General features: G+C 49.0%; 3 protein-coding genes, 1 long non-coding RNA gene and 1 pseudogene across 9 annotated transcripts; 3 read left to right on the forward strand and 2 right to left on the reverse strand.

The window, feature by feature from the left end:
• Positions 1–24,201: 24,201 nt before the first annotated feature.
• On the reverse strand, positions 24,202–77,432 carry EXOC3L2 (exocyst complex component 3 like 2). Its single transcript, XM_081921980.1, has 12 exons — positions 77,131–77,432; positions 64,303–65,000; positions 55,006–55,648; positions 51,102–51,216; positions 49,253–49,363; positions 46,688–46,788; positions 43,943–44,053; positions 41,858–41,993; positions 40,457–40,579; positions 36,798–36,953; positions 31,640–31,761; positions 24,202–25,523 (listed from the first exon to the last, which is right to left on the reverse strand). Exons 2-12 carry the CDS (start codon positions 64,976–64,978, stop codon positions 25,211–25,213), a joined length of 2,607 nt encoding a protein of 868 aa, XP_081778106.1. The 5' UTR covers positions 64,979–65,000; positions 77,131–77,432; the 3' UTR covers positions 24,202–25,210.
• LOC309376260 lies at positions 53,565–93,760 on the forward strand. The gene is made up of 3 exons (XR_014171128.1): positions 53,565–53,622; positions 91,212–92,093; positions 92,822–93,760. It is a non-coding gene; the product is annotated as an uncharacterized lncRNA (long non-coding RNA).
• A 1,146-nt stretch (positions 93,761–94,906) lies between these two features.
• Positions 94,907–173,598, forward strand: MARK4 (microtubule affinity regulating kinase 4). 5 transcript variants are annotated; one of them, XM_081922015.1, is made up of 18 exons: positions 94,910–95,737; positions 131,605–131,871; positions 134,680–134,733; positions 137,558–137,606; positions 137,786–137,851; positions 142,719–142,789; positions 145,146–145,202; positions 145,671–145,907; positions 149,067–149,186; positions 152,095–152,194; positions 154,560–154,669; positions 157,806–157,968; positions 160,234–160,451; positions 161,522–161,625; positions 164,531–164,800; positions 169,087–169,166; positions 170,390–170,434; positions 171,163–171,362. In XM_081922015.1, exons 1-18 carry the CDS (start codon positions 95,687–95,689, stop codon positions 171,225–171,227), a joined length of 2,127 nt encoding a protein of 708 aa, XP_081778141.1. In that variant the 5' UTR covers positions 94,910–95,686; the 3' UTR covers positions 171,228–171,362. The 5 variants fall into 5 exon arrangements, with proteins under 5 accessions (XP_081778139.1, XP_081778140.1, XP_081778138.1 ...); XM_081922016.1 differs by lacking the exon at positions 171,163–171,362 and adding an exon at positions 169,530–169,586 and having other exon boundaries at positions 170,390–170,430; XM_081922013.1 differs by lacking the exon at positions 169,087–169,166 and having other exon boundaries at positions 94,907–95,737; positions 157,809–157,968; positions 171,163–173,598.
• A 2,164-nt stretch (positions 173,599–175,762) lies between these two features.
• CKM (creatine kinase, M-type) lies at positions 175,763–189,940 on the reverse strand. Its single transcript, XM_081922269.1, has 8 exons — positions 189,788–189,940; positions 187,352–187,567; positions 184,926–185,080; positions 184,273–184,405; positions 181,642–181,813; positions 181,225–181,348; positions 179,163–179,352; positions 175,763–176,192 (listed from the first exon to the last, which is right to left on the reverse strand). Exons 2-8 carry the CDS (start codon positions 187,542–187,544, stop codon positions 176,014–176,016), a joined length of 1,146 nt encoding a protein of 381 aa, XP_081778395.1. The 5' UTR covers positions 187,545–187,567; positions 189,788–189,940; the 3' UTR covers positions 175,763–176,013.
• LOC309375824 (small nuclear ribonucleoprotein E pseudogene) lies at positions 182,714–183,282 on the forward strand (annotated as a pseudogene). Its single transcript has one exon. The product of its transcript is annotated as a small nuclear ribonucleoprotein E pseudogene (transcript).
• Positions 189,941–227,958: the final 38,018 nt, after the last annotated feature.

Genomic DNA, 227,958 nt, shown 5'->3' on the forward strand with positions numbered 1-227,958 from the left:
CTACAGTATCCCCCTGCTGGCCCAGGGTAAGAACTTCAGTACATAACAATTATCCTCCACCAGGGCCAGGGCCTTCTCAGTGATGGCTCCGACCTGGTGGAATGCTCTTTCCCAGGAGACCAGGGCCCTGCAGGATTTAACCTCCTTCTGTCGGGCCTGTAAGACAGAGCTATCCCGCCTGGCTTTCAATTTGAACTTAGCCTGATCTTTTATTCCCCTTCCTTCCCTCCCCCTCCCCTTTTTATGAAGATTACCCGCTCTGGGATCCCACAGCTAATTCTCCCCTGGTCTCTTTGCTGGCCCAAGTAGGACTAATTTAGCCAGCTAGCCCTGGTGATCACCTAATGTTTATTGGATGGATTTCCCCCCTAAATTGATTTTTGAATTCTGAATTTATTGTTATTCACGTTTTATACTGTTTTTTGTTGCATCAATTAAGTGTTTTCAATTTGTTGTTAGCCACCCTGAGCCCGGTTTTCTGAACCGGGAAGGGCGGGGTATAAATAAAAAATTATTATTATTATTATTATTATTATTATTATTATTATTATTATTATTAATCTGCCATTGGTTTGGGCCCCACATTGGGCAAAAAGATTCCTGCATCGCAGCGGTCTGGACTGGATGACCCTTGCGGTCCCTTTCCAACGCTACGATTCTGTGTTGCATGACGCAGAGCAACTTTGGCTAGGCCAGTCATGAGGCTTAACCAGTCAGCCAGAACCGTTCACCGAGACGAAGGAACTGGTTTGGCAAGCCCCCTCTCCTACGTTCCACCTCCACAGATTCAGGATTTGTGGAGAAGGGGGCTGCTGGCCAGAATAGCTCTTCTCTGACGCCACACGACTGGAGGTAGCACTGCCTCTGAAAGCCACTGACTGGAACCCGCAGGAGGCGAGAAGGTTCTTGCACTCTGCACTGGTTTCCCTTTAGGGCAGTGATGGCCAAACTTGGCCCTCCCCTTTTTCAATATGCAGTAACAGCGGCAAGAATACTAATGGCCCAAAAATGGAAACAAGAGGATCTACCGACACTTGAAGAGTGGAGAATGAAACTTATGGATTACGCAGAATTGGACAAAATGACTGGGAAAATTAGATATCAAAAAGACCACAAATTCATCGAGGACTGGGGAAAGTTTACGGATTATCTGGAAAACAGATGTGATGTACAGACAACGTTAGTCGGTTTTAAAGAGGCTTTGTGATTGTTAAAGATGTATTGTAAAAAAAAAACAAAAAAACAGAAGCGATAAGTTACTATTAACTGGCAATACAAGTCATGAAAAATGCGTAATGAATAGAAAATATGGATGATTGGTGGAGGAGCTGGTGGAAGTACAAAAAAACTGGAAATTTGAGAACATGATTGTGTTGATTAATTTGTAAAAGAAAATTTAATAAAAAATTATTAAAAAACAAACAAACTTGGCCCTCCCACTGTTTGGGGACTACAACTCCCATCATCCCTAGCTAACAGGACCAGGGGTCAGGGATGATGGGAACTGTAGTCCCAAAACATCTGGAGGGCCAACTTCGGCCATCACTGCTTTAGGGTATCACTGTGAGAACAGGATGCTGGAACTAGATGGGCCTAATCCAGCAGCTTCTTCTGATGTTCTTGTTATCTTACAATCCTGAGAATGGGAAGGGACTCAGGGCATCATCCAGACTGAGCCCTCCCACCAAACCCACAGCAATATGCAGACTTCAGTTCTGCAGTACAGTGGTACCTCGGGTTACATACACTTCAGGTTACAGACGCTTCAGGTTACAGACTCCGCTAACCCAGAAATAGTACCTCGGGTCAAGAACTTTGCTTCAGGATGAGAACAGAAATCGTGCTCTGGCGGTGCGGCAGCAGCAGGAGGCCCCATTAGCTAAAGTGGTGCTTCGGGTTAAGAACAGTTTCAGGTTAAGAACGGACCTCCGGAACGAATTAAGTACTTAACCCAAGGTACCACTGTAGTCATTAGTGTGCACAGTTAAAACTAGGGAGTTTGCTCTCAAGGGATGCGATGATGGCCGTGGTGTCAGGATCCAGCAAATCTGTGGAGGAGGCACAAAGTTAAACAGACAAGGCCCATCGCCCAGAGCTCTCATCCCTCTCAGTTTGGCTGGTTTCTCCCTGAAAAAAACCACCAGTATTTGTCCTGGCACTGCCAGCTGGCTTGTGAGATGGCAATTCTTCTTACCCTGCAAGTGAACCTTCTCCTCTCTGGGGCAGAGTCGCCATCACTGCATGTGGTTTGACACTGAGCCACGAGGAGGGAGGATCCTGCCCTGGCTTTCTGCTCTCTCCTCCTGGAATGCTGCCCTGACTCCACAGGAGGGGCTGGGGGGCTGAGTGTCTGCAGAGGGGGTGTCATCCGCCTAGATTTCTGCAGGGATGTCTGATCTGAGCGCCAGGAGCCTGCTGCCCTCCTGTACCCCATTCCCTCGCCTTTGCCCCCACGGTCTGCTTATTTGATTAAATCCACTTATTGCACCACCGAGATCTTTGTTCCTTTGCTTTCCCTTCTCGCCACGAAGAATCAGGCACTGCAGTTTAGGAAAGATGTTGATGATTACTGAAGGCCACATGTTGTTTGTTGTTGTTGTTTAGTTGTTTAGTCGTGTCCGCCTCTTCGTGACCCCCTGGACCAGAGCACGCCAGGCACTCCTGTCTTCCACTGCCTCCCGCAGTTTGGTCAGACTCATGTTTGTAGCTTCGAAGACACTATCCAACCATCTCGTCCTCTGTCGTCCCCTTCTCCTTGTGCCCCCCATCTTTCCCAACATCAGGGTCTTTTCCAGGGAGTCTTCTCTTCTCATGAGGTGGCCAAAGTATTGGGCCCTCAGCTTCACGATCTGTCCTTCCAGTGAGCATTCAGAGCTGATTTCCTTAAGAATGGATCGGTTTGTTCTTCTTGCAGTCCATGGGACTCTCAAGAGTCTCCTCCAGCACCATAATTCAAAAGCATCAATTCTTCGGCGATCTGCCTTCTTTATGGTCCAGCTCTCACTTCCATACATCACTACTGGGAAAACCATAGCTTTTACTATACGGACCTTTGTTGGCAAGGTGATGTCTCTACTTTTTAAGATGCTGTCTAGGTTTGTCATTGCTTTCCTCGAAGCAGGCGTCTCTTAATTTCGTGGCTGCTGTCACCATCTGCAGTGATCTGAAGGCTACATACAGCATACTATTAGAATGGGAGACGAAAGATGAAGAGGTAAAATCAGTTATGATTAAATGGGCACAAGATGTAGGTCACAACATTATGATGGAAGATTGGGAAAAATGATGGGAAACGGATTTAAAATTTACAGATTGTTCCCTATTGAAGGAGAATTACATGAAGATGATGTACAGATGGCACCAGTGCAGTTAGGGAAAATGTAAAAAACTAGTTCAAATATATGTTGGAGGTGTAAGGAAAAGGAGGGGACATTTTATCATATGTGGCGGGACTGTAATGTAATTTTAAAAAATTGGGAAATGATATACAATGAATTAAAGAAAATGTTCCATTTAACATTTGTTTAAAAACCTGAAGCATTTTTGTTAGGGATTGCAGGGAAAGATCTGCCAAAAAAGCTGAAAAACATCTTCATGTATGCGACAACAGCTGCAAGAGTTCTAATAGCACAAGGATGGAAGACTGAAGAAACCCCAACTAAAGAATCATGGCAAGAAAAATTGACAGACTATGCAGAACTGGCAAAACTGACATATAAGCTATGGGACAAGGATAACTGTGACTTTAAGGATGAATGGGAACCCTTTACAAAGTATTTGAAGACGCAACAAAGCGAACTGGACTCCTTGGCTGGTTTTGAATAAACATTCACAAACTTTTTATTGATAATAATCAGCTAAATAGTTTGAGGATCTATACAACTGTGTAACATGCAGAACAGCATTCTCAGAGAAACCAAAGACTGGAACTGAGGGAAGTCGGGGTGGGGGTGGGGGGGGAGGGAGGAATAAGAATGATATGTTTCTGGATAATATGTTTTGCTTTAATTTTGATTTTTTTTTAAAGGAAATATGTTGATGAACAGGACCAAAATGTTGATGGCATTTTACCATTCTACTGTGAAGAGTGTATTAACTTATGGTCTGTGTGTGGTTTGGGAGCTGCATGGTCAGGGGAAAAACAATGCTGTCCAGGGTTGTAAAGACTGCGGAGAGAATAATTGGGTGCACTCTTCCCACCTTGGATCAAATCTACGCTTCCAGGTGCCATAAGAAAGCTGCAGAGATAGCGCAGGATAGTGTGCACCCCGGAAATGATTTCTTTGAGCTTCTGGAAGAAGGTAAAAGGTAAAGGGACCCCTGATCATTAGGTCCAGTCGCGGATGACTTTGCAGTTGTGGTGCTCATCTTGCTTTACTGGCCGAGGGAGCTGGCATACAGCTTTCGGGTCATGTGGCCGGCATGACTAAGCCGCTTCTGGCGAACCAGAGCAGCACATGGAAACACCGTTTACCTTCCCGCTGGAGCGGTACTTATTTATCTACTTGCACTTTGATGTATTTTCAAACTTCTAGGTGGGCAGGAGCAGGGACTGAGCAACGGGAGCTCACCCCGTCGCGGGGATTCGAACCACCGACCTTCTGATCAGCAAGTCCTAGGTTCTATGGTTTAGCCCAAAGCGCCACCTGTGTCCCTTAACATGGGGATTAGCAGCTAATAAAAGTTTGGTTCTCTTTTGTTTGGGGCTTCCATCTTGTTCCACCTGGTGGCAGATGGAAGTCCTGTCGCGACAGTCTTCAATCAAGACCATGCCTACTGGCTGCTGTTTTGCTCTGGTATTCCTGGCTGGGGTCCTTGTTTTTTGTCCAAGGTAGCTCTCAGAGTTCTCTGTTAACATGCCCAAGCCACAAAGCACATTCAAAATGCCATGGTTCCCCTTCAGACAGTCTGCAATGTTTCTGAATGCCTATTGCCCCAAACCGCAGGAATGGGAGAGTGTCCTTTGTGCTCATGTCCTCCTTGTGGATTTCCCAATGTGGCAACTGGCTGGTCACTGTGACTGCAGGATGCTGGACTTGATGGGCCTTTGGCCTGATCCTGCAGCCTCTTCCTCTGTCCTCACCCCACCCCCTCCGAACTGCATTTAAGCCAAGCACCCAGGGGTGCCGCGCAGCAAGGCCACAAACGCGGCTGTCGTTGAACTCTTGTTTTGCTTTGGTTTTATATCCTTAAGCCTAGATTGCATTTTCTTTTCTTTTTGTTGGTGATATTGAATTTCTTGCCAAACTGTAGGATTATTGTTATTTCATAACTCAACAGCACACTCCCCATTTTGCATAGCCGTATTTTCAATGCTCTGCATTTCGGAAGTTTTTTTTTTAAAAAAATTTTATTAACAATTTTATTTTAATTACAATGCCAATAAACAAAACAATATCACATCTCTTAACTTAATTTTCTTAGCTTCTTTGGAATCCCTCACATCTCCCGCTCCTGCGTTCTTGTCTATAAAGTTTTGTCCAGCAAATTTATCCCCTTGTTTCTATTCTTATTGTCTAGTTTTCCAGTGTTATATCTCTAGTTTTAAATATCTTTTTGCTCAGATCTTAAAGCATTAAATATAACCTAGAACTTCCAAATATTAATCTTTTCTTAGATTTAGCTTATCTTCATAATTCACTTCCTCTAGCTTAATGGTGCCAAGTTGTTTATACTCTAGCATCCTTCTTAACATTCATACAGTTTACAATATTTTTGTAGATAAATCTTGAATTTCTTCCAATCTTCTTCTATCGTCTCTTCTCCCAGGTCTCGGATTCTGCCAGTCATCTCTGCCAGTTCCATGTAGTCTATCAGTTGCGTGCATTTCGGAAGTTTTTGAATATTCACCATAACTTTGGGCAACTGCTCAAAGGGAGCTGGGATGATTGATTTGTGGTTGTTCTTATTTTTACTATTCTTATTTTGTGGGGGTTTTTTGTATTGTAAATTTTTGGGTGGAGATCTGCCCAGGGATCAGCAGACGAAGGTGGCGCACAAATTTAATTAATTGATTCTAATAGCAGCTCATGGTGGGAAAGGGCCATATGACTCAATCGATCGGTTTTCAAGCCAACATCTTCACGTTCTCTGTGCCCATTCAGGAAATGACTTGAAGCTCTCAAAAGCCCAGGAAATGCCACCTCTTTCCTCATCCGGACATTACAGCCTTTGTTGTTGTTTTTTCAATGTAGTGACCGTGTGGCACATTTTTGCCAAGCCCCTCCCATTTTACGCACTCTGCCCCCCCTTCCCCTCCGCAACAGATACGGTCAGTACCCCCTAATAGCTTATTCCCCAGGCTTTCGTCCGTCTGGCCTAGAGGAAGCGGGTTTTCTTTTGTCGACTGGGATCCAGAACGGGGAGGGAAGGGAATTTGAAGAAAAAACAACCCCATGTCCTTGGCTCACCTCGCAGCCAAAGGGATGCTTGGGCTTCTTCCAGAGGACCAGACCTCTTATGCCGGGGATGTGTCTCAAAATAGTGCGGGGCTGTTCCTGCTTCCTTGATGCTCTTAAGCAAAGTTTGTGGCACCAGACAGAAAGGTTGTTGCTTTTTTATTCCCCTGGGGGGTGGGGGGTGGGAGGGAGATGACCGGTTGCTCTCAGGGGTGAAGGAAGGCCAGGAAATGCAACAGCTCTTTGGCCGCTGACAGAAATCACAGGACTGTAGCGTTGGAAGGGACCCCCAAGGGTCATCTAGTCCAACCCCCTTCATGGCCTAGGACCCTCGTACCTACGGGACCGCCTCTTCCGGTATGCCCTGCGGGGGACCTTAAGGTCCTTAAATAGCAACACCCTAGCGGGCCCTAAGGAAGTCAGGTTAGCCTCAACCAGAGGCAGGGCCTTTTCAACACTGGCCCCGGCCTGGAGGAATGCTGGAGTTTCTGGGTCAGCTTCAAGGGCAGCCCCGCATAGAGCGAGTTACAATAATCAAGCCTGGCTTGAGTACAATCAGGATTCGAACCCAAGAACAACTTCCCCCTCCTGTGTTTTCCAGCAACCAGCAATTCAGAATTGCTGCCTCCATCCTGGCTCATAGCCATCGATAGTCCTCTCCTCTTGCATGAATTTGCCCCATACTCTTTGAAAGCCATCCATGCTGGTGGCCCTCACTGCCTCCTGTGGCAGGGAGTTCCGAAGTTTAACTCTGCACTGGGTGAAGAAGAACCTCCTCTTATCCCGAATCTTCCAAGGCATTCATCTTCCTTGGTTCTCCAAGAGTTCTGGCGTTATGAAATTGGTTGTCTGAAGGAGTCCTAAGTCTTAGCTCTGGGCATCTGCCCAGTGGCATAGCGTGGGGGGTACAGGGGGGGCTGGCCGCACCGGGCGCAACATCTGGGGGTTAGGGAAATCCACGGGTTAGGGGGCGCAAATCCATGGGTTAGGGGGCGCAAATTACTTGCCTTGCCCCGGGTGCTGATAACCCACGCTACGCCACTGCATCTGCCCTCATCCTCAGCTTGCCCCATTTTGTTAATTTGTGTTTCATTTTTATTATGTATTTTGTGTTTCCATCTTGCTGTGAAGTTCCCTGAGATCTATGTGTGAGGAGTAAAAATGTTGCTTTTTCAAAAGGCCATAAGGTTGCAACGGCCAGGTAACCACAAACTTGCTTGATACTTATATCTGGAACCCCTTGTGATTAGAACACCCTATCAGGGCGGCATTGCAGCTGAAATATGGGTTAACTGTATGTTTTAGCAGATATAGAACTCATCCCCACCCTGCTAGTGGTCAGGTTGTGGTGTTATTGCTTGAGTCAGTGTGCAAAAACATAAAAACATGGGCAAAATAAGGAGGAAGAAGACCCCGAGGCAGAATATTTTTTTTTTTTTTATAAATATTTTATTAGGTTTTTAATAAACAAATTTCCACTTTCAAATACATACTTCCATGGATCCAATGGACTTCCCCCATCTCCCGAGCACTGCATTCCCTGTGTAACCAAAACCTCAGCAATTTGTTGACTTGTTTTATACATAACAATATATCTTCCATTTTATCGTGTTATCTGATGTAAACATTTCGATACAATTGCATTAATTTTTAATTTCCACACAATAAAAATATTTCGTTACCTCACTTCTGTCTTATAGTGTCTTATTTATCAATTCAGAAATTTGCCGATACTGAAGCTATACCTTCCTAGAAAGGAGCATTTTTTAACATTCATACAACTTATAATGCTTTTTCAAATAGTCCTTAAAATTTTTCCAAACTTCCTCCGTTTCTTCTTCTCCCGAGTCTCGAATTCTGCCAGTCATTTCAGCCAACTCCATATAGTCCATCAGCTGCGTCTGCCATTCTTCCAATGTGGGTAGATTTTGTGTCTTCCAGTGCTTTGCCAACAGAATCCTCGCTGCTGTAGTAGCGTACATAAAGAAAGTTCTATCTTTCTTGACCATCCTCTGGTCTACCATGCCCAGAAGGAAGGCCTCCGGTTTCTTAGGTAAGGTGAATCTCAGCACCTTTTTTAGTTCATTATGTATCATTTCCCAGAAGGCCTTCACTTTCGGGCAGGTCCACCAGAGGTGTAAAAATGTCCCTTCCTCTTCCTTACATTTCCAGCATTTATTATCAGACAGGTGATATATCTTTGCAAGCTTGACTGGGGTCATGTACCACCGGTATATCATTTTCATAATGTTTTCCTTCAAGGCAGTACATGCCGTGAATTTCATTCCGGTGCTCCATAACCTTTCCCAGTCTTCAAACATAATGTTATGCCCCAAGTCCTGTGCCCACTTTATCATAGAGGATTTGACAATCTCATCCTGTGTGTTCCATTTAAGCAGCAAGTTATACATTCTCGAAATTAGCTTGGATTTTGGCTCAAGCAACTCTGTTTCTAGTTTCGATTTTTCCTCCTGAAAACCCACTTTTTTGTCTGCTTTAAAAACTTCCTGGATTTGAGCATAATGCAACCAATCTCGCACCTTGTTTTTTAACTTTTCCATACTCTGTAACCTCCATTTATCTCCAATTTTTTCAATTATTTCCCAATATTTAGGCCAGTGGGCCTCCATATTGAGTCTTTTACGTGCTTTGGCCTCCATCGGTGAGAGCCACCTCGGAGTTTTACTCTCCAATAAGTCTTTATATTTTGACCAGACCATGAAAATTGCCCTTCTGACAATATGGTTTTTGAACAATTTATGAACTTTAACCTTGTCATACCACAAATATGCATGCCACCCAAAAGCATTATCAAATCCCTCCAGGTCAAGGACATCGGTGTTCTCCAATAGGATCCAATCCTTCAACCAGCAGAGGGCTGCAGCTTCATAATATAACCTCAAGTCCGGCAGGGCAAACCCCCCTCTTTCTTTCGCATCTGTTAGTATTTTAAACTTTATTCGGGGCTTTTTGCTCTGCCAGACAAATTTAGATAAATCCCTCTGCCATTTTCCAAAACATTCCACCTTATCCACGATCTGGAGGGACTGAAACAAAAATAGCATTTTCGGCAATACATTCATCTTTATAGCAGCTATTCTGCCCAACAAGGAAAGTTTTAATCTTGACCATGTTTCCAGATCTCTTTTTATCTCTGACCAACATTTCTCATAGTTGTCCTTAAATAAATTCAAATTTTTGGAGGTCAAGTGCACCCCTAGGTACTTTACTTTTTTAACCACATTTAGTTCTGTTTCTTTTCTGAACTCCTCTATTTCAGTAGTTGTCAAGTTTTTTGCTAAAACTTTAGTTTTTTGTTTATTCAGCTTGAATCCCGCCACCCGACCAAAATCAGAAATTAATTCTAACGCTCTTTTAGTACTAGAGGCTGGCTCCTGTAATGTTAATACCAAGTCGTCTGCGAAAGCTTTCAGTTTATATTGTTTCTCTCCGACCACAATTCCCTGTGTCAACCGGTCGTTTCTAATCATGTTCAGTAGCACCTCCAGGACTGAAATAAACAGCAGAGGAGATAGAGGGCACCCCTGTCGTGTCCCTTTTTCAATTTTAAACTCCTCTGTCACCACGTTGTTTACTATCAATTTGGCCTTTTGTTCTGAATAAATTGCTTCTATTCCATTTTCAAACCCCCGCCCTACTCCCATCCTTTCCAAATTTTTCTTCATAAACAGCCAAGAAATGTTGTCAAAGGCCTTCTCCGCATCAATAAAAATCAACACCGCTCTTGTGTTTGAATTAATCTGTAAAAACTCCAAAATGTCAATGATGTTTCTTGTGTTGTCAAATAAATGCCTACCAGGGAGAAAGCCTGCTTGGTCCTTATGAATAACTTCATTTAAGACTTTCTTAAACCTACTTGCCAAAATGTCTGCAAAAATTTTATAATCCACATTTAGGAGTGAGATAGGACGGTAGTTTTTAAGTTGAGTTTTTTCAGATTCTAGTTTTGGGATCAACGTGATGAAGGCTTCTTTCCACGTTTCCGGTGCCTTCCTCCCCTCCATAATCTGGTTGCACACTTCCAGCAATGGTTGTGTCAATGAGTCCTTCAGTACCTTATAATATTTGGAAGTAAGCCCATCAGGTCCCGGAGATTTGCCCAGTTGGAGGTTCTGAATGGCGCATTCAATTTCTTGGGTTGTAATATTACAGTTCAGGGTTGCTCTCATTTCCTGGGGTATTTTTTGTAATCCATTAGTTATAACAAATTGGTCCACCTCTGAGCTTTTTTGTGGCCTTTGAGAATAGAGTTCTTTAAAATATTTCTGGAAGGACCTTCTGATTTCATCGGGTTTCTGAACCATTCTCCCTTCAATCTCTAGATTTGTAACTGTGTTAAGTTTTTGTCTCTTTTTCAACTGCCAGGCTAACAATTTTCCACATTTGTTTGCAGATTCAAAGGATCTTTGTTTCATTTGTTTAATTTTCCATTCCACCTCTTGATTTATCAGTTTCGAATATTGTGCCTGGAAAAACTTCACTTCTCTCAATACTTCCTTCGATTTAGGCCTGGATCTCAGTTTTCTCTCTCCTTCTCTTATTTTCTCCAAGATCTTCTCCTTCTTTTCATTCCAGAGTCTTTTTTTAATCGTGTTCTGTTGTATTAGAAACCCTCTTATCACTGACCCCGAGGCAGAATAAACACACATTAAATTGCAGAATAAACATATCCTAGGTCTTTGCCCTTCTCTCTGTATCAGAAAACCAGCCCTGTGAAAAAGGGTCCCCTTCACTGAATCAATCCCAAAACTAATACCAGTGTACTGAAAGAAGCAAAGATCACCAGTGTCAAAGCAATGATTCTTCAACATCAACTTCGTTGGACTGGTCATGTTGTGCAGATGCCTGATGATCGTCTTCCAAGGCAACTACTCTATTCCGGACTTAAAAATGGGAAGCGTAATGCTGGTGGTCAACAAAAGAGGTTCAAAGACTCTCTCAAGGCAAATCTAAAAAAGTGTAGTATAAACACCAACAATTGGGAAACACTGGCCTGTGAGTGCTCCAGTTAGAGAACAGCCTTGACCAAAGGTGTCATGGGCTTTGGAGACACTCGAACTCAGGACGCGAGGGAGGAACGTGCTAAGTGGAAGGCACGCTTGGCAAATCCACACCGGGATCAACTCCTGCCCAGAAACCAATGTCCCCACTGTGGAAGGACGTGTGGAACCAGAATTGGCCTCCACAGTCACTTACAGACTCATTGTTAAAACCGTGTTTATTGAAGACGATCTTACTTGGCTACAAGTGATCGCCAAAGAAGAAGAAGAGTTGGAAGGGACTCCCAAGGGGTATCTAGTCCAACCCTCTGCAATGCAGGAATCGCAGCTCAAGAATCCCTAACTGAGGACTTCCTGATTCACAAATGACAGCACCTTGGAGGTCCCAAGTCGCAAGGTGGTTAGATTGGTCTTAACTAGGGCCAGGGCCTTTTCAGTACTGGCCCCGACTTGGTGGAACGCTCCGTCACAAGAGACTAGGGCCCTGCGGGACTTGACATCTTTCCGCAGGGCCTGCAAGACAGAGCTGTTCCACCTGGCCTTTGGTTTGGACTCAATCTGACCCTTATGTTTCCCTCCCCTTACGGTTTTGATCTATGGGCTACTATTAAAATGAGGCTGCATTTTAAATTATATTTTAACCTGTATTTCAAATTGGTTTTGTTTCTTTTAATTGTAATTTTACTGGTCAGGGAGGATCGGGAACAAATAAATTATTATTATTATCATCATCATCATCATCATCATCATTATTGCTGTTGGCGTGGGGAGACAGGGAATCCCCTAGACAAAGACCAGCCCTTGTTCACAGCTCATCTGGTTGCTATATCGGGGCACAAAGATTTGTAAACAAGAGAGAACGTTAAAGGTGTCTCTCTCACACCCATCCACACCCCTGGCGTGCGGGCCTGCAATTCTCCCTGCTCCAGCGCCTGCCCCACCCGGCTGCCCCATCGGCTCCTGACGTGGGTGATGCGTCCGTATGAAGTATTTCCTCCCGTCCGTCCGTCCGTCTGTCCATCCTTCCCTTTGCTGCCTTTCCAGGCCAAGAAGGTGTTATTTCTGTCCCGCAGGCCGTGCCCTCCTCCGGCTTGCTGACCGCCATGGCAATGTGTCATCCACACAACAGAAGGTCCCCCGAGACGGGCAGCTTAAAATAGCCTCCCTGCTGTTCGTTGAAAGAAAATCATAGGAAAATGATGTGTTGTTTAGTATTTTGACACCTAGTAAAATTGCCAAAATGTATAGAACCAGTTCAAACATGTACTGGAAATGTTAATGGGCTGGTTTTGTGGGGTGGTAAAAGCTTTCTGGGAAACGATATATAATGAGGTGGGGAAAATGTTTAAGTTAACTTTTGTTAAAAAAAACCAGAGGTTTTTTTTTTGTTAGGCATGGCCACTGGGCCCATCACCTCCTGGCAAATAGAAGGGGAAGAAATGGAGGCAGTGAGAGATTTTACTTTTTTGGGCTCCATGATCACTGCAGATGGTGACAGCAGCCACGAAATTAAAAGACGCCTGCTTCTTGGGAGAAAAGCGATGACAAACCCGGACAGCGTCTTAAAAAGCAGAGACATCACCTTGCCAACAAATGTCCATATAGTTAAAGCTATGGTTTTCCCAGTAGTGATGTATGGAAGTGAGAGCTGGACCATCAAGAAGGCTGATCGCCAAAGAATGGATGCTTTTGAATTCTGGTGTTGGAGGAGACTCTAGAGAGTCCCATGGACTGCAAGAAGATCAAACCTGTCCATTCTGAAGGAAATCAGCCCTGAGTGCTCACTGGAAGGACAGATCATGAAACTGAGGCTCCAAGACTTTGACCACCTCAGGAGAAGAGAAGACTCCCTGGAAAAGACCCTGATGTTGGGAAAGATGGAGGGTGCAAGGAGAAGGGGACGACAGAGGAGGAGATGGTGAGACAGTGTTCTTGAAGCTGCCAGCATGAGTTTGACCAATCTGCAGGAGGCAGTGGAAGACAGGAGTGCCTGGCGTGCTCTGGTCCAGGGGGTCACGAAGAGGCGGACACGACTAAACGACAACAACAAGGTTCTTAGGGATATTTGTCCATTGCCGCCTTTGGTCTGCTCCCGCAGGGCTCTCTATATGAAGGTCTACTGAAACAGCAGAACCTCCATGGCTGGGGCAGTCTACCTCTGGGAATAGCAGGAACTGCTCATGCACTCGAATCCTGCTTGTGGGTTTCCTAGGATGGGCATCTGGTTGGCCACTGTGATACTGGACCAGACGGGCCCCCTTTACCCTGATTCAGCAGGCTGTTGTGTTCTTGGAGAACCTCCAGGTCCAGAGGCAGTCTATCTAGATTTCTAGGTTCCTTTTGGCCACAGGATGCTATACTAGAGGGGCCCCTTGTCTGGTACAGAAGCCAGGCTCTCATGATATTCTCACGCGCACCCCCCCTTCTCTCTCCGGCCCTCGCTGGGCTGCTCCCTTCCCTGCACGAAAACGCATTTTATCCCTTTTTTGGAGAGAGGCAGGGCTGTTTTGAAGGAAATGCACTACTGAGCTGGAGCGTTTTCCTGTGTTTCCCAGATAATAAACATCCCTCTGACCCCCCTCACCCCCTCGCCTCTGGTGCTCCGTCCAGGGGGAATACGTGCAGGAGGGCAGTTGGAAAGGGGGGGGCAGCAGAAGGCGGGGTCCTTCCTTCCCCCAGGCCGCTACCCTGTGACCCACAGCGCCCTGACCCTTTGCGCCAAGCATCTCCCCACTGAGGAGGGCTGCCAGGCGCCCCCCCCCCAAGGCCTAACCGACCTCCAGGTCTGACGCTATCGCTAGATTTATTTCTTCCCTTGCCACCTCATTCTAGTCGGGGCGGTTTCTCTGGCAGCCTCCTGACCGGCGGTGGGGTGGGGTGGGGGAAGCTGGCCAGGCCATCTGTGGGGCAGCTAATAATAGAGGCCACTTTCTTCTTCACTGGGGCTGGACACTGTTTCAAAGCAGACCCCCCCCCCTTCCACAAGTTGGAAATGATTCGTTTGTGGGGCTGGTTCTCTTCCCCCCCATCCTGCCCTTCCTTTAGACCTGGTCATCTACTCAATAGCTAAGAGACAAGCAGCTCAGGACAGAAGTGCTCGTTCTATTCTAATGGGTACGGCCTGCGGAACTCCCTTCCACTGGATATTTGCTGTTCTCCGGGGGGATTATCGGGCCACGTAAAAATCCAGGTTGTTTTAATGGAAGTTGGCTGAGTACCCCCTTCCTTTGCATAAAAAGCTCCCCCACTTCTCAAAATAATCAGACTTTTTTGCAAATAAGAAAGAGACGAGGAGATGCTACAGGAAGGGTGGAGGAGATGCTACAGGAAGGGTGGAGGAGCATTTGCAGCACCACAAACCTGATTTTATCTTTCGAATGATTCAAAGGGTTGTTTTTACCATTGAGCTTATTGCTTTATCTTTTTTGTAAACGGCTTCGGGGTGGGTTGGTTTGACGAGCAAGTGCTGTATAGTTTTTCCGAAATAAAAACATAAGCAAACCTCAGCCTGCTCCCCCCGTTGTTTCTACAAGAATGCAATGAGAGCCCATCTCGTCCGGCGCCCTGTCCTCGCAGTGGCCAACCAGCTGTCCATCATGGGAAGCCCAGTAATACAACACGATGACCAAGTACAACAATCCGATGTCAATATACTCTATATAATCTATACAGAACATTGAACAATATGAAATATATGAAATATGCACTCTCTGCAAAACCAAATAAAGAGAAAGCTTCTAAATCTCTGAAAGTCACAAAATATGCACTCTTGATGGATTCTCTTGGAAACATAGAACCAAATAAATATAAGTCTTATAGGTCTCTGGAAGTCTTTGTGGGCTATGCAAATCTCTGAAAGAAGCAATGGGTCTTATCTGGTGAAAACAAGCTTTGTTTTATGACGTCCAATGCTGCCATGAAGAGTGATTCTGGATATACCCACTGTTTCGTGGAATTCTTCTTCAGCGCAGCAGAAGGGTACAGAAATGCTTCATAAACCCATCTATATGGTGAATGGGATTGTATAACAACAATTGCTATGGACTAGACAGCATCTTAAAAAGCAGAGACATCACCTTGCCAACAAAGGTCCGTATAGTTAAAGCTCTGGTTTTCCCAGTAGTGATGTATGGAAGTGAGAGCTGGCACTTCTGTCTTCCACTGCCTCCCAAAGTTTGGTCAAACTCATGCTGGTAGCTTCGAGAACACTGTCCCACCACCTCGTCCTCCGTCGTCCCCTTCTCCTTGTGCCCTCCATCTTTCCCAACATCAGGGTCTTTTCCAGGGAGTCTTCTCTTCTCATGAGGTGGCCAAAGCATTGGAGCCTCAGCTTCAGGATCTGTCCTTCCAGTGAGCACTCAGGGCTGATTTCCTTCAGAATGGAGAGGTCTGATCTTCTTGCAGTCCATGGGACTCTCTAGAGTCTCCTCCAGCACCAGAATTCAAAAGCATCCATCCAGCCTTCTTTATGGTCCAGCTCTCACTTCAATACATCACTACTGGGAAAACTATAGCTTTGACTATACGGACCTTTGTTGGCAAGGTGATGTTTCTGCTTTTTAAGATGCTGTCTAGGTTTATCATTGCTTTTCTCCCAAGAAGCAGGTGTCTTTTAATCTCGTGGCTGCTGTCACCATCTGCAGTGATTATGGATCACTGCCTTGCCGTTGCGAAGGGGCTTGAATAACTCAGAGAAGCTATGAACTATGCCGAGCAGGGCACCCAATATGGGCGGGGTCCAAATAATAAATTATTATTATTATTATTATTATTATTATGGGAAAGGGGAAGATTTTTTTTTACATCATCACAACCTCCTGTGGAAGGGAGTTCCATAGTTCAACCATGTGTTACATGAACGGCTTTCTTTTACAGTGGTACCTCGGGTTAAGTACTTAATTCGTTCTGGAGGTCCGTTCTTAACCTGAAACTGTTCTTAACCTGAAGCACCACATTAGCTAATGGGGCCTCCCACTGCTGCCGTGCCGCTGCTGCACGATTTCTGTTCTCATCCTGAAGCAAAGTTCTTAACCCAAGGTACTATTTATCCCGAGGTACCACTGTATTTGTCTGGCATTCAGCCCACGAATTCTAGTGTCACGGGAGAGGGAGGCAAGCTTTTTCTGGTCGCCCAGAATTGTGGGTTTGAGAGTGCAGAATATATCCCGGCACAGACATTTTTCTCAGGGTGTTTGTTTTGTTTTTGACGGAGGGGATGGCGGCCGGTGGGGGGAGAGGAGGAGGACTGTTCTAGGAAATGTCACCGAGGACAAGTGTTAACTTTCCTAACACAAGCAGACCGCCAAGTGGTCCCTGGAGGCGTCTGCGTTGGCAGGAGGGCCCTGGCCACGGCCGCAGCTATTCTTCATCCATCAAGAGAGTTTACATCTCGCAGGATAAATGGTCCGGCCTTTTCCCGCCTGTGTTTACTTCTGGACAGGTCAGGACACGAGAGGGATTGATAGGGGATGCTTTGCTGGCGGTGGAATATCGGACAGGAGGCTGGGGGGGTTGTCTTTCCGAGCTGGATCCGAAAAACGTCCCTGAGAAACTGAGACATAGGCAGTGCGCCGGGACAGGCCGTGCCGCCCCAGTGCGCTGCTTCCGCCAATGGATGTCGTGTCCGGACTGCTGCAGCCCTGTAGGAACAGAGGATGCTGATTTATACTGAGTCAGACCACTGGTCCATGCAGCTAAGTACCGTATTTTGCGCTCCATAAGATGCACCTAACCATAAGACGCACCTAGTTTTTAGAGGAGGAAAACAGGAAGAAAATATTCTGAATGAAACAGTGGATGTATGATTTTTGTGGTTCATACTGTGGCCACAGACATGTGATTTGACGGTGAGTTTGGGATAGCCCAGTGCAAAAATCCTGAGAATCCACGTGGATCCGTGCTTTGTAACCACGTTTTTGCGCCATTGTGGCCCCACGAAACAGTGGATGTGTGTGTGTTTTTGGTACAGGCTGTAGCCATGGACATGCTATGTGATCTGATGGTGAATTTGGGGTGATCCAATGCAAAAATCCTGAGGATCCATGGGCTTTTACCTCTCCCCCTCCCAGGCAGCCTCCTTTATCTCTAGAGTCCCTTATCTCCCTCCCCGATCGATTGGTGATTAGCGGCTTTGTTTCAACACCCACTTCCCTCTTTTTTTAAAAAAAGAGCATGATCTGCTTTTCGCCCCTGGGCAATTCGGCTCCAGGGACCACGCATTCACTCCATAAGACGCACAGACATTTCCCCTTACTTTTTAGGAAGGAAAAAGTGCATCTTATGGAGCAAAAAATACGGTAATTTCTGCACTGGCTGGCAGCAGTGACTTTCCACAGTTTCAGGCAGAGAGGTCTCTCCCCACCCTACCTAGAGATGTTGCTGGGGATTAATCTCTGGGACCTTTCTGGCGCTGAGCTACTGCCAGGGCACACAGAAACACAGGCCCAAGTCGGTTCAAAGCAGCCTGGCTCCAAGCCAGTTGTAGGCAACCTGCCAAGTGTTTAGTCGTGGAATCATTTATCAGCTACTTTAAAATGAGGTTGCATTTTAAATTGCATTTTAACCTGTATTTTAAATTGGGGTTTTTCTCCCCTTCTCTTTTCCCCCTATTATGTTTTTACTATGATTTTATTGGTGTTTGCTGCCCTGAGCCTGGCTCTGGCCGGGGAGGGTGGGGTATAAATAAAATTTCTTCTTCTTCTTCTTCTTCTTCTTCTTCTTCTTCTTCTTCTTCTTCTTCTTCTTCTTCTTCTTCTTCTTCTTCTTCTTCTTCTTCTTCTTCTTCTTCCGGCAAAGGCAGGTTCCAAGGTCTGGCACCAGTGTGGGACCACCGAGAAGCAAAAGCTGGCAGGAATATGCTTGGGGAAATGCAAAATTGTAACAGATTTAAAACAACCCCACCATCACCACCTATCCTCACCCCAAAAATCAGCCCACTGGCTCCCAGTATGTTTCCGAGCACAATTCAGTGTTAGTGTTGAACTTTAAAGCCCTCAACGGCCCAGTATACCTGAAGGAGCGTCTCCACCCCCATCGCTAAGGTCCAGCTCCAAGGGCCTTCTGGTGGTTCCCTCACTGCAAGAAGTGAGGTTACAGGGAACCAGGCAGAGGGCCTTCTCTGTGGTGGCTCCCGCCCTGTGTAACACCCTCCCATCAGATGTCAGGGGAGATAAAGAACTACACAACTTTTAGAAGACATCTGAAGGCAGCCCTGTATTGGGAGGTTTTTAGACTTGTAGAGGTGGAAGGGATCTAGGATCCAGACACAGCTGGCTGGCTGGCTGGCTGGTCGCAGTTCTGAGCAGGTGGGGCATTCCTCTCAGGAGGCGAAGGTGTCATGCTACAACATTTTGTTGCAGGCTCAGCTTTTGAATATGCGGGTGTTTGACAGTTCTCCTGTCTCCAGCGATTCCCCGGCAGGCAGTAAAAAACAGGAGGCTTGGTGTTAAATCCCTGGCCGGTTGGCTGCACTAAGTTTGAAGAGGACGCATGCCTGTCAGCTGAGATGTAAGGTGAGAGTCTCTGAGTGCATCTGGAAGTCACGTTCTGCTGCAGGCACTCAGAGTGGAGCACCTCTGAGCCTGCACAGAGTGTCCCCTCCTGGCGACCTTCCTGCCTTACCCTGCCCTCACAAATTGGCAGCTCAAAAGAGAAGGAATTAACTCCATTTGAGAAGGGAATCCATTACCGGGCTCATGCTTTATTCTTTATAGTACCTCAGACCATGTGCAGAGTGCACCCTGCAAGTAATCTTTTGGGGTTCATCGCTTTAAAGAAACAATGTGTGTGTGTTCGTATAAATATATTTTATATATCTATATATCTATATCTATATCTATATCTATATCTATATCTATATCTATATCTATATCTATATCTATATCTATATATATATATATATATATATAGACAGATAGATAGATAGATATAGTTTTTAAACAAACAATTCCTCTTTGACCGTCCCCTCCTGAATTTATTTGGTCCAAGCTCTGGCTAGGGGACGCGGGTGGCGCTGTGGGTTAAACCACAGAGCCTAGGATTTACCGATCAGAAGGTCGGCGGTTCGAATCCCCGTGACGGAGTGAGCTCCCGTTGCTCGGTCCCTGCTCCTGCCAACCTAGCAGTTCGAAAGCACGTCAAAATGCAAGTAGATAAATAGTTACCGCTCCGGCGGGAAGGTAAACGGTGTTTCTGTGCACTGCTCTGGTTTCGCCGGAAGCGGCTTAGTCATGCTGGCCACATGACCCGGAAGCTGTACGCCGGCTCCCTCGGCCAGTAAAGCGAGATGAGCGCCGCAACCCCAGAGTTGGCCACGACTGGACCTAACTGTCAGCGGTCCCTTTACCTTTACCTTTAGCTCTGGCTTGTTGTTGTTGCTGTTTAGTCGTTTAGTGGTGTCCGACTTTTCATCACCCCCTGGACCAGAGCACGCCAGGCACTCCTGTCTTCCACTGCCTCCCGCAGTTTGGTCAAACTCATGCTGGTAGCTTCCAGAACACTCTCCCACCATCTCGTCCTCTGTCGTCCCCTTCTCCTTGTGCCCTCCATCTTTCCCAGTTAGCTCTGGCTAGGGAAGGGGAAATCTCTCTCTTTCTAGTTCTCTCAGTTCCTCCTTTTTCCAATCAAAAGCTCAGTCCTCTACATTTGCACATCAGTTTGCAATGTGCTTTTTAGGCCCTTGTGAAAATTCGGCAGCCTTTTATCAGGGATTTGCTAACATTCTTGCAGAGCGATTTGTGCATTTTTGATAGGATGCATTCTTGCATGCCGTTTCCCTTACTGCGGGCATCTTATATTGCATACTTTACCTTTGTACGTGCCGCTCTGTGAGCACTATTTTAGTGGAGGTGTGTGTGATGGCCTTGGAGGGGGGGCTCAGACTCGGAACCAGAGGAGACTCAGTCTGCACCGGATCCTTTGCCTCAGGAATCATCTGAACCAAGTCTGGGACCTGATCTTGAAGAGTCCCAGTCTGCACAGGTTCCCCTGCAACAAGCACCAGTGAAATATACTCAGAGTCAAGAGTGGATTTCATGCTCTTTATTCAGCTCATAGTGGTGAGGAGGAATGAAAGTCCCCCCCAAAGTATCTGCTTTATATACATTATTTACACAATGGGCTGCACGTGATTGGCTAATTCTGGAATTCTCCTGTAGGCCAATCAGGTTGTGGATTCACTTCCATCTGGAGCTGGATTGGGTGGCTCCTGCAGACCAATCATACTGCTGCATTATTCTAGGACCAATCAGACTGCTGCATTGTTCTAGGACCAATCAGACTGCTGCATTCTGAATCCTATTGTTCTAGGACCAATCAGACTGCTGCATTTTGCATCCTATTGTTCTAGGACCAATCAGACTGCTGCATTTTGGATCCTATTCAACTCAGTACATAACAACCAGCTGGGCCAAATCAGGGGCCTGAGCCTGCCCTGGCTCCAGATGCAGGGATGACCTCGTTGCCTCCAGCTGGGCCATCACTTACAGCTGCTCCACTACCGGTTGGGTCAGGGGAGGCTGAGGCAGCCCCTGAGTCTAGTAACCCACAGACGTCTCCCGAGCTGCAGAGACTATGGTCTGAGAGAAGGAGAGACCCGAGTACTCACAGGAGGAGTGCTCGCCTCTGGGCAAAACAGGGAGGTGAGTTGCCAGAGGATCAGGACCGGCTGCTACCCCGACAAAGATAAAAGGCTGTCGGACCCCGCCCCAGGTTAACATTGCTGTATGCTAGATCCTGCCTGAGATCCTGTACCTGTCCTTGCCTGGTTTCCTGCCTTGGCCCTGTCGGACTGACTCCCAGCAGAACCTTCGGATTCTGGGCCAGTCCTGGACCCTGTTTCTCGGCTTACCCCTGGGGCCCAGCACAGTGTGCAGTGCAAAATTCAGAGCAATGCAAATTTCAGAGAACGGCTGTGATTCAGTTCTTCGTGAACCGGTTTCCGAAAGCGCAGGGGGAAAGGTCACCTTTAAATGTGACCTGAGCCAGATTCCTCTACTGCGTCCTTAGCCTCTGGCCATAGCAAACCCTGGCCCCTTGCACTCTTACTTCCTCCACCTTGGCCTTCACCTTTTGTACCAGTCCCCTCAGCGCTCTGCCAGCCAAGATCTTCCCTGCACCTCCATCCTTTGGCCGTTTCCAGGAACACACAAAGCCTACCTTTGACTCACTATGTCCCCTGACCCAGGGAGGGAGAACATTATGTCTGCAAACCACGTCTCCAAATTGATTACGATCTGGGCCTGACCTCGAACCTTCGTCACACAAAGCCCCACCAACGGCTCAGGTGGCAAGCTACCCCAGGCCCTGCTATCGGACAGGAGGCAGAAGTGGGGTGCTTCGGACAGCTTCTGGGGCACAGTTAAAACCTGCCATTCAGTTGTTAATGATTCACCACTGGAGGAGGAAGGAATAGGATGTTTTCTGCCTTAGGCACCAAAATGTCTGGGGGGGGGTGGGTTGACTCTGACTCCGTCTCGCTGCCCTGCCCCCTGCCCCAGCCCCCTCCATCACTGGGGGAAGCCGCTGGGATCCAGCAGATCCCAAAGGAAGGAGGCTGTGTGAGAGCAATTAAGCCGTGTGGCTGGGAAACTCATTAAGCCAGCCCTCAGGTTAGCTCCTGCCCTATTGCGTCTGGGAGGTGGGGGGGGCGGATGTGTTGGGAGGGGAGTCCCCGTCCTCAGCCGTTAAGGGGGGGGAGGCTGGGGTGGGCAAGGGTCTTCCTGGAAGCTTTTCTGAGTCTCACCGGAGAAGGACTAATGGCAGGCGGGGAGGAAAGGGGGGGCTTTCCCCCTCCTCTAAAAAGCAATCAAGACACATTAGGAAGAACATCATGCAATTGTTCTTTCAAGCCCTGAGCTATTAGCTCCTGAAGGCAGGCTTGGCCTAGTCACCTACGGCGAGCGGATCTTGCCAGCAGGCGACTAGGTAGATGTTGCAGGAATTTATGTCTAGGTTGGGGGGGTTTCCCCTCCAGCAGATATCATGGACATGCAGCCCACTACCAAAACCAGCACAATCGCTTTTGTGACTTTTGTGATTTGTCCCCACAAAACACATCATCACAGTTTATTCCTGCCTATTCAAAGGGCCTTTGCTGCACGATACCAAATGTAACAATTCACTGATAAATGTTCCTATGTACTGGCTCACTGGGAAAACTTCAGAAATTCATATAGACACCTGAGCTCAGCTCCTCAGCAGCCCCTCTGCCTGAGTGATAATCCCTGGCCTCCTGATACCTGAGTGCCAGACAGGTAGCCATTCCAGAAATAACAAACCCAGATGAAGACAAAAGGGTATGGTTAACTTGGCTGGGAAACAGGGAAATGTAAATATCTCTTTTGTTACACTTGATGGGTGTTTGGTGGAGGGCAAGGAGAACCATGGGGCAGGGTCCAGGATGCTCAGATTACTGCCACCAGACCTCCCCTTTCATGATGTAACCATGATGTAGTTTGGGGGGGTGTAACATGGGGATGAGAAGCTAATAAAAGTTTGGGTTCTCTCTTGTTCAGGGCTTCCATCTTGTTCCACCTGGTGGCAGGTGGGAGTCCTGTTGCGACAGTCTTCAATCAAGACCAAGCCTACTGGCTGCTGTTTTGCTCTGGTATTCCTGGCTGGTGTCCTTGTTTTTTTGCCCAAGGGAGCCCTCAGATTTCTCCGTTAACAGTTGAAAGACCTTTGAGACTTGGAAGGCGGTTTGTCTTTCCTTCTTTGGGCTTCTCCACCCTTCCTCTGGTCCTGGCGCTTTTCCCTGGGGGAAATCACTCTTTAGTGCTCAGTCGGAGCAAACAGCAATACAGGTCGTCCCCTCCATTTGTTCCGATCTGTCACTAAAGAATCATAGAATCATAGAGTTGGAAGAGACCACAAGGGCCATCGAGTCCAACCCCCTGCCAAGCAGGAAACACCATCAGAGCACTCCTGACATATGGTTGTCAAGCCTCCGCTTAAAGACCTCCAAAGAAGGAGACTCCACCACACTCCTTGGCAGCAAATTCCACTGTCGAACAGCTCTTACTGTCAAGAAGTTCTTCCTAATGTTTAGGTGGAATCTTCTTTCTTGTAGTTTGGATCCATTGCTCCATGTCCGCTTCTCTGGAGCAGCAGAAAACAATCTTTCTCCCTCCTCTATGTGACATCCTTTTATATATTTGAACATGGCTATCATATCACCCCTGAACCTCCTCTTCTCCAGGCTAAACATGCCCAGCTCCCTTAGCCGTTCCTCATAAGGCATCGTTTCCAAGCCTTTGACCATTTTGGTTGCCTTCCTCTGAACACGTGTGTTTGCCCTTGAAAAGGAAATTGCTTGGACCCATTACAAGTGGAAAACCTTTGGGAACGGTGCTTTCTTGCCACAGCGCAAGTGGAACCTTCCTTGTAGGTAAGCTTTTTTTCTGCTGCTCCAGAGGGCAGAACCTGAACCGTTGATTCAAATGAGGAAGGAGATTCCAACTAATTTTTTAAGAATAATTTTCTGAGGATAAGAGCTGCTTGCCAGTGGAACGGCTTCCCTCGGAAGGACGTTTTAAAGCAGAGATTGGATGGCCATCGGTCAGGGCTTCTTTAGCTGAGATTCCTGCATTGCAGGGGGTTGGACTAGATGACCTTTGGAGGTCCCTTCCAACTCCATAGCTACGACTGACACGGGCCAGGAATTCCTTGGTGTATCCCAAGATACACCAAGAATTCCCAAGAGCAGAGAAAGGCCTCATTTGAAGATGCTGGAGGCGGTTTAGAGCCATGCACCCATCCCAAAATATGCAAAAGGAAGGGTGGTATTAAATTAATATGCATTTATTTATTTATACATACATACATACATCCAGAGCAGGTATACTTACTCCCTTAAGGCCTCGCTTACTCCAATCCTCGCTTTGCCCTGTGAGAACCACCCGCCCCCTGGTCCAAGGGAGAAACTGAGTCACGGAAGTGGGGGGAGGGGAGGCGTGCCCCCTTACTTTGAGCGGAGGGTCGGGTAACCCCCATACATCTCTTGCCATATTAGGAACTGAATTATGCAGTAGAGCCTCAACGTATGAACAGTTCATGTTGTAGGTGTGTGTCAGGATCTGAATGTGGCCCCCTGAGTCCTCTCCACGTGGCCCCCGGAACATTTGCCAGGCCACACCCGTCCCTAGGCCTGCTGGAAAGTTTCCACCTGGCCTGGAACTCTGATGATGTTTCTTGTTTGCCTCTCGAGGGAGGGCAAGGATCATGCGCAGAAACAAGCCCACTATACATAGGTAAAAAATTACATCCATTGCCCCGCCCACTTTGACCTCTGGCACCGCCCACCTGTGGCCCTTGGGAGGTTAATTCAGAAGAAATGTGGCCCTCTGCCTGGAAAAGGTTCCCAACACAACTTAAATAAATGATTTTGCCCATCTCTCATGATACACCAGTGGCTCGATTTTCCCTGTTCCAGGCAGAACTGGATTCTTCTTTAACGGATGCATAAAATTCTCCCTCCCTGCATTTGCAACCTTAGTTTTTAAGTTTTGAGCCTGCAGCCCAGTTAATAGGAGAGGAGTCCTTTCCTTCAACCGCCCAGGTGCTTTGAAACACAGCCAGGATGCCTGCGGAATCTCGGCTGCGGAATAAAATGCAGGCAACAGATACAACTGGTTTTTGCAGGTAGCGGGTACTACAGCCCTTGTTTGGAGGGTGAGCCCTGCAACGGGCGGCTCTTGGGGGTGGAAAAGGCACCCCCCGTGGGAGGCTCCAGGCCCCCGCCCCGTAACCTGGCGGCTGAGAGAGGGAGTCCACCATTTGGCGGGGTGCCCGTCCTCACACCTGCGACTCAGCCCCACTCTCTTTGGACCGCCGCCTGTGCTGCCGTCGCCGCTGCTGCTGCTGCCGCCTCCAAGGCATCTGGCGGAGCCGGGAGATTCCGGTCACCCCCAGGACCGAGACGCAGCGCAGCTGGAGGCGGACGCAGAAGACCTTGCTGGTGGGGATCTCGTTGAAGAACGCCCGGTCCAGGCAGGGAACCTCCCCGTCCTCGGTCAGCTCCAGACTCTCTATGGCGGCCAGGATGTCCTGCCGGTGGGTCTGGTTCTGGAGACCGCGGATGTCCAGAATGGCAGACACGTGCTTCTTCCTGCAGAAAGAGGAAGATAAGTGGTTTTTTTTGAACTTGCATTTTATTTATTTGTTAACGTTCTTATATTACATTGGTAAACGTTGTCATATTACATTACAGGACTTAAAAGGTAAAGGTAAAGAGACCCCTGACCAGTCGTGGCCGACTCTAGGGTTGCGGCGCTCATCTCGCTCTATAGGCCAAGGGAGCCGGCGTACAGCTTCCGGGTCATGTGGCCAGCAGGACTAAGCCGCTTCTGGCGAACCAGAACAGCGCACGGAAACGCCGTTTACCTTCCCGCCGGAACACCCTTCCTGGTGTTTTTACATGAGTAGAATGTGTCCTTTTATTTAAAATGCATCTCTGAGTTCTATGTGGGGCCTGCCTGGTGTTTTTACATGACTAGAACGCGTCCTTTTATTTAAAATGCATCTCTGGGTCATTTGTGGGGCATAGCAATTCGTTCATTTATTTTTTCCCCCAAAATATAGTCTGGCCCCCCACATGGTCTGAAGGACAGTGGACCAACCCACAGCTGATAAAGGTTGCTGACCCCTGGTCCAGCCCTAGCCCAGACCCAAACAGCTCTGTCCTCCCCCTCTCGCCCCTTCTCCCGCCAAGCGAGGCAAGGGTCCGCAGGAGCTGCCCCCTGGCTCCACAAAAATGCGCCTTCGCGAGACGGTTTATTTAAAGCCCTGCTGCTGCTGTTGCTGCTTCGGATGTCTCGTTAACTTCAGGAAGCTGGCGCTGGGCCCGTGTAATCAGCCGAGCCCCGTTCTGCCGGCTGCCCAAAAGGCGGGGGCGAGAGGCCTGGCGCAAGGCTGGCCGCCGCATTAATGGGCCCTCTGAGGTCCTCTTTCCCAGCACCGGAGAACCCTGCGGTGTGGAGGGGAAGTCGCCCAGCTTCTTCAGAAAGGCCTCTGCTAATTAGGAATTCGCATCCGTCCCCTGCCGACCATCCCCACCGCTGCCACCCGGGCGCAACAGCCTGGCTGCCACCCCCCATCGTAGCAGGGTCTTCTCAGAGGAAGTCTCGCCTGGCAAAGCGCAGAGCTTCCTTCCTCCACGATTCTCTGGGAGCACCATCCGGGGAGGGTGGCGATTCTGGGTGACGGAGAGGGGCGGCTGTTCTTTCCTCCCTGACCTCCCTGCAAGCCCCGAGTGGGGTTGTCGTGTGTGACCTGCATACTCCTGCAGCAACAGGATCTGTTCCTTTCTCCCCTGCAAGCTGGGTTGAAGAGGTACAAGCTCAGAGGGAAGGATGAGTTTGGTTGCTCAGCAGGGCAACTTTGGGGGAATCTTTCAGGGTTCAAGGCTCCATCTGTGCAACAGTTTAATAGCCAGAAAGTTTAAACTGCAGAACGCTGATCCTTGGGCTCGGACTCGGAACCAGAGGAGACTCAGTCTGCACCGGATCCTCTGCCTCAGGCATCATCTGAACCAAGTCTGGGGCCTGATCCTGAAGAGTCCCAGTCTGCACAGGTTCCCCTGCAACGAACACCAGCCTGAGCCTGCCCTGGCTCCAGATGTGGGGATGACCTGTGGCCCCAGATCTCTGTGTATGTGTGTCTATAAATGAGATAGATGGGCTCTATGGACTCAGAGGCTGACAATTAATCTGGATCCATCCATTCGCATGCTGAGTGGCTGGGACAACCCAGTCAGATGGGCGCAACAAATTTCTTCTTATTATTATTACAAGGTTTGTGCTCTCCCTTCCTAAGGCCTGAACTTAGAGACATGGCGCTGGGAAGGACTTTTGCTGCAGTTCTCAACATTCTCGAAACCTTTTCTTCCTCCAGGCTGTCGGGACAACTAGCCTAGAAGGGTCGCAGAGACCTCCGGCTCCCAGCACCGCCAGTCCGATTCTTGCCCTGCCACCCTCTCCAGGAAGTTGCTACAGAGCCCACTTCCCGTCTGAAGGCCAGCCGCTTGTTTTTCTCCTGCTGAATCTCTCTCTCTCTCTCTCTCTCTCTCTCTCTCTCTCTCTCTCTCTCTCTCTTTCCTCTTCCAAGAAACTAGAAACCCGAAATGGTCCAGATAAAACAGGAAACGTCCGTCAGCCACACTTAGCGGGCAATCTGTCGCCTCCGAAACAATTCCTAAGGATGCAATAAGCAGGAAGATGGAAAGGGAAACAAACAGAGGAGGCACGATAAGGCAGCGCCTTCGCCCTCGCCGAGTGACGCAGCTGGCTGGTAGCTGGAGGGAGCTGCGCGGGCAGCGTGGAAGCAGGCGGCGGGTATTTATAGCTTGCCAGCCTCCCCTCCGTCCTGGGAAAACCGGGAGTGACTCCTCTGGCCAGCCTTGGAGGAAGGAGGAAGACACCCTCTGGCATCCCTAAGGGACCTGACCTACCTGCCTCAGACCCCGCTTCAGGGGTCAAGCAGGAGTTAGGAAGATATATTGGGAATGTGTGTTGTCAAAAGAGGGGTGGGGTGGGTGGGGTGGGGGCAAAGGCAAGGACATGAGAAGAGCCAGTTGGTCCAGCCAAAAGGGGCTCATCCAGCCCAGTTCTCAGTAAAGGTAAAGGGACCCCTGACCATTAGGTCCAGTCGTTGCCAACTCTGGGGTTGCGGCGCTCATCTTGCTTTACTGGCCGAGGGAGCCGGCATCCAGCTTGCGGGTCATGTGGCCAGCAGGACTAAGCCGCTTCTGACGAACCAGAGCAGCGCACGGAAACACCGTTTACCTTCCCGCCGGAGTGGTACCTATTGATCTACTTGCACTTTGATGTGCTTTCAAACTGCTAGGTTGGCAGGAGCAGGGACTGAGCAACGGGAGCTCACCCCGTCGCAGGGATTCGAACCACCGACCTTCTGATCGGCAAGTCCTGGGCTCTGTGGTTTGAACCACAGCGCCACCCACGTCCCTATCCTGTTCTCAGAGTAGTAGCCAAATACCCCAGCAATCTAGATAGAGTGCCTCTGGACCTGGAGGCTCCGTAAGAACAAAAGAGTCCAACATCCTGTTCTCAGGATGCAAATGTCAAGGGATCGAACGCACCTGCTTGCAAAGCACAGGCTCAACACAGAGGCCAAGCAGATGCCTCATTGGTAGACCAGCAAGCAGGATCTGACCACAAGAGCTCTCTCCCTTCCACAGCAACTGGTGTTCAGAAGCATTGCTCCCTCTGACCGTGGAGACAGATCATAGCAGCGATTGATAGTCCTCCATGAATTTGTCTAATCCCCTTTTAAAGCCCTCCAAGTCAGTGGATTATATGGAACTTGCCGAACTGACCGGGAGACTCCGAGACCAGAGAGAAAAGACGGTGGAAGAAGATTGGAAGAAGTTTAAAGAATACTTGAAAGAATATGTTAATATTTAAATCTTAGAATACCTCTGGAAGTGGATATAGGCTGTAGGGTTAGAAGTAGAAGATAGTGTATTTTAAAATAGTATTATTTGTAAGTGATAAAATGTGAAGATTTTTATGGTAAAAGTGAGTGTGATAAAAAATGGCTAGAAATTATGATATATGTAAACTGCTAAAGGTGAGGTAAAATGAAAATCAGATGTGGGGACTTGGGGAAGCTCACCTAGCAATGTTTAAAAAATATAAGGATAAGACAAGAATTTGTTTGTACTGTTTGTTTTTCTGTTTGTGTTGTTTAACTGTGCTATAAAATGAATAATTTTTTGGGGGGGGGGAATAAAAATAAAGCCCTCCAAGTCGGCGGCCACTGCTGCCAACTGTGGCAGGGAGTTCCACAGTTTAACTGCGTCAAGAAAGACTTTATCTGTCCTGAACCTCCCAACGTTCAGCCCCGTTCAGGAAAGAGGCAGAGGATGCCAGAGAGAGAGAGAGAGAGAGAGAGAGAGAGAGAGAGAGAGAGAGAGAGAGAGAGGGGACCTCTGTGGAGATTAGAGCCACACGGCCACAGGGTCAACCAACCACAGAGCCCAACCCTTTTCCGCAGTGCTGAGAAACTTTATCTAGCTCCCTCTCAGAACTGGCGCGAGGACAGGCATCCTCCCTGAGCAGCCAGTTCCCCCAGGGGAGCTGTTTTCCCTCCTCTTAGGAAGTCCCACCTAAGCACTCTTCCCTTCTCTCCTCTTCTTGCACCCTCAGAAGATGCGACCGGGCTGCCCGATCCACGCCAGAACCTCCAGCCACGGCACGGGAAAAGGCGCTGAGCGGCCGCTGACCCCGCTGTGGCCCTGAGCCGCTGGCTTTGCTTCTCCGCAGGGAAGAGGTCAAGGTCTGGAGCATCCTGATTCGGGCCTGAGAAGCTTCCTCGCTGGCCGGGAGCCACGGCCTCAGGTTGCGCACATCCCCACCTGATGGGCCTTTTCCTCTCCCGATGGGAGATCGCAACCTTGATGGATAACTGAGCTCTGAGCTCGTGCTTCTTTCGCACGGAGCGAGGCTGCCTGGTGCTGGCCAAAGGCCCATTCGCGTGGGATCAGGAGGTCAAGCAAGGACTTGGGTGAGGCCTGGGTGGCCCCTGCCGACAGAAGCTGCTGCCACTCAGAACGCAGGAAAGGAGCTGTTCTGAAGTAACATCACAAAGACAGAGGAATAAGCTGGAGGAGCGTCTCCACCCCCATCGTTCTGCCCGGACACTGAGGTCCAGCGCCGAGGGCCTTCTGGCGGTTCCCTCATTGCGAGAAGTGAGGTTACAGGGAACCAGACAGAGGGCCTTCTTGGTGGTGGCACCCGCCCTGTGGAACGCCCTCCCACCAGATGTCAAAGCAATAAACAACTACCTGACATTCAGAAGACATCTTAAGGCAGCCCTGTTCAGGGAAGTTTTTAATATTTAACGCTGTACTGTTTTTAACACGTGATTGGGAGCCGCCCAGAGTGGCTGTGGAAACTCAGCCAGATGGGCGGGGTATAAATAATAAAGTATTATTATTATTATTATTATTATTATTATTATTATTATTAGCAAAGGCCTCATGGCTAGTAGCCTTCGACAGCCCTCTCCTCCTCCACGAATTTGTCCATTCCTCTTTTCAAGCCATCCAAGTTGGTGGCCATCCCTGCCTCCTGTGGCAAGGAGTTCCGCAGTCTAACACTGCGCTGCACGGAGAAGGACTTTCTTTTACTGCCCTGATTCTTCCAGCGTCCAAGCTCCCTTGAATGTTCTACGAGTTCTAGAACTATGAGAGCAGGAGAAAAACTTTTCTCTCTTCTCTCTTTCTCATTTTTATAAGCTTCTTGCAACCACCGATAAAAACTTCGCCGCTGCTAATGTTCTAGTGTTTGTCCGGTCTTCCAATAGGAACCTGACATAGTGAGCCTCTGATTTTCCCAGGAAAGGTACCAGCAAGGATAATTTTATCAGTTCAGCCCTGGCTTGCTCGTATTTTGCACAGTGCAGCAAAATATGTTTTATGGAATCGATGTCTTGAGCACACGAGCAAAGTCTGCCCTGGTAGGGAACTCCTCTCAACCTGCCATCCAACACTGCAGAAGGAAAGACGTTTAGTCTGGCTTTGGTGAATAACCTTTGATAATTTGGTACTGGTTTTTAATGTAAGGTGTTAACTTAAAGACATGCCCATATTGTACTCCTACTGCCAACAGACTACAGATTGCATGTGATTGAGATCGCAAGTCACTGTGTGTATTATCCCATAATCTTTGCTTTAGCGTCTTTAGGGCGCCTTCATAATAAATATTGATTGATTGATTGATTATAAGCTTCTATCATGTCGCCTCTTCTCTAAATCCCAGAGGCTGCAACCTTTCTTCATCCCCTCGATCATTTTGGTGGCCCTTTGCTGAACCTTTTCCAGCTCTACAATATCCCTTTTGGGGGCGAGGCAACCAAAACTGCACACATTGCACCGTCAATTTGCATTAACGGCATTTATGATTTCTGGACTGATATTTTCAATTCATTTCCTAATGATTCCTAGCATACAATTTGCCATTTATTTTTTTTTGCAGCTGCCATGCCTTGGGTCAATGTCTGAAAACTCTGCAAACCCAGACAAGTTTTTGTTAAGTTCTGCTGTCCATGTTACATTCTCACAAGATGCTGCCTGTTTTTTTTTTTTTTTCTAGCCTTCAGATCTGGGAAATGTTCTGCTACCACTGTTTATGGGTACAACCCCCCCCTGCATTTAAAGAAGGTTTGGCCCCCCCACCCCCACAAAAAATGAGTGCGGGAACTCACTGTACATCGGGAAAATCTCTTGCGAGGAAGCCCACTTGCAGTTGGATGGCAGCAATATCTTCCAGCTCAATGATCTCTGCCAGGTGTGGAACAACCTTGTCCAGCCAGGATGAGGTGGATTCCTGCGCGGAAGAGGAGGGAGACAGGAGACGGTCAAGAGAGGGACAGCGGCAGCCTTAAAGTAGGGACGGGAGTTAATTATAGATAACCCCTTCCGACTCGAGGAGACAGGAGAGTTTATGAACTCCCTCTGCAAAACAAACACCAGGAAATGACTTTTTTGGGGAGAAAAACAAAATAAAATCAGAACTGACCTTTGGAACTCCCTGCTATGGGTCACACCCAGTCAGCCTCGTGCTCGAGTGGAGGATTTGAACCCAGGTCCTAACCACACCACCATCACTGGCTCTCAGCAGCTGGCAAACCACACCCAGCATCCCCTATCGTGTTTTATGCTTCTTTAATTTTGTTTCCATAAAGAAGGCTGATCGCCGAAGAACGGATGCTTTTGAATTCTAGTGCTGGAGGAGACTCTTGAGAGTCCCATGGACTGTAAGAAGATCCAACCTCTCCATTCTGAAGGAAATCAGCCCTGAGTGCTCACTGGAAGGACAGATCCTGAAGCTGAGGCTCCAAGACTTTGGCTACCTCCTGAGAAGAGAAGACTCCCTAGAAAAGACCCTGATGTTGGGAAAGATGGAGGGCACAAGGAGAAGGGGACGGCAGAGGACGAGATGGTGGGACAGTGTTCTCGAAGCTACCAGCATGAGTTTGACCAAACTGCGGGAGGCAGTGGAAGACAGGAGGGCCTGGCATGCTCTGGTCCAGGGGGTCACGAAGAGGCGGACACGACTAAACAACAACAACAAATTTTGTTTCGCTTTACATTGTGTTGTCACGGACCGCGATAATAAGATTTGATCTTATTTTGTTTGACCCAACATCCCCTTGTACACCTCCTCTGTACTGGCACCTACAATAGCACATCCTTCCTGACCTTTCCGGGGTATATTGGGTGGCGCCTGTAACTCAGCTTCAGGGGGAGAAGATGATAATCTTTGCACCCTCAGCCATCCAACTTTTTCATAGAATCATAGCTGGAAGGGACCCTGGGTTCATCTAGTCCAACCCAAGCTTGCTCCATGTGACAACCTTTCAGATATTTAAAGATGGCTGCCACATTGTGCTCTAAAGGGCAGGACTCGAACCCATGGCTTCCAGCTACAAGAAAGGAGATTCAAGCTAAACACCAGGAAGAACTTTCAGAGCTGTTTGTAGAGCACCACCGAAAACGTTCTTCTGACCGATGTCAATCATTCTACCATTTTAAAAGGGATTTCAGCAATTTGGCTGATTTCAAGTTGCCTTTGTGTCATGACTGGCTGGGTGCAGAGGAGTGGGGGGGGGGACACCCCAAGGGAAGAAAGCTCAGAGCCAGGGGTGGTGGGATGTGGTCAGAGAGAGAAGGAGGAGCAGACTGAGAGGAGGAGATGTTGGAAGCTGAAAGGATAGCAGGGTTTGGTGAGCAGGAAGAGGCTGTGGCAGAGAGCAGTCCAGACTCAGAGGCAGGAGAGGAGGCTGGAGAGGAGAGGGGTCAAGAGGCAGAGTGGAGGAGAAGCCAGGGAGTCTCCCCCTCCTGCTGCGACAGGCTCCCCTCCCCTCTGGTTTCCCAGGATCCAAAGAGGTATGAAGAGAGAGGGAAGATACAGGCATTTTGGCATAGTCTCAGATTGCTGGTGAAGGACTCGGTGGAGGAGGAGACTTGGAGACGTGGAAAGACGTGGATCTTTAGCCTCCACAACTGCCTCAAAGGGGGAAGACCTTCCGAGAAGAGTTGCTGTGTTCCTGAGCCGACCAGGATAAATAAAGAGTTGGTGATTTAATGCTGACCCGGTCCTGACAACCGCCGTGACACTTTGTGAATGTTGCTCTTGGGACTGCTGGTTTTAAGTTTCAGGAACAAAGGAATCTGCTGCCATGGAATTGTAGAATTGGAAGGGGCACCAAGAGTCATCTAGTCTAACCCCTTGCAATGCAGGAATCTCAGCTAAAGCATCCGTGACAGATGGCCATCCAACCTCTGCTTAATTCCTCTGCTTTATACTGAGTTAGACCACTGGGTCTATCTAACTCAGGCTGGTCTGGGCTGGCAGCCAGGGCTTCAGGCAGGATTCCTGGCAATGCTGTCGGGGATGGGATCCCTTGCCATGGGATCACATTCACCCGGTGCTATACCAGCTGCACTGGCTCCCAGTGGAGTACAGGATCAGGTTTAAGGTGCTGGTTTTAACCTTTAAAGCCCTATACGGCCTAGGACCCTCGTACCTACGGGATCGCCTCTCTCGGTATGTCCCACGGAGGACCTTACGGTCTTCAAATAAAAACATCTTGGAGATCCCAGGCCACAGGGAGGTTAGACTGGCCTCGACCAGAGCCAGGGCCTTTTCAGTACTGGCCCCGATCTGGTGGAACGCTCTGTCACAAGAGACTAGGGCCCTGCGGGACTTGACATCTTTCCTCAGGGCCTGCAAGACGGAGCTGTTCCACCAGGCCTTTGGCCAAGGCACAGTCTGACCCCCTCCTTCGGTAATCCTCATAGTACTCTATCCCAAAGGTTGCCATTAATTTGATTCTGAATTGATTTTATAATGTATTTTAATTAATTGACTGTGATTTTATATACACTGTGCTATTTTGACTTGTTGTTAGCCGCTCTGAGCCCGGCTTTGGCCGGGGAGGGAGAGATATAAATAAAATTATTATTATTATTATTATTATTATTATTATTATTATTATTATTATTAGGGACCTCCTGCATGCGGAATAGACTCTGCCAAATGAGCTACGGCCCTTTGAGGGTATGCTATTTTTACTGCTTTTGTTTTTGATTGCACCTTTTTAAAAACAAAACCCTGCTTCTATTTTTGCAGCAAGCTACCTTGAATGATTCTCAGAGAAGGGGATATAATTACTACCACGGCTCCTCCTCTTAGAGCAACAAGGAAAACAACTCTGGTAAACAATGCCTTGGCACTGGGGGTGACTGGAGGTAAAGGACACGGAAGAAAGCTCAGTTTTCGGCACCCCTGTGCGGGTGCCTGATGAAATCCGACTATTCAACAGGACTTTCGCTTTAGTAGAAGAATGCAAAGCGTTTTAGCAGTAGGTGAAAAAACAACTCGGAAATTAGGTGTTGCCAAAGGTTCAGAGAACGTTCCCCCCCCCCCCAATAATTCTGGCATTTTATCACACTGTTGTGAATTGTCGGTGATGGAGTATCAGTCTGCAGGATGCCCTGCTAATCTCTGGGGGTCCCGGACCAAGCAAGGGTTAAAATCTAATGGAGGATCCCACTGCTGAACTGGTCTGACAAGTGAGATAAGGCCCCGTCTGGCCCTGTGGGTTAAACCACAGAGCCTGGGGCTTGCCAATTAGGAGGTTGGCGGTTTGAATCCCCGCGACGGGGTGAGCTCCCGTTGCTCGGTCCCTGCTCCTGCCAACCTAGCAGCTCGAAAGCATGTCAAAGTGCAAGTAGATAAATAGGTACCGCTCCAGCGGGAAGGTAAACAGCATTTCCGTGCGCTGCTCTGGTTTGCCAGAAGCGGCTTAGTCATGCTGGCCACATGACCCGGAAGCTGTACGCCGGTTCCCTCGGCCAATAAAGCGAGATGAGCACCGCAACCCCAGAGTCGGTTACGACTGGACCTAATGGTCAGGGGTCCCTTTACCTTTTAATGGTCTCTACTGACTGGATTTAAGTATCTTGCAGACATACTTGTCCTATTTAGTGAATCTGTTCTCTTTATTGTATCAATCTGTTTGATCTAATTCTAAAAATAAAAAGCAATAAAGAAATGGCTAGAGCAGGTGTCAGCAAACTTTTTCAGCAGGGGACCGGTCCACTGTCCCTCAGACCTTGTGGGGGGCCGGACTATGTTTTGAAGGGGGGAAAATGAACTAATTCCTATGCCCCACAAATAACCCAGAGATGCATTTTAAATAAAAGCACACATTCTGCTCATGTAAAAACACGCTGATTTCCGGACCATCCACGGGCCGGATTGAGAATGCGATTGGGCTGGATCCGGCCCCCAGGCCTTAGGTTGCCTACCCCTGGGCTAGAAATTTCACAAAACAAATGACATAATGTGAAAATTCCTGAAACGAGAAGTAATTGACTAGAAATACTATCTTGTGGAAATAATACTAAAAATCAAAAAGCTTAAGGAAAAAATTAGAAAAACCTAAAATTTTGAATTTTTGAATTTCGGTCATTTTAATTTTATGATTTTCTATTTCCTTCTGGGGAAACCAAATAGTTCAGTGAAACAAGGTTTGTAGCCAGCATCCCGTTAAGGCTTTGTTCTATTTTTAGGTTTCTCTAATTTTTTCCTTAAGCTTTTTGATTTTTATTATTATTTCCACAAGATAATATTTCTAATCGATTACTTCTCATTTCAGGGATTTTCACGGTATTTCATTTGTTTTGTGCAATTCCTCAGTTCCATGACCATCTTTTTTCTATTGGTTTTTACCCCTGGGCTAGAGGCAGGTACAGGGGCCCCATTTTCCCGCTTTGGTGGCAAGGGGGCCCACACCACATCTCACCCCACGCCCCCAGTCCTCACCATAGCTGTCAATTTACAGATTTGAAAATAAGGGACCAGCAGCCTCGAAAATAAGGGATCAGCAGCCAAAATACGGAATTTTCAGAGCACAGGTATGTTCAGCTTCTGATCCCCTCCAAGCCAAAGGCAGAAAGCCCAGCCAGCAGCCAAACGAAGCCTCAAGCAGTGGTTCCCACAGCGCAGCAACCCGGCAAAGGGGATGCAGCAAGGAAAACCACCGTCCCCTCTCCGCTGGGAAGCGCTGAGCAAAGGCGAGTCCTCAGGCAAGGTGGCTGATTTGATTGGCACAAGGCATGCAAGCTCCACCCCCCAGTCGTTCTTAGACTCCTTATTGGGTGAGCAACGCAGCCAAGCAACCCAATTGGAGCCTCCCTCCTCCCTGGCCGGCAGGGAGGGAGGGAGAGGAGCTACTTCCTTTGAAACCCGGGAAATTTAAGGGACATCATCAATAAGGGACAGCAGTGGGACACGGCGCTGGGATAAGGGAGTTTCCCGCCTAATAAGGGACGGTTGACAGCTATGGTCCTCACCAGCTGGATGAAGAACTCCTCCAGCTGTTTGGCTTCACGTCGCAGCTTGTTTGCCATCTTGGTCCTCATCTTGGAGGTGGTGCAGACAAACCGCACTCGCATCAGGGGCCGGACGTACTCGATGAGCACCCGGCGGTGCACATCCTTCAGCAACATCTGGTGAGAGACAGGGAAACAGCTGCCTAAATTGCACAGAAACGTATTCACGTATGCAGCTACAGAGGCAAGAACAGTACTCGCCCAAAAGATGGACAGAAGAGGAAGTCCCAGCAAAGGAGGAAGAATGGATACAAAAACCTATGGAATACAGTGGTACCTCAGGTTACATACGCTTCAGGTTACAGACTCCGCTAACCCAGAAATAATACCTCGGGTTAAGAACTTTGCTTCAGAATGAGAACAGAAATTGTGCTCCGGCTGCGCAGTGGCAGCAGGAGGCCCCATTAGCTAAAGTGGTGCTTCAGGTTAAGAACAGTTTCAAGTTAAGAACGGACCTCCGGAACGAATTAAGTACGTAACCAGAGGTACCACTGTATGCAGAAATGGCGAAACGTACCGGAAGGATGAGAAATCAAGATAAGGCTGTGAAAAAACTCAACATGGACCCTAACTGGTTAAAATATTATGAAATTTTGGAACAGGAGGGGGAAAAGGTTAAACTTCGGAGTTATGAGAAGCTAAAGCATAAAGTTCGAGATTGGTTACATTATCACCAGATAAATGAGATGTTCAAGCAAGACAGGAAACTAGGATTTCATAAGGAGAGGTCAAAGTTAGAAACAGAATTGTTAGAGTCCAATACTAAGAATTTGTCTAGAATGTATAATTTGCTGCTGAAATGGAATACACAGGAAGAAACGGTTAAATCAGCTATGATAAAATGGGCACAGGATATTGGTCATGATATAATGTTTGCTGACTGGGAACAGTTATGGACCACTGGAATTAAGTTTACGGCATGTAGTGCCCTAAAAGAGAATATAATGAAAATGATCTATAGGTGGTACATGACCCCAGTCAAGCTGGCAAAGATCTATCACATGCCCAATAATAAATGTTGGAAATGTAATGAGTCTGAGGGAACCTTCTATCACCTGTGGTGGACCTGCCCTAAGGTTAAAGCCTACTGGGAAATGATCTATAATGAAATTAAGAAGATCCTTAAGTGGACATTTACAAAGAAACCGGAGGCTTTTCTCTTGGGCATGGTCGGCCAATTGGTATCAAAGAAGGATAGAACATTTTTTATGTATGCAACCACAGCAGCAAGGATTCTTCTGGCAAAGTATTGGAAGATGCAAGAACTACCTACTCTGGAAGAGTGGCAGACAAAGGTGATTGACTTTATGGGATTGGCAGAGATGACCGGCAGAATCCGTGACCAGAGGAAAGAGACGGTGGAAGAGGACTGGGAAAAATTTAAAGCATATCTTAAAAACTGTTGTAAAATTGTGGACAGCTAAGATGCCAAGGGGTATGAAACAGAGAATCACAGCTGTAAATGAGAACGTTAAGTAAACTCTAAGAGACTCTACAAGAATCTGACTGAAGGGTTGCTAAGGGAATATCTTTTTTTAAATAAGAATGCAGTGAAAGGGAGGTATGGGGAAGTCATGTTTTATTTGTATTTGTTCTTTTGTTTTTTCTTTTATGTGGTGTGTTTTGTCTTTTTTGTTGTTGTGGAAATTAATAAAAAATTATTTTAAAAAAAAAGAGAAATCAAGATAACAAACTTTTTATAAAAGAGTGGAAATGGTTTACGGAACATTTACAGATAAATTGTAAACAGATAAAAGCACTGGCAGGATAACTGTAATAACCTGCATAAGAGTATCTATTTAAAGAAGATAAATAAATCAGTAAGTTCATTTGAAGGACATGAGGAGAAGGTATTAAAAATAAATTTAAGGAACCGCAGAAAGAGGGGGAAGGAAGTCCAGTTTTGAAATGTCAAAATGATTGCGAAACCAGTGAAATGTGTATATCTGAAAAGTATAAATAATATACTGGTCTCGAAACAACAGCAAATACCAAGAGTAGAAGAATGGCGACAGAAGTTAATGGAATATGCAGAAATAGCCAAACATTTGGTCAGTTTGGGAGTCAAAATGCTTTCAGGTTGGTCTTCCTGTGCCGGTAAATGTACTAACATGCTTGGTTGGTACATTTATGAACATTTATTACCGTATTTTTCGCTCCATAGGGTGCACCGGACTATAGGGTGCGCCTAGTTTTTAGGGAGGGAAATAAAGGGGGGGGAATTATTTCTCCCCCCCCCAACCCCAAAGAGCAAAGAAGCCAAGACAGCGAGCAGGATCCATCCCACTGGCTGTCTTGGCTTCCTCTTTAGCCGCGCACAACCTCTCCAGCCGGGAGAGGCTGTGCGTGGCTTTGGCAGAAGCCAAGACAGCGAGCAGGATGGATCCCGCTCACTGTCTTGGCTTTGTTTTTAGCCGCGGGGCTGGGGCGGGGGTAGCCCGAGCTTCCCACAACCCCAGCCCCAGAACAGGCCCGGGAGCGGCAGCAAGGTTGCATGCAGCCTTTTTTTTATAATAATTTTTATTAAGGATTTTACATTACAAAAAAGAAAACAAAAAGAAAACAGAAAAAAAGAAAAAATATCAATCAAAAATTGTTAAAAACAATCCATCTTTCCATCTCCTTATTTTTCATTTACTTGTTTCTCGGACCTCCTCATACCACCCTTTTTTGTATTCCAAATCAAATTATTAATTCAACAATTTCTTTCCCTCTTTTTACTACCCAGATCTTATTCTTAAATTATTACAATCTTAGATTTTTACTTATATAAGCCCCTTTTTTCATATTCTTTTAACCCATCACAGCTAGAAACCACTTAGTTCCAATCCAACATTATTCTAAAATTCCTTAATTTTACAATATCTCTGTAAATAGTCTTTAAATTTCTTCCAATCTTCCTCCACTGACTCTTCTCCCTGGTCTCGAATCCTGCCGGTCATTTCTGCCAATTCCATATAGTCCATCACCTTCATCTGCCATTCTTCCAAAGTGGGTAGACCTTGTGTCTTCCAATATTTTGCGATAAGTATTCTTGCTGCTGTTGTGGCATACATAAAGAAAGTTCTATCCTTCTTTAACACCGATTGGTCAACTATGCCCAGGAGAACGGCCTCTGGTTTCTTCAAGAGGGTATATTTAAATACCTTTTTCATTTCATTGCCCGAGCTTCCCCCGACCCCAGCCCCCAGAACAGGTCCGGGAGCGGCAGCAAGGTTGCGCTCAGCCTTGCCACCGCTCCCGGAGCTTGCGGGGCTGGGGGCGCGCTCTGAAGGCTTGCGGATAGCTGCCTGAAGCCTGGTGAGCGAGAGGGGTTGGTGCACACCAACGCCTCTCGCTCTCCAGGCTTCAGCGAATGCAACGCGAAGCCTCCGGAGCGCGGAGGGAGCGCTCCCTCTGCGTTTCGGAGGCTTCCCGTTGCTATCGCTGAAGCCAAGGAGCCTGCATTCGCTCCATAGGACGCACACACATTTCCCCTTAATTTTTGGAGGGGAAAAAGGTGCGTCCTATAGAGCGAAAAATACGGTATATATCTAAGACCTTAAAATTCTTATCACAGCAGCAATGGCTGGGGTCCCCTGTGCAGCCAGGGCCATTTGCCGTCCTGGCAGGCCGCTCACCTGGTATGGCTCCATCTTCATCTTCCTCAGCTTCTGGGCGTGTTCTACCAGGGTGCCCATGATGGTGGAGAAGGCCTCTGAGTTGCTGAGCCACTTCCTTTTCATCAGTTTTTGGAAGTGGGGCTGTATGGGGCAGAGGAGGGAAGGAGGAGGAATGAGAAACGATTGGGAGAGGTTGTGGAAAGAAAGAATAAAATTTACAGGTTGTGATGCCTTGAAAGATAACATGATGATGATGACAATAATTTATTATTTATACCCCACCCATCTGGCTGGGTTTCCCCAGCCACTCTGGGCGGCTTCCAACAAAACACTAAAATACAATAACCTATTAAACATTAAAAGCTTCCCTAAACAGGGCTGCCTTCAGATGTGTTCTAAAAGTTTGGTAGTTATTTTTCTCTTTGACATCTGGTAGGAGGGTGTTCCACAGGGCTGGTGCCACCACCGAGAAGGCCCTCTGCCTGGTTCCCTGTAACTTGGCTTCTCGCAGCAAAAATTATGTATAGATGGTGTATTACACCCATGAAATTAGCTAGAATGCATAAGACAAATAATAAATGTTGGAAATGCAAAGAAAAAGAAGGAACGTTTTACCATATGTGGTGGGAATGTAAGAAAGTCAAAAACTTCTGGGAAATGATATATAATGAGATGAAAAAGATGTTGAAATATACATTTTTTAAAAAAAACCAGAAGCATTTTTACTTGGTTTTATAGGTCAGGACATTAATAGACAAGACGTTAAATTGTTTTTATATGCAACAACAGTGGCAAGAGTATTGTTAGCCCAGAAATGGACACAAGAAGAAATTCCGACGAAAGAAGAATGGTAGATAAAATTAATGGGCTACACAGAATTGGATAAAATGACAGGAAGGATTCGAAACCTGCGGGACCAAAGATTTACAGAAGATTGAAAGAAATATACAAACTATTTGAAGAGCAACTGTAATCAACAAATTACATTAGTAGGACTACGAGAAGCTGTGTAAGGAGAAATGTATGAAGCATTGCAAACTAGTGAAAGAATAGTGATATCAGTTATGAGCTAAATGTAATAGTGAAAGTAAGAAATGTAAATTAAGTGAATAGATTGGAAAATTTTCAGATGTTGGAATTCAAAAAAGAATTGTATAAGATATAAAAGTATGTTTAATTATTGTTGAAAATGATATGTTAAAAAACTAATAAAAATTTATAATAAATAAATAAAGCCGTCTTCGGTGGAGGAAATCGCTGCTTCCTGCAGCAGTGAGTTCCACAGTTTAACTATGCATTAGTTTCCCCCCGATATTCCTCACCCACCCCAAGATCATGTTGGATGAGGTCACTGATTTCTCCCTCCCGCAGTCTGCTCCCACTAACGTCCTCTGGGGAGGTTTTCTCCAAAATCAATACCTTGAGGTTTTGAAAGAGATGGTCAGCCAAGACCCTGTTGCACAGTCGAGTCACTCTGTCAAGGGAGGCGTTGGCCTGGCACCTCACTGCCTCGCTCTCGGGGTGGCCAAACCTCGCCAAGCGCTCCACGTAATCCCTGCGGGAAAGATTTTGGTCAGCAGGGTAGAACACAGGGCCTACCGTATTTTTCGCTCCATAAGACTCACCTGACCATAAGACACACCTAGTTTTAGAGGAGGAAAACAAGAAAAAAATATAGTCTGAATGAAACAGTGGATGTATGATTTTTGTGGCTCATGCTGTGGCCACAGACGTGTGATTTGACGGTGAGTTTGGGGTAGCCCAACGCAAAAATCCTGAGAATCTATGTGCTTTGTAACTATGTTTTCACACCATTGTGGCCCGAGGCAACAGTGGGTGCGTGATTTTTTTGGTGCAGGCTGTAGCCATGGACATGCTATGTGATCTGATGGTGAATTTGGGGTGACCCTTATCTCTCTTCCGATCCCACCTATCAGCTGCTTCCTTTCAACACTCCCTTCCCTCTTGTTTGCCCTAGTATCTTTTCCTTAGCTGGAACAGTTTTTTGCTCCTCCTTTTCTTCTAATTTCTCTCCTCATTGCTTTCGTCTTCCTGTTTCCCCCCCTTTGCAAGTTTGCTGTCTTTACCTCCCCCTCCCAGGCAGCCTCCTTTATCTCTAGCGTCCCTTATCTCTCTCCCTGATCGGCAAACGATCAGCAGCTTTATTTCAACACCCACTTCCCTCTTTCAAAAAAAAAAAAAAGCATAATCTGCTTTTCTCCCCTGGGCAATTCAGCTCCAGGGACCACGCATTCGCTCCATAAGACACACAGACATTTCCCCTTACTTTTTGGGAGTAAAAAAGTGTGTCTTATGAAGCGAAAAATACGGTACATTCTCGCCATGAGAAGGAGGCCCTGGTGGAGAAGCGTGTGGAAAATCCAGAGAGAGATTTTGCTTGGCCAAGCTTCAGCTCAGCGGGTAGGATTGGATTGCCGCAAAAGGAGCAAAGCTCTCAGATCCGAGAAAATTATAATAATAAATTTTTATTTATACCCCGCCTTTCCCAGAACAAAAATCGGGCTCGGGGCGGCTAACAACAAATTTAAAACACTTAATTGATGCAACAAAAAACAGCATAAAATACAGTATAAACCGTGAATAACAATAAATTCAGAATTCAAAAATCAATTAAGGGGGGAAATCCATCCAATAAATATTAGATGGTCACCAGGGCTAGCTGGCTAAATTAGTCCTATTTGGGCCAGCGAGGAGACCAGGGGAGAATTAGCTGTGGGATCCCAGAGCGGGTAATCTTCATAAAAAGGGGAGGGGGAGGGAAGGAAGGGGAATAAAAGATCAGGCTAAGTTCAAATTGAAAGCCAGGCGGAATAGCTCTGTCTTATAGGCCCTGCGGAAGGAGGTTAAATCCTGAAGGGCCCTAGTCTCCTGGGACAGAGCATTCCACCAGGTCGGAGCCAACACTGAGAAGGCCCTGGCTCCGGTGGAGGATAATCTAAGGACCCAGGACCTCTAAACTATGGTGATTCAAGGATCTTAAGGTCCTCTGCGGGGCAGACCAGGAGAGGCGGTCCCGTAAAAACGAACGAATACCCAATACAACCCAAATAGGGGAGAATTGAAAGTGGGGGTGAGCTTTTCAATGTCGTTGTGCAAGTGGAGAGGATACAAGTTCAGGCTGATAGACATTAGGTTGGGAATTTGGGGAGGGGGCACAGGAGAGTTTGCAACGATTGTGGGGGCCACAGGAGAAGGGGTTGAACTTTCAGCCTCTCTGGTTTTTCCCTGGCACTCAAGGCTTAAACGGGAAATAATAATAATAATAATAATAATAATAATAATAATAATAATAATAATATTTATTTATACCCCGCCCTCCCCAGCCAAGGCCTGGCTCAGGGCGGCTAACAAGCAATAATAAAAACAAGTTGAATGAATACAACTTAAAAACAAGATTAAAATACAATATTAAAATATTGAAATATTAAAATGCAGCTTCATCACAGGGGGAGAAAGGAAAAAGAATGAGAGTCCGTCTCTTACCTAAAAGGTGGGCAGTGGTTGATGAGCATGATGGTCCGGTCCATTAAGGCGTCGGCAGTGAGGGGGGTCTCTATTTGCCCCTCGTGGAACCTTTCCACCTTCCTCTGAAAACTGGGGGGGGGGGGCGCAAAGAGGGAGAGAAAAGGCAAAGGGAAATTCAGGTGCCGCAAAGAAGTCCTGCTCAAAGGCACCCGCCGTGCCTCATCTTCCCACAACCATCTGTCGTGGCCACAGTGGTCGGACCTGGGAGATCAGGGTTCAAATCCCGCCACAGCCAGGAAGCTCACTGGGCGCTGCTAAAACCAGTAGGTGGCTCTTCAAGCCCCCATCACCCCGGGGTAGCAGCCCCCCGGTGAACCTCTGGTCTTCCTTGGGTTTTGGCATCCCCAGAGGACACGGACATCCCATTCAGACAAACAAAAACACACACCCAGCTTTCTGAAACAGGCGCATCAGGAAGCAGACCTGCTAAGAATAGCTTTGACTTTCCATCCCTGGCTGACTCCACCGGGGGCGGGAGGGGGGGGGCTTTGTCCTCCGGCTCCATCTTGCTGGCATTTCCTTACGGAGCGGCTATTTATACCCCGGGATGACCCTGGTCCTCGGCGGCCAGTTTGAAATGGAAACGGCATGCCATTCTGCTGCCACCGTCCGGTGGGTGTTCCTAAACCCGCTACCCCACCCTATCTGCCTCCTGCGTGCCACCCACACGGAAAGCGGTTGTGGCAAGAGCAGTTCAGGGCAAGCTTTGGTTTCCTTGGGACGATTCCCCCCTCCCCAGGCCAGTGGGAAAACGGGTTGGGTTTTTTTTTCAACCCTCCCCTGTGCAGCTTATTCCTTGGCCCTGTGCAACAACATGCTTTGCTGCCGCCGCAGCCTTCTACATCATGCCTGCTGTCTTGCAAGTGGCGCAGACTGCAAGACTCAGGCTGGCCTACCTCGCAGGATTGTTGCAATGGAAAAAAGAGAGAGGGAAGGACCAGGTTATGTTGCCTTGTGCTGCAGGAATGTATGTCTAGGTTGGGGGGGGGGTTGCCCCTCTAGCAGATATCATGCCCGTGCAGCCCACTACCAAGATCAGCACAATCACTTTTGTGATTTGTCCCCACAAAACACCCCATCAGTTTATTTCTATCTATCTATTCAAAGGGCCTCTGCTGCACGATACCAAATGTAAGAATTCACTGATAAATGTATCTGTGTACTGGCTCACTGGGAAAACTTCAGAAATTCATCTAGACATGTGAGCTCAGCTGCTCAGCAGCCTCTCTGCCTGAGTGATAATCCCTGGCCTCCCGATACCTGAATGCCAGACAGATAGCCATTCCAGAAATAACAAACCCAGATGAAGACAAAAGGGTGTGGTTAACTTGGCTGGGAAACAGGAAAATGTAAAGAACTCTTTTGTTACACTTGATGGGTGTTTGGTGGAGGGCAAGGAGAACCATGGGGCAGGGTCCAGGATGCTCAGATTACTGCCACCAATCCACCCCTTTCATGATGTAACCATGATGTATTAGTGATGTAGTTTGGGGGGTTTGAGATGGGGATTAAAAAGGTAAAGGGACCCCTGACCGTTAGGTCCAGTCGCGGACAACTCTATGGTTGCGACGCTCATCCCGCTTTACTGGCCGAGGGAGCCGGCATACAGCCTCCGGGTCATGTGGACAGCATGACTAAGCTGCTTCTGGCAAACCAGAGCAGCGCATGGAAACGCCGTTTACCTTCCCGCCAGAGCAGTACCTATTTATCTACTTGCACTTTGACGTGTTTTCGAACTGCTAGGTTGGCAGGAGCAGGGACCGAGCAACAGGAGCTCACCCCATCACTGCCAGCATCAGATTCCTGTGAAAATCCCCTTTACCCACCCCAAAATGCTGTTTGCAGTAAACAAGGCTTGAATCGGCATGGAGGTAAGAGATCTGCTGCATTTCGAGCTGTCAAATTACCCAGGATCATTTTTGATTAGCTCGAAACTACCAGATTGGGTGGAATATCTTAAAATTCCACCAGGCCTTTGGCCAAGGCACAGTCTGACCCCCCCTCCTTTGGTAATCCTGACAGAACTCTAGCCCAATGGTTGCCATTAATTTAATTAGATTTTGAATTGATTTTAAAATGAATTGATTTTAGAATGCTGTGTTACTTTTATGGTTGTTAGCCGCTCTGAGCCCGGCTTTGGCTGGGGCGGGCGGGATATAAATACCGTATTTTTCACTCTATAAGGCACACTTTTCCCCTCCTAAAAAGTAAGGGGAAATATGTGTGTGTCTTATGGAGCGAATGCAGGCGAGAGGCTCTGCTCAGCGCTCCCTTTAAAGAGCCGCGTGGAGTGTGTGTGTGTGGCTCTTGAGGGCTTTTCCCCAAGGAGGGAGAAGGGATCTTTAAAGGGAGCGCGGCTCTTGGGGGAGCCATCATCCCGCTGCCCTGAAGAGGCTTAGCGCAGCTATCCCGGAAGCCAGAACAACAAGAGGCTATCCCAGAAGCTATTCTGGCTTCTGGTATTCAGAATTATTTTTTTCCTCATTTTCCTCCTCCAAAAACTAGCTCCGTCTTATGGTTTGGTGCATCTTATAGAGCAAAAAATACAGTGAATTTTTTTTTTAATTATTATTATTATTAAAAGCAAGGCTTCTATCAATGCTCTAGACCATGCACTCCTTCCCCACCGAACCCGCAGCGAAAAGAAGAGCTTGGTTCTCTTTTCCTGGGGTCCCCCTCGCCTGTCCTTCAGAAGGGAGCTACCTCTGCAGGAAGTCTGCCAAGCAGCTCAGGCAGCAATGTCCCATCCTCCTTCCAAAATCTTCTGTGATCTGGGGGGCTTTGTCTACGTGAGCCTTTAGCACCTGTAGAGAGGGAGAAAAGGCCTGTGATAAAATCAAGAGATGGGTGCCTTTGGAGAACCACCCTGCCATAGCTGTCAACCTTCCCTTTTTTTGAGGGGAAATTCCCTTATTCCAGCGCTATTTCCCGCTGCTATCCCGGATCGTTAGATATCCCGTATATATCGCAAAGGGTACCCGCCAGAACACCAGGTCCTAAGAACGCTCGATCTGAGGTTTTTTGGGGGGTTTGCGACGCTTCGCAGTCACCCCAAACTTCAAAGTGCTGGGGCTCTTTCATCTGAAAGAGCTCCCGTCCGCCATTAGTTGTGCAGCCAACCGGAAGTCTACCCCAGATTGTTAAGATATCCCGTAGACCAGTGTTTCCCAACCTTGTGCCTCCAGCTGTTTTTGAACTACAACTCCCATCATCCCTGACTAGCAAGACCAGTGGCAAGGGATGATGGGAATTGTAGTCCAAAAACAGCTGGAGGCACAAGGTTGGGAAACACTGCTGTAGACTCTCCCCAGGACAGGTGAGGCTGCTGATCCCTTATTTTCAAATCTGAAAGTTGACAGCTATGCACCCTGCCCAGTCCCAAAGGACTCCCAGCCAGCCACCCTTCAGTCCCAGGACATCTCAGGGAAAGATGAAGCAGGGAAGGAACAGGCAAGAGTAGAAAGGGACGAAGTCTTTCGTAAGAGGAAGTACTGGAGTCCCGTGCCCAGTTCCCGGTTTAAGAAGGGTACAAACAAGCTGGAAGGTGTGCAGAAGAGGGCAAGCAACATGATCAAAGGTCTGGAAGCTGAGCCATGGGAGCTGGGTATGTTCAGCATGGAGAAGAGTAGATGGACAGCTGTCTTCAAATATCTGAAGGGCTGTGCAAGCTCATATTCTGCTACTCCAGTGGGCAGGACCTGAACCAATGGATTCAAATGGAGGTGCCAACTAAATGTCATGAAGAACTTTCTGGTGGTAAAAGGCGTTTGACTGTGGATCGGATCACTTCGGAAGGTTTGGAGGGTTTTTAAGCAGCGGTTAGGCGGTCACCCGCCAGGGACACTTCAGCTGTGATTCCTGCATTGCAGCGGGTGTGGGAATCTTCAGGGATGCAGGAGAGGCTATATTGTTTGATTATATCCTTTCCAACTTGTGTTAACAAGTTCTACAATTTAGCAGAGTAACATCCCCCTTTTTTAAACTTTGCACAGCGGATGCGTTTGCTCAGGCTCGCTAAAGCCTCTAAATAAATTTTATAGGTAATTCCCCATTTAGAAGAGTTTGAATTTGATATCCCGCCTTTCACTCCCTTTTAAGGAGTCTCAAAGCGGCTAACATTCTCCTTTCCCTTCCTCCCCTCAACAAACACTCTGTGAGGTGAGTGGGGCTGAGAGACTTCAGAGAAGTGTGACTGGCCCAAGGTCACCCAGCAGCTGCATGTGGAGGAGCGGGGAAGCGAACCCGGTTCACCAGATTAAGAGTCCACTGCTCTTAACCACTACACCACGCTGGCTCCCTAGTCCCTCATAAAAAGATAAGACACAATACAGTCTTCTACAAAAGTATTAAAAGGGTTTACTCACTCACATTCTGTTCACAATTGGATCCCAGAAGGCAGACTTAGCTTAGAAAAGTAATGTACACCTGGAAACTATCCCATAAGGAGACAGTCCCTTTGTCCTCTTGAGGGCATCTTAGGCTAAGCAGATATTGCTTCTTCAATGAAAGTAGTCAGAGAGAGAGATGGCAGCCAGTCCTATGCTTTTGTTACCTGCACAGGTGAGGCCACGCCCACCTCTAGTCAAATGCAGAGGAAGTCTGTCCCAGACAGGAGAAACAGGAAGTTCCAACTGGCTGGTCCAGACATCCCCTTTTATGTCCACTCTAGGGATGTTGTACTTGACTGCTCTTGTGTTTCACATCCCACAGTGGGCTGCACTAAGTGATCCTTGAGGTCCCTTACAACTCTTCAATCCTATACCCAGGAACTCAGTATCACAAGGAAACAGGGCAGCTAGCGAGTGTTTGGGATGGGACACACACACACTCCAAGCACCGGACGGTTCATTGTTCCAGGAGGTGAGACCAAAAGAGCGAGGAATTGGCTAGCTGGCACCACACTTGGCAACACCAGCGAATCTCCGAGACGGGTTTGTTTGCCTCCGATTCTCCCATGTCAGAAGTCACAGGAATGAGTGAGAATCCAGTCTGGGTTTTTAAGGGAAATTCCATGGGAAGAGACATGGCTCAGGGGCAGAACACCTGGTCAACTCCTGACATTTCCGGGCAGGGCTGGGATAGATCGCGAATCCTGCCTATTGACTGTAATAAACAAATTGCAGCCTTGCCAAACTGTGACCAGTAAGTGTAAATGGCTGAAGCTCCATGCAGACGTGAAGGAAGAGCGAGAGGGAGAGTGAAGCATGCAGGCAGAAGTCCAACAGGCGAAGCCGCAGGCTCCTTTGGGTTGCCAAGCGTCCCACCTACCAGTATGACTTTGCCAGACAGGCCGAACTGGAAGCCGTCGCCTGTGTCTTCTTGCGCCCATCTCTCCTCCTCCTTCTGCAGCTCTTGGCTCATGTCCTCGGTGATCTTCGCCTACGAACAAGCAAGGAAAGGTGCATACCAGGGAAAGAACGAGCAGAATCGGTGGCTTGTCTACATGCCTGCCACCCTAAAAACGTAAGAACAACCTTGCAGGATGAGGCCTGTGGCCCTTCTGGTCCAGCAGCCTGTTCTCACGGTGGCCAACGATATGCCCATTATGGGAAATCTGCAAGAAAGGCCCCTCTCTCCTCCTCTGGCTCCCAGACCCTGACATTCAAAAGCATTGCTGTCTCCAACTAGCCCTCTCTGCCAGGAATTTGCCCATTTAGCTTGGTGGCTGTCTCTGACTCCTGCAGAAGGGACTTCTTATGTCCTCATTAGCTGCTGTGATGGCCTGGGACTCAGACTTGGAACCAGAAGAGGCTCAGTCTGCACTGGATCCTTTGCCTCAGGCATCATCTGAACCAAGTCTGGGGCCTGATCCTGAAGAGCCCCAGTCTGCACAGGTTCCCCTGCAACAAACACCAGATGGCCGAGTCAGGGGCCTGAGCCTGCCCTGGCTCCAGATGCAGGGATGACCTCGTTGCCTCCAGCTGGGCCATCACTTACAGCTGCTCCACTACCGGTTGGGTCAGGGGAGGCTGAGGCGGCCCCTAGGTCTAGTCACCCACCGAGGTCTCCCGAGCTGCAGAGACTGACGTCTGAGAGAAGGAGAGACCTGAGTACTCACAGGAGGAGTGCTCGCCTCCGGACGAAACAGGGAGGCGAGTTGCTGGGGGATCAGGACCGGCCGTTACCCCAACAGAGATAAAAGGCTGTCGGACCCTGCCCCAGGTTAGAATCATAGAATCATAGAGTTGGAAGAGACCACAAGGGCCATCGAGTCCAACCCCCTGCCAAGCAGGAAACACCATCAGAGCACTCCTGACATATGGTTGTCAAGCCTCTGCTTAAAGACCTCCAAAGAAGGAGACTCCACCACACTCCTTGGCAGCAAATTCCACTGTCGAACAGCTCTTCCTGTCAGGAAGTTCTTCCTAATGTTTAGGTGGAATCTTCTTTCTTGTAGTTTGGATCCATTGCTCCGTGTCCGCTTCTCTGGAGCAGCAGAAAACAACCTTTCTCCCTCCTCTATGTGACATCCTTTTATATATTTGAACATGGCTATCATATCACCCCTTAAGCTCCTCTTCTCCAGGCTAAACATGCCCAGCTCCCTTAGCCGTTCATTATAAGGCATCGTTTCCAGGCCTTTGACCATTTTGGTTGCCCTCCTCTGGACACGTTCCAGTTTGTCAGTGTCCTTCTTGAACGGTGGTGCCCAGAACTGGACACAGTACTCCAGGTGAGGTCTGACCAGAGCAGAATACAGTGGCACTATTACTTCCCTTGATCTAGATGCTATACTCCTATTGATGCAGCCCAGAATTGCATTGGCTTTTTTAGCTGCCGCTTCACACTGTTGGCTCATGTCAAGTTTGTGGTCAACCAAGACTCCTAGATCCTTTTCACATGTACTGCTCTCAAGCCAGGTGTCACCCATCTTGTATTTGTGCCTCTCATTTTTTTTGCCCAAGTGCAATACAAGGTTGCGCGAGCAACACTGCTGTATGCTAGATCCTGCACCTGTGCTTGCCTGGTTTCCTGCCTTGGCCCTGTGGACTGACTCCTAGCGGAACCTTCGGATTCTGGACCAGTCCTGGACAGCATTTCCCGGGTTGCCCCCAGGCACAGCACAGCCGCGGCGGAAAGCTGCTTCACCATCACCCTTTTGTGATTCACTGTTTACCTTCACAGCAGCGATGAGGTCCTCTTCCAGGCTCAGCTGGGTCTCGGGGGAGAGCAGCGGGCCCAGCTCCTGGGTCTTGACAAGGGAGGAGATTTCTGCTCGCCCGAGAACTTCTCTGTGCGGCGGAGAGAAAGCGAACAGGAGTGAGAAGCAGGATCTCCTCCAGAGGGATGCAAAGTACATCACACAGACTGACCAAAGAAATGCCCTCAAATGGACACTTGGTGGGGTAGCGGGAGAGGGCTTTGTCGGTGGTAGCTGCTGCCAGACAATTTTGGAACTCCCTTATTAGTGAAGCCAGTTTGAAGTCCCTATTGTAATTATTATTATTATTATTATTATTATTATTATTATTATTATTATTATTATTATTATTGTTATTATTAATATCCTGCCCATCTGGCTGGGCTTCCCCTGCCACTCTGGGCGGCTTCCAACAAAATATTAAAACACAGTAATGCATCAAACATTAAAAGCTTCCCTAAACAGGGCTGCCTTCAGATGTCTTCTAAAAGTCTGGTAGTTGTTCTTGTCTTTGACATCTGATGGGAGGGCGTTCTACAGGGCGGGTGCCACCACCGAGAAGGCCCTCTGCCTGGTTCCCTGTAACTTGGCTTCTCGTAGTGAGGGAACCGCCAGAAGGAGCTGGATCTCAATGTCCGGGCAGAATGATGGGGTGGAGACGCTCCTTCAGGTATACTGGGCCTTTGAATTTTGAATTGTGCTTGGAAACGTACTGGGCTGGAAAGGTTTAGGGCTGGAAAGGTCAGCACCAACATTTTGAATTGTGCTCGGAAACGTACTGGGAGCCAATGTAGGTCTTTCAAGACTGGTGTTATGTGGTCTCGGCAGCTGCTTCCAGTCACCAGTCTAGATGCCGCATTCTGATAACGGTTTCATAATTTTTGTTCCGGCGATATATTGCAAATCATGGTGTGTGTGTGTGTGTGTGCAACAATTGCAATGTGGGGAAAACCATGAAGCCAGCCAATGCCTCTACATAGCTTCATCCTTATTTCAGACTTCACAACATATCAGTATATCACAATGTTTAGCTGGTGATATATGATGATGCTGAAAACCAGATATCGCCCAGCCCTACTGAAGACCACTTTGTTCTGATAGGCCTTAGGGATCTGATTGCTTTTTAAGGAAAGAACGTTTACGTCGCGCTCTGCTGCTTTTACTATCTGTATTCAAATACATCTATTTTCAAATATTGTTTTAATTCTATTAGAGTTTAATGGCTCTTTAATTATGGTCTTTTATACAATTTTAGCTCCTTATATTTTATCTGAGCGGTTTAAATTTGTGTAAGCTGCCTTGATCCCCGATCTGGAGGGGAAAGTGGGATATTAAGAATAATTAATAAATTTCGCTCACAGCCTCCCTACCTTCTGTGCGCAAAGGCAAGACTCTGACAGCCTGGCAGCCAGGGCTGGCTGAAGTCAGACGCGTCTGGGGCAAAGCTTGTAGTGAGCTGGAGTCACTCTGGACATGCTCAGGGGTGTTCTGTTATGACTGGTCTGAACTAACCCATACATACCTGGTCTAAACTTTACCCTCCAAAATCAGCTGCGGGATTAACATTGGCTTTGGTGTTCAAAGCCCTTAATCAAGGGTGTTTCATCAAAGGGACAGGCTGTGTGTTAAGTATTAGTCACATATCTGAACTACCTTGTTTATTAAGAACAGAAGAGGAATAAAACCGGATCAGAACAAACGTCTGGCTTCCCCAAGCCTGGGTGGATGGGGTTGTTTTGGCTCTGTGAGGATCAGTGCTTATAAAAGGAAGGGGGCAAGGGAATAATAGAATCCTAGAGGTGCAGGGGACCCTAACGATCATCTAGTCCAGCCCCCTCAAGTGCAGGAACATGTACATTTCTGAGCACAATTCAAAGTGTTGGTGCTGACCTTTCAAGCCCTAAACGGCCTCAAAGGCCCAGTATACCTGAAGGAGCGTCTCCACCCCCATCGTTCAGCCCGGACACTGAGATCCAGCTCCGAGGGCCTTCTGGCGGTTCCCTCATTGCGGGAAGTCAGGTTACAGGGAACCAGGCACAGGGCCTTCTCAGTGGCGGCACCCACCCTGTGGAACGCCCTCCCATCAGATGTCAAGGAAATAATCAACTATCTGACTTTTAGAAGGCATCTAAAGGCAACCCTGTTTTTAACATTTGATGTTTACCGTGTTTTTAGTACAGTGGTACCTCGGGTTAAGAACTTAATTCGTTCTATAGGTCTGTTCTTAACCTGAAACTGTTCTTAACCTGAGGTACCACTTCAGCTAATGGGGCCTCCCACTGCTGCTGCCGCCGCGCCGCCGCCACGCGATTTCTGTTCCCATTCTGAAGCAAAGTTCTTAACCTGAGGTACTATTTCTATGTTAATGGAGTCTGTAACCTGAAGCGTCTGTAACCCGAGGTACCACTGTATTCTGTTGGGAGTCGCCCAGAGTGGCTGGGGAAACCCAGCCAGATAGGCAGGGTATAAATAAATTATTATTATTATTATTATTATTGTTGTTGTTAAGCTGCCCCATACGGGGATTGAACCTGCAACCTTGGCATTATCACACCATGCTCTAACCCACTGAGTTGTCCATTGTGAGCCCACACTGATGCCCCACAGACGCTGTTGGTCTCCCAGCTCCCTTGTCCCACGTCATCTCCTGGCCAGCCAATCGGCTGTCTCTGGGGGAGTGGCCTACCCTATTTAAACCAGGATGCGGCCAGGGATCTCCCTCTTTGCCTCCCGTCAACTGTTCCTGCTTTTCCCACCCTCCCACCCTAGAAGGTTTTCATCCCTTGACCTTGTTATGGACCTTGGTTGGTCGCCATTGAGAGGCCTGGTAGGAATTTTTCCACTTGGCAAATTGGCACCAGCCACTTGGTTTTCGCCAAGGTAAATGGACCCCTGACCATTAGGTCCATTCGTGACCGACTCTGGGGTTCGCTTCTGCCGAACCAGAGCAGCGCACGGAAACGCCGTTTACCTTCCCACCTATTTATCTACTTGCACTTTGATGTGCTTTTGAACTGCTAGGTTGGCAGGAGCAGGGACCGAGCAACGGGAGCTCACCCTGTTAGGAGATTTGAACTGCTGACCTTCTGATCGGCAAGTCCTAGGCTCTGTGGTTTAACCCACAGCCCCACCCGCGTCCCCTCTTTTCCCTAGGACGTCCCTATTTTCATCGAAGAAACGTTATGTGATCCCCGAGTCACAGAGATAAGTAACTATACAACCTTTAGAAGACATTTGAAGGCAGCCCTGTACAGTGGTACCTTGGGTTACAGATGCTTCAGGTTACATACGCTTCAGCTTACGCACTCCGCTAACTCAGAAATAGTACTTCAGGTTCAGAACTTTGCTTCAGGATGAGAACCGAAATCGTGGGGCGGCAGCAGGAGGCCCCATTAGCTAAAGTGGTGCTTCAGGTTAAGAACAGTCCTCCAGAACGAATTAAGTTCTTAACCTGAGGTACCACAGTATAGGGATGTCTTTTTTTTTTTAATTAAAAAGTTCAGTGTTTAATTATCTTTTTATATAAAGTGATACCTCGGGTTAAGTGCTTAATTCGTTCCAAAGGTCTGTTCTTAACCTGAAACCGTTCTTAACCTGAAGCACCACTTTAGCTAATGGGGCCTCCTGCTGCAGCTGCTGTGCCGCCGGAGCACGATTTCTGTTCTCATCCTGAAGCAAAGTTCTTAACCTGAGGTACTGTTTCTGGGTTAGCGGAGTCTGTAAGCTGAAGCGAGTGTAACCCGAGGTACCACTGTATGTTGGAAGCCACCCAGTCACTGGGGCAACCCAGTCAGATGGGCGGAGTATACATAATAAAATAATAATATCAGAAAAATGTTGGAGGGCGTGCAGACCGCCCAGATCCGTCCCTGCCTTTTACCTCTGGTAGATGTTGCTGCTCCAATCCAGGACGAAGTAGAGGTCGGAGATGCTCAGCTTCTTCTGGACTGCCTCCGCCAGACACCTGGCGAGTCCCTGGTGGAAGCTGCACAGGTAGACCCCGAAGGCCTCGTATTCCTTGGGGTAGGCATGCAAGAGGTGGAACTTGACGGTGCACAGGTCCTCCAGGGCGCATTTGGCCAGGCGGTCCATCTGCGTGGCCACGGGGAGGACCCTGCCCTCGGTGCACTGGCGCAGCCGCTGTCCGACCAGCTGGCGCACAGCCTCGGCCCACTGCTCCTTCATGGCCCGTGGCCGGGGTCCGCAGCCGCTTGCCCGGTCCCCTTGAGCCGCCAGCCACTTGCGGTCGGTGTCCTCCTCCTGCTCGATCACTCGCACCACGAGCTCCAGAGCCGGACAGGAGCTCTTGCCGGCCAGAGACTCAGCCAGGACGGCCCAGAGCTCCTTCTGCAAGGCCTCATACAGCAGCGCCACATCCTTGGCTTTCCGGCTCCCCGATTTCCGGACCTCGCTGCCCTCCGTGCTCTGCTGCCCATCCTGCTCACATTCGGCCTCCAGTTCGATGATGTGTTCGTCGGCCACCAGGAGATCCCTTTGGTGGATCAGGTTCAGGATTTCCAGAACTGGAGCACAAGGAGGAAAAAGAGATCCAAAGTGTGTCTAGGAGCCATTTCAGCATACAGCATAAAAAGGTAAAGGGACCCCTGACCTTTAGGTCCAGTCGTGGCCGACTCTGGGGTTGCAGCGCTCATCTTGCTTTATTGGCCGAGGGAGCTGACGTACAGCTTCCGGGTCATGTGGCCAGCAGGACTAAGCTGCTTCTGGCGAACCAGAGCAGTGCACAGAAACGCTGTTTATCTTCCTGCTGGAGTGGTACCTATTTATCTACTTGCACTTGACATGCTTTCAAACTGCTAAGTGGGCAGGAGCAGGGACCGAGCAATGGGAGCTCACCCCGTCGCAGGGATTCGAACCGCCAACCTTCTGATCGGCAAGTCCTAGGCTCTGTGGTTTAACCCACAGCGCCACCTGTGTACAGCATAGCTGTCAACTTTTCCCTTTTTTATAGGGAAATCCCCTTATTCCGAATAGGATTCTTCGCAAGAAAAGGGAGAAGTTGACAGCTATGGCGTACAGTCGTACCTTGGAAGCCAAACGCCTTGCAAGTTGAACGTTTTGGCTTCCGGACGCCGCAAACCCGGAAGTGAGTGTTCCGGTTTGTGAACGTCCTTTGGAAATATTAGCAGGATTTGAAACCCACTTCTACTGTAACAAGTACTATGGATAATACGGATTGATTTATAACATAGAATATGGAATATTATGCAGTTGTAAATGTTGACCCATGGAAGTCTCAAGATTCAGAGTAATCTCTATACCTCGGCACAAAGGGCTGCCAGCAATTTCAAAAGTGAAAATGGAAAAACACGCCGCGGAAGCTGTTCAACTTCCAAGGCATGTTCGAAAACGGAAGCAATTACTTCTGGGTTTTCGGCGTTCAGGTTCCGAAATGTTCGGCTTCTGAGACACTCGAAAACCGAGGTTCCACTGTATGTGGATATGCATTACAAATTTATATTTGTAAAATCAAATAAAAACGATTTCGAAAAACCCAAAACAAAGTGTGTCTAGGGGTGTATGTAACAGACTGGAGGTTTGTTTGTTTGTTGTATATTGCATTTATATCCCACCTTTTCCTGCAAGGTGACCTGCACATGGTTCTCCCCTTGCTCATATAGCTGCCACACCAACCCTGCAAGGTAGGGTAGGCTGAGAGGCAGAGGCTGGCTCCCAAGGTCCCAGGGCTGCGTGGAGATTTGAACCCTGGTCTCCCACGTCCTGGTCTGACACTAACCATTGTACCGCGCTGGCTCTCACCTCTCTGCCTGCCAAGGGTCACCAGGGCGATGAGCCTGGAGCCTCATAGTTGGCATGCTCAAGGCGTGCCCCTCTGGGATGCAAGGAAGAGGGCAAGAAAGGTGGCATTAACCTTCACCCTCTGCCCGCCCCCTGGTTCTCTGTGTCCTGCCCAAGCTACGGTTGGGATAGGTCAGTGGTTCTCAAAGCATGTGGTATTTCCCTCTTGGGGGGCAGCAGGATTACCTAGGCGGTGTGATAAGGGTCAAGAGGACATCAGGGGGGCACTGACAGGGTTAAATGACTATCAGACTTTGAAAAGCTGGTATCTCTGGATCAAGTTCATCAATTTGGGCAAATTAATTTAACTAGTTTTCCTTTGTCACTGCAGATGATGACAGCAGTCATGAAATTAAAAGACGCCTGCTTCTTGGGAGGAAAGCAATGACAAACCTAGACAGCATCTTAAAAAGCAGAGACATCACCTTGCTGACAAAGGTCCGTATAGTAAAAGCTATGGTTTTCCCAGTAGTGATGTATGGAAGTGAGAGCTGGACCATAAAGAAGGCTGATGGCGAAGAATGGATGCTTTTGAATTCTGGTGCTGGAGGAGACTCTTGAGAGTCCCATGGACTGCAAGAAGATCAAACCTCTCCAGCCTTAAGGAAATCAGCCCTGAGTGCTCACTGGAAGGACAGATCGTGAAACTGAGGCTCCAAGACTTTGGCCACGTCCTGAGAAGAGAAGACTCCCTGGAAAAGACCCTGATGCTGGGAAAGATGGAGGGCACAAGGAGAAGGGGGACGGCAGAGGATGAGATGGTGGGACAGTGTTCTCGAAGCTACCAGCATGAGTTTGACCAAAGTGCGGGAGGCAGTGGAAGACAGGAGTGCCTGGCGTGCTCTGGTCCAGGGGGTCACGAAGAGGCGGACACGACTAAACAACAACAACATGGGGGATTAGCAGCTAATAAAAGTTTGGGGGCTCTTTTGTTTGGGGCTTCCATCTTGTTCCACCTGGTGGCAGGTGGGAATCCTGTCGCGACAGTCTTCAATAAAGACCAAGCCTACTTCAACGAAGACCAAGCCTACTGGTTGCTGAGTGCCTGGCGTGCTCTGGTCCAGGGGGTCACGAAGAGTCGGACACGACTAAATGACTAAACAACAACAAGTTTACCTTTTATTTTGACTAGACATGCAATTCATTGTTGGCTGTTTTGCGTTTTATTATGTTATTACCTTCCTTAGCGGACCTTGCAAAGTGCTAGAATGCTTTTTATAGGGCCGAGTCAGGGGCACTGGGAACGACTTTATGGAACCAATGGAACGGTGGTCTAATGAAAACCTTTGGGGACCACTGCATTAGGTGAAGGGTTTGGTTTCAGACAGCTCCTCCCTGCACGATGCCTCCAATCTCAGACCAAAAAGGTCTTGGAGCAACCTGGGAAGTGATGACCTCTGACCCCAGAGGTCCTCGGTCTGGCTATGTGTCTGACGGCACTTCACGGCAACTCTTTGTGTGACCTTGCAAGGAGATAATGTCTGCCCACACACAGACTGAAACGATGGCTGGATTTTGGGGTTGCCGTCACTAATGCTATTATCTCTGGCGATCCCATGTTGACTCTGCACATAGACAATGCACCCTTGTTCCGTGTTCCAAGTCACAAGGTTTTCCATCATTTCCCAGCTCCTGTCCCCTTCCTAACCCACATTCCTGCATTAGCCAGGGGCTAATATTTACAAGGTGATCAGGCTTGCTTGGAATCCACGCTTCCTGGCTTGTAAACCCCGATGCCTTATGTCTTGTGTTTAATCTCTGGTGTGAGAAACAATGTCACAAGACGCATGGGGCACGACCTGAGACATCCTGCATCACGTTATACGTGGGGCCGCCTCTTAAGACCGTTTGGAAACTCCAGCTGGGGCAGAATTTGGCAGCTAGGTTGTTCACCGGGCAAGACGGTCTTGCACGGGCTACCAATTAGTTTCCAGGCCTAATTTAAAGTGCTGGTTTTGATCTATAAAGCCTTAAACGGCTCAGGACCGCAATACTTCAAGGACTGCCACTTTCTATATAAGCCTACCCTGAAATCATCTCCTGAGGCCCTTCTTTGTGTATCTTCTCCACGTGGGGTCCAGAGGGTCCTGCGCACGTCCATGGCACCAGGAATCGCAGCTGTGCATGTGCAGATACCAGAAATTGTGTCTGCGCATGTCCAGACGTCAAAAATTGCTTCTGCGCAGGTATGATTTTCGGCGTCTGGGCATGCACAGAAGCGATTTCCAACGCCATGGACATGCACAGACACAATTTCTGGCATCGCACTGCGCCAGTCCGGCCCACGGACAATCTCCATCAGATCACCATCAGATCACATAGCATGTCCATGGCTACAGCCTGCACCAAAAAAAATCACGCACCCACTGTTGCCTGGGGCTGCAATGGTGTAAAAACGTGGTCATAAAGCACGGATCCACATGAATCCTCAGGATTTTTGCATTGGGTCACCCCAAGTTCTCCATCTGATCACATGTCTGTGGCCACAGCATGAACCACAAAAATCATACATCCACTGTTTCATTCAAAATATTTTTTGTTTTGTTTTCCTCCTCTAAAAACTAGGTGCGTCTTATGGTCAGGTGCATCTTATGGAGCGAAAAATACGGCAATTGCCACTTGTTTTGAATCTGAGTGTGCTACAGTATACCTTAGCAGGCCATGCAAACTGCTCTTCCGAATAATGCTTTTTTATTTATCCTAAATGGCCTGGGCCTGCTTGACCGACCCCAATGGGAGCTGGGAGCCCCAAGGACATCTCACGGGTCACAGGTTGCTCCCCACCCGTAAGCTCACAGCTCCACAGGCCAAGGGGCGGGGAGAACGGGGGGCACCCCACCATCCTCGGCACTTTGGGTGCTGGCTCTGCTCGTTGCAGCGGTGCGTGCAGCCCCATGGCGGAGAGAGGGGCGACAGAACTGGCTCCCAGCCGCAGTCCTCACCTCTCCCAGCACCAGAAACATGTTGTTTAACTTATTGCTTCCGTTTGCTGCCTCCGCTGTGTATTTATATAGCAGCCTCCCACCGCCCTGGGCGGAACGGCTGCCAGGACTCCAGATCTTCCCCGCACGGGATGGCAGACGCACGGATACAGAAACACAAGTTTGACCCCTGCCGGCCAGGGTGGGATGGAAGCCCCCTGGCGCTGGACAACCTGGGCAAAATTGGGCCGCTTCCGTTCAGCCATAGAAACCCCTGTTTCGCAACAGCAGAGAGGGTTGCCAGGTCGTTTCAGGGTCCAATTGGAGGTGCTCGCGTTGGGGACCCAGGCTCTGAGGACCTGAAAACCAGCCTCCTTCCCTGCAGACACTCTCAGGCAGGGCCGACCCACCCATGAGGCAAGGTGAGGCGATGGCCTCAGGCGGCAGGATGTAGAGGGACGGTCGGGAATGCATTGCCTACTGCAGTCTGCCCCTAGGAGGCCAGTTTTGTTGCCTCTTTGGCAGCCCCCCATGTCACCTCTACAGCAGCCCCTTGGCGGAAGAGAGGGGCTGCAGCCATGGGCATAGCTGGGGGGGCAGCTGCCCCCCCAATCAAGTAAACAAAATTCCTTAACAATTTTTCGGAGCTAGCCGACCTAACCGGAAGAGTCCGCGACCAGAAGGAGGAGGAGTATCAGGAAGAGTGGAATAAATTTAATGATTATCTAGTTAATTTTGTTAAGTTAAATTAACTGAAAATAGCTTGTAGATACTTAATTGGCTTAAGATTTTATTTATGTTAAGTGTTATGTTTAATTCCATAAGGTGAAGATTTAAGGATGTTGATGTTTAAGTTAAATTTCATAAGAATTGGGATTTGGAAAACCGTTAAAAGGGCATGCAATGAAATTCAACCAAGGGGAAGCGAAGAAGTCACTTAACAAAGTTAATAACTGTAATTTTCAATAAAGCTATGATTTATGTATGTTTGTCTTGTGTGTTTGTTTGTTTGTAATATTGTGAAAATATCCGGGAATCAGCGTGTTTTTACATGAGTAGAATGTGTCCTTTTATTTAAAATGCATCTCTGGGTTATTTGTGGGGCATAGGAATTCGTTCATTTCCCTCCCCCCCCCAAAAAAATTGTCCACCCCCCCACAAGGTCTGAAGGACAGTGGACTGGCCACCTGCTGAAAATGTTTGCTGACCCCTGCCCAAGGTGTATGCTTTTACGAGCCTTTTGTGACTGTAAAGGTACCCCTAAAGACTCTGGGGTTGTGCCCTCATCTCGCTCTATAGGCCGAGGGAGCCCGCTTTTGTCCGCAGACAGCTTCCGGGTCATGTGGCCAGCATGACTTAGCTGCTTCTGGAGAAACCAGAGCAACGCACAGAAACTCCGTTTACCTTCCCGCCGGAAGGACTGAGCAACGGGAGCTCACCCCGTCGCCGGGATTTGAACCGCTGACCTTCTGATCGGCAAGCCCTAGGCTCTGTGGTTTAGACCACAGCACCACTTGTTTTAAAACGTTTTCAGTACTGTGGTTAAATTGCTGTAGCCCATCCTGGGACCTTAGTTGAAGAACTAACAAATAAATAATACAAATTGCCACGTCTGGTTGCATTCAAGAGTCAGTGTGGTGCAGCGATTCGTTATAATGTCAGGCTGGGACCCGGAAGACCTGGGTTCGAATTCCCCACTTCGCCATGAGGCTTGTGGGGCAGGCAGTCTAGCCTACCTCTCAGCCTAGCCTCCCTCACAAGGTTGTTGTGGGGATGGGATGAATAAGGAGAGACCCATGTCTGTCACCTTCAACTGCTTGGAGGATATAAATGCAAATTCATAACTGGTTTTATAGGTTGTTGTTTTTTAATTCAGAAGAATGCTTTGGAGGGGGTTTCTGAGCACCGCAGATCTTCAAAATGGGTGTTTTGCGGGTCACGTTGGGCAAACGATTTCTGCGTTGCAGCGGGTTGGACTAGATGACCCTTGTGGTCCCTTCCAACTCAACAATGCTATGATTCTGTGCTGGAACAGCGGAAGGCAGCCAGGCAGACAAGCAAGCAAACAGAGGCGTGAGACACAGTTTTATAGGGAGAGGGGGGTTTGTTTTCAGTCTTGCAATCTAGGCTAGGGTGATGGAGGCTATCTTTGGCAAGCGGGCTGAAATTTTGGGAGAGGAAGGAAGGCTCTCTCCAGGCTTGCGGAGCAAAGTTGAATTGGTTCTGCATATTCATTTCCCCCCTTTGCCCTGCTCTCTCCCAGAGCTCTTGGAGTCTTTTTCCTTCCCTCTGGGCACATTCCCCAGCAAGGTCAATGGGCTGCATTTCTTACCCCTGCAATCAGCAGGGTCAATTAGGCTGGAACAATGAGCCGGGGAGAACAAAAAGCAAAAAAGAAAGACCCCTTCATTAGCTTATCCCCAGCCATAACCTGAGTAAACAGGCTGGCCCTGGAGCGAAGAGGGAAAAAAATAAAACCATCAGGTCTTGTTTCCAGTCCCCTTGAGAAGGACTTTGCAGACAGCTCAAGATCAGCTGCCAAGGCACAACTTTCAACAGCTGAACATTAAAGACTTTTCGGTGAGAAACGGCCGGGTCGATTCTGTGAGGTTCTGGGCCAAGGCTGATCCCGTCAGAAGAGTCTTGGTTGACCACAAACTTGACATGAGCCAACAGTGTGACGCGGCAGCTAAAAAAGCCAATGCAATTCTGGGCTGTATCAATAGGAGTATAGCATCTAGATCAAGGGAAGTAATAGTGCCACTGTATTCTGCTCTGGTCAGACCTCACCTGGAGTACTGTGTCCAGTTCTGGGCACCACAGTTCAAGAAGGACACTGACAAACTGGAACGTGTCCAGAGGAGGGCAACCAAAATGGTCAAAGGCCTGGAAACGATGCCTTGTGAGGAACAGCTAAGGGAGCTGGGCATGTTTAGCCTGGAGAAGAGGAGGTTAAGGGGTGATATGATAGCCATGTTCAAATATATAAAAGGATGTCACATAGAGGAGGGAGAAAGGTTGTTTTCTGCTGCTCCAGAGAAGTGGACGCGGAGCAATGGATCCAAACTACAAGAAAGAAGATTCCACCTAAACATTAGGAAGAACTTCCTGACAGTAAGAGCTGTTCGACAGTGGAATTTGCTGCCAAGGAGTGTGGTGGAGTCTCCTTCTTTGGAGGTCTTTAAGCAGAGGCTTGACAACCATATGTCAGGAGTGCTCTGATGGTGTTTCCTGCTTGGCAGGGGTTGGACTCGATGGCCCTTGTGGTCTCTTCCAACTCTATGATTCTATGATTCTATGATAGGAAGCTGGCTTGCCCAGTGTCCTGCCTTTGCACAGTGTCCAGCACAGCACTGCACACACCAGCTCTCTCCAAAACAGTGTACATTGTGAAGGGGCTACGACAGCCGTTTTCAAATAGGCGAAAGGCTGTCACATAGAAGAAGGAGCAAGCTCCTTTTCCGCTGCTCCAGAGGGGATGACCCAACGAGAAAAGAGATTCCGACTAAACATTAGGAGGCTTCGAAAAATGCAGAAAAGCTAGGGGGTGAACCAATGGAGGAAAAAAGTGAATAAGCCAAGGCACGTTCGAAAACAGAAGTATTCTGGGTTGTCGGCGTTCGAAAGCCGAAAAGTTCGGCAACTAAAGTTCCACTGTGTATAGAAGCAAGAACAACACAACTAATCCAGAATGCGGCAGCTAGACTGGGGACTTTGGGTGCCTGCCGAGACCACATACCACCAGTCTTGAAAGGCCTACGTTGGCTCCCAGTATGTTTCCGAGCACAATTCAAAGTGTTGTTTAAAGCCCTAAACGGCCTCGGTCCAGTATACCTGAAGGAGCATCTCCACCCCCCATTGTTCAGCCCGGACGCTGAGGTCCAGCGCCAAGGGCCTTCTGGCAGTTCCCTCAGTGCGAGAAGCAAAGCTACAGGGAACCAGGCAGAGGGCCTTCTCAGTGGTGGCGCCCTCCCAGCAAATGTCAAAGAGATAAACAACCACAGTGGTACCTTGGGTTACATACGCTTCAGGTTACAGACTCCACTAACCCCGAAATATTGTTTCGGGTTAAGAACTTTGCAGCAGCAGGAGGCCCCATTAGCTAAAGTGGTGCTTCAGGTTAAGAACAGTTTTAGGTTAAGAACGGACCTCCGGAACGAATTAAGTACGTAACCAGAGGTACCACTGTACCTGACATTTAGAAGACATCTGAAGGCAGCCCTGTTCAGGGAAGTTTTTAATGTGTGACATGTATTTTTAAATTTTTGTTGGAACCTGCCCAGAGTGGCTGGGGAGACCCAGCCAGATGGGCGGGGTACAAATAAATTATTATTATTATTATTATTATTATTATTATTATTATTATTATTATTAACAACAGCTCCAACATGAAGTCTGGGGAACTCTCCTGCTGAAGAAGTCAAAAATGACAGACTCACCCGAGAGCGGCTCCTTGACCTTGACCTCGGCCTCCTCTGTGACGGGGGCCGGATCCGGCACCTCGGTCTGGTTGAGCTTCTCCACCAGCGAAGCCCTGCGCACCTTCCCTCCCAGCCCGATCTTGAGGAAGGACATGCGCTTGTCTCCCCCACCGCCGTTCTCCTTCTCCGACAGGCCGCAGTCGAGACCGTAGAGGCTCTCCTTGCGGCGGCCATTCAGGAGCTGGAGCAGGCTGAAGTCTTCGGAGCTGCGCCGGGTCTTCCTCTTCTCTGGGGTCCCCTGGTTGCCCTCCGTCAAAGGGATCATCATGCGGCCCAAAAAGGACCTCCTGTCTGACCCCTTCTCCCCGGGGGACTTCTTCTCCCCGCTCTTCTTCCCTTTGCCCATGCGGAAGGGGGACAGCCCCACCAGCTTCTCCAGCGTCGCCCGTCGCCTGTAGCGCCCCTCGGGGCTGCCGTTGAAAAGGCCCCGCTCGAAGGTGCCACCACCGCCGTCCGGGGAAGGGTTCCTGCTCTCAGGGGAGTCGCTGCCCAGGAAAGAGTCTCTCTCGTTCTCCTCAAGGTCTTCCTCAAAAGGGTTGGTTCCCCGGTGGCTTTCCTTCTCGAGGATCAGCGAGCCGCCGCTGGTGTCGCCGTTGGCCATTTTGAGCTTGCAGGGGTTCTTAAGGACCGGCATGGCAGCCAGCGCACTGCAGGACCTGGAAGGGAAGGTGGGGAAATGGTCAAGTGGTTGCAATGGGAGAGCCTGAGGAGGTTTCGGGGAGACATTCTGAACATTTCAATGAGATTTCACCCCTCCCATATCCAAGAATCTGCTGATGATCTCTGCTGATTCTCCAGAGAGGAGGAGCAGTGTTCTGCTCTCTACTTATTCTGCTCCAGCACCACATCAAAGAATCAGTCTAGTCAGTCAGTGTGTCAGAGAGAGAGAGACTGAGTGTTAGAGATCGTGTGTATAGATAAGGTTGCTGCTAAGAGCAGCTGCAGACACTCAGCGCAGTGCAGCATTCATTTATGCTTAGACCTCATTAAGCTCTGTATATAGTTGTGTATAATAGTTGTAGATAGAATAAAGAAGATATTCTACAGAGCTGCTCTCCGAGTCGTTTATACTCTGCTGTACTCTGCTGTGCGACGACTGTCTTCTTGTTGGAGTGAATCCGGTGCTCACAACTCTAAGCTGTGAGTCCACAGCACTTTGACCTGTTCCTGTCCAGAAGGTGGTCTCTGGAAGTGCTGCCCAGCTCACCTAGCCCAGTCAGGGCTGAAGTGGATGAGTCCAGTTAGTGGCACTGGCTCAAGGGCGATGCTGACATTTAATGTGTAATGTTTCCTTCTGTTTTTATATATGTTGGAAGCCGCCCAGGGGAGCTGAGGCAACCCATTCAGATGGGAGGGGTATAACAACAACAGCGACAACAACAACAATAACAAAGAAGATTGGAAGAAATTCAAAGACTATTTACAGAAATATTGCAAAATCAATGAATGTTAGAACGATGTCTGATAGAAATTAAGTGGTTTCCAACTGTAATGTTTAAGAGAATATGGAAAAAAGGTTTAGAAGTAGGTTAAAGCTGATTGATAAGGATTTGCTGAACTAGCAATTTGAATTGGAATACAAAAAAGGGAGGTATGAGGAGGTCTGGGAAATAAGTTAATGGAAAATAAGTCATGGAAACTTTGTGTGTTTTTAATTATTTTTATTTTTTGTATTTTTGTTATTTTTTTCTTTTTGAAAATTTTTTTTATTGTATTAATATTGAAAATTTTAATAAATATCTTTTAAAAAACCAAAACAACAACAATAACAACAATAATAATGCTTTGGGGTCTTTGCTTGTTTTTCACAGGTATCAATTTTATTTATACCCCGCCCTCCCCAGCCAAGACCGGGCTCAGGGCAGCTAACAGCAGATATGAAACCAATTGATTGAAATACAACTCAAAAAAACAACAAGATTAAAATGCAACATTAAAACATTAAAATGCAGCCTCATTTCAGTGGAAACTCAAACCAAAAACTCAGCTCAGTGGGGATTATCAGTCCATCAGCCCTACAACCTCTCCCTCCCTCTCCCCGATCGCTGAGACTGGCCACCCAACAACACACACCCCTCCGACATCCTTACCCCAAGACACATGCTGTATATGGAACACTCTGCAAAACAAAATCAATATACAATTTATCGTGCCACCAGGCCACACAGACGTCAATCCACAACAGCCAAGGCGTACAGATGCAGGTCACCACAAATGCATCAAACGTACAGATGAGAAAGCAGAACAGAACAGTATTGTGCTGGCATCCTGACCCATCTCTCATGTGAGCAATCACATCCCTACCCTGGCCTCAAACCCAGGGGGTTATGGTCTCTCTGGGGCACCTCGGTCTATCACAATGGACACCCCCGAGGAGCATGAGCCTATGTACTTGACCCATCCATGCGCTCTCTCACACGCCCTGGACACACGCTGCGAACGGTGAAGAATCCAATGTAATGCCCACAGGTGAGATCAGAAAAGGAAAAAGTACTTTATTTATGTATGCCACTACAGCAGCAAGAATGTTGACTGCACAAAATTGGAAAACTGGAGAAACACCAACTAAAGGAGAACGGCAAGAGAAGCTGATGAACTATGCAGAACTGGCAAAAATGACAGACTAAGAGAAAAAGACAACAGAGACTTTGAAAAAGAGTGGGAACCATTCATATTATATTTGCAGAAACAAAGTCAATACTTGAGGGCAGGATTTAAATAAACATTCCCATTATCAGCATCAGAAAATGTTTAGAAGATAGTGAAATATGATGGTGTATTTACTTTCATTTTTATGTTTTTAGGTTTGATGTTATGTTATAAATAACTTTTTCTGTTAAGGGGGTGAAAATAGAACCAAACCAGAAGCGGAAGTTGGGGGAAGCCCTGGAGGGGAGGGAGGGAGGGAGGAATAGTAAATGTTAAGAATCTGAGATGTATGTATGGAATGAAAAAGAAAAATGAATTAAAGAAATTATTTTAAAAAAGGAAAACAACTGAACAAACCCAAAACCACTCCTCTCACTCTGACCTCAAAGGATTACCCTGAAGGGATGAAGCCCCACCGAATGGTCACCTTCCGGGTGACACCTGACTCTGCTTTTATTCTGCACTGACTCATTTACTACCTGAAGCAAAACCACCTCCATCTTTGCTGTAGCTCAAGAAAGACCAACGTCATCTTGTGGCAGACAGACACCGTTTTTAATACAGTGGTACCTCGCAAGACGAATGCCTCGTAAGACGAAAAACTCGCAAGACGAAAGAGTTTTTCGTTTTTTGAGTTGCTTCGCAAGATGAATTTCCCTATGGGCTTGCTTCGCAAGACGAAAACGTCTTGCGAGTTTGTTTCCTTTTTCTTAAAACCGTTAATGCCCAGGGAATCCGTGCTTCGCAAGACGAAAAAACTTGCAGAATGAAAAAACTCGCAGAACAAATTACCGTATTTTTCGCTCTATAAGACGCACCAGACCACAAGACGCACCTAGTTTTTGGAGGAGGAAAACAAGAAAAAATATATTCTGAATCTCAGAAGCCAGAACAGCAAGAGGGATCGCTGCGCAGCGAAAGCAGCAATCCCTCTTGCTGTTCTGGCTTCTGGGATAGCTGCGCAGCCTGCATTCGCTCCATAAGACGCACACACATTTCCACTTACTTTTTAGGAGGGAACGAGTGAGTCCTATAGAGCAAAAAATACGGTAATTTCGTCTTGCGAGGTACCACTGTATAGCATAACCATGTGTGCTTATTGCAATTGTGCTGAAATGCGAGCTTAAGAGAGGAACAGGATGGGGGGGGCAAAGCATAGAGGGAGGTGTACATGAAAGTTTCAGAAGCTCGCTAGGCCCTGATATTTAAGAAAAGGTGAAAACAGAAACATGTCTTCAGCCCAGGTCTGCCTTTGCCGTTAAGCCAACAGTCAGCCCATAGCAACAAATGCCTTGCAGATCTAACCTAGGTCTGACTTATTGCACTGTTATGGATTTGGGGGTGCCCTGACTCCCCCGGGTTTCTGGGTGCCCTGACTCCCCCTAGATTCCTGGCTGTTGGGGTTTAATCAGTGTTTAGAGAAGGAAGGTGCGCTGACAGGGGTTGTCAAAGTACAGACTACACTGGCTTTCCTGTTCAGGAGATCAGTTGATAGAGGTGCCATTAAGAAACAAAGAGACCAGAGGACAGGACCATTAAGAGTGATTAACAAGGCAATTACTGTCCTTTATCCGCCCTGAGTAATGGGCAGAGATAAAAAAAAAGTTGGGAGAGAGAGGGCGCCAGGGTTATGGGGAGCCTGATGTCAGCACAGGAAAAAAAGTCTCCTTTTGCCGGAGGTTTTTGGAAACAGCAAAAGCATGTGGGGCAGTAGAACTCCATGGAGGCTAGCTGGGAGTGTCTGAAGGAGCGTCTCCACCCCCATCGTTCTTCCCGGACACTGAGGTCCAGCGCTGGGGGCCTTCTGGTGGTTCCCTCACTGCGAGAAGCCAAGTTACAGGGAACCAGGCAGAGGGCCTTCTCGGTGGTGGCACCCACCCTGTGGAACACCCTCCCACCAGATGTCAAAGAGAAAAATAACTACCAAACTTTTAGAAGACATCTGAAGGCAGCCCTGTTTAGGGAAGCTTTTAATGTTTAATAGGTAATTGTATTTTAGTGTTTTGTTGGAAGCTGCCGAGAGTGGCTGGGGAAACCCAGCCTATGGGCGGGGTATAAATAAATTATTATTATTATTATTATTATTATTATTATTATTATTATTATTGAGAGATTGTGGAGCATGGCTGCCTTCTGCTCTGGCCCCCCCAGCTTTGATGAAGCTCTAGGAGAAGCAACCAGAGGCACTCTTTGAGGTGCACTCCCTCCATCAAAACTCAGGTGCATATATGGGTAAATAAAACGTGGCGCTGTGGGTTAAACCACAGAGCCTAGGGCTTGCCAATCAGAAGGTTGGCGGTTCGAATCCCTGTGACGGGGTGAGCTCCCGTTGCTCGGTCCCTGCTCCTGCCAACCTAGCAGTTCAAAACACGTCAAAGTGCAGGTTGATGAATAGGTACCGCTTTGGCAGGAAGGTAAACGGCGTTTCCGTGCACTGCTCTGGTTCGCCAGAAGCGGCTTAGTCATGCTGGCCACATGACCCGGAAGCTGTACGCCGGCTCCCTCGGCCAATAAAGTGAGATGAGTGCCGCAACCCCAGAGTCGGCCATGACTGGACCTAATGGTCAGGGGTCCCTTAACCTTTATTGCATTTATACATACACAATCTTACTTGTATGCCACCTTTCCACTGTTCAAACCATGCTCTGGGCGGTTTACGACATGAAAAATCACATAACTACAACAGAAGTCGTCATAAACCACGTCAGAAAATAGACAAGCGAATGAAACCACTTACATCCCACCATTTTTCTCCAAGGAGCACAAGGTGGTCTGCATAGTTCTGTTAGCCCTCAAATGGAAAGTGAGTGAGGTCCCACATAGAGAGGATTGGCAACTTTAAGACGTTAGAATATGCAGAACCTGAAGGCTTAATACGCAGAATAAGAGAGCAAGAATAAGGTACAGTATATTTAAAGAAGAGTGGAGAATAATTATTGAATACATGGAAAATAATTGTACACCGCTCAAAACGCTGGCAGCATAAAGATAAACAGAGTAAACAATATTGGATGTAAAAGGGGGAAATTGATTTGAATGGTTATAGCAAAATGTGCAGGAATGTATGATATGTAATATGAACCATGGAAGGAGAAGAAGGGATGTCGTTATGTTAAAGTTTGTAAAACGTTTATTTTGAAATGGAAAAACCCCTGAAAACTCAATAAAAAGGTTTTTTTAAAAAATAAATAGAAACACATCTGGGGCACCAGGAAAGGCAGCCCCCAGAGAGCGCGCAAGGGGTCCAAGCCCGCTGCTCGACCCTTGCACCCCTCTGCAAAGACTTGGCCGGGACCAGGGACCCACAGTGTGGGAGCAGGAAGTTTATGAAGAAGGGATCTTCCACACTGGGAATCCCCAGAGCTGGGCTGACCCAAAGTCAGTGTACAGGAAGCCCTACCTGAGTTTCCATGCTCCTGTTGGCAGAAGGGGCTTTTTCGCTCCTGCTTTTTCACGCCAGCCAGCTGCCAGCTGAACCTCTCTCTGTGTGGAAGTGTCTCAAATGACCAGCTGACAGCAGATTTACCTGCCGGTCTATGGACCCTCCCCTTGCTGCCATGTGACCTGCCTTCTCTTAAAACTGCCCTCATTCTGGGAAGGCAGAGGGGAGGGACCCTGCAAGAGAGATCATTGAGATCTTTTTCTTTCCTTCCTTCTTTCTAAAATCCTCTTTCTGACTCTTGTTTGTCCACATCGCAGCTGCAACACATACAGAGGCGACAATCCAGTTTCAGAAATCTCTCTCCTCCCTTTTATCCCCATGTAAATGCTCCCGTTTGCGGACACCTGCTTTGGATGCAGAAGGTCCTGGGTTCAGGTGCTGACAGCATCTCTGGGTAGGGCTGGGAGTGCCCCCTGCCTGAAATCCTGGACAGCTGCTGCCAGTCAGTGCAGACATTACTGAACTAGGTGGGCCAGTTTCCTGAGGCTAAGGTAATTTATTGCGTCCATATAGTTAAAGCTATGGTTTTCCCAGTACAGTGGTACCTCTGGTTAAGTACTTAATTCGTTCCGGAGGTCCTTTATTAAGCTGAAACTGTTCTTAACCTGAAGCACCACTTTAGCTAATGGGGCCTCCCGTTGCTGCTGCTCCGCCGGAGCACGATTTCTGTTCTCATCCTGAAGCAAAGTTCTTAACCCGAGGTACTGTTTTTGGGTTAGCGGAGTCTGTAACCTGAAGCGTATGTAACCCGAGGTACCAATGCAGTGATACTGGAAGTGAGAGCTGGACCACAAAGAAGGCTGATCGCCGAGGAATGGGTGCTTCTGAATTCTGGTGCTGGAGGAGACTCATGAGAGTCCCATGGACTGCAAGAAGATCAAACCGATCCATTCTGAAGGAAATCAGCCCTGAGTGCTCACTGGAAGGACAGATCCTGAAGTTGAGGCTCCAAGACTTTGGCCACCTCATGAGAAGAGAAGACTCCTTGGAAAAGACCCTGATGTTGGGAAAGATGGAGGGCGCAAGGAGAAGGGGACGGCAGAGGACGAGATGGTGGGACAGTGTTCTCGAAGCTACCAGCATGAGTTTGACCAAACTGCAGGAGCCAGTGGAAGACAGGAGTGCCTGGCGTGCTCTGGTCCAGGGGGTCACGAAGAGGCGGACACCACTAAACGACTAAACAACAACAACATAGGCAGTTTCTTGCATTCCTACACAGTCAGTACTGTACGTGTTTCTGGCATTGCGGCCCGCTTGAATGCCAGGGGTCTTAATGAGAATCCCCGCTGTTTCTTCCCACTCAGGGTGTGCTCTGAGTGGTGGTACGGATCTGACCTTGGGGTGGGGGTGGGGGCTGGAAGTGGGGCCATTCTTCTAGAGCGGCCGGCCATTTGGGAGACCCTGAGTCATAATTTCGCAGAAGTTCTGGGAGACAAGGAAATTACACAGCAGGATGGAGAGGCAGGAAACCGGTTTTTTCTCAAGGAGGAGAGCCTGCGTGTATATATACTCACAGCAGAGAGTCGCGCTCCTTATAATGTATAAGCGGCTAAAGTCCAGCACCCCTGTTCTCACAGTGGCTGACCAGCTGCCTCTTGTGGGAAACCAGCAACCAGGATCCGGGCACAAGAGAAACACTATCTCCTAATGGGTTCCAGCAACTGGGATCCAGAAGCATTTATTGCCTCTGACCAAAGAGCAAAGTACGTTTCCGAGCACAATTCAAAGTGTTGGTGCTGACCTTGAAAGCCCTAAACAGCCTCTATCCTGTATACCTGAAGGAGCGTCTCCACCCCCATCGTTCAGCCCGGACACTGAGGTCCAGTGCCGAGTGTCTTCTGGCGGTTCCCTCATTGCGGGAAGTGAGGTTACAGGGAACCAGGCAGAGGGCCTTCTTGGTAGGGGCACCCACCTTGTGGAACGCCCTCCCTTCAGATGTGAAGGAAATAAGCAGCTATCCTATCTTTAAAAGACATCTGAGGGTAGCCCTGTTTAGGGAAGTTTTTACTGTATTGTTTTTAACACTCTATTGGGAGCTGCCCAGAGTGGCTGGGGAAACTCAGCCAGATGGGCGGGGTATAAATAAATTATTATTATTATTATTATTATTATTATTATTATTATTATTATTATTATTATTATCATCATCATCATCATCATGGCTAGTAGCCATTGAGAGCCCTCTCCTCCTCCATGAATTGGTCCAATCCTGTTTGAAAGCCACCCAAGAAATAGGAACAATAATACATATGTGGTGGAGGTGTGAGGAAATTAAGAAATTTTGGACTAAAAAGTCCCAAACTCTGCAAGCTTTCTTCGTAGGGGAGCAGCTGTAGCTTCTAAATAGCTACACAGGAGGCCTTGTTGTATTCTTAGAAGCCGGAGTTCCCCAACCCAGTGCCCTCCAGGCATCATGGATTACATTTCCTATCAGTCCCAACCAGCCCTGCCACACTGCCACCTGTCCCAGAATCATATGACTGGTTTCACTGGCGCTGAGTCACAGTCTTCACTATCAGCACCAGCCAGCAAAGCCACACGACCAGCGTCACGCGACTTGGGCTGGTGGAAGCTGTGGTGTGGCTGCCGTTTTTTTCTTTTTGCACTGCAGCAAAAAACAACCCCAAGAACACTGGGGCACCTTAATAGAGAGGTGCTTTAAATCTGCCACAGCAAAATTGTTGGTCCCTAAAAAGCCCAAAGCCTTTCTTGTTTTTTCTCTCAAGGCTGAGCTCTGGGGAGCCCCAGCATAAATTCAGCCCCATTGGCAACCTACCGTATTTTTCGCTCCATAAGACACACGTTTTTCCTCCTAAAAAGTAAGGGGAAATGTTTGTGCATCTTATGAAGCGAATAGCCGCTGATCGGGAGGGAGATAAGGGATTTTGAGATAAAGGAGGCTGCCTGGGAGTGGGGAGGTAAAGACAATGAACTTGCAAGGAGAGGAGACAGGAAGATTAAAGCAATGAGGAGAGAAATTAGAAGAAAAGGAGGAGCAAAAGACTGTTCCAGCTAAGGAAAAGACACTAAGGCAAACAAGAGGGAAGGGGGTGTTGAAAGGAAGCAGCTGATCAGCTGATCAGCAAGCGATTGGGAGGGAGATAAGGGACTCTAGAGATAAAGGAGGCTGCCTGGGTGGGGGGAGGTAAAAGCACATGAATCCTCAGGATTTTTGCATTGGGTCACCCCAAATTCACCATCAGATCACATAGCATGTCCATGGCTAGATTCTGCACCAAAAAAATCACACATCCACTGTTTCGTTCAGAATATTTTTCCCCTTGTTCTCCTCCTCTAAAAACTAGGTGCGTCTTATGGTCAGGTGTGTCTTATGGAGCGAAAAATACGGTATATGTGGGCATCAACCGTTCTGCTTCCTCCTCCTCCTTGAGAGGAGGCACATTCATTGCCAGGAGCTGTACCTAAGAGGCAGGCAGACTGCAGGCTTGCTGAATTTTACTAGGAACCCCCCCCCCCAAGATCAACCAACAAGAGCCCAGTAGCCATACAAGACATAACACTTAGAATTTAAGGGCAGAATGCCTCTGACCATTCACTCTGAGCCTGTTTCCATTCCAGAACCAGATATTCCCCGCAACTCCTGACTCCAGCTCAGGTGAGCATAGCAGTTTTGTTGCTGATGTTATGAAACAGTCGAGAGTCAGAAATCCTTCTCGACCTACAACAAACCATTCAGCGCAAATCACTCTGCACACCTGCAATTGGCGCAGAATTTCGGAATGGGCAATGCACCTTATATGGAGGGAAGTTTACCTGGGACATTAGGCCTGGCAAACAGATGTAAAGTTCTGCCAATGGGCTGCAGCCCTTCTCCCCACTTTAAGGTGAATATACCCCCCAACCCCCCCCCCACACTTGCGATCTGCAATAGATGGAGGGGCGAGGGAAGAGGTGCCTGCACACACCTGGACTACTCACCTGCCTGGGGCCTGAAAGAAGAAGAAGAAGAAGAAGAGGAAGAAGAAGAAGAAGAAGAAGAAGAAGAAGAAGAAGAAGAAGAAGAAGAAGAAGAAGAGGAGTTTGGATTTGATATCCCGCCTTTCACTCCCCTTCAGGAGTCTCAAAGCGGCTAACATGCTAACATTCTCCTTTCCCTTCCTCCCCCACAACAAAGTGAGTGGGGCTGAGAGACAAATCAAATCAAATCAAATATCTTTAATACGGTCAATGACCAGAAAGTAGGCTGAGAGACTTCAGAGAAGTGTGACTGGCCCAAGGTCACCCAGCAGCTGCATGTGGAGGAGCAGAGACGCGAACCCAGTTCCCCAGATTACGAGACTACCGCTCTTAACTACCCAGAGATTGTGGTGTTTTGTTGCCTGGCTGCATGGAGGCAAGCAGCAATTTGCAGGATATCCCCCCCATTTTATTGCAGTTATATCCCACCCTTTTGTTATCCAAGGAGCTGAAGGAGGCATGCATGTCTGCCCCCTTCCTCATTTAATACCCACAACAACCCTGTGAGGTAGGCTAGATTGAGAAGAAGACAGCCCTCCGATGTATAGAGGATATATTACACCGCTGAAATTAGCTAAACTGTATAAGACAAATAATAATTGTTGGAAATGTAAAGAAAATGAAGGAACATTTTATCATATGTGGTGGGAATGTAAAAAAGTAAAGAACTTCTGGGAAATGATATATAATGAGATGAAAGGGGTGTTGAAATATACATTTTTCAAAAAACCAGAAGCATTCTTACTTGGTATTATAGGTCAGGACATTAATAGTCAAGATGTTAAATTGTTTTTATATGCAACAACTGCGGCAAGAGAAACAGGCAAGTTAGCCCAGAAATGGAAACAAGAAGAAATTCTGACGAAAGAAGAATGGCAGATTAAATTAATGGACTATGCAGAATTGGACAAAATGACAGGAGGGATTCGAAACCTGCGGGACCAGAGATTTACAGAAGATTGGAAGAAGTGTATGAATTATTTGAAAAGCAACTGTAATCAACAAATTACGCTAGTAGGACTACAAGAAGTTTTTGTAAGGAGAAATATACAAAGTGTTACAATGTAGAAAAAGATAGAGATATTGGTTATGAGTTTGAAATGTAATAGGGAAGATAAGAAATGCATACTGAGAGATTAGATTGCAATATTTTCAGACAGGATTGGTGGAAGTCAAAAATTTGAATAAGATGTAAAAATATGTTTAATTACTGTTGAAAATGATATGTTAAAAAAAACTAATAAAAAATTATTTTAAAAAAGAGAGAGAGAGAGAAGACAGCCCTTGCTAGAATCAGATTTTGCCAGAGGTAGAAAGGAGGGATACTTTCAAGGAAAAGAAAGCATAACTTGCAACTCTGAGCAAATGGAAATAGGGGCATGCCTGTCATTCCAGAATAATTTTCATATGAGGGGTTACCGCCTGAGGGTCCCCACATTGGAGGCAGTGTGGTGTAATGGTTGGAGCATCAGGCTAGGAACTGGGAGACTGGAGTTCAAATCCCCCCACTCGGCCTCTTTCAGCCTAACCTACCTTGCCAACAAAGGTCCGTATAGTTAAAGCTATGGTTTTCCCAATAGTGAGAGCTGGACCATAAAGAAGGCTGATCGCTGAACAATTGATGTATTGAATTATGGTGCTGGGGGAGACTCTTGAGACCAGTGGCATAGCGTGGGGGGTGCAGGGGGGCCGTCCGCACTGGGCGCAACATCTGGGGGGGCGCGCTCCATGGGTTAGGGGGCACAAAATCCACGGGTTAGGGGGCGCAAATTACTTGCCTTGCCCCGGGTGCTGACAACCCACTCTACGCCACTGCTTGAGAGTCCCATGGACTGCAAGAAGATCAAACCTCTCCATTCTGAAGGAAACCAGCCCTGAGTGCTCACTGGAAGGACAGATCCTGAAGCTGAGGCTCCAAGACTTTGGCCACCTCATGAGAAGAGAAGACTCCCTGGAAAAGACCCTGATGTTGGGAAAGATTGAGGGCACAAGGAGAAGGGGACGACGGAGGACGAGATGGTTGGACAGTGTTCTTGAAGCTATAATCATGAGTTTGACCAAACTGCGGGAGACAGTGGAAAACAGGAGTGCTCTGGTCCAGGGGGTCACGAAGAGGCGGACATGACTAAACGACTAAACAACAACCTCACAGGGTTGTCGCGTGGATTAAATGAGGGGGAAGAATCACGCGTGGCACCTTGAGTCGCCGGGAGAAAAATGCGGGATATAAATGCAATCGGTCATTAGGACCGGGAGACTCTGTGCTACAGCCTCCCCCGAAACATAATTCATCACAAAACTTCGCAAAAATATACCTTGGCATTTTGCAGTGCGCGCGCGTAAAACTAAGACTCTGCGCGGCGCCTTAGCGTTCATGCGCGTGTGCATTTAGCCACATGCGCTCGGGGGAGACTTGATACACCCCCCCTTACCCAACCAGAGTGTATCCTGGGGGGGACGGACGACCCGATCCTGAAGAAGGGCGACTCTAGCAACCGATGCGCGCAGTATTTCCCACGAAGCATCCACAGCCGGCAAAAGCAGACGTGAAAAAGGACCGTGGGAAAATGTGGGGGGAACAGGGGGCTGCTGCGCCCTGGCTGGTGGGAACAGCTGGAGATCAAAAGAGCAAAGAATACCATTTAGCAGCAGTGAAACCTGCACCTCCAGGAAACTGCAGGGGGGCAGGGGACGGGGGCGCACGAGGAGGACCCTACCTGATTCGTGCGTCCTTCGGGGCAATCCCTGGAGCTCAGTCCATTCTCTGCGCGCTCGACTCCTCGTCTTCCAGCTCTGTGCGATTCCTCGGTTGCTCTGAAGGAGGAAAGCGGAGGTGGGGACCTCTGAGGCGAAGGAAGCTCGGGGCTCGATTCTTTGTCGTTGTTGTTTTTTGGAGAGGATGTCCCTCCCAGTAGCCTTGGTAGTTAAAACTGCTGCTTTATATAATCAGGGAAATCGACCCTTCTGGCGCACTTAGCGCTGCTTGGGTCAAGGAGCTGCGACCACAGTGCGGGACGTATTTTCCTTTTCCTTTCCTTTTTTTTGAGAGGGAGAGGAAAACCTTCGGATCAGGGCGAGGGTGAATGTCCGTGATGTGTTTCCCCCCAGCAACAAGGCTAATAACTGATGCGTGCAAAGTCACAATAAAGGGTCTCCTGACCATGGGCAGAGTGCCCTTTCCTTCCGCCTTGCAAACGAGTGGACACAGCTCCCCACCACACGTACAGGTGTTTTTTTGGGGGGGCTATTAATGTTCCTTTTCATTCAAAGGATTCCCAAAGTAGCTTGCAAACGATAAATAATAAGAACATGACTGAATACCACAAACGCAGCACAAGTCATATAGAATAATTGACAAATCGTCAGTGAAACAACTGCAATCTATAAAACACTGTTAAAGCAACAGCTAAAAAAAATTAAGCTAAGCGTCACAATTAAAGCAAAAGTCCTGTTATATGATTCACAAATCAATACAGCATTTAATCGATAAATCAGTTTTAACAACATTAATGAAACAGCAAGCAGAATCTAAACCAAAGGCTGAGATGTCCAGAGGGGCTCAAGTCTTTCAGAACCCTGCTTTTTGTTTTGAGAGCACTGCCAGCATTTGCACATATATTATGATTCTTTTTTTATTATTTAGACATCTTTCACCCTCGGGCGGTTTAGAGCATTAAGACACAATGTTAAAAACTGCTTAAAACAGCTTACAGTCATGAAACTAAAGGCCTACACAGTCAATTTCCTACAGGATGTGAACAACCAAGCAGTGGCATAGCATGGGGGTGCAGGGGGGGCCGGCCGCACCGGGCACAACATCTGGGGGGGGGCGCTCGCACTCGCAGCTCTCTGCCCCTACCTGGCTCGAGTGCTAAAATCCACGGGTTAAGGGGCGCAAATTACTTGCCTTGCCCCGGGTGCTGACAACCCATGCTACGCCACTGCAACCAACAGTATGTATAATTTAGCATATTTTTGGGGTGCAAATCTGCATCCTGGACCTTGTGCACCGACCGCCCCCTTTCCACCTGAGTATTTGAAGTGCCTAGCAGTGCCTTTGCCTACCATGAGGCCAGAACAGGTGGCTGAAGGTAGCAAGCGGCCGTGGACCTGTAATTTTTAGACAAAAAGCCGGCAAGTGGAGCTATTAGAGAAGTTCATAAATGATGTCTGGAATGGAGAAAGTGGAGAGACGAATGTTCGTCCCCTAACACTGGACACCCAGAGAAGCTGAACCCTGGAAGATTCGGGAAACGTAAAAGGAAGTACTTCTTTATGCAGTTAAACTGTGGAACTCCCTGCCACAGGAAGCAGTGATGGCCACCAAATTGGATGACTTTAGAAGATTAGGCAAATTCATGGAGGAGGAGAGCGCTCCTGATGGGCGCTAGCCAGGATGGCTGTGCGGCAGCGATGATTCTGAATCCCAGTAGCTGGAGGCCACAGGAGGGGAGAACGTTCTCATGCTTGGATCCTGTGTGCGAGGCATCCACTGAGCCCTCCATTAATAATAATAATAATTAATAATAATAATAATTAATAATAATAATAATAATAATAATAATAATTAATTTATTTATACCCCCACCCATCTGGCTAGATTTCCTCAGCCACTGTGGGCAGCTTCCAACAAAGATTAAAAATACATCAAAATGCCACACATTAAAAATTTCCCTGAACAGGGCTGCCTTCAGATGTCTTCTAAATGCCAGGTAGTTGTTTATCTCTTTGACATCTGATGGGAGGGCGTTCCACAGGGCGGGTGCCACCACCGAGAAGGCCCTCTGCCTGGTTCCCTGTAACCTCACTTCTCACAGGGAGGGAACCGCCAGAAGGCCCTCGCATCTGGACCTCAGCGCAGTGGCGTAGCGTGGGTTGTCAGCACCCGGGGCAAGGCAAGTAATTTGCGCCCCCTGACCCGTGGATTTGTGCCCCCTAACCCGTGGATTTGCGCCCCCTTACCCTAACCCCCAGATGTTGCACCCGGTGCGGCCGGCCCCCCCTGCACCCCCACGCTACGCCACTGCCTCAGCGTCTGGGCAGAACGATGGGGGTGGAGACGCTCCTTCAGGTATACTGGGCCTTTGAGGCTGTTTAGGGCTTTAAAGGTCAACACCAATGCTTTGAATTGTGCTCGGAAACTTAAGGCTCTTTTGCACCTCTAGTTCATGCCAATGAGGCTCAGGCAAGCCGGATAACTGCCCAGCTCACGGGAACCAGCAGGCTAGAATTGGTTTACCCTTTGGAATTTTCCATCCCAACCTTGTTTGTGGGCAGGCAATCCTGCCCATGGAATCTCGTGCTTCAGTTGCTACTTGAGTGTGTCTGGGCAGACTCCCTGCCCCGGACACGCAAGCTCATCTAAGCCAAGTCTAGCCCTCGCCCGCCACCCTGTGGACACTCCTTTTGGGGAAAAAGAACAAAAGAAAACAAATAGTTTTATGCAGAAAGTGGGTGCCATTTAAATAACATAATAGCAGCAGCAGAACAAATGAACCAGCAAGGTCAATGTCAATTTTGTTGTTGTTGTTTAGTCATTTGGTGGTGTCCGCCTCTTCGTGACCCCCTGGACCAGAGCACGCCAGGCACTCCTGTCTTCCACTGCCTCCCGCAGTTGGGTCAAACTCATGCTGGTAGCTTGCAGAACACTGTCCCGCCACCTCGTCCTCTGTCGTCCCCTTCTCCTTGTGTTATTTTTGCCATCTCATTTTTGACCACATCTAACTTACCAAGGTTCATGGTTCTTACATTCCAGGTTCCTATACAATATTTTTCTTTACAGCATTGGACTTTCCTTTTGCTTCCAGTCAATGTCAATATCAACACCCCCCCCAAAAAAAAAAGATAAGAAAAGAAAAGCAAGAAAAGGAGAGAGAGAGAAGAAAAGAAAACACGACATATTCTGATCGTCTTGTATGAGCACTCTCCGCGTGTCAAGAAAGGTAGCAAAAATCCCATGTTTCACCTGAAAACAAAACCATACTACAGTGGTACCTCGGGTTACATACACTTCAGGTTACATACACTTCAGGTTACATATGCTTCAGGTTACAGACTCCGCTAACCCAGAAATAGTGCTTCAGGTTAAGAACTTTGCTTCAGGATGAGAACAGAAATCATGCTCTGGCGGCGTGGCGGCAGCGGGAGGCCCCATTAGCTAAAGTGGTGCTTCAGGTTAGGAACAGTTTCAGGTTAAGAACGGACCTCCAGAACGAATTAAGTACTTAACCCGAGGTACCACTGTATAATGTTGTGCAAGGGCACCAGTTGGTGTGGAAGCAATGCAAACTCAGTGTGGCCATGTCTGGGCATGGGGTGGGGGCTGTATGGCGTGGGGCAGGGCGGAACAGCATGGATCAGTTTGCCATTGGTCACAAGAAAGGAAAGACAGGAGATACCATACCATGGTCTGTCCAGAGGACAGGACGCTGTCCATCTTTCAAGTGCTTCGATATTAACATTCAGTTAAAACGAGTCTAACCGGTAAGGTCACAGCCGGCCCATACATTTGACGAGAGACAGTGTGGTGCAGTGGTTAGAGCACAGTTTTCCAAACCATGCGTCGCGACACGTCGGTGTGCCGGCTTGCAGTGTGCAGGTGTGTCGTGCAAGTGCTCCCCCAGGGCTGGAAAGGGGTTAGTTCAAGCTCCGGTTTGCTAGTAAAACTGCATTTCTGTGTCGTGAAATGAGGCATGTCTAAAAGGGGCGTCACCAAGAGGAAAAGTTGGGAAAGCTCTGGGTTAGAGTGATGGGACTCAGACCTGGGAAGCAGCAGGGCTCGGATTCTCAGATGTCAAAGAGAAAAACAACAGCTACCAGATTTTTAGAAGACATCTGAAGGCAGCCTTGTTTAGGGAAGCTTTTAATGTTTGATGAATTACTGTGTTTTAATATTTTGTTGGAAGCCGCTCAGAGTGGCTGGGGAAGCCCAGCCAGATGGGCAGGGTATAAATAATAAATTATTATTATTATTATTATTATTATTATTATTATTATTATTATTATTATTATTATTATTATTATTATTTCTCCCACTCATTGGCCATGAAGCTCCCTGGGCGGCCAGTCACTGCCTCTCTCAGACTGACCTACCTTGCAGGATTGTTGTTGGGATTAGATGAGTAAGAGGAGGACCGCGTAGGCCACTGTGAGCTCCTTGGAGGAAAATATGGGATGCAAATAAAATAAACAAATAATGCAGCCCTGGACCGTTGGCACCTAGCCAGGATGGCTGCGCTCTTCCTCCACAGTCAGCCATGCTTCTGAATCCCAGTTTCTGGAAACCACAGGAGGGGAGAGTGTTGGTCTTGTGTTCAAATCCTGCTCCTGGTTTTCCACTGGGACATCTGGTTGGCCACAGCGAGAGCAGGAGGCTGGACCAGATGGGCCACTGGTCTGATCCAGCAGCCAGGCTTTTTCTTTCGTTCTCATGGAACCTCCAGGCCCAGAACCAGTCTATCTGGATTCCTGGGTTCTTTTTTTCCTTTCAAATTTTTTTTATTGATTTTCCAGAATTTTAAACAAACAAACAAACAAACAAACATAAATCTTAGCTGTACTTACTCCAACCTTAGTAACATTGTTAAGTGACTTACTCGCATCCCCTGGCTGAGTTTCAGGGTATATGGTCGTAATAGTTTTCCGAAACCAAATTTCTCATAAAAGTTAACTTAATCACTTAACATCCTTCTTTCTTTTCATTTTAACTTTAAACATATTATTCTCTAAGATCACATATTTAAATCCTAAGCCTATCTGGTATTTGCAAGTTTTTCCAATTAAGTTATCTTAGCATATTTAACTCCATGATCACTGCAGATGGTAACAGCAGTCACGAAATTAAAAGACGCCTGCTTCTTGGGAGAAAAGCAATGACAAACCTAGACAGCATCTTAAAAAGCAGAGACATCACCTTGCCAGCAAAGGTCCGTATAGTTAAAGCTCTGGTATTCCCACTAGTGATGTATGGAAGTGAGAGCTGAACCATAAAGAAGGCTGATCGCCGGAGAATGGACGCTTTTGAATTCTGGTGCTGGAGGAGACTCTTGAGAGTCCCATGGACTGCAAGAAGATCAAACCTCTCCATTCTGAAGGAAATCTGCCCTGAGTGCTCACTGGAAGGACAGATCCTGGAGCTGAGACTCCAATACTTTGGCCACCTCATGAGAAGAGAAGACTCCCTAGAAAAGACCCTGATGCTGGGAAAGATGGAGGGCACAAGGAGAAGGGGACGACAGAGGATGAGATGGTGGGACAGTGTTCTCGAAGCTACCAGCATGAGTTTGACCAAACTGCGGGAGGCAGTGGAAGACAGGAGTGCCTGGCGTGCTCTGGTCCAGGGGGTCACGAAGAGGCGGACACGACTAAACAACTAAACAAAACAAAGCCTATTTAACTAAATAGTCTTTAAATTTCATCCATTCCTTCTGGTACTCCTCCTCCTTCGGGTCGCGGATTCTTCCAGTCAGGTCGGCTAGCTCCGAAAAGTCCATCATCTTCATGGATTCCTGGGTTCTTAGGGGCATTTGGTCCACGATGAGAACAGGAGATGGGCCTCCTCTGGCTCTTTTTATGCCACTGCAAGAGCCCTGAGATTCAGCTGCACAGGCTGTTGCTGCAACTCAGAAAGGCTTTTCCAGCGGCCTTTGTTTTGTTGCCGATGAAAACCAGCCAGAAGGAGACAATTGGCCTGTGTTGCCTCCCCAAGCTCCCATCCGAGGAACCCTCGGTCCTTCCCCAGCTCCTTTATTGTCTCCAGGAGTCCAATTTCAAGACGGGAACCATCCATGGGGACTTCATATGCCACTGGCCACGTGCGGAGAGAGGAGTCTGGCTGGACGCTGGCCAAGCCCAGACAAAGGCCCAGTGAGAGAGGCACACGTGGTCAGCCCTGAGGGACGCCTTGCCGCTCAGCAGCCTTCCACAACTGGGTGTCCTCTAGATGCTTTATTGTTATTCGTTGCATTTGTGGCCTTTTTCTCCAAAGAGTACAAGGTCTCGCCACAACAACCCTGTGAGGTAGGTTGGGCTGAGAGGCAGAGACTGGCCCAAGGTCAGCTTCAAGGCCTATGGGTGGGGATGCGAACCCTGGTCTCCCAGGTCTTAGTCCCACACTCTAACCACTGTGCCACACTGCCTCCAGTCCAGAGTCATATTCAAAAAAATTCCCTCTGTAATATTCTTCCTGCAAGATTCAATTCTAGTTCATGTGTGTTTGTTTGTGTTATGGTCAAGTTTAGTGGTGAAGCACAGAAGATTTCATCTTAAATCCCCCAAGACTGAGAAAGTCCGTGCTCTAAGAACCCGCAGAACTGCTGGAGGTCCCTGCAGGCCTGCCTTTCCCCAAACTGGATGTCCTCCAGATGTTTCAGACTACAATCCCCATCAGCCCCAGCACCATGCAGCTGTTCTCGCCGGGGCTGATGGGAATTGTAGTCCAAAACATTAGGCATATGCACAGCTTTTAGCTAGATAGTCTGAGCTGGCGTAATGGCAGCTTTTGATGTTCTGTCTGCGTGTACAGTCACAGAGTCATAGAACTGTGGAATTGGAGGGACCCCCAGAGGTCATCCAGTCCAACCCCTGCAATGCAGAAATCCCAGCTAAGGAATCCTTGAGGGATGGCATTCCAATCTCTGCTTAAAAACCTCCAATGTGGGCAAGCCCACCGTCTTTGAGGTAGTCACCTCCACTGTCAAATAGCTTTTACAATGGACACTCGGGTTGCAAATGTGATCCGTGCAGGATGCATGTTCGCAACCCACAGTGGCGCATCTGCGCACTGGTTGCAATTCGGTGCTTCTGTGCATGTGCAAAGCGCAATTTAGAGCTTCTGCGCATGCGTTACCACCGAAACCCGGAAGTAACCTGTTCTGGTACTTCCGGGTTTTGGCGGTTCCGTAACCCGAAAAAAACGCAACTTGAAGCATCTGTAACCCGAGGCATGACTGTAATAATAATAATAATTTATTATTTCTGCCCTGCCCATCTGGCTGAGTTTCCCCAGCCACTCTGGGTGGCTTCCAACAAAATATTAAAATACAATGTTATTCCTAAGGTTTATTTAGAATTTCCTTTCTTACAATTTAAACCCACCGGTTAGAGTCCTCCCCTCTGGAGCATCAGAAAACAATCCATCTTCCACCTGACAACCCCTTTATGCATTTGAAAATGGCTATCCTATCTCCTCTCCGTCTCCTCTTCTCCAATGGACTTTGTTTTGTCCTTGTCTCCAGCTCCTTCAACTGCTCCTCATCAGGCTTGGTTCCCCCAGACTCCATCATCTTGGTTGCTCTCCTCAGCACACCTTCCCGCTTGTCCTTCTTAAACTGTGGTGCCCAGAAGTGCCATCTTCGCACTTGAATTCGCTCTCCCACCAACGTGGATGGCTTTAAAAGAGGATTAAACAGATTCATAGAGGAGAAGAGCACTACCAATGGCTCCTAGCCCTCTGCTCTGAACACCAGTTGCTGGAAGCCACAGGAGCTGAGACGGCCCTTGTGCCCGGATACTGCTTGCTGGTTTCCAATTAGGGGACTGCAAGAAGATCAAACCTCTCCATTCTTAAGGAAACCAGCCCTGAGTGCTCACGGGAAGGACAGATCCTGAAGTTGAGGCTCCAAGACTTTGGCCACCTCATGAGAAGAGAAGACTCCCTGGAAAAGACCCTGATGTTGGGAAAGATGGAGGGCACAAGGAGAAGGGGACAACAGAGGACGAGATGGTTGGACAGTGTTCTCAAAGCTGCAATCATGAGTTTGACCAAACTGCGGGAGGCAGTGGAAGACAGGAGTGACTGGTGTGCTCTGGTCTATGGGGTCACAAAGAGTCAGACACGACTAAATGACTAAGCAACACAACAACCTGATTGGCTCCTGCAAGAACTAGATGGGCACTTGGCCTCATCCTGCAGGCTCTTCCGATATTCTGATGTTATGTTCTTATGAAGTTCCTTCAGTGGAGAGGCCAAATCCTAATGTTGTTGATGTTTCTGGCTGAACACCAGATGGCACCTGAGTCCTGCTTGTTCACTCCTTCCCTTGGTTCCCAAGAAGACTTTTTCCTTCAGGGCCATTTCCGTGGAGCAAAAGGGCTGGTGGCACTTCTACAGTTCACCACCCACCCAGTCCACTTCCTCCTCTTCCTCTCCATTACTATATCAGTGCCCCTGATATTACCAGTGGAATCAGCCAGGGGGGCCAGTGAGAAAACCATCAGGTGGTGCTATTAGAGGAGGAGAGCGCAAAATATGGTCTGAAGCTCAACATCAAAAAAACGAAGATCACGGCCACTGGGCCCATCACCTCCTGGCAAATAGAAGGGGAAGAAATGGAGGCAGTGAAAGATTTTACTTTCTTGGGCTCCATGATCACTGCAGATGGTGACAGCAGTCACAAAATTAAAAGACGCCTGCTCCTTGGGAGAAAAGCAATGACAAAGCTAGACAGCATCTTAAAAAGCAGAGACATCACCTTGCCAACAAAGGACCATACCTATAGTTAAAGCTATGGTAGTGATGTATGGAAGTGAGAGCTGGACCATCAAGAAGGCTGATCGCTGAAGAATGGATGCTTTTGAATTCTGGTGCTGGGGGAGACTCTTGAGAGTCCCATGGACTGCAAGAAAATCCAACCGATCCATTCTGAAGGAAATCAGCCCTGAGTGCTCACTGGAAGGACAGATCCTGAAGCTGAGGCTCCAAGACTTTGGCCACCTCATGAGAAGAGAAGACTCCCTGGAAAAGACCCTGATGTTGGGAAAGATGGAGGGTGCGAGGAGAAGGGGACGACAGAGGACGAGATGGTGGGACAGTGTTCTCGAAGCTACCAGCATGAGTTTGACCAAACTGCGGGAGGCAGTGGAAGACAGGAGTGCCTGGCGTGCTCTGGTCCAGGGGGTCACAAAGAGGCAGACACGACTAAACAACAACAATGGGGCTGGTGGGTGCCTTGCGGTTCACTCACTGGAAAGGGTTGTGTCCCTCCCCTTGGTGGTTTTCACTTGCTGGTGGAAGGACAGCAAGGAGAGAACCAGCCTGGCATCCCTAGGCAGGGAGTTCCAAAGTTGCCTGGGAGCAGCGACCACCAAGAAGGCCCTTTCCTGCATCCTCACCACGGGGTCCTGAGAGGGTGGGGAGCCTGACAGAAGGGTCTCTCCTGAAGACCTAGGGCCAGGGCAGGTTCATATTGGAGGGGGGGTGCAGGATATGGCACTTCAGACAGCATGGGACGAAGGGGGCTTGCGCAGTAGAAAACCCCAGGGATGAGTGTGCCATGAATTCGTGTGCTATGGGGCTCCCTGGAAAAGACCCTGATGTTGGGAAAGATGGAGGGCGCAAGGAGAAGGAGACGACGGAGGACGAGATGGTGGGACAGTGTTCTCGAAGCTACCAGCATGAGTTTAACCAAACTGCGGGAGGCAGTGGAAGACAGGAGGGCCTGGCATGCTCTGGTCCAGAGGGTTCATGAAGAGTCAGACACGACTAAACAACAACAACAACAACAACATTAGAGGAGAACCATTTGCAAGATGCTTTGTCTGCCAGAACCACTTTATCCTCCACCCCCCCTCCTTCCCCGCCGAGCTTGACAACCTGTGGTCTATCCATGCGCAAAGGCGCATCTGCCTGCAACACCGCACTGGCGCGCAAGGGTTAATGCCCAGCTGGTTGGGGGACGGGGATTGGCTGCGGCCGGAAGCCAATGGGGAGTGAGCATGGAGGCTGAAAGTCACCCTCGGCAAGGATTTGGGTGGGGAGGGAGAGGGGAGGGTGACAGGCAGGCCGGTCTTGTCTCCATGCCACCTCGCAGCCAATCGCAGCCCGGCGGGGCTGCCTCTCCACCACTGCGGCGGCTGGGCATTGGCTGGCGTGCTTGGCAGGGTGGGCACCGCCAGCCCTGTGCAACCACCCCGAGGGCCAGGCTGGGTCATGCTGGCCCTTTGGTGCACTCTAGCCTGCAAGAGGCGGCCGGGTGTGTGTGCGCGCATCCTTGCAGAGAGAAGGCTTAGATAACCCCCTGGCCAGATCCCCTGCTTGCACTGCTCCAAAATGCCAAACCCTTTGTTGCAATGGAGCACAATTCGTGCGTGTGCAATAGGCTTAACTTCAGACGGCACCTTTCCTTTAGATTAATAACCTTTCAGGCTGGGAGGGAAAAGCAAGCAGGGAGCAGACTGTTCCAAAGATGAACTCATGGCAGGAAGGCACCTGGCAAATGTCAGGCCTCCTGGGCGTGAGTGGTGGCATGGCAGCAGCTGAGACTGCCACCGTGGGGCATTGTGGGCTGTGAGATGCCACCACCAATCTCTCCTCGGGCTCAAATTTAGAGAAGACCCTCAGCCTCAGCACACTCGCCCTTGCGTGTAATAGGACAGCAGCAATCTACTTTGCAGGGTTGTTGTTAAAGGTGACTGAGAGGTTGCAGCAGGATGCTGAGCATTTGAAATGTATTATATTAGGGACGCGGGTTAAACCAGAGCCTAGGGCTTGCTGATCAGAAGGTCGGCGGTTTGAATCCCCGCCACGGGGTGAGCTCCCATTGTTCGGTCCCTGCTCCTGCCAACCTAGCAGTTCAAAAGCACGTCAAAGTGCAAGTAGATAAATAGGTACCACTCCAGCGGGAAGGTAAACAGCGTTTCCGTGCGCTGCTCTGGTTCGCCAGAAGCGGCTTAGTCATGCTGGCCACATGACCCGGAAGCTGTACTCCGGCTCCCTCAGCCAATAAAGCAAGATGAGCGCCGCAACCCCAGAGTCGGTCACGAATGGACCTAATGGTCAGGGGTCCCTTTACCTTTAGCCCCCCATCCTGCTTAACTTCAGCAAGGCCCTCAGACCCCATTCTTTGGGACCCCCTGACAGCAGCCTTGGATTTCAAAGGAAGTCCCAACTCTTAAACCCCTAAATTAGGAGAGTGTTTAAAAAAGAAAACAGGCACCCAAACTCTCCTTTGGGATTTTTCTGTTTTGAAACCAGTCCAGGGTTTGCCACTGCACACAGACAGACGCTGTGTCAGCAGAAATGCCCTTAACGGGGCCATTTCTGCCATGCCCCTTTCAAAGAGGAACGAGAGCCCAGCTGCCAACGGCTTTTGCCAGGCCAGCACAGCTTTCCGCGTCTAATTATTAGGGAAATGGGGGAAATGAGCCTGCCCATCTGCGTCCTCTAAATGTCAGCAGAGGCTCAGCGATAAGGGCCCACTTCACCCAAGCCGGCGCATTGACGCAAACTGGAGTGCAGCAGGTTGAGTGCCGAGATAAAGCCAGATTTAAGGGGAAGTTTTTGTGCAAGTTCTCCCGGTCTGATTTTGCAACAGAGTTCTGCTTTCCCTAAGCTGGCTTTGTAAACATTTCCAGCTATGGGTGTTTTATTCTTTTACTACAACTCCCACTAAGGGACATGGGTGGCGCTGTGGGTTAAACCACAGAGCCTAGAACTTGCCGATCAGAAGGTCGGCGGTTCGAATCCCCGCGACGGGGTGAGCTCCCATTGCTCGGTCCCTGCTCCTGCCAACCTAGCAGTTCAAAAGCACGTCAAAGTGCAAGTAGATAAATAGGTACCACTCTGGCGGGAAGGTAAACGCCGTTTCCGTGCGCTGCTCTGGTTTTGCCAGAAGCGGCTTAGTCCTGCTGGCCACATGACCCGGAAGCTGTACGCCAGCTCCCTCGGCCAATAAAGTGAGATGAGCGCTGCAACCCCAGAGTCGGCCACGACTGGACCTAATGGTCAGGGGTCCCTTTACCTATCCTCACAACATCCCTGTGAGGTAGGTTAGGCAACAGCTGGCCCCCAGGTTCACACCCAGTGAGCTTCACAGCCAAGTGGTGATTTGAACCCAGGTCTCATGGGTCCTAGTCTGACACTCTAACCACTACACCACACTGCCTCTCACACTTGTTCCTCTCCCTTCCTTTGTATCCTCACAACAAACTTGTGAGGCAGAGAGAGAGAAAGAGAGAGAATGAGTGGCTCAAAGTCACCCCGTGACTTTTTTTTATAATAATAATTTTTATTAATTTTAACATATAAATTATAATACGTACCACAAAACATTATCACTTATACAATCTTTTTTGGACTTCCATCAGCACCTGTGATGATCCACCGTTTTAACCACCTCTTATGCATTTCTTAAATTTATATTACCTTTAAATGTCTTAACTAATTATCCTCCCCCTTATCCATTTTTGCAATACTTCCAATAATACTCCTCACAAAACTTCTTGCAAACCTACAAACGTCGTCTGATCTTCACAAATACTTTTCAAATAGTCTGTAAATTTACTCCAGTCTTCCGTGAATTTCTGGTTCCGCCGATTTCGAATCCTTCCTGTTGGTTTATCCAATTCTGCGTAGTCCATTCATTTCGTCCTCCATTCTTCTTTCGTCGGTAATTCTTCTTGCTTCCAATTTTGGGCCAATAATAATCTTGCTGCCGTTGTTGCATATAAAAAGAGCTTACAGTCCTTTCTATTTATATCACTCCCTACAATGCCCTGTAAAAATGCTTCTGGTTTCTTTATAAATGTATATTTCAACATTTTTTTCCATCTCATTATATATCATCTCCCAGAAGCTATCACCCCATGAGTTTCATGGCAAAGTGGAAATTTGAAACAAGGATGAACACTAAGCAACAAATTCAGCTTTCCAGTGCCCAAAAAGTTTCTCAGAATTAAAACTCTGGAAACTCTGGATTCAAATACAATGAAATTTAAATGTCGGTGCAATTTCACGGCAGTTCTATTTGCCAGTCCAGTCCTGTTTGATCGTTCAACCTGCTTTTCATAAGCTTTGCCGCAAGCAGAAAGGATCTCTTGATCTTCTGAGGTCTCAGCCAGCTGGCAGGATCACTTCTGGGGCAGTTGGGCGAGGCTGCTTTTTGGGGGGGGGGATAAAAATATTTATATACTGCTGTGTCATGGAAACACATCACAGTGGTTTACAACAATATAAAAAAAGTAGAACAGGTTAGGTCTCAGAATTTCAGGTCCACCAGTCTCTGGTCGGCTTCCCACATGCAGAGACAATGGGGGAAAGCCCGTCTTATTATGGGAATCTATTTTAAGAGCGTTAAGAATAGGCTGAGGCTGGATCAGGCCCAAAGGCTCATCTAGCCCAGAATACTCTTCTCTCAATGGAACAACCAGACGTCTCTGGGAAGACTGCAAAAAGACTTGAGCCCAACAGCACACTAAGCACTTGTGATTTCCAGCTTTCAGAGGCGTGCTCGGTTTTAGGATTCGGCTGTGGCATGTCGAAGAACAGAAGGCACGGCTCCTGAGCACATGCAGAGCGCTACGGACTGAGCAACCCCAGCCCACTACCTCAGGAATCCGGGTTCAAGGGGTGGGATTTTCAGCTCATGTGTTGCAAGGCAGGTTTAATTTCAGCGGGGCTTCTGCAGGAATTGATGCGAGCAAGCTGGCACACGACTCCAGAGAACCACCTTTGTACACACTTCTTCAAGTGCTGAACCAAATATTCCTGCGCTAACAAGTTCCTTCCTGGGCTGTTTGCCTGCTACGCCACCCCTTTCCGAAACCAGACAGCTAGGCTGCAGAGTTCTGCATGCTTCCCACTGAAATGAGCGGCCTGTTCCGGAACCAGATGTGTGTCTTCCTGTTCATTGCTGCTGGAGAGGCAGTGAGAAGAGTCACCCTAGCCAGGAATTTCTGCCCTGGAGGACTAAAGCTTTGATCCCCAAAATACAGATGATAATAATATATTTTTATTTATATGCCCCCCATTCACTCTGGGTGGCTTTCAACAATTACAGTAAACTCTCTCTATATATATTAGAGGGATGCGGGTGGCGCTGTAGGTTAAACCACAGAGCCTAGGACTTGCCGATCAGAAGGTCGGCGGTTCAAATCCCCGCAACGGGGTGAGCTCCTGTTGCTCAGTCCCAGCTCCTGCCAACCTAGCAGTTCAAAAGCACGTCAAAGTACAAGTAGATAAATAGGTACCGCTCCAGCAGGAAGGTAAACGCTGTTTCCGTGAGCTGCTCTGGTTCGCCAGAAGCGGCTTAGACATGCTGGCCACATGACCCGGAAGCTGTACGCCGGCTCCCTCGGCCAATAAAGTGAGATGAGCGCCGCAACCCCAGAGTTGGCCACGACTGGACCTAATGGTCAGGGGTCCCTTTACCTTTATATATATTAGAGTACACCCTATTTTCTGGGCTGTAATTTGTTTTAATGGATTTTAATACTATATTCAGGCATGTCCAAATCACAATAGACTGCGATCTATTCCCACTAAAAAAAACACCCGGCAGGGATCATGTGATCTGACAGGGACGCCCCACGATCAACCGGTAGATCACAATGGACTGGTTGGACATGCCTACCGTACTGTATATCAGGCATGGGCAAACTCCAGCCCTCCAGATGTTTAGGACTACAATTCCCATCATCCCTAGATACCAGGACCAGTGGTCAGGGATGATGGGAACTGTAGTCCCAAAACATCTAGAGGGCTGAAGTTTGCCTATGCCTGCTGTATATTTAAAATGTGGTGTTCTGTCCTGCAACCCCATGGTGAAGGGTGGACAATAGTCTAAATAGCAATAGAAGTAATGATGTAATCAGAATAATATTGCCTCTCCTGACGTAGTACAGTTGGTATTAAACTTGTGTTTCATCTTGTTTTGCTAAAGCTGTTGTAAGCTGTTCCTGGAGTGTTTAATAATAATAATAATAATAATAATAATAATAATAATAATAATAATATTTTTTATTTATACCCCGCCCTCCCCAGCCAAGGCCAGGCTCAGGGTGGCTAACAAGCATTAATAAAAACAAGTTGAATGAATACAACTTAAAAGATTAAGATACAACATTAAAATATTGAAACAATAAAATATTAAAATGCAGCTTCATCACAGGAGGAGAAAGGAAAAGGAAAAAAGAAAGAGGGTAAGGGAGTCAAATTGGCTCCAAGCCAAAGGCCAGGCGGAACAACTCTGTCTTACAGGCCCTGCGGAAAGAAATCAGATCCTGCAGGGCCCTGGTCTCAGGAGACAGAGCGTTCCACCAGGCCAGGGCCAGTGTTGAAAAGGCCCTGGCTCTGGTTGAAGCTAATCTAACTTCTTTAGGGCCCAGGACCTCTAGGGTGTTGCTATTTATGGACCTTGAGGCTCTCCGTGGGGCATACCAGGAGAGGCGGTCCTGTAGGTACGAAGGTCCTAGGCCGTGAAGGGCTTTAAAGGTCAAAAGCAGCACCTTGAACCTGACCCTGTACTCCACCATGGCAGAGACCCCGTGAGGAGCCTCACTGCAGCATTCTGCACCCGCTGGAGTTTCTGGGACAGCTTCAAGGGCAGCCCCGCGTAGAGCAAGTTACAGTAGTCAAGCCTGGAGGTGACTGTCGCAGGGATCACTGTGGCAGGTCGAGGCGGGAAAGGTCAGGGGTGGAGAGCAGAGCAGCCTTCTCCACCATGGATAATGCCAGACCTTTGAACTACAACTCCCATCAGCCCCCCGCCCAGACAGTGGGGCTGATGGGAATTGTAGTCCCAAACGTCTGGCAGCCCCCAAGCTGAGGAAGCCTGCTTTAAGCAAACCAGAAAACCTTGAGGACTAGCGGCTTTCCCAGTTCTAATTACAAAGTGCTTTAATTTCCAAAAGGAGAGGTGCTCGGGAGGCCGAGAAGGCCTGCTTAGAAGACTTCCCCTCAGATTGCAGATATCTGGTGGCGGAGGTGGGCTTCTTGCTGAAGTGTGCAAAGCCAAGGCACTCTGCAGATGCTCAGAGGCAGCCAGAGGTGGGTGGCCAGAGCACCGGGACTGAGTCTCGCTGCAGCGCGCCCCCACCAGACTCCAAATAACTCAGAGGAAACACTCCTAAAAAACATTGTTGTCGTGTTTAAAAGATCCCACGTCTTAACGATCAATTAGCACCCGCTCCTCTAGCCGTTGGGGGGTTAAAAAAGAGGCACACCCCCCCTTGGACACATGATCACCGGGTGCCTGGATCCCAGTGACCAACTGCTGGCCAGCTCTTCCGTGACTCGGATGTCATGCCTTTCTGGCAGTCCAGCGGCGCACCGGCAGGGAGTTCCGCAGATTTTTCCCAAGGCAAGGAAAAAAATAATTAAAAATTCCCAACCCGCTTTGCTTTTTCGGTGTGTTCCGATACAGGTGTCCCATTTGCAGCCACGTCACTTTGTTGTTGTTGTTTAGTTGTTTAGTGGTGTCCGACTCTTCGTGACCCCCTGGACCAGAGCACGCCAGGCCCTCCTGCCTTCCACTGCCTCCCGCAGTTTGGTCAGACTCATGCTGGTAGCTTCGAGAACACTGTCCCACCATCTCGTCCTCTGTCGTCCCCTTCTCCTTGTGCCCTCCATCTTTCCCAGCATCAGGGTCTTTTCCAGGGAGTCTTCTCTTCTTATGAGGGGGCCAAAGTCTTGGAGCCTCAGCTTCAGGATCTGTCCTTCCAGTGAGCACTCAGGGCTGATTTCCTTAAGAATGGATTGGTTTGATCTTCTTGCAGTCCATGGGACTCTTAAGAGTCTCCTCCAGCACCAGAATTCAAAAGCACCCATTCTTCGGCGATCAGCCTTCTTTATGGTCCAGCTCTCACTTCCATACATCACTACTGGGAAAACTATGGCTTGAACTATATGGACCTTTGTTGGCAAGGTGATGTCTCTGCTTTTTAAGATGTTGTCTAGGTTTGTCATTGCTTTTCTCCCAAGAAGCAGGTGTCTTTTAATTTCGTGACTGCTGTCACCATCTGCAGTGATCATGGAGCCCAAGAAAGTAAAATCTCTCACTGCCTCCACTTTAAGAGGATCACTTTAAGAAAATGCTAAATGAGCGTTTTTGCCTTTGAGAACAAAGGCTGAACAAAGCAGGCCAAAGAAACTGATTGTTAGCTGCCGCTGAGCAGCTCAAGTAACGGGCAGAGGCTCGCACACTTTTAATTACGTTAAAAAAAAGGCCAGGGGAAGCTTCCTTGCCTTCCTCATTCCAGTAGCTGAGTGAAAGCTACGTGCGGTTTCTCAAAGAAAAGCACTCTGCACATGCTCAGGACCACGCTCTTCACTGCGCCTTCCCGCGGGACGACCTCCTGGCTTTGAAAATGGCCCGATCTCCCTGCGCTCTCCTTTGCTTGGCGCCTTTGCTTCCCGTTTCCCTCTTGGCCCGGTCTTGGATGAAGCGGGGCGCTCTGCCCATGCTCAGAGGCACCCTTCCTTACCAACACGCGCCCTCCCCATTGCCTGTGTGGTGTGGGGGGGGGGGAGAGGAGAGAAAGCTCCTTCTTCTGCTGGCGCTCCAGGGCGGCGTCCCTTTCCAACAAGCCCCACAATTTTCCGTGCGCCCTCGTCCCGCTGCGCGTTTTTACGCAGGCGGCGGCGGTGGCGACGGCGCCTTTAAGCGGCGCCCGCTTCCTCCGCCTGGCGTGTGTGAGTCGTCCGGCCCAGCCCAGCCTCCTCCTCCTCCTCGGCGTCCTTTTTCCTTCCCCTTTTCCCCCTCTGCTCCTCCTCCTCCTCCTCCTCTTCCTCCCTCCTCGCGGTCTCCCGTCGGCGTTGGCAGGCTCCTGCGGGGGGCGCTCTCTTTCGGCTTCCTCCCCAAGCCCCCTCCCCGCCCCGACCGCCTCCAGCCCGCCTGCCGATGGCGGGGAGCCCCGATGGCTCCCTCTCTGCCTGCCCGGAGCCCCGGGAGCCTTAGGTGAACCCCGCCTCGGCCGGCGCAGGAGCAGCAGCAGCAGAGCCACCGAGCTTTGTGCTGGCGGCGGCGGCAGCAGCGACGGGAGGGGGCCTGCCGGTGGCTCGGATTGCGCCCGCCCGCCTTGGACGCCCGCATCCCGGGCGGACCTCTCTCCCTCCGCAGCCCTCCTCCCCGCTCGGGAGCCTTATGGGGGGTGGCAGGAAGCGCCTCTGCCCTTTCCTGCCTGCGGGGAGAACGCGGCGGCCGGGCTGGGCGCGCAGGCTCTGAGAGGCAGCCCCGGCACCAGCAACTGACCAGTGGCCTTTGCAGCAGCGGCGGCGGCACCAGCAGCACCGGGGGCGGCAGCCTGCCCCCCACCCCACTCCAAACATGAGCCCCCCCTTGGGGAAATAAGCCCCCTTTCCTCGGGGGCGCACGGAGCGCCTTTCGCCCTCTCCCCCCACCCATCGCATCTCCCTTTCCAGCGCCCTCCGTCCCTCCCTCCGCCGGCCCGGTGCTTGGAGGCTTCTATGAGTGTCCGCTTGGGGGGAGGCCAGCAGGAAGGTAGCCCCCCTCGCCCCCGCGGCGGCCCGGCTCCGGGAGGAGGAAGAGGAGGAGGACGATGTCTTTGCGCACCGCGCTGGCGACGGGCAATGAGCGCAATGCCGAGACGGTGAGTCCCGTTTGTTTACCGGGTGCTGTGAGTGTGTGCGCGCGCGCGTGCAAGAGCCGGTGGGGTGTGTGTGTATGTGTGGGTGGGTGGGTGGACGGGGTGGGGTCGGGGTGCGCCGGTGGCCCCTCGTTTGGCCGGTGCGCGCGCGCGCGCCCGCCGGCTAGCCAGATGGGGGGCTCGCTTTTGCGCCCCCAGCCACGGAGCTGGGCACTGCGGAATGACTGGCAAAGGCAGGATCCTCTCCTCTCCACCCCCCCACTGCCCCATCCCCCAATCACTAGGGCGGGCAGCAAAAATCATCACAGCCTTTTTTCTCCCATCGATCCGTTCCGGGACGGCTGAGCCAAGCCCGGCGTTGTTTTCCGGAGGCGGCTCTCGAGGTGACCCACGGGGCCCGGCTTCTTGGATCTCTCTCTCCGGGGGATGGAGCGCGCGACCCCGAGACCTCCTTCACCCTCTTCTGATGCGGCCTGGAAACACGGGTGGATAAGCCGCAGGGGGAGGGAGGGGGGACACCCCACCCGCCTAACATTCTCCCTCGATTTGGCAAAGGATCCGCCCGCGAGGAAGGCCTGATGCCATCCTGATGGGCATTGTGCCCAGCCCTGAATGCCCGTTTTGCTTCCTCTGGCCTGCTGTTGTTAGGTAACATTTGGGTCTGGGAGCCAGGAGGTTTGGCGGCTGTGGGTTGCGGTGGTGCCTGCCGGTCAGTCGGGCAGGGTGGGCTTTCTCCCATGCGCACACCCCCAGGTGGGCAGTCAGTAGGGGATATTCACGCTGCTGGTTGGCAGAACCCCAGACAGATGCACCTGTGTGTGGAGGGGGGGGGGTCCTCTCTGAGAAGGCAAGGGGGTTCTGCTAATCTCCGCAGAGTTCCATGCGGCGGCTGCTTATTTTGATGTGATGCAAAGGGCCTTTGGCTGCTGTCCGTGGCGGCCCGGAGGGCAATCCTTTGTCAGCCACGGAGGGTTTAAGTGGGCGCTGTGGAGGCACCGTTCAAACACTCAGGCTGGGGCCTGTGTTCAGGATCCAGGTCTTTCCCCCCCTGCCATGCCAGAAGGCCCTTACACAGTGGCAGGCCTACACAGAGCGGGAGCAAGCTGTGAAGTCGAGGGATTCTCAGCCTTCATTCCTCTGCCTGTTGTGAACCCAAAAAAACAGCACCCCGGAGATTACAAGAGGAACGTTTTCCCAGCCAATTTGTTCAGAGTGCTTGGTCTCTCTGCTCTGGGGGAAACGCTCTGTTCCAAAATATTATTCCTCAAGGCTGCAAGATGGATGGCTACTTGGCGGATATTGTGTGGAGCTCTGAATGGCCACATACTGACCCACAAGGCCCACGCCTCCTGCACGCAGCTGGCGGTAGTCCCTCCCTCTGCCAAAGTAATGCCCAGTGGCACTACCAGAATCCTTCATGGCCAGCTCTACATCTTGCATCTTACTCTGAATATTAGGCATTTGGCGTTCCGGAAATTTAACACACAAGTACCTAGCCTTTATGATGGCTTAGATAAGCCAGGAAACGGAATACATAGCTTGAGATCTTGGGCGCTGCAGTGTTTGGGTGAGATGGAGCTCAGGGTGGGGGCAGCAGTTCAGGGGGTCTGAGTTTCTCCTTCCCCTCCCCCCGTGGCCTGGGACAGGCGTCCAGAGCGGCCTTTCTCAACCTGTGGGTCCCCAGATGTTGTTGAACTACAACTCCCATCACCCCTAGCTTGCAAGGCCAGAGCTCAGGGATGATGGGAGTTGTAGTCCAACAACATCTGGGGACCCACAGGTTGAGAACTGCTGGTCTAGAGGCATCCTCCTTTAGCGCAGAGGGCGAGAGAGGGCCACCCCAGGTTATAAGAACATAAGAAGAGCCAGGTGCTGGATTAGGCCAGTGACTCACCCCCGTCCAGCTTCCTTTTCTGACTGTGGCCAGCCAGGTGTCTCTCCTGGAAAACTCTTGAGCACAACTACAACTTTGGAGGTGTTTTTAAGCAGAGGTTAGATGGCCGCAGGTGGTGCTGTGGGTTAAACCACAGAGCCTAGGACTTCCCGATCAGAAGGTTGGCGGTTTGAATCCCCACGATGGGGTGATCTCCCGTTGCTCTCTCCCTGCTCCTGCCAACCTATCAGTTCGAAAGCACATCAAAATGCAAGTAGATAAATAGGTACCACTCCGGCGGGAAGGTGAACGGCGTTTCCATGCGCTGCTCTGGCTCACCAGAAGCGGCTTAGTCATGCTTTCTGCCGGTTCCCTCAGCCAATAAATTGAGATGAGTGCCGCAACCCCAGAGTCGGCCACGACTGGACCTAATGGTCAGGGGTCCCTTTACCTTTAGATGGCCGCCTGTCGTGTATGATCTAGCTGAGATCCCTGCATTTCAGGGGGTTGGACTAGATGACCCCTGGCGTCCCCTCCGATGCCACAGTTCTGTGATTCCATGGCATAACTTTCACTGATCTTGGAATAAATTGCTTTGGGGTTAGGGGCTGGGAGCACAGACCTAACTACAGAATGCAGTTCTCCTGGATGGAGGGATGAGAGAAGGAACCCCTGACAATTTCTGCTCTTTTAATACAATAACCCCAGTCTTAAAACATATGCTTTTGTTCTTACCCAGAAGTAAGTCCACTGGGTCTTAACGACCAAAAAAGTATACAATAGGTTCTGGTTTTCGACTTTAAAAATCTCAGGCGAGCCACGGGCTTCCTGGGCATGTCTCTCTCAGCCTCGGTTCCCCGGCGTGCGAAAATCCTAACGCGAGCGGCCTACCTTGCAGGCTTGTGGCAGGAAGGGACTGGAAGGGCTGTCGCTCCTAGCTTGGCATGCAGAGGGTCCCTGGTAGCATCTCTGGGTAGGGCTGGGAGAGAGAGCCCTTGTCTGAAATCCCGGAGGGTCCATCTAATCAATCAAGAGGGACAGCGATGAGCCAGTGGTCCGATTCAGCATGAGGCGGCTTCCTCCGTTCCTCAAGAAGGAAGCGTCATTGGCCAGGCAAGCCGCAAATGTACATGGTGATGATAATGAAGATAGCAGTAATAGAAGAAATCTGTTATCCAGTCTGATAGGCGTGCGGTTCCAGTTGCATCTGGCATGCGTGAGAGAGAGAGAGAGAGAGAGAGAGAGAGAGAGAGAGAGAGAGAGAGAGAGGCAGAGAGGCCTGTCTTCCTTCTCCCCCAGACGGTTCATTGTGAAATCCAGGTCTTCAGCCGTCACGGCCCACGTGGCTTTGAACGCACAGGTGAGACCGGCTTCCAACCCAAACAACGCTAGTTCACACCTTTGTTGTTGTCATCGGAGGCATTTCAGGATCTCGGCCCCACCCTGTGCTGCTGCTGCTGCTGCGGCTGCTGTTAGCCGTTCTCGCCAACAACAAGAGCTCCTCTCTGTTGCAACCACCACCACTGCTGTGTTTCCATGGAAGCGAAATCCTTGCCACGGCAGCCACGTGGGCCTCGCCCCACAGCCTGTCCTCGGTGGCAGCCACGCTCAAACTCGCAGGGCGGTGGCGAGGAGAAGGGTGCCTCTGAGCATGCGCCAAGCCCTCAGTGCCGAGCTCGTCTCCGCCCGCCTGAGTTGGGGGCTCTGCAGAAACAAACCCTGCGGGTCAAGGGACGCACCCAAAGGACAGCGATGGCCACCGACGCAGACGGCTTTGAAAGAGGATTGGGCAAGTTAGCGGAGGACAGGGCTATGGTTTTCTCAGGTTTTGGGGTAGAGAAGATGCAAGCCTGGTCCTTGCGGCTGGCAGGTATTGCGAAGGCTGGATGAGGCCTTCTCCTCTGCCGGAATCAAGGGAGTGGGAACTTCCTCCTCCGTTTCAACAGCTCTGAGGCTCAAACCCTGAGATGCAGCCATTGACCTCAAGGACTCTCAGCCGGAGAATATTTCTCACCCCGCTGACCCCTAGGCCTGCGCTGACCTGCTCCTGACGCATTTGGTTTATCCTCCTGGCCTACTTTGCATGGCTGTTGTAAGCATTCCGGAGGTGGTTATGTGAAGTCTTTTACACGCGGAGAAACTGACCATGAAGGAGATTATGACGATGGATCAACGTAGGGGGCATGTATAAGGGCCTCCCCAGAATTTCTTTGACCTCCCAGCCAACAGGGAGTTGTAGCACATCTAGAGGGTGCAAGGTTGGGGAAATCTGATGTCAGGCCACATTCACGCCATGCAGTGGTACCTTGGGTTACAGACGCTTCAGGTTACGGACTCCGCTAACGCAGAAATAGTACCTTGGGTTAAGAACTTTGCTTCAGGATGAGAACAGAAATCACGCAGCGGCAGCAGAGGCCCCATTAGCTTAAGTGGTGCTTCAGGTTAAGAACAGTTTCAGGTTAAGAACGGACCTCCGGAATGAATTAAGTACTTAACCCGAGGTACCACTGTACTTCTAAAGTTCTCTGATGCCACTTAAAAGAGTCATGGCATCTCCCCCCCCAAAGAATTCTGGGAACTGTAGTTTAAGGATGCTGAGACTTGTTAGGAGGTACCCCCCCATTCCCCTCCCAGAGCCACCAGGCCCAAAGCTTGTTTATTTATTGCACGGATGGTCCACCTTCTTCTCAAGTGACTTATGTGTTTCTCTTCCTCTTTGTTTAATCCCCGCTACAACCCTGTGAGGTAGGTTAGGCTGGCTCAAGGTCACCCAGTGAGCTTCCTGGCCGAGTGGGGATTCGAACCCTAGTCTCCCAGGTCCTAGTCCGGCACACTAACCACAACACCACACTGGATCTCATTGGGAAGAGGATTTGCGGGTTAAACCTCTCTGAGAATTGTAGCTCAGGGCAGTGTTTAAAATTCCCCAGGCACCAGGTGTGTGTTGCTACTGCCATGGGTCCAGTTGCAAGTACGAGGAGATTTCTCGGTGCCAGGTTTGGTTAAAGGTAAAGGGACCCCTGACCATTTGGTCCAGTCGTGGCCGACTCTGGGGTTGCGGCACTCATCTCGCTTTATTGGCCGAGGGAACCAGCGTACAGCTTCTGGGTCATGTGGCCAGCATGACTAAGCCGCTTCTGGCAAACCAGAGCAGCACACGGAAACGCCGTTTACCTTCCTGCTGGAGCGGTACCTATTTATCTACTTGCACTTTGACAGGCTTTCAAACTGCTAGGTTGGCAGGAGCAACGGGAGCTCACCCCGTTGCAGGGATTCGAACCGCTGACCTTCTGATCGGCAAGTCCTAGGCTCAGTGGTTTAGACCACAGCGCCACCCACATCCCTTCCAGGTTTGGTTGCCACAGTTTAAAAAACCTCTGCCTTAACCCATAGGTAATACCATTTCCATTTCCACTGTGGTTTTCTCTTTCCTGAACACTGGGACGAGTGAATTGTTGTAAGAGCAAGCTGCAGCCAAGCTGTGTACTTGAGATCATAGAATTGTAGCATTGAAAGGGACCCCGAGAGACATCTAGTCCAACCCTCCCGGTGAACAGACATTCCATTGTGGCGACCGCAACCTAGGTTTAAGGTGCTATTTGGCACCTAGCTTATACACCTGAGCTCCTAACACTAGCTCTGGAGCGTGTGTGAACAGGGGTCTCCCAATGCGGGTGGCACTGTGGTGTAAACCACAGAGCCTAGGACTTGCCGATCGGAAGGTCGGTGATTCGAATCCCCTCGACAGGGTGAGCTCCCGTTGCTGGGTCCCTGCTCCTGCCCACCTATCAGTTCGAAAGCACATCAAAGTGCAAGTAGATGAATAGGTACCACTCCAGTGGGAAGGTAAACGGCGTTTCCGTGCGCTGCTCTGGTTCGCCAGAAGTGGCTTAGTCATGCTGGCCACATGACCCGGAAGCTGTACACTGGCTCCCTTGGCCAATAAAGCGAGATGAGCGCCACTATCCCACAGTCATTCACGACTGGACTTAACTGTCGGGGTCCTTTGCCTTTAATGTCTTTCAGCACCCTCAACAAAACTGCACTTCCCACGATCCTTTGGGGGGAAGCGAGTCGTGACTGATTTGAAGTGGGGTTGTGGTGCTTTAAAGGCATGGGGTGAATGTGGCGGTAGACTGAGAGCAACCCACAGCTGCTCAGAGCTGCTGCCCGCCTGTGCGCTGGGTCCTTAGCCTTGTTCCCTTGGTGGTGCATTTATATGCCGCTTTGTGCTGAAATCCCTTTGCCTCCCTTCTCCAACGAGGCGGTCGCTGTGTTGCGCTGAGTGTCGGCAACCTCCCCGCAGCGTGAGGTGACCCGAGTGCCATACCGGTTTCTCTTGAAATTGCAGCTGGTTTTGCGGCCTCTGTGCGCAGTTGTCTTTTGGGGTGAGGTGTCAGGGCAGGGCCCTGCTTCCTGGCCGGCCTCCCTGCTCTGTTGATCTTCCTGAACGAAGAAGCCGATAGCATTTCATCAGTTCGGCGGAAGGCACGGCTCTCCTCCCGCAACCTCGGCCAGACGTTTTGGCCGACTACCCCCCAAATCCACCGGGCTCCTGTTGCGGCTTGAGGGCTCCCTCTGCACGGAAACATCCGCGGCTGTCTGTGCAGGAGAAAGCCAGATTCTGCCCCAAGGAGACTGGAATCCTGCGCTCAGCAGAAATCGCGTGAGTCAAGGGAACTTAATGGGCCTGTTTGTTTGCTCCAGGGTTTCCCCTTTTAATAACTGCTACGGCTTCGTAAGGAAAGCAAACCTGTACTTTTAGTTTTTAAATTTATTTTTTAGAAAGTGTCTCAAAAGTGGGGGCTGTTTTGCTCCCCAAGGAAAGCCCAGGGTCGAAGCGTACCTTTTTACTGGGACAGTAAAAAGTTTGGCGTGAGAACATCTCAGCCCTTGAGTTGTGTGGAAGTTTTCGTTGGGAAGGACGCCAATGTTTATATCTCCAAAGCTATACAAATATATATATTTCAGTCTTGTCTTTGCGTCTCCAAAAAAGCCAGGAGCTTTTCAAACTTGAGCGTCGGCCGGAATGTCTCATCCAAGTCTTGGGATTTGCTAGGTGATCTTTGAGTATCACGCTGCCTCTTGAACCTTGATCTGCAATGTTGGCAAAGCTCCTGGCCTACCCAGCAGGGCTCTACGGAGACCGTGGTGGTATTTGTGAAGTATGTTGAATGCTGTGGAGTGCTCGATCAACGCTGAATGTGCTTGCATTTGGCCTAATCTCTGCTTTGTTCTCCAGTCCCAACCTGGTTATTGAGTTTGAGGTGGGTTTAAAAACTCAGCAAGCAACCATGGCAGTGGAGCGGTGTTGTTGTTGTTATTTAGTCGTTTAGTCATATCCGCCTCTTTGTGACCCCCTGGACCAGAGCACGCCAGGCCCTCCTGTCTTCCACTGCCTCATGCAGTTTGGTCAGATTCATGCTGGTAGCTTCGAGAACACTGTCCCACCATCTCGTCCTCTGTCGTCCCCTTCTCCTTGTGCCCTCCGTCTTTCCCAACATCAGGGTCTTTTCCAGGGAGTCTTCTCTTCTCATGAGGAGGCCGAAGTCTTGGAGCCTCAGCTTCAGGATCTGTCCTTCCAGTGAGCACTCAGGGCTGATTTCCTTCAGAATGGAGAGGTTGGATCTTCTTGCAGTCCATGGGACTCTCAAGAGTCTCCTCCAGCACCAGAATTCAAAAGCAGCAATTCTTCAGCGGTCAGCCTTCTTTATGGTCCAGCTCTCACTTCCATACATCACTACTGGGAAAACTATGGCTTGAACTATATGGACCTTTGTTGGCAAGGTGATGTCTCTGCTTTTTAAGATGCTGTCTAGGTTGGTCATTGCTTTTCTCCCAAGAAGCAGGCGTCTTTTAATTTCGCGACTGCTGTCACCATCTGCAGTGATCAGAGCAGTGTCAGAAACTCAAATATATGAGCTAGGAGCCATATGACTCCTTAAACCAAGGTTGCAGTTGCTAAAAACGGAATGTCTAATTGCCATTTAAGGGCAAGACGGCTCTCAATTCTTATTTTTCGAATGATGGACTGACTGTGATTGATTCTCAGTTAAACATCTGGCTAGTTCAGATGACGACCTTGAGCTAGGGCACAAACTTTCAGAACTTAAAGAAGAAAATCACTTCGTCCAGGGACAGTCCACATAGATATTGGCCTATTTCAACCTCTTTTTCTTGATGGCGACTGCTCCGGCTCAGGCTGCACAGAAAAAGCAACATGGTTCCAGAAAGTCATTCCAGTTGTGCAGATAATATGTAACTGATACAATTCTACAGGATAGGGTATTAGTGTGTGAAAACAGTCCAGATCCAATGGTCCCCAGATGGTGGAGATGTTAGGCACTATACTGGCGCCCAGGCATCTTCACTTGGTCCCAAGTGATCGAAGGTAAAGGTAAAGGGACCCCTGACCATTAGGTCCAGTCATGGCCGACTCTGGGGTTGCGGCGCTCATCTCGCTTTACTGGCCGAGGGAGCCGGTGTACAGCTTCCGGGTCATGTGGCCAGCATGACTAAGCCGCTTCTGGCGAACCAGAGCAGCGCACGGAAACGCCCTTTACCTTTCCCGTCGGAGCAGTACCTATTTATCTACTTGCACTGGTGTGCTTTCGAACTGCCAGGTTGGCAGGAGCAGGGACCGAGCAACGGGAGCTCACCCCGTCGCGGGGATTCGAACCACCGACCTTCTGATTGGCAAGTCCTAGGCTCTGTGGTTTAACCTACAGCTCCACCTGAAAGCCAGGTGCAAAATGCGTCTGGTGCCTGGCTAATTTTGAACACTGCAGTGGAGTAAGAATGGAAGACTCAGTACATCACTGGGCATGGCAGTTTGGGGAGGGGGCTTTCAGGGCAAGGTTTACTACGAGGGAATAATCAGGAAACTGTGTGGTGGTTTGGCTTGGCGAAGGGCAGGTGTGGCCTGTCAATTTCTGAGCATCTCCGCTTGCGTCTAGAGCAGAGACAGATTTTTGCGGAGCTCAACCTATTCGCCTACACCGGGTGCTGAGCCGAAAGGGCACTGCGACAATGATGTGGGATGGAAGTCGAGAGGCAGGGGGGTGCAGAATTTTGGCGTCTCACATGGCGCTGCTGAAATTTGAAAGCCCAAAGTCCGGCACTGTCCAGAGCTGTGTTCTAGGTAAAGTGTCACTGAGATTAGGCTAAGAAGCACCAGTCTGAAACTGAAGAGGGGTAGGTGTCGTGCAGACTGTGTGTGTTGCCAACACATAATTAATCTGTGGAACTCCATCCCACTGGAGGCAGGGATGGCCCCCAACGAGGATAGCTTTAAAAGAGGATAGGACACGGAGGAGAGTGGAATTGGTGGCAACCAGCCATTATGGCTCGGCTCTGTCAGAGGCAGCGATGTTTCTGAATCCGTGTTGCTGGAAAGCCCAGAAGGGGAGCATTCCTCTTGCGCACGAACGCTGCTTCCTGGTTTCCCACAGGCATCCGGTTGGCCGCTGTGAGATCTGAATCGTAGGCTCCATGGGCCATGTGCAGTATCTTCTTACGTTCTTAATGCTCAGTTCAAGTTCCCCCTGCCTGGAAGATGCCAGGACTGTGGAGAAGGAGAGAGCCTCCTGCGTTGTGTGAGGACCAAAAAGCTTCCTGAGCCAGCCATCCCCTTCTCTGGGGTCCTTGCCCAGCCCCTTGGCTGCCAGGGGAAGATCCATCAGATCCACCTGAATCCTACAATCCCTGCTTGCTTTCTCCCTCCCTGAATTGCCCAACCTGTATATCTTTCAGTCAAGTTACCTGTGATTTGGCTTGGACTCGATGAGCCTCAGGAACCCCATTCTGCCGCTCCACGATTCTATGTTAGTGGAAGCTGTTTGGGTCGCTTCCGTGGCCTTTTCCAATTTTTTGTGCAGCGTCTAATGTGCATTTGGTTGTGTTGTTGTTTTTTGAATTTCACACAGTGCAGCACCTTCAGTCCTTCTCTGCCTCGCCTTGAGCAGATTCTAAATGAATAAATCCCTTCTCTCTCGCATGCAACACAAAAGCAGTCTCCTCTGTGCACACCTGTGTGTGTGTTTGTCCGTCCCCTGCTGGCACCCAGCACTTCCCCTCGCCCTGCCCTCCGTTCCTTGTGGCGCACGGCGTGTTGTGTTCCAGTGCATTATTGATGGGCTTTGAGGTGGAGGTTGCAGAGGAGAGTGGGGGGTGGGGGTGGGCTGTGTGTGGTGCTAGGCTCTCCCCCCCCCTTGCTAGCCTGACAGACGTCCTTCCTCGGCGTCCCACAATGCAGCGAGGCATTCCTGAATAGCCTCCCGTGGGAATGCAGAGCCAGCTTTTCAGAAAGGCCAGGCTGTGACAGCGAGCATGTTAACAACACGAACTCTCCCCCCACCCCCCCAAAAAATATTTCCCAGGCGGCACAAAAACCCACAAATGCCAGGATGTGTTTTTTCCCCCAGGGTTTGTGCGCAAGATAAGCTTGCAAATAGGTTCTCCCCCCCCTTCCCCTGTCACCTGCCTCCGTCTCCGGAACCATCTATGCCCTTTCCTTGCTGGGGAGAGAGCCAGATTCCTGGTCTGCGCACCCCCTGGAGACCCGGCAAGTTGCGTCCCAGAATGCATTGCTGCCGGCCAGCGCCGTCTCCTCTGGTTCACGTTGGCACCTGTTGCCCAGGGTGCTTAATTTGGGGAGATCTCTAATCCTCCTTCCCACTGAGTCTCTCTCTCTCCTTTATTTTGCAAAAGTAAAAAAAAAAAAAACAACAACCCGAAACCACCAAAATAAGTAATTGGGAGTCTGGAGCTTTGATTTGGGCTGAGTTTGGCCTCTTTTGAGTAAGCAAGGCAGTGGGGCACTCCCAGAAAGAAAGATCACCTGCCTGGGTGGGAAATTGGGCTTTTGGCTGAATGTTAGCAGAGTCCCCTTTCGGGAATCGCACCTGTTTTGCTGGGAATGGATTCTGGTTCGAGAGGGCAAGAGACATGGGTGGTGTCAGTTTGTTGGGGGTTTTTTTGCTCTTGTTTCCCACTTTCTTCTCCAAAGAGCTCAAGATTGGTGTACGTGGTTCTTCTCCCCCCTCCTCATATACAGTGGTACCTCGGGTTAAGTACTTAATTTGTTCCGGAGGTCCGTTCTTAACCTGAAACTGCTCTTAACCTGAAGCAACACTTTAGCTAATGGGGCCTCCTGCTGCCGCTGTGCCGCCGGAGCATGATTTCTGTTCTCATCCTGAAGCAAAGTTCTTAACCAGAAGCACTATTTCTGGGTTAGTGGAGTCTGTAACTTGAAGCTTATGTAACCTGAAGCGTATGTAACCCGAGGTACCACTGTAATCCCCACGAAAACCCTGGGAGGTAGGCTGGGCTGAGAGAGGCAGTGATTGGCCCAAGATCACCACCTAGCAAGCTTCGTGGCCAGGCAAGATTTGAACCCTGGTCCCTCCCAGGCCCATGTCCAACACTGACCATTAGGTCCAGTCATGGCCGACTCTGGGGTTGCGGCGCTCATCTCGCTTTATTGGCCGAGGGAGCCGGCGTACAACTTCCGGGTCATGTGGCCAGCATGACTAAGCCGCTTCTGGCAAACCAGAGCAGCGCACGGAAACCCGTTTACCTTCCCACCGTAGTGGTACCTATTTATCTACTTGCACTCTGACGTGCTTTCGAACTGCTAGGTTGGCAGGAGCTGGGACAGAGCAATGGGAGCTCACCCCGTGGCGGGGATTTGAACCGCCGACCTTCTGATTGGCAAGTCCCAGGCTCTGTGGTTTAACCCACAGCGCCACCCGCATCCCATTAAAGAGATTAAAGCAAATAAAGAAAACTAGGAAAAGGGCAAAAGAAAGTTGATATATAAGAGTTTGGCACTATTAACCGCTGCAACACCCTTGGGAAGAAGAGGCTGTACAGGAAAACACATAACCAGCTCTGTCGAAAGCAGGTGAACCTAGGAACATAGGAATCTTCCTTATACTGAGTACACCATTGGTCCACATTGATGGCTACACTGACAGGCAGCAGAGGGGCTCCAGGTTTTGAGGCAGGGAGGCTCTGCCAGCCCTGCCTGGAGAGGCCAACGGGGTTGAACCCGGACCTTCTGCTTGCAAGGGAGATTCTACGTCACGCACCTTCCCCTTGAAAACCAGGTGGACTTAAAATCCACCATGCCATCCGCACTGCCTACGGTTTCTGCTGAGATTTAGGTATGTGCCCTGCTTGTTCTCACTGGACAGATAGCCTGTAAATGTTGACATAGCTCAAATAATATTATATATATATATATATATATATATATATATATATATATATATATATATATATATATATATGCAGGTTTTGGTGTCCTCGGGTGTCTTCCCGTGTAAAAGTTGGGGTGTCTAGGCGACGTTTCGACGAGGTCTCACTCGTCATCTTCAGGCTGGTGCTTTCGGCTTCTTGTTACTGGAACAGAGCAGGATCTCAGTGTTTGAGTTCCTATAAATACTGTTGAGGGGGTGTGGTGTATAGCCTCCAATGTTCTGGGCAGAGAGGAAGTTCCCAGGCTAGTGTGCCTTTTCTTCTTTTGTTCCTTAATTACTTGAGGGATATCTTGGGTGATTTCTTGAGTGATATCCTGAGTACCACTTAGGTGGGTCATTAGGTGTGGATTAGTTGCTAAAGTCTTTGTGTCTTGACCTCTTGAACTTTGTGAAGAGTTTTTCTGAGAAGATGGCTGTACTGCACTTAGTTGTGCTCTGGCTTGGCTTCGTGTATAGGGGCGAGCTGTGGTTTTGTGGCCTGTGTCAGCCAGATCTGTGTAGGGATTGCAGGGGGGTGCAGCATCCGGAGGTGCCACCATGGTTTAAACTCTTTAACATGGAACATCACCACAAGAGAATAATCATGGAAGCCATCGAGATAGAGAAACACCCTCACAACATGAACAAGCGTGACGACACATCCCGCTTGCCAGACATCTGGAAATTAGCCCTCCCCACAAAAACTGACACCAGATCCAGAGGCACACGAAACGCTATCACCAATCAACCACACCAGACCCAAACCCAGACCCTCTCCACAGATAAATTACAGACACCATCCAGTAGCCAAACCATGGTGGCACCTCCGGATGCTGCACCCCCCTGCAATCCCTACACAGATCTGGCTGACACAGGCCACAAAACCACAGCTTGCCCCTATACACGAAGCCAAGCCAGAGCACAACTAAGTGCAGTACAGCCATCTTCTCAGAAAAACTCTTCACAAAGTTCAAGAGGTCAAGACACAAAGACTTTAGCAACTAATCCACACCTAATGACCCACCTAAGTGGTACTCAGGATATCACTCAAGAAATCACCCAAGATATCCCTCAAGTAATTAAGGAACAAAAGAAGAAAAGGCACACTAGCCTGGGAACTTCCTCTCTGCCCAGAACATTGGAGGCTATACACCACACCCCCTCAACAGTATTTATAGGAACTCAAACACTGAGATCCTGCTCTGTTCCAGTAACAAGAAGCCGAAAGCACCAGCCTGAAGATGACGAGTGAGACCTCGTCGAAACGTCGCCTAGACACCCCAACTTTTACACGGGAAGACACCCGAGGACACCAAAACCTGCATTCCTGTACCCGTGAAAATCTACGAAAGCATATATATATATATATATATACATACACACACACACACACACACATGCACAGACACTATATATACTATGAAAAATATAGATAGATGATAGATAGATAGATAGATGATAGATAGATAGATAGATAGATAGATAGATAGATAGATAGTGTGGTCCTTATTTGCCCTCCCTGTTTTACAGTGGTACCTCGGGTTACATGCGCTTCAGGTTACATGCGCTTCAGGTTACATACGCTTCAGATTACAGACTCCACTAACCCAGAAATAGTGAAGTGTGCATGCACACGAAAGCTCATACCAAGAACTAACTGAGTTGGTCTTTAAGGTGCTACTGGAAGGAATTTTTTTTGTTTTGACTATGGCAGACCAACACGGCTACCTATCTGTAACCAGAAATAGTGCTTCAGGTTAAGAACTTTGCTTCAGGATAAAAACAGTGTGGCAGCAACAGGAGGCCCCATTAGCTAAAGTGGTGCTTCAGGTTAAGAACAGTTTCAGGTTAAGAACGGACCTCCGGAACGAATTAAGTACTTAACCTGAGGTACCACTGTATTCTCGCAGCAACAATTTGAGGAAGTTTATGTTGAGAGAGTGTTTGTATATATAGTGTTTGTATGTATAAATACACACACACACACACACACAAACACACCACAGTGGTACCTCGGGTTACATGCACTTCAGGTTACAGACTCCGCTAACCCAGAAATAGTACCTCAGGTTAAGAACTTTGCTTCAGGATGAGAACAGAAATTGCGTGGCGGCGGTGCAATGGCAGTGGGAGGCCCCATTTGCTAAAGTGGTGCCTCAAGTTAAGAACAGTTTCAGGACCTCCGGAACAAATTGAGTTCTTAACCCGAGGTACCACTGTAATCAGTGTGGCACAGTGTGGTCCTTCTTTGCCCTCCCTGTTTTATTCTCGCAGCAACAATTTGAGGAAGTTTATGTTGAGAGAGAGAGAGAGACTGAAGCAGGGATTCGAACTCAGGCCTCTCCAGCCCTAGACCAGCACTCTAACCACTGCTACGGCTTTCTTAGCTAAGTCCTCCTATCAGCTTGTGAAGCCAGAGCTCTGTGATCCAGGGAACAACTCCTTGTTGCCAAATGGAGTATGCAGAGATACCAAAGGGCTTTGTTCGCAAGGGCTTCAGCAGGGGTACAAAAACATTTGCAAACTTCAGGGCCTGAGCAGAGATTAAAGAGCAGCAGGAGGCGGCACTGCTAACTCTGTTGTTTTTTTTTACACATGCCCCACAAACTTTTATGCACTTCCTACTCTCTTTAGCCACACCCCCCACATTTCCTTCCTGCCTCCCACCAGCCTGAACTTCTGTAATTCTAGTTCACAGCCTATTTCAGTGCCGAAATGATCAGCGCGCAGTTAACCCGTGGAACTCCCTCCCACTGGAGGCAGCGACGGCTACCCGCTTGGATGGCTTTAAAAGAGGACCGGGCAAATTCACATAGGAGGAGAGAGCTATCCAATGTCCGCTAGCCAGGATAGCTTTGCTCTGACTCTGCGGTCGGAGGCAGCAGTTGCTGGAATCCACAGGAGGAGGGGAGACTTGTGTTCGAACCCTGCCTGAGGGTTCCCCACGATGGGCATCTGGTTGGCCACTGTGAGAACTAGATGGGCCTGATCCAGCGGGAGAGGAGATGGAGGCGCAGAGGGCAGGGTTATCAATAGCTCCTGGTCATGATGGCTGCCAGGATCAAAGCAGTGCTAGGAACCCCGATATTAAAGCTAGGTTATGGTCAACACAACAGAATATCTGTTCGCCAGGGGGTTGGACTAGATGACTCGTGGGGTCCCTTCCAACACGCTAACCACCGCACCAAACCGACTAGCTAGGCCAGGGGCAGGCAACCTAAGTCCCGGGAGCTGGATGCGGCCCAATCGCCTTCTCAATCCGGCCTGAGGACGTCCGGGAATCAGCGCGTTTTTACTTGAGTAGAATGTGTCCTTTTGTTTAAAATGCGTCTCTGGGTTATTTGTGGCACCTGCCTGGTGTTTTCACATGAGTAGAATGTGTCCTTTTATTTTAAATGCATCTCTGGGTTATTTGTGGCACCTGCCTGGTGTTTTCACATGAGTAGAATGTGTGCTTTTATTTTAAATGCATCTCTAGGTTATTTGTGGGGCCTGCCTGGTGTTTTTACATGAGTAGAATTTGTGTTTTTATTTAAAATGCATCTCTGGGTTATTTGTGGGGCCTGCCTGGTGTTTTCACATGAGTAGAATGTGTGCTTTTATTTTAAATGCATCTCTGGGTTATTTGTGGGCCTGCCTGGTGTTTTTACATGAGTAGAATGTGTGCTTTTATTTAAAATGCATCTCTGGGTTATTGTGGCACCTGCCTGGTGTTTTCACATGAGTAGAATTTGTGCTTTTATTTTAAATGCATCTCTGGGTTATTTGTGGCGCCTGCCTGGCGTTTGTACATGCATAGAATGTGTGCTTTTATTTTAAATGCATCTCTGGTTTATTTGTGGGGCATAGGAATTCGTTCACACACCCCCATATAGTCTGGCCCCCCACAAGGTCTGAGGGATGGTGGACCGGCCCCCTGCTGAAAAAGGTTGCTGACCCCTTAGCTAGGCCTTTGGTCTCATCCACCTTCTGGACTCTTCTTGAAGTCCTCATGGGGTTTGGAGAGCATCGTATGCACCTGCAGCCCTCGGTTTCCTTCTCCCAATGTAGGTTTTTTTTTTTACTCGAAAGAACCGAAAAGTAATTGACAGGTGCCACTTGCAATGAGAAAGTAATGTGGGGTGCACATTCTGCCCGGACGCTGAGGTCCAGCGCTGAGGGCCTTCTGGCAGTTCCCTCATTGCGAAAAGCAAAGCTACAGAGAACCAGGCAGAGGGCCTTCTCGGTGGTGGCGCCCACCCTGTGGAACGCCCTCCCTTCAGATGTCAAGAAAATAAACAACTGTCTGGCTTTTAGAAGACATCTGAAGGCAGCCCTGTACAGGGAAGTTTTTAATGTGTGACATTTTAGTGTATTTTTGGTCTCTGAGGAAGCTGCCCAGAGAGGCTGGGGAGACCCAGCCAGATGGGCGGGGTACAAATAATAATTTTTATTATTATTATTATTATTATTATTATTATTATTATTATTATTATTGTTTTGAAGTTCACTGTGCAGAATGGAGCAGGCTTTTGGTGGTTCCAATTTTTTAAATCATTTTTATTAATATTCCAATTAAAAACATCCAATTAATATATCCACTCATAATCCAATTAAAATAAAAACTAAAATAAAAAAGACCAAATTATAATTGTTGATTTTTCAGAGCTCCCCATAGTCTGGAACTCTGAAGTATATCTCCACATCTCAGTCCTGCCTCTCCTTGGTTTGTTCCAAGTTACCCCACTTACCGTATTTTTTGCTCTATAAGACTCACTTTTTCCCTCCTAAAAAGTAAGGGGAAATGTGTGTGCGTCTTATGGAGCGAATGCAGGCTGCGCAGCTATCCCAGAAGCCAGAACAGCAAGAGGGATCTCTGCTTTCACTGCGCAGCGAATCCTCTTGCTGTTCTGGCTTCTGAGACTCAGAATATTTTCTTTCTTGTTTTCCTCCTCCAAAAACTAGGTGCGTCTTGTGGTCTGGTGCGTCTTATAGAGCGAAAAATACGGTAATTTATGGCTTTGGGGAGTACAGCCGTGGGCGCCGAAGGCGGCACTTCCTGGCCCCCAGACAAGTTGCCATCTTATCAGCTGCTTCCTCCCAAAGCAATCTCCGCTGCCCCAGAGCACGGTGCGTAATGGGTCACAGAAAGGCGCTTTGTTCTCATTGGAAACAAGTAAACTCAACAGTTGCGCATCGTCGGGGCTGCTTCTTCCCAGAAAAACCTTCACCGCTGGTGGGAAAATAGCCCCCCAGGGCCCGTCGGCCGAGCAAAACGCAAAGCATAGTGTGGCCTTCTGCATCGCAGAGAGAACGTCTTACGCTCCCCCCCCCCTCCAAAAGAAATCCCAGGCAGGCAGAAAAAAAGATGAGGTTATTTATTTTTTTCTGTACTGCATTTATAGCCCACTTCCCCCCTCCAAGGAGCTCAAGGTGAGCGCACATCGCTCCCCTCCTCCCCATGACATTCTCACAACAACCCTGTGAGGTAGGTTAGGCTGAGAGATGCAGTGACGGGTATCACCTAGGCCACCCAGTCAGTTTCGTGACCTAAATTGTGTGGGGGGCAAGATTTGAACTCTGCTCTCTCCCAAGTCCAAGGGACACGGGTGGCGCTGTGGGTTAAACCACTGAGCCTCTTGGACTTGCCGATCAGAAGGTCAGCGGTTCGAATCCCCGCGACGGGGTGAGCTCCTGTTGCTCGGTCCCTGCTCCTGCCAACCTAGCAGTTTGAAAGACTGTCAAAGTGCAAGTAGATAAGTAGGTACCGCTCTGGCGGGAAGGTAAACGGCGTTTCTGTGCGCTGCTCTGGTTCGCCAGAAGCGGCTTAGTCATGCTGGCCACATGACCCAGAAGCTGTACACTGGCTCCCTGGGCCAATAAAGCGAGATGAGCACCGCAACCCCAGAGTTGGCCACGACTGGACCTAATGGTTTACCTTTACCTTTACCTCTCCCAAGTCCTATTCTGACTCTAACCACTGCCCCACACTGGCTCTCAGTGGCTGGTAGGCTGTGCCCAGCTTGGTGGGCACCACCTTGGGCAGGCCTGGGCACAGTCATACCTCAGGTTACAGCCACTTCAGGTTGCGTTTTTTCGGGTGGCAGACTGCCGAAACCAGGAAGTACCAGAATGGGTTACTTCCAGGTTTCAGCGGTTGCGCATGCGCAAAAGTGCTAAATCGCGCTTTGCGCATGCGCAGAGGTGCCGAATCTCAACCCGCGCATGTGCAGACACAGGTTGCGAACGCTGCGGGTTGCAAACGTGCATGCCACATGGATCACGTTCGCAACATGAGCGTCCACTGTCTTGGTAAAGGGGCAGGTGTCCCAGGCCATGCACAGAGGTAATAGAATCATCAAATTGTACGTTTGGAAGGGTCCCCAAGGGGCATCTAGTCCAGCCCGCTGCAATGCAGGAATCTCAGACAGATGGCTATCCTCCCTCTGCTTAAAAACTTTCCCACGAAGTCCATTTCCCTGACCAACAGACTCCCTCGGAAGGTGGTCATTTCCCTCCCAAGACAGCCACCAAGGACAGCTTCTGTACCACCAGATAATTTAGATGTAGCTGAGATTTCGGAACAGATGGAGGCCCCTTTACCTCCCTCTGGGGACTCGGTGGCTGAACAGCTGCTTGGCATGCAGAAAGCCACAAACTCGAACTCTGGCATTTGTAGTGATGCAATCTCACTATGCAAGTCTGGCAAAGACCCTCCATCTGCAAGAGACCCCAGGGAGCCTGAAGGAGCAAGCAGTTCTGGACTTGATGGACCAGTGGTCTGAGTCAGTATGACAACAGCAACACAGCTATCCCTGCTCTGTTTAGCCGGTAGGGTCATAGTCTATTATTATTATTATTATTATTATTATTATTATTATTAGAACAGGACACTCTAATGCGAGTTATCTCATTAGTTATCTCTCGCTTGGACTACTGCAATGCACTCTGCGTGGGGCTACCTTTGAAGCTGACCCGGAAACTACAACTAATCCAGAATGCAGCAGCTAGACTGGTGACTGGGAGAGGCCACCGAGACCACATAACACCGGTCCTGAGACTACCAATATTGGCTCCCAGTACGTTTCCGAGTACAATTCAAAGAGTTGGTGCTGACCTTGAAAGCCCTAAACGGCCTCGGTCCAGTATACCTGAAGGAGCGTCTCCACCTCCATTGTTCTGCCCGGACACTGAGGTCCAGTGCCAAGGGCCTTCTGGCGGTTCCCTCGCTACGAGAAGCCAAGTTACAGGGAACCAGGCAGAGGGCCTTCTTGGTAGTGGCACCCACCCTGTGGAATGCCCTTCCATCAGATGTCAAGGAAATAAACAACTATTTGACTTTTAGAAGACATCTGAAGGCAGCCCTGTTTAGGGAAACTTTAATGTTTAATTGTTGTTGTTGTTGTTTAGTCGTTTAGTCGTGTCCACCTCTTTGTGACCCCATGCACCAGAGCACGCCAGGCACTCCTGTCTTCCACTGCCTCCCGCAGTTGGGTCAAACTCATGCTGGTTGCTTCGAGAACACTATCCCACCATCTCGTCCTCTGTCGTCCCCTTCTCCTTGTGCCCTCAGTCTAATAGGTTATTGTATTTTAGTGTTCTGTTGGAAGCCGCCCAGAGTGGCTGGGGAAACCCAGCCGGATGGGCGGGGTATAAATAATAAATTATTATTATAATGGAACCTCCAGGTCCAGAAGAAGTCTAGATAGACTTCTTCTGGACCTGGAGGTTCCATTATAATATTGTTCTAGGCTCTTAGGGGTATTTGGCCACTGTGAGAAAGGGATGCTGGAGTAGCAGCCAGGCTCTTTGTGGGTTCTTAGCCAAGGAGAACGGCTGTTCTCTCTCGGGTTCATGCCCTCCCGATAGGCCCATGGCAAGAGAGGCGCATGCCCTGAGCTCAGGATCGGCCCTATGAACCATCAGCGGAAGAAGATGCTGCCGGTCTTTCCCCAGGAAGGAGCTGCTAGCTGCAGAGTTTTACGGTGCAGGGTTCCCCAGGAGACTGCAGCAAGTTTTCAGGGAGCTCAGAGAGGTATTTTTTTTCCCTTATTATTTTTTATTCAATTTTCCATCCACACAAAAAATAAAACAATAAAGTACATACAACACGTATAATTTCAAACTCTTAATTTCATGTTCCTTACTCTCCCGACTTCCTCATACCTCCCCTTTCTGCATTCTTGTGTCGAATTAATTAATTAACAAATCCCTCCCTTATTTTCAAGTTAGTTATAAAAACATTCCATTTCTTTCACTTAACCATTATCGCTATTAACCCCTATTTTTTCTCATTCAACATCAATCTAACATTCACTATTTTTTGAATATTTCTTTAAATAGTCTTTAAATTTTTTCCAATCTTCTTCCGCCGTCGCTCTTCCCTGGTCTCGGATTCTGCTCGTCATCTCTGCCAGGCCCATATAGTCCATCACTTTCATCTGCCATTCTTCCACGGTGGGTAAATCTTGTGTCTTCCAGTACTTTGCTATGAGAATTCTTGCTGCTGTTGTAGCATACATGAAAAAGGTTCTATCCTTCTTTACAACCGATTGGCTGACTATGCCCAGGAGAAAGGCCTCTGGTTTCTTGGGGAAGGTGTACCTAAGTACCTTTTTCAGTTCATTATAGATCAGTTCCCAGAAAGCCTTAATCCTTGGGCACGTCCACCAAAGGTGAAAGAATGTTCCTTCCCTTTCTTTACACTTCCAACATTTATTTTCGGGCAAATGATAGATTTTCGCAAGCTTGACTGGGGTCATGTACCACCTATAAATCATTTTCATAATATTTTCTCTCAAGGCATTACATGCCGTAAATTTAATCCCGGTGGTCCATAACTTTTCCCAGTCAGCAAACATTATGTCATGACCAATATCCTGCGCCCATTTAATCATTGCAGATTTAACCATTTCATCTTGTGTATTCCATTTCAACAGCAAGTTATACATTTTTGATAGACAGGGAGCTCGGAGAGGTCGTGGCTGCAGCTGCCACAACCAGTGGAGCCGTCCTGGCAGTGGTCTTAAGAACCACCCTTGTGCAGTTAAGAGGCTGTCGGCTGGGTGCACGGCTAGGTGACCTGTGTGACGCAGAGGCTTCCTTCCTTGTTCCTTTGTGTGACATTACTGACCTCTGAATGCTCCCCGGTCCCCACCCTGTTTCTCTGCCACCTGCAAAAGCGGCAACACCAGCCAGTTGCAGCTGATTCTGCCAAGCCCTGCCTTAAACTGCCCTTGCAAGAGCTGAGGTGCCTGGCTGCTCAGGATTAGCAAAGTTGCTTCGCAAGTGAGCCTTGTGCTGGCTGTTAGGTATATGGAGAGAGAGAGAGGTGGACTTAAAACCCAAGGAAATAAAAAGTCACTCTCCGGTGCACCTGCCAGTCAGCGATTTATCCAGCTCAATTTACTTTGCGGTCGATACACAAATATGTCACTGTGACTTAATACACAACAATTGCCTTTTGAAGAAAGTGGGATTTCAGAATCTCTGGCTTTAAATGTTGCTTTACATGATTATATTCCCCCCCCCCAGCATTTTTAATGATGATGTAATAGAAGCCGCGGTACGCGGGTGGCACTGTGGGTTAAACCACAGAGCCTAGGACTTGCCGATCAGAAGGTTGGCAGTTCGAATCCCACGACGGTGTGAGCTCCCGTTGCTCGGTCTCTGCTCCTGCCAACCTAGCAGTTCAAAAGCACACCAGTGCAAATAGATAAATAGGTACCGCTCTGGCAGGAAGGTAAACGGCGTTTCCGTGCGCTGCTCTGGTTCGCCAGAAGCGGCTTAGTCCTGCTGGCCACATGACCCGGAAGCTGTACGCCGGCTCCCTCGGCCAGTAAAGCGAGATGAGCGCCGCAACCCCAGAGTCGGCCACGACTGGACCTCTAATGATCAGGGGTCCCTTTACCTTTAACAGAAGCTGCATGTGGAAGATTCCACACAGATAAAATAGAGCATGTAGTTAAACTGCGGAACTCCCTGCCACCAGCCTAGATGGTATTAAAAAGAGGATGAGACAAATTCATGGAGGAAGAGAGGGCTATCGATGGCTACCAGCCAGGATGGATATCCTCTGGCCTCCACAGTCGGAGGCAGCAGCGCATCTGAATACCAGTTGCTAGAAAGCCCAGTGCTCAAATCCTGATGGTTCCCATCAGGGCATCTGGTTGGCCACTGTGAGACCAGGATACTGGATTCGATTGGCCTGTGGCCTGTTTTTGTGTTCTCCTTTCCCTCCTTTTCCAAACACATTTAGGAACAGGATGATGATAATGATGATGATAATGATGATGATAATAATAATAATAATAATAATAATAATAATAATAATAATAATAAATAATTTGTTAATCTTTATACCCCGCCCATCTGGGTGGGCTTCCCCAGCCACTCTGGGCGGCTTCCACAAAGACCAAAAATACACTAAGATGTCACACATTAAAAACTTCCCTTCAGATGTCTTCTGAATGTCACGTAGTTGTTTTTCTCTTTGACATCTGGTGGGAGGGAGTTCCACAGGGTGGGCGCCACTACCAAAAAGGCCCTCTGCCTGGTTCCCTGTAACTTGGTTTCTTGCAATGAGGGAACCGCCAGAAGGCCCTTGGAGCTGGACCTCAGTGTCCGGGCAGAACGATGGGGGTGGAGATGCTCCTTCAGGTATACTGGGCCTTTGAGGCCATTTAGGGCTTTCAAGGTCAGCACCAAGACTTTGTATTGTGCTCGGAAACGTGTCGGATGGGAGTGAGTAGCCTTGGGACTGGGATTGTCAGCCATAGACCACTAGCCTCTGAGCAGAGCCGCCACTGAGACGGCTTGCTTTGAAAATAACCATTGCAAGAATGGCTAACCCTCCCTTTGTCTTCCCAGCCCGCAACTTCTTGCTGCTACTGACGTCTTGCAGGCTGGCCTTGTGGAGAGCAGCAAAGGGCTCGGGGCTCCAAGCCCAGGCCCTGATCCTTCACACAAACGCTCTTGTGGGATTTACCGTCCTCCGCTGTGTGGCAAGCAGAGCGACTGGTGGCTGCAGCACAGCTTGCCTCCCTGCGCCTGGTCTGCCTTCTCCACCACGCTCAGAGAAAGCGCCTTCTGAGGCAGAAAAATGCGCCTCCCGGCTCTCTCGTTCGGTCCACTCAAGGAAGAAATGGGGCAGAAAAGGGTTCCTTTGTGTGTGCGGAGAAGGGAAGGCCGGTGTGTGTGTGTGTGTGTGTGTGATGCAATGTGTCCTTTTGAGACAAAATTTGCTTGCACAGATTCCTGTGGTCTTACAGGGGACTCTGACAACATTTCCATTTACGGTTCCTGCTGGAATAATAGCAGTTTTGGAAGGGGCGAGTCTTGTCCGATTCACGCTTGCCTGTTTTGAAACTAGGCAGCAGGTTTCACAGAGTTGTAGCTTTGCAAGCCACCCAAAGGACATCTAGTCCAAACCCTTGCAATAAGGGAAATGTTGCCACCCTCTCATTCCCTAAGGAGTATCGAAAGGGGGCCTGCTCCCACTCAGCTTTTGAGGTCGTTCCTTTGGGGGGGAGGAATGGCTCCCCACCCGCTATGGGGTTCCAGCGAGATTTTGTGAGATTTTGGGGCCAACCTGGAAAAAAAAAATTCATTTCCCCCAGCCAATTTGGCCAACAGTGATGTGGCTTTATGTGCCTCCTTTGTTTACAGCTTTTAATAGAGGGCTCTCCATCACTGGAGATTTGCAAGCAGAGGTTGGACGGCCACCTGTCAGGGATTATTTGTGATTCTTGAATTGCCGGGGTTAGACTAGATGGCCCTTGGGTTCCCTTCCACGATCCTGTGAATATGATTTTTAATGCTGCGTCGACCGCTGACGTTCCTTTTGCTTTTCAATTGTCGTACAAGTGTTAGCCGCTTTGAAACCCTGTTTTAGAAAACCAGGTATAAATACGTAAGTGGTTTTAAAATAGGATTAGGCTGATTAATTCGGGATGAGGCTATCGATGGCTGCTCACCACAATGGCTGTGTTCTGCCTACCTGGCCCGTCAGAGGAGGGGAGGAGTCACAGGTGAGAACAGAATGCTGGATTAGATGGTTGGGCCATTGGCTTGATCCATCGAATAGACTCCTCTCAGCTTCTCATGCCAATCAATAATAATAATAATAATAATAATAATAATAATAATAATTTATTATTTGTACCCCGCCCATCTGGTTGGGTTTCCCCAGCTACTTTGGGCGGCTTCCAACAAAGATGAAAGATACACTAAAATGTCACATATTAAAAACTTCCCTGAACAGGGCTGCCTTCAGATGTCTTCTGAATGTCAGGTAGATGTTTATCGCTTTGACATCTGACGGGAGGGCGTTCCACAGGGCGGGCGCCACTACCGAGAAGGCCCTCTGCCTGGTTCCGTGTAGCTTTGCTTCTCGCAATGAGGGAACCGCCAGAAGGCCCTCGGCACTGGACCTCAGTGTCCGGGCAGAACGATGGGGGAGGAGACGCTCCTTCAGATATACTGGACTGAGGCTGTTTAGGGCTTTAAAGGTCAGCACCAACACTTTGAATTGTGCTCGAAAACGTACTGGGAGCCAATGTAAGTCTTTCAAGACCGGTGTTATGTGGTCTCGGCGGCCGCTCCCAGTCACCAGTCTAGCTGCCGCATTCTGGATTAGTTGTAGTTTCCGGGTCACCTTCAAAGGTAGCCCCACGTAGAGCAGTAGTCCAAGCGGTAGTCCAAGCGGGAGATAACCAGAGCATGTACCACTCTGGCGAGACAGTCTGCAGGCAAATAGGGTCTCATCCTGCGTACCAGATGGAGCTGGTAAACAGCTGCCCAGGACACAGAATTGACCTACCCCTCCATGGGCAGCTGTGAGTCCAAAATGACTCCCAGGCTGCGCACCTGGTCCTTCAGGGGCACAGTTACCCCATTCAGGACCAGGGAATCCTCCACACCTGCCCACCTCCTGTCCCCAAAAGACAGTACTTCTGTCTTGTCAGGATTCAACCTCAATCTGTTAGCCGCCATTCATCCTCCAACCACCTCCAGACATTCACACAGGACCTTCACCGCCTTCACTGGTTCTGATTTAAAAGAGAGGTAGAGGTGGGTATCATCCGCATGAACACCCAGCCCAGACCTCCTGATGATCTCTCCCAGCGGCTGCATGTAAATGTTGAAAAGCATGGGGGAGAGGACAGAACCCTGAGGCACCCCATTAGTCATTTTATGATACAGTCACACACCTGCTAACAAATTCTTACATCCCCAAGTTGGATTTCTGAGATCCAGCTCCCCCCCCTCACCTGGTACTTTGCCCTCTCAGTGCCATGGGGGGGGGGGTTGGGGGTTTGTCTAGGCCAGGCACCCCCAAACACAGCCCTCCAGTTGATTTGGGACTACAGTTCCCATCATCCCTGACCACTGGTCCTGTTAGCTAGGGATGATGGGAGTTGTAGTCCCAAAACAGCTGGAGGGCTGAGTTTGGGGATGCCTGGTCTAGGCCTTTGGAAGCTTCAACATGAGCAGGTTCTGGGCTCAGCGAAGGGTGAAGGAGATGGCTGTCGTTTAATTTGATTAGGTGGCAGGGACAGAGAGCGCATTTGAAGATATCTAGCGGCCATAATGCAGTTTTGGGTGGGAATACACCGCAGCAATTCAGCATCGGGGTTAATGCACAGCTGTCAACTTTGTTGTTGTTGTTTAGTCGTTTAGTCGTGTCCGACTCTTCGTGACCCCATGGACCAGAGAACGCCAGGCACCTCTGTCCTCCACTGCCTCCCGCAGTTTGGTCAAACTCATGCTGGTAACCTTGAAAACACTATCCAACCATCTCGTCCTCTGCCGTCCCCTTCTCCTTGTGCCCTCCATCTTTCCCAACATCAGGGTCTTCTCCAGGGAGTCTTCTCTTCTCATGAGGTGGCCAAAGTACTGGAGCCTCAGCTTCACAATCTGTCCTTCCAGTGAGCACTCAGGGTTGATTTCCTTCAGTATGGAGAGGTTTGATCTTCTTGCAGTCCATGGGACTCTCAAGAGTCTCCTCCAGCACCAGCTGTCAACTTACAGATTTGAAAATAAGGGACCAGCAGCCTTGAAAATAAGGGACCAGCAGCCTTGAAAATAAGGGACCTGCAGCCTCACCTGTTCCAGGCACTCCAGTCTTCCTGTCCTCCTGCAGTCTGGTCAAACTCATGCTGGTAGCTTCAAGAACACTGCCCAACCAACTTCGTAACCAGAGGTTCAACTGAATAGAATCTGAATCCCATGCACCACAAGGCCTATGCAGCCTCAACTTAAGATGGCTCCCTGGCCTGGCTTTGCACTGCAAAGTTTGCAGCAGCGCGTGCAACAAAATGGCGTCCAGCATTCAAAAACTCCCTCAGCTTGCATTAACTAGCCACACACAAGGCATGCAAGCTCCACCCCCCAGTCGTTCTTAGACATCTTATTGGGTGAGCAACACAGCCAAGCAACACAGTTGGAGCCTTCCTCCTCCCTGGCTGGGAGAGAGGGAGGTAGAGGACCTGCTTCCTTTGAAATTTAAGGAACATTTAAGGGAGATCCATCAATAAGGGACAGCAGCGGGACATGGCGCTGGAATAAGGGACACTTGACAGCTATGGGTTAATGGCATTTGGGGGGTCAATTATCTGCCCGGAGGCATAGAATGAAGAGCGACAGCTGGCTGGGTTCATCTGATCAGACTCCTAGGACCGACCCCCTCAGACAGCAACTGCTGGAGAGGGGGTGGACCTGTTGACAAACCCCCACCCAGCCGTTCCTCCTAAACTTCCCTGTCAATTGTGCATGGTTAGGGGTCAGAGTAAGGCTACCTCACCACCAGGGCTGAAAGAAGATGCAACTGATGGTCCAGTTGGCTTCCGCATGTGGAATTCATAGAATCATAGAATCATAGAGTTGGAAGAGACCACAAGGGCCATCGAGTCCAACCCCCTGCCAAGCAGGAAACACCATCAGAGCACTCCTGACATATGGTTGTCAAGCCTCTGCTTAAAGACCTCCAAAGAAGGAGACTCCACCACACTCCTTGAGAACCACACTCCTTGAGAATTGAGAACGGGTGGGCATCATCTTGCCCTTCTCAGGGAGCAAAACACCCTGGGCTGACACTTCTTGCTCCACATTTTCTATAGTTCAGCTTGGACTACTGCAATGGGCTCTACGTGGGGCTACCTTTGAAGGTGACCCGGAAACTACAACTAATCCAGAATGCGGCAGCTAGACTGGTGACTGGGAGCGGCCGCCGGGACCACATAACATCGGTCTTGAAAGACTTACATTGGCTCCCAGTACGTTTCCGAGCACAATTCAAAGTGTTGGTGCTGACTTTGAAAGCCCTAAATGGCCTCAAAGGCCCAGTATACCTGAAGGAGCGTCTCCACCCCCATTGTCCATCTCAGACACTGAGGTCCCGCTCTGAAGGCCTTCTGGCAGTTCCCTCTTTGCAAGAAGCCAAGTTACAGGGAACCAGGCAGAGGGCCTTCTTGGTAGTGGCACCTGCCCTGTGGAATGCCCTCCCACCAGATGTCAAAGAGATAAACAACTACCTGATGTTTAGAAGACATCTGAAGGCAGCCCTGTTCAGGGAAGTTTTTAATGTGTGACATTTTAATGTATTTTTAATCTTTGTTGGAAGCCGCCCAGAGTGGCTGGCGAGACCCAGCCAGATGGGCGGCGTACAAATAATAAATTATTATTATTATTATTGTTATTATTATTATTATTATTATTATTATTAGTTCCTGCTTGCAGGTTTCTGGCTGGCCCCTGAGGGAACATGATGCTGGACTAGATGGTCCTCTGGCCTGATCCAGCAGCCCCTTCAGGTGGCCCCACCTGGCCTGGGATGGTAGACACATAGTTCAGTCCATAGAGCACCAGGCTCTTAATCTCAGGGTAGATTAATGCCACGTAGAGTGCATTGCTGTAGTCCAAGCAGGAGATAACCAGAGCATGCACCACTCTGGCCAGACAGTCCGCCAGCAGGGAGGGTCTCATCCTGCGTACCAGATGGAGGTTGTGGACAGCTGCCCTGGACACAGGATGGACCTGCACCTCCATGGACAGCAGTGAGTCCAAAATGACTCCAAGGCTGTGCACTGGGTCCTTCAGGGGCACAGTTGCCCCATTCAGGACCAGGGAGTCTTCCACACCCGCCCGCCCCCTGTCCCCCAAGAGCTCCCTCCTTTCCTGTGATTTCCAGCAACTGGGATTCAGAAGCCTTTCTGCCCCCTCCTTCTCCATGAATTTCCCCTTTCCTCTTTTAAAGCTGTCTAGGTTGATGGCCATCACTGAATCCTGTGGCAGGGAGTTCCACTGTTTAACGTTTAGCCAAAACGTTGAGCTGAAATCTGCTTCCCTGCCATGTTCGCCCTCTTTTGGTTCTCCTTCTGCCCCCAGAGGGGCAAGCCTGCTCTTGCCCTGTGCTGGGGCGAACGGGGAGGGTCTCCTTGTGTCGTGGCAGCAGATTCGAGGCCGACGAAAGGAAATTCGGATGCCACGAAACCAAGTCATCTCCCACAGGACGTCGTGGCGGCTGCTTCCTTTAGTGGCTCTCTGTCTCTCTTGAAAAAATGTAGACAAAGTCATAAAGGACAATGTCTGTCGATGCCTATTAGTCATGATGGCTAAGAATAGAACCTCTGTATCCAGAACCAGTATACCTCCCACATCAAGTGGGCTTGCGTTTGGCTGCTTTTACTTCCTGCTGTTGTTTCAAGGGATGCTTTTAACTGTTAATTGATGGTTTCGTCTTCGTCTGCCCCTTTGAGCTCTTGGAGGAGAGGCAGGGGATAAATGTGTTAAATATTCCCCTCTCCCCAATCTTAATCGTCTGTTTCCTAGCCCAAACATAGCCCAACCTTTTCAACTATTCCTCCGAGGACTTCAGGCCTCGTCTATTCTGGTCTCCCTCCTTCTCACAAGTGTTGACAGGCGGCTATAAGGAGGAGACAGGCTCTACCAGGGTTTCTCTTTCCTATGCCCCCACCCAAAAAAATTACATGTAGGGTTGCCAACATTTTTGCTCGCCTTGCTCCTGTGCTGTTACCAGCTGCCTGAGATGCAGATAGCTTAGCAGGCAAAGCTTTTCCTTCCCCTTTTTCTCTGTGGCTGGAAAAGTTTCACTTGCTGAACTGTCAACATCTAAGGCTGCTCTTAAAGCCAGCTGAGCAGGACCCACTAAATAAAATAAAATAAAATCAACTTTGCAACTATGTGGTCTTGCGGCAAACCAAGCAGGAGAGGATTGCGTTGCAGGGGGGTGGTCTAGATGACTCTTGGGGTGCCTCTGTGATTCTGTGACTGTCCTGGGTTATTATAGGGGCAAAGACGAGCACTCGGTTTATCTGCCAGGCTTCTACCAAAGCCTCCTTTTGCTTGTTCAAACAAGTTCGAAAGTGGGATGGAACGTAGATGTGAATCTATGCCTTGGTTCTAGTCCAGGGGTCAGCAAACTTTTTCAGCAGGGGGCTGGTCCACTGTCCCTCAGACCTTATGGGGGGCTGGACTATATTTTGGAAAAAATAAAATAAACATGAACAAATGCCTATGCCCCACAAATAACCCAGAGATGCATTTTAAATAAAAGGACACATTCTACTCCTGTAAAAACACACTGATTCCCAGAACGTCCGCGGGCCGGATTTAGAAGGCGATTGGGTCGAATCCGGCCCCTGGGCCTTAGTTTGCCTATCCATGTTCTAGCCTAACGCTCACCCTCACCAGATGTTTGCAACTACAACTCCCATCAGCCCTAATATGCATGCCCAGAGGCATGATGGGAATTGTAGTCCAACAACAGCTGAATGGAACCAGGATGGGAAAGACTCCCCTGCTGCCAATGGGCATAATGGACTCATAGAATTGCAGGGCTGGATGGGACCAGGAGCGTCATCTAGTCCAACCCGCTACAAGGCAGGATTTTTTTTTTTTTGCCCAACATGGGATTCGAACTCACATCCCAGAGATTAAGAACTTCATGCTCTGCCGACCGAGCTTATAATCAAGAGGCAGCTGTGAGGTGGAGGCTTCAAGGCCTTTGGGGATGTTCGTGTGACTTGTGACTTTGTATGCTGTAGGCTGCGGGTTCAACCTCCAGGTGGGGCTTCAAAAAAAGTCCTCTTGTGCCTGAAACCCTGGGGAGCAGCTGCCAGTCTGGGTAAGCATCACTGGGTTCGATAGGCAGTGTGGTGCAGTGGTGAGAGTGTTGGAGTAGGACCTGGGAGACTGTTGTTGTTTAGTCGTTTAGTCGTGTCCGACTCTTCGTGACCCCCTGGACCAGAGCACGCCAGGCCCTCCTGCCTTCCACTGCCTCCCGCAGTTTGGTCAAACTCATGCTGGTAGCTTCGAGAAACCTGTCCCACCATCTCGTCCTCCGTCGTCCCCTTCTCCTTGTGCCCTCCATCTTTCCCAACATCAGGGTCTTTTCCAGGGAATCTTCTCTTTTCATGAGGTGGCCAAAGTCTTGGAGCCTCAGCTTCAGGATCTGTCCTTCCAGTGAGCACTCAGGGCTCATTTCCTTCCGAATGGAGAGGTTGGATCTTCTTGCAGTCCATGGGACTCTCAAGAGTCTCCTCCAGCGCCAGAATTCAAAAGCATCCATTCTCCAGGGATCAGCCTTCTTTATGGTCCAGCTCTCACTTCCATACATCACTACTGGGAAAACCAGAGCTTTAACTATACGGACCTTTGTTGGCAAGGTGATGTCTCTGCTTTTTAAGATGCTGCCTAGGTTTGTCATCGCTTTCCTCCCAAGAAGCAGGCGTCTTTTAATTTCGTGGCTGCTGTCACCATCTGCAGTGATCATGGAGCCCAAGAAAGTAAAATCTCCCACTGCCTCCATTTCTTCCCCTTCTATTTGCCAGGAGGTGATGGGACCAGTAGCCATGATCTTAGTTTTTTTGATGTTGAGCTTCAGACCATATTTCGCGCCCTTCATGGATCACTGCCTCGTTGTGGTGAAGGGCCTTGAATAACTCAGAGAAGCTGTGAGCTATGCCGTGCAGGACCACCCAAGATGGACAGGTCATAGTGGAGAGTTTTGACCCAACGTGATCCACCTGGAGCAGGAACTGGCAAGCCACTCCAGTATCCCTGCCAAGAAAACTCCATGGACAAAGACAACGGGGATATAAATACAATTAATAAACGAATAATAGCAGAGGGATGTGATTGATGGCAGCTTCCTTGGGCAGGAAAAAAAGAGAAAGCAGTGCAGAGTTGAACTGTGGAACTCACTGCCACAGGAGGAGGCAGGGAAGGCTGCCAACCTAGATGGCTTTAACAGAGGATTAGCGGGGAGTGCTACCGATGGCTACCTGCCATGATGCCATTCTGCAGTTGGAGGCAGCCGTTCTTCCGAATCCCAGTTTCCGGAATCCACAAGAGGGAGCAGAGTAGAGTGGTCCTGTGTTCGAGTCCTGCTTTCTGGTTTCTCCCAGGCACCTGGCTGGCCGCTGGGCCATTGGCCTGATCCTGCAAGCTCTTCACTTGCATCTCCTGGGGAAAACCTGAGTGCTGGGTCCCTTCTCCTTGCTCTATCAGGGTGGCAAGTGGTGCATCGCTGAACCTGGCCAGGATCCAGCCCCTAATAAGCACCTTTCCACCTCTCATCAAGCTTCCCTCAGATGGGACAAAAGGGGACCCGCCTTTTGTCTTTCCTGCGAACCGGCCGGGCTTTGTGGCTGCGCCCTGCCATTCAGGTTGGTTTTCATACCAACCCACTCTCTTTGCTCGCCAATTTTCAGAAGAGCCAGGCTTGCCTTCCCCAGGCCTGGATTCGTAACTGGTTGGTGGAGATTTTTCTTCCCCCTTTCCGCAGACAAGGCTGAGTCAAAAGGAGCGAAGCGGTCGGTTGGCAAACCCACTGGGGATGAGGGTGTGTGTGTGTCCCTTTCTCAGCTGCCACTCCAGAAAGAGCTCCTAAGCTTATTTTTCCCATCTGAGCTTTAAGCCAAAGTGTCCGCAGGAGAAAGGGGACGTGGGTGGCGCTATGGGTTAAACCACAGAGCCTAGGGCTTGCCAATCAGAAGGTCGGCGGGGTGACCACAATGGGGTGAGCTTCTGTTGCTCGGTCCCTGCTCCTGCCAACCTAGCAGTTTGAAAGCACGTCAAAGTGCAAGTAGATAAATAGGTACCGCTCCAGCGGGAAGGTAAACGGTGTTTCCGTGCGCTGCTCTGGTTCGCCAGAAGTGGCTTAGTCATGCTGGCCACATGACCCGGAAGCTGTACACCGGCTCCCTCGGCCAATAAAGGAAGATGAGCGCCGCAACCCCAGAGTCAGTCACAACTGGACATAAAGGTCAGGGGTCCCTTTACCTTTACTCGTGGGAGAAAGGGGACGCGGGTGGCGCTGTGGGTTGAACCACAGAGCCTAGGACTTGTCGATCAGAAGATCGGCGGTTCAAATCCCCACGACGGGGTGAGCTCCCGTTGCTCGGTCCCTGCTCCTGCCAACCTAGCGGTTTGAAAGCACGTCAAAGTGTATGTAGATAAATAGGGACTGCTCTGGTGGGAAGGTAAACGGTGTTTCCGTGCACTGGTCTGGTTCACCCGAAGCGGCTTAGTCATGCTGGCCACATGACCCGGAAGCTGTATGCGGAGAAATGCCGGCTCTCTCGGCCTATAGAGCGAGATGAACACACAACCCCAGAGTTGTCTGTGACTGGACCTAATGGTCAGGGGTACCTTTACCTTTACCTTATACAGTCATAACTTGAGTAATAGATGCTTCAGGTTGCATTTTTTCAGGTACGGACCGCTGAAACCCGAAAGTACCCGGAACGGGTTACTTCCGGGTTTTGGTGGTCATGCATGCGCAGAAGCGCTAAATTGTGCTTTGCACATGCGTGGAAGCACTGAATCGCAACCCAGAGTTGTCCGCGACTGGACCTAACGGTCAGGGGTACCTTTACCTTTACCCATGGGAGAAGTTCTGTTGAATTTGAGTAGGATTTCCATTGAGTAGATGGAAACAGGAAGAAATTCCAACAGTGGAAGAATGGAGAAGGACATTGACCGAATAAGCAGAACTGGACAAATTGACTGGGAAGATTCGATACCAGAAAGACCAAAAGTTTATCGAGGACTGGGGAAAATTTACAGAATATCTGAAAAATATATGTGATACACAGACAACGCTTGTTGGTTTTGAAGAGACTCTGTGAAATAGTAAGAAATACTGCAAAAAAGAGAGTAAGAGGAAAAGGAGTGGGGAAAGGCAATATCATGTTTAGAAATGCGCTAATAAATAGAAATTTTTTGAAAGATTGACAGAGATATTGAGGGAAGTCAAAAATTGAAGCATGAGTGTAAAATAATTTGTTGACTGTATAAAACTTGTTTGGAAAATGAATAAAAATTATTTTTTTAAAAAAAAATTCGAGTAGGATTTCAGAACCACAGTTAAAACGATCTCCTGGTTGTGGGTGCCCATTGGAATTTGGTTTTTGAAAATGCGTTGTCTGTTTGAAGCTAGTTTCGAACCGGAGGTCCCGTTTTTAGAGTGTGTGTGTCTGATTTGCAGATTCAAATCCAGGTTTTCTTGACTCCTAAAATGATGTTATGTGCTGGGATTCCTCCGGCTTGCCAAGGGGAAGGTCTCTGGGATGGGGCACCCCTTGGCAGGAGCTGGGATGGGGCACCCGGCAGCCTCCTCTCCCTGCCTGTGCCAGGCGGTTAAGATTGGGCCTCGGACGCATTGCTCTTGATCTCCATAATCTCCTCGGACTTAAAGATCTTTTGCTGTCTAAGCTTGTTAAGGCGAACGGCCTCCCAGGGGAGTTTTCTGGGACGAGGACTTGCCAGGACAGGATGCCTCCGTGAACCCGGGCCGGGTGCAATTGCAGCCCCGCCAATGGTACTGAGATTGCAAGCAGGCACAAACAACACCTTTTAACTTTGCCTTGCAGTTTATTATCAATTGGAGTTGGGGGGGGGGCTTCATCTTAGCTGTCAACCGTCCCTTATTTGGTGGGAAACTCCCTTATCCCAGCGCCGTGTCCCGCTGCTATCCCTTATTGATGATGTCCCTTAAATTTCCCGGGTTTCAAAGGAAGCAGCTCCTCTCCCTCCCTCCCTCCCTGCCAGCCAGGGAGGAGGGAGGCTCCAACTGTGTTGCTTGGCTGCGTTGCTCACCCAATAAGGAGTCTAAGAATGACTGGGGGTGGCGCTTGCATGCCTTGTGCCAATCAAATTGGCTGCGTTTCCTGGGGACTTGCCTTTGCTCAGCGCTTCCCAGCGGAGAGGTGACGGTGATTTTCATTGCTGCGTCCCCTTTGCCGGGTTGCTGCGCTGTGGGAATCACCGCTTGAGGCTTCCTTTGGCTGCTGGTTGACTAAAATCCCTTATTTTGGCTGCTGATCCCTTATTTTCGAGGCTGCTGGTCCCTTATTTTCAAATCTGTAAGTTGACAGCTGTGGGCTTCAATGGATATCTATCTTTCTCTCATCATGGGACCCAAGGCCTTGGACAGGTAGTTTTGAGGGTGTCACCTGCTAGTGGATTGACAGGACACATCTCTGGGCCTGGGTAATTTTACAGTCACACGCAAGGACCAACGTGATATTTATTTATAAAAGATATTGGTGCACCACTGTGCCAAAGAATATGAAAGTATTAAAGCAGTTGTTTGTTTTGTTTAGTCGTTTAGTCGTGTCCGACTCTTCGTGACCCCCTGGACCAGAGCACACCAGGCACTCCTGTCTTCCATTGTTTGGTCAAACTCATGCTGGTAGCTTCAAGAACACTGTCCCACCATCTCGTCCTCTGTCGTCCCCTTCTCCTTGTGCCCTCCATCTTTCCCAACATCAGGGTCCTTTCCAGGGAGTCTTCTCTTCTCATGAGGTGGCCAAAGTCTTGGAGCCCAGCTTCAGGATCTCTGAAACCTCAGCTTCAGAGATCCGGCAGGCGCCTTCTGTGCCAACTTTTAGATGCCTACAGAACACATTTCTGTTCTGCCAGGCCTAGGCAGGCAATTAAGAATACATCTTCCCCACACCAGTTATTTGACACCTGTTTTAAAACTCTTAGCTTCTTTGCGGTTTTATTAGATGGTTTTTGCATTTGGCTGCCGCTAACTGCTTTGCTCGTGGGACGCGGGTGGCGCTGTGGGTTAAACTACAGAGCCTAGGACTTGCTGATCAGAAGGTCAGCAGTTCGAATCCCCGCAACGGGGTGAGCTCCCGTTGCTCGGTCCCTGCTCCTGCCAACCTAGCAGTTCAAAAGCACGACTAGTGCAAGTAGATAAATAGGTACCACTCCAGCAGGAAGGTAAACGGTGTTTCTGTGCGCTGCTCTGGTTTCACCAGAAGCGGCTTAGTCATGCTGGCCACACGAACCGGATGCTGTCTGCAGTCAAATGTCAGCTCCCTCGGCCAGTAAAGCGAGATGAGCGCGCAACCCCAGAGTCGTCTGCGACTGGACTTAACTGTCAGGGGTCCTTTACCTTTACCTTATACAGTCATACCTCGAGTAACACTTCAGGTTGCATTTTTTCAGGTTATGGACCGCCGAAACCCGGAAGTACCGGAACAGGTTACTTCCGGGTTTCGGCGGTCGTGCATGCACAGAAGCACTAAATCACACTTTGCGCATGTGCAGAAGCACTGAATGTCAACCCGTGTGTGCGCAGCTGCAGGTGGTGAACGTGCATCCCGTATGGATCACATTCGCGCCAACCCAGCGTCCACTGTATATTGTATCCCATGTGGTGATGGACGTGCAAGATTCTGGGAAATGATAATTCCTTTGCCCCTTCGTATGTAACGTCTCCGTCTTCCTTTTCTCCCCAGCACCAGCGCTGCCCGGTGGTCACCCTCGACCCGCCCCCCGCCCCGGCAACGCCTCCGCTGTCCCCTCAGCCCTCCACCCTGGCCAGCAGCCGCTCGGAAAAGGGGTCGTCATGGTCCAGCCGCTCTCTGGGCGCTCGCTGCCGCAACTCCATCGCCTCCTGTGCCGACGAGCAGCCGCACATTGGCAACTACCGGCTCCTCAAGACCATCGGAAAGGGCAATTTCGCCAAGGTCAAGCTGGCCAGGCACATCCTGACAGGAAGGGAGGTAAGCGGGGGCCGGAAGGGGTGGGGTGCAAGGATGGGCAAGAAGGGTTGATTGATTGATTGATTGATTGATTAATGAGTTAGGCTCACTCGCAGGCCGCTTCCCACCAGCATACAGCAAGCATTTGAAACATCAAAATGCAAGCAGGTGAAGCACCGAGCACATCAGCAAATTCCAAAATCCACAACTTAACCGGCACAGAATAAATTGAATTGCACACAGACATACACATATTTTCTAGGTTTAAGTACAACATACAGTGGTACCTCGGTTTGCTGATGGGATCCGTTCCAGAGCTCTGGACGGATCCTGAGGAATTTGCAACCGGAGGCCCTTGTTCTGCGCATGCGCACAGCGCAATTTAGCGCTTCTGTGCATGCGGTGAAACCTGGAAAAACACTTCCTGGTTTGCCGCGGACGTATTCCAAAGGACACGTAACTGAAGGTGGCCGTAAGTAGTAATATGCTGTTGCTATGTGGGTGAGGCAGAAGGGGTCTCTGGAGGAAAAAGAAGGGGGAAGGTTGCTTTTGGCAGGAGCCTAAAAACACTCATTGCAGCAGTGTTTTGTGGGCTGCCGCAAGGCTGGGTCACTGTGTCCCCCTCTCAGGGAACCCCAAAGCACAGGACTCCGGTTGCCGATTTATAAACCAGCTCATAGCCTACTGAAGCAGTGCGGAACAAGCCAAGATAAACTGTGGAAGGTTACTAACTCAGTGAACTAAGAGCAATAAAACCCTTTCTGCAATTGTAGCAGTTAATATTCCATGAAATGACTCCGGTCACACTCCAAGGGAAGCCTTCTCGTACAAAATGTCTTGAGCAGACACCTAAGATAGCAAGGCGCTTGTTGAGTCTTGGTTCCCGGACTGATGCTGAAAGTCCTCCCATTGCCGCAGTTCTCGCGCCACCAAATTTTGTATCTTCTCATGGAACCTCCAGCTTCACGCGCAGTCTATCTGCAAGGACAGGATGCCAGGCTAGACGGGCCTCTGGGAAGCTGGGTCGCTTCTTTGTTTGTCCAGAACTCACGCCCTGCCTTCTGTTGCAAGGGCCCTGATTATCACAAATCAATGCATAGAACAAGTTATCGGAAATACCAAATGCAGGGGTACCTCTGGTTGCGAAAGGGATCCGTTCCAGAGGCCCATTCACAACATGAAAAGAGCGCAACCCGCAGGGGCGCGTCTGCGCATGCGTGGGTTACAATTTGCCACCTCTGCGCATGCATGTGACGTCATTTTGTGCTTCTGCGCATGCGTGTGCAGTAACCCTTTCCGGTACTTCCGGGTTGCCGCGGGACGTAACCTGAAAGGACGTAACATGAAGGGGACGTAACATGAGGTATGACTGTACTTTCAGGGTCTGTCAATTTCTCACACAGACCAATATTGTCCCAGCATTTCTGAAAGCCAGTCTTCACCTGGTCCCTGCTGCTGCACCGGGTAGGTGCCAGCCTGACCTGTGTGTGTGTGTGTGTGTGTGTGTGTGTGTTCCACAACTGGGGTGCCAATCCTGAGGAGATCCTCAAGATTTCACTTAAGGCCAGAAATCGGCTTCAGTTTATTGTCCCGCACAAGAAGAGCTTAGCGGACCAGGCCAAAGCATCTTGCAGTGGCCACATGCCCCAAAGGACCTGGGAATCTAGGTAGACTGCGCCTGAATCTGGAGGCTCCATAACAGCATCAGAAGAGCCAGTCCTGTTCTCACAGCCTGAATGCGAAGTCTGCAAGGCACAGATTCAAGCACCTGCCCAGCTTACCCTTCTGCCGGGAAGAGTTAGAGCAGTTAACATTTTTAGTGCATGTGCAAATGGCGTTCTAGGTCCTCTGCGAGGGACCCCAGAGCCACTTTCAGCCCTGGGGAGAGGTGATCTGAGGGGTTGTGCCCCAGGACTAATTGGACACCGTCCCGGCATCCTGCTTGGTGATGTTTTCTGCAGCCGTAGGGAAGGGGTGGAGCAAGCCTCAGGTGCGTCTGTCTTGAGCAGGTGGGATGCAGGTGTGACTTTAGGTGGCGAGGGGGTAGTCTAGATGGGGGTGGGGAGGGAGAATGAGGAAAGGCAGAAAGGAAGGAACAGGTGGAAATCACGGGGGGGGGGCTGATTTTGGAAAGGAGGATTTAGTGAATTATTGCTGGCAGGAACCAGCTATTGCATGGACTTTTAAAAAGTTTTTATTTACCGTATTTTTTGCACCATAACAGCCACTTTTTTCCTCCTAAAAAGTAAGGGGAAATGTCTATGCGTGTTATGGAGGGAATGCCTACGGGTGGCATGCCTACGGATTTTCCTCCTCTAAAAACTACGTGCGTGTTATGGTCGGGTGCGTGTTATAGAGCGAAAAATACGGTATACGTTTCAAGTTTATACATATCATTAGTTTTACAATCAACTGAACATTTCAGAGTTTGACTTCCTTCCCCCTCTTTCTGCGATTCGTTAAATGTATTTTTTTAATACCTTCTGCGTATCCAAATTGATTTGATTTGCTCATTTAATTATCTGCTTTAAATATACACGCTTATGAAACTGCAGGTTATTACAATAACCCTGCCAGTGTTTTTATCTCTTTGCAATTTATCTGTAAATATTCCATAAGTTGTTGTTTTTTAATCTGTTCTTCCTTTGCTGGGACTTCCGCTTCTTTTCATTTTTGGGCGAGTAGCATTCCTAAGTCAATTTCGATATAATTCAGGTTGTTCTGTCCCTATAATTCCCTAAATTGCATGGCCTTTCTCTCTCCCCCCCCCGCCCCCAGCCACCCCCAATTTTTCACCAGACTGATTTTCTGGCATTTCATTTCTTCCAGGTGGCTATAAAAATAATCGACAAGACGCAGCTGAATCCAACGAGCCTCCAGAAGGTGTGTATGTTTGTTGTTGTTTCAACACCCCCCCCTTTGATCAGAATTGTAGAACTCTGGATTTGGAAGGGACACCCAGAGTCATCTAGTCCAACCCCTTTGCAGTGCACGAATGCCCCAAAGGGTGTTTTGGCCCGGGGGGGAGTATTAGGGACTGCAGGGGTCGGCTGCTGGGGAACACAATTACCCAGAGGGGATTCCCCAGGAGGGCGCTAAGAGACAAAATGCGGCTGGGGGGAACGGACTCTGGAGGTGAATAATAATAATAATAATAATAATAATAATAATTTTATTATTTGTACCCCAGCCACTCTGGGCAGCTTACAAATATTAAAAATACATTAAAATGTCACACATTAAAAACTTCCCTGAACAGGGCTGCCTTCAGATGTCTTCTAAACGTCAGGTTGTTGTTTATCTCTTTGACATCTGATGGGAGGGCGTTCCACAGGGTGGGTGCCACTACCGAGAAGGCCCTCTGCCTGGTTCCCTGTAGCTTGGCTTCTCGCAGTGAGGGAACCGCCAGAAGGCCCTCAGCGCTGGACCTCAGTGTCCGGGCAGAACGATGGGGGTGGAGATGCTCCTTCAGGGATACTGGGCCTTTGTCGGCCATTTAGGGCTTTAAAGGTCAGCACCAACACTTTGAATTGTGCTCGGATATGTACTGGGAGCCAAGGTAGGTCTTTCAAGACTGCTGTTGGTGTTGACCTTTAAAGCCCTAAACAGTCTCGGTCCAGTATATCTGAAGGAGCGTCTCCACGCCCATCGTTCTGCCCGGACACTGAGGTCCAGCTCCGAGGGCCTTCTGGCGGTTCCCTCACTGCGAGAAGCCAAGTTACAGGGAGCTAGGCAGAGGGCCTTCTCGGTGGTGGCGCCCGCCCTGTGGAACGCCATCCCATCAGATGTCAAAGCGTACAACAACTACCAGACATTTAGAAGACATCCGAAGGCAGCCCTGTTCAGGGAAGCTTTTAATGTTTGATGTATTGCGGTATTTTAATATATTATTGGAAGCTGCCCAGAGTGGCTGGGGAAGCCCAGCCAGATGGGTGGGGTATAAATAAATTATTATTATTATTATTATTATTATTATTCGGTTCACACAAGTGCTTCCTCCCCAATAAATTAATATGTTTAGGGGTACTCTCATTTTGACTCAAGGCAATCACCATTTTATAGTTCAAATTGGGAAAAATAAATACAGTAAATGTTCAAAAGTGTGAAGATTCACAAAATGTTTAGGGGTATGCATACCCCTGCGTACCCCCCCCCCCAGGAAAAAAAGCACTGGGTTCACACCACTGACCCCCACCCCACCTTTCCCTCCACTAGTGTGCTCATTGCCAAAGACACCCATCGCTCTTCATTCCCCCCCCCCCGCTTTCTGCCCCCCCTTCCCTAATTAGTGCCTGGAGTCCAAGTTGGTCGCTGTGGTAACGCCACCTCCTGCCAACATTCGCTGTGGGGGAGGTTGTGGGGGGTGGAGCTGCTAATTAGCGGCTGGATTTTCCAGGCCAAATGAGCTTGGGGAAGATGGGGGGGGGGGGAAGAGATGGATATTGAAGGCTTTTCCTGGCCCCCCTTTTCAAATTAGTCATTTCCCCTGGCAAGGGGCTGGGGGAAGCTCCCTGTTCAATCCAGTCTTCCCAGTTGCAGCCAGACTGGCACTCACAGCATCCTTTTGGGCGGGGGGGGGGGGAGGCCCTGTACTCCCTTGAAAGCCTCTTCCCTTCTCTCTCCTCTCCCCCCCCCGAAATTCATCTGCCATCCATCTCACAGCTCCTTTTAAGGGGAAAACCCCCCACGAAATGAGTGCCTCCCACTGACTGCCCCCATTGATGGGTTTCATAAACAGATCACATTCCTACTCCTGACATTTAATTAAGAGAATTGTAGGACTGAGCTGTGCTGAAGAGGCAGTGTGGGGCAGTGGTTAGAGCGCACAATCTGGGAGAGATCAGGGTTCAGATTCCCCCAACTCGGCCACCTTGAAGCTCACTGAGAGAAAGCTTGTTTTCTGTTGCTCTAGAGTGGCTCAAACACTTAATACGATACCAAAGGCAAGAGGGCCTCTGAGCATGCGCAGAATGTTTTTTGTTGCTGCTGCTACTGCCAACTTGTCAGGGTTTGCCAGGATTATGGGGAGAGGCTTCCATGTTAAAGGTCTCTCGCCTTGGCACCTCTCTTTAGAAATTAACCCCTCCTGCCAGCCGCCTATGGAATAAAGGTAAAGGTAAAGGGACCCCTGATCATTAGGTCCAGTCATGACCGACTCTGGGGTTGCGGCGCTCATCTCGCTTTATTGGCCGAGGGAGCCGGCGTACAGCTTCCGGGTCATGTGGCCAACATAACTAAGCCGCTTCTGGTGAACCAGAGCAGCACACAGAAACGCCGTTTACCTCCCCGCCGGAGCGGTACCTACTTATCTACTTGCACTTTTGACGTGCTTTCGAACTGTTAGGTTGGCAGGAGCAGGGACTGAGCAACGGGAGCTCACCCTGTCATTGGGATTTGAACCACCAACCTTCTGATCAGCAAGCCCTAGGCTCTGTAGTTTAACCCACAGCGCCACCTGCGCCTTTGGAATACCTAAGAGTAAAGTATCTGTGGGGAGGAAATAACTGCCTCCAAAGCAATTTTGAGAACAGAGTTCACTTGGGGAGGAACGACACTTCCTTTCCGAAAAAATCATGTCCCCAAATACAGTACGTTCTTGCAATGGGAACATGTCCAAAATGTGTGTTTGTGTGTGAAAACATGCGGCGACCGGCCCTTGGAAAGGATGCCTTGGCTTAACCCACCTTCTTCCTCCCGTTTTTTGCAGCTTTTCCGAGAAGTCAGGATCATGAAGGGTCTGAATCACCCCAACATTGGTAAGAGAGCCGGGAGCCTGGAAAGAGGTCCACCTCCATTCACAATGGCAGCTGCCTTTCTCTTAAGGAGCGCGAGGGCCGGACCAGGAGGGAGGGAGAGGGTCATCTTCAAGAAATCCAGGCAGATCTTGCAGCGTGGAATCTGGGGGCTGAAATCTCTCTCTCTCTCACTGTTGCAGTGAAACTCTTTGAGGTGATCGAGACGGAGAAGACGCTCTACTTAGTGATGGAGTATGCCAGCGCAGGTGAGTCGGGCATGTAGCATTCCCAAAACAAGGAAGGATTGGACTCTGATTAATAAAATACACACAAGGCTTGACCAGCAGGACTCTGGGTTGTTGTTGTTTAGTCGTTTAGTCGTGTCTGCCTCTTCCTGACCCCCTGGACCAGAGCACGCCAGGCACTCCTGTTTTCCACTGCCTCCCGCAGTTTGGTCAAACTCATGCTGGGAGCTTTGAGATCACTGTCCCACCATCTCGTCCTCTGTGGTCCCCTTCTCCTTGGGCCCTCCATCTTTCCCAACATCAGGGTATTTTCCAGGGAGTCTTCTCTTCTCCTGAGGTGGCCAAAGTCTTGGAGCCTCAGCTTCAGGATCTGTCCTTCCAGTGAGCACTCAGGGCTGATTTCCTTCAGAATGGAGAGGTTTGATCTTCTTGCAGTCCATGGGACTCTCCAGAGTCTCCTCCAGCACCAGAATTCAAAAGCATCCATTCTTCGGCGATCCGCCTTCTTTATTGTCCAGCTCTCACTTCCATACATCACTACTGGGAAAACCAGAGCTTCAACTATATGGACCTTTGTTGGCAAGGTGATGTCTCTGCTTTTTAAGATGGAGGTGCCAATAATAATTCCTGTCCACCCCTCGGCCCAGGTCGTTTTATTCACAAAAAAACTTTTTATACAGTGTTCATAAGAACCAATCAGATTTCCTCTGAGCATTTCAAAAAACCCCACGTGGGACAAAGTTAAAGTTAAAACTACAAAGAAACTATTTCCTTCTTGAGCATGCATAGTAAAAGTAAAGGAATCCCTGACCATTAGGTCCAGTCGCAGACGACTCTGGGGTTGCGGCGCTCATCTCGCTTTATTGGCCAAGGGAGCGGGCATACAACTTCCAGGTCATGTGGCCGGCATGACTAAGCCGCTTCTGGCGAACCAGAGCAGCGCACGGAAATGCCGTTTACCTTCCCACCGCAGTGGTATCTATTTATCTACTTGCACTTTGACGTGCTTTCGAACTGCTAGGTTGGCAGGAGCAGGGACCGAGCAACGGGAGCTCATCCCGTTGTGGGGATTTGAACCACCAACCTTCTGATCGGCAAGTCCTAGGCTCTGTGGTTTAACCCACAGCGCCACCCGCGCCCACACAGCATGCATAGTAGTCCAGAGTAAATAAAGGAGGAATAAAAGGAGGAATGCATTCAGCAAAACCCCAGAGGTCGTAAACAGGAATAAACAGGAGAGACAGGATGGCAACATTCACCATCTCTTTGTGAACTCTCTTCCTGACCCTTAAGATTTTGCTAAAGATTAAACTACATCAAAGTAGCCTACTATCTCTATGTATTGAGGATGCCTGATGAAGCAACCGGCCTGTATTTCAGAATGCATATATGTGCTTGTCATGTAGAGAAAGCAAAGGGGGAGAGGCCTGTGGGGTTCAATCAGAAACTGTTGTCAATGAATCAAACCCAGTCAATGCAATCCTTTCATCATGGACACAATGGCTTGCGCCATATTTCACAGTTCCTCATAGCAATCCCACCTGACCCCCACACTCTGGATATTTGCACCCCTACAGAGGCACAGTTTCTTTCTTTCTTTGGCGATCCCTCATAGCCAAGTAAGATTGTCTTCCATAAACACGGTTTTAACAACGAGTCCGTAAGTGAAACTGGAGGCCAATTCTGGATCCACACGTCCTTCCACAGTGGGGACATTGGTTCCTGGGTGGGAGTTGATCACGGTGTGGATTTGCCAAGCATGCCTTCCTCTTAGCACGTTTCTCCCTTGTGTCTTGAGTTCGAGTGTCTTCAAAGCCCAGGACACCTTTCTCCAACTGGAGCACTCGCAGGCTAGTGTTCCCCAGTTGTCAGTGTTTATATTACATTTTTTTTAGATTTGCCTTGAGACAGTCTTTAAACCTCTTTTGTTGACCACCAGCATTACGCTTTCCCTTTTTAAGTTTGGAATAGAGATGTTGCTTTGGAAGACGACAATCAGGCACAGTTTAGCTCCATGCCAGCCCTTGCCCAGTGCACTGTCCGCCCACTGCCACAGCTCTGCGGGCATTGCATCCATTTTATGACCTTGTTGCTCAATTCAATATTTTTGCATTTATTTATTTTTTAATGCACTGCGGTATTTTATATATTTATAATTTTACTGAGATTATTATAGTAAATTAAAATAAATAAGAAAACAGGAAAACAGAAAAAGAGGACAGGTAAGAGAATACATAAAAAACCATATTTTCATCCTTCCAATGTATTGATATCAATCTTTTTGCAGAAATGAGGTTACGGAGAATCCATTTATGCTGACCAATGATTACTTTTATTTATGATTATTTGGCAATGATTTATAGTAACTGTTGAGTCAACTTCTGTCCAGTCCTCATTTGCTGATATTTTGAGAATTAATTTCATTGCCTGCCATAATATTCTAATGGATTATGGACTATCACCTTATTCAGTGTAAGTTGTTTATTTTAAGTCATATTTTTAGACATTGTTTTGCAATGGGTCAGATTGCTGGAGGACGTGGGGGTCTTTGTTCTATATCTCGTTTTTTTCTACGGCCCGCAAGACGCCTTGTGCGCTGCTAGGGATTATTAGGAGAGGAATGGAAAATAGGACTGCCGATATCATATTGCTGTTCTGCAAAACTATGGAGCAAGGTGTGCAGTTCTGGTCCCAGTAGAACTGGGAAAGGTTCAGCAAAGGCCACCCAAATGATGGAGGGGATTCAGTGAGTAAGAGGCGAAATGATGGAAGTTTTAAATGACAATTTTAGGTTATATTTTAGTGATCAAGATTTACTATATATATATATTTATTTATTTACATTAAACTAAACTAAACTAAACCCTATCCCCAACCCTAACCCTAAATAAAACGAAACAAAAACAATTTAAAAACATACATCACACCTTTTCCATACTCTATCTTTCATTCCCTTGTTTCCTCGACCTCCTCACACCTCCCTTTTTGTATTCCACTTCTATTAATTGTTTCAGCAAATCCTTTCCATCTTTCTCTATTTTCTATCATATTATAAATATCTTAACATATTTTTTAACCTTATTTTCCATTAAAACTAAAATACTTATATATGCTTAACTCCTTATAACATTTCTGCTAAGGCCATAAAATTCCATTCCACCATTTTTCTATCACTCATTAATTTTACAGTATTTCTATATATAAACTTTAAATTTTCCAATCTTCTTCCACCATCTCCTCTCCCTGGTTTCGGATTCTGCCAGTCCTTTCCGTCAAATCTATATAGTCCATCAACCTGGAGATCTTATGTCCGAGGCTCTTAACTCTTTTCCAGGTCCCTTCTGCAGGTCTTCTTCATATTCTTTAATGCTAAAGAGCAGATCTCGGGAAGACTCCAACCTAACAATACTTTTATGCCTTCTGGACAGGTCAGCCAAATTTCCATACTTGAAGCTAAGGTCCATAAAGTGTTTCAAGACATATTTCAAAATTCCTCCAAATCCAAAGGCCCCCAGAACTTCAATCTCCTCCAGACACAAGTCCATGTCCCAGAAGTCAGTTAATTCCTCCATAGAGGGATCTTTCTAACTTTCCTATATATTTTTAACTGCCGCTATAACTGTCTCTGTTATACCCAATTGCAATGCAATGTATTCCTGTTGTGTTTTTTGGTTTTCCTGATATTGTAAGTGAGCTGGAACTGGTCTGTGACCGTAATAATAAAATTCAATTCAGTGATGGAAGTTTATGAAAATAAGCATAGCCTGGGGAAAAGTGGAGAGGGGAAGTTTTTCTCCTTTTCTCATAATACCCACATTTAATTAGGCTGAATGTTGGAAGATGAAGGACAGATAAAAGGGTTTTTCCCCCCCCATGCAGCACATAGTTAACCTTTGGAACTCCCTACCACAGGAGCCAGTGGTGGGCACCCACTTGGGTGGCTTTAAAAGAGGAATAGACAAATTCATGGAGGAGGAAAGGGCTTCTCATGGCTCTGGCCTAACTCTGCAGTCAGAGGCGGCAGTGGTTCTGAATCCCAATTTCTGGAAGCAACAGGAGAGGAGAGCTGCTCTTGAACTCAGACCCCATTGGTTGTTTTTCCCCCCAAAAAAATTTATTGGTTTTCACGACATTATAAACAAACAAACACATAAGACAAACAAAGATAAATCAGAGCCTTATTGAAAATTACGCTTCTTAACATTGTTAAGTGACTTCCTCGCTTCCCCTTGGTTGAATTTCACTGCATATCCTTTTAACGGTTTTCCAAATCACAGTTCTTATCAAATTTAACTGAAACATTGACATCCTTAGATCTTCACATCATGAAATTAAACATATTAATTCGATGCTGAACATAGATAAAATCCTGAGCCAATTAAGTATCTGCAAGCTGTTTTCAGTTAATTTAACTTAACATATTTAAGTAATCATTAAATTTAATCCACTCTTCCTGATACTCCTCCTCCTCCTGGTCGCGGACTCTTCCGGTCAGGTCGGCTAGCTCCGAAAAATCCATCATCTTCATCTGCCGATCTTCTATCGTTGGTAATTCCTGGGTTTTCCACTTTCTAGCTAACAAAATACGCACAGCAGCTGTGGCATACAAAAATAATTTAACATCTTTCTTGGGCAATTCCAGACCTGTTATTCCAAGAAGAAAGGCCTCTGGTTTCTTTATAAATGTATATTTCAACATTTTTTTCAATTCATTATAAATCTTTCCCCAGAAGTCTTTCACCTTGGGGCAGGTCCACCACATATGATAAAAGGTTCCTTCCTTTCTCAGATTCTATTGGGGCATCTGCTTGTGAGAACAGGATGCCACTGGCCTGATCCTGCAGCCTCTTCTGATGTTAGCCTAATGTCCTTTTCTCTCCGCCTGCAGGAGAAGTCTTTGACTACCTGGTTTCCCACGGGCGCATGAAGGAGAAGGAGGCTCGGGCCAAGTTCAGACAGGTGAGGAGAGGAGACCCCAGCTGGGGAGCCGGTTGCTCTTTGGGTGCCAGAAAAAGGGTGAGGGATGATTGGCAGGAACGTGGCTTGGCTGATGTTTTGGGGTTTTTTTTAAAAGAAAAATATTTAATCATTTTTTCAATACAAACAACCGCCGCAAACAACGGAAACCATAATAACACTAATAACCTGACAATTCAGATTTGAATACACTGATATACCTATGGCTACACCTTTTTGTTTTTTTGCATAATATTTATTTATTAACATTCTTATATTACATCGGTGAGCATTGTCATATTACATTACAGGACTTACTAGAATATAATTTCCAACATGTATACAAAAATTATATACAAATTTTATATACCCAAAAAGAAAATGAAACGACAAAAAAGAAGAAAAGAACAAAGAAAAGAAAAGATTTTTTTCCAAAAATCATATACATACCAACACACTAGACTTCCTGTCTTTCCCGTTGTATATTCCTTTTTTACAAAGGAATGTACTCTTATTATTGTATATTTCTTTACATATTATCTAATACATTCCTATATCAATATGTGCTCTTAGTCTTATTATTAGTCTCACCCCAACGTCAATCCAATGCTAGCATAGATAGCGAACCTTTACTGTACAGTGGTGCCTTGCAAGATGGAAAGAATCCGTTCCGCGAGTCTCTTCGTCTTGCGGTTTTTTCGTCTTGCGAAGCAAGCCCATTAGCGGATTAGCGCTATTAGCGGCTTAGCGGGCTTAGCGGATCAGCTGATTAGCGGCTTAGCGGATCAGCTGATTAGCGGCTTAGCGGATCAGCTGATAAGCGACTTAGCGGTTTAGCGGATCAGCTGATAAGCGACTTAGCGGATCAGCTGTTAAGCGGTTTAGCGGATAAGCGGCTTAGCTGCTTAGGAAAAAGGGGGGGGGAGGAAAAAAACCCCGCAGGAACTCGCAAGACATTTTTGTCTTGCGAAGCAAGCCCATAGGAAATTTGTTTTGCGAAGCACCTCCAAAACGGAAAACCCTTTCGTCTAGCGGGTTTTCCGTCTTGCGAGGCATTCGTCTTGCGGGGCACCACTGTATTTTGGAACATATGTTTTATATCTATCCCACTTTTCCATAAATTTTTGTTTTGAATTGCCTCTCAAGGTATTTGTCACTACACCTTTTTAACAATATTTCCCCACCACTATCTGCCTTATCGCTTAAATATTCCTTCCAGATTTCTTCATATTCATCCGTTCTTAATTTGCGTCAACATGCAATTCGTTCGTATGCAGCTAATCTGTCCATATTATCAATCCATGTCCTCAGTGGAATCTTTTTGCAGCTCTTCCAATTCATCAAAACAAGGGGTTTTTTTTGCTTCTAATATAGCACGGTACATCCATATTTTTTTTGACCCCTTGTAATCTCCCACGTATTCCAGAATATAATTTAGAATTAAATTCAATTCCCCTAAATATCAATTTCTTTTTGGCCGATGTTCTGGGGCAGAGAGGATATCAGACACTCCCTGGTCCAGATCCACCCCCTATGACTTTCTCACGTGGCCAAGCATTGATTTCCTTTCTCTTTCCAGCCAAGGGGGCGGGGTAAGGATTGATCCTGGCAGCCTGGCCTGTTTTGCTTTAAAAGGGGGGCACTCACGATTCTGGATGGGGGGGGAGACAGAGGGAGTGTCATCTCTGCAGGAAGTGGGAGAGCCTTTCAGGGATCTTTCCCATACCCCCGGACATTTTCACCCACCACATTATCTCCTGCTTGGACTACGGCAATGCGCTCTACGTGGGGCTACCTTTGAAGGTGACCTGGAAACCACAACTAATCCAGAATGCGGCAGCTAGACTGGTGACTGGGGGTGGCCGCCGAGACCACATAACACCGGTCTTGAAAGACCTACATTGGCTCCCAGTACGTTTCTGAGCACAATTCAATGTGTTGGGGCTGACCTTTAAAGCCCTAAACGGCCTCAAAGGCCCAGTATACCTGAAGGAGCGTCTCCACCCCCATTGTTCAGCCCGGACACTGAGGTCTAGCGCTGAGGGCCTTCTGGCGGTTCCCTCACTGTGAAAAGAGAAGCTATAGCGAACCAGGCAGAGGGCCTTCTCGGTGGTGGCTCCTGCCCTGTGGAACACCCTCCCACCAGACATTTAGAAGACATGTGAAGGCAGCCCTGTTCAGGGAAGTTTTTAATGTGTGACATTTTGATGTATTTTTAATCCTTGTTGGAAGCCACCCAGAGTGGCTGGGGAAACCCAGCCAGATGGGTGGGCTACAAATAAATTATTATTATTATTATTATTATTATTATTATTATTATTATTATTATTATTATTATATTTCTTCTTCTCTCTCCTAGATTGTCTCGGCCGTACACTACTGTCACCAGAAGAACATTGTCCATAGGGACCTGAAGGTGAGGGGGCTCTGGGCTGCTCCCCTCCATTTTCTCTCCCTCCCTCCCACCCCATCCCAGTAACTATGATGCCATGAGCACCACGTCACTCAGTAGAACAGCTGGGCTGGCAAAATTCGGGGTGCAGCCCTCTGCCCTGGACTTCACAGCATGGTCTGGGGCAAATCACTCTATGCCTCCATTCCTCCATCTGTAAAATGGGCATAATTATTACCCTATCGGATGAGCAGGGCTGGGGAGGGGGCGGACAGAGGGGTCCTTCAGCATTTTCTCTGCTTCGTGCCGGCTCTTAAGAACCCAAATCCAGGTGCCCCAAAGCTGATTCAGATTCCTAGAATTTTTCTGTGCCCCTCGCCTTGCTGGGGGTTGGGCTAGTTGACCTTTGGGGGTCCCTTCCAACTTTCCAGCTCTGTCGTTCTGTGACTTCACCGTCCGTTCTGTGACTCTCCCCTCCGCCACCAAAAACAGGCCGAGAACCTTTTGCTGGACGCCGACGCCAACATAAAGATCGCCGACTTTGGGTTCAGCAACGAGTTCACGTTGGGCTCCAAGCTGGACACCTTTTGCGGGAGCCCCCCGTACGCCGCCCCAGAACTCTTCCAGGGCAAGAAGTACGACGGCCCCGAGGTGGACATCTGGAGCCTTGGGGTCATCCTATATACGTTGGTCAGCGGCTCCCTGCCTTTCGATGGGCAGAACCTCAAGGTGGGGCAGAGTGGGGGTCGCTAGGAAGCCTTGAAGGGGGAAGTGGGGGGGTTATGGGGCCGGAGACAGGCCCAGCGGACTGCGGGGTCTCCCAAGCCAAAAGCAGAGATACAGTGGGGGGCAAGGAGGGGGTCTACTGTGGTGCCCCGCAAGACGAATGCCTCGCAAGACGGAAAACCCGCTAGACGAAAGAGTTTTCCGTTTTGGAGGTGCTTCGCAAAACAAATTTCCTTTGGGCTTGCTTCGCAAGACGAAAATGTCTTGCGAGTTCCTGCGGGGTTTTCTTCCTTTCCCCCCCTTTTTCTAAGCCGCTTATCCGATAAGCCGCTAAAAGCCGCTAATAGCGCTAATAGCGCTAATCCACTAAGCCGTCAATGGGCTTGCTTCGCAAGACGAAAAAACCGCTAGACGAAGAGACTCGCTGAACGAATTCTTTTCGTCTTGCGAGGCACCACTGTATTTGGGCCCCTTGAACTTTTCTCTTTTTGCAGACAGGTGGTGTTTTTTTCCAGGTTAAGAACCGTTTTATTCGAATTCGGGATTTTTACATACATGACAGGTGAAACTCGGAAAATCAGAATATCGTGGAAAAGTTCATTTATTTCAGTAATTCAACTTAAAAGGTGAAACTAATATATGAGATAGACTCATGACATGCAAAGCGAGATATGTCAAGCCTTTATTTGTTGTAATTGTGATGATCATGGCGTACAGCTGATGAAAACCCCAAATTAACAATCTCACAAAATTAGAATATTAAATGAAATCAGCAAAACAAGGATTGCAAATAGAGCAATATTGGACCTCTGAGAAGTAGAAGCATGCATATGTACTCAGTACTTGGTTTGGGCCCCTTTTGCATCAATTACTGCTGAAATAAATGAACTTTTCCACGATACTCTAATTTTCCGAGTTTCACCTGTATATTATCTCCTTCCAATTTTTAAATTTCCTGTGCAATTTTTTCCCTTCCCTTCCCTCCCTCCCTCCCTCCCTCCCTCCCTCCCTTCCCAACCCCACCCCCATATCCATATCCATTGGAAGGGTTCAAACAATTCTCCTCAGCCACGGGCATAGTGTCTTTTGTTTCCACCGAACGTCTTTTGTTCCAGTAGTTTTTATCCATTGAAGATACGGGTTCCATCTGTTCCTTATCATGGTGGACTTGACCTACCACATTGTTTCCTGTGATGTTACTGCGACAAAGTCCGACTGAATAAGTTCAAGCAAATAACTATTCCATGCCTTTACTTGCAGACAGCTTTGTTGGAATAGCGTAAGGGGTTCCTCTCCCCAAAAGCTTAAACCGCCTCCCCAAACTACACTTCTCCCCTGAATTGTACAACATCCTGTCTTTTGTGTTCTATGTAATGGAAATGGTTCCCAAATGGATCTTTTACAGGGGCAGACTTCAGAACTCCTCGCCTGTTGACATCAGGCAGGTTGCCTTCACTGTATACTCCTTCCTGCTAAGGGCGCTGGGCATGTTTAGCCTGGAGAAGAGGAGGTTAAGGGGTGATATGATAGCCATGTTCAAATATATAAAAGGATGTCACAGAGAGGAGGGAGAAAGGTTGTTTTCTGCTGCTCCAGAGAAGCGGACAAGGAGCAATGGATCCAAACTACAAGAAAGAAGATTCCACCTAAACATTAGGAAGAACTTCCTGACAGTAAGAGCTGTTTGACAGTGGAATTTGCTGCCAAGGAGTGTGGTGGAGTCTCCTTCTTTGGAGGTCTTTAAGCAGAGGCTTGACAACCATATGTCAGGAGTGCTCTGATGGTGTTTCCTGCTTGGCAGGGGGTTGGACTCGATGGCCCTTGTGGTCTCTTCCAACTGTATGATTCTATGATTCATATTTATTTAGGCAAAGTCTACCCAGACATAATAATAATAATAATAGTAACAACAACAACATATTCCTGTAATAAAAAAGTAAAGGGACCCCTGACCATTAGGTCCAGTCGTGACCGACTTTGGGGTTGCTGCGCTCATCTCGCTTTATTGGCCGAGGGAGTCGGCGTACAGCTTCTAGGTCATGTGGCCAGCACGACTAAGCCGTTTCTGGTGAACCAGAGCAGCGCACGGAAATGCCATTTACCTTCCCGCTGGAGTGGTACCTATTTATCTACTTGCACTTTGACGTGCTTTTGAACTGCTAGGTGGGCAGGAGCAGGGACTGAGCAACGGGAGTTCACACCGTCGCAGGGATTCGAACCGCCAACCTTCTGATCGGGAAATCCTAGGCTCTGACATAATAATAATAGTAACAACAACATATTCCAATAATATATTATTATAAATAATACATATATTATCACATAGTCACTGGTCATTTCATTGTTTTATACATTATGTGAACCCCTTTGAAGTTCATTTGTTTTTTAATGATCACGCAGTACGTAACTCTTATGAAATAAACTTGTAAAAAAAGACCTGAAACAAAAAGATGAGGAACCAGAGAAAATAATGACTCTATGTGACAAAATGTGAAAACCGCATATTATGCATGTCCCACCCATATAATGCCGGTTCCTCTGCCCAGCAGCTCTTTATTTTATTTTTGTTTCATAAAATTTGCACACCACTTGGTTATAACAACCCTCAGAGCAGCTTGCAAAAGAGATTTCGGAAATAAAGCTATCACCAAGGAAGATGAACACTAATTTAAAACTTTTGAAAACTCACATCAGCATTCTAAACATCCCAGCGGAATTGTCTAGAGAAAAATGTTTTTTAGCAGGCACCAAATTATATCATCATTACTATATTTATTCAAATCCCACCTTTTTCCCAGACCAGGAATCGAGGATAGTGAAGGCACTTGCCTGATGTCAATAGGCAGGGAGTTCCACAGGGCAAATCCCTGAGCGCCGAGGTGTTACAGGGCCTCGCTTCTGTCAGCAATCGTGCTGCAGCATTCCTTAACCACCTACGACCCCAGGGTGTGGCTTATGGGGCGGGAACCAGTGGCGGTGGCGCCCACAGAGACTGGAAGCACTATTAACTCCTTGCGGGTGCCCTTCCGCACCCCAAACCTCACGTTTTTCTGCCGGTATAGGGCCAGGCTGACCCAAAAGCGGGGGAAAGGAGGGTGAATTTGAGGCAGGACGGGGGAACCCGGTTTGGATATGACTGACGTTTCCACCTGCTCAATCCAGGAGCTGCGGGAACGAGTCCTTCGTGGCAAATACCGCGTGCCCTTCTACATGTCCACGGACTGCGAGAACATCCTGCGGCGCTTCTTGGTCCTGAACCCCTCCAAGCGCTGCACCCTGGAGGTAGGGGCACCTAAGATGGCTGGGTGTGGGGGGGAGAAGAGGGGCTTAGTGAGTGGGCCTGGTGAAGATGGCTGGGGGGCGGCGGCTGAGCCACGTCCCAAGGACCAGGGCTTTACTGTGGGGGGGGGGGAAGAGATATTCCTGCACTGAAGATTGAGGTTGAATCCTGACAAGACAGAAGTACTGTTTTGGGGGGACAGCGGGCAGGCGGGTGTGGGGGATTCCCTGGTCCTGAATGGGGTTACTGTGCCCCTGAAGGACCAGGTGCGCAGCCTGGGAGTCATTTTAGACTCACAGCTGTCCATGGAGACGCAGGTCAATTCTGTGTCCAGGGCGGCTGTCTACCAGCTCCACCTGGTACGCAGGATGAGACCCTCCCTGCCCACAGACTGTCTTGCCAAAGTGGTGCATGCTCTGGTTATCTCCCGCTTGGACTACTGTAATGCACTCTATGTGGGGCTACCTTTGAAGGTGACCCGGAAACTGCAATTAATCCAGAATGCGGCAACTAGACTGGGGACTGGAAGTGGCTGCCGAGACCATATAACACCGGTCTTGAAAGACCTACATTGGCTCCCAGTACGTTTTTGAGCACAATTCAAAGGTTGGTGCTGACCTTTAAAGCCCTAAATGGCCTCAGTCCAGTATACCTGAAGGAACGTCTCCACCCCCATCGTTCAGCCCAGAAACTGAGGTCCGGCTTTGAGGGCCTTCTGGCGGTTCCCTCATTGCAAGAAGCCAAGTCACAGAGAACCAGACAGAGGGCCTTCTCGGTGGTGGCACCCTCCCTGTGGAACACCCTCCTTTCAGATGTGAAGGAAATAAGCAGCTATCCTATCTTTAAAAGACATCTGAAGGCAGCCCTGTTCAGGGAAGTTTTTAATATTTAATTCTGTACTGCTTTTAACATTTGATTGGGAGCCGCCCAGAGTGGCTGGTGAAACTCAGCCAGATGGGCAGGGTATAAATAATAAATTATTATTATTATTATTATTGTTATTATTATAAGGGGGTTGGACTAGATGGCCACTGGGGGTCCCTTCCAATCCTACGATTCTCTGATTCCATAAGAGCCAGCTGGATCAGGCCCAATGGGGCCCATCTAGTCCGCCGGCATCCTGTTCTCCCAGTGGCCAAGTGCCCCCGAAGAACCTAGGGATCTAGGGAAGACTGGAAAACATTTATTGAATACATGGGGAATAACTGTGTACAGCTGAAAACTCTGGCAGCATTGAGATCAATTCAACAGTTGCGATGGACGTAATAATGGAATACCGAATGGGATAGTTTCTGCAAAACACGCAGGGATTCAGGATGTGTAAAATGAACGATGGGAAGAGAAGAAAGGAAGTCGTTGATGTTTTAAGGAGGTGAAAATGAGTGTTTTAAATGGCAGAACAGAAAATTGGACAAAAATTATATAAAATAAAAAATAGATAGATGGCCTCTGGGCCATAAAAACATAAGAAATGCCAGGCCAAAGGGGCCCTCCTCTTAGTCCAGCATCCTATTCCCGCATTGCCCATTAGGAGAAACCCGCAGTCAGGATCCGGGTGCAAGAGCAACTCTCGCCATTTCTGCCATTTCTCTCCTGCCATTTCTGGCGACTGGCATTCGGAAGCATTGACCCTGGAGCCGCTGCTTGCTTTTTCTTCCCTGTTCTCTAAGCCATTGCTTGAGAAGTTGCTTGTTCCCTGGGGGAGAACGAGGGAGCGCAGCTGGTGCCCCCGCCTCCTCCGAGCCACCATTCCACCCCCCAGACCCATTCTCCAGCTCCATCTTCTGCCCTCCAACCCGTTTCGCCTTACAGGAAGCTGTTGCTGCTGCTGCTGCTGGGAGAGGAGACCTTTAATTAGCTAATGTCTCCGTGGGATCTGGCCCTGCCCACCCGCCTCTCCCTCCCCCCCTCCCCCCACGGATGGCTGTAATTAGCCTAATCGACTCAGGGATAATTATACCGTGTGTCAGGGAGGCAGAGAGCAGCCTCAGCTCCCTGCCTGCCTGCCTGCCTGCCTTTTCCCCCAGCGTAGTTTGCAGGCTTCTGGGGGGGGGATGCTGAGAGATGGGGTGAGGGTGCCCTGAGTGTGTGTTGGGGGGGTGTCCTCTTTGCCGATAGGGTCCCTTCTGGCTAAAGATGATCTCAGAGCCTCTGCTTTCCTGAGTCCAGATGTTGTTGTTTTTAAAAAGAAGCTGTCTTACTCATCGTCAGGGCGTTGATCCATCTAGTGCAATACTGTCTTCACGGACTGGCAGCTGCTCTCGAGGATTTTTAAGCAGAGAGCCCCTCCCAGCCTTACCTGGATTTGAACCCAAGACCCCTTCTGCTTGCAAACCAGATGCTCCGAGCTGCGGCTCTGTTGTTGTTGTTCATTTTATTTTATTTAAAGCTAGTTTGTGCCTGGAGCTATTTTGCGATGAGCAAGGGTGCCCTTGAGCAGGTGCAGAGTGCCTCTCCCTCACAGCAGATCTTGCAGGAATTTGAACCGCGGTTCCCAAAGTGCAAGCGATACTTGGGGTGACCTAGCAGAATGTATGTTGGGTGCAAACAATTTTGAGGTGCAAACGATTTCGTAAACCTGCTAGCACTGGATCAAGTCCAACTGAATTAATTACTTCAACTGAATAGTTTTCATTGGGCTTTGAATAAGCGTGCAATTAATTGTGGCTGTTCTGGATTTTATGGCGCTGTTGCCTTCCTTGGTGTGCCATGCAAACGGCTATTCCGAAAAATGCTTTTTTTATATAGGTTAGGGTAGAGCCACTGGGAGTGAGTCTGTGGAAACCCCCCAAAAGTTAGGGAGCAACTGGGGTTAGAGAGGAAGGGGCTTACAGGCATGGACAGAGGGTGTGTGTGTCTAGGCCTCCCCTTCTCGCCCCTCCCTTTCACGAACGCTCTTCTTCTCCGCAGCAAATCATGAAAGACAAGTGGATCAATATTGGCTACGAGGGGGACGAACTAAAACCCTATAAAGAGCCGGAAGAGGACTTTGCAGACGCCAAGCGCATCGGTAAGGGCGTGTGGAGTGTTTTTGCTGCGTATGAAACAGCAGGTGCTGCCACACTCAGAGACGGATTTCTTGCAAATGTGGACCCTGCAACAGGGTCAGTTCTGTGAAGTTGTGGGTGAACATATCAGACGACACAGCGATTCTTCAAACGGCTCTTGTTTATTCACAGGCCAGAACAGAACTGAACTGAAGGGTTCAGCCAGCCTGCTTATATAGAGCTCCACTAGAACACAACAGTAACCATTTTCTGTAACTATCCAATCACTGAACGTCACTTTCAACCCTTATTTGCATATGTGGACCTGAGGGAAAACTATCTACAGTATCCCCCCTGCTGGCCCAGGGTGAGAACTTCAGTACATAACAGGTTCCACACTTTGAAGCAGTCGGGGGACAGGGGCTGGGCAGGTATGGAGGACTCCCTGGTCCTGAATGGGGCAACTGTGCCCCTGAAGGACCAGGTGCGCAGCATGGGAGTCATTTTGGACTCACAGCTGTCCATGGAGGCGCAGGTCCATTCTGTGTCCAGGGCAGGTCCATCTGGTACGCAGGATGAGACCCTCCCTGCCCACAGACTGTCTCACCAGAGTGGTGCATGCTCTGGTTATCTCTCGCTTGGACTACTGCAATGTGCTCTACGTGGGGCTACCTTTGAAGGTGACCCGGAAACCACAACTAATCCAGAATGCGGCAGCTGGACTGGTGACTGGAAATGGTTGCCGAGACCATATAACACCAGTCCTGAAAGACCTACATTGGCTCCCAGTACGTTTCTGAGCACAATTCAAAGTGTTGGTGCTGACCTTTAAAGCCCTAAACGGCCTCAAAGGCCCAGTATACCTGAAGAAGCGTCTCCACCCTCATTGTTCTGCCCGGACACTGAGGTCCAGCTCCGAGGGCCTTCTGGCGGTTCCCTCCCTGCGAGAAGCCAAGTTACAGGGAATCAGACAGAGGGCCTTCTCGGTGGTGGCACCCGCCCTGTAGAACGCCCTCCCACCAGATGTCAAAGAGATAAACAACTACCAGACTTTTAGAAGAGATCTGAAGGCAGCCCTGTGTAGGGAAGTTTTTAATGTGTGACATTGTTGGATTTAATTTAATATGTTAAATTGTTGGAAACACAACAAAGATTAAATTGTTGGGAGCTGCCCAGAGTGGCTGGGGAAACCCAGGCCAGGTGGGCGGGGTATAAGTAATTGATGATGATGATGATGATGATGATGATATTGGGTGAGGTGATCTTGCAGGTAAACTGTTCCCAAATTGTTATGGGCTTTATACACCAGTTCCTATCTCAAGTTAATCTTTGTATAGAAAGTGATAAATAGTCCAGGGTAACCAAAGAATTTTGCAATGTGAGGTGAGTCCTATGCCTTTCAGTTGTGCCTTTCAATCCCTGAGGAGTTCTTGTGCTTCAAGCCTTGTGCCAAGCACCCTTCAAGTTCTTCCAGGATCTGGTTATCCTCAGCCTGGCCACTAGGAGAAGAGAACTTACTAGGGACTTAAAGCTGCAAATTTAATATTATCTCCCATGAAAAAGATTGAGGAGAGCCGGCTCCGGGCATTGGGTGACATTTTGTCCGCTTTTTATTTGGGCAAACACTTCCTCCCAGAACTCAGGGGGTCATCAAAACATAGGATTGTAGAGTTGGAAGGGGGTACCCAAAGGTCATCCAGCCCAACCCCCATGATGGAGAAATCCTAACTAAAGCATCCATGACAGAGGGCCATCCAAACTCTGCTTAAAAGCCTCCAAGGAAGGAGGATGTGCCAGCTTCTGAGAGAGCCCGTTCCACAGCCAAATGGCTCTAACTAACCCTAAGAAAGTCGGGACACGGGTGGCGCTGTGGGTTAAACCACACAGCCTAGGGCTTTCCGATCAGAAGGTCAGCGGTTTGAATCCCACGGCGGGGTGAGCTCCCGTTGCTCGGTCCCTGCTCCTGCCAAACTAGCAGTTCAAAAGCACGTCAAAGTGCAAGTAGATAAATAGGTACCACTCCAGCGGGAAGGTAAACCGCATTTCCATGCGCTGCTCTGGTTCGCCAGAAGCGGCTTAGTCATGCTGGCCACATGACCCGGAAGCTGTACCCCGGCTCCCTTGGCCAATAAAGCGAGATGAGCGCCACAACCCCAGAGTCGGCCACGACTGGACCGAATGGTCAGGGGTCCCTTTATCTTTAATCCTAAGCAAAATCCTAAAGTTTAGCCAGACTCTCCTTCCTTGCCATTTGAATCCGTTGGTTCGGATCCTGCCCTCTGGAGCAGCAGAAAACACCTTCTAACTTCCTCCACTTTCCCTTGTGTCGCATAAGTTGGTGACTTAGAGGCTAACCTTCTTCGCCGTCTCTTTCCTCTCCCTGCCCAGAAGTGATGGTGGGCATGGGCTATACCCGCGAAGAGATCAAGGAAGCCCTGACCAGCCAGAAGTACAACGAGGTGACAGCCACCTACCTCCTGCTGGGCAGGAAGAACGAGGTGAGGCCTGGGGTTACGGGCGGGGGGGGGGTGTTGCAGGAATTTATGTCTAGGTTGGGGGGGGGTTGCCCCTCCAGCAGATATCATGCACATGCAGCCCACTACCAAAACCAGCACCATCGCTTTTGTGACTTCTGTGATTTGTCCCCACAAAACACTTCATCACAGTTTCTTCCTACGTATTCCAAGGGCCTTTGCTGCACGATACCAAATGTAAGAATTCACTGATAAATGCATCTCTGTACTGGCTCACTGGGAAAACTTCAGAAATTCATATAGACACCTGAGCTCAGCTCCTCAGCAGCCCCTCTGCCTGAGTGATAATCCCTGGCATCCTGATACCTGAGTGCCAGATAGGTAGCCATTCCAGAAATAACAAACCCAGATGAAGACAAAAGGGTGTGGTTAACTTGGCTGGGAAACAGGGAAATGTAAATATCTTTTTTGTTCCACTTGATGGGTGTTTGGTGGAGGGCAAGGGGAACCATGGGGCAGGGTCCAGGATGCTCAGATTACTGCCACCAGACCTCCCCTTTCATGATGTAACCATGATGTACTTGGGGGGGGGTGTAACATGGGGATTAGCAGCTAATAGTTCTCTTTTGTTCAGGGCTTCCATCTTGTTCCACCTGGTGGCAGGTGGGAGTCCTGTCACGACAGTCTTCAATAAAGACCAAGCCTACTGGCTGCTGTTTTGCTCTGGTATTCCTGGCTGGTGTCCTTGTTTTTTTGCCCAAGGGAGCCCTCAGATTGCTCCGTTAACGGGGGGGGGGACGCCCTCCTCTCCAGGGACACCCATGCAAAGGGGAATCCTGTACAGCTGCAGAATGAGACCCCCAAAGCTACAGTGGAGGAGCAGCACCTTTGTCAGGACTGGCCCTCTCCTCTTCCTCCTCCATGAACCTGCCTAACCCTCTAGAGAAGCCACCTTGGTCGGTTGCCATTCCTTCTTCCTGTGGCGGGGAGTTCCGTAGTTCAACTTGGCGCGGCAGAAAAAAAAAGGGACTTCCTTTTCTCTGTCCTGATTTCTCCAGCATTCTGCTTTTTCCAGATGTCTGTGAGTTCCAGTGTCAGGAGAGAAAAGATATCCTCTCCCTCTCTCGTTTCCCCCATGCCGTGTGCTGATTTTTCCTTTTTAGAAAATTGGCTTTTATTAAATATTTTCTTCTGCAACGAAGAAAATTGCATGTAGCGCCTCCGCGTTATGCGGTTTGGCGGGGGGGGGGAACAGAGGAGAGAGGTGGCAGGAATAACGATGTTTCATGCTATTGTGTGGCATTTATGCAGGACTTGTATGTTAGTGTGATGTGGATGGGTCCTTGATTTATACAGTGATACCTCTGGTTGAATTTGAATTTTGAATTCTGGTTGAGTTTGCTCTTGAATTCTGGTGCTGGAGGAGACTCTGGAGAGTCCCATGGACTGCAAGAAGATCAAACCTCTCCATTCTGAAGGAAATGAGCCCTGAGTGCTCACTGGAAGGACAGATCCTGAAGCTGAGGCTCCAAGACTTTGGCCACCTCAGGAGAAGAGAAGACTCCCTGGAAAAGACCCTGATGTTGGGAAAGATGGAGGGCACAAGGAGAAGGGGCGACAGAAGCTACCAGCATGTTCTCGAAGCTACCAGCATGAGTTTGACCAAGTTGTGGGAGGCAGTGGAAGTGCCTGGCGTGCTCTGGTCCAGGGGGTCACGAAGAGTCGGACACGACTAAACGACTAAACAACAACAACCTCTGGTTGTGAACAGGATCCGTTCTGGAGCCCCGTTCGCAACCTGAACAGAACGTAACCCGCGTCTGGCGGCTCGCAATTTGCCGCTTCTGCGCATGCGCATGATGTCATTTTGTGCGTCTGCGCAAGCGGTGAAACCCGGAAGTAACCCGTTCCGTTACTTCTGAGTCGCCGCGGGATGCAACCTGAAGCAAACGTAACATGAGGTATGACTGTATAGGGTGAGTCCTTTAAAAGAGTGCATACAGAGTGCACATGTTCCACGGTGCCTCTGCTAAAAGACTCACCCTGTATATAGGTTGGCATTGCAAGAGATTGGAGGGTCCAGAATTTTGTTGGTTGCATTCAGTTGGTGGCCGTGCGCTTTGTTGGGTCAGGGCCTTACCGATTCATATGCTGTTTGGGGGCTGGGGTGGGGATAGATCATTGTCTTTTTTTAATACCGTATATACTCAGGTATAAGCTGACTTTTTCAGCATATTTTTTAAGCTGAAAAAGCCCCCTACTTGAGTGAGGCGGGCGGCAGCGGGGGTCTGAGCAGCTCTTTCCGGTTGCTTGTTCTTCCTCCTCCACTGCCGTCACCACCAGGTTTGTGGTGTGATGAACCGGCTTATACTCGAGTCAATAACTTTCCCAGTTTTTTGTGGTAAAATTAGATGCCTCAGCTTATATTCGGGGCGGCTTATACTCAAGTATATACGGTATATATTTATGATTTTCAGTTTTATACATTTAAATCCTTTTTCAATCATTTCAGCATTTCAGAACTGGGCTTCCTTCCCCCTCTTCCTGCAGTTCTTTACATTTCTTTTTAATACTTTCCACGTATTCCAAATTAACTTAATTTGCACATTTATTCATCTACTTTAAATAAGTACTCTTATAAAACTGCAGGTTATTACAATAATCCCACCAATGTCCTTATCTGTTTCCAGTTTGTTTGTAAATATTCCATCAACCATTTCCATTCTTTTATAACCATTTGTTATACAGTGGTACCTTGGTTTAAAGACAGTTTAATTTATGGACAACTTGGATTAAGAGCGCTGCAAACCCGGAAGGAGGTGTTTTGGTTTGAGAACTTTGCCTTGGAATAAGAACATCTTCCGCTTCCTGTTGAGTGTGTGCCATTTGTAAATTGAGTCCCCTGCTGCTACGGGAAAGCACGCCTTGGTTTAAGAACGCTTTGGTTTCAGAACGGACTTCCGGAACGGATTACATTCGTAAACCAAGGTACCACTGTATTGAGTTCTTATTTTTCCAGCAAAGTTTTGCCATTGCTGCAGAGTCCATAAGTTTTTGTATCCGTTCTTCTTTTGCTACGATTTCTTTCCGTTTTTGGGATAGGTCGTTGTCTCGTTGTGCTGTGCATAATCTTCTAAGTGTCTGCCGTGTCATCTCCCAGCAGGTGGAAGGGGGCGAGTCTCGCACGGGCAGCAGCCTCTCGCTGGCCCGGGTGCGGGCGCCCAGCGAGGTTTCCAACGGCACCAGCAAGTCCTCTTCGTCTCACTCCAAGAGCCAGCGGAGCTCCTCCACTTACCACCGGCAGCGGCGGCACAGTGATTTCTGTGAGTGACATGGGCTCCCTTCCCTCCCTGCGCCCCCCCAACCGCTCCTTCCCAGTCTCGTACCACCACCCAAACTGATCGGTGCAGGGCTGAAACGGCTCCTTGCTCCATTTCCCGTGTGAATCCCTAGAAGATTATTCCAGTCCATGGGCGGTTCGTGACACCTTGGATGTCTGAAAGGAAAAGGGAACCTCCTCCTCCTCCTCCTTCTTCCTCTTCTTCCTCTTCTTCTTCTTCTTCTTCATCATCTTCCTCCTCCTCTTCCTCCTCCTCTTCTTCTTCTTCTTCCTCTTTGTCATCTTCCTCCTCTTCCTCCTCCTCTTCTTCTTCTTCTTCTTCATCATCTTCCTCCTCTTCCTCCTCCTCCTCTTCTTCTTCTTCTTCCTCTTCATCATCTTCCTCCTCTTCCTCCTTCTCTTCTTCTTCTTCTTCCTCTTCGTCTTCTTCCTCCTCTTCCTCCTTCTCTTCTTCTTCTTCTTCCTCTTCATCATCTTCCTCCTCTTCCTCCTTCTCTTCTTCTTCTTCTTCTTCATCATCATCTTCCTCCTCCTCTTCCTCCTCTTCTTCTTCTTCTTCCTCTTCATCATCTTCCTCCTCTTCCTCCTTCTCTTCTTCTTCTTCTTCTTCATCATCTTCCTCCTCTTCCTCCTCCTCCTCTTCTTCTTCTTCCTCTTCATCATCTTCCTCCTCTTCCTCCTTCTCTTCTTCTTCTTCCTCTTCATCCTCTTCCTCCTTCTCTTCTTCTTCTTCTTCCTCTTCGTCTTCTTCTTCATCATCATCTTCCTCCTCCTCCTCCTCCTCTTCTTCTTCTTCCTTCCTCTTCCTCTTCTTCTTCCTCTTCCTCCTCTTCTTCTTCCTCCTCTTCTTCTTCTTCCTCCTCCTCCTCTTCTTCTTCTTCTTCTTCTTCTTCTTCCTCTTCTTCTTCTTTGGTTTTAACAATGAGTCCGTAAGTGACTGTGGAGGCCAATTCTGGATCCACACGTCCTTCCACAGTGGGGACATAGGTTCCCTGGCGGGAGTTGATCCCAGTGTGGATTTGCCTGGTATGCCTTCCTCTTAGCACTTTTCTCCCTTGTGTCCTGAGTTCAAGTGTCTTCAAAGCGCATGACACCTTTGATAAAGGCTGTTCTCCAACTGGAGCACTCGCAGGCCAGTGTTTCCCAGTTGTCGGTGTTTAAACTACATTTTTGTAGATTTGCCTTGAGACGGTCTTTAAACCTCTTTTGTTGACCACCAGCATTGTGCTTCCTGTTTTTAAGTTGAGAATAGAATAGTTGCTTTGGAAGATGACCATCAGGCATCCGCACAACATGACCAGTCCAGCAAAGCTGATGTTGAAGAATCATTGCTTCAATACAGTGGTGCCCCGCAAGACGAATGCCTCGCAAGACAGAAAACCCGCTAGACGAAAGGGTTTTCCGTTTTGGAGGTGCTTCGCAAAACGAATTTCCTATGGGCTTGCTTTGCAAGACGAAAATGTCTTGCTAGTTCCTGCGGGGGTTTTTTCCTTTCTCCCCCCCTTTTCCCCAAGCCGCTAAGCCGCTTATCAGCTGATCCGCTAAGCCGCTTAACAGCTGATCCGCTAAGCCGCTTATCAGCTGATCCGCTAAGCCCGCTTATCAGCTGATCCGCTAAGCCTGCTAAGCTGCTAATAGCGCTAATCCGCTAAGCCGCTAATGGGCTTGCTTCGCAAGACGGAAAAACCGCAAGACGAAGAGACTCCCGGAACGGATTCTTTTTGTCTTGCGAGGCACCACTGTACTGGTGATCTTTGCTTCTTCCAATACACTGGTATTAGTTCGCCTGTCTTCCCAAGTGATGTGTAAAATTTTTCGGAGACATTGGAAAATGCTGACAAGGCAATGATCTAGCAAGTGAGAAAAAGGAACCTAAGAAAAGCCAGGCTGGTGGATCAGGCCCAGGGCCCACCTAGTCCAGCATCCTCTTCTCACAGTGGTCAAATACCCCTGAGAACCTAGAATTCTAGATAGACTGCCCCTATTTGTTCATTTTTCCCCTTCAAAATATAGTCTGGCCCCCCACAAGGTCTGAGGGACAGTGGACCGGCCCCTGCTGAAAAAGTTTGCTGACCCCTGTGGGCCCAGTCCAACCACAGTGGCTCTCGCCTTGCTTTTGTTTTCCGTGAACTAAAAGTTTCACAGAGACCTGTGTTCGAATCCTGCTCAGCCGAGGAGCGCTCCTTTGGACCAGCCGCGGATTCTCTCCTCTCTGTCTCTGATGACCTCTCTCTCCTTCCCCCTCCAGGCGGCCCATCCCCAGTGCCCATGCACCCCAAGCGCAGCCCCACCAGCACGGGGGACGGGGAGCTGAAAGAGGACCGCATGCCATCGCGCAAGGCCAGCTGCAGCGTCGTCAGCAGTAGCGGCAGAGGCATCCCGCCCTCCAGCCCCATGGTGAGCAGTGCCAATAACCCCAACAAATCTGAGATCCCCGACCGCCGCAAGGACAGTGCCGTGAACACGGTGAGCAGGAGCGGGCTCCGGGGTCCCACGGGCGCCCCATCCCAGTGACCCCCACCCGTGGGGAGGAAGGGGTAGGGACCTGCAGCTCTGGTGTGGCTGGAGCCCCATCCGCTTCTGAGCTGCGTGGCAGAGAAAACGAAACTTTCCTCCCCAAAAGGCACATTGCTTTTTGTGTCCCAGAAGCCCTTGCGGAAGCTGTGCGTCCGTCTGGGCGCTGGTCTGACCTGTGAGTTATTCCCAGGCAGCGTGTTGAGGTGGGGGGAAGCATGGCTGGGTTCTGGCGAGAGGCAAAAGCCTCAAACCACCCTGGAATGCGGGTGGCGCTGGGGATTAAACCACAGAGCCTAGGACTTGCCGATTAGGTCGGCGGTTCGAATCCCCGCGACGGGGTGAGCACCCAAAGCTCGGCCCCTGCTCCTGCCAACCTAGCAGTTCGAAAGCACGTCAAAGTGCAAGTAGATCAATAGGTACCGCTCCGGCGGGAAGGTAAACAGTGTTTCCGTGTGCTGCTCTGGTTTGCCAGAAGTGGCTTAGTCATGTTGACCACATGACCCGGAAGCTGTACGCCGGCTCCCTCGGCCAGTAAAGCGAGATGAACACCGCAACCCCAGAGTCGGCCATGACTGGACCTAAGGGTCAGGGGTCCCTTTACCTTTACCCTGGGACCAGATTCACAGCACGCTGCAGTAGCCAAGTCCCGCAGATCTGGTTATCTACCCTGGGAAGAAAAATCCGTGTCTTGTAATGTGTGGCAACCCCACACGGACAGCAAGCACGCATGTACATAGCCGCACATGCACATTCAGGCGTGTCCGAAGCCGGAATCTGTCTCAGCAACTTCAAAATCCCTCTTGGACACACAGCCTTAACTTGCACGCCAAATTCCCATTCTGAGAGGCCTGGGCGTTTGGCTGCCTACTTCCCAGTTTGGAGAACTCTGAGCTGAGCGGCGAAAAACCGGTTTGCCAAAACGAGTCCGGCTTCTCAAAAGCTCCGTCTTGGGGTTTTTTTGCCGCTGTTTCTCTCCCGCCTCCGCCTCTTCAGCCTGGGCTCTTCATTTCTCGTTGCAGAATAACATTCCCTCGAGTATGATGACCCGGAGGAATACCTACGTCTGTACGGATCGGCCTGGTGGAGAACGACACTCCCTGCTCCAGAACGGGAAGGAGAACAGGTATCGCTGCGGTTATTCCTCTAAGGTCCTAGGGCAGGCTGCGGCAATCAAAACACGACATTGGGGGGGGGAGTTTCAAAACTACTTACAAAGGCAAAGTAAGGTGGCTCCTGCAAATGTACGCTTCTGCTACCGCGTTCGAAATTTGCCAAGCGCATTTTCCACCAGGCTGTCGGCCATTTGCAACCGAGTGAAGATGCCCAGGTGCCGGGGTGACCTCTAACATCTCCACCCTCTGGAGGTGCATTGTGGGAGCCCTTGACTATTTTCACATACTAGCCACACATCCTGCAGAATTTTGTCTACACAATCAGAAGCATAGCTGTCAACCGTCCCTTATTTGGCGGGAATCTCCCTTATTCCAGCGCCGTGTCCCACTGCTGTCCCGGATTGATGATGTCCCTTAAATTTCCCTGGTTTCATGCTCGCCCGGCTTGGGAGGGAAGCAGCGGCTCGGGGTCCTCCGCTACGAGAGAGAGAGAGCGCGCACGAGCTGCCGCATCTCCGTCTCTGCCTTTCCCCCCTCAGGGGCGCTTCGTGAGGAGACGGGTGGCAGCGGGCGAGCAGGCAGCCCCTCTCTTGTGAGATTTCCGCCGCGCTGCCAGGGGAAGCCGGAAGCAGCCTGAGGGAGGAGGGAGAGGAGGGGATGGGGAGGGACGCAGAAGGGCGACGCTTCAGCGGCCGCCGCGGTGCCGCAACCGCCTCATGCCGGGCTCACGGGTGGCGTGGGCGAGAGTCTCTCTCCCTCCCTCCCTCTCTCTCGGGCGGGGAAGGGCCGATTGAACTCCTCGCGCCAGGACGATGGCAGCCCCTCCAGCCAGTGCAGCATATTAATGTAGTGATTTCCCCTTTTGCATCCCTTTCATAACTCTCTTTTTATAAATCATTTGTCCATCCATAGTTCAAATTTTTACTACAAGTTTTCTGTCAATCCTACCAATGTATGTAACTCTTTACAATAGCTTTTCAAATAAATTATAGACTTTCCCCATTCTTTATTAAAGAGGTCCTCTTCCTGGTTTCTAATTCTGCCTGTTAGCTTTGCCATCTCGACATCGTTCATCAGTTTTGTCTGCCCCTCTTCTTTGGTGGGAGTTGTAGACCCTTAGGCTCATCTAGTCCAACCCCCTGCAAAACACAGTCAGTGGCAGCAAAGCTAAGCCAAAATCCCTTATTTTGGCCGCTGAACCTTTATTTTCAAGGCTGCTGGTCCCTTATTTTCAAATCTGTAAGTTCACAGCTATGATCAGAAGGAATTTCAGAAACCAAAATGGCTGTAATGAAAAATACGACTTTCTAGCCATCTGGCTCAAAAATGGCAACTAGGCATTCTGTTTCGGCGGCTGTAACCCTGGATTCGGGATCCATCTGGCTTCTATATCGGAATTTCTAACACTGCTTAGCTGTGATTTCTGCACTGCTGGCGGTTGGACTAGATGCCTTCCAATTCTGTAATTCCATTGCTATGCAAGCATCTTGACATCTTTCCGCAGGGCCTGCAAGACAGAGCTGTTCCGCCTGGCCTTTGGTTTGGACTCAGGCTGACCCTTATGTTTCCCTCCCCTTATGGTTTTCACTTTTAAAATGAGGCTGCATTTTAACCTGTATTTTTTAAAAAAAATCTTTTTCTTTCTTATTATGTTTTTACTGAAATTTTATTGGTGTTAGCTGCCCTGAGCCCGGCTCTGGCTGGAGAGGGCAGGGTATAAATAAAATTTATTATTATTATTATTATGAAGATTAGCCTCTCTTGGTTTCCCTTCTCTTTCCAGGTTCTTCTGGCCTGGGAGCTGAGCTCTGGCCTCCCCCCACTCACCTCTCCATCCCTGTCCCTTCCCACAGACTTCAGCTTGCTGCTGGACGCCTGCCCAGTTTCCACTGGTCTCGTTCTGGCTCACTGCTGCCCTGGCCCCAGGGAGTTGCCAGGTCCTGGTCGGTCACCCGTGTGACTGGCTGTGGGAGAATCCAGGACAGTCTCCAGAGACCAGGGTGGGGGGGAGAGAAGCCCTGTTTCTTTCAGCTTCTAGGAGGGTCCATCTTGACCTCCTCCTCCTCATCCCAGAGTATGGACCAGAGGAATTCTGAAAACAGATCTTGTGGAAGAATAGAAGGATATTTCTATGTCTCTTTGGGGAAGGCAGGCTGGAGGGGGTCATTTTATCGCTTTCCATTCCTGTTGTTGTTGTTTAGTCGTTTAGTCGTGTCCGCCTCTTCGTGACCCCCTGGACCAGAGCTCACCAGGCACTCCTGTCTTCCACTGCCTCCCACAGTTTGGTCAAACTCATGCTGGTCGCTTCGAGAACACTGTCCAGCCACCTTGTCCTCTGTCGTCCCCTTCTCCTTGTGCCCTCCATCTTTCCCAGCACCAGGGTCTTTTCCAGGGAGTCTTCTCATGAGGTGGCCAAAGTCTTGGAGCCTCAGCTTCAGGATCTGTCCTTCCAGTGAGCACTCAGTGCTGATTTCCTTCAGAATGGATTGGTTTGATCTTCTTGCAGTCCATGGGACTTTCAAGAGTCTCCTCCAGCGCCAGAATTCAAAAGCATCCATTCTTTGGCGATCAGCCTTCTTTTTGGTCCAGCTCTCACTTCCATACATCACTACTGGGAAAATCATAGCTTGAACTATACGGACCTTTGTTGGCAGGGTGATGTCTCTATTTTTTAAGATACTGTCTAGGTTTTTGTGACTCTTTCTAATTTGTTTGTTTGTAGTTAGGATGGGACTGAAGGACCATGATGGGGTGGTTTGTAATATTTGGTGCCGTTAATTACGGACAGCAGGCAATCGTTTCTTTAGAAATATTCTATCATTTCTGTCCAAAATGATGGGTGACGCTGATTTCTGCCTCATATCTCTCTCTCTCTCTCTCTCTCTCTCTCTCTCCACCCCCCCCCGCCCCATGCAGCTCTGCCACCAGTCGTGTCCCCCCCGCCTCCCCCTCCAGCCACAGCATCGCCACCTCGTCCACCTCCTCGGACCGCACCCGGCTGTCTCGCGGCACCAACATCCGCAGCACCTTCCATGGGGGCCAAGTGCGGGACCGGCGGGGGACCGGCGTTCAGAACGGGCCCCCCACCTCGCCCACGCTCTCCCACGAAGCCACCCCTCTGCCTCAGAGCCGCAGCCGCGCCACCTCCAACCTCTTCAGCAAGCTCACGTCGAAACTCACGCGGAGGTGAGCGGGCGGCCGCGACTAAGGGGGCAGGCAGGCGGGCGGGCGAAGAGGGTAACGAAATCGAGAACGCAGGCTGGGTGGTTGCCGTTCCCCAACTTCTCTTCCTCCCCCCCCCCCCAGTTTGATTTATTGCATGGTTTTTTTAAAAAAAAATCAAATCGATTTAAATCACAATTTAAATCACTAGTCAGTAAGACTTGGTTTAATTCACTGGTCATTAAGACTTGGTTTAATTCACTAATCAGTAAGACTTGGTTTAATTCACTAGTCAGTAAGACTTGGTTTAATTCACTGGTAATTAAGACTTGGTTTAATCCACTAATCAGTAAGACTTGGTTTAATTCACCAGTCAGTAAGACTTGGTTTAATTCACTAATCAGTAAGACTTGGTTTAATTCACTAGTCAGTAAGACTTGGTTTAATCCACCAATCAGTAAGACTTGGTTTAATTCACCAGTCAGTAAGACTTGGTTTAATTCACTAGTCAGTAAGACTTGGTTTAATTCACTAGTCAGTAAGACTTGGTTTAATTCACTAGTCAGTAAGACTTGGTTTAATTCATTAGTCAGTAAGACTTGGTTTAATTCACTAGTCAGTAAGACTTGGTTTAATTCACTAGTCAGTAAGACTTGGTTTAATTCATTAGTCAGTAAACTTGGTTTAATTCACTAATCAGTAAGACTTGGTTTAATTCACTAATCAGTAAGACTTGGTTTAATTCACTAGTCAGTAAGACTTGGTTTAAATCACTTGTCAATAAGACTTGGTTTAATTCACTAGTCAGTAAGACTTGGTTTAATTCACTAGTCAGTAAGACTTGGTTTAAATCACTGGTCAATAAGACTTGGTTTAATTCACTAGTCAGTAAGACTTAAAACGGCATACATGCATATTTCTAAAAGCAAAGAGATAATTACAATTATCAAAGCAGTAAAAGGGGCACGTTGCCAGCCCTTTCATTAAAAGCAGTCAGTTCCCCAAAAGCCAGTTGGAAAAAGAAAGGCTTCACCTGAAGGACAGCAAGGAGGGGGCCAGCCTGGCTTCTCTTGGCAGGGAGTTCCAAAGTTGCCTGGGAGCAGCCACCACCGAGAAGGCCCTGCAAAGATTTTGGGGGAAGGGGTCGTTTCCAATCAGTGCAGACCCTGCAAAACCTGAAATCCCGCAACGTCTCTTAGCACAGATGTTCTGGTGTGTGTGTTTGCTTCCTTGAAGGTTTTTGAGCAGATGTTGGGCGGCCATCTGTCAGGGATGCTTTAGCTGAGATTCCAAGAAAAAAGCACACCAAGAACTCAGGCCAATGTAAGTTTCAATAGTGGGAGCGGTCCCTCCTCGCAAATCAATAGTCAATAGTAACAAAAACTAATCCATTCAAAAGTGTGTATTCTGACAAGGAATGCAAACTCAAATAGAGATAACAAATTCAAACAGAGATTACAAGCTCAAACACATAAAGATATGTACAGTGGTGCCTCGCAAGACGAAATTAATTCGTTCTGCGAGTTTTTTTGTCTAGCGAATTTTTCGTCTTGCGAAGCACGAAATCCCATAGGTATGCATTGAAAATCAATTAATGTATTCCTATGGTCAAAAAAAGTGCAAACAAAGCCAAATTTGGTACAAAAAGAGTTTATTAACTGCTCTTTAAAATCCCCCAGCCACCCACCACACAGAAATTCAAACCCAGAATTTTTTTAAAAAAACAACAACATGGCCCAATGGTCACAGAAAATCATAAAAATTTTAAAAAAACCACACAAGCTCCCAGATTCTTGCAAACCCCTCCCCAACTGTTCCCCCAGCCACCCACCACACAGAAATTCAAACCCAGAATTTTTTTTAAAAAAACAACAGCAGACTGGCCCAATGGTCACAAAAAAATCATAAAAATTCAAAAAAAAACCCATACAAGTTCCCAGATTCTTGCAAACCCCACCCAACACCAAGTCCTTGAATTCCAAACACCCCAACCCAAAATCCAAAAACCACAAAAAAAGTTTTAAAAGTTTAACTTACCAAATGGCTGCAAAAGAAGTTTTGGAAAAGCTTCAAAAATCACCAAAGTCCTCAAAAACCTCAAAAAAGGCTACCAAACCGTGTGCTATGAGTTGCTCCTTGAAGTCAAGTCGCAACTGCACCTCTTCAAGCAATGCACCCTGGGTATTAATGGTTTTAAGGAAAAGGAAACAAACTTGCAAGACGTTTTCGTCTTGCGAAGCAAGCCCATAGGGAAATTCGTCTTGCGAAGCACCTCAAAAAACGGAAAACTCTTTCGTCTAGTGATTTTTTCGTCTTGCGAGGCGTTCGTCTTGCAGGGCACCACTGTATAACACAATAATTTGTTACAGAATTAGAAGTAAGAGTTTGTGAGTAGAGATAAGTTTATGTTAGTCCATAGTCAGATTCGACGTGGAGGTCTTCATAGAGCCGAAGTCAATTATAGATTAGAAACCAGGACATGGCGCTGTTTCGATGTATTCACCTTCATCAGCTGGAAGTATCAGATATTACATGAAAATACATTTAAATTCTAAATTATCAAAAATTGTAAAACAGTCATAAATTATAAAACAATATTATATAACATTTGGTTCCTTACCTAATTTATAAAGGGTCGTGTTAAGTTTGAAGACTTTCGGATAAATATATCCTGTTATTTTCTACTGTTTTATAATTTATGGTCATTTAGAATTTAAATGTTTCTAATCTAATCTAACAGAGTTTGTAACCTCTATTTGAGTTTGTAATTCTTGTCAGAATACATACTTTTGAATGGATTACTTTTTGTTACTATTGACTATTGATTTGCGAGGAGGGACCACTCCCACTATTGAAACTTACATTGGCCTGAGTTCTTGGTGTGCTTTTTTCTTGGCATATTTAATAACAAGAACTCCAACTTATTTAACGTTAGCTGAGATTCCTGCATTTCAGGGGGCTAGACTAGATGACTCTTGGGGTCCCTACAGTCCTTTGATTCTGTGATTCCTATTTTTTGCTGTGCTGCAAGCCCTCCATGCAGCCATCATGCCGGCCGAGTCGCAGAACGGCTAGCAAAACGGGATGAATCTGCCACAGACGCCCCATTCCTGCGGCCACGTTCATGGCGGGCGTTTTAAAGCCTCATTAAACCGCCGCCGCTTCCCCCCAAGAGTTCTGGGAGCCTTCTTAGACTCTACCGACTGGTGGGGTCTGCGTTGCTCCCAGGAGGAAGAAAGGAAGTCAAATGACACCGAGGTTTGGTTCAGATAAAGAGTTTATTCTGCTCTCCGGATAGCAGAAGGCACTTGCGTGGTCAGTCCACAGCAAGTCCAAAGCAATGAGATATTTCATGCAGTATATATATCGTCCAGGCACCCTCTCCCCCCTTCCCCAGGAATCCAGCCACGTCAGCTTATACACGTAAGTTGACATCCATGACCATAAACAGATATTCCTGTTCCGGTACTCTTGACCATAAAAGGTTGTTCCTGTTCCTATACTCTTATCTTGGGGCAGGAGGTTACCAACTAAGAACATTCCTGGCATCGTTTCTGGGTCTCTTGTCAGACCTAACAAGGTCTGTGCATCTTTGTGGTCAGGATGTAAGATAAGACCCAGACGTGCCATCCCTGCTCCACTTGGAACTGGCAAGGCCATCCATTGCCGTCACAGACTGATAAAGGAGAGGGCTTTGAGCACTTGTTTATACGGCTAGCTTTCTGTTTACACATTGGCTCAAGAGCTCAAGTCAATGCATTTTAGAAATGCTCCCTTGGAGGAGGAAAAATGAGGATTTTGGGTCCCGTTTCAGACTGACTGCACAGAAACCCATTCCTTCAGTAGTTTGTTAAGGGTGATGAGATTTCGTTAGGTGGGGTGTCCAAATTCCCTTCCCAGAGCTACCAGCGTGGTTTGATAATCAGCTCTGACGAGGAACCCTGGGAATTGAAACTCCGGGACTTGGCTCTCTCGGCCCACGAGGCGCTGGTTCCAATTCTTGCACTGCAAGCGGGGTTGGGCTAGATGACCTTTGGGGGTCCCAGCTGTACGATCCCGTCCCCTCTTCCCCCAAAACCCCACCCATTTGGAGACGTTTCTGCTGGAAGGAAGAGATTGCTCTCCCCACTAACCACAGCTGTCAACGTTTCCCTTTTTTTTTTTTTAAAGGGAAATTCCCTTATTCCGAATAGGATTCCTCGCAAGAAAAGGGGAAAGTTGACACTAACCTCTCTTGCTCCCTTCTCCTCCTGCTGCTGCTATCGCTTTCCCCTCTGTGCTGGTTTCATTCTGCTTTTCTCTGTTTTCAGGGTCACTCTTGACCCCTCTAAGCGCCAGAATTCTAACAGGTGTGTCTCGGGTGCTTCAATGCCTCAAGGATCTAAAATCAGTAAGTCTGGCTGCCTTTTCTTCTTCCCTGGGGGTGCTGGGGGGGGAAGCCTTGCCTGCCTGCCTCCAGCCCCTTCCCCTCCTGCCTCCTCCCCACTTGCTCCCCCCCCAAAAAATAATCCCATAAAAGCTTTTACTTCCTTCTTGCTTGACTAGAAATCCAGTGGTTCCCCCCCCCCCAAAAAAAGTGTGTTGTTCGGGGCTTAGCTTCTAACACGAGTGCTTGGCGGGGTAGAAGGGGCTCCCCACTCCACCCCCCAACCCCCGCTTCCAATCCCGGAAGCCCCTCGGTCCCCTCAATCCCGGATGGCTGCGGAAAGGCACTCTGCACGTTCTCAAAAGCACTCTCTTCCTTACATTCCAGGTCTGAGCTAAGCTCTATGGCTCCACCCCCTCCCCAGGAGCTCTTAAGCAAGGCTGGGTAAGAGCCAGGCCAGGAGGATAGCTGGGCTAGCCGAGAGATAGCGTGGCGTAGTGGTTAGAGTGGCGGGGAGAGAGAGAGAGAGAGACCAGGGTTCGAATCCCCCGGCCCCACCCCACTTGGCTGTGAAGCTCAGGGCGTGACCCTGGGGGCCGGTCGCTGCTAGCCTGCCTCACAGGGTTGTTGTAGGGGGGGGTTAAATGAGGAGGAGGAAAACAATGGGGTTGCCACCTTGAGAAAAAGCCATGCAAGAAATAAAACAATAATAGTTTGCACCGCACCATATCTAAGCAGCGCAGAGGGGCTTGTGAGACTGAGCGAATGCCCCTTTACATTGTCGACACAAGTTCCAGGCTGGGGAGAAGGCCCTTCTCCCTGATGCACTGGCTTTCTCCTTGCGGTGCGTTCCCCAAGCCCCAAGCGGTATCAGCCGTGTGATCCCACCTTGCCTCACCCCCCCAAAAAATGCAGTTGGAAGGGGTACAGCCCACACGCAGGTAGAAGAGCCCCCCCCCCCCGGGGAAGGTCTCTGATGCAGCCTCCCTTAGCTGCGATTCCCAGCCTTTCAAGGGCTGGATGACCTGGGGTCCCAACTCCACAGTTCTCAGCCAGGGAAGCTTGGGCTCTCTGCTCACAAGGAAGGTTTGAGGGCGGGGCTCTTGGTCCTTCCATCTCTCTCCCGGCCCGGGGTTCAAGGCTCCTCCGGCGGCTGGGAAGGGGGAAAGAGCCTGCCCACCCTTTGGCCCACCTCCCCACCGTCGGCCGTGCCTTCTTCATCGCTCTCCTCTTCTTCCTCTTTCCAGGGTCGCAGACGAACCTGAGAGAATCAGGGGACCTGCGCTCACAAGGTGGGTACCCAGCTCCTTCGCCGTCACCGTCATTCATTCTTATTTTTTATTTTTTTAGAGCACAATTTTTATTAATTTAAAAAGACTACCAGCTTTTAGTACAGTTCCATGCAGTAGCTTCAATACAGGTGTACAGCAACAGATAATCTCATAAAGTTTAGTCATTTAAAGAGAAAGATTGCAGGAGGAGTTGTGGTTTTTTTCTTTTCTTTTTTTGAAAGAGTAAGAAGAAATAAAATGAACTGGGAATGTATCAAGTTGTTTAAATCACAGTTCTCCAGAGTTTTTGCTTTAGTTTAAACAAAACTTATGCAACCAGACATTGTGACATTATGTTAGGGAAAATAGGGAAAAATCTTGGAGGTCCCGGGCCACAGGGAGGTTAGGCTGGCCTCAACCAGAGCCAGGGCCTTTTCAGTACTGGCCCCGGCCTGGTGGAACGCTCTGCCACAAGAGACTAGGGCCCTGCAGGACTTGACATCTTTCCGCAGGGCCTGCAAGACGGAGCTGTTCCACCAGGACTTTGGCCAAAGCACAGTCTGACCCCCTCCTTTGGTCATCTTCACACTGGCCCAATGGTTGCCATTAATCTGATTTGAACTGATTTTATAATGAACTGATTTTAGAAAGTTGTATCATTTTACTGTTGTTATCCACTCTGAGCCTGGCTTCGGCTGGGGAGGGCGGGATATAAATAAAATATTATTATTATCCTCTCCCCTGCGCAGTTGCAATCTACCTTGGCATCAAAAGGAAGCAGAACCCCGGCTGCTCCGATTTACCTGGAATGTGAAGCTGACCAGCACCCGCTCGGCCGAGGCCATTCTGGCTGCCCTCCGCCAGGCCACGGACTCCGCCAGCTGCTGCTGCCGCCAGACGGAGCCCTTCGTCCTGTCCTGCACCCACGAGAAGAGCCCCAGTGAGCACTTCTGCTCCTTCGAGGTGGAGGTGTGTCGCCTCCAGCGCCTGGGCGGCCTCCACGGCGTCCTCTTCCGGCGCCAGGCGGGCACCTCCCTGGCCTTCCGCACCCTGGTGGCAAAAATCTCGGACCAGCTGCAACTCTAGGCCAGCGGCAGGGGCACAGCGCTGGCTGGCGGGGCTTCCTCCTTCCGCGCCAACCCCACGGGCTGTTGGGGGGCCAGAGAGGGGGCGTGACCCTCAGCCACCCTCTCCGTTGCGTCACCCCTGGGGGCTTTTATCTGGGGCCTGATCCTGCTGCCTGACAGGACGAGGAGCTGCTCTTGGGGGTCTCCCACCAGCCTGCCCGCTGCGCTAGGGGCTGTGGGGTTGGGGGAGGGGAAAGAGAGGGGGGCATTGAGGAAAGGGGGTCACGCCCCCGCCACCGGGGCCGGCCTCGCCCTCGCCACCATCCTTGGCCCAAGGATCGCCTCTAGGGGGGTCCCTGGATCGCCCCAGGGGGGTCCTCAGCTGCTGCGGGAATCTTAAAGGGGGAGCTCTCTCTCTCTCTGCCTGCCTCCCTTTCTAAGTTGTTTTGGGGGGGCTTTACTCAGTTAACTAGCAGGTGCATGGCATGGGGAGCCTCAAAAGCAAAAGGGGGGGGTCTTTGGCAAATTGGGGTGTTGCAGACCCCTCTCCTACCCCCTTTGCCATTGCAGTGTAGGAACTGGGATCCCTGCAAAGCAAGGCTCTCTCAGAGACCCTTGAGACCCCCCCCCGGGTATAGGGCAGTATATAAATTCAATAAAATAATAATAATAATTTTGGTGCCCCCCCCGGCCCCCCGCTTCCATCCAGTGGCAAATGCTGCACCCAGAAGTAGCAAACTTTCCCTCTTGCAAACCACTTTTTTGGGTGGGTGTCTGAATTCCAGCTCCATTTTAGTATTTGGGACACAATTATGTCTCTGGCTGATGCGAATCCCAGTTCTTTTTTTGGGGGGGCTGTTTGATTGCAAGAGAGCTTGGGGGTGCAGCTCCCAGCCGAAGCCTGGCAGCCAACTCAACAGCAACGAAGCAAAATCTGCCAAAGTCTTTCTGGAGCAGGGAGGGGGGACCCCGGCCTTTAGCTAAACTTGGGGGGCAATGTTGCCAAAAGAGGATATCCTCTTGCCCAGGCAGGGGTGGTGAGAAACAGGGGGAGAGTTGGGAGGTTCTGACCCCATCTTGCTGAGGGGCTGGCTTGGCCCGCGAAGGGCAGTTTTGGGTCCCGGTCGGTGCTCAGCCCCCTGGCTGCAGGATTCGGCGGCGGCCATTCAACCAGTGCAGCAGGCGTGGTGGTAGAAGGCCGCTGAGCTTCTTCTCCTCTCGGGGAGGGTGGGTTGGGGGTTTGGGTTTTGGCTTCTCCTGTTGAACTTCCCCTGCAGCGCACCAAGGCCTTGAGTGGCGGGCCGGCCCCCTCACCGCCATTCCCCACCAGCCCCACATCGCTAGACTAAAAACGACAACAACAACAACACACACACTCTCAAACCGGAACCCCGGTGCTGAGACGGCCTTCTCGAGAGGAGGCTGGCCCTCCCGGCGGTCGCTTCAAGGGCTCAGATCCATCGTCCTGACAGCTGGGGGCCCCGCCAGAGCTGGTGCAACATTGGGGGGGTGGCTCCCCTCAGGAGGGGAGGGGGCAGCATCCACCCCCCTCCCCAAAAAGAAAAGGCTGCTTCTCGCACACCGGACAAACGGGCATTGCACACTGGTTCGGGCACGGCCGCCATGCTCCCTGCCTTTTCTTGCTCGCCTGGGAAATGGGCTCAGTGGTGTGGAGGGGCCTTGCGGCCAGCACCCCCCACATCCCGGGGCAGAGGAGAGGGGCAGCCTGGTCTCTGGTGGTGGGGCAGCTTGGAGGGGGGGTCACGGGCGACAGCGGCGATGCGAAATTCGGCAGCTCTGGCGGGGAGAAATTTTAAGTGGGTTTCCTTCCTCCTGCCCCCTTTTCCCCCTTGCTCCTTTCGCCTCACCCCACTTCTGTACACTGGGTCCCCCTGCTGTGACCTCCCCCCCCTTCCTCCCGGACCCTGCCTCTTTGGGCGCACACCCCTCCCCATCTGTACAGACTCCCCTGTAAATAATTCTCCGGTTAGCCCCCGTTATCATTGGGTTAGCGATATTATTAAATGAGCCCACCCTTTAGCCTTGGGACGATTGTAAGTTATTCCGGCCCCAGAGCGACAGTTCTGTACCAAACCCTTAATAAACGTAGAAAGCCTCCGCCCGTCGTCTTCTCTGCCTCGTCCGCTCCTGAGCCACTTCTCTCGTCCGCGGGGGTGGAATGGGGTTCGAAGCGGCCCTTCGTGGAAACTGAAGGGAACCCCGAAGGTCATCCAGCCCAACCCCATTTCTCAACGGAGAGGTAGAGTCCGTGGAACTCGTACCCTTTGTGTGCCTGAGGAGGTGTGTCTCTGTTTGGGTGTTGGGATCACTCAGTTTTGAGAGCAGCCCTCTGCCCATGTTCAGAGGTGCTCTGCTTCCTTCTCGTATTCGGCGTGGGGGGTTGAAACAGGACTCTGATTCCAAGGAGTGCCTGAGAAGGACCCAGATCAGCTTCTCCTTCTATGTCGGGGTACACTGCCCCTCCCAATGGAGGCTCCGCTGAACCATTGCAGCTACAATAACCCTCAATAGGCGGGTGTGTGTTTAAACCACTTCTAGAGATGTCTCAGCCGGTGCCCAAAATCGCCTCCCACGGCAGCAAACTCCACAAATAGGTGCTGTGTTGCGTGGAGAAAGGCCCGTTTTTGAATCTCGTTTTGGGGGTTTGCTGACCTGGCCTCTGGCGGGGTTACAAGACTTGCGGAGAGCTCCTCCAGTACGTTTGTGGGTACTGGGTTGAGTGCGGGGTTGCCATTGGGGTTCCTTTGACGCTTTGGGGGCATCTGGTGTGTGACGGGGAAGAGCTGAACTAAGACAAGGGGCGCGCACTGCAAGCTCTCCGGCTCATAGCCTAGTAACCCTTCCTAAACGTCAGGACGTCAAAAGCCCAGCCCTGTGGAACTCTTGACGCTGGTGATGGCAGGGAATGTCTGGAGGATCCTGACACACCTTCATAATCTCTTCTCTCCAAGCTGGGCTACCCAGTGGCTGCCCCAGAATCCTCAGCCAAATGTCCTTAAGGACCTAGGCACCTATTTATCTACTTGCACTTTGACGTGCTTTCGAACTGCTAGGTGGGCAGGAGCAGGGACCGAGCAACAAGAGCTCACCCCGTCACGGGGATTCGAACCGCTGACCTTCTGATCAGCAAAGTCCTAGGCTCTGTGGTTTAACCCACAGCGCCACCCGCGTCCCGCAGGCAATTCATAGCCCTTGTAGCTAGCAGCAATCAGTGGCCTTCTCTAATTCCCAGATGTGCTTTTGGCCTGATCGAGCAGGCCTCTTCTTATTTACTTATGAGGAGCATTCTGGATCAGGCCCCCGGACCATCACGCCCAGCCTCCTGCTCTTTCTGTTGTCAAATACTACTACCACTATGAACCCAGGAATCAGATAGACTGCCTCTGGGCCTGGAGGTTCCATCAGAAGAGCCCATTGGCCCATCTAGCCTTCCATCCTGTTCTCACAGTGGTCCAAAGTGAAGCCCAAAGGCAAGACCTGGGTGCGAGAGCCCATTATGGGAAACATGCAATCGGGGTCAGAACACAAGAGCAGCTCACTGCACACAGCTTTCCTTTCAGACCCCACCGGCTTTTCTCGCTCCCCGGGGAAGAAAAGCTGCAAATGAAACTGTACAGTGGTACCTCGGGTTAAGTACTTAATTCGTTCCGGAGGACCGTTCTTAACCTGAAACTGTTCTTAACCTGAAGCATCACTTTAGCTAATGGGGCCTCCAGCTCTTCTGTTCTCATCCTGAAGCAAAGTTCTTAAGCCGAGGTACTATTTCTGGGTTAGCGGAGTCTGTCAACTGAAGCGTCTATAACCCAAGGTAAAGGTAAAGGGACCCCTGACCATTAGGTCCAGTCATGACCAGCATGACTAAGCCGCTTCTGGCGAGTCAGAGCAGCGCACGGAAACGCTGTTTACCTTCCCGCCGGAGCGGTACCTATTTATCTACTTGCACTTTGACGTGCTTTCGAACTGCTAGGTTGGCAGGAGCAGGGACCGAGCAACGGGCGCTCACCCCGTCGCAGGGATTCGAACTGCCGACCTTCTGATCGACAAGACCAAGAGGCTCGGTGGTTTAGACCACACCGCCACCCACATCCCATTTGCCTTCACTGGCAGGACCCCTGACAGTTAAGTCCAGTTGCAGACCACTCTGGGGTTGTGGTGCTCATCATAGAATCATAGAGTTGGGTCCCAGGGGTCATCAAGCCCAACCCCCTGCAGTGCTTACTAAAAAATACCTTTTTTTAAAAAAAAAAGCACAAGAGACTCCTTTTGGGAGGAGGCAAGGCTCTGGGGGCCATAATTCACTTTATTAACTCCTTCCACTAGGACTCGGGTGTCACGAGAGTCCCGGCTGCCCCGCCCCACCCCAGGCGGCCCTCCGCCCTCCTTCGCAAGAGAAGGGAGGGCGCCCAGGGACAGGGCGGTGGGTGGCCGGAAGTGGCAGGGTTGGGGTCACCCCCCCAGAGTCCAAGTCCCAGTCCACGCGGGGTCAGCAGGACGGCGGCCGCGGGAAACCTCTCACTTCTGCGCAGGGACCATGTCATCGATGGCCTGGCCCTTCTCCAGTTTCTTCTCCATCTCCACCATCAGCTTCACGCCGTCCACCACCAGCTGCACCTGTTCCACCTCGGAGGAGCCCAGGCGGTCAGCGTTGGAGATGTCGAAAACGGCGCCCACGGCCTCTGTGTCCACACCACCTGCGGGGGGTTTTTTTTGGGGGGAGAGTCGCCGTTACTTGGATCAGACCCTCCGGAAACTGGAAGTGGGTTGCTGAGCCCATAGGGCGCCTTTCGTTTTGCAACTTTCAGTTTCCAATAAGTGCTTGTAAGTCGCAACAAGCGACTCGGCCATTTGAAATACTGTATTTTTTGCTCTATAAGACTCACTTTCTCCCTCCTAAAAAGTAAGGGGAAGTGTGTGTGCGTCTTATGGAGCAAATGCAGGCTGCGCAGCTATCACAGAAGCCAGAACAGCAAGAGGGATTGCTGCTTTCACTGCGCAGCAATCCCTCTTGCTGTTCTGGCTTCTGAGATTCAGAATATTTTATTTTCTTGTTTTCCTCCTCCAAAAACTGTCTTGTGGTCTGGTGCGTCTTATAGAGCGAAAAATGCGGTGTATTTTGCTTAAATGAATAGGATTTAGTTTTTGGTCGGTAAGCAGAATGTGTGTGTGCAATGACGCAGCGGTCGTTGCTTGCCGTTACGCTATAGGTTAACATTTTTTATTAGTATTTTGCGTTACGCGACATTTTCGGAAGGTAAAGCAAAAAGAATTCGACTTTCTGGCTTCTGCACTTTGTCATTAAACCATAGACTTACCAGGCTAAATGGTGCCTGTGCTGCCACAGAAATAATAGCTGGTCGGAATTCCTCACGCCCCCAAAATGTGTTTTTTAAGACTGCTTGCTGGATAAATTTGCCCCCTAAAATTGCACTCCCTACTGAGACAGGAATCCGTTTTGTAGAATCGTAGGGTTGGAATGGGACCCCTAAGGGTTATCTAGTCCAACCCCTTGCAATGCCGGAATCACAGCTAAAGAATCCCTGAGAGATAGTAAAGGTAAAGGGACCCCTGACCATTAGGTCCAGTCATGGCCAACTCTGGGGTTGGGGAGCTCATCTCGCTTTACTGGCTGAGGGAGCCGGCGTACAGCTTCCGGGTCATGTGGCCAGCATGACTAAGTCGCTTCTGGCGAACCAGAGCAGCGCACGGAAACACCGTTTACCTTCCCGCCAGAGTGGTACCTATTTATCTACTTGCACTTTGAGGTGCTTTGGAACTGCTAGGTTGGCAGGAGCAGGGACAGAGCAATAGGAGCTCACCCCATCGCAGGGATTCAAACCGCCGACCTTCTGACTGGCAAGTCCTAGGCTCTGTGGTTTAAGCCACAGCGTCACTCACATCCCCCCTGAGAGATAGCCACCTAATAATAATAATAAATTTTATTTATACCCCGCCCTCCCCAGCAAAGAACGGGCTCAGGGCGGCTAACACCTGATATAAAACAATTGATCGAAATACATTAAAATGCAGCCTTCTTTCAGTGGAAACTCAAATCAAAAACTTTTTGGGGATGAAAACGTCAAATCTTCACCAAGGCCAACTATCCAGACTGGTCCTACGTGGGCCAGAAAAAACCCAGGGAAGTCCCCAAATATGAGTTCCATCACAGAAGGAGAAAGGGGCAAAGGAAGGAGAGTCCATCACCGTCAGAGGAAGTCCATTCCATTCCAGGTGGTGGAAGATATTTAAAAATAAGCATCTGCCGGGGTTATTTTTTTCTTGTGGGGTGGATTTCATCAAATCGTAGGGACCTCCAAGGCTCGTCGAGCCCCAAACCCTTGCAATTCGGTGCTAGCAAACCATCCCTGAGAGGGGGCCATGTATACTCTGCTCAGAAACCTCCAAGGAAGGAGAGAGTCTGCTGAAAGGAATCTCCTTCTGGTCGTCCGGAATCTATCGCTTCGGGCCCTGCTGGCTCCCTCCTTGATGCAATAATAATAATAATTTATTATTTGTACCCCGCCCATCTGGCTGGGTTTCCCCAGTCACTCTGGGCGGCTTCCACAGAGACCAAAAATACACTAAAATGTCACACATTAAAAACTTCCCTGAACAGGGCTGCCTTCAGATGTCTTCTAAATGTCAAGATAGTTGTTTATCGCTTTGACAACTGGTGGGAGGGCGTTGCACCAGGCGGGCGCCACTACTGAGAAGGCCCTCTGCCTGGTTCCCTGTAACTTGGCTTCTCGCAATAAGGGAACTGCCAGAAGGCCTTCAGAGCGGGACCTCAGTGTCTGGGATGGACAATGGGGGTGGAGACGCTCCTTCAGGTATACTGGACCGAGGCCGTTTAGGGCTTTAAAGGTCAGCACCAACACTTTGAATTGTGCTCGGAAACATACTGGGAGCCAATGTAGGTCTTTCAAGACCGGTGTTATATGGTCTCGGCGGCCGCTCCCAGTTACCAGTCTAGCTGCCGCATTCTGGATTAGTTGTAGTTTTTGGGTCACCTTCAAAGGTAGCCCCACGTAGAGCGCATTGCAGTAGTCCAAGCGGGAGATAACCAGAGCATGCACCTCTCTGGTGAGACAGTCTGCGGGCAGGGAGGGTCTCATCCTGCGTACCAGATGGAGCTGGCAGACAGCTGCCCTGGACACAGAATGCAACAGCCCTTCAGATATTTGAAGAGGGTCATTGTATCAGCTCTTGGCCATCTCTTCTCCAGGCTAAAAATACCCAGCTCCCTCAGGAATCCCTCATAAGGACTGGATTCCAGACCAAAGATTTATCTCTGCAAAGAAGTGCATTCCCCAGCCCCTTCCCCTTCCCCTCACCCCTCTGCCTAATTCAACATGCAGTCATTGAACTGTAAAGCTGGAGGGGGACACCCAGAGCTCATCTACTCCAACCCCTGCAATGCAGTAACCGCCAGTCAATTGCATGGCACGAGATGGGCAAGGGGGCCCCACAAATAACAGCACGGGCCTAACCCTGTCTACGCAGAAGTGCATGGACTGAATCCCCCCCACCCCTGGGGCTCGCTCCCAGGTAAGTGGGGCCAAGGGAGCGATTAAAAATAAATTCAAGTTCCTAGTCCCTTTGAGGTGCCACCAGCTTGTCTTATTTCTGGAAAGAAGGATGGAAATCCCCTCCCGCCCTCTCACCTGTGCCACGTTTCTGCAGACGGAGACGTGTGAGGATTTCCTCGAACTTGGCATGCTTGCTGAGATGGGGCAGTTTGACGTGGACACCCCCACGCAGCCCAGTGCCCAGGTTAGAGGGGCAGGTCAGAATGTAGCCCAAGTGCTCGTTCCAGCTGAAGGGGTGGCCAGCTTTCTTGAAGATCTCCTCAATCTTCCCCGAGAAAAAGGAAAAGATGAGCAGGATGAGAGACAATAACAATAACAATAACAATAACAATTAAAATAATAATAATAATAATAATAATAATAATAATAATAATAATAATAATAATAATAATTTATTATTTATACCCCGCCCATCTGGCTGAGTCTCCCCAACCACTCTGGGCAGCTTCCAATCAAATGTTAAAAACAATACAGCATTAAACATTAAAAACTTCCCTAAACAGGGCTACCTTCAGATGCCTTTTAAAGAAGCTCCTTCAGTCTTTTATCTGCAAAACTGGGAATGTCCATTGTAGGAACTTGTAGGGAGCTAGCAGTGCCCAGGACTGGGAGTTTTCATTCATTTATTTCATGAGTAGGCAGACTGAGGCCCAAGGGCCGGATCCGGCCCAATTGCCTTCTAAATCTGGCCCGTGGACGGTCCAGGAATCTGCGTGTTTTTATATAAATAGAATGTGTGCTTTTATTTAAAATGCATCTCTGGGTTATTTGTGGGGCATAGGAATTCGTTCATTATTTTTTTCACAATATAGTCCTGCCCCAACACAAGGTCTGAGGGGCAGTGGACCGGCCCCCTGCTGAAAAAGTTTGCTGACCTCTGGTTTATTTCATGAAATTTATACCACCAATTGATTGGCAGGAGGGCGAACACCTCAAAGCAGTTTGCAGAAAAGATATCAAATAGGAAATATCAACAAGGACACTTTGAAACATTCAAAAAGTTAAAAACGGATCGAAACTCGCGCCAACCTTCTAAGCTACTGGGTTCTTTAGGCAGGAATGTTTTTGTAACGGTAAAGGGACCCCTGACCATTAGGTCCAGTTGTGGCCGACTCTGGGGTTGCGGCGCTCATCTCGCTTTACTGGCCAAGGGAGCCGGCGTACAGCTTCCGGGTCATGTGGCCAGCATGACTAAGTCGCTTCTGGCGAACCAGAGCAGCACACAGAAACACCGTTTACCTTCCTGCTGGAGTGGTACCTACTTATCTACTTGCACTTTGGCGTGCTTTCAAACTGCTAGGTGGGCAGGAGCAGGGACTGAGCAACGGGAGCTCACCCTGTCACGGGGATTCGAACCGCCAACCTTCTGATCGGCAAGTCCTAGGCTCTGTGGTTTAACCCACAGCGCCACCCGCGTCCCTAGGAATGTTTTTAGGAGATGCCGAAAAAGTACAGCAAAGGGCCTGATGTCAAGAGGCAGGGAGTTCCAAAGTGTAGGTGCAGCCACACTAAACGATTGATTGCTAACCAGTGTAGAACGGATCTTATATGGCACCTGTGATAGTGCCAGTTTTGCCGATCGAAGTGACCAAGCGGGCATATATGGGGTGAGGCACATTTGGAGTGAGGTACACGGGCTTCAAGTGGTTATGAACTGCAACAACATTAACTCGGTCCAGAGGGACCTCGGCAGCCGGCGCAGATATTTGAGCACAGGTGCTTTGGGGTGCCAGGGCCTCCCTCCTGCTAGCAATTGTGGCAAGCATCCCAGACCTCATACCCAATTCAGCCAGTCAAGAGGCAGAACTGCAGGTGGTACCAGCTAGGGCACTGTCAACTGACCGCAGCCTGCCTGAGTCACCTGTGAGCCTGTCAGGTACCTACCAACGAATCGTAGAATTGTAATAAATAGTTGAGAATTGTAGAATTGGAATGGGACCCCCAGAGGTCCTCTAGTCTAACCCCCTGCGATGTGGGAATCATGCATCACATGATGCTCCTTTGCCTGCCAGGGACTGTCGCTCTGGGCTACCGTTCTCTGCCAGCCCCAAACCCCACAGCTCTCCCCACGTGGCCTCTGAGACAGCCAGGAGCCCTCTCCCCCCCCCCTTCACAGCAGCCCCTCTGCAAATCTCACCTTCTGCAGCCCGACGCAGAAGCGCCGGAAGACCTCCTTCATGTTGCCGCCCTTCTGCATGGAGATGACGCGGAGGTGGTCCTCCTCATTCACCCAGACCAGGAAGGTTTTGTTGTCATTGTGCCTGGGGGGGGGGGCAGAGGGGAGAGTGTGAACGCCACAGGCCTGAGGGCCTCAAACCTCTCGAGTGCATTGGAGGTACTGGGACAGTGCTGTCAAACTGCTAGTTTGGCAGGAGCCGGGACCGAGCAACGGGAGCTCACCCCGTCACAGGGATTTGAACTGCCCACCTTCTGATCAGCAAGTCCTAGGCTCTGTGGTTTAAGCTACAGGCCACCCGCGTCCCTCTGTCACTGAACAGGATGTCCCTATTTTCATCAGAAAAACGTTGCAGGGTATCAATGTGTTGCTGATTACCAGATGCCTCTGGCGTCGGGCCAGTCCCGGGCCATGCCTGAGGCGAGCAGGAGAGGAGAGACGGGCTTGTCGAAGAGGAAGTGGTCGTCAATGAGCTGCTGCTGTTCTGCATCGGTCATGTTCTTCAGAGGGTAGTACTTGCCCTTGAACTCTCCGGTCAAGCTGTTCAAGGCTGTGGAACAGGGGGAAAGGTAGGGAGGTGAGCTGGGGAGAGACACCAAGTGGAGGAGGTGTTGGTTTGCAAGCCCCCTCCATAGAGGCTGGCCCCTCTCACTGTCCTCGGAGTTTGCATACCGGTAACCTCCTCTGGCTGATATCCAGACAGACCAGGGAGATTTTGATAGGCGACATTTTCCCAAGCGTGGGTAAAATGCACAACCCCTCCCTCCTCCTGCTTCCGCAGGGGAAAGAAAATAAGTCAGAAATCTATTTACATGATGTTTATTTCCGACAATGGAGGCAGTGAGAGATTTTACTTTCTTGGGCTCCATGATCACTGCAGATAGTGACAGCAGCCACGAAATTAAAAGATGCCTGCTTCTTGGGAGAAAGGCGATGGCAAACCTAGACAGCATCTTAAAAAGCAGAGACATCACCTTGCCAACAAAGGTCCGTATAGTTAAAGCCATGGTTTTCCCAGTAGTGATGTATGGAAGTGAGAGCTGGACCATAAAGAAGGCTGATCGCCAAAGAATCGATGCTTTTGAATTCTGGTGCTGGAGGAGACTCTTGAGAGTCCCATGGACTGCAAGAAGATCCAGCCTCTCCATTCTGAAGGAAATCAGCCCTGAGTGCTCACTGGAAGGACAGATCGTGAAACTGAGGCTCCAAGACTTTGGCCACCTCATGCGAAGAGAAGACTCCCTGGAAAAGACCCTGATGTTGGGAAAGATGGAGGGCACAAGGAGAAGGGGACGATGGTGGGACATTGTTCTCGAAGCTACCAGTGTGAGTTTGACCAACTGCAGGAGGCAGTGGAAGACAGGAGTGCCTGGCGTGCTCTGGTCCAGGGGGTCACGAAGAGGCGGACATGACTAAACGACTAATCAACAACAACGAAAGCGAGGAGTGAGAGGAGTTGACTATCAGCTGCCCTGTCCCATCTAAGTCAGCTCGCCTTTCGGGGGTCGTTCCCAGCCCAGCTGCCGGCCAAGGCCAGAAGGTGCAGAAAGTGATTGTGCAGCCCATCAACCTCATTTTCAGATACCTACAGAATAGGTCCAGAATTCAGGTGTGGCTGTATGAACAGGTGAACATGAGGCTAGAAGGCTGTATTATTGGATTTGATGAATATATGAACTTGGTTCTGAATGATGCTGAGGAGATTCAGTCCAAGACAAAATCAAGGAAACAGCTGGGTCGAATCATGTTAAAAGGAGACAATATTACTCTTCTACAGAGTGTTTCTAACTAGAAATAGCTATTGAGTATGTTTTGCTTATTATTTTAATCTTTAAACCTATAGAAGAAAATATGCAGTGGTTTAATGGTATCACTCCTAATTCTACCGTTGGTGTCTGAAGTGTGAAGAATGAAGCCAGTTACTTAATTTGTGCTTGCATAATTTTCAATACCTTTTCTACATTGGTGTTGAATTGTAGTTCTTTATAAATAAAACTTTTTGTTAGTAAAAAAACAAAACACACCAAGGTCTTAATATGCTCCCCTTATTGCCAGATAAAAGTTTCGTCCATCTGTGTACATACACAGCACATTCTGAATGGGGCGGGGGCGCGTCTCTCCCAACTTTGAATTTTGGGTGTGCTTTGTAGCTGAGGGCATTCTCCCTCATTCTTTTGATTTGGGGTATGTGCCAAATTTGAAGCTTCATGAACTGACATCTGTTAAAGACAGATCCCATTGCCTGCTATTTACTAAACACAGAAGTAAACATCATCAGACCTCTGCCAAATACCTCATGCCATTGCATGTCAGCTCTCAAACAACTGAGACTGAAATCAAACGCTGCCCAGAGTCAGCAGATCTTTGGCGAACGTCTGATGGATATTCATCCCGAAAGAGATCCTGAGCAGATTGTTCCCTCTTGATTCTAGAGGCTGCAAAAAGCCCTCTTTAACTGCACTTCAAACTTAGAATTTCTTCTTCTTGTAATCTAGTTTGGCCCTGCAAAGGCTTTTCAAAAAAAGACACCCTAAACCTACAGTTCCCAGGCCTCCTTAGGAAGAAGGAATGACTTAAATTAGTGTGAATAGTGCAGAAATGGCCCAAAATTAGGGGGAATGCACTGTTCTTTCAAAGAGAGAGCCCTTAAGACATTCCCAGTTCCTCTTGTCACCTTAAGAACATAAGGAAAGCTGGCTGGATCAGGCGCAGGGAGTTCAAATACTCCAGCATCCTGTTTTCCCCCCACAGGAAACCTACCAGCAGGATTCGAACACAAGAGCACGCTTCCCTCTTGCGGTTTCCAGCCACTGGTATTCAGGTGCACTGCTGCCTCCAGCTGTGGGGGCCAGAGCCCAGCCATCGTGGATAACAGCCCTCTCCTTCTCCCTGAATTTGCCTAATTGTATTTCGAAGCCATCCTGTGGCAGGGAGTTCCGCAGTTCAACTCTTGCGCTACGCAAAGAAGGAATCTGTTTTGCCCGACGTGATTCTTCCAGCCTTACTTACCAGTGATGGAGAGGTTCTCAACAGCCCGGCGCTCTCCGCGGCTGCAGTGGGGGGGCAGGGTGTACCCCTTGATGCTGCGCCCAGTCCTCACGCGGCTGCTGAGCACATAGTTGGGGTCCAGGTCATCTCCGCCCTGTGGGGAACAGAGAGGCAGAGGCCTGCCATGAGTTGGCCTGGCAAGCCCCCGACACACCTGCCTTTCTCACGAGCACGGCGGTCCTTCCCCGTTCCGTGCGAGCATCTGAACCTGCCCCCTTCCCAAGTCAAACCACGAATCTGTCAAGCACAGTGCCGTCTCTTCCAGCCTTTGCCAACCTGGCGCCCTCCAGATGTTTGGGGCAGCAGATTGGCAAAGGCGGGTCTACTCTGACTGGCAAGAAGAGCCTGGGTGCAAACGGGGCCCATCAAATTTTGGTGGCCATCCCTGCCTCTTGTGGGAGGGAGTTCCACAGGCTAACTCGGCCTCTGCCCTTCCTTTTATCTGTCCTGAATCCAGGTTGATCGTTGTCGCTGCCTCCTGTGCAGGTGAGTTCCCTTGTTCAGGGAACCAGGCACTGGGGGGGTTAAAATTTGCATGTCCAAAGCATGGGCGCCCCTATAGAACTTCGGCCCAGCCCTCCAGCCCCTCAGCCCTGGCCAGTCCTGGTTCCTACCTTCAGGTTCTCGTGGTTCAGGTCGGTCTTATGCTTGTCAGTTGGCTTGTAGCCGCAATGACGGTCCCGAATGACAGGGTCAAAGAGTCCGCTGAATACGGTATAGCTCTCTTCATCACCAGCCACACAGCCCACGGTCATGATGTAGGGGTGGCCTGTGTGTGAACGAGGGAGGAGGCGTTAGATTAGGAGAAGGGCGCCTGAAGCACCGTTCTTCATTGATGGCCATCTGCCAGGGATTATTTTAGCTGTGATTCTCTCGTTGCAGGAGGTTGGACTACATGACCCCGGGGGGGGGGGGGAGTCCCTTCAAACTTTACAATTCTATAATTCATAAATAATATGATCAGGGACATATTGCCCTGCCCCTTAAAAAGCGGATGACTCCCAGAGACCTGTGGGAATGGGATTAGAGTGTTCAAAGTGGGAGATTGGCAGGTATGACCAATGGGGTGCTCCCTTTGGCAAGCCTTGTTGAAAAGGAACAGGCGCTGCACATGAGATCTCACTCTGCAGGGTCAGGGAATCGTAGAATTGTAGGCTCCTGTGTTAAGAGCTCGAGCTCATTTTGCTTATTTCCCATGCTCTGTGCATTAGTATAGAAACAACCAAAACCACAAGTATTTCCCTCCAGTGTCTATGATGCAATTGTTTTCATAACGTTGGAAGCATTTCCCTGTTTTCTTTGTTGTAAGCCGCTTTGAGCATGATTTTTGCTGTGTGTGTGTGTGTGTGGAAAAACTGCGTACAAATGAATGAATGAAGCCTGTGTCTCTGCTGGAGACATGCAGAATTATACGCAGGGTTTTATGTGCATCCCCCACAAACTGAACCCAGCAAGGGGGCTTGGCTATTTAATCCAGGAGTGGTCAGCTGGAAACCAGTTCCTGTGGTTGGCTGGAAGTCAACACTCCCAGTAATATTTGCAAATTGCAAGAGGTTTGTTTGGGCTTTTGTATGTAATATGTGGGTCCTTGTATTCATACTACAGCTGGGGACCTGATTTGATAAATTGTTATGGTCTAATCTTTTCTCAAGGGATGTGGGTGGTGCTGTGGGTTAAACCACAGAGCCTAGGGCTTGCTGATCAGATCGGTGGTTCGAATCCCCGCGATGGGGTGAGCTCCCATTGCTCAGTCCCTGCTCCTGCCAAACTAGCAGTTCAAAAGCACGCCAAAGTGCAAGTAGATAAATAGGTATCTATCTTCCGGTGGGAAGGTAAACGGCGTTTCCGTGCGCTGCTCTGGTTCGCCAGAAGCGGCTTAGTCATGCTGGCCACATGACCCAAAAGCTGTACGCCGGCTCCCTCGGCCAGTAAAGCGAGATGAGTTCCACAACCCGAGTCGGCCACGACTGGACCTAATGGTCAGGGGTCCCTTTACCTTTAATCTTTTCTCAGTTAGGAACCTAGGAAGCTGTCTTATGTGAAGTTAGACCCACTGGCCCATTGAGCCAAGTGTTCCCAACACTGACTGGCAGCCCAATTCTCCAGGGTTTCAGAATGGTGACATTGCCAGGGTCATAGCTGAAAAGCGTCCCTTATTTGGCGGGACAGTCCCTTATCCCAACGCCATGTCCCGCTGCTGTCCCTTATTGATGATGTCCCTTAAATTTCCCGGGTTTCAAAGGAAGCAGCTCCTGTCCCTCCCTCCTTGCCGGCCAGGGAGGAGGGAGGCTCCAACTGTGTTGCTTGGCTGCGTTGCTCACCCAATAAGGAGTCTAAGAACGACTGGGGGGTGGAGCTTGCATGCCTTGTGCCGATCAAATCGGCCGCATTGCCTGGGGACTCGCCTTTGCTCAGCGCTTCCCAGCGGAGAGGTGATGGTGGTTTTCCTTGATGCATCCCCTTTGCCGGGTTGCTGCGCTATGGGAACCACCGCTTGAGGCTTCGTTTGGCTGCTGGTTGACTAAAATCCCTTATTTTGGCTGCTGGTCCCTTATTTTCGAGGCTGCTGGTCCCTTATTTTCAAATCTGTAAGTTGACAGCTATGGCCAGGGCTCCCAGGCAGATGTTCTGCCACAGGGACCTTCCAGTTAAATATCCACGGGAAAAGGAGTTGTTCTGAATTATAGGTGCTATTCCTCCATTGCAACGGGTTGGACCAGATGACCTTGGGATCCCTTCCAGCCCTGCCCTCCTGCAATTCTCATGCCTTGCTACTCTTTCTAGCTGCTGAGGCTCAAAGCAGACTGGACTCTGGACTCTTTTGTTTCCTCCCCCCTTCCCTGCCCCCCCTGGCCTCCACCCCCCACCACACCCCCACTGTGTGGCAAATGCATTATGCAAACTGGCCGCCAGAGGGAGATGGCAAGCCGGATTGGGGAGAAATTGCATGCCTGGCTTTGGGTGACCTCTTTGCCCGCAAAGCAAAGAGAGATGCTCAATGTGGCTTTAGCGTTTGCTTCGTCCAAGAGGTAGGACCCACCTGGGTTGTCCACACCGGTCTGGATGCAGTCGTCCAGGGTGAAGCCGCTGGGAGTCTCCTTGCCACGCAGCTGTTCGTAAAGCTCCTTGGTGAGGACCTTGGCCATGTGGTTGTTGTGTTTGGAGAGGTCAGGGAACTCCTCATCACACTTGTAGTTCATCTTGTACTTGTTGTGGGTGTTTCCGAAAGGCATGGTGGCGGGTGGCGGGGAGAGTCCTGTGGCAAGAAAGCAGGGCACAGCGTTGGGGGCTTTTTAAGTTTGCAGGTAGGTGCAATAGGGCTTTACAAAAATCACCGTATTTTTTGCTCTATAAGACTCACTTTTCCCCTTCTAATAAGTAAGGGGAAATGTGTGTGTGCGTCTTATGGAGCGAATGCGGGCTGCGCAGCTATCCCAGAAGCCAGAACAGCAAGAGGGATTGCTGCTTTCACTGCGCAGCGATCCCTCTTGCTTTTCTGGCTTATGAGATTCAGAATATTTTTTCCCCTTGTTTTCCTCCTCCAAAAACTAGGTACGTCTTGTGGTCTGGTGCGTCTTATAGAGCGAAAAATACGCTATGTGTGGCATGGAGATAGCAGAGAGAGAGAAGTTTTTCCACCCCGCAAGGTAAAGGTAAAGGGACCCCTGAACATTAGGTCCAGTTGTGGCCGACTCTGGGGTTGCAGCTCTCATCTCGCTTTACTGGCCGAGGGAGCCAGCGTACAGCTTCCGGGTCATGTGGCCAGCATGACTAAGCCTCTTCTGGCAAACCAGAGCAGCGCATGGAAACGCCGTTTACCTTCCCGTCAGAGCAGTACCTATTTATCTACTTGCACTTTGACGTGCTTTCGAACTGCTAGGTTGGCAGGAGCAGGGACCGAGCAAAGGGAGCTCACCCCGTCGCGGGGATTCGAACCGCCAGCCTTCTGATCGGCAAGCCCTAGGCTCTGTGGCTTAGACCACAGTGCCATCTGCATCCTCTCTCCATAACGCAATGAGACTGAGCGTTGGATGATTTGGGACGGAGGAAAGAAAGTCGTCCTTCGTACAGCACATAGTTAAACTATGGAACTCGCTGCTGAAGGAAACAGCGACAGCCACGAACCTGGATGGCATTAAAAGAGGATGGGGAAAATTCATGGAGGAGGAAATGCCTATTGCTATCTATTAGCCATAACGGTTATTGCTCTGCCTCCACCGTTGGAGGCAGCAGTGCTCCTAAATCCCAGCTTCTGGAAACCACAGGAGGAGAGGAGAAGGCTCTGCGTTCGAATCCTGTTTGCAGGTTCCCCAGAAGAAGCATCTGGGATGCTGGACTTGTTGGGCTGTTGGCCTGAACCAGCAGCCAGGCTCTTCCGAGGTTCTGAATGAGGGGCCTATCCACTTTCTCCACCTCCTTCTTAATTTGCCCAGCCGTTTTTCTTGAGATCCGGGAACTTGAAGCGTGCAAAGCACACCGGCAGCCTCTGTGGCAAGGGCTGTTCCATGGGTCTGGGCTTATTCTAGATATGCATTATTATTATTATTATTATTATTATTATTATTATTATTATTAATTCCCCTTGCGCCCAGCCTCTCTGCTGGGGAGTGGAGAGTTCCCAAGGTGGCGAGGAATCCCATTCCCAGCTCTGCGGCCTGTCTGTATGGAACCCATATGGAGAGGTCAAGAGGCGCCCCCCTAGGTGCCAAGTGGGTGGGGAGGTGTGGGGCAGGTGGGCGTGCAGGCTCCAGCACTCCTATCTAGTTGCCGCCAGTGGAGAGCCAGGGATAATTTTAGCCCTCGGCCCCTCGGAAACCGGTTTATTTATAGCCGACTTTCTTGTCCACAAAAGGGCCCCCGATGGCGTGGAAGAACATTTTGGCTGCCAGCTCAGCTTGCATTCCAGCGGCTACTTTTGCAAAGTGTCAGCGGTCCCCGGATCCAAGTCCCAAGTGAGGAATCCAATCTCCAGGCGGGGTGAGGGGGGGTGGGGAGGGAAGTGGGGAAAGCACTCTGCATGCAGCAACGAAGGAGAGAGGGGGAGAGTTTGGCAGGCGCTTGCAGGAGGGCTGGCCAGTGGGCGCATGCCAGGGTCTTCCTGGACCTCCTCTCCAGCTCACAAACAGCAAGGACACTTGGGCACTCAGCAAGGTCATTGCAAGGTTTGGGGTCACTGGCGCCATTTGGGGCCGTCCGAAAAGAAGGGCAGCTCTAAGAGCCTGGCAACCCTATACTTGGCCATTCTAGGGGGCGAAGCACCGAAGCAGATTGCTGGAGTAGGGGGTCCCTGCTGGCGCCCCAAATTCTCTGGACTGCCACCCACGCTCCCCATCCACTCGACAGATCAAATTCCAGATTTTAAAAAATCTGGCCTGCCTTGTAGGCGACGCACCTGCAGCTGTTGCTGCCCGTTTCTCTGTCCTCCCTTCTCCCACCCCACACGCCCAAATCTGTTGGAACCAGAGACGGCTGTTACCTGACAGGGAGAATCAAATTCTGCAAAATCCCCAGGGGCTTGGCGCTGCCTTGTCTCACTCCAGCACAACAGGTGACCCGAAAGCCTGGCTCAAGGACCTAGACATATATACCCTGTGCCCCGCTGCCATTGGCCGAACGCTGACAAGCAGCCAGCCTCCGATTGGGCGTTGCTTCCCCGTCCACGCTTGAAATTTGGGTCAGGAGCTTTCTTCGCCTCCGTCCCCTGATGGAGCACAAGCGTCTCCTGCAGGGCTCTCCTTTCCCCCCCCAGAGGCAAAGCTCAGCCACAGGTTCTGCTTCCGCAATGCAGGGCCCAAAAATACGTGAAGCGAGTGGATTGGAGCATGTGCAGAGTGCTCCTTCACAATGCGTCGGGACCAGGAGCTGGCTCTTCTTATGTAATTAAAGTGCAAAAGGAGAGGTTGCTGGATCAGGCCCATCTAGTCCTCCAGAATCCTGTGCTCACATAATACCCCTAAGAACCTGGGAATCTGGGTAGACTGTCTCTGGAGCTGGAGGTTATAATAATAATAATTTATTATTTATACCCCGCCCATCTGGCTGAGTTTCCCCAGCCACTCTGGGCGGCTTCCAACCAAGTGTTAAAAACAATATAGCATTAAATATTAAAAACTTCCCTAAACAGGGCTGCCTTCAGATGTCTTTTAAAAAGAAGATAGCTGCTTATTTCCTTCACATCTGAAGGGAGGGCATTCCACAGGGCGGGTGCCACTACCAAGAAGGCCCTCTGTTTGGTTCCCTGTAACCGCACTTCTCACAACGAGGGAACCGCCAGAAGGCCCTCGGCGCTGGATCTCAGTGTCCGGGCTGAACGATGGGGATGGAGACGCTCCTTCAGGACCCAGGCCATTTAGGGCTTTCAAGGTCAGCACCAACACTTTGAATTGTGCTTGGAAACGTACTGGGAGCCAATGCAGATCTCTCAGGACAGGTGTTATGGGGTCTCGGCGGCTGCTCCCAGTCACCAGTCTAGCTGCCGCATTCTGGATTAATTGCAGTTTCCAAGTCACCTTCAAAGGTAGCCCCACGTAGAGCGCATTGCAGTAGTCCAAGCGGGAGATAACTAGAGCATGCACCACTCTGATGAGACAGTCTGTGGGCAGGGAGGGTCTCATCCTGCGTACCAGATGGAGCTGGTAGACAGCCACCCTGGACACAGAATGGATCTGCGCCTCCATGGACAGCAGTGAGTCCAGAATGACTGCCAGGCTGCGCACCTGGTCCTTCAGGGGCACAGTTACCCCATTCAGGACCAGGAATTCCCCCACACCCGCCTGCCCCGTCCCCCCAAAACAGTACTTCAGTCTTGTCAGGATTCAACCTCAATCTGTTAGCCGCCATCCATAAGAACATAGGATGAGCCTGGTTGCTGGATCAGGCCAATGGCCCATCTTGTCCAGCATCCTGTTCTCTCAGGGGCCACCCAGATGCCTGGATCCTCGTGAGCAGGATTCAAGCCCAAGAACCCTCTCCCCTGGCCAAACTCTGCTGAATCAGACAAATGGATTCATCCTAGCGTCCTGCTTCTGCTATCCAGATGCTTCTATGACGTTCAGAACACAATGGTGACAAGAGCCCACCCATCCCTAGGAACTGGTATTCAGAGCTAGACTGCCTCTGAGCATGCAAAGAGGCCTGCGTCTGATCCTGCACCCTGTTCTCACAGTGGCCGGCCAGATATTCCAATGGGAAGTCCACCAATGGGGTCTGAGTGGATCTGAAGCCCTCTCCCCACTTCTGAGACCCCTCAGTGGGTATTCAGAGGCATGCCTTCTCTGAACACAGCCATCTTGCCTAATAGCCTTCAATAGCTCTTTTCTCCGCCGTAAATTGGTCCAATCATCTTTTAAAGCCATACGCGCTCCTGCAGCAGGGAGTTCCACCGTTTAACTCTGCACTGTGCGATTTCTAACAGTTATGAAGAAGTTGAAATGAGGTTGAGTCGAGGGTAATTTTTTGTAAAGTGTTTTAAAAAAAAAGTTTGGCAGTCTTTTACTTTTTTACGTAAACGACGTCAAGAACATGCAAAGTGTTCTGGTGAGAGATACCAGCTCGACTCCTGCCAATGAGCGCTGGCGGTTGAGGACGAACCTTTGGAAACGGAAGCTGCGAATGCACAGAACTGGGCAAGTTTTAATTTAAGGCCACAGCAGTGTTGCTACCGTATTTTCCGCTCTGTAAGACGCACCAGACCACAAGACGCACCTAGTTTTGGAGGAGGAAAACAAGAAAAAAAATATTGTGAATCTCAGAAGCCAGAACAGCAAGAGGGATCGCTGCGCAGCGAAAGCAGCAATCCCTCTTGCTGTTCTGGCTTCTGGGATAGCTGCGCAGCCTGCATTCACTCCATAAGACGCACACACATTTCCCCTTACTTTTTAGGAGGGAAAAAGTGAGTCTCATAGAGCAAAAAATGCTGTATCTTATCTCTTTTCCTTCTCCTTTCACTTGAATTTCTTTACTGCCTTCTTTAAGTTACAAACATGTCTGTGTACCTTATTGAAAATGAAATGGAAATACGTATATTTAAAGACAAAACTCTGCTGCAAGAAGAAAAACTGTCTATGTCCTGAAAATCCCAACATTCACCTTATTTGGGTGCCTGTGGGTTCTGGCGTTAGGCGAGACAGAGAAAGGCCTTTCTCTCTCCAATTTCTCCATGACATGCCTAATTTTATAAACTTCTATCACGCTGCCTCTTCCTCAGCTTTCCTCTAAACTGCAGGCTCCATCCCTTTGATGTTTTTCGTGGCCCTTTTCTGACCCTTTCCTAACTGTAAAGGTAAAGGTAAAGGGACCCCTGACCATTAGGTCCAGTCGCGGACAACTCTGGGGTTGCAGCGCTCATCTCGCTTTACTGGCCGAGGGAGCCAGCGTACAGCTTCCGGGTCATGTGGCCAGCATGACTAAGCCACTTCTGGCGAACCAGAGCAGCACATGGAAACACCGTTTACCTTCCCGCCAGAAGGTATTTATCTACTTTGACGTGCTTTCGAACTGCTAGGTTGGCAGGAGCAGGGACTGAGCAATGGGAGCTCACCCCGTCGTGGGGATTCGAACCGCCGACCTTCTGATCGGCAAGTCCTAGGCTCTGTGGTTTAACCCACAGCGCCACCCGTGTTCCTAACTGTACAGCATCTTTTTGAGGTGAGGCAGCCAGAACGCTACAAGGGATTGGACCAGATGACTCTTTAGTTTCCTTCCAGCTGTACAATGCTATGCTTCGATGATTCCCTATTTGTAGAGCAGCCTTACGTTAATTGGCGGTTTTGTTTTCAGATTCTTCCCTAATGATTCCTGGCAGGATGTGTGCCTTTTCACACAGCTGCTGCACCTGGTCAGCCTTTTGAGCTGCCCTGGCAAAGAGGTCCAAACCAGACCCCTTCTGCCTCCATCTGATTGCTCTCTCCCTCCCTGAGGACCCTCTGAGTCAGAGACCATTATCACCCTCTGCGCCAACAAGTGCCAAGTATTTGTCGTGGGCAGAAGGACCTTCTGTTTTCGGCTATCCTTTGGCAAGCAATTGCAAAACCGCCTATCTTTTTTTTTTAATTTTATTTAACATAATTATTACAAAATATAAGCAAAATATTGCAAATTCTTACATACATATATATTTCAGATAAGCACACAGATATAAAAAAAGAAGAACAAAGGAAAAAGGAATAAAAGAAAAAAGGAGAAAAAGAAGAAGAAAAGTTGGAAGAATTTCTTCCCAATTTATTCCACAGATATTGACTTCCATCGCTTACACTGCACTTCCTATATACATTTTAAGCAAAATCGTATCTGTTATTCCGTATTTCCTCCACACAATCTCATACAAATATTCTAATCAGTAAGCTTTCTAAATCTTTCAAATAAAGGTAAAGGTACCCCTGCCCGTCAGGGCCAGTCGTGACCGACTCTAGGGTTGCGCGCTCATCTCACTCAAGAGGCCGTGAGCCGGCGCTGTCCAAAGACACTTCTGGGTCACGTGGCCAGCGTGACAAAGCTGCATCTGGCGAGCCAGCACCAGCGCAGCACACGGAAACGCCGTTTACCTTCCCGCTAGAAAGCGGTCCCTATTTATCTACTTGCACTGCGAGGTGCTTTCGAACTGCTAGGTTGACAGGAGCTAGGACCGACAACGGGAGCTCACCCCGTCGCGGGGATTCGAACCACCGACCTTCCGATCAGCAAGTCCTAGGCACTGAGGTTTAACCCACTGCGCCACCTGCGGTCCCTAAATCTTTCATAAACCTATTCTAAACACAACCAATACCTTACATTTAATCTTTGTCTACATAAATAACACTGGGCAACAATTTTTTACTTTTTGAATGTTGTCTAGATTTCTACAACTGATTTAGGGTATTTTTGCAATGCTGAATCAGGAAATGGCATCTGTTTCTCTCCATCAAGTCAGGTTTACTGTAAACTGAATGGTGGGCATTGATAAAGGTAAGTACACGTAAATTGCATGTTGCTTCACCATTTTTCAAACTTCCGTTTCTTCGAGCTCCAGGAATGCTCAGCAGCAGGGAGGTCTCTCTTCAGAGTCCAACAGTAGTCAGCCATCATGACTGCGTCCCAGCGACCCTGATACCTGGTCTCCATCTCTTTCATGTCCTGATGGAATCTTTCCCCTTGCTCGTCACTCATTGAACCCAGGTTCTCAGGAAACCGGGCCATATGTGAAAATAGGTAGTGCATCTTGACGCTCATGTTGCAGCCCAGGTTTCTGAAAGCAGTCAGCATGTTGTTGACAAGTTCTGCGTAGTTTCTGGCCTTATTGTTGCCAAGAAAGTTCTTCACTACCAGAACAAATGCCTTCCACGCTTCCAGTTCCACTTTGGTCATTGAGTTTCCAAACTCTGGATCCCTGGTGAGCTGACGGATCTGAGGACCGTCAAAGATGCCAGCTTTCAACTTCTCCATGGTCAATCCTGGAAAAGCCTGGCACAAGTAAGTGAAGCAGTCACCATCCTTGTCCAGAGCCTTGGTGAACTGCTTGGTGAAGCCGAGCTTGATGTGCAGCGGTGGGAAGAGTATTCTGTCTCTGTCCACCAGAGGGTTGTTTATGACATTCCTTTCTTTGCAAGGCACCAATTCCTCCCGCACAGGCCAGTCCTTCTTCATGTAATGCTGAGCACGGTCCCTACTATCCCACATGCACAGAAAACATGGGTACTTGGTAAAGCCAGACTGTTGTCCCAACAAAAAGTTCACCATCTTCAGGTCAACACAAATAAACCACTTATGCTGATCATAACCAATTTTCTCCAGCACATACTTCACCGCTTCATAGTTCTCCTTCAGTGTACTTGAGTGAGCCAGGGGTATAGAGGCAAACTGGTTGCCATTGTGCAGCAGAACACATTTCAGTGATCGCTTGCTGCTGTCAATGAACATTGGGTACATACTGTGGCACTCCAAGCTTGAGCAGAAGCTGCGCAATATTTGCACAGTACACCAAGTCCTTCTCTTCTGAGAAAAAACGGAGGTACTCTTGATGCCTGTTGCGGAAAAAGCTGATGCGAGCACTGTCAGAGAGGAGGTTTTTTCCCTTCAATCTGGATGCCAGCAGTTCAGCAGAGTCCTTTGACAAGCTGAGGCCGCGAACTAGATCATTCAACTCCTTTTGGGAAAATGGATGTGGAGCATCATCTTCAAGAACCACTTCTTCTTCTTCATGTCCTTCAACACTGGAGGCATCTTCGTCACTGATGTCAGGAAGTTCTCCGAAGATAGGCACTGGAATTTCATCACAATGAGCTACAGGACGACGTGCTGATTGAAGATCAGGATTAACTTAGTTTTGATCTCCCAACTTTATGCTTTGCCGCACCAATTTATGGAAGATTTCGAGGTTTTATGACTTCAAACTGATCCCTTTCCGACATAATCACCCAGAACTATCGGACCTGAATATTTCTTGTCATTAAAATAATCATTTCCAATCAAAACAATTATTCGACATGGCATTTTACCCCCACCAACTTCTTCTAAAATGCTCCACACAAACGTACATGTGAACAAAAATGTAAAAAAACGACATGTGGCCATAGCTCAAAAACTTGACCTGATTGAGCAAAACCAATGTGATTTTTGGATTCAGCGCATCAGATTCATCCTAAATCAACTGAAAAAAACGCAGACAACAAATTTGTTGTTGACCAGTGTAATCATTTAAGCATTTCCATTGTTTCTGGACTATATTGTTTGGGTGCAAAACCGTCTTATCATTTGCATAAGGTTGAGCCTGCTAATTGCTCTCCCCGCCCCCTGAATCCAGTGGGTCCATTTCAGCGGGCAGAGAGGGGGGCGGTTTGGCCCTGAAAGATCCCCACCCCGCTTGGCAGCAAAAGCTGGTGGAAGCTATAGAAATTCTTGCCGTTCCCGGATTCCCAGGCCTGGGAGAGCTGCAAGGCGTTTCTTCTCCAGGGTCTTTCCTTTTGGCCGTGCCAAAGGGGCCCCCCTCCCCGAACATCCCAGCCCCCAACTAGACAGCCTCCACCCCGCCCCCAAGTGGTATGTTGCACCTGCTGGGGTCTGGAAGATGCTCAACACACAAACACCATTCCAGGACTGGTATGCGATGCAGACGGACCTTCTCTGCTTTATCCAAATGGAGGAGACCCAATCTGCGCTCCTGACAGCTGCAGTGAAAGTGGGGCCCCAGCCACAGATGACACTGGTGGTAACTGGAACCCTGACAGATGCATCTGGGGGGGGCAAGGTTTGATCTCCTGCCGCCCCCTCCCTTCTTGGGCATGAGGGAATCCCCCCCAGGGTATGTCCGTTGGATTAGAACAGTGGAGCGGATGAATTTATGGAGGGCAAAGGTATTTGACACCTGCCGTTTTTAATTTGCAGCTACTGCTCTCATCATAGCATCAACAGGCGAGAGGAGGCAGTGGGACGTAGTGGTTAGAGTGGTTTGTTAGAACAAACAAGATGAATTTTAACAGGGAGTATTGCACTTCGGCAAAAAAAATGAGAGGCACAAATACAAGATGGGTGACACCTGGCTTGAGAGCAGTACATGTGAAAAGGATCTAGGAGTCTTGGTTGACCACAAACTTGAAATGAGCCAACAGTGTGACGTGGCAGCTAAAAAAGCCAATGCAATTCTGGGCTGCATCAATAGGACTAGATCAAGGGAAGTAATAGTGCCACTGTATTCTGCTCTGGTCAGACCTCACCTGGAGTACTGTGTCCAGTTCTGGGCACCACAGTTCAAGAAGGACACTGACAAACTGGAACGTGTCCAGAGGAGGGCAACCAAAATGGTCAAAGGCCTGGAAACGATGCCTTATGAGGAACGGCTAAGGGAGCTGGGCATGTTTAGCCTGGAGAAGAGGAGGCTAAGGGGTGATATGATAGCCATGTTCAAATATATAAAAGGATGTCACATAGAGGAGGGAGAAAGGTTGTTTTCTGCTGCTCCAGAGAAGCGGACACGGAGCAATGGATCCAAACTACAAGAAAGAAGATTCCACCTCAACATTAGGAAGAACTTCCTGACAGTAAGAGCTGTTCGACAGTGGAATTTGCTGCCAAGGAGTGTGGTGGAGTCTCCTTCTTTGGAGGTCTTTAAGCAGAGGCTTGACAACCATATGTCAGGAGTGCTCTGATGGTGTTTCCTGCTTGGCAGGGGGTTGGACTCGATGGCCCTTGTGGTCTCTTCCAACTCTATGATTCTATGATTCTAGAGCAGCGGTTCTCAAACTTTTGTCCCTGGGCCACACTTTCAGAAGAATGCTGCCGTCACGCCAGTTTATTTTACTGATAAGAAATGCGTTGGGAAACGCAACAGGGATTGTCCTCTGTATAACGCAGAATCGTAGAATTGTGGAGTCAGAAAGGATTGCAAGAATCATCTAGGTCCAACCCCGGAGCAATGGAGGTATCCTTTGTCCAACGTGGGGCTCGAACCCTAAGAGTCTCGTGCTCTACCAATGCTCTCGTTTTGAGAAGATATCTCTCCATATTCTGCAAATAACAAAAAATATTTTGATAAAATACTGTACTGTTTAAATGTTTCTTTTATCATCCTGGAGTCTTCCTGCCACATTTTAGCCTCTTCTCCTGCCCCAGTCTTTGAGAACCTCTAGGTTAGAGCGGACTAGGACTTGGCCGAGACCTGGGTTCAAATCCCCCCTTAAGACATGGAATTCACATGTGACCTTGGGGACCAGTCTCTCTCTCTCTCTCTCTCTCTCTCTCTCTCTGCCTAACCTTATCTCACAGGGTTTTGCTGTGGGGATTAAATAAGGAAGCGGAGACTCATGCAAGCCACCTAGGACTAGGACGCCTTGGAGAAATTAGGTGGGATATAAGTTCAGTAAAAGGAACACGGGTGGTGCTGTGGGTTAAACCACAGATCCTAGGACTTGCCGATCAGAAGGTCGGTGGTTCGAATCCCCGCGACAGGGTGAGGTCCTGTTGCTCAGTCCCTGCTCCTGCCAACCTAGCAGTTTGAAAGCACGTCAAAGTGCAAGTAGATAAATAGGTACCACTCCGGCGGGGAGGTAAACAGTGTTTCCGTGCGCTGCTCTGGTGTGCCAGAAGCGACTTAGTCCTGCTGGCCACATGACCCGGAAGCTGTACGCCGGCTCCCTCGGCCAGTAAAGCGAGATGAGCGCTGCAACCCCAGAGTCGGCCACGACTGGACCTAATGGTCAGGGGTCCCTTTACTTTTACCTTACGTTCAGTAAACACAAAGTAAATAAATAACATGGCAGAAAATTGAGACCCTAACTGGAGTTTGGTGGCCTTTCTAGTCCAGAATCCTGTTCTCATAGTGGCCGCCCAGATGCCTCCATTGGGAACCCAAAAGCAGCATTCAAGCACAATAACTGCCTCCCCTCCTGCCATTTCCTGCAACTGGTATTCCGAAGCATTGCTGTCTCTGACTGTGGAGACAGAGCATAGCCATTGTCGTTAGTAGCAGCCACTGATAGCTCTCTCCTCCTCTGTGAATTTCTCCAGTCCTCTTCTAAAGCCTTCTGAGTCGGTGGCTATTGCTGCCTAAAGTGGCAGGGAGTTCCACAGTCTGAACTCTGCGCCACATGAATAAAAGCACTGCCAGCTGCCCACAGGTGCTTGTCGCTGATGCCAGCCTTGGGAGATAATAATAATAATGATAATAATAATAACAATAATTTTTATTTATATCCCGCCCTCCCCAGCCAAAGCTGGGCTCAGAGCAGCGAACAACAATAAAAGTACAGTGGTACCTCGGGCTATGGGACGCGGGTGGTGCTGTGGGTAAAACCTCAGTGCCTAGGACTTGCCGATCGTATGGTCGCCGGTTCGAATCCCTGCGGCGGGGTGAGCTCCCGTCTTTCGGTCCCAGCTCCTGCCCACCTAGCAGTTCGAAAGCACCCTAAAAAGTGCAAGTAGATAAATAGGTACCGCTTTATAGCGGGAAGGTAAACGGCGTTTCCGTGTGCTGCGCTGGTGCCGGCTCGCCAGAGCAGCTTCGTCACGCTGGCCACGTGACCCGGAAGTGTCTGCGGACAGCGCTGGTTCCCGGCCTCTAGAGTGAGATGAGCGCACAACCCTAGGGTCGGACACGACTGGCCCGTACGGGCAGGGGTACCTTTACCTCGGGCTACATGTGCTTCAGGCTACATACGCTTCAGGTTAGAGACTCCGCTAACCCAGAAATAGTACCTCGGGTTAAGAACTTTGCTTCAGGATGAGAACAGAAATTGTGCTCCGGCGGCGCGGCAGCAGCGGGAGGCCCCATTAGCTAAAGTGGTTCTTCAGGTTAAGAACAGTTTCAGGTTAAGAACGGACCTCCGGAACGAATTAAGTTCTTAACCCGAGGTACCACTGTAACACAGTTTACATAAAATCACAATCAATTTATTGAAATATATGATGGCAGAGGGTGGGATGCGGTGGCAGGCAGGAACAGGTGAAGGATATCATCCTTCAATCTGAACACAGCTGGGGAATTGTAGGGGTGGGAGGGGGGACTGAGGGCTTGTGCTCCAGGTGCCCCTCCGTCTTATTTGACATCTGCCCCCCCTAACGACTGGATGCCTCTTGGCCTGCCTCCTTAGATTATTGGGGGGGCAGAGGGAAGACACCTCCTGCATGTAATTTGACATGCACAAAACCTCCCAGGGCGTGGGGTCATCTTTCCTACCGCCGCCACCGCCTAGGCGCACATTTCTAAGCTCAGGGCTTTATATAGGCTGCAATTTCTCAGCTGGCCCCCTTCCCAACCTCTGCACCCTGGGCCCCCAAAACAGCCGGGCGATTGGGTTTCGCCCTCCCAGCCCCCTTTATATAGGGGCAGCCAAAGGAGGGCAGGGGACCTGACAGCAGCTGCTTCTCAACAGTGATTTGTGGGAACCTGATCTCATCATCTCGCGCAGCCCCCACCCCCCAGGTTGGCATGCCTGCTGCCTCCTGGCAAAGGACTGCCCACTCGATTGACCTTGAGGCCTGCGAAGGAAGGGGAAGGCCGCAGGGGAGAGGGACGGAGAGATTAGAGGTGTGGGATTTGGAGGGTGAAAGCGTTTTGCAGAGCTGATATGCCGGCTGGGGGGGTCATAGAACCACAGAACTGTAGCGTGATCGGAAGGGATCCCAGAGGCGATCCATCCCAACGCCTTGCAACGCAGCGGGATCAAGGGTCATCTAGGGAGAGGCCGTTGCTCAGAGGGCAGAACACCTGCTTTGCATGCAGAATGTCACAGGGTTCGATCCCTGAACGGCTTCTCCAGGTAAGGCTGGCAATCTTCCCCTCCATTGCCTGAAAACCCAGAGAGCAGTGTAGACCAGGGGTCAGCAAGCTTTTTCGGCAGGAAGCCGGTCCGCTGTCCCTCAGACCTTGTTAGGGGCCGGACTATATGTGATAGGAATTTTATGGTCTTAGATATATGGTAATGTTCATAAGTGCACCAACCAAGCACATACATAGATCAGGACAGGAAGACCAACCTGGAACCATTTTGATTCCTCAACTGACCAAATCTTTTCTCTGCAAGGTCAAAATGGAAGAGCCTCCCCATTGTCTTTTCCATCAAAAATCCTGTCTTAAGGGTATGTCTGTGTTTGAATAGGGTGTGAGCCTGTGACATGGCCCAGGAACTACCATATATTTCATCCCATAGGACGCTCCGTCCCATAGGATGCACCTAGTTTTTTGGGGAGGAAATAAAGGGAAAATAAATTTCCTTTATTTCCCCCACAAAAGCAGGTCGGAAAAACCGAACCAGGTCGAGGAACAGCGGGATGGCGGCGCTGCGCCTGCCTGCTGTCCCCCGAGCTTGTGGGGCTGGCCAATGTCTGCCCGGCGTGAGGGGCGCTCTGCTTCAGGGCGCCTCACCCGCCGGGCGGCAGGCTGCTATCCACAGCGTGGGGAGCCCTGCGGGGAACTCCCGCAGGGCTGCCTAGGCTGCGGGTGTCTTCCTGAAGCCTGGAGAGCGAGAGGGGTCGGTGCGCACCGACCCCTCTCGCTCTCCAGGCTTCAGCAAAAGCCTGCATTCGCCCCGTAGGACGCACCCAGATTTACCCTTCATTTTTGGAGGGGAAAAAGTGCGCCCTATAGGGCGAAAAATACGGTAAGTATTTATCATTACAAAAGACTGGCCAGGCTCCCCAGGCAATCCAATCAAGTAACCTGCCAGACAGGAGATAAACAACAACAGGAGAAAAATATATATTAAAATTTCTGTTTTAGACTGCCTTTTTCTGTGATGTAGGTGTGATGTATGTGAGGGGTGGTCTTAGGTTACACCCCTTCTGTGATGTATGTATGATGTTTCTGGGGGTGGTCTTGATCTACAGGGTGGCAATTTCAAAAGTCTTTATAAGGTCTTGCACACCATTTTTCTGGGTCCCTCCTCTCTCCGGGTGAGGGGAGCACCCTGTTGCAACAGATCAATAAAGGCCAAGCCTACAGGCTGCTGTTTTGCTCCAAGTTATCCTGGTTGGTGTCTTTGTTTTTTGTCCAAGGGAGCCCTCGGATTTTTCCGTTAACATATATTTTGGAAAAAATTAATGGACAAATTCCTATGCCCCACAAATAACCCAGAGATGCATTTTAAATAAAAGCACACATTCTACTCATGTAAAAACACGCTGGTTCCTGGACCGTCCGCAGGCGGATTTAGAAGGCAATTGGGCCGAATCCGGCCCTCGGGCCTTAGTTTGCCTACCCATGGTGTGTAGACAGCCCTGCGCTAGATGGACCAATGGGTTTGGGTCAGGATAAGGCAAAGTTCCTGCATTCTCCTGTCCCTGACCTGTTTGCTACTACAGTGGTACCTCAGGTTAAGTACTTAATTTGTTCCGGAGGTCCGTTCTTAACCTGAAACTGTTCTTAACCTGAAGCACCACTTTAGCTAATGGGGCCTCCTGCTGCCGCCGCACGATTTTTGTTCTCATCCTGAAGCAAAGTTCTTAACCTGAAGCACTATTTCTGGGTTAGCAGAGTCTGTAACCTGAAGCGTCTGTAACCTGAAGCATATGTAACCTGAGGTACCACTGTAGTTAGAGCACAGTCCCCAATCCTTTCGTAACAGTAGGAACTCGTGGATGTCCAGTGACCCTGAACGATGCTGGAAGATCGAGAGCAGAGAAAAGAAAGTGCTTTTTTAAATTATCTTCTGTAGATCTCTGGGTGGTTTGCAACATAAAAATACAAGGAGAAGAAAAACACAAAATATGGAACTCCCTGCCACAGTAGGCAGTTGTTGTTGTTGTTTAGTCATTTAGTGGTGTCCGACTCTTTGTGACCCCCTGGACCAGAGCACGCCAGGCACTCCTGTCTTCCACTGCCTCCCGCAGTTTGGTCAAACTCATGCAGGCAGCTTCGAGAACACTGTCCCACCATCTCGTCCTCTGTCGTCCCCTTCTCCTTGGGCCCTCCATCTTTCCCAGCATCAGGGTCTTTTCCAGGGAGTCTTCTCTTCTCATGAGGTGGCCAAAGTCTTGGAGCCTCAGCTTTAGGATCTGTCCTTCCAGTGAGCACTCAGGGCTGATTTCCTTCAAAATGGAGAGGTTTGATCTTCTTACAGTCCATGGGACTCTCAAGAGTCTTCTCCAGCACCAGAATTCAAAAGCATCCATTCTTCGGCGATCAGCCTTCTTTATGGTCCAGCTCGCACTTCTATACATCACTACTGGGAAAACCAGAGCTTTAACTATACGGACCTTTGTTGGCAAGGTGATGTCTCTGCTTTTTAAGATGCTGTCTAGGTTTGTCATTGCACAGTAGGCAGTGGCGGCCGCAAATCCACCAATTCTCTTTAAAAGAGAATGAGACAAATTCATGGAGGAGAGGGCTGTCGGTGGCTGTGCTCCAAGGTCAGAGGCCGAAATGTTCAAGAGATCAAATGTTCTTTGACCTGTCCTGCATCTTCCAGTGACTCCCAGTGTCCTGAGAGAGAGCGCAAGCTTTTCCCAAGCCACACACTCCATGCCATTTTATAAATTCCTACCATGTCAGCCCTCCCTCTGCTTTTCTCTAAACTGGAAGTCCCAAATGCTCCAGCCTCCATCCCCTCCACCATTTTGTTTGCCCTTCTCTGAAGTGTACAATATCCTTCCTGAGTTGATGCAACTCTGCCCTGTGGCTGTCCGCTGGCCAGCAGGTCGAGAAGCAAAGAGGTGTTGAGATTGGTGCAGAGCCAGCTGGGCGCTCCCTAGACGCTGGGTTTGCACCTTGCTGCCCTCGCCTCACCCCTCTCCCTGCCGGCGAGAGTTCAGGTGAGCAGACCTCAGCCAAGCCAGGAGTCCAGACCCTCTAAGTGTCCCTATTTTCCATGCAGACTCCCGGATTTGGTCCCAGAATGCCCCACTTTTCCTTAAGACAACGTCCCTGCTTTCTTATTTACCGAAACATTGTAAAATTAAGGAATGTTAGAAGGATACTGGAATGAAGTTATGTGGTTTTAGCAGTAATGTTATAAAGGATTAAGTAAAAACGGATTGTTAATTGGTGAGAATGTAAAGTTATATTATATGAAGATAAATTATTAAGACAAAAACAAAGATGGAAAGGATTTGCTGAAATAGTTAACTGAACTAGAATACAAAAAAGGGAGGTGTGAGGAGGTCAAGGAAACAAGCAAATGAAAGATAAGTTATGGAAAGATTGATTTGTGTTTTAATTGTTTCTATTTTTCTGTGTTTTCTTTTTTTCTATTTTTTTCTTTTTTACTTTTGTAATTTTTTGAAACTTTAATAAATATTTTTTTAAAAAAAAAAAGCCCCTGCTTTCATCAGAGAAATGTTATTTTTATATATATATATATATATATATATATATATATATATATATATATATATAATATATATATATATATATATATGCTTTCGTAGATTTTCACGGGTACAGGAATGCAGGTTTTGGTGTCCTCGGGTGTCTTCCCGTGTAAAAGTTGGGGTGTCTAGGCGACGTTTCGACGAGGTCTCACTCGTCATCTTCAGGCTGGTGCTTTCGGCTTCTTGTTACTGGAACAGAGCAGGATCTCAGTGTTTGAGTTCCTATAAATACTGTTGAGGGGGTGTGGTGTATAGCCTCCAATGTTCTGGGCAGAGAGGAAGTTCCCAGGCTAGTGTGCCTTTTCTTCTTTTGTTCCTTAATTACTTGAGGGATATCTTGAGTGATTTCTTGAGTGATATCCTGAGTACCACTTAGGTGGGTCATTAGGTGTGGATTAGTTGCTAAAGTCTTTGTGTCTTGACCTCTTGAACTTTGTGAAGAGTTTTTCTGAGAAGATGGCTGTACTGCACTTAGTTGTGCTCTGGCTTGGCTTTGCACCAACCAAAAAATAGCCAATATCCTCAGAAACCCCAAGGATAAAATCCAGTTGGAAAACCAAGGGGTCTATGAAATACCCTGCAAAGTCTGCCCAGCCACGTACATTGGACAAACAAACAGACGAATAAATGCACGTATCGCAGAACACAAGAATGCCGTCAAAAAAGAAGAAAAAACTTCCTCTCTTTTCCAACACATGAAAGAAACAGGACACGAAATTAATTTTGCAGATTCCAAATTGCTCTTTAACATGGAACATCACCACAAGAGAATAATCATGGAAGCCATCGAGATAGAGAAACACCCTCACAACATGAACAAGCGTGACGACACATCCCGCTTGCCAGACATCTGGAAATTAGCCCTCCCCACAAAAACTGACACCAGATCCAGAGGCACACAGAACGCCATCACCAATCAACCACACCAGACCCAAACCCAGACCCTCTCCACAGATAAATTACAGACACCATCCAGTAGCCAAACCATGGTGGCACCTCCGGATGCTGCACCCCCCTGCAATCCCTACACAGATCTGGCTGACACAGGCCACAAAACCACAGCTCGCCCCTATACACGAAGCCAAGCCAGAGCACAACTAAGTGCAGTACAGCCATCTTCTCAGAAAAACTCTTCACAAAGTTCAAGAGGTCAAGACACAAAGACTTTAGCAACTAATCCACACCTAATGACCCACCTAAGTGGTACTCAGGATATCACTCAAGAAATCACTCAAGATATCCCTCAAGTAATTAAGGAACAAAAGAAGAAAAGGCACACTAGCCTGGGAACTTCCTCTCTGCCCAGAACATTGGAGGCTATACACCACACCCCCTCAACAGTATTTATAGGAACTCAAACACTGAGATCCTGCTCTGTTCCAGTAACAAGAAGCCGAAAGCACCAGCCTGAAGATGACGAGTGAGACCTCGTCGAAACGTCGCCTAGACACCCCAACTTTTACACGGGAAGACACCCGAGGACACCAAAACCTGCATATATATATATATATATATATATATATATATATATATATATATATACACTCTGGCCACCTCATGAGAAGAGAAGACTCCCTGGAAAAGACCCTGATGTTGGGAAAGATGGAGGGCACAAGGAGAAGGGGACGACAGAGGACGAGATGGTTGGATAGTGTCTTCGAAGCTACAAACATGAGTCTGACCAAACTGCAGGAGGCAGTGGAAGACAGAAGTGCCTGGCGTGCTCTGGTCCAGGGGGTCACGAAGAGGAGGACACGACTAAACGACTAAACAACAACAACAACAACACACACACACACACACACACACACACACTGTATTTTTTGCTCTATAAGACTCATTTTCCCTCCTAAAAAGTAAGGGGAAATGTAGGAATGAAAATCATGGGAGACGAGTAGTAGGTGTCATGTGAGAGGCGTCTGTCCGGAGCAAGCCCCGGGAACTCTTTTATTGACTATTACAAACATTGCCACAGGTGTGCTTGTGGCTGATTGGTTGATACAAACACAAAGCAACTGTTGATACAAACACAAAGCAACTTGTTGCTGATTGGTTAACATAAGTACAAGGCGGGAATTACATATGAACATTAATCACCAATAGATTAAAGGCTGGGAAACGGGCCTGGAACTTAGACAGGCATGAAATCTCCTAAATAAATTATAACTAAAGATTGATATAGCATGACTAAAACAATTACTAATGATTGATCATAACATGAAAGAATATAACAATCGAGTTCCGTAGATGTGGTCAGCTATGCATTGAGAACAGGTCACCATGAACTTAAGATGAACTGAGCAAGGAGGGAATGTCTTGGTGTTTGGAACAGGTTCGTACAGTGTGTGCAGAAGCAGAGAAAAGCTTATGAGTGAGACTTCCCAGAATGCCAGAGAAAAGAAGCAAGACTTCCCATAATGCCGCAGTTATGTGCAGGAACAGAATTTCCCTTCATCTCCCCCTTTTTTCTTAATTGCGAGGCATTCTGGGTGAATAAGACGAAAATATTTCGGGATACGTGGTTTGCCAGCGCATGCCCAAGGTAAGTTCGCCAGGGAGGATGGGACAAAAAATACTACGAGATACGTGGTGTCCAACAGACCCTGGACACCTTCCACCAGAAATTCAATGATTTTCACCCCACAATCAACCTAACAATGAATCAATCTATGCAAGAAATACATTTTTTGGACACTACTATAAAAATACAGGATGGGCGCATAGACACCACCTTATACCGTAAACCAACTGACCGACAAACATATCTACATGCCTCTAGCTACCATCCCAAACATACCAAACAGTCCATTGTATATAGCCAGGCACTACGTTACAGCCGCATCTGTTCCAATTCTACAGACAGAGACTCTCACCTAAGAGATCTACAGCAAACCTTTTTAGAACTAAAATACCCAGCAGATGAAGTTAGACAACAGATCAACAGAGCCAGACTGATACCCAGAGAGAACTTGCTGCAAGACAGACCCCAAGAAGAAAATAACAGAACACCTCTAGTCATCACATACAGCTCCCAAGTTAAAACAGTACAACGCATCATCAGAGATCTACAACCTCTCCTGGACAATGACAGTTCTCTTTCTCAAGCTCTGGGAGGAAGACCTTTCATTGCCTACAGACAGCCACCCAATCTTAAACAACTCCTAACCCACAATAATACTACGACCAGACTTAACACAGACACTGGCACCAGAGCCTGCAATAAACCCAGATGTCAACTTTGCTGCCACATACACCCGGACAACACCATTACTGGCCCCAACAACATCACACATACCATCTCGGGACTATTTAATTGCTCATCGTCTAACATTGTGTATGCCATCAAATGCCAACAGTGTCCTTCAGCTCTCTATATTGGACAAACAGGCCAAACCTTACGCCAAAGAATAAACGGACATAAATCTGACATCAGGAATCACAAGACAGAGAAACCAGTAGGAGAACACTTCAATCTCCCAGGACATTCTATACAAGATCTCAAAGTAGCTGTTTTACTACAAAGGAATTTCAGAAATAGACTGGAAAGAGAAGCTGCTGAATTACAACTTATCACCAAACTTAAAACCATGGAGACACCTGGTCTGAACAAAGACCTTGGATTCTTACCTCATTATACATGACAAAGCCATTTTTCACCTTCTCACCCCTTGCTTTTTCCTGTAAGACCTATTGCAGTCGTTAAGAGTCGTCAACAGGCTCATCACAGCTATCTGCCAATCACCCATTCCCACCACCCTTCTGAGTAATACCCCTCCCCACCTTCTCACTATATAGAAGGGTCTGGTGACTTCTGTTTCAGTGTATCTGAAGAAGTGTGCATGCACACGAAAGCTCATACCAAGAACTAACTTAGTTGGTCTTTAAGGTGCTACTGGAAGGAATTTTTTTTATATTGAAAGAGATTACGAAGCCAAGTAAGGTTTGGCAGCCAAGCGGTAAGCCACTGGGTGAAAGAATCCCAGAAAGCAGGAAAACCAACGTCCTGTTTGATGTGATGTGTGAGATTTTGAAAATGAGAGATTTGTTTTTGAATAGCCTTAGAATTGTCAGTAATATTAAAACAGCACATTTCATCCACTTGTTTGCATCCATAGTGATGAAGCATCAATAGATAATCGATAGCAGCACGGTTCTGCAGGAGACCATGCTGTAGTTCACTCTGCTCTTTGTTCAAAAGGTGAAGGGCTTGTGTGGTAAAGTTCAGAGCTTTTGCTGCAGAGCAAGCTAAAGAATTAATATTCCTGCTATTCCATACAGCCAATCCAGGGACTCCTAAGAGAGAGACAGCTAGAGAAATATATTCAGATCTGCTAGGGAGAGACACAGAATCATCGCAATCATTATTCAATTCTATAGCGCGTCGATATTGAGAGCGGGATAAATGATGCTTTTTGGGTAAAATGATGGACAAACGGCTTAAACAGCAGGGTGTACCATGGCTAATGTTCGCAGGAATATAATTAAACGTATAGCCTGGACACGACCAGAACCAGCCGTCAGGCAGCTCTGTGTATTTATATATGTATGAAATATTTACATAATCAGAGCAATTGAAATTAGCCTTGCCCATTTGCACACAGTTGGCTTTTGTACAATTCACCATACGGGCACAGGTAATATTATAAGATGCCACGTACGGGGTTGATAAATCAATGGCCAACGATGGGCGTCGGCGCACTTGGTTACCCCAGAGTTTGTAACCGGCATAACCAATGGTGCGGAGAGAATCATTTTGGGGTAGGGATGAGAACCACCAAGTGTCATTTTGTATATCGAAGGGATCATGACAAACAGGGATAAGGCAAGAACCAAGGATTTCACCTATTGATACCTGTTGGGTTAGGCAAAAGGAAGAAACATAGAGGGTTTTTGCAAAAGATTCCCACACATTTATTGGTGTGGAATCACCGCTGTTAGGAGTGGAAGCAGAGAGGGGCAAAAACAAAACACTGAAAATGAGCACTATCATGGAATTTATATTAAGGCATGAAATGAGGCACAGAAGCAAATCTCCATTTCCCACTTTCCCCCCTTTTTTTCTTTTTTTTCTTTTTGACGAAGATGGGGGTATTATCTGTCAGGGGGTCTGCATTGTTTAGCAAAATGACCTGGGCACTTACAGTTGAAGCAGTTACCTGTTGGTTTGTATAGGAGATAGGGAAAGCAGATGGCATTTCCCCAGCCCATTCAGACTCTTCCTCTAAGGACAGGAGTCCTTTCTGCCTTGCCTGAGAAAGTGTGGCACGCACAACTCCAGTAGGAGCAGGCAAAAGAGGGAGGGAAGGGGGATGGGGGGGCGGAAGCAGGCTGAGACGGTTGAGCGGCAGGGAGGGGTTGGCCGGGCTGCGAAGGAGAAGGAGGCAAAAGTTTTGGATAAAGGGGGGGGATTGTCTGCTACAGCCAGAAGAGCAGGGGCCGAAGGAGACGCCTGGGGGACCTGGGGTCCAAATTTAGCAATGGCCTCTGCACATTTCTGCCAGGTGAGCAGACAATGAATCGGAGCCCTCGGTTCTGCGAAGAGGGTCTTTCCGATCTTTTGCCAAGTCTCTACCTCCAAAGAACCAGTCTCGGGATAGGAGGGGCATTGGCAAGCGATCTCTCAAAGCAATTGTTCAATTTCTTTTAAGGAAACATGAACACCCACAACCCGCTGTCTAACTAGAGAAAGCAATTCCCTGGCATGTTCTTTCTGCAATTTAGTCAATTCCCCTCCCATACTCACGAATTAGCGCGCTGAGACTTTTCCAGTCGAGTGAAGTACAGGGGTTCGGCTGCGTAAGGGATCTGGCACGTCGGGGTCACCAGATGTAGGAATGAAAATCACGGGAGACGAGTAGTAGGTGTCATGTGAGAGGCGTCTGTCCGGGGCAAGCCCCGGGAACTCTCTTTTATTGACTATTACAAACATTGCCACAGGTGTGCTTGTGGCTGATTGGTTGATACAAACACAAAGCAACTTGTTGCTGATTGGTTAACATAAGTACAAGGCGGGAATTACATATGAACATTAATCACCAATAGATTAAAGGCTGGGAAACGGGCCTGGAACTTAGACAGGCATGAAATCTCCTAAATAAATTATAACTAAAGATTGATATAGCATGACTAAAACAATTACTAATGATTGATCATAACATGAAAGAATATAACAATCAAGTTCTGTAGATGTGGTCAGCTATGCATTGAGAACAGGTCACCATGAACTTAAGATGAACTGAGCAAGAAGGGAATGTCTTGGTGTTTGGAACAGATTCGTACAGGGTGTGCAGAAGCAGAGAAAAGCTTATGAGTGAGACTTCCCAGAATGCCAGAGAAAAGAAGCAAGACTTCCCAGAATGCCGCAGTTATGTGCAGGAACAGAATTTCCCTTCAGGGAAATGTGTGTGCATCTTATGGAGCGAATGCAAGCTGCGCAGCTATCCCAGAAGCCAAAACAGCAAGAGGGATCGCTGCTTTCACTGTTCTGGCTTCTGAGATTCAGAATATTTTTTTTCTTATTTTCCTCCTCCAAAAACTAGGTGCGTCTTATGGTCTGGTGCGTCTTATAGGGCAGAAAATACGGTACATTTTTTAACATATCATTTTCAACAGTAATTAAACATACTTTTACATCTTATACAATTTTTTTGACTTCCATCAATCACATCTGAAAATTTTCCAATCTAATCACTTAATATACATTTCTTGTGGGTTAAACCACAGAGCCTAGGGCTTGCCAATCAGAAGGTCAGCGGTTCGAATCCCTGCAAAGGGGTGAGCTCCCGTTGCTCGGTCCCTGTTCCTGCCAACCTAGCAGTTCAAAAGCACGTCAAAAGTTCAAGTAGATAAATAGGTACCACTCTGACGGGAAACTAAACAGCGTTTCCGTGCGCTGCTCTGGTTCGCCAGAAGCGGCTTAGTCATGCTGGCCACATGACCCGGAAGCTGTACCAATAAAACGAGATGAGTGCCGCAACCCCAGAGTCGGCCATGACTGGACCTAACGGTCAGGGGTCCCTTTACCTATACATTTCTTACTTTCACTATTACCTTTAAATCTCATAACTGATATCTCTATCCTTTTTCTGCTTTGCAATGTTTCATATATTCCTCCTTACAAAACTTGTATATTTCTTTCAATCTTCTGTGTATCTCTGGTCCCGCAGGTTTCGAATCCTTCCTGTCATTTTATCCAATTCTGCGTAGTCCATTCATTTTGTCTGCCATTCTTCTTTCGTCGGAATTTCTTCTTGCTTCCATTTCTGGGCTAAAAATACAGCGGTGCCTCGGGATGCGAAAGGGATCCATTTCGGAGCCCCGTTCACATCCCGAACAGAACGCAAGATGCGACGGCGCATCTGCGCATGCGCGGGACGCGTTTCACCACTTCTGCACATGCGCGGGGCGTCGTTTTGAGCGACTGCGCATGCACGAGCGGCGAAACCGAGAAGTAACGCGCTCCGTTACTTCTGGGTTGCCGCGGAGCGCAACTTGAATGCACTCAACCCGAAGCACATTCAACTCGAGGTATGACTGTACTTTCATCCAAGAAATGTTGGAGCATTTGGCAGTCTCGCTGGCTGCTGTGTGGGGCCCAGGGACACTGCCCCATCTTGTCTTTCTCCTCTTGGCCAACCTTGGTGATCCAGCGGCCAGCTCCCAGCAGCCTTTGCGACCCAAGCAGATGGAGACCGGGAAGAGAACACCAGCCCTGGGACCCGTTCTTTGGCTCTGGTTTGCTTGGAGAGGTGGGAAAGGGAGTCCCTGAGCACACACAGAGCAAAACAAACGCCCTACATGGGAACGTGGGGAGGCACTTTCCAGGCCTCTGCGGCCCCGGGAAGGAAGTGCCTCCGTGCACATGAAGAATTTGGGCCTGAGCTCTGCACTGGTTGGGGGGTTGGACTGGATGACCTTTGGGTACCCTTCCAAGTTCAGTGATTCTTTCCCTCCAGAAAGAGCATATCTGGCCTCGAGCCTTTTTGCTGAGCGGGTGGGGTGTGGAAATGGATGCTTTAGCAGGCCGGAATATGGATCAGGACCAAGAGAAAGGTGAAACCGTTTGGCTGAAGCGTGTAACAGGACCTCGCGCTCCTTTTTAAGAAGACGCGCAAACCGCTGATTAGCATCTTCATCGCTGCAGCAGCCCACAAGCCCTGCAGTGGGGCTCCCTTCCTTCTGGGTTCACATGCATCACAGAGAGAGCAAAATTGGCAAGATCCATTGTATTCTCCCCTGTATTTGGGTTTTTAAAAGTAATGCAGCATCGGGGGAGAGAGAGACACGGGAATGCAGAATCCTAGGGACTTGGGCACTCGGCATATGCTCAGAGGCACCCTCCGCCAAACATACCCTCTTTGCATTTTTCAGGATTTGATTCTTTTGGGGAAATCCGCATTTGGCGCTTCTCTCTCTTCCCCCCACCTCTAGGCCTGACGTATGACTTGGTTGGAACAAGCTGTCCCGGGGACATCGGATCAGTTTCGGTTCCTCGTATGCAATAGCTGAGGCGGCAGAAATCTAGACCTCGAGCTGCGTCTCCTTGCGGGGCAGGGGGCGAGCGATTAGCATGTCAAATCAGACATTTTGGAAACTGAGGCCCAGGTGAATTGGGGAGGGGGAGTTGGACACACATATCTGCAGTGTCAGGGCAAAACAACAACAACAACAACCTCTACACAGTCTCTCTGGCAGAAAAATAAAAACCCCAAATCCAGATTCCAGGCCACCGTTCATTTCCCCAATTAGCCCTTTCGCTAATGGGAAGGGGGGGCACACAGGATACCTGGTGTTAGAGGGTGGGGAATTGTCTCTCTACATATTTTGCAAGGAGAGTGAAGGACTGGGTGCCTTGTGGGGCTGCTATTTGCCTCCACACCCCAATAAATCAGCTCACTCATGGGAATTCAATCCTGGCGGACGGTTTCTGGGCAGCGTATTTTTAGAGACCTCTCCAGCTGCAAGTCCCGTCTCCAGTTTCACGCCAAAGAGAGGCAGGTTTTGGAAAGGAGGGTGCAGAAAGCTTCCCCCCTGTCCCGGGCTCCCCAGAGAAGCAGCCAGCATTCTCAGGTTGGGGGTGCAAATCCTGACACACAGAAAGCGTAGGGCTGGAGCTTTTAAAGATTTAGAATGTTTTCTAAGGTCTTATGGTTTTTAAGTGGAGGTCGGATGGCTCCCTGGCAGGGATCCTTTCGTTGCGATTCCCACGGTCCACGGGGTGAGACTAGATGATCCCTTGGGAACCCTCCCAGCCCTACAATACTATGGAAACCGGAGGAGGGGAGAGTTGTGGTCTGAAACACACCCTGCTTTTCTGGGGTTAGGGCATGGGGCGGAACACCTTTGCACTGGACCGTTTGGCCATTGCCTGTGAGCACCTCCCTGCTTGGGTGCAAGTGCATTCCTGTGCTGCAGGCGGGTTGGTCTGGATGACCTTTGGGGGACCCTTCGAATTCTGAACTCTGCAATTCAGGTCTCTTGCAGGGAGCCACCGCCTGCCTTGACCCACATCTGCGACAAGCCAACACCGGCAGCCGTTTTGGGGAGGCTTCCGTTGCGTTTCAGCACCGAGGCTTCCAGAGGAGAAGTGCGCTCCATGTGCAGACCAGGGGCGGGGTGTGGAGGCGCCACTTGCCGTTTTCCTCCTCGGGAACCAAAGAAGGCAAGCTGCTTGCTGCAGAAGGTGGCGCCGGCTCCTGCAAGGTTTCAGAATCGCCTGCCAGTAGCAGCTGTCTCTGGCCCAGCATTCATTTATCAGCTGACCCACACATGCACACTCACACACTGACACATACACCCCACGGCCTCCCTCCTGTGGCATTCCAAGGCTCGCAGGTTCACTGGGGCTCCCCGCCTCGCCTGCCGCACCTGTCGCAGGGCTCTTCCTTGCACCTGTGGGGAGAGATTATGGGATGCAGAGCGCATTAATGGGTCGCAGCATGAGGCCATACCATCGGACAAAAAAATCGGGCAGGGGTTGTGGGTGGCATGCCCTGCCCCACACACTTTCCTTGCACACACACCCAGAAAAATTCCCTCCCAAGGAGGCTGGTATCTTGCTGGTGCATTCCTCAGAAGCCCAGCCCAGCCCCTTCAGAACATAAGAAGAGCCTGCAGGATCAGGCCCAAGGGAGCTCTTTCACAATGTGTCAGGACCAGGACCTGGCTCTTCTTACGTAATTAAAGTGCAAAAGAAGTGCTGTTGGATCAGGCCAAAGGCTCCCACCCAGTCCTCCAGAATCCTGTTCTCACAGAGGCCAAATACCCCTAAGAACCTGAGAATCTGGATAGACTGTCTCTGGAGCTGGAGGTTCCATTTGTTGTTGTTGTTTAGTCGTTTAGTCATGTCCGCCTCTTCGTGACCCCCTGGACCAGAGCACGCCAGGCCCTCCTGTCTTCCACTGCCTCCCGCAGTTTGGTCAAACTCATGCTGGTAGCTTCGAGAACACTGTCCCACCATCTCGTCCTCTGTCGTCCCCTTCTCCTTGTGCCCTCCATCTTTCCCAGCATCAGGGTCTTTTCCAGGGAGTCTTCTCTTCTCATGAGGTGGCCAAAGTCTTGGAGCCTCAGCTTCAGGATCTGTCCTTCCAGTGAGCACTCAGGGCTGATTTCCTTAAGAATGGAGAGGTTTGATCTTCTTGCAGTCCATGGGACTCTCAAGAGTCTCCTCCAGCACCAGAATTCAAAAGCATCCATTCTTCGGCGATCAGCCTTCTTGATGCTCCAGCTCTCACTTCCATACATCACTACTGGGAAAACCATAGCTTTCACTATACGGACCTTTGTTGGCAAGGTGATCTCTGCTTTTTAAGATGCTGTCTAGGTTTGCCATCGCCTTTCTCCCAAGGAGCAGGCGTCTTTTAATTTCGTGACTGCTTTCACCATCTGAAATTATTTCACCATCTGAAATTGTTGGAAATTATATTATAGTAAGTCCTGTAATGTAACATGACAACGTTTACCGATGTAATAGAAGAATGTTAACAAATAAATAAAATGCAAATTCAAAAAATCACGGAGTTGGAAGGGACCCTGGGACCCTGAGGATAATCTAGTCCGACTCCCTGAAATGCAAGAATAGGCAGCTGTCCCACAGGGGGATCGAACCTGCGACCTTGCGACAAGACCCAAGGTAACAGCCAGCGAGCCTCACAGCCAAGTGGGGTTCTGCGCAAGCAACTTGCATCTTGCTCATCAATCCATGTGCCAGCAATAAGGGAGCTTGGATGTGACCCATATTTTGGGGGAGAGGGGGAGGAGAAAAAGTGCAGCTCATTAGCTCAGGCCACCCCCAGGGGCCAGCCGGTGATTAACACACTTTCTGTGGCTTAATCACAGTTTGGTCCCTGTGGGGGGAACCTGTCTGCCAGAACTGCTCCTGCCCCATATTCTGGCTCGGGAGACCCAGCTGGCAGCAGTTTTCTGAAAAGCACGAGGGGGGGCTGCCAGGAGCCCTCCAATGAGAAAACCCAGCCCCTGATAACTGGGGGGGGGATGGGGACGACTGACTCTGGTTCCTTAGTGGTGTGCTTTCTGCACATGCACAGAGGCACACAACCCTTACCCAGATTGTCCGGAGCTTTGGGCTGGGTTGTCACCAATACAGTGGTACCTCTGGTTGCGAACGGGATCCATTCCGGAAGACGAAAAGAGCGCAACCCGCAGCGGCACGTCCGTGCATGTGCAAGTTGTGATTCGGCGCTTCTGCGCATGATGTCATTCTGCGCATGATGTCATTCTGCGCATGATGTCATTCTGCGCATGTGCAAGCGGCAAAGCCCAGAAGTAACCCTTTCCGGTACTTCGCCGGGGGGGCGTAACCTGAAAGAACGGAACATGAAGCGGACGTAACATGAGGTATGACTGAATGCTGATGACACTCAGCTCTATCTGCTGATGGATGGCCACACCGACTCGGCCCCGGACACACTGACCAGATGCTTGGAGGCTGTGGCTGGATGGTTTCGTGGGAGCCGATTGAAACTAAATCCTTCAAAGACAGAGGTCCTCTGGCTAGGTTGGGATGGCATAGGGATGACGGACCAACTCCTTTCTCTTGCGGGGGCCCAATTAGTGCCAGTGCCTTCCGTTATGAGTTTGGGTGTAATCCTTGATGCCTCCCTTTCCAGGATGGCTGTGCTTACACATCACTTGGGAAGACAGGCGAACAAATATCAGTCTACTGGATGAAGCAAAGATCACCAGTGTTGAAGCAATGATTCTTCAACATCAACTTCTTTGGACTGGTCATGTTGTGCGGATGCCTGATGATCGTCTTCCAAAGCAACAACTCTACAGTGGTACCTCGGGTTAAGTACTTAATTCGTTTCGGAGGTCTGCTCTTAACCTGAAACTGTTCTGAACCTGAAGCACCACTTTAGCTAATGGGGCCTCCTGCTGCTGCCGCACCGCTGGAGCACGATTTCTGTTCTCATCCTGGGGCAAAGTTCTTAACCTTAGGTACTATTTCTGAGTTAGCGGAGTCTGTAACCTGAAGTTTATGTAACCTGAAGCGTATGTAACCCGAGGTACCACTGCACTCTGAACTTAAAATGCTGGTGGTCAACAAAAGAGGTTTAAAGACTCTCTCAAGGCAAATCTGAAAAAATGTAGTATAAACACTGACAACTGAAAAACACTGGCCTGTGAGCGCTCCAGTTGGAGAACAGCCTTTACCAAAGGTGTCATGGGCTTGGAAGACACTCGAACTCAGGACACAAGGGAGAAACATGCCAAGAGGAAGGTACCCTTGGCAAACCCTCACCGAGATCAACTCCATCCCAGAAACCCATGTCCCCACTGTGGAAGGACATGTGGATCCAGAACTGGCCTCCACACTTACAGACTCATTGTTAAAACCATGTTTATGGAAGACAATCTTACTCAGCTACGAGGGATTGCAGAAGAATAAGAAGCATGAGAAGAGTTGCTCTACTGAAGGCAGCTGTCTTCAAACCAGCCCTGACAGTTCATGAAGCTACTGGGAAAACAGCAGACGATTCTGTCCTGCGGAGGCAGGTCCAGATCTTTGTCGGGGAACTGCAAGGACTTGCATATGGGATCAAGCGGCCCAGGCTGGTTCCTCCAGCAACCGCTTGCAAACATTCACCACCCAGTTGGCGTTGCTGCCAGGGGTTTCTCAGGGCCTTTGAGGAACGGGCTGGAGGAGTCTTGGCAGGCGAGCAAAATGGTGAGATGCTGTCCTCTGGTGGCCGGTTGCAAACGCCACTCTTTCAGACTGCAAAAGAAGGGAATCCTAACTGCAGTGTGAAGTGGGCTTTCCAGGCAAAGATAAGAGCAGAAAAACACCCACCTGTTCATCGATTAAGCAGGGATTCCTTAAAACACATCACATTTTTCCTGCTTTGTTGCTCATTGATATTTAACTGAAGCTTTCATTGACTGCGTTCCATGAAAAACTTAACTGCGTCACCTTTTTTAAAGTAAAAACAAAGTGGGGTTTTTTAAAAAAAATTAATCATTTTTCAATACAAACAGCAACCACAAAAGACACAAAAACCCCAATAACACTACAAAAACCCCAATAACACTAATGACACAATTTAACAATTCAGATTTGAGTACTGATATACCTCTAACTACACCTTTTAAACAATATTTCCCCGCCTCTCTCTCCTCCCCCTACTTCCCACCATTGTCCGCCTTATTGCTTAAGTATTCCTTCCAGATTTCTTCATATTTATCCATTCTTAATTTGCGCCGATATGCTATTCTTTCGTATGTAGCTAGTCTGTCCATATTGTCAATCCATCTGCTCAATGGAATCTTTTTGCGGCTCTTCCAATTCATCAAAACAATTCATTTTTGCTTCTAATATGGCACGGTTCATCCATTTTTTTTGGCCCCTTGTAATCTCCCATGTTTCCGGTATATAATTTAGAATTAAATTCAAATCACCTAAATAACAATTTCTTTTTATTACTCTTGCTGTATAAACAAAGTTAACCTCTTTCATCCGAGTTTGGTGGGGTGTTATTGAATGCATAAAGAGATTATATTTGTCTCTTCCACAAGTCTCTCAAGAAATTTGGGATAAGTTACATCTAATTGGCTGAATATTTTCTAATGTAACATGGAGCCTTTTATTCTGCGTTCTCCTTGTGCCTCTGAGGGTTTCAGCCCTAGGCTTACATATATCTTGCGAGTCAGGTGTGCTATCACTCTCTCAATTTTTACGACGGCTCTCTCAACTTGTACCTGCCTGTTAAAAAGGTAAAGGGACCCCTGACCATTAGGTCCAGTCGTGGCCGACTCTGGGGTTGCAGCGCTCATCTCGCTTTCTTGGCCAAGGGAGCCGGCGTACAGCTTCCGGGTCATGTGGCCAGCATGACTAAGCTGCTTCTGGCGAACCAGAGCAGCGCCCAGAAATGCCGTTTACCTTCCCGCCGGAGCGGTACCTATTTATCTACTTGCACTTGACATGCTTTCGAACTGCTAGGTTGGCAGGAGTTGGGACAGAGCAATGGGAGCTCACCCCATCGTGGGGATTTGAACCGCCAACCTTCTGATTGGCAAGTCCTGGGCTCTGTGGTTTAACCCACAGAGCCACCCGCGTCCCTTACCTGCCTGTTATCTCATCGCAAATATCCGGATAACCTGCTTCATCATTTCTTCCGGCAAATTCAGCACCCCACACCAGGCTTGGTTTGGATCGGTTTGCTTTTTTTATGTGTTGGTCTCACGAAGTTCTGTTTTGTTATTTGGGTCAGGAAAAACAGGCAGGCCGTTTGGAGGCACCAACGTGGAGCCGAATCAAGGGGCAGAAATTCAGGAAAGGGTTCTTTCTTATTGTACCAACACCGTTTGTAGAACATAACAGTTCTGGTCCAATAAAACAGATCAGCTTTCCAGTTCCCGTCGGCCGGGAACAAGGCAAAAAGTGCAGCGCAGGCTCTGGTTTCTGCCAAGGGGGTGCCTGGCTTGGCCTCCCCCCCACCCCCATGCACTCAGCCAGCCTTTTACTGCCTGCCCCTCCTGCCTCCCTCATCGATCCGAGACGGCTTCTGCCCGCTCAGCATCCGCACTGGGCGTCCATCATATTTATTTCCCCTCTGCGCTCCCTCTCCACTCCACCTTCCACTGGAGAGCAAGGCTGGGAGCTTGTCTGGCCTCGTTCCAGCACAGCTCTTTATGGGCTGAGCAAAGAGATGGAAGCACTTTCCATGCAATATTCAGCTGGGATGTCTGCAGGCGAGGCAAAAAGGCTGCCAAGCCGCCCTTCGCCTCCTGCACAACTGCAGGTAATCTCTTCCCTGCAGCAGAGTCTGCATCAGGGATCGGGGGGGTGTTCAGGTCTTGGGGGGCAAATGTGGCCCTTTGCACCCCACAATCTGGCCCACAGGACTCTCTCCAGGCCATACTGCACCCTTCCCTCGCCGGCCTGGATTTGCAGTGCCCTTGAGGGCTTTTTTTAGGGGTGCGGGGGTTAAACCACAGAGCCTAGGACTTGTCGATCAGAAGGTCAGCGGTTCGAATCCCCTTGATGGGGTGAGCTCCCATAGCTCGGTCCCTGCTCCTGCCAACCTAGCAGTTCGAAAGCACATCAAAGTGCAAGTAGATAAATAGGTACCACTCCGGCGGGAAGGTAAATGGCGTTTCCGTGCACTGCTCTGGTTCGCCAGAAGCAGCTTAGTCCTGCTGGCCACATGACCCGGAAGCTGTACGCCAGCTCCCTTGGCCAATAAAGCGAAATGAGCGCCGCAACCTCAGAGTCGGTCACGACTGGACCTAATGGTCAGGGTTCCCTTTACCTTTACCTGATGGCTTTTGCTTGCCTGCAGAGCATCCTGCAACTCACCTCACGCTGCTTCTTTGTGTGGATCTAGGGCAGGAGGGGTTGTGTGAGTGTGAAGAACCTGGTTTATTGCACAGGTTAAAAAATAATAATCCCATTCATCACCCACATCTGTCTGTGGTCCTCAGAAGATGGTCTACATCAGAACATGAGGAGAGTCAGTGTGATGGCCTGGGACTTGGGTTCGGAACCAGAGGAGACTCAGTCTGCACCAGATCCTTTGCCCCAGGCATCATCTGAACCAAGTCAGGGGCCTGATCCTGAAGAGTCTGCACAGGTTCCCCTGCAACAAGCCCCAGCTGGGCCGAGTCAGGGGCCTGAGCCTGCCCTGGTTCCAGATGTGGGGATGACCTCGTTGCCATCAGCTGGGCCATCCCTTACAGCTGCTCCACTACCGGTTGGGTCAGGGGAGGCTGAGGCGGCCCCTGGGTCTAGTAACCCACCTACGTCTCCCGAGCTGCAGAGACTCAGGTCTGAGAGAAGGAGAGACCTGAGTACTCGCAGGAGGAGTGCTCACCTTCGGGTGAAACAGGGAGGTGAGTCACCGGGGGATCAGGACCGGCCGCTACCCCCGACAAAGATAAAAGGCTGTCGGACCCCGCCCCAGGTTGCAGGAGCAACATTGCTGTATGCCAGATCCCGCCTGAGATCCTGTACCTGTCCTTGCCTGGTTTCCTGCCTCGTGTCCTTGCCTGCGGGAAATCCCCAAGCAAACAGGATTTGAACATGTTATGGAAAAAATTTCGGGGTGAGAGGCTGCTCAACAGCCCAGCTCGTTGGGGTGCAAGTCTCCCATGGGTCCATGAAATTAGCAAAAGAAGGAAGTTCCAGCCAAGTAATTTGAAGTAAAACAGCAGTCGGTTGACCATGATCTTTATTGTTGTGTGACAGGTTCCCACATGGAGTAAGAACCCCAAACACAGGGAGACATCCTCTTTCAAAACTTCCCTCTTTCCCCCAAAATACACTTGGAGCAGCATCATTAATACATCATGACTACGTCACTAGCATGTCACAAATGGGGAGGGGTACACAAGGATTACACAAGTTCAACATTAGGTCACTTGATCAGACACCTTTCCCAACACCTTTTAAGTGTTGTCATTTAGTTATGTCCGCCTCTTCATGACCCCCTGGACCAGAGCACGCCAGGCACTTCTGTCTTCCACTGCCTCCCACAGTTTGGTCAAACTCATGCTGGTAGCTTCGAGAACACTGTCCCACCATCTCGTCCTCTGCTGTCCCCTTCTCCTTGTGCCCTCCATCTTTCCCAACATCAGGGTCTTTTCCAGGGAGTCTTCTCTTCTCATGAGGTGGCCAAAGTCTTGGAGCCTCAGCTTCAGGATCTGTCCTTCCAGTGAGCACTCAGGGCTGATTTCCTTCAGAATGGAGAGGTTTGATCTTCTTACAGTCCATGGGACTCTCAAGAGTCTCCTCCAGCACCAGAATTCAAAAGCATCCATTCTTCGGCGATCAGCCTTCTTTATGGTCCAGCTCTCACTTCCATACATCACTACTGGGAAAGCCATAGCTTTAAAAACACGGACCTCTTAAGTACCCATCACCGAAAGAATAATAAAACTCTTGACATCTCCTTGCCCTCAGGACTGGTCTGGAGATGGGCTTTCAGAACACCTGACTTGCTCAACTGCCTCTGCGGATGTCTAGTGTTGCCCCCTTGGTCACTCCCTGGGTGGGGGGCCATGCATGTGCTCTCACGCTAGGGGAATTATGGCAGGATGCCCTGTTCCTGCTGCCTGCTTCTTGGTCCATGGAGGGAGGTGGAGCCCAAATTCACCTTTCTTTAAGGGTTAAAATGGTGTTGGAATGAGGAGAGTCGGTTGAAGTATGGATTTTCTACAAATTTATAAAGCTAGGAACTGTATCTTCCCTGAACTGTCAAGCCGAAAGGATACATTTAGGTATAATATCTCTAACACTGTAACAACTTTTAAGATATGCCCCCCACCCCTGTCATTTCTGTAACAAGCACAGGAGAACTCCCCCCTCCTATTATTTTTCGGAACATGTTGGCAGAGCAGAGCTAGTAGCTTCTTCTCCATTAATCCTCTCTTAAAGGCATCTAGGTTGGTGGCTGTAATAAACGAAAATCTGCCCTTATTCCCTTATGGGGGACACAAGAGCCCTTACAGAGTCCTTTGCAGGTTCTCCATCAGTCGGAGAAAAGAACAGAGGCCAAGCAGAGAATATTGAGAAGCAAAGCAGCTAGTAAGCCTGGTCTTTATTGAACTGTTGCAACAGGGTGCTCCCCTCACACGCAGGAAAGGAGGAGGACCCAGAACAAAGGTGTGCCCACCCTTATATAGACATTTTAAATTCCCTGCCCTGGAGCTCAAGACCACCCCCAGAAACATCATACAAACATCACAGAAGGGATGTAGCTCAAGACCACCACCCCAGATACATCACAGAAGAGGCGGTCTACAGCAGAAATCTGAATGCGTTGTTTTTCTCCTGTTTGGCAGGTTACCTGTTAATGCTCACTTGATTGGATACCCTGGGGAGCCTGGCCAGTCTTTTGTAATGATAAATACTTAGTTCCTGAGCCAGGTCACAGGCTCACCCTATTCAAACACAGACAGACATACCCTTAAGACAGGATTTGTGAAGGAAAAGACAATGGGGAGGCTTTGACTTTGCAGAGAAAACATTTGGTCAGTTTGGGAGTCAAAATGGTTTCAGGGCTGTTTTCCTGTGCTGCTTCAGACATGTGGTTTATACTGTATATTTATGTAGGTGTTTGCTTGGTACATTTATGAACATTTATTTTATATACAAGACCTTAATTTTTTTTATTTCACGGCCATCACTGCCTACTGCAGGAGGGAGTTCCGCAGTTCAATTCTGCTCTGAGTGGAAACTAGGGCTAATACACCCAGGAACCTCACCAAAATGCTGGAGAGGGTGCACCTCCACAGGCACATACCTCCACATGTGGTGGGAGTGCCCCAAAATCCAACAATTCTTGACAACAGCCATACGAGAAATATATAAAATAACTAAGCAAGTATGAGAAATCACCTCAGAATTGGTCCTAGTAAACATCTTCCAAGACAACAATGCCCATTTACACCACAAAGAACTCATAACCCACTTACTTTCAGCAGCCAGAAACACAATAAACCAGACACTGGAGAGACCTGCCAGGAGTAAGCAGGGACCAATGGTACCAAATAGTATGGGAAACAGCCCTAGTAGAAAAATTAACCAATAAACTGAAACTGACACGGGGAGAAATAGAAGACGCCTTCACCCCGGTATGGCTCCCCTTTATCACACACACAGCCCAAAAAGACAATGACAAGAATCCACTAACGGCATACAAATCATTATGGCTAACCTGATCCAAAACACCCACCCACCCCACTCACACATGAAAACAAAGACCACCACAGCCAACCACAAATGAACAACCACACCCTGGGCCAACCCCAACCTCTCTCACCATCAAAGGAACCAGTGGCGTAGCGTGGGGGGTGCAGGGGGGGCCGGCCGCACCGGGCGCAACATCTGGGGGTTAGGGTTAGGGGGCGCAAATCCACGGGTTAGGGGGCGCAAATTACTTGCCTTGCCCCGGGTGCTGACAACCCACGCTACGCCACTGAAAGGAACACAAGCGAACAGCAAAGAACCTGCACAAGCAACGCTGACACCAAACCCTACATATAGTAAGCATAATAGAAACATCGCCACTCGACCCCAACCCCACCCATCTTTCCCCCACCCCTTCTTCCAAATGTCTCAAGAAATGAAACTGATCTGTAAAAAATGTTACTTGGAGAAGAAATAAGAGAGAGAGAGACATTGCACATACTTTGGTAAACTAAGAAAATCTTTAATAAAAATACATTTTAAAAAATGAAATTCTGCTCTGAGTGAAGAAGCATCTGAAAGTCCAGACTGCAAAGCAGGAGGGAGATATACAGCCCCTAAGGTGCCCCCAGGCCCCTCGCCAGCTGCCCCTTCTGCCAGGGACTCCACCCAGCAGAGCCTCTTCAGATCTCCCGCTGAGTCTGCCCTTCTCTTGCCCTGCCAGCGCTGTGATGTCAGCCGCCCGCCTTCGCTTCTGGCCTCCAGGGGCAGGGAGTGGCTCCCCAGCCTGGCACTGGGGCAGCCTTTGTTCCTCCCCAGTGACGTCAGCAGTGCCAACAAGGACTGCGGTTGTGGAGGGGAGAGACTGAGCAGAAGGGGCCCAGAAGGCAGAGGGCGGCAGCACGTCGTAGGTCAAACTCAACACCAGTCACAGAAATGGGCTTTAATTCTTCTTCTCCCCCAGGGATTCCCACAATGCCTTGCTCAGTCAGTGGGGCAGAAGGGGGGGGAGCAGTGCCAGATTTAAGTGTACAGTGGACACTTGGGTTGCGAACGTGATCCGTGTGGGAGGCACGTTCGCAACCCGCAGTGCCGAGTCTTCACACGTGCGGGTTGCAATTCAGCGCTTCTGTGCATGCGCAAAGTGCAATTTAGTGCTTCTGCGCATGCGCCAAAATAACCCGTTCCTGTACTTCCGGGTTCGGTGCGGTGCACAACCTGAAAACGCGCAAGCTGAAGAGTCTGTAACCCGATGTATGATTGTATAGGCTAAGTAGGCCAGAAGGCCAGGGCCTCTAAATCGGGGGGGGGGCAGCCCCCCCAGCGGGGAGTCCCCTCTCCCAAAATTGCAAACCCAAGACTTCATGCGAGGGCAGGGCAACTCGGGCCCAGCAACTATGAGACTCAGGGCCAGTCAGTGGGGCCCAATTTGAAACTCTGGGGCCCAACAAATTTTTTTGTGGGGTCTCAGTTCACAGCCCAAACCTGCAGGATCTTAGAGATATAAATAAAATCCATCTAGATTGTCCCCTTTCGGAGCAGCCTGCAGGGCCCAATTTGGCCCCGTTGCTCCAATTGCCTTAAGGCCAGCCCTGATGAGACTGTGCAGGGGTTGTACTGACAAACCCGGCCCCATCAAGGTCCCTGGTGCCACTACAGTGGTACCTCAGATTAAGAACTTAATTCGTTCCAGAGGTCTGTCCGTAACCTGAAACTGTTCTTAACCTGAAGCACCACTTTAGCTAATGGGGCCTCCCGCTGCCGCCACGCCGCCAAAGCACGATTTCTGTTCTCATCCTGAAGCAAGTTCTTAATATTTCTGGGTTAGCGGAGTCTGTAACCTGAAGCGTATGTAACCCGAGGTACCACTGTACTAAGCACCATGCAGAAATGGCAGGCCTGTTCTCTGATGCTAGCTGCATAGTATGTTGTTGTTTAGTCATGTCCGACTCTTCGTGACACCCTGGACCAGAGCACGCCAGGCCCTCCCGTCTTCCACTGCCTCCCGCGGTTTGGTCAGACTCATGTTTGTGGCTTCGAGAACACTGTCCCACCATCTTGTCCTCTGTCGTCCCCTTCTCCTTGCGCCCTCCATCTTTCCCAACATCAGGGTCTTTTCCAGGGAGTCTTCTCTTCTCATGAGGTGGCCAAACTCTTGGAGCCTCGGCTTCAGGATCTGTCCTTCCGGTGAGCACTCAGGGCTGAGTTCCTTCAGAATGGAGAGGTTTGATCTTCTTGCAGTCCATGGGACTCTCAAGAGTTTCCTCCAGCACCAGAATTCAGAAGCATCCATTCTTCGGCGATCAGCCTTCTTGATGGTCCAGCTCTCACTTCCATACATCACTACTGGGAAAACCATGGCTTTAACGATACGGACCTTTGTTGGCAAGGTGATGTCTCTGCTTTTTAAGATGCTGTCTAGGTTTGTCATTGCTTTTCTCCCAAGAAGCTGCATAGTATATATGTGTGCTTATTTATTTCTGCCTCGGCTCAGAAAGGATATTGCAGAGTTAAATATGTTCCAAAAAAGGCAGCTAAAACGATCCAGGGAATGGAGCCATTCCCCTAGGAGGAAAACGTACGGTGTTTGGTCCTTTTTAGTTTAGAGAAAATCTGAGAGGTGACATGACAGAAGTTTATAAAATGATGCTGAACATGGAGAGAGTGGAAAGAGAACAGCTCCCCCCCCCCATACTAGAACTGCAGACAGATTCAGGAATCATAGAATTATAGGATTTGTAGAGTCAGAAGGGACCCCTAAAGTCATCAAGACCAACCCCTTGCAATGCAGGAATCTCAGCTAAAGCATCCATGACGGAAGGCCGATAAAAGAAAGGACTTCTTCACATAGTAGAACTATGGAACTCTCTGCCACCAGAGGCAATGGCGGCCACCAACTTGGCTTCCAAAGAGAGTCATCATCATCATTTTAAATTTGTATACTGTCTTTATATCTTACAATACTCAAGGCGGTTTACAAGCTGAAGAAACAAAAAATGTGCATCTTATAACCATCTAATGCAATACAAAAATGTGATAATAAAACATAACTTTAAGCAACCAACATTGAAAGAAAGAAACATTCAACAATCAATAGAATAGCATAAAATAACAATATCAGCATATAAAAGTTAAACAGAGATTCACTCTTCACAGTTACAATAAATAATTTCTAAACTGCAATAAATAACACAACGACAAGCCACAGTACATCAAAGAACACAATACAAATTGAGAAGCGGAGACTAGAGGGGGGAGGAAGGCAGGGGGAAGGAGGCCTTGCCTGATGAAGTCTCCCCCCTCAGCCAAATTCATGGAGGAGAGGCCTGCACTGCAGGGGTTGGACTAGATGACCTCTGGGAGTGCCCCTTCCAACACAGAAATTATATAATTCTGTGATGGCTACTGGCTACATCGTCTCGGGGATTTGAACCGCCGACCTTCTGATCGGCAAGCCCTGGGCTCTGTGGTTTAACCCACAGCGCCACCCGCGTCCGGCAGTAGCACCTTAGAGACTGAATTAAGATTTTTGCCTAAGATAGGGTAAAATGGATTTCTGACAGGTGAGGTGACTGAGAAACTTGTTCCCAGGTTTACCCCTCTGACCTGCCATCCTGGTGATGTTGGGACCCTCAACAATTTCTCTCTCTGGGCTGCCACCTTTTGCTCTGGGGAAGAAGTCAAACACACCCACACACACCGAGGCAGCGTTGTACAGTGGTTAGCATCTGTGATCTGGGAGAGAGACCAGGGTGTAAACCCCCCACTTGGCCACGAAGCTCACTGGGTTGACTTTGGGGACCAGTCACTCTCTCTCTGCCTGACCTACCCTGCAGGGTTGTTGTGAGAATTAAATGACGACAGGGGAAACTCATGTCTGCCAACTCGAGCTCCTTCCTTGGCTGCCGAGACCACATAACACCGGTCTTGAAAGACCTACATTGGCTCCCAGTATGTTTCCGAGCACAATTCAAAGTGTTGGTGCTGACCTTTAAAGCCCTAAACGGCCTCAAAGGCCCAGTAGACCTGAAGGAGCATCTCCACCCACATCGTTCTGCTGGACACTGAGGTCCAGCGCCGAGGGCCTTCTAGCAGTTCCCTCCCTGCAAGAAGCGAAGCTACAGGGAACCAGGCAGAGGGCCTTCTCGGTAGTGGCACCCAGCCTGTGGAACACCCTCCCATCAGATGTCAAAGAGATAAACAACTACCTGACATTCAGAAGACATCTTAAGGCAGCCCTGTTTAGGGAAGTTTTTAATATTTAATGCTGTGTTGTTTTTAACAATCGATTGGGAGCCACCCAGAGTGGCTGGGGAAACTCAGCCAGATGGGCGGGGTATAAATAAATTATTATTATTATTAATTATTATTATTATTATTATTATTATTATTAAAGTGGAATATACAGGCAATAAATAAATAACAAACCAAGTCTCTGGAAATCTGATTGCCACCTTAGCATAGTGAATCCAGCCCCAGGAAAGAAGCCTCCTTAAGTCAAGGCTGGGAAGATATTTTTCCTTAATTATTGCACTGGGAGCCCATTGCCCTGGTTTGATGAGCAATGGGAAGATGCGCGTGTATTTTGTGTATTTTTGGTCTTTGTTGGAAATCGCCCAGAGTGGCTGGGGGCTGGGGAAACCCAGCCAGATGGGCGGGGTACAAATAATAAATTTATTATTATTATTATTATTATTATTATTATTATTATTATTATTATTATTATT

This window comes from Podarcis melisellensis, assembly GCF_964234715.1.
Source record: "Podarcis melisellensis genome assembly, chromosome: 8".
NCBI lineage: Eukaryota > Metazoa > Chordata > Lepidosauria > Squamata > Lacertidae > Podarcis > Podarcis melisellensis.

Coding starts and splice junctions, on each gene's coding strand:
- CKM (XM_081922269.1), bottom strand. CDS start 187,544: ATGCCTTTCGGAAACACCCACAACAAGTACAAGATGAACTACAAGTGT. Junction 184,406..184,925: donor TGAACCACGAGAACCTGAAG/GTAGGAACCAGG, acceptor TGTTCCCCACAG/GGCGGAGATGACCTGGACCC. Junction 181,349..181,641: donor CCCGACGCCAGAGGCATCTG/GTAATCAGCAAC, acceptor CCCCCCCCCCAG/GCACAATGACAACAAAACCT.
- MARK4 (XM_081922012.1), top strand. CDS start 95,687: ATGTCTTTGCGCACCGCGCTGGCGACGGGCAATGAGCGCAATGCCGAG. Junction 152,195..154,559: donor TGCAGACGCCAAGCGCATCG/GTAAGGGCGTGT, acceptor CTCCCTGCCCAG/AAGTGATGGTGGGCATGGGC. Junction 157,969..160,233: donor GCGGCGGCACAGTGATTTCT/GTGAGTGACATG, acceptor TTCCCCCTCCAG/GCGGCCCATCCCCAGTGCCC.
- EXOC3L2 (XM_081921980.1), bottom strand. CDS start 64,978: ATGCCGGTCCTTAAGAACCCCTGCAAGCTCAAAATGGCCAACGGCGAC. Junction 55,649..64,302: donor GGTCAAGGAGCCGCTCTCGG/GTGAGTCTGTCA, acceptor CTTGTGCTCCAG/TTCTGGAAATCCTGAACCTG. Junction 46,789..49,252: donor TGTCTGGCAAAGTCATACTG/GTAGGTGGGACG, acceptor CCCTCTCTACAG/GTGCTAAAGGCTCACGTAGA.